At 42.7% G+C, this 288,358-nt stretch overlaps 7 protein-coding genes, 1 long non-coding RNA gene, 1 other non-coding gene and 1 pseudogene across 11 annotated transcripts; 3 read left to right on the forward strand and 7 right to left on the reverse strand.

The window, feature by feature from the left end:
• Nucleotides 1-3,851: 3,851 nt before the first annotated feature.
• Nucleotides 3,852-43,645, reverse strand: ZNF496 (zinc finger protein 496). 2 transcript variants are annotated; one of them, XM_053572743.1, is made up of 9 exons: nt 43,350-43,645; nt 41,535-41,647; nt 40,751-41,177; nt 40,245-40,428; nt 35,160-35,236; nt 19,594-19,726; nt 17,967-18,074; nt 16,205-16,318; nt 3,852-7,267 (listed from the first exon to the last, which is right to left on the reverse strand). In XM_053572743.1, exons 3-9 carry the CDS (start codon nt 41,138-41,140, stop codon nt 6,528-6,530), a joined length of 1,746 nt encoding a protein of 581 aa, XP_053428718.1. In that variant the 5' UTR covers nt 41,141-41,177; nt 41,535-41,647; nt 43,350-43,645; the 3' UTR covers nt 3,852-6,527. The 2 variants fall into 2 exon arrangements, with proteins under 2 accessions (XP_053428718.1, XP_053428719.1); XM_053572744.1 differs by lacking the exon at nt 16,205-16,318 and having other exon boundaries at nt 43,350-43,488.
• A 10,248-nt stretch (nt 43,646-53,893) lies between these two features.
• LOC128572703 (uncharacterized) lies at nt 53,894-57,204 on the reverse strand. Its single transcript, XR_008376236.1, has 3 exons — nt 57,118-57,204; nt 55,336-55,445; nt 53,894-54,077 (listed from the first exon to the last, which is right to left on the reverse strand). It is a non-coding gene; the product is annotated as an uncharacterized LOC128572703 (long non-coding RNA).
• Nucleotides 57,205-57,223: 19 nt separating this feature from the next.
• Nucleotides 57,224-142,011, forward strand: NLRP3 (NLR family pyrin domain containing 3). 2 transcript variants are annotated; one of them, XM_053572740.1, is made up of 11 exons: nt 57,224-57,329; nt 110,584-110,645; nt 110,815-111,120; nt 115,757-115,870; nt 116,365-118,126; nt 120,674-120,844; nt 124,097-124,267; nt 125,941-126,111; nt 132,995-133,165; nt 133,674-133,844; nt 137,600-142,011. In XM_053572740.1, exons 3-11 carry the CDS (start codon nt 110,838-110,840, stop codon nt 137,697-137,699), a joined length of 3,114 nt encoding a protein of 1,037 aa, XP_053428715.1. In that variant the 5' UTR covers nt 57,224-57,329; nt 110,584-110,645; nt 110,815-110,837; the 3' UTR covers nt 137,700-142,011. The 2 variants fall into 2 exon arrangements, with proteins under 2 accessions (XP_053428715.1, XP_053428716.1); XM_053572741.1 differs by having other exon boundaries at nt 124,157-124,267.
• An 11,569-nt stretch (nt 142,012-153,580) lies between these two features.
• Nucleotides 153,581-159,494, reverse strand: LOC128572454 (olfactory receptor 2H2-like). Its single transcript, XM_053572516.1, has 2 exons — nt 159,484-159,494; nt 153,581-154,532 (listed from the first exon to the last, which is right to left on the reverse strand). Exons 1-2 carry the CDS (start codon nt 159,492-159,494, stop codon nt 153,581-153,583), a joined length of 963 nt encoding a protein of 320 aa, XP_053428491.1.
• LOC128573282 (U6 spliceosomal RNA) lies at nt 155,574-155,680 on the reverse strand. The gene has a single exon (XR_008376425.1). It is a non-coding gene; the product is annotated as a U6 spliceosomal RNA (small nuclear RNA).
• Nucleotides 159,495-177,868: 18,374 nt separating the features above from the next.
• Nucleotides 177,869-178,906, reverse strand: LOC128572701 (olfactory receptor 2B11). The gene has a single exon (XM_053572745.1). The coding sequence runs from the start codon at nt 178,890-178,892 to the stop codon at nt 177,936-177,938; it is 957 nt and encodes a 318-aa protein (XP_053428720.1). The 5' UTR covers nt 178,893-178,906; the 3' UTR covers nt 177,869-177,935.
• Nucleotides 178,907-191,684: 12,778 nt separating this feature from the next.
• Nucleotides 191,685-196,826, forward strand: LOC128572698 (peroxisome proliferator-activated receptor gamma coactivator-related protein 1-like). The gene is given in 8 exon segments (XM_053572739.1): nt 191,685-191,836; nt 191,901-192,793; nt 192,796-192,939; nt 192,942-195,104; nt 195,107-195,600; nt 195,602-195,644; nt 195,647-195,759; nt 195,761-196,826. Coding segments are annotated over 8 exon segments (4,950 nt in total). The 3' UTR covers nt 196,709-196,826.
• A 6,159-nt stretch (nt 196,827-202,985) lies between these two features.
• Nucleotides 202,986-203,921, reverse strand: LOC128572455 (olfactory receptor 2G3-like). The gene has a single exon (XM_053572518.1). The coding sequence runs from the start codon at nt 203,919-203,921 to the stop codon at nt 202,986-202,988; it is 936 nt and encodes a 311-aa protein (XP_053428493.1).
• Nucleotides 203,922-217,973: 14,052 nt separating this feature from the next.
• LOC128572702 (heterogeneous nuclear ribonucleoprotein C-like) lies at nt 217,974-219,365 on the reverse strand (annotated as a pseudogene).
• Nucleotides 219,366-238,902: 19,537 nt separating this feature from the next.
• On the forward strand, nt 238,903-239,850 carry LOC128572456 (putative olfactory receptor 2W6). Its single transcript, XM_053572519.1, has one exon. It carries the CDS (start codon nt 238,906-238,908, stop codon nt 239,848-239,850), a length of 945 nt encoding a protein of 314 aa, XP_053428494.1. The 5' UTR covers nt 238,903-238,905.
• Nucleotides 239,851-288,358: the final 48,508 nt, after the last annotated feature.

Genomic DNA, 288,358 nt, shown 5'->3' on the forward strand with positions numbered 1-288,358 from the left:
TCTCCCTCCAGGAATGGTTTGCCAGTGCATGCTATTAGCTTGGCAACTTGAAAAATTGCTCGCAGTGATATTTTATCTTTTCTCACTTCTCTGACCAAACAATTATATTTATCTTTATGTTGAATTTGATAGTGTCGACGCAAATTGTATTCTTTAAATATAGACACTATATTCTGGCATATAAAACACACAGTTCTTTCCTTGTACTGCATGAAAAAGTAATCATAAGTCCATTGTTCTTTTAATATCTTACACTCTGACTGAATTTTTCTCTTTCTTGAGATCATTGTTTTCTAGGGATTCCAAATTGCTATTAGTAGGGCAGCGCCTGTAGCTCAAGGAGTAGGGCGCCGGTCCCATATGTTGGAGGTGGTGGGTTCAAACCTAGCCCCGGCCAAAAAAAAAACAAAATACAAATTGCTATTAGTAATATATATATATCACTACAAAAGCAATATACCAGCAATAACTTTGCCCACACAGAGACATATAGACTGCACTGCCCATCTATGCAGTCTGATCAGTGTCCATCAATGCAGCCTTGCCACTGATCAATGTCCATCAATGCAGCCTTGCCAGTCCACATCATTTCAGCCTCACCAGTGCCCATATGGTGGAAGTCCGCTTTTACCTCAGGCTCACACTGGTGTGGTGCAGGAACAGGCATGATTACAGAGCAGATTCCTCCACCACCTTTCCAGTTCACTCTACCCTGTGCGAGCTGCACTGTGATCTGTGAACTCACACAGGAATCTGATCGCAAGGGCGGGAAGACCCATGCAATCAGATTCCACTGCAGGAAAAAAGAAGGCACGTATGCCTTTTTTCTTCCGAATCTAATGCGAGTTCAGCCATACAAGCATATGACTGAACTTGCACTGTTCAGAGATCGCAACAGTGTGAATGGGCGCTTACACAGCACACAACATACAACATCATACACAACTAAATAGCAATCAGAATATAAATGCAGGGGAGTCAGAGAGTTCGACTCACATTCCACACATGTGCACTGTGGGCACGTGATGAGTTGGCTGCTAAGCAGGACAGGCAGCAGCGGCAAAAACACCCAGGGGGCTGGATAAATGTCCTCAGCAGGCTGCATGTGGCCTGTGGTCCGTAGTTTGAGGACCCCTGGAAAGGGAGGTGATGCAATCCTAAAAGTTCCAACTCTGTAGTACCCCATAGGTACCCTTCTCATAGGCCAGTTTGAATCAAGTGGGAGATGCTATTCCAGCCCCTGTAAAACTACAGGATTTCACGGAACTTGGAAATTTGCAAGTTCCAGGAAGTTAAGTTTACAAATTCCCAAGGGCTGAGTCACCATGGAGAGGAACCTGCAGGTGTACCCTTGTGGTCTCCTTGAGAAGACCTGTTTTCCTAGACCTCACCCTTCTCAGGTATCCTCTCTCAGTAGCAGATGCATTTTTTTTTTTTTTTTTTTTTGTAGAGACAGAATCTCACTGTACCGCCCTCGGGTAGAGTGCCGTGGCATCACGCAGCTCACAGCAACCTCCAACTCCTGGGCCTAAGCAATTCTCTTGCCTCAGCCTCCCGAGTAGCTGGGACCACAGGCGCCCGCCACAACGCCCAGCTATTTTTTGGTTGCAATTCAGCCAGGGCTGGGTTTGAACCCACCACCCTTTGTATATGGGGCCGGCGCCTTACCGACTGAGCCACAGGCGCCGCCCCCTTTTTTTTTTTTTTTTTTGTAGAGACAGAGTCTCACTTTACCGCCCTCAGTAGAGTGCCATGATGTCACAGGACTCACAGCAACCTCTAGCTATTGGGCTTCCGTGATTCTCCTGCCTCAGCCTCCCAAGCAGCTGGGATTACAGGCGCCTGCCACAACGCCCGGCTATTTTTTGGTTGCAGTTCAGCCAGGGCTGGGTTTGAACCTGCCACCCTCCGTATATGGGGCCGGCGCCCTACTCACTGAACCACAGGCACCACCCAGCAGATGCATTCTTAATGCCCCATCCCCTTCACTTTGCCCACTCACAGCCACCATAGTGACTGGCCCCATCAGAGAGGAGTTATGAAAGAAAGTCAAGGAGTCCATGGCTTTGCTTCCATGTGACAATAAATGGACATTAATTTGTAAATTCCACTGCCCAGACCAGTCCCTCTCATAGAGCTCTCTTTGCAGGACTGGTTTATTTATCGGCTTCCTCTCCTGACAAGGTGGCAACTGGATTAGCAAAACTGTCCAGCAGAAAACTCAGCACAACCCACATTCTGAGTCTGTGTCCTCAGATAAAATGTGGAACCAACCTGCCCCAGATGGTCAAACAAATTCAGACAACTCAGCAGTCTTCAGTTTTTTGTTTGTTTTGTTTTGGGTTTTTTTGCAGTTTTTGGCTAGGGCTGGGTTTGAACCCACCACCTCCAGCATATGGGGCCTGCGCCCTACCCCTTTGAGCCACAGGTGCCACCCTTTTTTTTTTTTTCTTGAGACAGAGCCTCAAGCTATCACCCTGGGTAGAGTGCCATAGCATCACAGCTCACAGCAACCTCCAACTCCTGGGCTCAAGTGAGTCTTCTGCTTCCACCTCCCAAGTAGCTTGGACTACAGGTGCCCGCCATAACGCCTGACTGTTTTTTGGTTGCAGCCATCATTGTTTGGTGGGCCCAGGCTGGATTCGAACCCTCCAGTTCAGGTGTATGTGGCTGGTGCCTTAGCCGCTTGAGCTACAGGCGCCAAGCCACCTGTTTTGTTTTTTTTTTTTTTGAGACAGAGTCTTACTATGTGGCCCTTGGTAGAGAGCAGTAGCATCCTAGCTCACAGCAACTTCAAACTCTTGGACTTAAGCGATTCTCTGGTCTCAGCCTCCCAAGTAGCTGGGACTACAGGTGCCCACCTCTCCACCTGGCTATTTTTTGTGCAGTTGTCATTGTTTGCCAGGCTGCCAGCCTGGGTGTATGTGGCCCATGCCCTAACCACTGAGCTACAGGCACCGAGCCACATGTTATCTTTTCTTTTTTCTTTTTTTTTTTTTTTTTGAGACAGAGCCTCAAGCTATCACCCTGGGTAGAGTGCTATGGCATCACGGCTCACAGCAACCTCCAACTCCTGGGCTCAAGCGATTCTCCTGCCTCTGCCTCCCAAGTAGCTGGGACTACAGGCACCTACCAAAGCGCCCAGGTATTTTTTGGTTGCAGCCGTCATTGTTGTTTGGCGGCCCCAGGCTGGATTTGAACCCACCAGCTCTGGTGTATGTGGCTGGTGCCTTAGCCACTTGAGCCATAAGTGTGGAGCTTTCTTTTCTTTTTTTTTTTTTGAGACAGTCTCACTATGTCGCCCTGGTAGAGTGCTGTCGCTTCACAGCTCACAGCAACCTCAAACTCTTGGGCTTAAGTGGTTCTCTTGTGACAGCCTCCCAAGTAGCTGGGACTATAGGCACCCGCCATAACACCTGGCTATTTTTTGTTGTAGTTGTTATTTTTCTTTGGCAGGCCCAGGCTGGGTTCCAACCCGCCAGCCCTGGTATGTGTGGCTGGCGCCCTAGGCACTGAGCTACAGGTGCCAAGCCCACATGTTACCTTTTTTCTTTGAGACAGTCTCAGGCTGTTGCCCTGTGTAGAGTGCTGTGACATCACAGCTCACAGCAACCTCAAACTCTTGGGCTTAAGTGATTCTCTTGCCTCAGCCTCCCAAGTAGCTAGGACTACAGGTGCCTGTCACAATGCCCAGCTATTTTTTTGTTGCAGTTGTCATTGTTGTTTCAGCTGACCTGGGCTAGGTTCAAACTGCCAGCCTTGAAGTATGTGGCCAGCACCCTACCCACTGAGCTACGGGCACCACCCATGTTACCTTTTCAATGAAAACACCAACAGGAATATTAATTCATCAAGTGAGTTTTTATTATGCACCTGTGGGTTTGTGAGAATGATGCCAAAGGGGCATCAGAGGAATAAAGAGGGAAGATGCTTCTCGGGCATGGGGTCTCAGCATCTATGGCAAGGTGGAGACATAGCTCCAGTTGGCCTGCCACCCCAGTGAGGAGACAGGGAGAGAGGTGAGGCACCAAGTGGGCCAGCTGTTTTTAGCTGAGGCCAAAAATATCAATGGCCAAGGGCTGACAGATTTTTCCTCAGAGGAGGCAATCCCCGTCTGCCCCCTTTGCATGGGGTGAACCTGGAATTTAAGCTACATTACCTAGGAGGGTTTCCAAACCAGAAGCAATGTGACCTCCTGATTACTGAGGTGACTTGTTGGTTTTGGATAGGTGATGGGGTTCCAGTTCCATGACATACCCTTTGTCACTTTCTCATTTATGATCTGGTTTTACACCTACAACACACTGGTAACTACAGCAATGTTCCTCTTTTAGACAGATGTCTGAAGTCAGAGAGTAAATAACCTTTCCAGGCCTTGGTGGTCCTAACAGAATCCACATAAGTGGGTGGGGATAATTGTGTACAGTGTCAGCCATCTGTTTGGAAATTTTTCTCCCTTGGCCTTTAAAATCCAATTTCTCCCTTTTCTAGGCAGATCAATACAAGAGACAAACTATTTAGAAACTAAAAACCATAACAGTTTATTTCTTTTCTTTTTTGCAGTTTTGGCTGGGGCCGGGCTTGAACCTGCCATCCCCAGTATATGGGACCGGCACCCTACTCCTTGAGACACAGGTGCCACCCACAGTTTATTTCTTTTTCAATGTATGCCCAAATGATTTTATTGCATTTACTGATCCTGGGTATGTAGATGAATCTACACAGAAACAGTAATTATAGTTAGAAAAATCTTTTAACTTCCATCCTGGGTTTTGGGCAGAGGCTTCTTGATGTAAAGATTATGTGGCTGACAAAGAGCAACAGGCACCTTGCATTCATTTGCCCAGGCTTACTGTCCATCGTGGCGTCTCATACACAGATAATAAAATACTTCCCTGGCTGTGGCTTTCACATTCAACCACTGCTGACACAGTTATGACACACCCCAGCTGACATAACTGCTGAGGTTTCACTACCAATGGACTCTCAGGGTAGACCCCCAGGCTCTGAACTTTAAAGACTTAAGATTCTTCCACATTGAGGACACCAGCCCTGAGGGTGGATGCTTGGAGCAAACCCTTCCTTCAATGAGATCAGGTGAATCAGTCATGATAGCACCTTGAAGGATTACCTGGAGTTGTGGGTTGAACTGTGTCCCCCTAAAATTCCAATGTTGAAGTCCTGACCCCTAGTACTTCAGAAAGTGACTTTATTTGGAAATAGCCATTGCAGGTGTAGATGAGTTATACTGGAGTAGGTAGCGTGGTCCCTAACCCAGTATGACAAAAGGGAAATTCAGAGACAGATACTCCACAGCAAAAGCACCATGTAACAATGAAGGCAGAGGTTGGGTAATGCTTTTAACATGCCAAAGAACACCAACAATTGCCAAACAAAGCACCAGAAGCTAGGACAGGCATGGAGTGGATTCTATCCAGGGCCCTCAGAAGGAACAAACTCCACCAACACCTGGGACTTGCAGACTTCAAAACAGTCAGACAATACAATGCCCAGGGTTTGGTGTGTGTACTTCATTACAACAGCCCTGGGAAACGAACCAACCAGCCTCCAAGTACCTGTAGAGTAGGAAGTCATAGAAGATTCTGTGCCAGGGCTTGGCCCACCCAGGCAGAACCCTTCCTTAGGGGCTGAGCTCCATATTCCCAGACAGGACAGATGGGAAGAAGGATTTAAGTGCCTTGTAAATGATGACAATTCAGTTTCCATACCACAAGCATTTACCAAGGACCTTCAGGGTATAAAGAAAAGACATTTTGGGGAGGGTGTGTAACACAGCTTCAAATGCAAGCTTTGCCTTGGATGAGCTCCTGATGCTAACAACCAGCCGCCAAGACAAATCAAAAGGTATGATGAGCTTTTCCAAGCCATGGACTCCAGGCCCCAAAGGACCACCTGATAACCTTGGGGTCTCTGTAGCACTCCATGCCTGCCGGCCTGACGGTCATGGACCCGGGGCTCAGACTTCTGGTGGCATGACATGGCTTGTTGTGGTGGCATGGTGCCCCACTGTGCCTCAAAGTCCTGCCCAGCCTTTCTGTCTTCCTCCTCCCATCACCCTTTAGCAGCTGTCAGATAGGAGGAGGAGCCACCCTCAAACTTTGGAATCTGGTGGTAGTGTTTACACAAAACAGGGTGGGAAAAAGCATATTGCGGGCTGGTTGGTAACCAAGGGTTTGCTGTGACTGGGGCAGCCAAATCCCTCTACCAGCTTTGAGAGCACTGGGTGGGGATCTTGTCAGATACAGACACCCCTGGCATGTTGAAGCTGGTAGTGACACATCTTCCCTGTTTTTTTGGCACAGCAGAAACAAACACTCAGTTGGCCACTACCTCACTATCTGGGGGGAGGGGAGGGACCACCATGGCACCACACAAAAGTCGGATGCTACCTGAGAGCAAAAGGCAGGAGTGGTCTGCTCTCTTATCTTGGGCAAGGTGCGTCCTGGGTTGGGGCGGGAGGGCCATCAGTCCCACTGTGAGGGGAGCACCTGCCCACAGGGGCGGACTCAGTAGGAGTTCAGAGCCTGCTTAGAGCGGCGTTTCATGTGCAGGCGCTCATGGCGGAGGAGGTCGTAGTTCTGCTTGAAGCTCTTGACGCAGTACCGGCACTGAAAGGGCCGGGCTTTGTCCTTTGGGTGGAAGTAGCTGCGGTGCCGCACCAGCTGGTCGTGCCTCTGGAACCCCTTCCCGCAGTCACAGCACTGGTAGCTCAACTCCGACTCGCTCTTTTCCTGCGCGTCTCCAGGCTCCTCGCCAGCGTCCTCCGAGGCTCCCCGCTCCGGTCTGTCCGGTTGCAGGTGTATGCGCCGGTGAGAGAGCAGGTGGGAGTTGAGGCGGAAGCTCTTCCCGCAGGCACCGCACCGGTAAGGCTTCTGCGCCTCGTGGGTCTCCAGGTGACCGTCCAGGTCCTCGCTGTCACTAAACATCTCCCCGCACACGGAGCACTCGTGTGGCTTTTCCCGTTCCCTGCGGCTCCGCAGGTGCCGGATGAAGTTGACTCTCCAGCGGAAGATCTTCCCACAGTTCGGGCACACGTAGGACTTTTTGGAGGTCTGCCCCTCGCCCCCCGCCTCAGCACTACTCAGGTGGGAGGCGTGGAGGCTGCGCTGTGTTTCCGCGGGACTCCCTGGCTCTTCTGCGCAGTAGGGGCCGTGCTGGGAGTCTTCGTCGCCAGAGCTGGACAGGACAATCTCGATGGTCACTTCCTCATTGAGGCTGCGCTCTAGGGATGGTGCGTCACCTCCGGCTACAGGAAGGCATCATGCAGGTTAGTGGTGCCCAGTCCCTCAGACTCTGACCCCGGAAGGTCCAGCCTGGAGTCCAGAAACCCAACATTTTTGTAATGCTCCTTGGTGACTAGGGTGCCCAGCCAGACCTGCAGGGACCACTGGGATAGCCTGTGAGAAGGAAATTCTCAGCCTGGGCCACATTCTGTCCAAAACATCCTGGCACTTCTTTATCCTCTCTCCCTCTTCTCAGCCATTTCCCCCTAACTCCCCACCCAACCCTTTTATTCTCTAGTCACTGAGACCCACTCCCCACCTTACTTAACCAGGCATAGGGAAAAATTCTACCACAACTTGAAGTACTTGGCAGAGAGGAAGACCCTATATTCTATACAAGGAGTCCTAGGGAGGCGCCAGCTAACAGATTCTGGGCACTTAAATGCTTCAGGGACTGTGCTAGACTTCAGACATGTACAGCCCTTTGATACCAGATATTATTATTATACCATGTTATACAAATAAATGAAGTGATTTGTCGCAGGGAGAAGGGTTGAAGCGGTACTGGAGCTCTGCTACTGCCTGATGTTTTTTTTTTTGGAGACACACTCTATCCTCCTGGGTAGAGTGCCATGGCATCATAGTTCACAGCAACCTCAAACTCTTGGGCTCAAGTGAATCTCTTGCTTTAGCCTCCCAAACATCTGGGACTACAGCCCTGCACCACCACGCCCAGCTAATTTTTCTGTTTTTATTTGTTTAATTAATTTATTTTTTGAAGAGACAGAGTCTCAGTATATTGCCCTTGGTAGAGTGCTGTAGTGTCACAGCTCACAGCAATCCCCAACTCCTTGGCTTAGGTGATTCTTTTGCCTGAGCCTTCCGAGTACCTGGGACTACAGGCGTCTGCCGCAAAGCCCAGCTTTTTGTTGCAGTTTGGCCACGGCCGGGTTTGAACCCGCCACCCTCGGTATTTGGGGCCAGCGCCCTACCCACTGAGCCACAGGTGTTGCCCTATTTTTTTTGAGACAGAGTTTCACTTTGTCACCCTCGGTAGAATGCCATGGTGCCACAGGTCACAGAAACCATAAACTCTTGGGCTTAAACGATTCTCCTGTCCCTCTGTAATCCCAAGTAGCTGGGATTACAGGTGCCCACCACAAGGCCCAGCTATTTTTGTTGTTGTTGTTGTAACTGTCATTATTGCTTAGCAGGCTGGGGCTGGGTTTGAACCCCCCAACCCTGGTGTATGTGGCTGGCACCCCAACCACTGCAATATAGGTGCCAAACCTAATTCTTCTATTTTTAGTAGAGGTGGGCTCTCACTCTTGCTCAGGCTGGTCTTGAACTCCTGAGCTCAAGTGATCCACCCACCTTAGCCTCCCAGACTGCTAGGATTGAGGTAGGAGCCACTGTACCTGGCTGGGTTGCCCATGGTCCCTGAGTCCCCCTAGCATCTTCCCCTCACCACATGTGTGAGGCCAATCAGTACTGTTGGGTAAAGACGCTTCATAAATTCTAATGTAGACTGAAGCTGGCTCTATAGATACTGAGTCTCTGATGGTGGAAGGTGGGACTATGGGGAAGGGGTGAACAGGTATCAGAGTCCAGCCTGAGATCCTGACCTGTGGCCCAAAGCTCATCACACAGGTGGCCTCTGTTTCCTCACTTTTGTACAATGTGGAAATCAGGTCTAGAACTTGGTGGTGGTGGGGGTGCTAGATGCTCCCAGACCTTATTGAAAACATGGTTAGTCTGTAATTAATGGCTAGAAGGAGGAAGGCCTTTGCACATTTGAGAAGCTTAAGGCAGGTGGAGCTGGATGAACAGAAGCAGAGCAGGAAGACCCAGAAGCTACAGAGAGCAGGAGAGATAAGCAGGGCGGAACCAGTGGGGGAAATCTGCTCATCAGTTAGCAGGCAGAGGTGTTGGGGTTATGGAGAATGTGAGACTCAGGAGCAGGACGGGAGCCTGCTGAGAACCCATGCAGACTCAGGAAGAAGCCAGCAGATGAGGATGGAGCTCTGTGTGATGCTCATCTCTCTTCTTGGCTTTCTAGTTGCAGGGGCATGTTCTGGCCAAATGGCTTCTCTGAGCTCAGGGCCTTCCTCTGTGAGGTGAGAATGACAGTGGCACCCCATTGTTCCAGTTTGCTGGTGGGGTAAGTTAGGTCATGTACACGATGTACTTTGCGGGCCTCATGGGGTGGACAAGTAGAGCGTCTTAACTAACTTACATCAGCAGTTGAGGAGAAGATACCTGATCGGTGGCCACGGTAGCTCACCCCTGTACTCTTAGCACTCTGAGAGGCTGAGGCAGGTAGACTGCTTGAGCTCAGGAGTTCAAGACCAGACTGAGCAAGAGTGAGACCCTGTCTCTACTAAAAATAGAAAAACTGAGGCAAGAGGATCACTTGAGCCCAAGAGCTTGAGGTTGCTGTGAGCTATGATACCATGCCACTCTACCCAAGGCAACAAAATGAGACTCTATCTCAAGAAAAAAAAAAAAGAAGATAACTGATCAGCCATTCACTTCTGTTAACTGTCCATGAATTTGGGTGGAGGAAGACAAAATGTGCTACAGTAGATTGCTAAGATCTTGTTTGTTAATTTTGTGAGGAGCAGGAATTATGACAGCAGACAGTGCATACTGTGTGCTGAACTGTTTCCCCCTGAAAATTCATATGTTCAACTCCTAACCCTTAGTACCTCAGAATGTGACTGTATTTGGAGACAGGGTTTTTTTTTTGAGACCGAGTCTTATTATGTCGCCCTCAGTAGAGTGCTGTAGAGCATCACAGCTCACAGCAACCTCAAACTCTTGGGCTTAAGTGATTCTCTTGCCTCAGCCTCCCAAGTAGCTGGGACTATAGGCGCCTGTCATAACACCCAGCTATTTTTTGTTGCAGTTGTCATTGCTGTTTTAGCTGCCCCGGGCTGGGTTTGAACCCACCAGCCTCAGTATGTGGCCGGCACCATAAACACTGTGCTATGGGGGCCAAGCCATGGAGACAGGGTCTTTCTAGAGGCAGTCCAGTTAAACTTAGCCCATATGGCTGGACATGGTGGTTCTCATTTGTAATCCTAGCACACCTAGCCAAGGCAGGTGGATTGCCTAAGCTCACAGGTTCAAGACCAGCCAGAGCCAGAGCAAGACCTTGTCTCTAAAAATAGCTGGCCACTGTGGCAGGTTCCTGTTGTCCCAGCTACTTGGGAGGCTGAGGCAAGAGAACTGCTTGAGCCCAAGAGAATGAGGTTGCTGTGAGCTCTCATGCCACAGCACTCTACCAAGGGTAACTGAGACTTTGTCTCCAAAATAAATAAATAAATAAGTAAATAAATAAATGTAAATAAAATAAAATAAGGTCTTATGTGTGAGTCCTAATCAACAGGACTAGATTATAGGAAGTCCCTTATAAGAAGAGAAAATCTGGAAGATTAGGTAAGAACTCACAAAGAAAGGAGTGTCTACAAGCCAAGGGGAAAGACCTCAGAAGAAACCAACTCTGATGACATCTGAATCTTGGACTTTAGCCTCCAGAATTACTAGCAAACAAACCTCTATTGTTTAAGCAATATAGTCTGTGGTACTTTGTTATGGTAGCACTATTAGACTAATACAGACTTTGGCACGAGGACATGGGATGCAGCTCTAACAAATACTAAAATATATAGAAGTGATTTTAGAAATAGGATACGGGTAAAGGCTGAGATTTGAAAGGTACAAGTTAAAAAAAAAAAAAAAGCTGGCTTGGTGCCCATAGCTCAGTGGTTAGGGTACTGGCCATATACACCAAGGCTGCTGGGTTTGAACCCGGCTAAGGCCTGCTAAACAATGACAACTGCAACAAAAAATAGTGAGGTGCTGTGGCAGATGCCTGTAGTCCTGGCTACTTTGGAGGCTGAGTCAAGAGAATTGTTTAAGCCCAAGAGTTCTGAGGTTGCTGTGAGCTGCGACGCCCCAGCACTCTACCGAAGATGACACAGTGAGACCATGTCAAAAAAAAAAGCCTTTCAGAGATGGTTGGTAGAAATACACACACTAAAGGTACTTCTGGGGACTAGCCACATTGGTTCACATTTGCAACCCTAGCACTCTGGGAGGCTGAGGCAAGAGGATCACTTAAGCCTTAGAGTTTGAGGTTGCTGTGAGCTATGGACATCACAGCACTCTAGCAAGGGTGACAAAGTAAGATGCTATCTTGAAGGAAGGAAGGGAGGGAGTGTGGGAGGGAACTTCTGGCAAGATATTAGACAGAAATGAGGAATAAGTTGTTGGACCCTGGAGGAAAGGAGATCTTTGTTGTAAATTGGCAATAAACTTGGTCAAACTGTGTCCTAGTGTTTCAAGAAAAAGATATTTAGGCTCGGCACCCGTAGCTCAGTGAGTAGGGCGCCAGCCACATATACCCAGGCAGGCCGATTCAAACCTGATCTAGGCCTGCTAAATAACAACAACAACAACAACAACAAAAATAGCTGGGCATTGTGGCGGGCACCTGTAGTCCCAGGTACTTTGGAGGCTGAGGCAAGAGAATCGCTTAAGCCCAAGAGTTTGAGGTTGCTGTGAGCTGTGATGCCATGGCACTCTGCCAAAGGTGACAGAGTGAAACTCAAAAAAAGAAAGAAAAGTGTATTTAGCTGAGATGCTTTCTTTTTTCTTCTTTTTGAGACACAGTCTCACTTGGTCACCCTTGCTAGAGTGCATGGCATCATAGCTCACAGCAACCTCAAACTCTTGGGTTCAAGTGATCCTCTTGCCTCAGCCTCCCAAGTAGCTAGGACTATAGGCACCTGGCACAATGCCCAGCTATTTTTTAGAGATGGGGTCTTGCTCTGGGTGAGGCTGGTCTTGAACCTATGAGCTCAGGCAATCCATGCACCTCAGCCTCCCAAGTGCTGAGATTACAGGTGAGTCACTGTGCCTGGCCAGCTGAGATGTTTTCTAAGCAAAGTACTGAAGACATTGCCTAATTTCTCCTTGCTGCTCATAGGAAAATGTGAGAGGAAAGACAGACATTGAAGAAGCAATTTTTGTATGAAAAAGAACCAGGATGTTAAGATTTGGAAAATTTTCAGCCTATCCCTATTGCAGAAAGAAGTGTACTTTTGGAAAGAGTACCAAGAGCACAGCTGGAAAACCATTTGCTGGAGAGATTGAGGGTACAACTCATACAGCCAATCAACCACCTCAGGGGAAGCCAGGAAGCCAGAAATGGTTACCCAGGGAAGATCTATGGAAACACTCCAGTCTGATGGCTTGGAACCCTGTGAACTGCATGAGAGGGCAAAGTTTTTGAGAATTTTATGCCCAACAGAAACACTGCCAACTGGGACTGAAGGGAATAGAGAGGGGATAAAGTGAAGGAATGCTGTCAGACTTTTGGGATTTCACAGAAAGGGCCAATAGAGCTATTTGGTATGAACATGTATTATCCTTTAAGAACAGGGAAGAAATGGGCTGGGTGTGGTGGCTTATGCCTATAATCCTAGCACTCTGGGAGGCTGAGGCGTGGATTGGACAAGCTCATGGGTTCAAAACTAGCCTGACTGAGAGTGAGACCCAGTTTCTAAATACAGCTGGGCCTTATGGTGGGTGCCTATAGTCCCAGCTAGTTGGGAGGCTGAGGCAAGAGAATCACTTGAGTCCAAAACTGAGGTTGCTGTGAGCTGTGACACCACAGCATACTACCAAGGGCGACAAAGTGAGACTCTCAAGAAAAAAAAAAAAGAAAAGAAAAATTAGCTAGGTGTCATGGTAGGCTATAGTCCCAGCTACTTGGGAAGCTGCGGCAGGAGGACAACTTGAACTCAGGAGTCTGAAGTTACTGTGAACTATACTGAGGCCATACCACTCTAATCTGGGCAGCAGAGTGAGACACTGTCTCAAAGAAAAACACAAAAAACGAAAAAAAAAGCTTGGCGCCTATAGCACAATAGTTACAGCACCAGCCACATACACTGAGGGTGGTGGGTTCGAACCCAGCCCGGGCCAGCTAAACAGCTGCAACAAATAATTAGCCAGGAGTTGTGGTGGGTGACTGTAGTCCCAGATTCTTGGGAGGCTGAGGCAAGAGAATCGCTTAAGCCCAAGAGTTTGAGGTTGCTGTAAGCTGTGATGCCACGGCACACTACCAAGGGTGACATAGCGAGACTCTGTCTCAAAAACAAACAAAAAAAAAAAAAGAAAGAAAGAAAAAAGGAAATAAAAAAGCAAAGAAAAAAGGAAACAGTGATCCCAAACGTGGCTTATAGGTTACAGGACTGTCACTGCCATCATGGGTCCAAAAAGCACAGGCTTGGGACATGGAGGGATCACCTCCTGAGCTCCAAATAGCAGGGCTGCCACTCTGATGTCCTGAAGAGTGGTGACCTGGAGAACAGAGAACTGACCCAAAGATGATTACTCTTCTAAGGGAATTTGCCCTGCTGTAGGTTTTAGACTTGCTTGGGACACTCACCCTTTCTTTTCTCCAGTTTCTCTCTTTTGGAATGGGGTGGGGTATCCCTGAATCAACTTGTCAGGATAATGTTAGGGAAGATAGAAAAGAGTTATTGGTCTAAATGCCAACGCATTTATTAAATCACATAATTTTTAACAACAACTTTACAAGGCAGCTACGACCATTATTTCTGTTTTACAGATGAAATATTTAAAGCAGAAAAATGAACTTGCCCAAGATTTCAGAAGAATTGAGCCCAATAGTAGTGGATGACCAGAGCCTGTGGCCCAGCTGCTGCAAGTGTTGCGTGGTGTGTAGGGGGCAGAGTGGCAAAAGTCTGCACCTAGGCCCATAGCTAGAGTGGCAAAAGTCTGCACCTAGGCCCATAGCTAGAGTGGCAAAAGTCTGCACCTAGGCCCATAGCTAACACCTTCGGAAAGGCACACTGAAGGCTGGAAATAAGTGGTTTCCTATGAGCTGGAGGGGCTGAGGGAAAAGCTAAGAGGATAGAAAGCCAGTTGTGAAAAAACAAAATGATAAAAGCATTTAAAAGAAAATAGAATATCCTTATAAAGTTAGGATGGGGAGGCATTCTTAAGTCATAAAACGAAAAAGATTATGAACAAATATATTTACATTTTAAATATGTAAAAAAAATTGTATGCTATAAGGCACAAAAAGTTTTTTAAAAAATGGAAGAAATGATGTATATAAAGACATGAGAGAAAATTGATTCAGACCCTTAATTTTCAGTTTCTATGAATCCATAGTTTAGTAGCATGAAATAAAGAGCATGAGTCTGAAGCATGACAGACACAGTTCAAATCCTTGCTTTGTCACCCACAGCCTGTTGTGTGTTGTGAGCACTGTCCCTTGGGCAAATGACTTCAGTTCTCAGGGCCTTGGGTACCCCAGGTGCAAAATGACACCTATGTCAGAAGGTGCCGTGAGGATACAATACACAAAATCACATGAATACTTTATTCTGGTGCAATACTTGGGGCATAAAGAGAGCTTAACAAATTTGAATGGAAAAATACAAAAAAGAAAAAAGGACAAATGAATATTAAATAGGCAATTCAGAGAAAACACAACAAATTAAAGATATTCTGCCTCAAGAAATATAAACTCCAAATTACCTCTGGTTCTTACAGCTAGAGGAATAAACTGGCAATTATTACAGAAAAAAAAAAGATATTCTGCCTCTGTGACAGACAAAGTAACATTTTCATCTGACTGGCACAAACTGAACAGTATGAGTGAGTCCTGTGAGCGTGGGTAGGAAGAGGCAGACCCTTTACTGGTTGGCAGTGGGTACAGGCTGGCTGGAAAAGCCTTTTATGAAGGTGGGCTGGCAAATAAAAATAGTGCTTACTCTTTGAAATCCAAATGCTTTAAGTCCCAGCCCCTTAGCTGTGCAAGCAACTTCCTGGGATTTTCCAAAACAATGTGTCTAAACCCAGACCCTTCATCTTTTCTTCAGACCAGTCTCCATCATGCAAATGGAGATTGCTGTCCTTCTCAGAAGACTGCTATCCTTCTCAGATAGCAACTCTTGGCTTCCTGCCATTTTGAGCAGATTCTGTCAGAGCATAGGAAGAGAAGGGAACTGAAAACTCCTCTGTGTGAATGAACATCCATCACCTTGTAAAGTGTGCTGATGGGACTGAGAAATGTGCTATGGGCAGAGAAGGCTGGAGAAGATTCAAATGCACTGCAAACATCAAGCCTGCATCCAGACTGAGAGGGTCCCATGGGTCTTTAGAAAACCGGGGCTGGACATCAATGCTTGTGGGGGGGTGGGGGGGGTCTCATCCTTCCAGATCCACTACTCTGTAAAATCCCCCTTGTCCACACAAGATTAGGCTGAGCACAAATGGGCACATGCCCCACATGGAGCTAGGTAAAAATAACACACATCATGCCTCCAAAAGCATGACCGGTAGAAGAAATGATGTGTAAGTCGGTTTCCACAGATGAAAACCACAATGACACAGTGAGTTCAAGTAAGAATCAGAGACTTGGGTTTGGTGTTTAGAAGAATGTCTGAACCTGAGGATTTTAGAAACAGCAACAATTTAGTCTTTGCCTCTGGAGGTGGTGACTTTTACCAGGATGACTCAGAACCTACACAATGGTTATTTCTATGAGGGCAGTAATGGAAATATACTTTTCCTAAGTCCCTTGCAGCTCTAGCATTCCAGAGACCTGCTCTTTAATACTCTGTTCCAGGATTCTGGCCACCCATACTCTCTACAGTAGTGCTATGTCAGCATCCTACCTCAACCCACCTAGGAAAGGCAAGGAGGGAAAATCTGGGATTGGGAATCAGCTGGAGAAAGACCCTAGCAAAACAGAACCAGGGCAAGCGGTCGATAATGCCACAGTGGTGGTCAGCAGGGATCTCAGAGAGTTTAATTCCTGATGGTACTAGGTCCTCCCACCACCACAGATACCTACACGCATACCACACATGCACTTGCACACACACGCCCCACACCCCTAGATCCTCCTTTACCTGGGCAAGTGCTTTGTGCTAGCACCGTCTGCTGGCAGGCCTGGAATTCTGGTACCTGCAGCTCATCCCTTCTCCTCCTTTCTTCCACCTGGAAAGACTGGGGACTTGGAAAGTCTTTTGGAGGAGAAAATGGACAAATCATTTTGTCTTGCATCTGCAGCACTATCCGGGGAAGTACCTGAATAGATGCTAGGTAGTGATCTGAGGTTGGTCCTGGGCTCCCTCCTGGGGCCTGGCACAGGGTGGCCACTTAGTAAGTATTTGCGGAATCAATGAACTTGAAGGCAAAATGAGTCAACTCCACAAACTTGGGTTCTGAAGCTACACAGAATCAATTTAGATCCTGGTTCAGCTCCATCTGTGGCCAGAGACAAGTAACTGACCTAACCCAAAGGCTATTTCCACTTTCTGTGGTGGGTGTTTAAATACAGGGTCCTGTATACCCTGCAGATCCTCCACAAACTGCCTGTGCAGAACCCAAGGGGCAGAATTGAGGCAGATACTGCCACACCACACCAAGGTTCTGGAATGTTTTTTTTTTCTTTTCTCTTTTCTGTTTTTTGAGACAAAGGCTCACTCTGTTGCCCAGGATAAGAGTGTCATGGCGTCTACCTAGCTCAAACTCCTGGGTTCAAGTGATCCTCCTGCCTCAGCCTCCCATGTAGCTGGCTAATTTTTTTTTCTGTTTTTAGTAGAAATAGTAATAGAGTCTCATTCTTGCCCTGGTTGGTCTTGAACTCCTGAGCTCAGGCAATCTACCCACCTCAGCCTCCCACAGTGCTAGGATTATAGGTGTGAGACACCGTGCCTAGCCTGCATTCTTGTTCCTGGTGGGGATGGTGAACCAGAACCTTGTCCGCTCCATGCCAGCTCTAGGCCCCAAAGGAAAAAGGAGGTGTGGGGCTTCTGCTGATTCTATACACAGCTGTTTTCCTCTGAAGAAGCTTCAAAGCACCCAGGCACAGAGATTACAAGGTCTAGTGACACAGACAAGCCTAGAGAAGGACTGGGTGTGGTGGCTCATGCCTGTAATCCTAACACTTGGGAGGCTGAGGCGGGTGGACTGCCTAAGCTCACAGGTTCAAGACAAGCCTGAGCCAGAGCGAGACCTTGTCTCTAAAAATAGACGGGTGTTGTGGCGGGCACCTATAGTCCCAACTACTTGGGAGGCTGAGGCAAGAGGATCTCTTGATACCAAGAGTTTGATGTTGCTGTGAGCTATGATGCCAGAGCACTCTACTGAGGGGTAACAAAGTAATCTGTCTCAAAAAAAGCAAAAAAAAAATAAAAAAAAAAAATAAAAGCCTGGAGAAGGGCTGAAAACTGCCACTGCTGAACCCCAGCACTGCCCTGTGCTTCGGTGTCCTCACAGCAGCCCTGTTCAAGAGCAGATGAGAGGTCTGGACAGGCGAGGCATCTGAAGGGACTGTGCTTAGTACCCAGTTGAGAGGAGACACTCCCTCTCCAACTAGGTTTATCCTGGACCATCAGCACAAAGCAGGCGTTATGTATAGGCAGAGGAGAAAGAAATATCCCTATTATTTCCTAGATCCTGGTAAAGGACACACGATCCCCACACCTGGCAAAATTAAGGTCCCCCAGATTCTTTGTGGGACAAGGCAAGACATGCAAGACCATAACAGAACCGAGGGGCTGGGGGAAGCAGCTGGGAGCTGCCGAGAAGTAAGAACAGACCTTTCTCTTTGGCCCACGGTAACCTTTCCCCTGACTCTGTCCCCCTAGTTCTGGTATCATTCCTCACCCAAGTAGGAGACCTGGGGTGCTTCTTTCCCCTGGAGGTCCTGCAACTCTGGAACCCGTGGCTCATTCTCCTCTCCCTGGGAGAGATCCGGCTGGGTAACTGGGTCATCTGTTCACACAAAAAAGGTAGAATATGTGTTTATCAGTGACTTGCTGCTGCGGCAAACAGAGCAGGTCCAGAAGAAAGAAGGTGAAGGGACTCCAGCAGGCCACAGCCCAATCAGGGGGCAGCAGGGGAGAGCAGGTGGAGGAAGCAAATCAAAAGGAGAGCTGTGGGCACAGGCAGCTCTCTGTGGCCTCTCAGGGATAAAGAAGAAATGAAAAGAGACAACAGGCTTTTTTTTTTTTGTAGAGACAGAGTCTCACTTTATCACCCTGGGTAGAGTGCCATGGCATCACACAGCTCACAGGAACCTCCAACTCCTGGGCTTAGGTGATTCCCTTGCCTCAGCCTCCCGAGTAGCTGGAACTACAGGCGCCCACCACAATGCCTGGCTACTTTTTTGTTGCAGTTTGGCCAGGGCCGGGTTTGAACCTGCCACGTTGGGTATATGGGGCTGGCGCCCTGCCCACCGAGCCACAGGTGCCGCCCTAAGACAACAGGTTTAGTTACCCATAGCACAATGGTTACGGCTCTGGCGGGTTCGAACCCGGCCCTGGCCAGCTAAACAACAATGATAACTGCAACAAAAAATAGCTGGGCATTGTGGTGGGCGCTATAGTCCCAGCTTGGGAGGCTGAGGCAAGAGAATCGCTTAAGCCCAAGGGTTTGAGGTTGCTGTGAGCTGTGACAGCACTGCACTCTATAGAGGGCAGCATAGTTATACTCTGTCTCAAAAAAAAAAAAAAAAGACAACAGATAAGAATGATAGAAAAATGGGTGCACAGTACACAGAACACATGCTGTATCTGGTTTTGTGTGGCAAATGGCCAGGTAAGCCTAATCTACATGTGGTAACATGGCAGACCATGGTCAAGTAGACAAACTGCCTGTGTGGCTGCTGCAGGCAGGTGACCTCCCATCAAAGTCAGGGAGCTGAGAGAGCCGATGTGGCCTCCAGATCCCTGATCTTTTGTTTTGACACAGAGTCTCATTCTGCAGCCCTGGGTATCGTTCCCTGGCCTCATCATAGCTCACAGCAACCTCAAATTCTTGGGCTCAAGAGATCCTCTTGCAGCCAGGCACAGTGGCTCACGCCTGTAATCTTAGCACTCTGGGAGGCTCAGGCAGGTGGATTGCTTGAGCTCGCATGTTCGAGATCAGCCTGAGCAAGAGTGAGACTCCTTCTCTCCTAAAAATAGAAAAATGGAGGCAAGAGGACTGCTTGAGCCCAAAAGTTGGAGATTGCTGTGAGTTATGATGACACTATGGTACTCTACCCAGGGTGATAGCTTGAGACTGTCTCAAAAAAAGAAAAAAAAGAGAGATCCTCTTGCCTCAGTCTCCCTAGTACCTGGAACTACAGGTGCCCGCCATAACATCTAGCTAGCTTCTTACATTTTTAGTAGAGATGAGGACTCATTCTTGATCAAGATGGAAGTTCCCCTGATCTTGGAGGAAGAGGGAACTTTGCTCCATGTGAGACCCTCTGGTTCCCTGGTCTGGGGGTCAGGGGGTTAAGTCTTACTCAGAGGCATTGAGACCCCACAGTCCTCTTCAATGATGAACTCTCCATAGAAGCCAGTCTGGGCAGGGTCTAGGAGGGACCAATCCTCTTCAGAGAAGCATAAGATCATGTCTTTGAATGGAGAAACCCGATTCTGAAACCACAGGAGAATAACAGGATGCTTCAGGATAAGGATGAGGTAGGCATCTCAGTCCATTCAGGCTTCTCTGACACAAGGCAGACTGAGTGGCTTATAAACAGCAGAATGTATTTCTCATTCTCTAGAGGCTGGATGTCCAAGATCAAGACACTCGCCGATTAGATATTTGGGTATTTGGTCAGGGCCTGCTTCTTGGTTCAAAGGCAACTGTTTTTTCTTTATGTACTCATGTGGTAAAAGGGGCCAGGGAGCTTTCTGGGGTTTTTATTTATTTATTTTATGAGACAGAGTCTCAAGCTGTCGCCCTGGGTAGAGTACTTGGGTTCACAGCTCACAGCAACCTCAAACTCCTGGGCTTAAGCAATTCTCTTTCCTCAGCCTCCTAAGCAGCTGGGACTACAAGGCCCGCCCCAACGCCCGGCTGTTTTGGGGTTGTAGTTGTCATTGTTGTTTGGCAGGCCCAGGCCGGATTCGAACCGCCAGCTCCAGTGTATGTGGCTAGTGCCCTAGCTACTGAGCCAGAAGCACCAAGCTTCTGGGGTGTCTTTATAAGGGGACTAATTCCATCATGAGGGCTCTGTCCTCAAGACTTAATCACCTCCCAAAGGTCCCACCTCCTAATACTATCACAATGGCACTTAGGATTTCTTTTTTTCACTTTGTCGCCCTTGATAGAGTACCATGGCATCACACCTCACAGCAACCTCCAGCTCTTGGGCTTGGGCGATTCTCTTGCCTCAGACTCCCGAGTAGCTGGGACTACAGGCGCCCGCCACAAGGCCTGGCTATTTTTTTTTGTTGCAGTTTGGCCAGGGCTGGGTTTGAACCTGCCACCCTTGGTATATGGGGCCAGTGCCCTACTCACTGAGCCCGGCACTTAGGATTTCAACATACAAATTTTGGGGAAACAAAACATTCAGATCATGGCATTCTGCCCTTGCCCCAGTTCATATCCTTCTTGCATGTAAAGAACATGTATTCCATCCTAAGAGCTCCAGAAGTCTTAACTCATCCTAGCATCAACTCAAAAGTCTAAAATCCAATGTCTCATCTAAATAGATACGGGTGAGCTGGCTGAGAAAAATTGCTCTCCAGCTTTGAACCTCTGAAAGCTATCAGAAAAAGGGAAACCTGAAAGAAAAATTTCCTAAAGTGGCCCAAGATGGCTGAGGTTTGGACACAGGGTAATAAAAACTAGGTCTATAGGCTGGGCACAGTGGCTTATGCCTGTAATCCTAGCACTTGGAAGGCTAGAGCGGGAGGATTGCTTGAGCTCACAGGTTTGAGACCATCCTGAGCCAGAATGAGACCTCGTCTCTTAAAAATAGCCAGGCATTGTGGTGGGTGCCTGTAGTCCCAGCTACTAGGGAGGCTGAGGCAAGAGAATCTCTTCAGCCCAAGAGTTGCTGTGAGCTATTGACACCACAGCACTCTACTGGCACTCTACTGAGCGAGGCCAATGAACTAACATTGAACTCTCACTTGCAAGGTTGGGGGGTGTCAAATACTTCACTGACTTGAACTTACTACAATTTTGTCTACCAGATGAAGCACAAAGGCTGGATAGAATCAATCATCCCTTTCCAGACCTTAAGATGCCTGCATACTAGTTAACTTTTTACTCTATACAACTTAAACACATATTTGCCTTGTCTTATGCATAAAGTCACTGAGCACCAATCAGAATTATAAAATTCTGAAAGTGAAAGCTTCACTTTTCCCCTTCTGTCATTTTCTATGATCAGAACGTAAAAATGCTGAGCCTCACTCAGTCCCATGCCAGATGTGTTCTCAGTTTGTGCTGAGTCTGCATCTCTGGGTTGCAATCTTCAAACTTGGCTCAGAGTAAAATTAACTTTGATTTCTTTAAGTCTATAATGTCTGGTCTGTTATGTGCTTCCAAAACACAATAGTAGCACAGGCAGAGGAAAAAGAGAAAAAGGAACAGGTCTCAAGCAAGCTGAAACCCACAGGGCCTGATGCTCTGCCCTCCTGGCCTGCTGTGTCAGAAGTCCCATCTTCTGGGAGGGGCAGGATTTGGACCCCAAAGGCTCTGGGTGGCCCCATACTCTAGGTGGCTCTCTATAGCAGCCCTACTTCTGTGGCAGCTCTGTGACTCTTTTAGAGTTTCAAGGCTCCCTTGGGCTAGAATTGCCCAGATGACTCTACCAGTCTGGGCCTGCTGGGGTGGCTGAAAGGAGGCTCTTTGCTGTGGCCCCATGCTTGCTAGAGCTCTTGCACTCTGGGCCCATGATGGGAGCAAAAGCCTTGATGATTTCTTAACTGCCCTGGGGTTCATGTCTTAGACAATAGCCTCTAGCCTCAGTTTAAGTCTCCTAATCAGAAGGCCCTTTGGCTACACCTTTTATGTTCTCTCCTAAATAGCCACTTTCATCTTTTTTTTTTTTTTTTTGGGCCGGGGCTGGGTTTGAACCCGCCACCTCCGGCATATGGGACCGGCGCCCTACCCTCTGAGCCACAGGCGCCGCCCATCACTTTCATCTTTTTTAACATGGATACCTTGAGAATGTTCCAAAGCCTTAAACTGTGCTTCCCTTTTGAGTAACAATTACATCTCTAAATCATTTCTCTCTTTTCACATTTTATAAACTGCAACTTTGCTTAGATATTTCTGCAGCCAATATCTAATTTCAGTGCTCATAAACTGTACCTTCCACAGCACTAGGACATAAACATACGAGTCAGCCAAATTCTTTGCCAATGTAGAACAAGAGCAGCCTTTCCTCTGGTTTCCAATAACATGTTTCTTATTATGTGAGACCTCATCAGAATAGCCTTTACGGTGGTCCATACTTTTACCATCTATCTGTTCACAACCATTTAGGTAGTCTCTAAGATGCCTGAGACTTCATCTATAGATCTCCTCCCATTTCTCTGAGCCTTTTCACCAGACTCATCCTTAACAGCCTGTCAGGCTGGGCACAGTGGCTCATGCCTGAGCTCAGCAGTTTGAGACAAGTCTGAACAAGAATGAGACCTTGTCTGTACTAAAAACAGAAAAACTAACCTGTTATAGCAACCGTTCTACGAGCTATCTCCCCCTGAGTTTATGCAAGAGTGTCTTCAGTATATATATGTAGAAAAATTATTAGACCACTGGGAATACACATCTTCACCAATATTAAATATTCCCACATCATTCTTCAAGTGTATTACCAAAAGTACACTCCCAACAGGAACTCACTGGCACTCCAGGTTTCCAAACACCTTTGCCAACACTGGGGTGTCAAATGCCTGAGACTCTGGAGACGCCCTGGGGCAACCATAGCATAATAACTCCCTTTTCTTTGATGAACATCGCTTCATGGCTTTATCGATGAATTGGTCTCAACTTGTATGAGATGCTCATTTATTTTCCTTGTCTATATTTCTATTGCATTTTCTGGTTTTCTTTTTCTTTTCTTTTTTTTTTTTTTTTTTAGACAGAGTCTTACTTTGTTACCCTTGGTAGAAGTGCCATGGCATCACAGCTCACAGCAACGTCAAACTCTTGAGTTTGAACAATCCTCTTGCTTCAGCCTCCCCAGCATGGGACTACAGGCACATATCACTACAATCACCTAGTTTTTTATATTTTTAGTAGAGACAGTGTCTCACTTTTGTTCAGGCTGGTCTTGAACTCCTGAGCTCAAGCAATCCATCCGCCTCATTCATCCAGAGTGCTATGAGTACTGACATGAGTCACAGTGCCCACAGCTGCATTTTCTGTTTTTTAAAAATTGGCTTATAGTTTTACATAGTGAATTATGTTTTACTATAGTGCCAGAAAGGATAACATTATTTTGAATTTATTTTTTTGGAGACAAGAGTCTCACTCTGTTGAACCAGAATATAGTACCCTGACATTACAGCTCACAACAACCTCAAACTCCTGGGCTCAAGTGATGCTCTTGCCTCAGCTTCCTGAGTAGTTGGGACTACAGGCACCACAGGGATCCACTACAATACTCAGCTAGTTTTTCTTTTGGTAGAGATGGCATCTCACTTTTGTTCAGGCTGGCCTCGAACTGCTGACTACCTCCCTTACATTGACCACCTCCTTAAGTTGACTTAATTTTCAAAGACTGTGCATGTACTACATATATATATCAGTACAGTTTAACTATAGGTCTAGTTCCTTACATTGACCATCTCTGTATGTTGACCAGTTTGTTACAGTCCCTTGGGTAGTCAACTTACAGAAGTTCTACTGTATATAAAAAATGATTGGGGCGGCACCTGTGGCTCAGTCAGTAGGGTTCTGGCCCCATATACCAAGGGTGGTGGGTTTGAACCCAGCCCCAGCCAGCTAAAACAGCAGTGACAACTGCAACAACAACAACAACAGCTGGGCGTTGTGGCGGGTGCCTGTAGTCCCAGCTACTAGGGAGGCTGAGGCAAGAGAATCACTTGAGCCCAAGAGTTTGAGGTTGCTGTGAGCTGTGACACCATGGCACCCTGCCAAGGGTGACACAGTGAGACTCGGTCTCAAAAAAAAAGACTGGTGGATATTCTAAAAATCATAAATATCTACAGCAATGAAACGGCATGAATGAAATTAAAAGACAAATAGCAAACTGAAAACAAATGTATATGATTTCTGAAAGGCAAAGAATATATCCAGAGAGCCTATGTAAAGCAACTGGAAAGGCCTTCTATCCCAATAGAAAAAGAAAATGGACAAAGAAAATAAGTATCTAAACACATACAAGAAAAGGATCACCATCACCAACATGAAAAATGCATACAAAATACCATTATTAATCATCACTTTAATGAAGATTTGAAAGGTCATGAAATTTCATTTATAAAAATAAAACACATTAAATACCGCGTTAGCCTAAGAAGCCTAAATTCCCACAAATCAATCATAAAAAACCCTCTAGCATCTTCAGAAAGCTATAGTAACTAATGAGAGAATTTAAGAAGGTTGATGGATACAAAGTCAATATATAGAAATCAATTTGCTCTGTTGCCCAGACTATAGTGCAACAGCACAATCATGATTCACTATAAACTACAACTCTTGGGCTCAAGTGATCCTGGTGCCTCAGCTTCCCAAGTAGCCAGGACTACAAGCACATGCCACCATGCCCAGCTAATTAAAGAGTAATTTTTTTTTATAGAGATGTTGTCTCACTATATTGCCCAGGCCGGTCTCGAAGTCCTGGCCTCAAGTGATCCTCCTGTCTCGGCCTCCTGAAAGGCTGAGATTGCAGATGTGAGCCACCATGCTTGGCCTAATTAATTTCTATATACTAGTGACAAATAGCTGGATGATAAAATATACTATATATATAGCATATATATTTTTTATATGCGTTTTTCATATGTTAGTGAAGGTAATCTTTTTCTTGTATGTGTTTGTTTATTTATTTTTTTTAGAGACAGAGTCTCACTTTATCACCCTTGGTGGAGTACCGTGGCGTCACAGCTCACAGCAACCTCCAACTCCTGGGCTTAGGTAATTTTTTTGCTCCAGCCTACCGAGTAGCTGGGACTACAGGCGCCTACCACAACACCTGTAGGCCTGGTGCCCTACCCACTGAGCCACAGACGCCGTTCTCTTGTATATGTTTAGATACTTATTTTCTTGGTCCATTTTCTTTTTTCATATGTACTATATATGAAACTCTATATATATGTATATGTACTATATATGTACTCTCTCTCTCTCTCTATATATATATAGAGAGAGAATATTTTATCATCCAGCTGTTTGTCACTAGTATATAGAATACAATTGCTCAGGCAATCCACCTGCCTTGGCCTCTCAGAGTGTTAGGATTATAAAATATATACATAGTATATTTTATCATCCAGGCCTCCCAGAGTACTAGGCCTATAGGTGTGACACACTGTGCCAGGCCTGAGATATCTACTTTAATGGCCAAAAATTAAAAAACAAAAAACACCAAACTGTTGTAGATACAGAGAAACTGGACCAATCTATTGCATACACACACACATACACATTTATGACAGCATCAAAAATATAAATTATTATTTTTTGAAACAGTCTCACTTTGTTGCCCTTGGTAGAGTGCCATGGTGTCATAGCTCATAGCAACCTCAAACTCTTGGGCTCAAGAGATCCTCTTGCCTCAGCCTCCTGAGTAGCTGGGACCACGGGTGCCTGCCAGAACACCTGGCTATTTTTAGAGACAGGGTGTCACTCTTGCTCCAGCTGGTCTCCAACGCCTGAGCTCAGGCAATCTACCTGCCTCGGCCTCCTAGAGTGCTAGGATTACAGGCGTGAACCACTGAGCCTAGCCTAAAAATATAATATTCTTTAAAAGATGTTTACAAAATATGTACCTGAGCTGAGCCCTGAAGAACTAAACAAATGGAAGAATTTAACAGGTTCCTGGACTGGAAGACCCTGTGTGTTGGTAAGACATGGACTTGCTGGCAGGAGTGACAAACCTGTACCCCAGGGGCTGCATGTGTATTATGTAAGGACTATTTTGCTTGTCTCTGGTGTTGGGATATTGTGAAAATTATGCATGAACCTTGTTTTTGATCCCCAGCTTTCTTTAGCATTTATGTATTTAATCTTGGCCCAAGACAACTTTTATTCCAATGTGTAGCAGAGAAGAAAACAGGTTGGACACTCCGTGACCCACATGAACCTATGGATTCAATGCAGTCCCATACAAAAACTCATCTAAAAATAGATGAGCAGGTTATATGGACATGTGGAATACTTAGAGTAGCCAAAAAAATTATCAAAAACAAGAATCAAGTCAGGATTCATATTACTCCATGTAAAAATTTACTATAAAGTTATAGTGGTATTGCATAAAAGATCAAAATGTAGATCAGTAACAGATATAGCCCAGATGTCCAGATGTATGTGAACAACTGATTTCCAATGTGTGTGACAAGGCAATTTTGATTGGGGAGAGAAAAATCTTTTTTTTTTTTTTTTTGAGAAAGAGTCTTACTATGTCGCCCTTGGTAGAGCACCGTGGCATCACAGCTCACAGCAACCTCAAACTCTTGGGCTCAAACGATTTTCAAACCCTCCACAACACCAGGCTATTTTTTGTTGCAGTTGTCATTGTTGGTTAGCTGGCCTGGGCTGGGCTTGAACCCTCCACCTTCAGTGTACAGCTGGTGCTGTAACCACTGTGCTACGGGCACCAAGTCAAGAAAAATCTTTTCAGTGAATAGTGCTGAAACAATATAAATCAACATTTGAAAAAAAAAAAAAAAAAGACTCTGGCTGGGCAAAGTAGGTCACACCAGCAATCCTTGCACTCTGAAAGGAGGATCAAGAACAGCCTGAGCAAGAGCAAGAGCCCCTCTCTACTAAAAATAAAAAAGTTAGCCTGGCATAGTGGTGAGCACCTAGAGTCCCAGCTACTTGGGAGGCTGAAGCAGGAGGATTGCTTGAACCCAGGAGTTTGAAGTTGCTGTGAGCTAGGCTGATGCCACAGCACTTTAGCCTAGGCAACAGAGTAAGACTCTGTCTCAAAAAAATAAACAAACAGAACCCTACATCTTACATCACACATAAAAAAACATGTAAAAGGAGTCAAAGACAGCCAGGTGTTGCGGCCAGGTGCAGTGGCTCATACCTGTAATCCTAGCACTCTGCGAGGCCCAGGTGGGTGGAAGCCTGAGCTTACAGGGTAGAGACCAGCCTGAGCCAGAGCAAGACCTTGTTTCTAAAAACAGCCAGGCATTGTGGCGGGCACCTGTAGTCCCAGCTATGTGTGAGGCTGAGGCCATAGAATTGCTTACGCCCAGGAGTTTGAGGTTGCTGTGAACTGTGATGCCACAGTATTCTACCAATGGTGACAAAAAAAAAAAAAAAGAAGTGAATATTAATATAAAAAATAAATATTTTTTGAACAATTTCACATAAACTGTGCATGTGTGTACTGTTAATTATTCCTTCAGACCCCTTATCCCAGTCATCAGAGCTGACATAACCCATGTGGGGCACCCCCTTATTGATGTCTCTCCAAGTGCCACACTGGGCTGCACACAACCTGGCGTGGTCTCCCACAGAACGTGTGACCTGAATGTCACTGTGAGCTAAACCCCACCTGAGGGAGGTCTGTATCACAACTGTGCTCTGTTCTTCAGAACCGATCAATATCACACTGCTGGCATGACAAGCATGGAAAATGTTAGAAAGCAGTGTCAGACACAAGACAACTACATGAGAAGCAAGGATGCTGGATGATTATTGTTTCATTGTTAAATTTCCACAGTGTGATTATGTAAGACCTTGTCCTTGTGTTTAGGAAGTAAGCCCCCTTGGCATGAGTAAGGGAGCATGAATGCCTGCATGCAATTACCTAAAGATTCAGTAAGAATTAAAAAGGGGAGTGGGGGGAAAGACAGAGAGAGAGAGAAAGAATGAACAGGGAAAATGAAATGAGTCTTTGGAAGTCTCTGTACTCTTCTTACAATCTTCCCCAACTTTGAAATTAGTTCTAAAGGAAAAATTTAAAATAAAAATAAATAGAATACCTCAAAAATTCTAAATTTGGATCAAGGTTTTGGAACAGGGCTTCTTGCATGTACATACGAATCATTTGGGTACTCTGGTATAATAAAAATGCAAAATCTGACTCAGTAAGTGGAGTGGAGCTTAAGAGGCTGCATTGAAACAAGCCCCTAAGTGGGTTTTCTACTAGGAAGAGGTCAGTGTGGACAGCCTGTCTTCCCACATTGTTTCAAAGAATGGAAAACAGGCTTCAGGAAGCTGCTGGATCTCCATACAGAGGCTTGTGGGAAATAATGTGATGTTGGTTTCTTGGGGGAGATGATGGTTGTTGCCATTGTTCACAAAATACGAAAGAATCCAGCACTCAGACAGCACTGCCAAGAAGGGGTATATGTGGGGGGTTCTGAAGGAAAAATTGGGAACAAGTATTAACAAGAGATTTGGCTATTTTTTCCCTTTTCCCTTTGGTTGGGTGTTTTAGAATCCACCCCGAAGTGGAATAGGAACAAAGCATAGTGTGCAAAGATGCTCATGGCACAAGGGAAATCAACCCAAGTCTGAGGGCCAGGTAGGTGGATAGACAATATCCAGTTACTAACAGAATCTGATACAGCCACTTAGCAGCATACCTGGAACGTTTACAATCTCATGGGAAAATGCTTACATATTGGGCAGAAGCATAAAAATAAGACAAAATGATCTACAACATGATCCTAATGAGGCAAATAAACAAAATGGCAGAGAAAAGTCCTGAAGAACGTTCACCAGAATATTCAGAGGTCCTGTCACATGACTAGAAATGAATGATATTCTTTCACTTTCTAAATTTTGCCAATTTTTAACATAAGAATGGATAGAGAAAATAGATAAATATGTCTATTTACAAGTAAATCTTCCAAGGAGACTTTCCTAATTCTCCCTGCTAAATACAGCTGGACATTGTATATAAAACAAATACTAGAAGACCCTGAAAGGTAAAGAAGGGTGGCAGATCAGCCGGAAACCTTGGAACCTGAGGAATAACACAAGTTAAGTTCCCTGGTTTTGCTCTTTGCCTAAATATCCCAAACTTGAAGCTTCAGGACCCAGCCACCCAGAAATGCCAATGGTCACAGAAAGAAAAAAGTGCCCCAACAAAAGCCTGCTCTCTCAGCCAAAGGACCAGGAAAGGGGCATATAGGCAAGACTGTTAGTAACAGCTCTACTCCAGTCAATGCAGAAAAATACTGAGGCCATTTCCTACCAACAGCAGCAAAGAGTGAGTAGGAAGCTTGGTGCCCTAACACCCTTCCTGGGTGGTCTCACAGAAGGACAAGTGGGGAGCTGAAACTTCCATCCATGTTGGCTGGCAACAAGTCCCTCTGCCCATCGTGGTACCAGTGGAGACAGTGGAAAAAGGGTGGGCCTAAAAATGTACTTGAAAAAAAAATATATATAAATATATATATAACTTCTATATATATATATAACATATATATATAACTCAAGACTTCCCAAATCTGGAAAAAGACATAAACCTAGAAATATAAGAAGCTGAGCAAACACCAAACAGATTATTCTAAAGAAATTCCCACCCACAATACAATTTAACTTCTGAAAATCAAAGTCAAGAAAAAAATAAATCCTAGAATCAGTTAGGGTAGAAATAAACAATACCTTTCTTAGCGGGAGAAAAAAATCTGAATGACAGTGGATTTCTCATCAGGAACCATGGACGCCAGAAGCAAGTGATATAATATTTTTCAGGCGCTAAAAGAAAACTGTCAACTGTATATCCTATATCTAGTGAAAATATCCTTCAAGAATAATGGAGAAATTAAGAACTTCTCAGATGAAGAAAAAATTAGTAAGTCTGTCCATAATAGGTCTATTTAAAAGAATAAAGGAAATTCTCAGAATATGAAGGAAACAATGGAAGAAGGAAACTTGGGACATAGGAAGAAAACAGTAAGTCAGAACACGGGTAAATAAATAGACTTCCCTTTTCCTTTTGAGTTTTCTAAACAATGTGTGATAGCTGAAGCATAAATTCTAACACTCTCTGATGTTATTCTAAATGTATGTAGAGGAAGGCTGGGCACCTGTAGCTCAGTGGTTAGGGGACCAGCCACATACCCCAGCACTGGTAGGTTTGAACTCCGCCTGGGGCTGCTAAACAAAACAAAACATAAAATAAAATAAATGTGTGTAGAGGAAATGTTTACAACAACTGTAATTATAAAAGGAGAAGAGTGAGGGGATGTAAATTTCTACACTTCACTCAAATTGATAAAATGGCGCCACCAGTAGGTGTGATAAGTTGTGTATATATAATGTAATATCCAGAATAACCACTAGAAAAGCTACACAAAGATATATATACACACTCAACAACACACTAAATAATCAAAATAAAATTTGACAAAATATTCTAGTAACCTACAGAAAAACAGGAAAAGAAAACAGAGAAACCAACAGAACCAGAAAGAAAGATTTAAGCTGTAACTTGCCAATAATTACATTAAATACAGATGGCCTAAATATGTCAATTAAAAGATGGCAATCAACACAGTGAATTAAAAATCCAAGTATAGGCTATCTACAAGAAACTCACTTTAAATATAATGATATAGGCAGGATAACTATAAAAAAGGGAAAAATACATTATGCAATCATAAATCAAAAGAAAGAAGAGAAGCTATCAGATATATCAAAATACCAGATAGGGTAGACTATGCAGCAAAAGAATCACCAGAGAAAGAGAGGGACATTACATCATAATACAAAGGCTAGCTAGCACATCAAGAAGGCACAGCAATCCCAAATACTCCCTATAATCCTACCACTCTGGGAGGCCAAGGCGGGTGGATTGCTTGAGGACAGGAGTTCGAGACCAGCCTGAGTAAGAGAGTGAGATCCCAAAATAGAAAATTTTGGTGGGTGTGTTGGTGCCTGCTTATAGTCCTACCTCCTGGGGAGGCTGAGAGAGGAGAATCACGTAAGCCCAGGAGTTTGAGGTTGCTGTAAGCTAAGCTGATACCACGGTACTCTAGCCTGGGCAACAGAGTGAGATTCTCTCAAAAAAAAAAAAAGAAAAAAAATTCTCCTTGAGTCAGGCACAGTGGCTCTCATGCCTGTAATTTTAGCACTCTGGAAGGCTGAAGCTGTGGAGGGTTGCTAGACACCAGAAGCTGGGGATCAGCCGGAGCAAAATAGCAAGACACTATCTCTATAAAAAATAATAATAACAAAAAATTAGCCTGCTGTGATGCTGTGCACCTGTAGTCCTCGCTACTTGGGAGGCTGAGCCAGGAGGATCTCTTGAGCCTAGGAGATGGAAGCTGCAGTGAGCTGTGATTATACCACTGCACTCCAGCCTGGGCAAAGAGTGGAACCCTGTCTCAAAAAAGAAAAAAAAAAATCATCCTGAATATATAAATTCAGCAAAGTCACAGAACACAAAATAAATAGACAAAACCAATTGTATTTCTATATATAAGAAATGACTATGTCTACATCAAATTTAAAAACACTATACCATTCACAATTGTTCAAAAAAATGAGCTACTTAGGGATAAACCTAACAAATCATGTACATAATTTGTATGTTGAGAACTGCACAGCACTGATGAAAAAAATCAAAGAAATAAATGGAGAGGCTTACCACATTCACAGATAGAAATTCATTTACTTTCAAGTTAGTAAAAAAATGTTAATGCTTCCCAAATCAACAAACAAGTTTAATGAAATTCCTATTAAAATCTTTTTTTGGGGGGCGGCGCCTATGGCTCAAAGGAGCAGGGTGCCGGCCCCATATGCCGGAGGTGGTGGGTTCAAACCCAGCCCTGGCCAAAAACAAACAAACAAATAATAATAATAATAAAAAAGAATAAAAAAAAAAAATCTTTTTTTTTCTTTTGAGACAGTCTCGAGCTGTCGCCCTGGGTAGAGTGCTGTGGCATCATAGCTCTGCCCAGCTATTTTTTGAGATGGAGTCTCGCTCTTGCTCAGGCTGGTCTCAAACCTGTGAGCTCAGGCAATCCACCCACTTCGGCCTCCCAGAGCACTAGGATTAGGCATAAGCCACTGCATCCGGCTCCTAGACCCCCATCTCTTAAAGAAATGCCTCTTGCATTATGTATATAGTACACACACATATATACTATAATACACACAATAGAATATTATTCAACTTAAAAAGAAAGGAAATTATGACACACACTATAACATGGATGATCCTTGAGAAGATTATGCTAAGTGAAATAAACCAGTCACAAAAAGATAAATACATCACAATTCCATTTATATGAAATATCCACAGTAGTTCAAATTCATAGAGACTAAAAGTTGAATGGAGGTTGCTAGGGGCTGGAAGAAGGGGGAAATGGGAAGTTATTGTTTAATAGGTAAGGAGTTTCAGCGGCACCTGTAGCTCAGTGGATAGGGCGCCAGCCACATACACCCAGGCTGGTGGGTTTAAACTCTACCCCAGGACGTCACTCTGTGACTCGTCTCAAAAAAAAGGTAAGACCTGGCTGGGAGCAGTAGCTCATGCCTGTAATCCTAGCACTCTGCAAGGCTGAGTTGGGTGGATCACTTGAGGTCAGGAATTCGAGACCAGCCGGAGGAAGAGCAAGACCTCGACCCTAAAACTAGCCGGGCATTGTGGCCATCACCTGTAGTCCCAGCTACTGGGGAGGCTGAGGCAAGAAGATCACTTGAGCTCAAGAGTTTGAGGTTGCTGTGAGCTGTGACACCACGGCATTTTACCAAGGGTGACAAAGTGAGACTCTGTCTCAAAATAAATAAAAAAATAAAAAATAAATAAAAACACAAGACCTTCATGACTGTGACCTTTAGTGGATGAGACAGAAATTATATCAGAAAAGTGATAAATAAGCACTGATTTATCAAAAACTTATGTACTGTGCTTACTATGGCATTTACTAAGAACTAGAGGAATCCAAAGACAAATTCTAAACCTTATCAGGTATTAAATTCACAGCATTCCCTTGTGTTTTGTACTGATTAATAAGCACAAATTTTTACAAAGAATTATGGGGTTTATCTCCTTTGCATTGACAGCGTACAGTAGATGCTAAAATGTATGTGCTAAACATTAGGGTGCATGGGTGTACCCCAGCTTTGGCTGGATGGAAGGCGGGCAACCTGGGTAATTCCTTCCTATTCCTAGCTCTCCCCATGCCAAACTTATTAAAGTCATGTCAAATGAACTATGTGCAAAGCAAACTGTTCAACTTCCTACATTCTGTTGAGACACGTTAACAGTCTGTCTACTGCTCTGCAGTCTTCTTTCTACAGAAGGGCAACTAGACAAAACAGGAGTCACTCCTCCTGTTCCCATGGAAAGAGATGATGCTGTCTTAAGTAAACATTATGCCAGCCATTGGAAAGTGTTAGAAGGAAAAACAAAGGGGATGTGGTCAAAAAGGATGGCCAAAGGCAGCAACTGGGCTAGAGGGATGAGTAAGAACACTGCTGGAGCAGCTCCAGCCCCAACTCCTTAGAGCATCTGAGTAAGCAATCCTGGTATGGAAAACACCCATGGGGAACATGCCCAAGAAATTCCTGAACGACCCACTGCATGGCTCTGTGATGGTACTGAAATTACCTGTTTCCTTCCTTCCATTTGCTAACATTTCTGAAATACAGCTGTAAATGCGATGATTTTTATTTGTGAAACAAGGTCTCACTCTGTTGCTCAGGCTGGAGTGCAGTGGCATCATCATAGTTCACTGCAGCCTCAACCTCCTGGGCTCAAGCAATCTTCTTGCCATCTTCCTGAGTAGCTTGGTCTATAGGCATGTGCTACCATGCCTGGATGAATTAAAAAAAAACAAAAAACACAACTTTTTTTTTTGAGAGAGTCTCACTTTGTGGCTCTCAGTAGATTGCCGTGGCATCATAGCTCACAGCAACCTCAAACTCTTTGGGTTCAAGCTATCCTCAGCCTCCCAAGTAGCTGGGACTACGGGGGCCAACCACAATGCCCGGCTATTTTTAGAGATGAGGTCTCACTCTAGCTCAGGCTGGTTTTGAACCTATGAGCTCAAGTTATCCACCTACCTTGGCTTCTCAGAGTGCCAGGATTATAGGCATGAGCCAACACGCCGGCCTAAAATAATTTTTTTGGAGACATGACATCTCACTATGTTGCCTACACTGGTTTACTTTTTGTTTTGTTTGGAGACAGAGTCTCATTCTGTTGCCCTAGCTAGAGTGCCCTTACATTAGCCTAGCTCGCAGCAACCTCAAACTCCTGGGTGTAAGCAATCCTCTTGCCTTAGCCTCCCAAGTAGCTGGGAGTATAGGTGCCTGCCAAAAAGCCCCGCTAATTTTTCTATTTTTAGTAGAGTTGGGTATTGCTCTTCCTAAGGCTGGTCTCAAACTCCTGAGCTCCAGCAAGTCACTTACCTTGGCCTTCCAAAATGTTAGAATTATTGTGTGAGCCACTGCACCCAGCTTCCCAGGCTGGTCTTGAAATCCTGGGCTCAAGTGATCCTCCCATGATGGCCTCCCAAAGTGCTGGGATTACAGATGTGAGCTACCACACCCGACCATGATGTGATGACTATTAAACTGAAAAATACACTGTGAAATAACTGAGCAGAGAGATTTCCCGTTTTTGTAGAAATAATGAGAGGTCAATGATAGGGAATCAAGGGCCTCTGTTTTCTGCCATCACTGTCTGCACAAAGCTTCCTTTTCTTTTCTTTTTTTTTTTTACTTTTGCACAAAGCTTCTTAATGATGGCCTGACAGTCAGCCCAGAGAGAGCTGGGACCATGAGGGCAGGAGGAGTGAGGGGGTATCTGATAAACTCATGCCTTGCCTCTCTTAGCTTTACTGTGTGTGGCTGAACATCCTGTGCAGTAGTCAGCAAGCTGGCTGGATTCTGGGAAAGCTGCCCTGTAGCTAACAGAAAGGTAAACATGGGATTTTCAGACTTGTAGAAATCACTCACCGGGGGCAGCGGGAGAGTGGCCACCTGCTGTGCATCCCTCACCGTTTCTTCCTGCAGAAGGAAAGCATCTTGCAGAACTGAAAGAGATCAGAAAAGAGTGTCCCAAAGCCAGCCAGGCCTAGGGCTGACACCTTCTGAGCTCCCTGGGACTTTTATCCACTTCACTTTTGGTGAGCAAAGAAAATCACATGATAGGTTCTAACAGGGAGCTGTTTCACGGTGCTTTTCTTAAAACCCAGGGCTTTTGTTCTTACCTGGAAAATGAGGATCACATAAAATGATGCACATGAAAAGCACTCTGCAAACCACAAAAATTTCTGTTACTCTTTTTTCAGTGACAACAATGGAGACTATAACAGAAAATGCCAAGGTTCAACTTGGCACTGCCAATAATTAGCTATTTGCCCTCTGGCAAATCCCGGGACCTCAGCTTTGTCATCCAAAATACAAAAGAAAGTTAAAACTTTTCAGAGTTGAGGTATCAGGAAGGCCTCTTGGCAATAATGATCACTGTGGAACTCCATTGTCATATAAATTTATTCATACATTTATGAGCTTATAAACTGCAGAGAGCCTTTAAAAAGACTGTTATATAGGTATTGGTGGAGATGTGGAGAAAAGGGAATCCTTGTATACTGTTGATGGGAGTATAAATTAGTAAAGCCACTATGTCATTATAGAAAACAGTACAAAGTTTCCTCAAAAAACTAAAAATAGAACTACCATCCAATTTAACAATTCTTTTTTTTTTTTTTTTAAGAGACAGAGTTTCATTATGTCGCCCTCGGTAGAGTGCCGTAGTGTCACAGCTCACATCAACCGCAAACTTTTGGGCTTAAGTGATTCTCTTTGCCTCAGCCTCACAAGTAGCTGGGACTACAGGTGCCCACCACAACACCCGGGTGTTTTTGGGTTGTAGTTGTCACTTTTGTTTGGCAGGCCCAGGCTTGGTTTGAACCCATCAGCTTCAGTGTATGTGGCTGGTACCCTAGCCACTGAGCTACAGATGCCGAGCCTAGCAATTCATTTTTTGAGAGAGTCTCATTTTGTCACCCTGGATAGAGTGCCGTAACATCATAGCTCATAGCAACCTTAAACTCTTGGGCTCAAGTGATTCTTTACCACAACCACCCAAGTAGCTGGGACTACAGGTGCCCGTCACAATGCCTAGCTATTTTTATTTTGATTGATTGATTGATTGATTGAGACAGAGTCTCACTTTGTTGCCCCTGGTTATTTATTTACTTATTTATTTATTGAGACAGACACCCTTGGTAGAGTGACATGGTGTCATAGATCACAGCAACCTCAGACTCTCAGGCTCAAGTTGATTCTCTTGCTTCAGCCTCCCAAGTTGCTGGGAATACAGGGCACCTTCCACAACATCTGGCTATTTTGAGAGACGGGGGTCTTGCTTTGGCTCAGGCTGGTCTCGAACTCGTGACCTCAGGCAATCTGCCTGCCTTGGCCTCCCAGAGTGCTAGGTTTACAGGTGTGAGTCACCATGTCCAGCCTATCTAGTAATTCTTCTGAGTATATACTTAAAGGAAATGAAATCAGTACCTTCAAGTGAACACTGCCATGTTCACTGCAGCACTATTCATAATAGTCAAGATCTGGAGTCAACCTAAATGTCCATCAAGAGATGAATGGGTACAGAAAATTTGGTATATAGATACAATGGGGTACTAATCAGCCTCAAAAAAGAAAAACTATCATTCGTGACAACATGGAGGGACCTGGAAGACATCACACTAAATGTGACAAGCCAGGCACAAAAAGACAAACACTGTATGTTGTCACTTATATGTGGAATCTAAAAAGGTCAGAATGTTGGTTACCAGAAGCTAGGGAGTAAGGAGTTCTGGAGACATTGTTCAAAAGAAACAAAATTTCAGTTGATGGGAGGAGTAAATTCACGAGTTCTTTTGTACAACTTGGTTAACTACAGCTTGTAACAATGTATTGTATACTTGAAAATTGCTAAGAGAGATTTTGAGTGTTTTCGCCACAAAAAAAGGATAAATACGTGAGGTTACACATATGCAAATTAGCTTTTTTTTTTTTTTAAAGGGACAGAGTCTTGATATGTTGCTTACATGGCCTGAAACTCCTGGGCTCAAGTGATCTTCCTGCTGAGCCTCCCAAGTACCTGGGACTACAGTTACACACCACTATGTTCAGTTAATTAGCTTGATTTAATTACTTCACAACATATACATGTATGAAAACATCATACTATACACCATGAATACAAATAAATACAATTAAAGAAATAAATGCAATTTTTATCTATCAATCTCTTAAGAAAGTTTTTAGAAAGATACTTTCAGGCATTCCTGGAAGAACATTTGGTGCAGTGCCCTAGCCACTCTTATACCAATGTACAGAGGCTTTGGGACCATCTCACCCTCCCTTATTTTGGGCCTCCAGGCCTCTGCCATGTTCTAATGTTTTCTGTCCTGACTGGCAGCTTCACCTCGCTCAGGCCTCTGAGATGAACTACAGCCCTTGCCAACTGCACAGCCACGTAAAAATGAGCTGTGTTTCTAAAGGTGCTTCTTTTACAGAATGACACTTGGAAAGCTAGACTACCTGACTTAGAGAAAAATCCCAGCGGTTAACCCTAGATCCCATGTTAAGTCAATATCAAAGCAAACCCCAGAAGCCAGTATCCCTGACCTTTCGTGCCTGGGATGCAAAGCCTTCACAAACAGCAGCTGTAGGAGTAGCTGTTTGAAAGAAAGGACTGGGACAGGAGCTGATGCAAATGGCAATGACATCCTGGGGTGTCCCAGTGGGAGGCAGCCTCTCCACTGCTGCCTGAAGAAGCTCAGGGTGGCAGGGCATGGATTTGAGGAGGAGATATTTTTTGTGTGTGCATGTTCAATTAAGGTTTATTTTTTCATCTCTTTACTTTTGTATCCTAGCTTTATTAAGGTATAATTGACAAATACATTTTTAAATGTTATTTCATATTACAACAATCATATACAATGTGATGTTAAATGTATACACTGTAAGATAATTACATCAAGTTCATTAACAATTCATCTATCTCACATATGACTTTTCAGTGATGTGAACATTTAATAACTACTCTCTCAGCAGTTTCCAAGTATAGAATGTGTAATTTTTAACTATAGTCACTGTTTTACATATCTTACCATAGGAAAGATATACCATAGACCTCTAGAATTTATTCATTCTAACTGGAACTTCCTATCCTTTGACCATACTCTCCAGAAGTATCTTAATTCCGTGCTCTCAGACCTGTCACCTTCTAGGATATGGAGTATAGCTTGACTCTACCTTTGGTCATGATAAATGAATACACGGACACTTTTCTGTATCACTTCAGAAAGCTTCAGCCCTACACAAAGATATAGCTTTTGGGGAAGGTCTTTGGGTTACAGAATATGGCAAAGCTCTGACTGGCAGCTCATTGCAATAACAGACTACCATAGTTTAAGCTTGCCTGATGGTTAACTCTCACCACACCAACTTTACAGTCTATTGGTTATTGCTTGTGGAAATGTCAGAGCTGACTCTTGTGTCCCAAAGCCTGTCTGTGGTTGCTGGCTTTTCTCAGAACTTCACCAAAAAGCACCTACATAGTTCGGCTGTGGTTCCTGAAGTCCCACCCCTCTCCTGAGTGCCTTCCAATATCTCCCATCTCCTGTATAGCCCAGGCTGCTTGCACATTCATCTGGGCAATGGGCTGTCCCCCTGGGGCCTCCTTCAGAGTCCTATGTTGAATCCTAATCCCCAGATACCTCAGATTTGACTGTGTCTGAAGACAGGGTTTTTTTTTTAGAGACAGAGTCTCATTCTATTGCCCTCGGTAGAGTACCGTGGTGTCACAGCTCACAGCAACCTCCAACTCCTGGACTTAGGAGATTCTCTTGCCTCAGCCCCCCGATTAGCTGGGAGTACAGGCACCTGCCACAATGCCCAGCTATTTTTTGTTGCAATTTGTCTGGGGCTGAGTTCAAATCCACCACCCTCAGTATATGGGGCCCTACCCACTGAGCCACAGGCGCTGCCCTGGAGACAGGGTCTTTAAAGAAGCAGTTCAGGGGCGGCGCCTGTGGCTCAGTTGGTAAGGCGCCGGCTCCATATACCAAGGGTGACGGGTTCAAACCCGGCCCTGGCCAAACTTCAACCAAAAAATAGCTGGGCGTTGTGGCGGGTGCCTGTAGTCCCAGCTACTCAGGAGGCTGAGGCAAGAGAATCGCTTAAGCCCAGGAGTTGGAGGTTGCTGTGAGCTGTGTGAGGCCACGGCACTCTACCCGAGGGCCATAAAGTGAGACTCTGTCTCTACAAAAAAAAAAAAAAAAAAAAAAAAGAAGCAGTTCAGTTAAAGTGATGTCATATGGGCAGATGCTGATGCCATGTGATTGGTGTCCTTTATTATAAGAGATTAGAACACAGAAACTCATGGAGGAAAGACATACCACAGAAACCCATGGAGGAAAGACAAGGTAAAGATACAGCGAGAAGGAGCCTATCTACAAGCCAAGAGAGGGGCCTCAGGAAAACTCAGAGCTGCTGACACCTTGATCTAAGAATTCTAGCCTCCAGGACTGTAAGAATAAATTTCTGTTATGTAAGGTGGCCAGTTTGTAGGATGCTGTCACGGCAGCCCAAGTAAAATAACATACCTGTCCTGACTTTCATTTTATTTTACTTTATTTTTGAGACAGAGTCTCACTCTGTCACCCTGAGGTTGAGTGCCATAGCATCATCATAGCTCATAGTAACCTTAAACTCTTGGGCTTGAGCAATTCTCTTGCCTCAGCTTCCAGAGTAGCTGGGAGTACAGGTGCCTGCCACAATGCCTAGCAAGTTTTTTCTGCTTTTAGTAGAGATAGGATCTCATTATTGCTCAGGCTGGTCTCTAAATCCTAAGTTCAAGCAATCTAACCACTTCGGCCTCCCAGAGTGCTAGGATTATAGGAATGAGCCACTGTGACCAGCCCTGTCCTAACTTTTAACCAAGAAGAAGTTTAAGAGTTTATTTGATTTGTATAGAAATCAGGATAGTTTGAACTTACTCTTCCCACATTCCCTAGGGCTGCATACCTGGGTCTCCATTGAGCTGGCCTGGTGGTCTGCTTGGGAGCCCCAAGCCCTGTGCCAGGGCCATGGGCTGGGCATCCTGGCTCTTTGCAAGGTCACTCTGGGATTCCTCTGGCAACTGCTCCTGTTCCTGGTCCAGAGTGCTGTCCCCATCATCAATCACCACAGGGTCTTCACAGTGCTTGAGCTGCAATCCCAGAGAGTTTTTCAGGACTAGGTGGTGAGGTGCCCTCCTTCTCCAGGCCTGCTGACCATCACCTCTACAGCTGACCACCAAAGACTCAACCTGGGCCTTGAGTGGGACTACAGGAGGATAACACAATCATGCCCAAATGAGAGCCTTTAGGGAGTTAAGCCTCCTTTGTTAGGAAACTCTAGTCTGGGACTAACGTAGGTATGTGGCTCTACAGAATTCCTCATCCTTGGACACCAGTTGTATGACTCTGCCAAAGGGTGTGAGCATGGGGCAACACAGCCCAAGTCATTCCTAGACCAGCCCCTCCACTCACCCACTGCCAGGGTCTCCCTGGCTCCCGTTCCAGGGTCTCCACAGCAGCCACAGCCTGCTCGCCACTCTCCGGCTCCTGGGCCCGCACCCAGCTCTGAATCTCCCGGGGCAGGATGGCCAGGAATTGCTCCAGCACCAGCAGCTCAAGGATCTGCTCCTTGGTGTGTCTCTCGGGCCGCAGCCAGCCCCGGCACAGGTCCCAGAGGCGGTGCAGGGCCTCCCGGGGGCCTGCTGCCTCCTGGTAGCGGAAACGGCGGAAGAGGCGTCGGGAAGACTCAGGGCTGGGAAGCTCCCCCTGGGGGCTAGGGTTCTCTCCAGGTGGGCTCCTCATTTTCCGGGGCTCCTCACTTTCTTTCGGAGCCAAGACTCGGGGGCACAGGGCTGTGGGCATGATGGGATTTGATGGGGGTCAGCAGCAGAAGACGACCCTATTTCCAAACAGAAATCACTGGCTTCAATACTTTGGTCTTCTTCGGTTGTTTGGGGATTGGGGTAATGCCAGGGAAAATGAAAAAGCCCACAGAGACCAGCCCCTTTGGAGAAGCCCTGGGAAATGTAAGAAGTCAGTGTGGTTGGTCCATATACATGAGAATGGGACAGACAGAAAGGTACCCAGCTCCCCACCAATATTATCATTACATGTGGATGCCCCTAAATGGGTGACCAAATGAACAAAGCAGAAAATCTAGGAGAAAAGTGCTAGCATTTCAACGTGACATTGGTGTTTTAAGCATCCCATGAGACCAACAGGGCATAAGAAATACAAAATTAAAACTCTCTGGTACCTTTGGTGGCCAGGTCCTCCTGGAGAGGACCTGAGATGTGTCAAGCAGGCCACTACCTTGAGGCTTTGAAGCCAAAGTCACCGTTCTTGCTCTTAAGACCTTTACAAACTGAGCTGTAAAAACAAAGCACAGATGCATGAGAAGAGCCTTCAAAGTGCATCCAGCCATGGGAAATTTATCCTGCTGGTTGCGGACTGCTGGTGCTGCATGCTGGATGGTAAGTAGAATCAGCCTCTTCCAGCAGAGCCTGCACAGGGAGGTAAAGGTAAGAAGACACCCAGACATAGATGGGGAAAGCCATAAGAGGAAGCCATATGCACTTTACCAGAGAGAAATAACAGTGTAACAGTGTTTAACATCAGTGCTTTTTTTTTTTTTTTGTTGTTGTTGTTGTTTATGTTGAGACAGAGTCCCACACTATGCTCTGAGCAGAGTACAATGATGTTATAGCTCACTGCAACCTCAGACTCAGGCCTTGGGCATCCCATTGCCTTAGCTTTCAGAAGCCACTGGGATTACAGGCGCTCGTCGAGGTGCCTGGCTGGGTTTTTCCATTTTTTTAGGAGTCAGGGTCTCACTCTCACTCAGGCAAGTCTTGAACTCCTGAGCTCAAGCAATTCTCCCTCCTCAGCCTCCCACAGTACTGGGATTACAGGCGTGAGCCATCATGCCCAGCAACATCAGTGCTTTCAATGAACATTCTGCCTAACTCACTTGAACATATGTACAGTAAACTTCATTATACACTTAAAGACACTTTGACCTTCATCCTTGTCTCCACCTTCTTCCCTACCACTGCCATCTTTAAACCACAGGCAAGGAAGGCAATGGCTCACACATCACACATCTTCCCCAGCCAGGACAGAAGAGGTGAGCACCCACAGCACAGCTCTCAGCCCTCACCAGGATCCTGACCACCACAGGCCACCATATACATCCCCACAGTAGGAATCAGAGGTTCCTACACCTGCTAGGCTGCTGTGCAGACAACCCAGACCACATGCAGAGTATGCCTGACTGATGTTCACTTATCCACACTTTAGGACACAGGGAAAGTGACAGGGCAGATGGGGACACACAAGCACCATTGGTGTTTAAGCATCCCAGGAGCCTCTTTAAGCATCCCATTAAGCTTCTATGATCTCCTGGCACAGCCACTAGCCCTCCACACCCCTATCTCCAGCCTGCCAGCATCTTAACCTCCAAAAGGTCACAGGTGGAGATGGGGCGGAAGTCAAGTGATACCAGAAAGGCTACAAAGCAATTGAGTGGTGCTGGAAAAACTAAGTCCCTCCACCTCTGCTTTTCCAAAGTAAAGACAAAATACAGACACAGAAGGAGTCTGGTGGACCCATTACGGCTCTCCTCACCACCAAATTCCCTTCCACAGTGGCTCCTGCACGTGGAACCCCGTTTGGGCCCCACCCACTCTCCTCTCCGGGCCCCCTTTGGCTACCCCTCACACACCTGCAGGGTCCTTGACTACTCAGGTCTGCCTCCATGCTGAGGCACCCAGAGCCCCACCCTCAGCATCTTAACCAGACAACCATGTTCCTCTTTGTCACTCAGGCACCTGGCACGTAGGAGGCTCCGAAGATGCCTGATGAATGAACTAACGCTAGTTAGGGGAGGGTTCACTGCAGGGGCGGAGCTTGCTTAAAGCAGTTCTTGGAAGAGGGACAGAGCAGGAGCGGCAGAAAGAGGAGGGCATTTTAGGCCAAGGAAAGGGGGACGCGCTCTCTTTCTTTCTCTCTTTTTCTCCCTCTCTCACACACCCACACATATCTCTGATTTGCCCAACTCCGGGATCCTCACCTCACAGCCTGGAACTCCTTCCCAGCGTCTAACTCAGATCCCTCCTGCTGCGGCGGAAGTCCACAGCAGCAGCTCCTCATCCTTCCAGCCGGGTCTCCCGGGTGTCCTCGCCGAGGCCGGGTCTCTGCAGGGGCCCGACGACTCCTTTTCTGGCCAGTCCACACCTCGTCTCCCAATCATCCAGAAAACCACGGCTCGGCTCGGAAGCAAATGGAGGCGCCTGAAAAACAACAATTGTGTCGCCTCGTCCATGGCCCGCACGTTCGCGACCGCTCGCCTCCGGGCCGGGAGGCGGCGCCGGCAGACGCTAGGGCGCAGGCCGGGGGACCCGGGCCCGGCGCGCGGGCTGTGGAGGGGGCGGGGCCGAGCGCCGGGAGCCGGAGCCCGGCCGCACTCACCACCGCGGCGCGTCCCGGGTGGCGGGCCGCTCAGGCCTGGCCGCCGCCGGAGCCCGCCGGACGCCGAGGAAAGGAAAGGCCGGAGCCCTCCGGCTCCCTCCCCTGGGACACTTCCTGCTCCGCTCTAGGACCGGGGAGGTCTCGGCATCTCAGTGGTTCGCTCCTCCGCCCCCCGGTCGAGGTGTGCGCGGGGGGTGACATCCGACACCCCCGGCCCGGCCCGCGCGCCCCGCCCCGCCCCGCGCGCGCCTGGGCCTGGCGGCCGGGCCGGGGGCTTTGTGGGCCCGCCACGCCGGCGGAGGACGCGCGCCCGGGCGGCCGGAAGGCAGGGGCGTCGAGGCGCGGCTGCGGACGGCGCCGCGAGCTGGCGGCGGAGCTGCTGGGGCCGAGGACGCGGTGGGCAGACGGGTTCGCGCGGACGCGTTCTGCTGCGGGCGGGAAGGTCGCTCTGGGGGTTCTTCTTTCCCTGTTCTCCGCGGTCCTACTCCCCCGGGGCACGCGGACCGCCAGAAGAGCCGATCCGGAGTCGTGGCTGGCTGAACGCAGGAATTGGGGGTGGGAAGGCCCGGGGAGGGGGTGTTGAGGAACGGAGCAAGGAGGCTCCCGCGCTTCGTCGCGCTCACACCGGAATCCCCCCGTGACCACCCCACCCCATGCCTGGGCAGGCTCAAAGCCCGGCCCGCGACGCCCCTTTATTTGTAGCCGGGCTAGAGAAATTCGGACCCTTTCCCCGCTTCGGCCCCGTGGATGCGGAAGGTCCGAGCCCGCGCTTTCTCGCAGTGGAGCTGTTTTGCGGAGTTTCACGGTTTAAGAAAGGCTGCCCACCCCGTGGCTAGTCTGAGCATCAGGACGGTCCTGAGGAGTGCGCAGAGGGGCAAGGGCGTCGCGGGTTAGGGAGCTCATTGCCAGCTTGAGTGAAGGTTACTGCTGTTCACACTGAGTCGGAGGGAAAGGATAAGGGACTGGGACCGAGGTCGTGTGGCAGTGCGGGACAAGCAGGAATTATGGCCTTCGGATCCCCACTCGGAGATAGGGCTGCTAGATCCTATCCTATGCTTAATACATCCCAAATTCTCAGGTGGCTCTTCCCAGGGTCATCCTTAATTCTTCAGACTGAAGAGCTCGGGAAACAAATCTATTCTGGTTCCTGAGCAAGCCTGATCTCCCACAGCCCTTATTCTCCGGCTGTCCTGCACTGAAGTTGGACTGTCCCATAGAAGAGAAAAATCTCAATCTACTGGAGCGTAGCTACTGCGGGTAGCTGTAATTTCTTTCAGATCCCGTTTCAAGGGTGAGTAGAAGGAAACTGCTGCCTCCAAAGAAAGTGGCTTGGCCAAGTAAGTGGGGAGAAGGTGGTTGACTAAGGTACAGGATCCTTAGCTGGGTGGCTCTTCTTATTTTATGAGCTTGGGTGCCTTCATTTCCTCCTCTACATTACTGGAATAATCACTTCTGACAAGCAGGTTTACTGGGAGCCACCATTTGTCAATTGCCCAGATTCTGTGGTGTTAGCAGATGGACTAAGCAAAAGAGAGATCTTACCTGGAGCCTTAGCCTACGAGCAGGAGTCACCTTCCTTTGACTTCGTGTGAGTCATGCATACCCTTCTTTGAGGAGCACCAGCTTGGAAGGAATTACGGCCTGGAGGAGAGACTTAGGAGGTGGGGGTGGGGGATAAACCAAAAATCAGCAAAGGCTGTGTCAGGCTTAGGTGCTTTTAGAAAACATCCCAGCCTGGGGTGTTCTGGAGCAGTCCTGATGGAGCTCCCAGGGCTGACTGGCCCAGGAACCAGCAGTTGGGTGTTTAGGAGTCAGGTGCTCATAGCTCTGCCTCCTACAATCCTAAAGCAGATAAAATGCAAGGCTCACAGGCAGACAGTATTAGGTTAATTCTCACTAGCCAGTCCAGTTCCTTCCCTGAACTGACACCTACCTGCATAGCTGTCCCTCTCACTGTTAACCCTTCAAGGCTCAGAATATACTCGTATGCTGCTTCTGGATTTAGCTCAGCACAGGAGTTAAGAGTCTAGGTTTTGGAATCAGATCACTTGGGTTAAATACCAACTTTACCAACTCCTAGCCAGGAGACCTCAGGCTCATGTAACCTTTCTGTGCCTCAGTTTCCTCATCTATAAAACAGGGATGATGGGGCGGCGCCTGTGGCTCAAAGGAGTAAGGCGCCAGCCCCATACGCCAGAGGTGGCGGGTTCAAGCCCAGCCCCAGCCAAAAACAAACAAACAGGGATGATGGTATTTACCTGATTTTATGGCTGTACAGTATCATTTGATCATTCAGCAAAAGCGTACTGATAACCTGTTGGGCCCTTGTGCTAGATAGACACCCTTACAGCTACCTGGGTTTATCTGCGAACTCAACAGGCTATCAGGGCTCAGTACCCGTAGCACAGTGGTTATGGCGCCTGCCACATGCACCAAAGCCGGCGGGTTCGAACCCAGCCTGGGCCAGCTGACAACTGCAACCAAAAAATAGCTGGTCGTTGTGATAGGTGCCTGTAGTCCCAGCTACTTGGGAGGCTGAGGCAAGAGAATCGCTTGAGCTCAAGAGTTTGAGGTTGCTGTGAGCTGTGACACCACAAGACTCTACCAAGGGGGACAAAAAAAAAAAACAGACTATCAGGAGGGGAGCAAAATCAGTGAGATGATCTGCTATGTCTGATGTGTGGATGTATGCTACAGAAAAAAGGAAGATAGAGCAGCACCAGGGAGATAGGAGTGCTGGGGAGGGGCCCATAGTGGTCACAGTATTAAAGACAAGGACAGGACAGGTCTCACTGTGAAGGTGATATTTAAGATCAAGGAGTTGATCAAGTTTATAGCTGGAAGAGAGGCATGAGGCAGGAGCTGCACTGTCCCACGTGTAGGTCACCTTGACAGCAAAGGTCCTGCGGGCAGCACCTGTGAGTAGGGCGCCAGCCCCATATACTGAGAATGGCGAGTTTGAACCTGGCCCCGACCAAATTGCAACAAAGGCCCTGGTGTAGGGGCAAGTGCAAAGCAAGGTGGCCAGTAGGCTAGTAGGGGTACTTGAGGCCCTGGGAAGGTATTTTCTTTTATACCATATGAGGTTGTATCAGATACTGTGAATGAAGCACCAGGAAGAGGATCCTGCATGTAAACCCAGCTCAGTGACTTATCAGACATCATCATGCCCAAAGCGTACATTTATTTGTTTAATATTATGTTGCTGATTGTGTATATTTTTATGAAATGTTTGCTATGTGCCAACACTTAATCCATCCTTAGGGAGATCACGGTAGAAGAAAATCCCAGTTCCAAGACAGATCCAAGAAGGAGGGAGGGGAATCAGATAATGAATAAATGACTCTATAATATAATGCCATCAATGACAGGTATCATGAAAAAAATAAAACAGCGTCAGGAGGGCCTCTGTAAGGAGGTGACATTTGAGGGGAGAGCAGGAGGGGGCTACCTGAGCAGAGGTGTGTGGAAAGAGCGTTCCAGCACAGGGAGCAGTGTGTGCAAAGGCCATGAAGTAGGAGCTTGCTTGCTTGGCTTGGCAGAAGAATAGTGAGAGGAAGGTGAGGCTAGAACCAAGTAACTGGATTTTACACTATTTAGAGCATTTCAAGTAGGCCATGGCCTAGGGAGATCTTCATTTTACCAAGATCACCATATAGAACAGATTGGAGTTAGATAGAGGAAGAATTCCTGTTAGAAACTGCTGCAGAAATCCAGGCAGGAGGTGCTCAGTTTTGGAAAACGGGAGTCAGCTGTCGGAGGTGGAGCTGGAGAGCAGTGGCTCCATGCAGGCTCCATCCGGGCTCTGTGTTGAAGGCAGAGCAGAGATTTCCCAGTGGCCTGCATGGTGTTAGAGGAGTGAAGAATGACTGTGGTTTGGGCCTGAAGTGGGTGACTGGAGGATCCTTCCAGATATGAGAAATTCAAGGAAGCAGATTCCTCGGAAAGGGTTGGGTTTGGAGTTGAGATGGTGGGCTTGAGATTTGCTGGTTTTGAGATGCCCAATAGACAAATATTGACCCTCTGGGGAAGCAAAGCCACGGCTGGCCGGAGGTGGGAATCTGGAGTTACAGCATGTAGCAGGAGAGTAGATTAAGAAGCAGCCTCAGGGGGCGGCGCCTGTGGCTCAGTGTGCAGGGCACCGGCCCCATATGTCAAGGGTGGCGGGTTCAAACCCAGCCCCGGCCAAACTGCAACAAAAAAATAGCCGGGCGTTGTGGCAGGCGCCTGAGGCAAGAGAATCGCGTAAGCCCAAGAGTTAGAGGTTGCTGTGAGCCGCGTGACGCCACGGCACTCTACTGAGGGCGGTACAGTGAGACTCTGTCTCTACAAAAAAAAAAAAAAAAAAAAAGCAGCCTCAGGGAGGGTGGGCCCTGGGAAATGCCAACTCTGGCTCTGGGAAGTCTAGTGGAAGGAAAGGAAAAGGGAGAGGAGAAGGTGAAGGGGAGCTGCTGTCACTTTGAGATAGAAGGAAAACAGTAACTGAGTGTGGCACTCTGGCATCCAAGTGAGGCATGTTTCAAGGGATAAATCCTGCCTAGAGATTAGACGAGCAAAGAACACTGACCCCTGAGTTTGGTAAGAGGCCTCTTGAGCAAAGCAGAGACAACAGAGCTATTAGGCCAGAGCACTTTTTGGAAAGAGAAGGGAGATGAGGGAGTAGAGACCGACTGGAGAAAAGTGCCTCTGGCCATTGGTCCCATCTTAAAGATAGGAGAAATTAGAGTGCATGGCCCGAAGGAGGGAGGAGCTGGGATGCAGGGCCTAAGGGGAGCAGTGAAGTGAGCAGCAGGGGAGACCACCTCTAGACCAGGAGGCCGGTCAGCAGGAATGCTATGAGAGTCTGTGCCAGGCTTCTTCCAACTTTATGAATGGTCAAGTAAAATAAGTGGGTGTGATGGTTTATTTTATGTGTCAACTTGTCTAGACCATGGTAACCCAGTTTTTGTTCAAACACCAGTCTAGATGTTTCTATGATTTTAAATACATCAGATTAACCTCTGTGATGTGAGTGGGCCTCATCCAATGGGCTGAAGGCCCTAAGATCAGAGACTGAGTTTTCCTGTGGAGGAAGGAATTCTGCCTGTAGTCTACCTTCAGACTCAGCCTGCAACATCAACTCTGCTCTTGGGTTTCCAGCCTGCCCTGCAGATTTTGGACTTGTAAGCTCCCAGTCTCCTGAACCAATTCCTTAAAAGAAAACAACCAGGGCAGCGCCTGTGGCTCAAAGGGATAGGGCGCTAGTCCCATATGCTGGAGGTGGTGGGTTCAAACCCAGCCTCGGCCAAAAACCACAAAAAAAAAGAAAACAACCAGTGTCTCCTCAATTTTTCTTTAACATCTGTCTCTCTGTCTCTTACTCTTTTACTCTCACTCTTTTTCCCCCTCTCCATATCCTATTGGTTCTGTTTCTCTGGGGAACTCTGACTGTTACACAGTGCCGTTAGCTGATAGAATGTGACAGCAGGAAGGAGGAGGCATAAGACACTCATCTTACACGGTTTAAAGGTAAATGGACTGTAGCAAAGGAAACAATAAATTATACATGACATGGAAAGTGAACTGCATGGGGAAATAGAACGTGCAGCTTTTCTAAAATCTAATAATCTATAGGAGGACAGCCATTACACCTTTACATCTCCCCCTGGGAGAAGGTTATCATTCAACAAAATGTGCTTATAGAGCAGTGACAAATACAGGTGTGCAACGATGTGAAGACTTCCACCTCATTGCCAGATCATCCACATCTGCCTTCCCTGGGAGCTGCTACAAACATAACTGTCTTGCCTCAGTCACAGCCTGCTCGGCTAACCAAGCACCAGGGACTTGTGTGCTCTTTGCATTGTGAGATGCTCTTTTGTAAAGTGGTCAGCCCAGGGTCTGGGTGTGCTAAATGCTCAATAAACTGTACCTTTACAAAACAGTCCTAGGAATGGTAGTGCTGGTTCTTACTGTGACTGTCATTCACAGACCTCTAGGAAGTGTAGACAAGTCATCAATCCAGTCTCAATACCTAGTAGAGGCTGTGGCCTATAAAAAGGGCTCAAGTGAAAACTATGGCAGTGGAAGAGCTTTGCTTGATTATGTTTTCTTACTGTACAGGCCTCCCTGTTGTCACTGAGCTATGTCCATCTTTAAAATTGTCTTTTGCTGGCCAGGTGAGGTGGCTCACGGCTTTAATCCTAGTACTCTGGGAGGCTGAGGCAGGTGGATTGCTTGAGCTCATGGCTTCAAGACTAGCCTGAGCAAAAGTGAGACCCCGTCTCTACTAAAATATAAAAACTGGCTCAGTGCCCGTAGCTCAGTGGCTAGGGTGCTGGCTACATACATTGGGGCTGGTGGGTTTGAACCCAGCCCAGGCCTGCCAAACAAAAAAATGACAACTACAATAACAACAATAAAAATAGCTGGGTGTTGTGATGGGTGCCTGTAGTCCCAGCTACTTAGGCTGAAGCAAACTCTTAAGCCCAAGAGTTTGAGGTTGCTGCATTCCACAGCACTCTATCTGGGGTGATAGCTTGAGACTCTGTCTCAAAAAAAAAAAAAATAAATAAAAATAAAAATAGCTGGGCATTATGGCAAGAGCCTTGTAGTCCCAGCTACTTCGGAGGCTAAGGCAAGACGATCGTTTAAGCCCAAGAATTTGAAGGTTCTATGAGCTATGATTCCATGGCATTCTATCCAGAGACAACAAAGTGAAAAGCTGTCTCAAAAAATAAAAAAATAAAAAAGTTTGGATTCTGTTTTCTAGGAAAGAGGGTTTGCTGCGGGCTTTGAGTTTCCTAAACTTCAGATGGGGTGATTGATTCCTGAATAAGTAAGTGCAGATCCTAAGGTGTTGTAGGATGGCATTTGGGGTCATCTAATGGAGGAGGAAAACTTCTTTACCACAATTCTGGAACTTTAGCTGTCCCTAGTTTGTACCATAAAGTAGAAATAAATATATATATATATATTTTTTTTTTTTTTTTTTTTCGTAGAGACAGAGTCTCACTTTATCGTCCTCAGTAGAGTGCCGTGGCATCACACAGCTCACAGCAACCTTCAACTCCTGGGCTTAGGCAATTCTCTTGCCTCAGCCTCCCGAGTAGCTGGGACTACAGGTGCCTGCCACAACGCCTGGCTATTTTTTTTTGTTGCAGTTTGGCCGGGGCCGGGTTTGAACCCTCCACCCACGGTATATGGGGCTGGCGTCCTACTTGCTGAGCCACAGGTGCCGCCCCAAAGTAGAAATATTTTTAAAGTAACTATCAATTTTGTTCAGCTTCCTTCTAATTTGCTCTTTCCATAGTATTCCCTGAAACTCAGGTCACCTTTGACAACTTCACATTCCTGTCTCCATATCTAGTATTTGCCAATTGACATGAAGTCTGGCAGCCTCAATGTCTCTTACACTTATTTTTTTCTGTGAAATCTGATTGAGAAACCCTAACCTGTGTCCTGATTCCATCTCAAAGAAAACATTCCTTCTTGGGTCCCTCACCCGCATGTGTGTCCTGATTCCATCTCACAGGCCTCATCCTGGATCTCACACCCTGATTCCATCTCTGAGCACAGATTTCTTCCTGGCCCCTCCATCTCTATCTAGCCTGATCACTCAGGTACAGTTTTAGTCACATGACCATGCTATCCCTACATTGGGTCTTTTCTGTCCAGCAGGCCCAGGTATAGGAATAAAATATCTGCTCCCTTGCTTTATGAGTTACTTACGTGGTGGGTTAATTTCTTCATAAATTGTTGGTATATCACCTAGCTCCTATGAATAAAATAAAATCTGGTAAATAAATACCCAGCATAGAACTAGAGATACTTAACAGATAGTTGTTCATCATAATCCTTCCTCCTCCTTTACCTGCACATAAAATTTTAAACTTTATTTTTTGTTTTTTTGAGACAGAGCCTCAAGCTGTCATCCTGGGTAGAGTGCTGTGGCATCACAGTTCACAGCAACTTCCAACTCTTAGGTTTAAGTGATTCTCTTGCCTCAGCCTCCCAAGTAGCTGGGACTACAGGTGCCTGCCACAACACCCGGCTATTTTTGTTGTTGTCGTTGTTGCAGTTGTCATTGTTTAGCAGGCCTGGGCCGGGTTCGAACCACCTGCCTTGGTGTGTATGGTCAGTGCCCTAACCACTAAGCTTCAGGCACCAAGCCTATGGTAGGCCTTAACTCAAATGACTGATGTGAGGACAGAAACAGAATAGGCCATATGACAGCACAGGCAGGGATTGGAGTGATCTGTACAAGGTCAGGAATTCTCTGGAAGCTAGGATAAGGTGAGGAAGGATCCATTCCTAAAGCCTTCAGAGAGAACTTCGTCCTGCAGATGCCTTGACTTCTGATTCTGGCCTCTGGAACTATAAGAGAATAAATCACTGCTGTTTCAGGCTACCCAGTTACATCAGTCCTACGAAACTACAAGGCTTGTATTATACTCACTAACTTGACCAACAATATTGAACTTCTGTTTTTTGTTTTTTTTTTTTTAGACAGAGTCTCACTTTATCGCCCTTGGTAGAGTGTCATGACATCATAGCTCACAGCAACCTCTAACTCTTGGTGTCAAGCGATCCTCTTGCCTCAGTCTCCTAATAGCTGAACTACAGGCACTATAGCTTTACTCCTAAAAAGCTAAACTACAGTCTCTTAGAGACAGAGTCTCCCTCTTGCTCAGGCTGGTCTCAAACTCCTGAGCTCAAGCAATCTTGCCCCCTTGGCCTCCCAGAGTGCTGGGATAACAGGTGTGAGGCCACTGCACCTGGCGAGAACTTCTTGATATCCTACTTTTCTGCTTGTTTTTTTTTTTTTTTTTTGTAGAGACAGCGTTTCACTTTATTGCCCTCGGTAGAGTGCCGTGGTGTCACACAGCTCACAGCAACCTCCAACTCCTGGGCTTAGGCGATTCTCCTGCCTCAGCCTCCCGAGTAGCTGGGACTACAGGCGCCCACCACAACGCCCGGCTATTTTTTTTTTATTGCAGTTCGGCCTGGGCTGGGTTTGAACCCGCCACCCTCGGTATATGGGGCTAGCGCCCTGCTCACTGAGCCACAGGCGCCGCCCTTTCTGCTTGTTTTATAATGGTTATTACCAGTCTCATATTCACAGTCAATGTCTTGTAGACAAATCTGGGATCTTTTATTGGGACTTGAAACTTAAGTTTTTCTCTGACTCCCCCCACCCCCCACAGAATGTCTATTGCCCCAGGCTAAAGTGTGTGGTATCAGCCTAGCTCACATCAACCTCAAACTCCTGGGCTCAAATGATCCACCTGCCTGAGGCTCCCAAGTAGCTAGGACTACGGGTGCCCACCACAATGCCTGGCCAAATTTCTATTTTTGTTAGAGACAAGGTCTCACTATTGCTTAGGCTGGTCTTGAATTCCTAAGTTGAAGAAATCCTCCCAGAGTGCTAGGATTACAGACCTGACTTACCTCACTCAGCCTTTTTTCCTTTTCTTTTTTGAGACCGAGTCTCAAGCTGTTGCCCTGGGTAGAGTGCTGTGGCATCCTAGCTCACAGCTATGAGCTGACCCCGAACTCAGGCTCAAGCAATCCTCTTGCCTCAGCCTCCCAAGTAGCTGGGACTACAGGTACCTAGCACAACACCCGGCTATTATTAGAGATGAGGTCTTGCTCTGGCTTAGGCTGGTTTCAAACCTGTGGGCTCAGGCAATCCACCCCCCTCGACCTCCCAGAGGGCTAGAATTATAGGCATGAGCCATCTTGCTTTGCCTCCTTTTTTTTTTTTTTTTTTTAAATAAGGTCTTGCTATGTTAACCAGGCCGAACTGAACTCCTGGGCTCAATCAGTCCTCCAAAGTAGCTGGGATTACAGGCACATCCCATCGTACAAAGTTCTTTTTCTGCTTTTTATTTCCTACATCTCACTGGCTAAAACTTAACCATGTGCCCCATCTCCTCTCCTTGAGGGACTGACTGCTTTGTAGTCTGGTTTCCTTTGTTGAGTTGTCTCCTGGAATATTAAGATAATGACTAAGAGACCTCACTGCCTTTATTTTTCTCCCTGAGTTAATTCAGCTTGGCATTTACTGGGGGTCAAATCAGAGCGTACCCTCACTCAAGCAAGAGCAAGTGGGGCTTTTACTGGATGACCTGAAAACTCCCTGGGTGCAATAGGAAGATGAAATAAATGAGTGACAGTAATGCAAAGAGGTGGGCTCTTACCTCCCTTTGAGAAGAACCAAACACCTCTCTAGTGAGTTCCTCCTTCCCACCAAGAAGACAGTGAATGGGCCAAGGAAAAATCCCTTTGCACTCTGAAGTTTTGCTGAAAAAAATGAACTGTGAGGCCGGGTGCAGTGGCTCCCTCACACCTGTAAACAAAAAAATAGCTGAGTGTTGTGGCAGGCACCTGTAGTCCCAGCTACTCTGGAGGCTTGAGGCAAGAGAATAGCCTAAGCCCAAGAGCTGGAGGTTGCTGTGAGCTGTGACACTATAGCACTCTACTGAGTGCGACAACGTGAGACGGTCTCTTCAAAAAAAAAAAATAGTTGCAGTTTGGCCGTGGCTGGGTTCGATTCCACCACCCTCGGTATATGGGGCCAGCGCCCTACTCACTGAACCACAGGCCCTGCCCCAAACTGCCTGTTTTTCTTCTGAGAGTCAACAAAGTATGGACAGCCATGCACAAATATGACTGGATAAAAAGGGTGTGATCTAATGCTAATCTACTGAGTGGAGAAACCCAGCAAACCCCACCCTCTGGGAGCATTCTTTACATCTGGGTGTGGCGTAGAACTCCCTCTGGAATGGGGGTCTTTTGTCAAACAAGGTAGGTCAGATAATTTCTTGAAGGCTAATTTTCACACAGAAAGGAGGGATGGGAAAAGGTAAAGTAATATTTTTGGGTTTTATGGCTGGCTTTGGGGCAAAAGGGTTCAGGTTCCCATGACTGGCCTTGAGGAAGAGGAATTTTACTTTCTATGGCAAACCTTGTTGACAATGACGGGCCATAGCTAGGAAGGCAGAAGATTGGAGAAACTTTGGCTTCTGAGTCTGCTACTGAAGCCTTCATTTGGGGTTATCTTTTTTTTTTTTTAAGAGACAGAGTCTCACTTTATCGCCCTTGGTAGAGTGCTATGGCATCACAGCTCGCAGCAACTCCAACTCCTGGGCTTAGGAGATTCTCTTGCCTCAGACTCCCAAGTAGCTGGGACTATTCACCACAATTCTCGTCTATTTTTTGTTGCAGTTTGGCCGGGACTGGGTTTGAACCCGCCACCCTCCGTATATGGGGCCGCTGCCCTACCCACTGAGCCACAGGTGCCACCCTGGGGTATCATTTTTTAGTCCCCAGCAACAGGAAGCTTCAGTCCCCTAGAGGTTCACAGCCTGGAGTGGAGACCTTTAAGGTCAGTAGGATTGCAGGCAATTGGAAGAGAACTAACAGGGACATCTGCAGGCTGGCTCGGCCCACATTAGCTTTGGGCTTCTCTGCCCCATAGGTGGGATGGCTCCGATGTGGCATTTTTCTGGTTTGTTTTTAGGCTTAGTGAGGGCTTATTAGTTTAAAGGTAAGAGGGAATGGCACCAGGAGCTTACACAAAGGTGAGGCTTCTTAAAAACACTTACTGTTTGAAGGGAACTTGTGACACACTGGGATAAGATGGGAGGCCCCCTGTATCACCAAGTGAAAGAATTTGGATTTCACTTTGCAGGCCAGAGTTTCCCTCGACTTTTTCCTGCAACCCAGACAAAAGCACACATATGACTCACTGATAATTCCTGCTGTATTCTGTTCTGCTGGAAAAAGGCAGGACTGCTATTGACAAAGATTTTTCTCCTTGACCAAACTTTACTCAGACTCCTTGAACTCTCTTCTTTACTAAGCCCTGATTTGGGGGCTTCTGTGTTCTCTGCCTAATCCTGCTAAGTCAGTTTAGCCAGAACCCCACATCCTTGATACTGATCACCTAGATATCTGATTTGGTTCTCCATCCTCCAACATCCCCCAGGCGATGTCTGATCACCAAGGCCTGCCTTCAGCAAGAATCCTGTCAAGTCAGTTTAGCCAGAATCTCTCCTTGCCCCTGATGTTTCTTTTTAGTAATTTTCTGTCTGCTAACCCTCAGTTTGGTCCTTGGCTATCAATTCCCACTTTGCTTGCTATAACCTCCAAACCCAAAACCATTGTTGGTAGTTTCTACACTGTTTTCAGTTGTCCCGCTGAATAGAGTCAGCCTTACTATTCTTTTTTTTTTTGAGACAGAGCCTCAAGCTGTCGCCCTCGGTAGAGTGTGGTGGCATTACAGCTCACAGCAACCTCCAACTACTGGGCTCAAAGCGATTCTCCTGCCTTAGCCTCCCAAGTAGCTGGGACTACAGGTGCCCACAACACCCAGCTATTTTTTTTTTTTTTTTTTTTTTGGTTGCAGCCATCGTTGTTTGGCGGGCCTGGGCTGGATTCGAACCCGCCAGCTCAGGTGTATGTGGCTGGTGCCTTAGCTGCTTGAGCCACAGGTGCCGAACCCAGCCTTACTATTCTTTAACCAGCGTCATCAATAGTTTTTTCTTAAGGCCAGGTGCAGTGGCTCATGCCTGTAATCCTAACATTCTGGGAGGCCAAGGAGGGTGGATTACCTGAGCTCACAGGTTCCAGACCAGCCTGAGCCAGAGTGTAGACCCCCATCTCTAAAAATACCCGGGCACTGTGGGCACCTGTAGTCCCAGCTACTTGGGAGGCTGAGGCAAGAGAATCACTTGAGTCCAAGAGTTTGAGGTTGCTGTGAGCTATGATGCCACAGCACTCTACCGAGGGTGACAAAGTGAGACAATGCCTTAAAAAAAAAAATCTGTGTGTGTCACCCTTATCATTTTTACTATTTGGTATAATTTCGGGGGGGGTGTTTTTTTTTTTTTTTTTGGCCAGGGCTGGGTTTGAACCCACCACCTCCGGCATATGGGACCGGCGCCCTACTCATTGAGCCACAGGCGCCGCCCACTATTTGGTATAATTTCTTTAAAAAGTGTTTTTTTTTTTTAACCCTCTATTTTGCTGCTATTAGTATCTTCTTAGGACTCTTAAGTCCTCAGAAATGATCCCGTATCGAAAGCTTTCATTAAGCTGAAACCAAGACTGGGAAAGGGTGGAGACCGAAACCGTTGCTGGACTTTCTGGGGTCAAACATTCGATCCTGATCCCGCGTCTCTTCCCGTCAGGATTGTAAGCCGATCTGTAGAATTCCAGAGCCCTCCCTATGCCTGGGGCCTATCCCCGCCTCGCCTCCAACCCACCCTACCCCGCCCCGCACGTCCCTCCCCACCTTCTCACGCCCAGTAAGTGCCGGTTGCCAAGGCTCCGGGGCCATCCTGGACCGCGCGGTTCTCCGGCGCCTGGACTAGCGCGGCACAGACCTGAACTGTAGCGGGAGCAGAGGGAGGGAGGGCCACCGGGGTCCCCTGGGAAGGGCGGCCTCTGTCGGGAGGGGGCCTCCTCCTGCTGCGTCAGGTGCCCGGGAAGAAATTTCGGGGGTAGAGGTTGCACCTCCCACCGACTTCCCTGCCACCCTCCCCAATTCCCAGCGTCAACTCGAGCAGGCGGTGGGATACTACGGGTCACCAACTTGGTAAGCCTTAAGGGCTCGTGCGGCCCGAGCGCGGTCGGAGGGATGCAAGTGGGGATCGCGTAGCTCCCCAGCCCCACCCCTTCCTGGCGTAAATGGAGGGAGAGGCCTAGAGTTGAGTGTTTATTTCCGAATGGCCCCAGCAGGCAGTTGAAGTCCGGATAAACCAGAACTCGTCTTCTCATTTCCAGGGCGGGAAATTGTTTAAGAAGTTTTCCTGGAGAACTTTTTTCTTCCTTTTCTTTTTCTTTTTTTTTAGAGACAGAGTCTCCCTGTGTCGCTCTCGGTAGAGTGTTATGGCGTCACGGCTCACAGCAACCTCCAGCTCCTGGGCTTAGGCGATTCTCTTGCTTCAGCCTCCGGAGGAGCTGGGACCACAGGCGCCCGCCACAACTCCCGGCTGTTTTTTTGTTGCTGTTTGGCGGGTGCGGGGGTCGAACCCGCCACTCTAGGTATTTGGGGCCGGCGCCCTACTCACTGAGCCACAGGCATCGCCCTGGAGAACTTCTTTCGAAGGGAATTAGCACATTTATGTCTCTCAACTTGTTCTAATGTTTCATTGGTTTCGGAAATTAAATGAATTAGCGGAGGGAAAAGCTTGAAACCGTGCTACCTTGAAAGAAAAGGCCCACTGCAGCCTCAGTGCGAGCTGCCTCCCGACTGAGCTTTCGGTCTGCTGTCCCTTGTTTCCCCCTTCCGGCTTTTCTCGTTTGACTTTTCTGGAAACGTCGCTGATTCCTGGTGCTTTTTGCACACTTCTCTACTGAGGGATTTGGAGAATTCAATTTCTCTGGATTGTTACAGGCTCAGCTCTAGGGACCTATCAATATCACGCCTTTTGAGAGTAAGAAGAGGGAATCTGGTAACCCTGAAACGAATCCTCCCTTCCCAACAAGTCTTAGACGGGTGTTTTTACCCTATGAATTGTGTATGGTTTAATCAAGGTTGTGGGCCAATGCCAGTGCTTGCTTGCTTGCGCTCGCGCTCTCTCTCTGTCTCTCTCTCTCTGTCTCTGTCTCTCTCTCTCTCTCTCGACGGAGTCTCACTATGTTAGCAACCTCAAACTCATAGGCTCAAGCGATTCTTTTTTTTTTATTTTTTTTTATTTTTTGGTTTTTGGCTGGGGCTGGGTTTGAACCCGCCACCTCCGGCATATGGGACCAGTGCCCTACTCCTTGAGCCACAGGCGCCGCCCTCAAGCGATTCTTTTGCCTCAGCCTCCCAAATAGCTGGCACTACAGGCCCCTGCCACAACACCAGGCTATTTTTTCCCTGTAATTGTCAGACCGGGGCCCAGTGTATGTAGCCGGCACCCTAATCTGAGCTACAGGCGCCGAGGCTAGTGTTCTTTCTTTCTTTTCTTTCCTTCCTTTCCTTTCTTTTTTTTTTCTTCCTTTCCTTCCTTCCTTTCCTTTCCTTTTTTTTCTTAGAGACAGAGTCTCACTATATCGCCCTTTGTAGAGTGCTGTGGTGTCACGGCTCACAGCAACCTCGAACTCTCAGCGATTCCCCTGTCTCAGCCTCCGAAGTAGCTGTGACTACCGTTGTCCATAATGCCCAGCTGTTTTTTGTTGTAGTTGTCATTGTTGTTTAGCAGGCCGGGGCTGGGTTTTATGTGGCTGATGTCATAACCACTGTCAAGGGGTGCCAAGCCACGTAGTGTTATTTCTTAATGAAAAAAAAAAATAGTGGAGATGAGAGATGAGAGTATATTACTCTTATTTGGGAAACAGTCCCTAGGCTCCAGTAATTTCTGAAAGACTCCTTTTATTTTCTCATCATCTGCAAGAAGGAGGCAGGAGGGGAGTGTCCACCAGCCAGAAACCACCACTTACTTCACCATCCTCTTATCACTGCAATTTTATGGAAGACTTCTCCAGAAATAATTTTGGTTTGAGGATCCACCAGGAGACAGGGATGTCCTTCAAAGTAAACACACCTTTAACCTACCTTTGAAAAGTTGTTAAAGTATACATTTTGAAGAGTAACCCAAAGAACCATAGATAAGATGAAGTATACATTTCAAAGTGATCTGGATGAACAGTTTAACAAATAGGAGTTAAGAGAGTACTTTACCCAATTACTATAAATAGCTTAAAAGAAAAAGTTGTTTTGTTTTTGGAGACAATGACCTCACTTTGTCACCCTTGGTGGGGTGCTGGGACGTCATAGCTCACAGTAACCTCAAACCCTTAGGCTCAAGTGATCCTCTTGCCTCAGCCTCCCGAATAGCTGCGACTACAGGCTCTTTCCACAACACCCAACTATTTCTAGAGACAGGGTCTTGCTCTTGGTCAGGCTGGTCTCAAACTCCTGAGCTCAGGCAATCCACCTACCTCACCCTCCCAGAATGCTAGGGTTACAGGCATGGGCCGGGAAGCCAGAAAAAGTTTTCTTGACTGAAAAAAAACAATCAGCAACGTTTCAAGCCAAAAAGTCATAAAAAGCAACTCAGTCTGAAGTAATTATTGTTCTGCTTGATATTAGGTTAGCAATTTTCTTTTTTTTTTTTTTAACATTTATTTATTTATTTTATTTATTTATTTTTATTTTTTTGGCCGGGGCTGGGTTTGAACCCGCCACCTCCGGCATATGGGACCGGCGCCCTACCCGCTGAGCCACAGGCACCGCCCAGGTTAGCAATTTTCTGAGCTCAGTTTTTGTTTTCTTTTTCAGGTCTGGAAAGTTTGTACAGTCTCAAAATTGTCAGAAGCCTGTATTTGGCTGGGAGCCCATTGCTCAGTGGTTAGGGCCTGGCCACTAAACCCTGGCCACTAGCACCGGGGCTAGTGAGTTCAAACCTGGCCCCCGCCTGCTAAACAAAAAATAGCCAGGCATTGTGGTAGGTGCTGGGAGCTAGGATGCCATAGCACTCTGCAGAGGGTGACAAACTGAGACTGTCTCAATTAAAAAAAAAAAACAAGAAGAAGCCTGTACTTGTCAGCGTTCCATCCTTTCCATGAATTTTCTTTTCTTTTTTTTCTTTTTTTTTGAGACAGAGCCTCAAGCTATTGCCCTGGGTAGAGTGCTGTGGCATCATAGCTCACAGCAACCTCAAACTCCTGGGCTCAAGCGAGTCTCCTATCTCCGCCTCCCAAGTAGCTGGAACTACAGGCGCCCGCCACAACGCCCTGCTATTTTTTGGTTCCAGCCATCATTGTTGTTTGGCGGGCCTGGGCTGGATTCGAACCCGCCAGCTCAGGTGTATGTGGCTGGCGCCTTAGCCGCTTGAGCCACAGGCGCCGAGCCTCCATGAATTTTCTTAAAGACGTATCACCTTGGGCTTTGCAAAGAGTTATTAGGGGGAAAAAAGCACAGGAATAAAGCCGTTAAATGTGTACAAGACTTAAAATGGTCAAGGTTACAAACACAATTAATCAAGTCTTCCTTTCTGAACAACACACACACCGTTGATGAAGAAATCTGCTTTTTTGCGGCCTACAGTAATTTAACATAACATAATTATGCATGATTACATAGTATGAGGCATGTCAGATTTTTAAGGAATCTCATACAATTTCAGAACATATTAATAATATATCGGTACAAATATACTGAATAAAGACAACATAGGGGACACAGAATTTATTTCTCTCCTTTTGTGCAGTTTCTTGAAAAGTGAAAAATATCTTTATTATCTCTTGTTAATACTACATGAACATCCTAAAAGAGAAAACAAAACTTAATCTTTGTGTATTAGTGTATTGACACAAAGTCTAATTTTATTTTTTATTTATTTTTATTTAGAGACAGAGTCTCACTTTGTCACCTGCGGTAGACTGCTGTGGTGTCACAGCTCACAGCAACCTCCAGCTCTTGGCTTAGACAATTCTCTTGCCTCAGCCTCTGGAGTAGCTGGGACTACAGGAGCCCTCCACAATTCCTGGCTATTTTTTATTGCTGTTTGTCCAGGGCCGGGTTCGAACCCACCACCCTGGGTGTATGGGGCTTAGTGCCCTACTCACTGAGCCACAGGTGCCGCCCACAAAGTCTAGTTTTAATAAATTTTTTTTTTTTTTGAGACAAAGTCTCACTATATTGCCCTTGGTAGAGTGCCATGGCATCACAGTTCATAGCAACCTCCAACTCAGGCTCAAGCAATCCTCTTGCCTCAGTTTTTCTATTTTTATTTATTTATTTATTTTTTGGACAGAGTCTCAAGCTGTTGCCCTGGGTGTTGTGCTGTGGTGTTACAGCTCACAGCAACCTCAAACTCTTGGGCTTAAGCAATTCTCTTGTCTCAGCCTCCCAAGTAGCTGGGACTACAACTACAGACACAGAGCCGGTTTTTCTATTTTTAGTAGAGATGGGGTCTCACTCTTGCTCAGGCTGGTCATGAGCTCGCGAGCTCAAACAATTCACCTACCTCGGCCTCTCAGAGTGCTAGGATTATAGACATGAGCTACTGAGTCCATCCTAGAATTGGTTCTCTTATATCTAGTAGTTTTTGTGTTTATTTTTATTTTATTTAATTAATTTATTTATCTTTTTGAGACAGAGTCTGACAGGTAGAGTGCTGTGGCACCACAGCTCACAGCAACCTCAGACTGTTGACCTTAAGTGATTCTCTTGCCTCAGCCTCCCAAGTAGCTGGGAGTACAGGTGCCTGCCACAATGCCTACCTATTTTTTTTTTGTTATAGTTTTTGTTGTTTAGCAGTCCTGGGCCGATTTCGAATGCCCCAGCCTCAGTGTATGTGGCCGGTGCCCTAAGCACTGAGATACGGGTTTGAGCCTTGTCTGTTTATTTTTGTTCATGAGAGACTAAGTCTCACTATGTTACCCAGGCTGGAGTACAGTGGTTATTCATAGACATGATCCTGGTTCAGCATGGGAGTTTTGACCTGCTCCATTTCTCATCTGGGCCAATTCACTTTCATAGGCAATTTGATGTTCTTCTGCTCTCAGGAAAGCACCATATTGATGCCAGACACCTGGTCAGCATAGTACACCTGGGCCCAGACCTCCTGGCTTAAGTAATTCTCTTGCTTCAGCTTGTAAGAAGCTGGGACTTCAGGTATGCACCACAGCAATCTAAGTTGCTTTGATTACATATAGTAACCACAGTTTTAACTCTTAGTAATGCTAATTTCCAATGAAGAACCCATGAAGTAAATAATTTTAGTTATTATGTACGAGGTGCAGAGCACAGGATAGAGAACAGATCTTTGAAGAATACGTAAGGAGGATCTGACCCCTTCTAGTGGGCAGCAGGCACAGCTAGACCTGGGAGGAAGGGGCCTTATCGGGCTTGGCTCTGTCCTGAAGCTGGTGGCCCAGGCTTTGTGGACACACATACATATATGTCCCAGGTCAAATAATTGCTTGATTTGAAAAGCCAAATCAAGCAATTATCAAAATGTCACAGAAATAACAGTCTTCTGACCTTAAAACCTCTAGCAGTGACAGTATAAATTTTTCTGACCAGTAGGGGCAGAGAAAAAAATGTCTAAAATTCTGAAGACATTTTTATTTTACCAATTTCCTTTCTTTTCATTTTTTAAAATTTTATTTATTTATTTATTTATTTATTTGAGACAAAGTGAGACTTTGTCACCCTTGGTAGAGTGTTGAGGTATCGGAGCTCACAGCAACCTCAAACTATTGGGCTCAAGTGATTCTCTTGCCTGAGCCTCCCAAGTAGCTGGACCTATAGGCACCTGCCACAGTGTCTGGCTGTTTTGAGGGACAGGGTTTTCCTTGTTCTGGTTGGTCTTGAACTCCTGAAGCTCAAGCAATCCACCCGCCTCAGCCTCCCAGAATGCTAGAATTATAGGCATGAATCACCATGCCTGACCTTTTTAAAGCAGTTTTCTTTAGCAAATATTACTAAAGTCACGTAAACTTGAAAAGCATTCAGGCTAGTTATTTAATTTTATAGGTACTCATTTATTTATAAGTTGATAATATGCAAACAGTATAGATGTATATATGTAAACACAAAGACTTTATAGCTTTGATTTTAAAATTTTAGCCATGAGACAGGTAAAACTTCCCAGTTTATTTTTACTTCAATAGGTTTAGGAGTACAAGTAGTTTCTGGTTACACAGGTGAATGCACAGTGGTGATGTCTGGGTTTTAGTGTGCCTGTCACCTGAGTAGTGCACATTGCACCCAATGGACAGTTTTTCTTTCTTCACTCTGCCTTCACTTTGAGTCACCAGTGTCCATTGTACCACACTTTGTATGCCTCTGTACAGCTGTAGCTTAGTTCCTACTTTATATGAAAATGTGCAGTATTTGGATTTTCATTCCTATGTTACTTCACTTAGGATAATAGTCTCCAATTCCATCCAAGTTGCTGTGAAAGACATTATTTCATTCTTTTTATGGCTGAGTGATGTTCTATGCAGGAGGTGTATGTGTTTATTGTACTGTACACACATACACACAATGTCTGACAATTAAGTTTGTGAACTTGTCCTAGGAAAAGTACTACATGCAAGGCCAGGCATGGTGGCTCACACCTGTAATCCTAGCCCTCTGGGAGGCCGAGGTGGGTTGACTGTCTGAGCTTACAAGTTCGAGACCAGCCTGAGGCAGAGCGAGACCTCATCTCTAAAAATAGCCAGGCATTGTGCCCGGCACCTGTAGTCACAGCTACTTGGGAGGCTGAGGCAAAGAGAATCGCTTGAATGTAAGAGTTTGAGGTTGCTGTGAGCTGTGATGCCCTGGCACTTTACTAAGGCTGACAAAGTGAGACTCAAAAAAAAAAAAAAAAAGAAAAGTGCTACATGCCTCATTTTATATAAATATATATACACACACATATATATGGTCAGTTATGTTTGAGAACTCATCCTAGAAAAAATGCTATATACCTCATTGCTGAATATCACTATGGTCACTTTTGAAGTATTCTCCTTGGGAAGCCAATGCCTAGTCCACTCTTCAAAGCAACTTTGGAACTCTTTCTAGAATGGCCATCAGAGCTGTCTACAGGATCTCAAAATTAAGTTTACAAATTCATCCTAGAAAAAGCACTATGTACCTCATTGCTGAATATCACTATGGTCACCTTAGAAGTACTGTCCTTGGTCATCTGGTGACTACAGTGATATTCAACAATGAGGCATGTGTATTTGTGTGTGTGTGTATATATATATATACATCCACACATGCAAACATACACCACTTTTCTTGATCTACTTCTTGGTTGTTGGGCACTTAGGTTGACTGCTATCTCTGCAGTTGAAAACTCACTAGTTTAGGAAGGTAGTTTGATTAAACTGTGCCTCTGTAAATGGAACAAGTTAATCTGTCCCACGTAACTGAAGCCCTCACCAACTTTTAGAGGAAACAGGGTTGCAAATTTACATTTTCAAACAGAGAATTTAAGCTTTTTAAAGAAGGAGTTTGGGTGTGGTTAGCTAGAGGGGCTTAAAAATGGATGACAGTGTAACACAAAATTATAGGAATTCACCACAGGAATTTTTTTTTTTTTGAGACAGAATTTCACTATGTCACCCTTAGTAGAGTGCTCTGAAATCACAGCTCACAGCAACCTCAAACTCTTTGGCTTAAGTGATTCTCTTGCCTAAGCCTCCCAAGTAGCTGGGACTACAGGTGCCTGCTACAATGCCCGGCTTTGGTTGTAGTTGTAGTTTTGGTTGTAGTTGTCATTGTTTGGCAGGCCCGGGCTTGATTCGAACCCGCCAGCTCCAGTGTATGTAGCTGGTGCCCTAGCCTCTGAGCTACAGGCACTGTGCCCGCCACCGGATTTTATGAGGAGACTGATTTTGGTTAGATGGGTAGTTTACTGTGCCTGCCACCGGATTTTATGAGGAGACTGATTTTGGTTAGATGGGTAGTTTTTAATTCAGTCAGCTTTCCAACTTGCCTGCGGAGCTCAGGGCAGAACATATTAACGAATAGGGCCAGCAAAGCATTTGCAGTTTCCTGTGCCTAACACACATGTAAAAAGCAGGCCCAGCTGGAAGGCAGAGCACTTGTGTCCCCAGAAATCAAGACCCCATTTTTACACTGAGTCCTGGGTTCCTCAGAGCTGAAGCAAAAGTCCAAGAGGGAAGGAGCAGGAGGTCAGGCCATGCAACACTTGCACAGTTCACCTTGCTGTAAGGACACCCCTAGATGGGTGGGCAATCTGACTCCAGTCAGCCTGCTCTGTGGTCACTCTCAAAGATTTGTGAGTCTTACCTTTCAGTGTCAAGTGTTCCCACAGCCTCCAAGTGTCCGGACTGTGCTTTTCTTATCTAAATGTTCTAAGAAATGAGTAACTCTTGTGGTAATAACCACTCTCTGCAACTGCTGTCACCCACTTCCAAAACTGCAGCCCTGGCCCTTGCACATTAAAGGTTGGTGATTTCTCACAGCACAGAGTGACTCCGGATGGCTCCCTAATCATAGCAGAGCTTACTTTTTTGTTTTTTAGACGGAGTATCAAATTGTCCGCCTGGGTAGAGTGCTGTGGCGTCACAGCTCACAGCAACCTCAAACTCTTGGGCTCAAGCAATTCTCTTGCCTCAGCCTCCTGAGTAGCTGGGACCTACAGGCACCTGCCACAACACCCAGCTATTTTTAGAGATGGGGGTCTAGCTCTAGCTCAGGCTGGTCTTAAACTACTGAGCTCAAGGGATCCTCCCACGTGGGCCTCCCAAAGTGCTAGGATTACAGGTATGAGCCACTGTGCCAGCTGAGCTTTCTTTCTTTATTTCTTTTTTGAGTCTGGCTTTGTAGCTCTCTGTAGAGTGCTGTGACATCACAGCTCACAGTAATCTCAAACTCCTGGGCCCAAGCATTTCTCCTGCCTCAGCCTCCCAAGTAGCTGGGACTACAGGCACCTGCCACACGCTCGGCTATTTTTTTCTTTTCTTTTTAGAGATAAGGTCTTGCTCTCGCTCAGGCCGGTCTCAAACCTGTGACCAATCTCCCCGCTTTGGCTTCCCAGAGTATCAGGATCACGTGCCCTATTTATTTAGTTTTTGAGATAGAGTCTCACTCTGTTGCCCTGGGTAAAGTGCTATGGCATCATAGCTCACAGCAACCTCAAACTCCTGGCTTCAAGTGATCCCCTTGCCTCAGCCTCCTGAGTAGATGGGACTCAGTTCTACCACTACACCTGGCTTTTTCTCTTTTTAGTAGAGACAGGGTTTCACTCTTGCTTAGGCTGGTCTCGAACTCCTGAACTCAAGGGATCCTCCCTTATAGGCCTACCAGAGTGCTAGGATTACAGGCGTGAGCCACTGTGCCTAGCCAGAACATAATTTTTTTTTTTTTTTTTTTTTTGGCCAGGGCTGGGTTTGAACCCACCACCTCTGACATATGGGACCGGCGCCCTACTCCTTGAGCCACAGGCGCCGCCCCAGAACATAAAATTTTTAAAAAAGGATTTCAGGTGACTAAAAAATCTTCACAGGGTAGAAACAGGATCCAACAGAGAAAAAGCAGAAGAGCCTTTAAAAAAATACACAAGTGGCAAGCTTCCTGTCTCCTGAAGCTGTCTGCCTTTCACTTGAGTGGAGAGGATTTGCGCTGTGGAGTGGATTTGGGCTATGGAGTGGCACCTCCCCCATAGCCCTTATGGAGGGCCCTTACCTCCTCCTTCTCCTGTGAGGTTCCCAGTGGAGGAAGGCTTGGAGGGAGCCCTGTCGTCTGCGCATTAGAGACCCATTGGAGGAAGTAAAACAATAGGAGAAGAGTTGTTATTACACAAAGGTATATCTAAACAAATGACTCAAAACCAGAACAAATAAGCACAAAGGAGGCCAAGCCCAAGAAACCCTGCACAGCTTTAACCACAGTCTCCAAAGAGGCAGTAAAAGTTGAAACCCTCCTAAGATCCAGCTGCCCAATTGCAGTTCAAAGGTTTCACTAGCTGCAAATCGGGTGCAACCCTTGTTTCTTTCTAGCCATATTTGCAGTTAAGTATCTGCACATAAAGTCCCAACAATCCACAATCCACAGGTGAAAGAAGAAAATACACTAAGATAGGAAATCAAAGGCTGTCCATGGAGGCAGGACTACAAAGTGAAGGAGTACTCTAAAAGTTAAGAGCCATACATTAGCAAATTACCTTTTTTTTTTTTCGAGACAGAGTCTTACTTTGTCACCCTCAGCAGAGTGCCATGGTATCACAGATCACAGCAACCTCAAACTCTTGGGCTCAAGCAGTTCTTTTGTCTCAGCCTTCCAAGTTATGCCTGCCACAACGCTCAGCTATTTTTTTTGTTGTTGTAGTTGTCGTTGTCATTGTTTAGCAGGCCCTGGCCGGGTTCAAACCCACCAGCCCTGGTGCATGTGGCTGGCGACCTAACCATTGAGCTATGGGCGCAGAGCCTAGTTTTTTATTCTTATTTTTTGAGACAGTCTCACTTTGTTGCCCTTGGTAGAGTGCGGGGGCATTCCAGCTCACAGCTTCCTCAAATTTTTGGTCTCAAGCGTCATAGCTCACGGCAACCTTAGACACTCGGGCTCAAATGATTCTCTTGCCTCAGCCTCGGGAGTAGCTGGAACTACAAGTGCCCGCTACAACACCTGATTATTTTTTAGAGATGGGGGTCTCACTTTTGCTCAGGCTGGTCTCCAACTTGTGAGCTGAGGCCGAGTCTCACTTTTCGCCCTAGGTAGAGTGCGGTGGCGTCACAGCTCACAGCAACCTCAAACTCTTGGGCTCAAGCCTCCCGAATAGCTGGGACTAGAGGCGCCAGCCACAGCGCCCGGCTATTTTTGTTGTTGTTGCAGTTTGGCCAGGGCCGGATTCAAACCCGCCACCCTCGGTATACAGGTCCGGCGCCTTGCTCACGGTTGGATTTTTAAACAAAATGCAAGGACATGTACTTTTCCTCTGGATTCCTTGCACCGCGAAATTTAGCGGGAAATATTTTTCCTCACAGCTTTTACTTTGCTTGGACAAGAAGAGGGCGAAGACAGTTTTGTCGATGCTCTTGCCTCTTAGTGCAAAACCGTCTGTGTGTCCAGCTGGGGAGTCAGTCTTACACCGCGAAGCCAGGGCTTCCTTAACGGGGTTGACTCGCGTCCCAAGTCTGTGTTACTAGGAGTTGGAGAGTGACTGCCTCTGGAGGCCGCGTCCTCCTCCCCCTTCGCTGCTCCCCAGTTCCACCGCGACCCTGTCCCTCGCTCCCGCGCTCCCTCTGCCCATCCCTGCTCGCTCTCCGCTTTCCCGCTCTCGGAGGGAGGCCGGATGTGCAGAGCGCCCAGCCTGGTCCCCGCAGGTGGGTCCGGCAGCCGCGAGCTCAGGGGCAGGCCCTGGGAGCAGGGCCGCCAAAATGCCCTTTTTCTTTTCTTTTTTCCTTTTTAAAAAATTTCAGAAGTATTTGGCTGGTTTCAGCAAGTGCAAGGTGTCCTTCCTGCGCCCTCTTGTGGAAAGTGCTTGCTTTTCTGAGCTCCCGAGTCAAGGATTCACCGTGACAGTTCTCAGGTGGGGCTTCACTTTGTAGAAGCAAAGGAATGTAAAGGACTGTTTCCCTCTTTCTTTTCTTTTTCTCCTTTCTTTTTCCTTTCCCGCTTCCCCTCCTCTTCTCTCGTCCTTCTTATTTCTTATGCCTTCCCGGTGTTGAATTTGGGATTGAAAAATTTGGAGTGGAGGCCTGAAGGCCTTGCTGACTTTGGTCAGTCTCATGGTTTTGTTTAGAGAAGGAAATAAACCATAAAAACTAAAGAACATATACGTATTTGTTGACAGATGATATACATACACACAAAGGCACCGACAAATGTGAATGACGGCTTATCACACAACTATTTCCCTCTGTAACTTGGGGTCTTGTCTTCTAGATAACACATATATCTTTATAGTATAAAGATATTTTGGGGGTGTACCTTTTATGCAAGATGGCTCTGTTCACATTATTGCGAGTTGAGTTGTGGACAAGGCAAACAGTTTATGTTGTGCTTGTGTGTATCTGTGTTACCTGCACAAAGATTAAAAAAACCTTTTTTGCTTTTACTTCAACTGGATCAGGAGATACATGCATTTTGGTGACACGTCACTGTGGATGTGCTATCACATGATTCCCCCATTCTTGGATTGTACGCTCTTGGTACACCAAATAATTCTTCCCTGAACACCCTCCTTGAACATAGATTATTGTGAACATGAGTCAGAATTTCTTTTTTTTTTTTTTTGAGACAGAGTCTCACTTTATCGCCCCTGGTAGAGTGCTGTGGCATCATAGCTCACAGCAACCTCTAACTCTTGGGTTCAAGCAATTCTCTTGTCTCAGCCCCCTGAGTAGCTACAAGCACAGCCACAATGCCCAGACATTTCTTTTAGAAGTGGGGTCTTGCTCTGGCTCAGGCTGATCGCAAACCTGTGAGCTCAAGCAATTCTCCCACCTCGGCCTCCCAAAGTGCTGGGATTACAGGTGTGAGACACCTGCCTGGCCTTTTTTATTTTTGTTGAGACAGAGTCCCACCCTATTCCCTGTGCAGACTGCAATGGTGTCAGAGCTCACTGCAACTCAAACTCGGGCTGTGGGCATCCTGCTACCTCAGCCTCTGGAAGCGGCTGGGATTACTTACTGGCACTTGCCACGGCACCCGGCTGGGTTTTTCTTTCCTTTTTTTTGAGACAGAGTCTCACTATGTCACCCTCGATAGAGTGCCATGGCGTCACCACTCACAGCAACCTCAAACTTTTGGGCTTAAGCAATTCTCTTGCCTCAGCCTCCCTAGTAGCTGGGACTACAGGCGCCCGCCACAACATCCAGCTATTTCTTTTTGTCATTGTTGATTAGCTGGCCTGGGCTGGGCTTGAACCCGCCAGTTTTGGTGCATGCAGCTGGCGCGAAGCCATGGATTTTTCATTTTTTTTATGAGTTGGGGTCTCACTATCGCTTAGGCAAGTCTCCAACTCCTGGGCTCAAGCAATTCTCCCTCCTGAGCCTCCCACAGTGCTGGGATTATAGGTGTGAGCCACTACACCCAGTGACTAAATTTATTTTCTTTCTTTTTTTTCTTCTTTTATTTCTCTGGGTAGAGTGCCATCGTGTCATCATAGCTCACAGCAACCTCAAACTCACAGGCTCAAGTGATCCTCTTGCCTTGATTTTTCTATTTTTAGTGTAGACAGGGTCTCTTGCTCAGGCTGGTACTTATTATTGCATTACACAAGGTGAACATAAAGTTCATATGCCATTTAAATTAGTTTAGATCTACCCTCTGGTGTGTGTGTATACACACACACACACACATATATATATATTTTTTTTAATTTTTGAGACAGATTCTCACTTTGTCACCCTCGGTAGGGTGCCATGGCATCATTGCTCACAGCAACCTTAAACTCTTGGGCTTAAGCAATTCTCTTGTCTCAGCCTCCCAAGTAGCTGGGACTATAGGCACCTGCCACAGTGCCTGGCTATTTTTAAAGGTTGGGTCTCCCTCTGGCTCAGGCTGATCTTGCACCTATGAGCTCAGGGCAATCCACTCACCTCAGCCTTCCAGAGTGCTAGGATTACAGGTGTGAGCCACTGTGTCTGGCCTATATTATTATTTTTAAAAATATTTTTTGCCTGCCGGGAGCCATGGTTCATACCTGTAATCCCAGGACTCTGGCAAGTCGAGGTGGGTGGATTGCCTGAGCTCAGGAATTCCAGACCACATTGAGTAAGAGGGAGACCCTGTCTCTAAAAATAGCTGGGTGTTGTGTGGGCACCTGTAGTCCCAGCTACTTGGGAGGCTGAGGCAAGAAGATCACTTGAGCCCAAGAGTTTGAGGTTGCTGTGAGCTATGATGCAATGGCACTCCACCCAGGGTGACAAAGGCTCTGTCTCAAAAAAGTGAAAAAAAGAAGAAAAATAATATTTTTAAATAAATAAAAATGTTGAATTTTTTAAGTCTATTACTGGTTTGTATGGAGATGGCCACTTGATGGTTTTGTACTTTTTGTCCTGTTAATATAGGGTCTGTTTAAACCAATTTCTTAACACTGAAACAATTTCACAGTCCTGGAGTTAGTTGGATGCCTTACCCATCCCTCTCGGCCCTTACTTTTTGGATGTGGTGCTGGGCTCAGGGTGTTTGTGTGTGTTTAGCATTCTGGCATCTGTATTCAGTGTGTCTGAATTAGGTCTGGAGAAAAGGGGGTCTTCCCTTGGTGGTAGAGCAGGGGGCATAGAGTGTATAGGTGAGCAGAGCAGAGCTGAGGAGAGCTGAGAGCTGGAGAGAGACAAAGGGAGACTGAAGATGTCTGGATTTGTGGGTCCCTCCCTGAGAGGGAAAGTGTTGTCTGTAGGTCACAAGACTCAAGTTCCCCTTTCGGTAGTGGCTTTTGCGGGCTTCCCAATGATGAGATGAAGACTTAAGAAATCCTCAACTCACTGATTGGTCCAAACTGTATGACCTATATCCCTAACCAGGACTGCTTTTCCCTCTGGAGTGTATCATGTAGAGTTAGTTGTACACGGGAGAAGCAGTTTGGTGCCAAAAGAACTCACTTCTAAAGCAATGTCATGGGCACTTGGGACTTTGACTGGAAATCACTAGTTCTTTTTCACTATCCACAACAACGTTTGAATGAATCTTTCATAATTCTAGTTTAGTTTTTCTACAGACAAAAATATTATTTTTATTTTATTTTATTTTATTTATTTATTTATTTTTTATTAAATCATAGCTGTGTACATTAGTATGATCATGGGGCACCATACACTTGGTTCATAGCCCGTTTGACACATTTTCATCACACTAGTTAACATAGTCTTCCTGGCATTTTCTTAGTTATTTTGCTAAGACCTTTACATTCCACATTTACTAAGATTCACATATACCCTTGTAAGATGCACCGCAGGTGTAATCCCATTAATCCCCCTCTCTCCACCTACCTCCCTCCTCCCTCCCTTCCCTTTCCCCCTTCTCCCTATTCTTAGGTTGTAACTGGGTTATAGCTTTCATGTGAAGGTCCTAGATTAGTTTCATAATAAGGGTGAGTACATTAGGTACTTTTTCTTCCATTCTTGAGACACTTTACTAAGAAGAATATGTTCCAGCTCCATCCATGTAAACATGAAAGAGGTAAGGTCTCCATCTTTCTTTAAGGCTGCATAGTATTCCATGGTGTACATATACCACAATTTATTGATCCATTCGTGGATCGATGGGCATTTGGGCTTATTCCATGACTTAGCAATTATGAATAGGGCTGCAATATATAAACATTCTGGTACAAATATCTTTATTATGATTTGATTTTTGGTCCTCTGGGTATATGCCCAGTAGAGGAATTATAGGATTGAATGCCAGGTCTATTTTTAGATCTCTAAGTGTTCTCCATATATCTTTCCAAAAGGAATGTATTAATTTGCAATTCCACCAGCAGTGCAAAAGTGTTTCCTTTTCTCCACATCCACGCCAACATCTCTGGTCGTGGGATTTTGTGGTATAGGCTAGTCCCACTGGAGTTAGATGATATCTCAAAGTAGTTTTGATTTGCATTTCTCTGATGATTAAAGATGATAAGCATTTTTTCATATGTCTGAAGGCCACACGCCTGTCTTCTTCAGAGAACTTTCTCTTTAAGTCCCTTGCCCAGCGTGCAATGGGATCCCTTGTTCTTTTCTTGCTAATGCATTTGAGTTCTCTGTGGATTCTGGTTATTAAACCTTTGTCGGAGACATAACCTGCAAATATCTTCTCCCATTCTGAGGGCTGTTTGCTTGCTTTACTTACTGTGTTCTTGGCTGTGCAGAAGCTTTTTAGTTTGATCAGGTCCCAATAGTGTATTTTTGAAGCAGCTTCAATTGCCTGGGAGGTCCTTCTCATAAAAAACTCGCCCAACCCAATTTCTTCAAGGGTTTTCCCTGCACTCTCTTCTAGTATTTTTATAGTTTCATGTCTTAGGTTTAAATCTTTAATCCAGTGAGAGTCTATCTTGGTTAAAGGTGAAAGGTGTGGGTCCAGTTTCAGTCTTCTGCAGGTTGCCAGCCAGTTCACCCAGCACCATTTGTTAAATAGGGAATCTTTTCCCCACTGAATGTTTTTAATTGGCTTGTCAAAGATTAAATAACGGTAAGTAGCTGGATTCATCTCTTGGTTCTCTATTCTGTTCCAGACATCTACTTCTCTGTTTTTATGCCAGTACCATGCTGTTTTGATCACTGTTGATTTGTAGTATAGTCTGAGGTCTGGTAGCGTGATCCCTCCTGCTTTGTTTCTATTTTTGAGTAATGTCTCGGCTATTCGAGGTTTTTTTATGATTCCATATAAAACAAAGTATCGTTTTTTCAAGATCTTTAAAGTACGACAGTGGAGCTTTAATGGGGATTGTGTTGAAATTATATATTGCTTTGGGTAGTATGGACATTTTAACAATGTTGATTCTTCCCAACCATGAGCATGGTATATTTTTCCATTTGTTAACATTCTCAGCTATCTCTTTTCTTAGAGTTTCATAGTTCTCTTTATAGAGATCTTTCACGTCCTTTGTTAGATAAACTCCCAAATATTTCATCTTCTTTGGCACTGTTGTGAATGGGATAGAGTCCTTAATTGTTTTTTCAACTTGACTATTGTTGTTATATATAAAGGCTACCGCTTTATGAATGTTGATTTTGTAACCTGAGATGCTGCTGTATTCCTTGATCACTTCTAAGAGTTTTGTAGTAGAGTCCCTAGTGTTTTCCAGATATACAATCATATCATCTGCGAAGAGCGAAAGTTTGATCTCTTCTGACCCTATGTGGATACCCTTGATCGTCTTTTCTTCCCTAATTTCAGTGGCTAAAACTTCCATTACAATGTTAAAAAGCAATGGAGACAATGGGCAGCCTTGTCTGGTTCCTGATCTGAGTGGAAATGATTCCAATTTAACTCCATTCAATATGATATTGGCTGTGGGTTTGCTGTAGATGACCTCTATCAGTTTAAGAAATGTCCCTTCTATACCAATTTTCTTGAGTGTTCTGATCATGAAGGGATGTTGGATGTTATCAAAAGCTTTTTCTGCATCGATTGAGAGAATCATATGGTCTTTGTTTTTTAATTTGTTTATGTGCTGAATTACATTTATAGATTTACGTATATTGAACCAGCCTTGAGACCCTGGGATAAAACCAACTTGGTCATGATGTATGATTTGTTTGATATGTTGCTGGATTCTGTTTGTTAGGATCTTGTTGAATATTTTTGCATCTATATTCATTAGCGATATTGGTCTATAATTTTCTTTTCTTGTTGGGTCTTTTCCTGGTTTGGGGATCAGGGTGATGTTTGCTTCATAGAACGTGTTGGGTAGTCTTCCTTCTTTTTCTACCTTTTGGAACAGGTTGAGTAATATAGGTACTAATTCCTCTTTAGAGGTTTGGTAAAATTCTGATGTAAATCCATCTGGTCCCCGGCTTTTCTTTTTGGGGAGATTTTGTATGGTTGATGTTATTTCCGAACTTGATATGGGCCTGTTAAACATTTCCACTTGATTCTGGCTAAGTCTTGGAAGGTGACTTGCTTCCAAGTTTTGGTCAATTTCCTTCAGATTTTCATATTTCTGAGAGTAAAGTTTCTTATAATATATATTAAGGATTTTTTTGATTTCTGAGGAGTCTGTTGTTATTTCGTCTTTGTCATTTCTGATTAATGAGATTAGAGATTTTACTCTTTTTTTTCCTGATTAGGTTGGCCAAAGGTTTATCTATTTTGTTGACCTTTTCAAAAAACCAGCTTTTTGATTTATTGATCTGTTGCATTATTCTTTTGTTTTCAATTTCATTTAGTTCTACTCTGATTTTGGATATTTCTTTTATTCTACTGGGTTTGGGGTTGGAGTGTTCTTCCATTTCCAGTTGCTTGAGATGTCCCATTAAGTTGCTTACTCCCTCTCTTTCCTTTCTCCTGAGGAAGGTTTGCAGTGCTATAAATTTCCCTCTTAGAACTGCTTTTACGGTGTCCCAGAGGTTCTGATAGTTTGTGTCTTCATTGTCGTTTTGTTCCAAAAATTTGGCAGTTTCCTTCTTGATCTCATCTCTGACCCAGCTATCATTCAGCATAAGGTTATTTAACTTCCATGTTTTTGTATGAGTATGCAGATTCCTGTTGTTACTCATCTCAAGTTTTATTCCATGATGGTCCGAGAAGATCCATGGAATAATTTCTGTTCCTTTAAGTTTACTGAGGTTAGACTTGTGACCTAAGATGTGATCGATTTTGGAGTAAGTTCCATGGGCTGATGAGAAGTATGTGTATTCAGTTTTTTGGGGATGAAATGTTCTATAGATGTCTGCTAAATCTTAATGCTGGATGGTTAGATTTAAATCTAGAATTTCTTTACTCAGCTTTTTGTTAGAGGATCGATCCATCACTGCCAAAGGAGTGTTAAAATCTCCAACTATTATGGAGTTGGAGGAAATCAAGTTGCTCATGTCTGTTTGAGTTTCTCTTATAAATTGAGGTGCATTCTGGTTGGGTGCAAAGATATTAATAATTGAGATCTCATCATATTGAGTATTACCCTTAACAAATATGAAGTGACCATTCTTGTCCTTCCTTGCTTTTGTTGGTTTAAAGCCTATTGTATCTGCAAATAAAATTGCAACACCTGCTTTTTTCTGGTTACCATTTGCCTGAAATATGGATGAGCACCCTTTCACCCTGAGTCTGTATTTGTTTTTTAAGTTAAGATGTGACTCTTGTATGCAACAAATATCTGGTCTGAGTTTTTGTATCCAGTCAGCTGACCTATGTCTCTTTAGAGGGCAGTTTAAGCCATTCACATTAATGGAGAGTATTGATAAGTTTGGTGAAATTTTGGGTATCGAGTTTTTCAAAAGTCTAGTGGACATTTTTAATCTTTTCACCACTGTGGAAGTTGGAGTTTGATCAGAAGTTTCTGAGTGAGTTTACTTTTGTAGTAGAAGATTGGGTTGGTCATTATGGAGGATAGGTCTGAGAATATCCTGAAGAGCTAGTTTGGTTATGGCAAATTTCTTCAGCATATGAATGTCATTAAAGTATTTAATTTCTCTATCATAAATGAAACTCAGTTTAGCTGGATACAAGATCCGGGGTTGAAAGTTATTTTGCTTTAGGAGATTAAATGTCGATGACCACCCTCTTCTGGCTTGAAAAGTTTCAGCAGAGCGATCTGCAGTCATTCTAATGTTCTTCCCTTTGAAGGTAATAGTTTTCTTTCACCTGGCTGCTTTGAGAATTTTCTCCTTCATATTAACTTTAGTGAAGTTAATTATGATATGTCTGGGGGATGTCTTATTGGGGTTGAGTCATGCTGGGGTTCTGAAGCTATCTGCTCTCTGAATTTCAGGTTCTCTAGGCATGTCTGGAAAATTCTCTTTCATAATTTTATGCAGAAGGGCCTCTGTGCCCAGTGAGGCCACTTCATCTGTTTCAGGAATTCCTATGAGTCAGACATTTGCCTTCTTTGAGTTATCCCAGAGCTCTCGGAGAGAATAATCCGTTTTTGCTCTCCATTTCTCTTCCTCTTTGAGAGTTTGGGAGCTTTCAAAGGCTTTATCTTCAATGTCAGAAATCCTTTCTTCTGCTTGGTCCATTCTGTTGCTAAGGGATTCTACTGTATTTTTCATATCTTTGAGGGCTGCAGATTCTTGCTTCAGTGTGTCTAAGTCTTTGGTGGTTTTGTCTTTAAATTCGTTAAATTCTTGAGACAGCTTTTGAATTTCTCCTCAAATTCCTAGTTCCATTTTGTAATCTTGTTTGCCATCCAAATTCTCAATTCGATTTCTGACATCTCAGCCTGTTGTTTGTGAATGGGATCTTCAATTACATCTGCCATATCTTTCCTTGGGGGGGTTGATCTATTCTGGTTATTCATGTTACCAGAGTTTTTCTGCTGATTCCACCCCATGATTGTTTTACTGCCTTTGATTTCTCCCCTGATGTTTTGTCAAGGACCCGTACAGTGCTGTGGCCTGAGAAACTGGGGCCCTGTTTGGTGTAGAGTGGCTAATTGGTTCTGCCTTGTTTTCAGCTGGTTTCTATTTGACCCTAGTGAAAGTTACTCTGGGTTGAAGTCTCAGCTGTGGAGAAATACCAGCAATTAAGTCACCCCACCCACCACAGGCAACAAATGGAAAAGGAAAATCAAACCGTCCTACAACCACACACCCAGGGCACCACCTGGATAGTCCCCAGGTGAGTGGCTCAGTTCAAAAGGTCCAAACCAATTGTCTCAGTCAGCAGCTGCCTTGGGTGGGAGAGTTCAAGAGGTCCCTGGGAACTGGATCACAGGGGTCTGGTGACTGCTCTAATATGGCTTGCTCCAGTGCTGCGTGGAGTCAGGAGGAGCCACCCAGTAAATAGATCAGTCTGGGAAGGTTGATGCCTCCTTCCCCACCTTGCAGCTCTGTCACACCCAGTCGCTGCTAGCCCCACAGGGCTGTGACCCAGTCAGTTGTCTGCAGTAAGCAGATACTCCAGAAATTTGCACCTGCCTAAGTCACAGGGTATTCTGTGTCTGCTTGTCTAGGCCTCTACTCTCTGTCTTTATCCAGCACGGGGTCGTGTGGCCTGTCAACCTTGGGCACCTGATGGAGGCTGGAAGTGTTCACTCAGTTCCATCCCCACCCTTAGTTTATGTTACTGGGTGAATGGAACAACCCTGTGGGAGTTTGTTTCTGACCCTGCTAGATTCCTCTGCAGAGGAGAGGCTGATTTGAGTTCCCAGAACCTGTGCCTCAGGCCCTGTCTTTAGTCCTGCCGGTTTGTATTCGCAGCACGATCAGTTGTCGGCTATAGCCTCTTGGCCTCCTTTGTCTATAGGCTGGTGATCCCCTGAGGGCCAGGTGCGTCTTAGGCTCAGTAAAGTGGTTCTCTGGATCAGCCCCACCCTGGGAGTTTCCTGGCTCTGCCGGTGTGTTTTCTAGTCCCCGTGTTCCACCCAGGACAGTGCCGCCTCAGGCAAACCCTTTACTCACGGGACCTGTGTTTCAGTCTCAGGTCTGTTCTGTGGTGGTTGCTGTCTGAGAAGATGCTCAGCCTCATCTGGTTGCCCAGGGAGACAGGAGGAGAGGCTATGGGATATCTGGGGGTGCGCCTTGTTATTGCTGAAGATGGCTGTTGCTCTGCACCTCGGGGCACCAGTGCTCCAGTGTGATTCCCTCTTAGCCAACCGTCATCTTCTCACTCCTGTGCTGCAGAATCAGCACTGGCCAGCTGCAGTCCAGGTCCTGTCTGCACCTCTCGAGAGTTCACCAAGAATCTGGACTCCTGGGGGGGCAGGTCTCCAGATCACGGAGTGAGCGTGGAGGGGAGTGCTGAGAGCTCAGAGTTCCAGGTCGTAACACCAAGCTCATTGAGACCAAATGAACAAATAAACAGATACAAAGGTTACCAGACACACGGGCCCATAGATACAGAAACAGACGGAAACACATAGACAAACAGGCAACACCCACGACAATAGCAATATAAAAACAACTGCAATAAAAATAGTGATAATCATAAAATAATTGAAAGAAAGAAAAAAAGAAAAGAGTGATGTTAGTGGAAATGTTAAAAGAGAAGAAAGAAGAAATTAAAATTAGAAAACATAGAAATAAAAAAAAATCTATATAAAAAGTAATAATAAAAAATTGTTGAAAGTTCCTCCAAGAAAATGGTGAGGAAAAAATAGAACAAAACAAAACAAAAAAACAACAAAAAAACCAAACCAATCAAAACAAAAAAAAAAAGGCACCAACTACAAAAATATTCTTGCGTGTAGAAATATACCTGTATACATCTGTATGTCTGCTGTAGGGATCAACTTTCATAGGAATATATTCATACTGCAATATACTTTCTGGACACCAGGTGGCGCTGTGAGTGGTTCCGAGGCTTATACCTGATTTACAGTTTATACTGTTACCATGGTAACCACCTTCCATGGCCGATGTCCATTTTGGAATTTCTGTAAAAGTTTGTCGCCTAAGAATTGTGTAACCTTGGCTGTTCTTTTCCAGACAGCACTTGCGACCGACCTTTCCACTCTGTGCAGGTGTCCACGCTTCTTAAGTCTTTCCACTCTGTTCCCAGGTTCTCCTGCAAACTGGTGACTGCAATCGGGTGTGGGGAGAGTGGTGCTGGGTGCACGGTCGCTGGAGGGTTTGTGGCTTTAGCGGCTGTAGCTGGTTCCCGGGGCTGAAGCCAGGTCCGCGGCTTCGTGGCTGTAGCCGGTTCCCGTGGTTGGAGTGTTCGGGGACCTTATTCTGAGTTTTAAGGTTCAGAATTTCCCTTTTGGATCGGCACCCGCCAGTTCACTGTGCAGCCTGAACCGCCAGCCCCCTCCAACACCTGGGGGAAAGGTGCCTACCCTTTTGGGTAGTTCAAAATGTCTGTTTCCCGGCCAGGATCCCTTCTGTTCATTTGTCCAACAGGTTGCCCAGCTCCCCGTGGTTTTGAGTGGCTCTCCTTTTGGATGCCTCCCTCAGTTCAGGAATAATTATTTGTCAATTGGGTTTTGTCAGCATTTACAAGCTGCTGACCTCTGTAGGGGAGTGGCCTGCTGGCTGGCACGGCTGAGCAGGGAAGAATCTCTACAACAGAGTCTGTGGGTTTTTTTGTTTTTTGTAGAGACAGTCTCACTTTACTACCCTCGGTAGAGTGCCGTGGCGTCACACGGCTCACAGCAACCTCCAGCTCTTGGGCTTATGTGATTCTCTTGCCTCAGCCTCCTGAGCAGCTGGGACTACAGGCGCCTGCCACAACGCCCGGCTATTTTTTTGTTGTTGCAGTTTGGCCGGGGCTGGGTTTGAACCCACCACCCTCAGCATATGGGGCCGGTGCCCTACCCACTGAGCCACAGGTGCCACCCAGAGTCTGTGGTTTTAAATTACCCTTCATATAGAGCAATCCGCCAGTTCGCTGAGCGTCTCCAGCTGTCTGTCCACTCCAATAATCCACACACAGGGAAGGTCCAGACCCCCTTTCCTCTCACCTGATGGCTTGGGAGAGGTGGGCTGCACATCCGTCCTGTCCGCCGTCATGCTCCGCCTCCAAAAAATATTATTTTTAGAGTGACTCATGTAACTTCTCTTTTTTGCTCTGACATCCCTAACATATTCTCCAGAATTTTCTTTCTTCTTTTTTTTTTTTTTTTTTTTTGTGTTTTTTTTGGCCGGGGCTGGGTTTGAACCCGCCACTTCCGGCATATGGGACTGGCGCCCTATTCCTTGAGCCAGAGGCGCCGCCCCATTCTCCAGAATTTTCTATAAAGCCCTAATAGAAATTTTGATTTGGGGGATTTGTCTTTGTATATTTGCTTTTTTATTGATATTATTTTTAATTGACAAATTGTAATTGTATACATTTATGGCATACCTAATATTTACAAAATGTAGGTTAAGAGAGAGCATAATGTATAATACTCTTATAGGATATAAAGGCAGCAGATGAAGATTTAGGAGATGTGGACTCCAGACCTACTCCTACCTATTCAATACTTAAAGTTCTCAGACTGTGCGGGGCAGTGCCTGTGGCTCAGTGAGTAGGGCGCCGGCCCCATATGCCGAGGGTGGCAGGTTCAAACCCAGCCCCTGCCAAACTGCAACCAAAAAATAGCCGGGCATTGTGGCGGGCGCCTGTAGTCCCAGCTACTCGGGAGGCTGAGGCAAGAGAATCGCTTAAGCCCAGGAGTTGGAGGTTGCTGTGAGCTGTGTGAGGCCACGGCACTCTACCGAGGGCCATAGGGTGAGACTCTGTCTCTACAAAAAAAAAAAAAAAAAAGTTCTCAGACTGTGGTCAGAGGACTCCCAGGGAATCCCTCCTTTCAGGGGATCCACAAGGACAAAACTTTTTTTTTTTTTTTGAGGCAAAGTCTTACTGTGTTGCCCCCAGGAGAGTGCGATGATGTCATAGCTCACAGCAACCTCAGGCTCTTGGGTTCAAGTGATTTTCTTGCCTCAGCTTCCCAAGTACCTGTGACTGGACTGCAGGCACCTGCTACAATGCCTGGCTATTTTTAGAGATGAGGTCTGGCTCTATCTCAGGCTGGTTTTGAACCAGTGAGCTTAGGCGATCCACCCACCTAGGCCTCCCAAAGTGCTAGGATTACAGGTGTGAGCCACCACGCCTGGCCCTTGCCCAAATTTTCAATAAAAGAGGGATTCATTTTTACTGCCACCTGGGCAGGATTGCTGGTCTTCAGGTGTCACTGAAGTTGACCAGCAGGATTGTGTAAGAAGGATCACACTTCTTTTCTAGAAATATTCAAGAGCAAAGGGAGTTTGCTCCAGCTGACTTGTAGAATCTAGATTTCAGGATTGACCACTCTTACAAGCAAATAAGAACATTTCTTACATAAGTTCAAAATAACAACCATATACAAGATTCACTCCCATCTCTGTCTTTGTCCACTAATTGTCTCCCCACTCTGTGTCTTGGTACTTTTGACCTGCTTTAGCAATCTTACTATGGACTGGGTGGCTTAAAAACAGCAGAAATTTATTTCACACAGTTCTGGAGGCTGGAAGTTCAAGAACAAGACACTGGCAGATTCAGTGTCTGGTGAGGGCTGATCACTGTCTATATTGGTTATCTGCGTACAACCTCACATGGTTGGTTATCTGCGTACAACCTCACATGGTGGAAGGGATTAGGAAGCCCCCTGGTATCCCATTTCCTAATACCCCTACCCTGGGGGCTAGGATGTAAATATATGGATTTGGCAGAGACACATACATTTAGTTTATAACACCCGGTAGTAATTCAAGCTTCATCTAGACCGACACCATGTTTCCCCAATATCCCATCCTTTGCCTCTGTCCTGGGCACTTCAATGAATCAAGTAGTAAACTTTTTCAGCAACTAACTTTCTCAATTCCTTGGTGTTGCTATGCTTTCTCCTCAGATCCTTGCTTTCATTTTTCATTCTCTCTTTAATGTGGGGAGGAGAGCGGAAGTTAGAGTGTCACTAACACCCATTACCTGCAGAGGGCAGTAGAGAGTAACAGGAGGCGCCAGCGGCGCCATTCTCTCCCTAGTTCAGCAGTGGGGTCAGCTCTTGGGTACTGCAGACCAGGTGAGCCAGGCCAGGCAGCAGGGCTATACTTAAGAGTCCCAGAGAGAAAAGAAAAAGGTCAAGGCTAAGTGGTGCTGGGATGCCCCAGCTCAAAATGTGCTGGGGCAGCAGCTGGAGGCAGGCTCCTAAAAGGAGAAGTGCCAGGAACGTGTTCAGGAAAGAGATTGCGACAGCAGTTCCAGGCCACTTTTTTTTTTCTTTTTTGAGAATCTTGGTGTATTTAAAAAAGAAGAAATGACAAAGCAGGATTACAACACTGGGGTGTGTTTGAAATGTTTAGTGGGTCTCAACCTTCCTAATGCCACGAACCTTTAATACAGTCCAAAGGGGTCACAACCCACAGGTTGAGAACTGCAAAACTTAGGATCCAAGGCAATGATGTTTTTTTTCTGTGCACACAAGACAGTGATGGAACTATCCGATTGGTGAAAAACTTTAAAATAAATTTTTTTTGGAGAAAATTATTTTACTCTGGGATTTTTCTTATGCCATTAGGAACTTGAGTGACAGTCACTGTTAAAGACAAAATTATTCTAATCGTTATTAAAATGTTAAGAGGACACTTAATTCAGGACTGTTGCAATAGGAGTCTGGCAATAGGTGGGAGAGAACGTGCTCCACTCTGAATACGAGGGCAAGAGGGGATTTACAGCCAAGGGGCAGGGTCGGGGTCAGTGGAAATCAAATTACTAAGAGAAGACGTCAAGGGTGACAAAGATCCTTTGCTTGACCAAACGTTAATCACACTTCTGAACTTTCTCTTAGGACTATCTGTACGCTTTCCTGTTAAACCCAGTTTTATTTGTGTGGGTGGTTTTTGTTGGTTTGGTTTTGTTTTGCTTTCTTTCAGACAGAGTCTGACTCTGTCACCCTGGGTAGAGTGCGATGGCATCATAGCTCACAGCAATATCAAACTCCTGGGTTTTAACGATCCTCTTCCTGGGCTCAAGGCCAGATCCTCTTGCCTCAGACTCCTGAGTAGCTGGGACTATAGGCACCCACCACTATGCTCTGCTAGTTTTTTTATTTTTAGTAGAGACAGGATCTCACTCTTGTTCAGGCTGGTCTCTAATTCCTGAGCTCATGCAATCCACCCCCCTCCCGGAGTTCTAGGATTACAGGTGTGAGCCACTGAGCCAGGCCAGCAATTGAGAATTAATTCATTGAGCTTTCATATAGTCTTCACATTCTTACACTTAGAAACAAAGAAGTAACCCTAAGCAACTAGTTCTTTAGTTGATTATCTATGGACCTACATGTATATAGGTAAACTTTCTTTTAAGAACGGAATTACAGCTTTGTCACATCTCATTCCTGACACCACTTGTCAGGGCCCAGGACTGGCCAGGTCTCGGGCCCACCTTAACTAGGTTCCGGACACAGACTGCTAAGTTACCTTGCTCAGGTTTCTTAAGTGCCTGAGGGCTATCTACTTTAGCTGGAGAGAGAGAGTGTGTCTTAGAGAGAGAAAAGCAGTCTTCTTAGAAAGAGAGATCTTAGTCTTTAGCAGAGCTTGGTAATCTTCAGCACAGAGAGACGTTGTGCTGGCATTCTGCAGGCAGGAGAGGAGACAGAGTCGGAGTAAGCAGGTCCGTGATAGAATGCACACCTCCTGACTGCCTTCTCCTTTAGACTAATATAAGGCTGATCTTGTGCCTCTCCACACCACAGGTGTAGACTGCCAATTCACCATTGCTCTCATCTCGCGAGCTCTCATGCTTGTTAGGAGAGCTAAATCCCTCTCCATGCCCTTTCCACCAAGGTGTTCCATTATTGAGCTATATAGGTATTTCTTATAACTCTCACTCCTCCTAGCCATAGGCTATATGGGCTGTTACACAGCTTAATTTTTTTTTTTTTTTTGAGACAGAGTCTCATTTTGTCACCCTGGGTAGAGTGCTGTGGCGTCACAGCTCGCAGCAACCTCAAACTCTTGGCCTTAAGCGATTCTCTTGCCTCAGCCTCCAAAGTAGTTGGGACTACAAGCACCCGCCACAATGCCCATCTATTGTTTTGTTGTAGTTGTCATTGTTGTTTAAGCAGGTTCAAACCACCAGCCCTGATGTATGTGGCCAGTGCCCTAACCACTGAGCTATGGGCACCAAGCCAGTATTATGTAATTTTTAATTCAGTTAGTATCTTAGAGTACAAAACTGGTTTTCTTAAAATTAGGATTGTTTGCTTGATTTTAGGCTTGTCACCAAATAGTGTTACAAAAAGTACTCTTTGCAGTTGGAAATCTTTTTTTTTTTTTTGAGACAGAGTCTTATTTGTCACCTGATATAGAGTTCTCTGGCATCACAGCTCACAGCAACCTCACACTCTTAGGTCCAAACGATTCTCTTGTCGCCAGAGCAGAGACCTCGTCTCTAAAAATAGCTGGGTGTTGTGAAGGGCACCTGTAGTCCCAGCTACTAGGGAGGATGAGGCAAGAGAATTGCTTAAGCCCAAAAGTTTGAGGTTGCTGTGAGTGGTGACGCCATAGCACTCTATCGAGGGTGACATAGTGAGACTCTGTCTCAAAAAAAAGGAAAGAAAAACCCAGCCGGGTGCTGTGGCAAGTGCCAGTAAATAATCCCAGCAGCTTCCAGAGGCTGAGGTAGCAGGATGAGCTATGACGTCACTCTACCCAGGGTGACAGAGTGAGACTCTGTCTCTAAATAAACAAAGAAATAAAATAAATTTTTGCATTTTCTTTGGTATGTCTAGAAGAGGGGATACTCTATCACATCCTCTACCAAGACATCAATTCTGTGAGAGTCTCCTTTTTTTTTCCTTTCCCAAACTCTTGGGTTCAAGCAATCCTCTTGCCTCAGCCTCCCAAGTAACTGGGACTAACAGGCACCCACCACAACGCCCAACTATTTTTTAGAGACAGGGTCTTGCTCTTGCTTAGGCTGGTGTCAAACTCCTGAGCTTAAGCAATCCACCCATCTGGCAGAGATATAATTCTTAATTTTATTAGTTTTCTATAACTGGCATAACAAATTGCCATAAATTTATTGTCTTAAAAAAATAGTGTCGGGCGGCGCCTGTGGCTCAGTGAGCCGGGCGCCGGCCCCATATACCGAGGGTGGCGGTTCAAACCCAGCCCCGGCCAAACTGCAACAAAAAAATTGCTGGGCGTTGTGGCGGGCGCCTGTAGTCTCAGCTACTTGGGAGGCTGAGGCAAGAGAATCGCCTAAGCCCAGGAGTTGGAGGTTGCTGTGAGCTGTGGCCATGGCACTCTACCGAGGGCAATAAAGTGAAACTCTGTCTCTACAAAAAAAAAAAAAAAAAAAATAGTGTCTATAGTTCTGCATGTCTGAAGTAAAACATGTCTCACTGGGCTAAGATAATGGTGTTGGCAGGGCTGTATTACTTTCTGGGGGCTCTAGATGAGACTCTAGAGCATTGGTTCTCAACCTTCCTAATGCCGAGGCCCTTTAATACAGTTCCTGTGGGTTGCGACCCACAGGTTGAGAACTGCTGCTCTGGCAGGGGTCCTCAAACTTTTTTTTTTTTTTTTTTGTGCGGGGCTAGGTTTGAACCCAACCTGCCACCTCCGGCATATGGGACCGGCACCCTACTCCTTGAGCCACAGGCGCCGCCCCCTCAAACTTTTTTAAAAGGGGGCCAGGTCACTGTCCCTCAGACCGTTGGAGGGCCGGACTGTAGTTAAAAAAAAAAAACAAAACTATGCACAAATTCCTATGCACTGCACATATCTTATTTTGAAATAAAAAAAAGAAAACGGGAACAAATATAATCACACCACCTCATGTGGCCCACAGGCCACAGTTTGAGTACCCTTTAGAGGCTAGAGGAAAAGGCTAGAGGCTAAAGGAAAAGTTTCCAGAGGCTGTGGTCATTCTTTAGTTCATAGCCCACCCATCTGAGTCCTCACATGGAATCACTCTGACCTTTCTTCTACCTCTCTCTTCCACTTACAAAGATCGTTCTATTAGAGTCCTAACATTAGGCCCACCTGGGGAGTCCAGACTAATATTCCTACCTTAAGGTCAACTGATTAACAAATTTAATTCCTTCTGCTACCATAATTCTTGTTAGACATGTGTCTTTTTTTTTTTTTCTGAGACAGAGTCTCACTTTGTCACTCTTTTTAGAGTGCTGGGGCATCACAGCTCACAGCAACCTCCAACTCGTGGGCTCAAGTGATTCTCTTGCCTTGGCCTCCCAAGTAGTTGGGACTACAAGCGCCCACCATAGCACCCGGCTATTTTTAGAGATGGGGTCTCGCTCTGGCTCAGGCTGGTCTCAAACTCATGAGCTCAGGCAGACCACTCACCTCAGCCTCCCAGAGTGCTAGGATCATAGGTGTAAGCCACCGCACCCAGCCTTAGTCATAAGTCTTAATTTACCTTTTGCTGCTATAACAGAGTACCAGAGACAGGGTTACTTATAATGAACAGAAATTTATTTGCCTCACAGTTGAAGAGCATGGTGCCAGTATCTGGCAAGAGTCTTCATTCTGCATTAGCCCACAGCAGAAGGCACAGGGCAAGAGAAGGCTACAGTGAGAAAGAGAGGTCTGGACTTACTTTTTTTTTTTTTTTCAGACAGAGTCTCACTATGTCGCCCTCAGTAGAGTGCTCTGGTGTCACAGCTCACAGCAACCTCAAACTCTTGGGCTTAAGTGATTCTCTTGCCTTAGCTTCCTAAGTAGCTGGGACTACAGGCACGCAGCACAACACCTGGCTATTTTTTGTTGCAGTTGTCATTGTTGTTTAGGTGGCCAGGGCCAGGCTCGAACCTGCCAGCTTTGGTTTATGTGGCTGGCGCCTTACTCACTGAGCTATAGGTACTGAGCCATGGACTTACTTTTTTTTTTTTTTTTGAGACAGTCTCATTTTGTGTCCCTGGGTTGAGTGCCCTGGTGTCAAACCTCACAGTAACCCCAAACCCTTGAGCTAAAGCAACTCTCTTGCCTCAGCCTCCCAAGTAGCTGGTTCTACAGGCTCCTGCCACAGTGCCCAGCTACTTTTCTATTTTTAGTAAGAACAGGGTCTGACTTTGCTCAGGCTGGTCTTGAACTCCTGAGCTCAGGTGATCCTTGGCTTCCTGGACTTACTTTTATAACAAAACCACTGTTGCAATAACCAACCCACTCCCCTGATGATAACATTAATTCATTCATGAAGGCAGAGCACTCATTACATAATCACCTCTTATTAGGCCCTACTTCCCAACACTGTTGCATTGAGGATTAAGTTTCCAACACATAAACTTCAGTGGACATACTCAAACCATAACACTGTGTATCATAACATATTCATTGTTTTCAAGGAATAGGTTGTGGACATCTTTGGGCACGTTACTGTGTCTACCACATTACTTATCACCTAATTTGTGGTATACTACCATTATTAAATGTTTCTTCGTTATCTTTTTGTTGGTTATATATGCCTTTCTCCTTTTATTTTCTGTTCCAAGATTATCTATTTGTGGTTTCCATGATCGTTCCTTTAAAAAAAAAATGGTCACTTTTGGCTCAGCACCTGTAGCTCAGTGGCTAGGGTGCCAGACACATACACCAGAGCTGGCAGGTTTGAACTCAGCCAAGGCCTGCCAAACAACAATGACAACTACAACCAAAAAATAGCCAGGTGTTGTAGCAGGCACCTGTAGTCCCAGCTACTTGGCAGGCTGAGGCAAGAGAATTGCTTAAGTCCAAGAGTTTGAGGTTGCTGTGAGCTGTGATGCCATGGCACTGTACCCAGGGTGACATAATGAGACTGTCAAAAAAAAAAAAAGTCACTTTTCTTGGAGATAATAGAATTTTTCTGGAGTAGCTCTTTATTGAAGAGTAGTTGGAAGAGTGCCAAGCAAATATCTCCAAAGAGTCTGTGAATATAGTTCAGGGAGTCTATGAACTTGAATGGGAAAAATTATAATCTTAAATTTTTTCTCATATAAGCAGGAAACACAGCCTACTATAGTAGATTCTAACATTTTTTACCAGTAGAAATTACATAGTTTTATGATACTCTACTGTTGTTACAGATATGTTGAAATATCAACTGCCTTACTACTATCAAATTATATGTATACCAGTTATGAGGCCCCCTGCTAGATCTGATTAATCAGTGCATAAATATTACAAATGTTTTTTTCTTTTTTTTTTTGAGACAGTCATCTCACTATGTTATCCTTGGTTGAGGGTCGTGGCATCACAGCTCACAGCAACCTCAAACTCTTGGGCCCAAGTGATTCTCTTGCCTCAGCCTCCCAAGTAGCTGGGACTACAGGCGCCTGCCACAACGCCTGGCTATTTTTTGTTGCAATTGTTATTGTTGTTTAGCTGGCCCAGGCTGAGTTCGAACCTGCCAGCCTCTGTGTATGTGACTGGCACCATAACCACTGTGCTATGGTGCTGAGCCAATATTACAAACTTTTAAAACTATTTCAAGATGGCATTTCATTTGTCATCTCTGTGTTTTGTTTCATGCATTTGAAGACATTATTCTGGGAAGGGACCCATCCATTTCATCGGAAAGGCAGTGAGGTCTGTGGCATAGGAGAGAGCTGGAGACAAGCTGGAAGGGAAGGAATCATGGACCAGCATTCCTGCCTTCCTCTTGTTCTGTCTGCTTCTGTCTGCTGGGCATGGTCCTCTCCAGATGAACGGGAAATCTCCCTGACTCACAGGAAAACCCTGCATGTCACAGAATTTAGGTGATTTGGCTTTCCTTTCTCCTTAGCTGACCAGTGTTAGTATGTGTTAAGCTCATATTGAGCAGCAGTGTCTCCCCAATGGGTGACCCATAAGCCTCTGCTGTTGCAGATGCACGTCCCTGTTTCATTCTAATGTCTGACACTACTGTGGTCCACAGTGTTCAAAGATGTTTCAGGGTTTGCACACACGCCTGAGTTTGAAGTTCCAAGAGGGCAGAGCTCAGGGTTGCTAGTTTGTACTACTGTGTGCCCCTTGTTCTGGTAAACCTTGGCTTCTCTCTGCCCTGAAATCTGCAGACTATCTCCCTTACTACATCCTTCTCCATCAGTCCCCCATGCCAGCCACCTGAGGGTCAGTCCTCTGCTGAGTTGTGGCTTCACAGAAAGGGAGATTATTTTTATTTTATTTTATTTTTTATTTTTTTTGTAGAGACAGAGTGTCACTTTATGCCCCTCGGGTAGAGTGCCATGGCATCACACAGCTCACAGCAACCTCCAACTCCTGGGCTTAAGCAATTCTCTTGCTTCAGCCTCCCGAGTAGCTGGGACTACAGGCGCCCGCCACAACGCCAGCTATTTTTTGGTTGCAGTTCAGCCGGGGCTAGGTTTGAACCCGCCACCCTCGGTATATGGGGCCGGCGCCTTACCGACTGAGCCACAGGCGCCGCCTGAGAAAGGGAGATTCTTTTCTGTTTCTCTTTCTTATAGTTCTTAGTTGATTTCAGAAATGACACAGGGGTTAGAGCTTTCTCCTCTGCCCACTTTAACAGGAACTCTTTTCAGCTTTTTACAAATTGCTGACATTCTTTGAAAAAAAAAAAAAAAAACAGAGGATAAAGAATTGCATAAAGCAGAAAGTTCTCCTTCTCCCTACCCAGTCACCTCTTTTTAGTAATCATTTAGGATGCAAAATGGTGTATATATTTCAGTCTTTTCTCTATGCTTATTTAAATAGTTTAAGTGTTCAGTTCATCTATAATTTATATTGGTGTATCTGATAAAGTGAAATATAATTGTTTTACTTTTAACTTTATGAGAGTGAGGAACAGCATATGTACCACAGTTCTTTCCTCTCTCTGGGCTAAATGAGAAAGAGAACATTAAGGATGGGAACATATAGAATAAGTATTTTTCTGCTTGAGACCAAGAGATTAAGACCAGCCTGGCAACATAGCAAGACCCAGTCTCTAGCCAGTTGTGATAGCTCACATCTGTAATCCTACCACTCTGGGAGGATGAGGCAGGTGAATTGCTTGAGCTCAGAGTTTGAGACCAGCCTGAGCAAGAGCAAGACAAAGACCTCGTCTGTGCTAAAAATAGATATCTAGTCTGTGGTCGCAGCTACTCAGGAGGCTGAGGCAAGAGGATCATGCTTGAACCCAAGAGTTTGTGTTTGCTGTGAGCTATGATGCCATGGCAGTCTACCCAGGGCAACAGAGTGAGACTGTGTCTCAATAAATAAATACATACATATATAGATACATACATATTCAGTCTCTATAATTAAAAAAAATTTGAAAATTAGTTGGAGTCAAAAGAATGGTAAACTAGAAGCAGTCAGCATACTCACTAGTCCCAAGAAAATTGGGGGAAGTTGCAGGCAGCTGCCTCCATTAGAACTGCTACTCACAGAAATAGCAGTGTGAAAGTATAGAGAGGCAATGCCAGGACACTCAGAGTGAAAAAAAGGAATAGGAGACTTCTATGAAAGCAGGTGACAGGGAGACATAACATAGCAACGTTCGGATCCATGCAGGGAACAACAGAGTGCTGGAGCATGGCACTCACTCCACTGGTGCCAAATGCACTGAGTTTCAGACTGCTTCTGGGTCTCATGGGACCCTGAAGTCTGCAGAACTATCACTGCAGTCAGCAGGTGCAGCAGAGATTGGATAGCAGCCTCAGGCAGTCTGAGCTCTTGGGTGAACCACACGAGGCCTCAACTAGGTTAAGGAGGGACTGGCTGGACGTGTAGCTTCCCTAGCTGTACCTGGTAACTGGAAACAAATTGTTTCCCCTATAAAGCACGAGAGGATCTGAACACAAGAGCAGATGAGGGGGGGACACTGCAGGCCCTGAGTCAAGAGGCAGAGGACTGTGACTTTGCTATAGGCAGGTCCTGTAGGCAAGCTCCATGTCCTGAGGCCTCTGAAACAGATAACAGCTGGTGGAGGATTTAGCCTCCCGGTGGTCCTGAAACCTGGTGAGTGGGCAGTAGAACAATGAGCTGCCCTTTACTTCAGGCAGGTCCAGGAAAGGGGCATAGAGAGCTCTGTGTCCCCAGGGCTGAAACTGACATTAGCCTCCCAGATTTGGCATTTGAGCTATGCTAAAACCCACTGAGTGGGTGGAACAATGAATGAGCTGCTTCCAGGCAGGTTTGGGAAGAGATATGGAACTTCTAAAACTGATGTCAGCCTACTAGATTTAGTATCCAAGCAGCCCCTGCTGAGTGGGCCAGTGGAACAGCAAGCCGCTACATTGCTTTGGTATTTGCTGGAAGGGGCATGGTGAGCTCCACATCCCAGGGCCTTTAACTGACTTTAGCCTGCAGGATATAGTATCCAGTCTGCCCTAAAACTCTCTGGACTGGGCCATCAAAACAGCAAGCTGCCACTTTGTTTCAGCTGGCCCTGGAAGAGGCATGAACACTTTACACCCTGGGCCTCTGAAACTGACAGTGCACTAAATGTGGCAGTCAAGTGGCCCTAAAACTTGCTAAATGGATAGAACAAGGAGTTGCTACTTCACTTTGGCAAGTCCTAGAAGGGGCCTGGAGAGCTGTGCTTTCCTGGGCAGTGAGTGCTGCAGCCCACCTGATTGAGTACCTGAATAGCCCTAGAGCCTGCCAAACAGCAGTGAAGCTGGCAGACCAGTGTGCCACTTCCTTAGCCTAGACTCAACCTCCAGACTTTAACTGCCTCCTGTGAGCCAATTAACCAAACCCAATTGGAATATCTCTTCAACTATGATTCAGAGACACCCTAACCTTTTACCTTAGAATTTAAAAAAATAGAAACAACACATGGGGAGGAGTCAGCAAAAGAACTCTGCCAACATGAGAAATTAGAACTGATCAATTCGCCCAAAGGATTACAATAGAACTGTAGCAGAATATTTCATCCATAAAGAAATTGTAGAAATGACAGAAATAGAATTCAGACTATGGATGGGAAATAAGATGAATGGAATTGAGGAGAAAGTGGAAAACCAGCCAAAAAAAATCCAAAAATTGTCTCAGGAAATCAACAGAATTAAAGACAAAGTCACCAAGGGTCTGGACATACTTAGGAAGGATATAATGGAGCATAAAAAGTAGAAAGAGGCATTTAGAAGGAATTTCAAAACACAGCAGAGAGTTTAAGCAGCAGATTAAATCATAGAGAAGAAAGTATCTCAAAATTCAAAGGCAAGACATTTGAGCCAACCCAATAATTTAAAAAGGCAGAGAAGAGCACAAAAGCAGAGCAATCTCTTAGATATAGGACTACAGGAGGCACACAAACATATGAATCATAGATATCCCTGAAGGAGAAGAAGAGAGTCTCTAAAACACGGAAGCTCTAGTTGAAGACATTATAGCAGAAAATTTCCCAAGCATTGCCAAAGACCCAGAAATACAGATACTAGATCTGTATTACATGGCTGTCAAACTCTAGGATGACTCAATTCAAACAACATATTGTAATTAAGTTGTCCAAAGTAAAAATGGTAGAGAAAATTCTACAAGCATCCAGGTGTAAGCCACAGCTGACTTACAAGGGCAGAACTATCAGAGTGGCAACTGATGGCTTGGCTGAAACTGTACAAGCCAGAAGAGAGTGGGCTTCCACATTGACTTTTCTTAAATAAAACAACTATAAGCCAGGCAAGGAGTCTATATCCTGAAAAACTAAGTTTCATATTCAACGGAGAAGCCGAATTTTTTTACTGACAAGCAAACATTGAAGAAATTTACCAATACAAATTGGCTTTTGCAGGAAGTTCTCATTTCTGTACTGAAGGGGTTTCAGTGTGAGGGATAAAGAGGCTTGACACAAAGTCTGTGCCAGGGGCTGAGGAACTCAGGGAGGAGCCCTCCCAAGAAAACCTCGGGTCCATATTTATTATCACAAAACAGGAAGAAGTAGACAAAAGCTGCTTATCTGACATTCGCACTGATTAGGAAGGACATGGAGAAGATCAGATAGAATGTCTCCACCTTTGTTTTTGCGAAACTGCAGACCTTGAGTACAACCTTTGCTTCTAGTGTCAAGATACCTTTGGAATCCAGAGAATCTTTATTGCCACACCTCAAATACACAGTCTCTCTTGAAGGTCAGTTTTCTGCCCTCCTGCATGTACACAACTCACATGCCATTTTCATGACTCTTTAGGCCTCTCAAGCACAAAGCGAGCCTATGCTTAAGATCAGGGAACAGTTTTCCCTATATGTATTACACACAGACCAACACAAGGGACCACCAGGAAAGTAAAGAGACACAGAAACTAAAGGACAAAGCCTAACTTACACAATGGCCTAAGTGATAAAACAAGGCAACAGACCTCCATGAGAAAGAAAAACAGAAAACTCCATCCTACTTATGAATTCTCTCAATAAACGTGAACATCTTGAATTCCCCAATGAAGAGGCACAGGATGACTAACTGGATAAAAAAAGTGCAAGCAAAATATGTGTTGTCTCCAGGAAACACATGTGAAGGACAAATCAAGACTCAGGGGGAAGGGTTGGAAAACGTATTTCAGGAAAATGGAAACCAAAACAAAGCAGGGATCATAGTCCTTTAAGGAAATATGGTTGACATTAAAACAAAAGTAAAGAAAATGTTTTGGCACAGTAACTGAGATAATGCTGGAAAGGCTATGTTAACCACTGTGATAAAAATGTGTCAAATGGTTTATGAAGTGAGTGTATGATGCCCCATAATCATATCATTGTATACAGTTATGATTTAATAAAAAAAAAAAACAAAAGTAAAGAAAGACAAAGACAGGCACTATATACTAGTTAAGGAAAAATACAATAGAAGACATTTCAATCTTAAATATATATTCACCAAACATAAATACACCCAGATTTATGAAGTGAATTCTATTTAGTCTGAACAGTACCATAACTAACAACAACATAATAGCTGGGGACTTTAACACCTTGCTGACAGAACTGGACAGATTTGTCAAGTGGAAACTAAACAAAACAAAGAAATGATGGACTTAAAAACAACTCTAGATCTGTGGGGCTTAACAGACATCTATAGAACATTTCACCCCAATACTACTGAATATACATTCTTTTCATCAGCTTACAGATCATTCTCTAAGATTGATCATATCCTAGGACAAAAATCATGCCTCAACAAATTAAAAAAAATAGAATTTATATTTTGTATCTTTACAGATGATTATGGAATAAAAGTAGAACTCAATGCCAGCAGAAACACTTATTCCTACACAAGTCATGGAAACTAAATGACCTATATTGCTGAATAATAGCTGGGTTAAAGAGTAGATAAAGAAGGAAACCATTAGATTCCTCGAAGAAAATGATAATGAAGGCACAAGCTATCAAAATCTGTGGGATATTGCAAAAGCAGTCTTAAAGGGGGTAAATTTATGGTACTAAATGCCCACATCAAAAAATCACAAAGAGGCTCGGAGCCTGTAGCTCAGTGTTTAGAGTGCCCGCCACATACACTGGGGCTGGCAGGTTCGAACCTGGCCCAGGCCTGTTAAACAACAATGACAACTACAGCAAAAAAATAGCCGGGTGTTGTGGGGTGCCTATAATCCCAACTACTTGGGAGGCTGAGGCAAGAGAATCACTTAAGCCAAAGAGTTTGAGGTTACTGTGAGCTGTGATGCCATGGCACTGTACTGAGAGAGACAAAATGAGACAACTTTGTCTCAAAAAAAAAAAAATAATAATAAATAAATAAGGCTCAGAGTCTGGGCCCACCAAACAACAATGATGGCTGCAACCAAAAAATAGCCAGGCGTTGTGTCAGGTGCCTATAGTCCCAGCTACTTGGGAGGCGGAGGCAGGAGAATCTCTTGAGCCCAGGATTTGGAGGTTGCTGTGAGCTGTGATGCCATGGCACTCTACCCAGGGTGACAGCTTGAGGCTCTGTCTCAAAAAATAAATAAATAAATAAAAATAATAATAACAAAAATAAAATAAAATAATTAGAAACAGCGCCAGTTAGCAGTCTAATGATTCATGTCAAAGAACTGGAAAAGGAAGAGCAATCCAATCCCAAAACCATCAGAAGAAAATAAGTATCTGAAGTCAGATCCAAACTAAGTGAAATCAAAAACAAAAGAACCATTCAGAAAACTAATGAAACAAAAAATTGGTTCTTTGAAAAAATAAATACAATTGATAAACCCTTGGCCAGATTAACCAGAAACAGTAAAGTAGAATTCTAATAAGTTCAATCAGAAATGGAAAAGGGTAAATGACAACAAATATCACTGAAATACAAAAGATCGTCATGAATACTACAATAATCTCTATGCCCAGAGATTTGAAAATGTGGAGGAAATGAAACAAATTCCTGGCATCACACTACCTCTCTAGACTCAACCAAGAATAAATAGAACTTTTCACAAGACCAATATTCAGTGCAGAAATCGAAACAACAATAAAAAGGCTTCCAACAACAACAAAAAAGTCCTAGGTCAGATGGTTTCACATCAGAATTGACCAAACCTTCAAAGCGGAAATTGTACCTATACCGAAGAATCTATTCCAAAACCTTGAGAAGGAAGGAGTCCTCTCCAACTCCTTCATCAAAGTAAATAACCTGATAACAAAACTAGGAAAGAATACAACAATGAAAAGGACTTCAGACCAATATTATTAATGAATATTGTCATAAAAATACTCAATAAAATCTTAGAAGATAGAATTTAGCTATGCATCAGAAAAATGATTTATCACAACCAGTTGGGCTTTATCCCAGGCATGCAAGGATGGTTCAACATATGCAAATCTATAAACATAATTCATTATATAATCAGAAGCAAAACTAAAGACCATATGATCCTCTCAATAGATGCAGAGAAAGCATTTGACAGAATTCAGCATCATATTTTGATCAGAACATGTATGAAAATTGGCATAGAGGGGACATTCCTTAAAATGATAGAGGCCATCTACAATAAAGCCACAGCCAACATCACATCAAATGGAAAAAATCTGAAATCATTCCTACTTAGAACTGGATCTAGATAAGGATGTTCACTATCACTACTACTATTCAGTATATTCCTGGAAGTCCTAGCCAATGTGTCCAGATAAGGCAAGGATATCAAGGTTATCTAAATGGGGACAAAGGAGTTCAATATCACTCTTTGCTGATGACATGATCTTATTTATTGTTTATTTTGAGACAGAGTCTCACTTTGTTGTCTTTGGTAGAGTGCCATGGTGTCATAGATCACAGCAACCTCAAACTCTTGGTCTCAAGTGATTCTCTTGCCTCAGCCTCCCAAGTAGCTTGGACTACAGATGCCAGCCACAACACCTGGCTATTTTTAGAGATGAGGTCTTGCTCTGACTCAGGCTAGTCTCGAACTCATGAACACAGGCTATCCACCTGCCTTGGCCTCCCAGAGTGCTAGGATTACAGGTGCGAGCCACTGCATCTGGCCTGTGATATGATCTTATACTTAGAAAACCTCAAGTTCTCAACTATGAGACTCCTGGAGGTGATCAAGAATTACAGTAATGTCTCAGGGTATAAAATTGATGTACACAAATTAGGAGCATTCATATATGCCAACAACAGCTAAGCTAAGAAGAAAATCACAGATACAATACTGTTCACAATAGCATCAAAGAAAATGAAATATCTTGGAATATAGTTAAACGATATGGAGGATCTCTAGAGAGAACTATGAAACACTGAGAAAAATAGCAGTGGATGTTAACAGATGTAAGAACATATTATGCTCATGGCTTGGAAGAATCAACATTGTCAAAATGTTGGTACTTCCCAATGCAATCTACAGATTCAATGCAACCCCCATTAAAATACCAATGTCATATTTTGAAGATCTTGAAAAAAATAGTTTTATGTGTTGTATGGAACCACAAGAAACCCTTACTAGCCAACACAACTCTTTAATATAAGAACAAATCTGGAGGTGTCACTTTACCAGACTTCAGACTATATTCCAAGTCTATAGTGATTGAAAACAGCATAGTATTGGCATAATAATAGAGCCATAGAATCTATGGAACAGAACAGAGACTCTAGAAATGAAACCAGCCTTATATGGGCATCTGATCTTGGATGAAGCAAACAAAAACATACACTGGGGAAAGATTCCCTATTCGATAAATTGTGCTTGGAGAACTAGTTAGTCACATGGAAAAACTGAAGCTGGACCCACACCATTCACCACTTATAAAAATTAAATCACAATGGATAAAGATTTAAATCTTAGATACAAAACTATAAAAATCCTAGAGTAAAGTGTGGGAAAAACTCTTAATCTTACCGGCCTAGGGAAAGAATTTGTGAAGAAGACCCCACTGGCAATCACAGCAATCACCCAAATAAATAAATGGGGTCTGATCAAGTTAAAAAGTTTTTGCCAAGCTAAGGACATTATCAACAAAGCAAATAGACAACCTTCAGAATTGGAGAAGATATTTGCATGCTATGAATCCAACAAAGGGCTAATAACCAGAATCTGAAAAGAACTCGAGAAAATCAAGAAGGAAAGAACAAATAACCCTGTTAAAAACTGGGCAAGAGACATGAACAGAGGGCAGACAAATGGTCAATAAACACATGAGAACAGGCTCATCATCTCTAATCATCAGAGAAATGCAAATCAAAACCTTTTTGAGAGATCACCAACCCCCAGGGAGAATGGCCCACATTACAAGTTCTCAGTGCAACAGATGGGTTTGGGGAGAAGGGAATACTCATCCACTGTTGGTGGGACTTCATTCTAGTTCAGCCTCTATGGAAAGAATCATGGAGAATTCTCAAAGAACTAGAATTAGACCTACCATTTGATCCTGCAATTCCATTACTAGGTATCTACTCAAAAGGAAAAGAGACATTTTACCATAGGACATCTGCACTTGAATGTTTATAGCAGCACAATTCACAATCACAAAGATATGGAAACAATCCAAGTGCCCTTCAATACATGAATGTATTAATAAATTGTGTTATATGGAATACTATTGGCATACTGTTCCATATGGAATACTATTCAGTTATGAAAAAAGAGATTTTTTTTTTATCTCTTGCAACAACCTGGACAGAATTGGAGAATATTATCCTAAGCAAAGTATCATAAGAATGAAAAAATAATCATTACATGTACTCAGTACCAAACTGAAACTAGTGGATTAACAACTAGATACCCTCATGAGAAAAAAACTAAATTAAATTTAGATAAGGGACTCGGCACCCGTGGCTCAAGTGGCTAAGGCGCCAGCCACATACACCTGAGCTGGTGGGTTCTAATCCAGCCCGGGCCCACCAAACAACAGTGACGGCTGCAACCAAAAAAATTGCTGGATATTGTGGCAGGTGCCTGTAGTCCCAGTTACTTGGGAGGTGGAGGCAGGAGAATTGCTTGAGCCCAGGATTTGGAGGTTGCAGTAAGCTGTGATGCCACGGCACTCTACCCAGGACAACAGCTTGAGGCTCTGTCTCAAAAAAAAAAAAAAAATTCAAATAAGGGGCAGGGGAAAGGTTCAGCAAGTTCCCAACCAATGGGTACATTGCATGGGTATGTGGCACACTTCCTGGGTGAAGGACACAACTACAGTGTGGACTTTAACCTTACAAAAGCAATTTATGTAACCCAATTGTTTGTACCCCCATATTAACCTGAAGAAAAAAAGAACTAAAGAAAGGAATAGTGAAAATAGCCTGCAGTAACCACTTAGATTTATGCAACAGCTTGTCTAAATAATTCCAAGTTGGTGTGCTTCCAACTATCCTCTCCTTATCACTTTAGTCTCACTTACATTTTAAAGACCTGCTACTGATGATGTTTAGTAATTATGTAATTGATGAAAAAGATATGTAGGTAGTCTGTAATTCAGCAAGAAGAATAAAAACCTACTTCCATTTTTTTTTTGAGAATTAGCTGTGATGTGGCACACACTTGTAGTTCCAGCTACTTGGGAGACTTTAGCCCAGAAGTTTGAGATAGCCCCTCTGTAAGCAATAATGTATATCTGACTTCCTTCTGGTTTTGAGTTTGCAGTAAAACCTCTTCAATTTGCTTGAACTTGGAATGTATCTTGCAGAAATAATGGGGAGGACTGGTGGTCATCACTTAAAGATGCCTGAGGCAAAGAAACATAGTTGTAATGCCACACTATGGGTCTCTGACTCTAATAATCTTTGTAAGATCTAGAAAATTGATTATGAACACATACACACAAAAAGGATTAAATGGAAATGAGAAGCTGATGCCAAATATAGTGCATTGGACAGTTATATGAAAAGCTTGTTTCTTATAAGGTAAAAATTGACAATGTTTTTCATTATGGCCAGTTAAATCTTTAATCCATGTCTCAGAAGGTATAGAGATCCAAGAATTGGGGACTTCTGGAATTCTTAAGTTGTAAACACATGAAGAAAACCCATCTCGGCTGGGAAAGCTGAGTGACTGAATAGGGAAAGAGACAACTCCAGCAGTCTAGGCCCCAGGGAAGCAGCCATCATTGGAAAGAGAAGGTAGTGGGAGCAACACAAAGTGGCTTTCCTTCTCAAGATCTCAAGAGACTCAGTAATGCAAAATTATGACTGTACTTGCTAAAACTGAAATTTGTCTTTATCACTTCTCCCTTCCTGTCATGTTATATTTCTGCTGATGACAGAAAATGAAATTGCCATTTTTAAGGTCAGTCGTCACTTTCAGTTTCAAACATCTCTCTCTTGTTAAACTCAGATATCTGTCTCTCTGCTGGAGGAGGGTGTTAAATTGCCCTCTGAAACCACCCTATAGAGGCTTGTGTCTTAGCCATCTGTGCTGCTATAACAAAATACCTAAGAGTGGGTAATTTGTAAAGGATAGAAATTTATTTCTTACAAATTCTAGAGGCTGGGAAATCCAAGATGAATGTGCTGGCTCTGTGTCTGTAGAGGGCTGCTCTGTGCTTCCAACGTCCTCACCGTGACCAAAGGCAAAAGGACCTTCTGCCTTTTATAAGGGTGCCGATCCCATTCATGAGGGTATAGTTCTCATGACTTAGTCACCTCCCAAAGGCCATAGCTTCTAATACTGTGACTTAGGGAATTAAGTTTCAACATGAATTTTGGAGGGACATCACTCAAACCATAGCAGCCTGAGTACTACTAGCCTTCTTCCCAGATGTGTCCGGCACTACATCTTCACTCCAGCCTCAGGCTTCTTTAGATTTCTAGTCATTCCAGAACTTTGAGTCTGGGCCATGTAGGGTTTTAGGAATAGGAGGTCTGACAATTCAATTGATGAACTTACCACCATGTACTTACATTGGCAGCATTGTACAACTCAGTGAGGTTTCATGACCTTGGGATATCAGCATCTCACATTTGTGTTTATGTGTGTGGTGGAGTCTCACTTGGTGGCATTCATTATTGTTGTGTATTTTTGTGTTCCCTTGTGAGAGCAAAGTAAATTCTTTTTTTTTTCTTTTTTGAAACAGAGTCTCAAGCTGTTGCCCTGGGTAGAGTGCTGTGGCGTCACAGCTCACAGCAACCTCAAACTCTTGGGCTTATGCAATCCTCTTGCCTCAGCCTCCCAATTAGCTGGGACTACAGGTGCCCACCACAACACCTGGCTATTTTTTGGTTATAGTTGTCATTGTTGTTTGGTGGGCCTGGGCTGGATTCAAACCTGCCACCTCTGGTGTATGTGGCTGGTGCCTTAGCCACTTGAGCTACAGGTGCTGAGCCAGAGCAAAGTAAATTCTTGTCAAACTTGGCAAGAGTGGGAGTGAAATCAGGGACAAAATATTTTAGTTCAAGTTATGGGGGTAAAGCCATGAAGAAAACTACAATGTACAAATAGATTTAACATTTTTTTGAGGCGAGGAAAAGTGTCACTGATGAAGAGAGGTCAGGGTTGCCAGTAATGTTGCAAAACTTCATTGAATTGTGCATGAAAATGGTCAGCTGACTGTGAGAAGCATACCAGACCAAACAAACATGGAGAAATTGTTAGGCAAATCTTCACTGAAAATATTGGCATGAGAAAGGTGGGGTTCTTGTATCACAACAATGCCCCAGCTCACACAGCACTGTCTGTGAGGGAGTTTTTAGTCAGTAAACAAATAATTGTATTGGAATACCTCCCTACTCAACTCACCTGATCTGGCTCCCAATGAGGTTTTTCTTTACCTCAAGATAAAGGAATTTTTTTTTTTAATTATTATTATTTATTTTTTGCAGTTTGGCTGGGGCTGGGTTTGAGCCTGCCACCCTCGATATATGGGGCTGGCACCCTACCCACTGAGCCACAGGTGCTACCCTCACGATAAAGGAAAGATTGAAAGGAAGACGTTTCGATGATATTCAGGACATGAAGGGTAATTTGATGATAACTCTGAAGGCCATTCCAGAAAAACAGTTCCAAAATGTTCAAAGGGTAGACTGGGCACCCAAGGGGAGTACTTCAGAGATGACCTTAGTGAAATTCAACAGTGAAGTATGAAGCACTTTTTCTTGCATCAGTTTGTAAATTTAGTTGTCAGAACTTGTGTCCTGGCCACCATTTTGTTGTTGTTTTAGAAGAGAAATTTCTTTGAGAGGCAAATGCTCTATGTAAGCTACACCTGGGACAGTGAGGCATGTTGACCTCTGCTAGACCCTAATGTCTCTAATGGGTACTGGTCTGACCACCTGCAGAATGTGTTCTCCTGGTAAATACTATGTTGCTTCATAGGACAGAGCACATAATTAGCCTTTTGAAATTCATGCTTTGACTTTATTAGGGAATGAAAAAAGAAAACAAAGAGGAGCATTGCTAGAGGCAGAACTGGTGTGCTGATTTTATATGGTGAAAGGCTCAACCACAACTTGGACTTTACCTAAAAATGCAAACAGTGTAACCTAATTGTGTGTACCCTTACATTAATAAGAAATAAAAAATAAATAAATAGCAAGAGGGGCAAGATGGCTGACTAGAGGCAGCTTTCATCTGAAATTCTCATCTAGAAGGAAGAAAATTGGACTGAAGCAAACTTGGAGTAGTTGAAATTGGGGGGGTAGATTGTAAGGTGAAGAAATCAAAGCACTTGGCATCCCCACTGAGACAAACTGCAAGGAAGAGGAGAAGAAAGAGGAAGGAAAAGGACAGAGCACACATATGGAGCAGATCAGACTGGAGGAGCCCAGAGAACAGAAGGGTAAGGGGGATGACTGAGGAACTCTCCAGGAGCAGTGAAACACAGGAGCTCTCACCCCATGGGAGAGTCCCACAAAGTACAAAAAGTTTGTTTTCTGGCATTTAGGAATATCTGCCTTTAGGTCTCTATCTTGCTGGGGAGACCTTTTCCCTGCCCTCTGGAGTGGCTGTGCCTGGCATCTGTGCCTAGTAGGCCCCTTCCGGTGTTCAGCCCCTGACTTTCCTTCTGCCAACTTGGAGAGAGACAGGCCTAGCTTCAGGTGACCCTGCCCTAGGAAGGTCCAGGAAGCAGACCACAGGTGGCAGATGCCCTGTCACAGCTTTCAGATGAGGGCCTCAATGTATCCAGTCCATTGTAGCCAGGACTTTGGTGAAAAACCATAGCTTTTTAAATTTGTTTGTGCAAGGGGTATTGGCATCATGGGGTGGGAACTTGGGCAATAACAGTTGGGTAGTCTGTGAATTCCCCACCTATACCCACCAGCGGTGGGAGCCATAGTGGGTAAAATCTAAAACAGCAGGGACTTTGGTGAAAAACTGTGGCTCTTTTAAACTCAATTGAGGGTGAGCTGTTACTAGGACAGAAATAGTTTGGCATGCTAACTGGGAGATGCACCCAGCATTGGAGCCTCTTGGAGGTCCACCCCTCAGCAACACTCACCAAACTTGGAGAAAGCAAGTCCTGACCTCAGAGAGTCTCAAACTGCAGCCCTGGCAGGGAGGTTGGGGAGGCTGTGTATGGATAGGGCCACAGGTATAAGCTCCAGCTCATTTGAACAGTCATTGGTGAAGTAGTGGTGCGCTCCATATCCTGGGGACTCTGGATTTGATCTCAGCCTTCCAGTTTCAGTTGCCAAATAGGTCCCTGGGTGCTGACTAAGGGTGCCCAAAGAAATTATCTCTTGGGCAGTGCCCATAGCTCAGTGGGTAGGGTGCATGCCATATACACTGAGGCTGGCGGGTTCAAACCTGGCCCAGGCCAGTTAAAACAACAATGACAACTGCAAAAAAAAAGAAAGAAAGAAAGAAAAAGTTGGGCCTTGTGGCAGGTGCCTGTAGTCCCAGCCACTTGGGAGTCTGAGACAAAGAATTGCTTAAGCCCAAGAGTTTGAGGTTTCTGTGAGCTGTGACGCTATGGCACTCTACCCAGGGCTACAGCTTGAGACTCTATCTCAAAAAGAAAATAAAGAGAGAGAGATTATCTTTTAATAACTATTTAGGGACAACCTAACATTCCAGCTTAAAAAATAGAATAAATATATAAATAAACTGAAAATACACATGGGGAGCAACACTGGCAACATGAAAAATCATAGCAAATCAACCCCTCTAGGACATTTCAAAGGTGATACAGCTGAAAATAGCATCAGTAGAGAAATTGTTGAAATTACAAAAATAGGAATCAGAATATGTATGGCAAATAAGATGAATGGAATTGAGAAGATGAAAAAAGAAGTCCAAAAACTCTGTCAAGAATTTAGTGAAATTAAAGATCAAATCACATCACCAAGGATCTGGACATAATTCGGAAGGATATAGCAGAGCTTAGGGAATGGAAAGAGGCATTCAAGGAGTTTCAAAACACAATGGAGAGTCCCAGCAATAAAGTAAAACATGAAGAAGAGAGAATCTCTGATATCAAAGACAAGACTTTTGAACTAACCCAATCATTCAAAGAGGCAGAAAAAAAGAGAATAAAAGCAGAACTTTCCCCAAGATAGTTATGAGACTACTCCAAAAGACTGAACATCCCAATTATAGGGATTGCAGAAGGAGAAGAAGAGTGTCTTAATAGCATGGAAACTCTACTTCAAGACATCATGGAGAATTTTCCAAGCATTGCGAGAGACCTAGAAATCTAGATATTAGATAGTTTTAGAACCCCAACATGACTCAATTCAAACAAAATATCTCCTAGACTCATTGTAATTAAGTTGGGCGAAGTCAAAATGAAAGAGAATTTTGTGCAAGTAGCCAGGTGTGAGCAAAGTCTCATCTACAAGAGGAAAAATATCAGGGTGACAGTCGACCTTTCACCTGAATCTTTTCAAGGCAAAAGAGGGTGGTTATTGACCTTTAAACTTCTTAAACAAAATAATTTTCAGCCCAGGATACTGTATCCTATAAAACTAAGTTTTATATTCAGTGGAGAAATCAAATATTTTATTGACATGCAAATGTTGAGGAAATTCACCACAATAAGACCAGCTCTGCAGGAAGTACCCAGACCTGTTCTTCACCCTGAGCAACAAACACAATGGACCACCAGCTAAGTAAAGACACCCAGATTAAAGGGCAAAGCCTAGCTTCCACAATGGCATAAGGGGTAAAACCAGGCAATGGACCCCCACAAAACAAGATAAACAGCACTCCACCATACTTGTCAATTCTCTCAATGAATATGCATGGCCTGAATTACCCACTGAAGAGACACAGGCTGGCTTATTGAATAGAAAACACACAGCTGGCTATATATGTCGTCAGGAAACATGTCTATCCTTTAAGGATAAAACAAGATTTAGGGTGAAGGGATGGAAAACAATATTTCAGACAAATGGAAATCAGAAGAAAGCAGGTATTACAATCTTATTTACAGGTACAATTGTATTTAAACCAACAAAAATAAAGAAAGACAAAGATGGACACTATATACTGGTCAAGGGAACAATATGACAAGAAGACATTTCAATATTAAACGTCTATGCCACCCAACTTAAATGCTTCCAGATATATAAAATGAACCCTAAGTGGCCTGAAAAACATGATATCCTAAACACCATAATATCTGAAGATTTCAACACCCCTCTGACGGAGCTGGATAGATCCTCCAAATAGAAACTAAACAAAGAAGCAGTGGACTAAAACATGACCTTGGAACAAATGGGGTTAACAGACATTAACTAGAACTTTCCATCCTGACACAATTGAGTATATATTCTTCTTGTTAGCCCATGGATCATCCCCCAAAATCAATCATATCATATTGATCAAATCAAACATCAACAAATTCAAAAGAATAGAAATTATTCCCTGTATCTTCTTGGACCATCACAGAATAAAAGTAAAACTCAACTCCAACAGAAATCTTCATCCCTACATAAAGTCCTGGGATCTAAATAACCTTATGCTCAACAGCAGCTGGGTCAAGGAGGAGATAAAGAAGGAAATTAGATTTCTTTTTTTTTTTTTTTTTGTAGCCCTCCGTAGAGTGCCGTGGCCTCACACAGCTCACAGCAAACTCCAACTCCTGGGCTTAAGTGATTCTCTTGCCTCAGCCTCCCAAGTAGCTGGGACTACAGGCGCCTGCCACAATGCCGGCTATTATTTGGTTGCAGTTCGGCCAGGGCCGAGTTTGAACCCGCCACCCTCGGTATATGGGGCTGGCGCCTTACCGATTGAGCCACAGGCACTGCCCGGAAATTAGATTTCTTGAACAAAATGACAGTGAAGCTGCAAGCTATCAAAACCTGCAAAGGCAGTCCTAAGAGGGAAATTTATGACATTAAATGCCCACATCCAGAAAACAGAAAGAGAGCAAGTCAACAACCTAATGGACCATCTCAAGGAACTGGAAAAGGAAGAGCAATCCAAACCCAAATTTAGCAGAAGGAAAGAAATAACCAAAATTTGATCAGAGTTAAATGAAATTGAGAACATAAGAATCACTCAGAAGATCAGCAAGAGAAAACCAAGTTGGTTCTTTGAAAAATTAATAAAATTGATAAACTTTTGGCAGATTAACTAGAAATAGAAAAGTAAGATCTCTAATGTCCTGAATCAGAAATGAATAAGGGATGGCTAGGCACAGTGGCTCACGCCTATAATCCTAACACTCTGGGAGGCCAAGGCAGCTGGACTGCCTGAGCTCACAGGTTCAAGACTAGCTTAAGCCGAAGCAAGACCTCATCTCTAAAAATAGCTGGGCAATTGTGGGCACCTGTAGTCCCAGCTACTTGGGAGGCTGAGGCGAGAGAGTCACTTAAGCCCAAGAGTTTGAGGTTGCTGTGAGCTGTGACACAGGCGCGACCCAAAAAGGGTTCTGTCTTATTCTTTTGCATGTAGAAAGCCAGTTCTCCCAACATTATTTACTGAAGAGCCTGTCCTTTTCCCCTTGTGTCTTCTTGGTGGCCTTCTCAAAAATTAGTTGACTGTACATGTTTGGGTTTACTTATGGGCTTTATTCTGTTCTAGTGATCTATGTGTCTGTTTTAATAAAGGTGTGAATTTTTATTGAATATAAATTACCTTAAGTCACCTGGCTAAACAAGCAAAGAAAAATTCTTGTTCAGCTAATGAACATTTTTCTTTTTGACCATGTTTGATCTGGTCTCTCGTAGCTTTATCCTTTATCCTGAAGTCCTTGCTGCTCCTGCCTCAGCCCCTAACAGTGTACAGCACTTGGCTCACTGAAACTCAGGTTTGCTATCATGCCCTTACTTCAGTAGGAGTAGAGCCCTCTCTTTCATTGCTCAGAGCCATCTGTCCATAAATCTATAACAACAGCAGCAGTAGTAGGAACCAATACCGATCTCTGTACCAGTCTCAGTTCCAAAGGCCTCACGTTTATCTATTCATCTAGTCCTTCTGACAACCCTTTATGATTGTCCCCCATCTTGCAAATAAGGAAGCCGAGGCACGGAGATACTAAATCACTTGTCAACACCCTTCCACTGAACTTGGAAGCTCTTCCTTCCTGCTTCAGGAAGTGCCTTCAGCACTCACCCAGGAGGCTGAACATGCCTCTCACTGGCCAAGCTCTGCTGAAGTCAAGCCTTCCTCAGGCTGCTGTCCTGCAGCTACCGTGTAGAACTGCAAAAGCAGGCCTGTGTGTCTGTCCCTCCTCTAACTCCTAAAGGGTAACACTATTTGTTCATGCCTGGTACATACAAGCTGCTCCATAAATGTTAGTCAAACAGGTGAGCCAATAAGTCAGGGAGTGGAATTGGTGCCTTAAAAATACTACTTGGTGGAGAGAACCAAGTGCCTGCCTGCTGCCTCCAGGTGAGGGGAAGAGTATGTAATCTGGAGGGGATGAAGGGCAGGCAGTGCTCTGGATTCTTTCTTTCTTTCTCTCTCTTTCTCTTTCTTTCTTTCCTTTTTTTTTAGACAGAGTCTCAAGCCATCGCCCTGGGTAGAAAGCCCTGTTGTCATAACTCACAGCAACCTCTAACTCTTGGGCTCAAGAAATCCTCTTGCCTCAGTTTTTCTATTTTTAGTAGAGATGGGGGTCTTGGTTTTTGCTCACGCTGGTGTCAAACCCATGAGCTCAAGTAATCCATCACCTCGGCCTCTCAGAATGTTAGGATTACAGGCGTGAGCCACTGCACCTGGCCCCGTGCTCTGAATTCTTTACTCACCAACCACAGGCATATCCTTACTTTCACTTCTCTCACTGTCACTGAGGTAGTCATAGCACTCACAGGGCTGCTGGGAGTGCCAGAGGTAATGTAGATTGAGCAGCACCAATTTCACCCCCGACTAGATATTCCTGATCTTCCTTGTTGCTTCTACATGCTGTCTCAGAGGAGATGCAAGGTGAATTCAGCTACAAAACCCAGGCTTAGTTTTGAGAATACTATTGATTCTGTCTGGAAAATCCAGCTTTGTGAGTAACCATTAGTCTCCTTGCCTTTGCCTGTGATGCAAGTTTGTTCACTCCATGCTGAGACCACATCCTTCCTGCCCCTGCTGGGGATTTGACCACTATAAATTCATTGCATTTCCTCTCTGGCTGTTCCTAAGGCTGGCGTCTGGGTGAGTTCAGCTCCGTGGAGCAGGGTGGGTGAAAGGACTAGGGTAGCAATGGGGAGGGTGTGTTGAGGGGCAGAACTTGTCTTCGTTAATGGACTAGGAATTTCTTCTGCTCTTCAGCAATATTCGTGAAATATTCTTTTATGTTTATCATTATTTGGGCCCTTTTCTTTTTTTTTTTTTGAGACAGAGTCTCACTATGTCACCCTCGGTAGAGTGCTGTGGCATCCCAGCTCACAGCAACCTCAAACATTTGGGTTTAAGCGATTTTCTTGCCTCAGCCTCCCAAGTAGCTGGGACTAAACGCCTGCCAAAACGCCTGGCTATTTTCTTTGTTCCTCATTTTTTTTTTTTTTTTTTGGTAGAGACAGAGTCTCACTTTATTGCCCTTTGTAGAGAGCCGTGGCATCACACAGCTCTCAGCAACCTCCAACTCCTGGGCTTAGGCAATTTTCTTGCCTCAGCCTCCCAAGTAGCTGGGACTAAATGCCTGCCAAAACGCCTGACTATTTCTTTCTTCCTCATTTTTTTTTTGTAGAGACAGAGTCTCACTTTATTGCTGATGCCACAGCTCTCAGCAACCTCCAACTCCTGGGCTTAGGCAAGTCTCTTACCTCAGCCTCCCGAGTAGCTGGGACTACAGGCACCTGCCACAGTGCCCAGCTAATGCCTGGTTATTTTCTGTTGGAGTTGTCATTGTTGTTCAGACGACCCGGGGCCGTGTTCCAATCTGACACCCTTGGTGTATATGGCTGGTACTGTAACCACTGTGCTACAGGTGCTGAGCCCATTATTTGGGCCTTTATATTTGCAAATGTATGCATGTATGTGGGTGGGGAGAGGCACATGCGAGGATTTGGATTAAAGGAGCACAGAAGAGGGAATGTGAGTAGAAATATTGACGTGGTGGGAGCTGGGAGGGACTGCAGAGCTGGCACATCTGTCTGGAGACCAATTCCTCTAAGATACATAAGGGACATATCTGGGGGACTTATGAGATTGGGAGTAGAAAGGAGGTGGAACAGGGAGAGGTAAGTGAATTTGAAGTTTCTCAAATTATTGACCTGCAGTCACAGAAATTCCCATTTGGAGAGTGTTGCTGTTTTCTAGATCTTTTCCTTTCTTTTAGCATTACTATGGCTTTAGGTTGATGTGTTGCTTTGCCAAATGAGAAGGGAACAATTTCAAACAAAGCTAACTGGTTTATTCATCCAAACTCCAGGAGATATGGAAGATCTAAAGTATAGCATGTGATTCCTAATTTTTTGTGGAACTCAGAGTCGAGGTAGAAAAACTAGGTTGATAAATACTATAATAAAAAAATTTGTGATAGATGCCTGCAAAGTGTATTTGTCCTTTAGCCATCTATTTTATTGTCTTTGTTTATTTGTGAGTCTGAAATACCTAGTTAAGTGGTAAAACACAGTCTTATACCCCTGGTAGAGATCCTGACTCTGTTCCTTTTGGGCTGTCAACCCCTGAACGAGTTTCTTAGTTTCCTTAAGACACAGTCGCTACATCCATAAAATAGGGCTAAGAATATACATGCCTCATATAGCTTTGTGCAGGCTAGATGAGACAAAAACATCAATCAGTGCCTAGTCCATGAGACACTCTAAATAAATTTGAGTTTGGGGCGATGTGTGTAGATCAGTGGATAGGGTGCTGGCCACATACACCAGGGCTGGCCAGTTCAAACCTGGCCCAGGCCAGCTGAAACAACAATGACAAGTACACCAACAACAAAAAAAAATAGCCAGATTTTGTGGTGGGCGCGCATAGACCAGCTACTTGGGAAGCTGAGGCAAGAGAATCACTTGATCCCAAAAGTTTGAGGTTGCTGTGAGCTATGATGACAGTTTGAGACTGTCTCAAAAAAAATAAAAATAATTAATTTGAGTTTTATTAATTATTATGATTATGAATTTTGCAAGGAGATATTAAGGATATGTATGAACAACGTACTTTTCCTAACAAATGCAAACATTGTACCCTATGTTTGTACCCTTACATTAATGTGAAATAAAAGAAAGGGAAAAAAGGATATGTATGTGTTTATTATTCTCCCTTATGGACCCCAAGTTTCATCTCATTTCCGTTTCTGTCAGTTTGTGGATTGAAAGAGGGCAGCCGCAGGCCATCCCTTCCTGCATGCTGCTGTGTTCTCTCTCCTTTTTCCCTAGCCATGTTCTTGCCATGCTGTTACCACCATAGAATCTCATCTCCTGGCCTCTTCCTTATGTCCCACATCCATCTTCCCACCAGTCAAAACACAGCCAAGGAACCAGACCTTTCAGATGAAAGAAACTCGAAAACAATCTCTTCTGCTCTTTCATTTTACAGATAAGGAAACTGAAGTTGAGGAAGAGTGAAGTTTGTCCAGGGTCATAGCCCAGTAACCAATGGAATAGAAGTTCTCTTGGTGACAGTCAAGGGTGCATCATGAAGTGGTTACTCATTGTACACTATAACATGATCACATTTTCGTGTTTATTTACATATATTTTCTTCCCATAGGGAAACTTTTCTTCCATGGCTCAGGCCACACTCCTGGATCAAGCCAACAGGAGAGCTTTCGGGTAAGCCTTTGGTTCACTTTTCAAGATTAATGATGGTAACTTGTTATAGTCATGTGATGCTTTTCCTCTTTGAGTTTTCTTTAGGTTTTGATAATTTAGTTCTCTTTAAGTGGCGACTTCTAAAAACACTTTCTTATGCATATGCTATTTTCCCTGCCTGGTATCCCAGTGTGGACCTGAAAACGGCCGCAGATGAAGATGGCAAGCATCCGCTGCAGACTGGCCAGATACCTGGAGGACTTGGAGGATGTAGACTTTAAGAAATTCAAAATGCACTTAGAAGACTATCCTCCTCAGAAGGGCTGCATCTCACTCCCACGGAGTCAGACAGAGAAGGCAGACCATGTGGATCTAGCCACCCTGATGATTGATTTCAATGGGGAAGAGAAAGCGTGGGCCATGGCCGTGTGGATTTTTGCTGCAATCAACAGGAGAGACCTCTATGAGAAAGCTAAGAGGGATGAGCCAGAGTGGGGTGAGTGGAAGAGGGATTTTTTTTAAAAAATTGTGGTAAAGTATACAAAATATAAAATTTACCATCTTAATAAGTTTTAGGTGTATAGTTCAGTAGCATAAAGTGCATTCACACTGGTGTGCAAGCAATCTCCAGAACTCTTTAGATCTTGCAAGACTGAAACTCCTCACCTATTGGTCAATACCTCCCCCACCCCATTGCTTTGTCCTCCTAGCCCAGGGGAGGGGAACCTGTTGCCTTGGGGACACAGGTGGCCTCTGGATCCTTGAGTTTGGCCTTTGGCTGAATCCAGATCCTTTAAGTAAAGGGATTTGTTCTGTGCACTTTGTGTTTGGTTGAGGAGCTGCACTTGGCTATCTATAGGGCTATACCCCCTTAAAGTGAAAGAAAATACCACTATTCTATTTTCTGTGGATTTGACCACTCTTGGAGTCTCATATACATGGACTCGTGTGCAGTATTTGGCTTTTTTTTTTTTGAGACAGAGTTTCAAGCCGTTGCCCTGGGTAGAATCAGGCGGCATCACAACTCACAGCAACAAAGGCTTAGGCTCAAGCGATTCTCTTGCCTCAGCCTCCCGAGTAGCTGGGATTACAGGAGCCTGCCACAACACCCAGCTATTTTTTGATTGTAGTTGTCTTTGTTGTTTGACAGGCCTGGGCTGGATTCGAACCCACCAGCTCCTGTGTACATGGCTGGCACCCTAGCTGCTAAGCTACAGGTGCCAAGCCAGTATTTTCCTTTTTATGCTTGATTTATTTCACTTAGCATAATATCCTTGAGGTTCATTCATGCTGTAATTGGTGTCAGAATTCTCTTTTTTTTTTTGAGACAGTCTCATTTTGTCACCCTTAGTAGAGTGCTGTGGTGTCACAGCTCACAGCTACCTCCAGCTCTTGGGTTTAGCTGATTCTCTTGCCTCAGCCTCCCGAGTAGCTGAGATTACAGGAGCCCGCCACAACATCCGGCTATTTTTTTGTTGCAGTTTGGCCGGGACCGCGTTCGAACCCACCACCCTCGGTATATGGGGCCAGCGTCCTACTCACTGAGCCACAGGTGCCACCCAGAATTCTCTTTTTAAGTACGTTCCCTTGTGTGTATCACGTTTATTTATCCCTCTGTCACTGGGTATTTGTGGCACTTCCACCTTTTCATCACTGGAAATAATGCTCATATAAGCATTATTGAAACATCTCTTTAAGACCTTGCATTGAATTACTTTGGGTTGATGTTCAGATGGGGAATTTTTGGATCTTATGGTGACTCTATTTTTTTTTTTTAGGAACTGCCATACTGTTTTCTATAGCATCTGCACCATTTTATATTCCCACAAATAGTGCACAAGGGACCCCATTTCTCCAAATTCTTTTAATCCTTGTTATTTTCTGTTTTTTTCTTTCTGATAGTAGCCATTCTAGTAAGTGTGAGGTGGCTTCTCACTGCAGTTTTGACTTTCATTTCCCTAGTGACTCAACATGTTGAGTACCTGTTCATGAGCTTCCTGGGAGAAAAATCGGTTCAAGCCCTTTCCCCATTTTTATTTTACACTGTTTTTTCCTTTCTCCCTTTTAAAATCAGGCTGTTTGTTTTTTATTGTTGACTTATAAGAGTTCATTACATATCCTAGAAAATAACCCCTTATCAGAAATATGATTTGGAAATATTTTCTCCCATTATGTGAGTTGCCTTTCACTTTGTTGATTATGCCCTTTAATACAAAGAAGTTAGTATTTTAAAAATAATTGCTTCTGGTAATGTCTTGGTTTCTTCCTCTTTTCTTTTGTACACGAAAAAACAGTTTGCTTTTACTAACTCCTTTAAAAACCCAACTCAGATTTTACCCACCTCTAGGAATCTGCCTGATTATTCCTACCTTTTGCAAATCTCTCTGGTGCCTGGACCTGCCTCCTTATACCACATGTGTTGTTCAGTGTCTGCCCATCAGGCCAGCAAGTTCCTGTAGCACAGGAGGCAGTCTTTCTCCTTAGAATGGTGTAATTTGTGGGGAAAGTCTTTCCTCTGGCCACTCCTTTGGAAATTGAAATGTAAAAGAAATTCCCTGTGTATATGTCAGAGTGACATTCTTCCTTCTGTCTTGGTGTTCTAGGCAAAGGAAAGGCACAGAGAAATCTAGAAAAATCACAGTATGATGAGGTTCAGCTAGTGGTGGTGGAAAGGCGGATTAAAAATGAATCAGTGAAACTGGGTGCAATGGCTCACACCTGTAATCCTAGCACTCTTGGAGGCTGAGCCTGGTAGATTGCTTGAGCTCAGGAGTTCAAGACCAGCCTTTGCAAGAGTGAAACCCCATCTCTACTAAAAATAGAAAAACTAGCCAGGCATTGTTTATTGCCAGGCACCTATAGTCCCAGCTACTCAGGAGGCTGAGGCAGGAGGATCATTTGAGCCCAGGAATTTGAGGTTGCTGTGAGCTATGACGCCATGGCACTCTACCCTGGGTGATACAGTGAGACTCTGTCTCAAAAAAAGGAAAAAAAAGGGTTGGCTCAGCAACCGTGGGTCAAGCGGCTAAGGCGCCAGCCACATACACCTGAGCTTGTGGGTTTAAATCCAGCCTGGGCCCGCCAAACAACAATGATGGCTGCAACAAAAAAAATAGACAGGCATTGTGGCAGGCGCCTGTAGTCCCAGCCATTTGGGAGGCAGAGGCAGGAGAATTGCTTGAGCCCAGGAGTGGGAGGTTTCTGTGAGCTGTGATGTCATGGCGAGCAACAGCTTGAGGCTCTGTCTCAAAAAAAAAAAAAAGGAGTCAAAACTTTTAGGCATTTTATATTTTGTCAGTCTTAGCCAAGGAGGGGTGTAATGAGAGAGAAAGAAAAGTGATAAGTGTGAAGGGGCAAGGGTATACAGTGGAGGACGGTCATAAACAAATCATGCTTAATAACGTAATTATAATTATGTCAGTGCTTACATGCTCATATCCACATGAAGGTATAATCATCTGTAGAAGTAGTTTGCAAAGCAGTGTTTATGGACTTTGCTGCACAATCAAGAACTCCAAGCAGTAATTAGTGGTATTGCCATATTTTCAAATGAATGAAGTGAGCCTGAAAGAGCTCTTTACTCAGAGGCAAAGCCAGGATGACAAGCCAGGTGTGTCTGACCAAAGCTGCGCTCTTAGCCACTGCGTCCCATAGGCTTCCATATCTGGATTTTGAGGCAGAAAAATTAATAACAAGGGCTAGAAATTGTGTTTTCTTTTTTCCTGGGCTAAGGTTAGGCTTTAGATAAGATTTAAGGTTTGGTTTGTTTTGAGTTATGTTTGGATTGTGTGTGTGTGTGTATGTGTGATCACTAACAACATTTGCTTTCAGAATAAGTAGACAATTACTAAGAGTCATTTATGTCACCCTTAGATCCCTGCTCACTTCAAGTTACCTGTCTCCTGTGTCTCTGCTGGTGACTTGTTCTGTTCCGTCAGGCCTCCCTTTCTCCTACAGAGCTCCTTGTGGGGTGTGTTACCTTGTGACTGTTTAGATCTGTGGTTCTCAGCTGTGGATGCATGTTGGAACCACCTGGGAGGTTTGAATATATAAGAGTGCCTGGGCCTCATTTCAGATGGATTGACAAAGAATCTTTGGGGTTGAAGTCCTGGAGTTGGCATTTTTAAACCTTCCTAGGTGAATGTAAAGTCAGCCAGGATTCTGAGTCACCCAATTAGACATGAAACACCTTGGTAATTCTTACTTTTAAAGACCCAGGAATGTAAACCTGAAAGCACAAGATGTAGATAAAATTGATCGCAGGCATTTAGAGTCAGGGAAGGGCCTTCTTAGGGACACTGGAAAGCTTGATGATGGCCTCATAATCAGAGTTCCAGGGACTGTCAAAGACAGATGAGGGCAGAAGAAACATTGCCTACCTCACATGTTTGCTGATTGATTTCTGGATCTGGGAAAGAGATTCTGAGGCTGGATACAGAGGGGACACAGAGCTTGGCAGGTGGGGTGACAGGCATCATTTTGAAATTTGGAGTGCAGGAACCTTCCCAAGTCAATTTTTTTTTTTTTTTTTTTTTTTTTAGACAGAGTCTCACTATGTCATTCTTGGTAGAGTGCCATGGCGTCACAGCTCACAGCAACCTCCAACTCTTGGGCTTCTGCAATTCTCTTGCCTCAGCCTTCCAAGTAGCTGGAACTACAGGCACCTCCCACAGTGCCTGGCTATTTTTTGTTGTAGTTACCATTGTTGTTTAGCAGGCCCGGGCTGGTCCCCTAACCACTGAGCTACAGTCAACCTTTTACTATACACCTGTCATCTGTAACTCTAAGGCCTGTTTTGATTGGGGAGATGCTTGGGGCATCTTAACCCTTGCCAAGTTTTTTTTTTTGGTTTTTGTTTTTAGATAAGAGTCTCAAGCTATTGCCTTGGAATCACAGCTCACAGATGCCCACCACAACGCCCAGCCATTTTTTGGTTGCAGTTGTCATTGTTGCTCAGGAAACCCAGGCCAGGTTCAAACCCTCCACCTTAGGTGTTTGTGGCTGGCGCCCTTGTCAACTGAGCTACAGGCGCCGCCAGACCCCTGCCAAGTTTTAGGCTGGGTGTCAATCGCATCCTCTGTGTTAAGAGTTCTGGTTTCTGACACTGTATTTTTTTTCCCATTTGTATGTAGGCAACACACAGGTTTCTAATCCCCATGTGATATACCAACAAGAGAGCATTGAAGAGGAGTGGATGGGTTTACTGGGGTGCCTTACCAAGTTGTCTATCTGTAAAAAGAAGAAAGGTAAGTAGTCACTAAGGTAAGCTTCCAGTTGGGTTTTAAGACTCAGTTTAGGAGGTGCTGCGAAGCCTAGTAGAGGGGTAGTCTGCTTTTTGGGGTTGCAAAGGCCTGCCTCAGGAAACCCATTATTAGGGGGAGAAACACATTCATGTTTGCCTGGTTCCTTGAAGGCCCAGAACCCAGGGGGAGGTGATCACGCATTTCCACTTTTAAAAGATTACTTAAGATTAAAAAAAGAAAGAAAGGAAGAAAAGGATTTTCTGGCTTGTGGCTGTGTAGACACCATTGGTCCTTATGCTCAACTGTGCGTATGGAAAAGTTGACACCAGAGTTTCTCACAGAGGTCTCACTGCTTGGGACCTCTCTCACCCAAGCACTGGGGAAGAACTACACTTCCTATTTCTCCATTCTAATTGCTGGTTACTCAAAATTGCAAGGTCCTGTTCAGGAGGGTGTGAGTGGGCTTTTCCCAAAGTCAAACTTTTTATCTGCTGCAGATTACTGTAAAAAGTACAGAAAATACGTGAGAAGCAGATTCCAGTGCATTGAAGACAGGAATGCCCGCCTGGGTGAGAGCGTGAGCCTCAGCAGACGCTACACGCGGCTGCAGCTGGTCAAGGAGCACCGCAGCCAGCAGGAGCGGGAGCACGAGCTTGTGGCCATTGGCAGGACCAAAACCTGGGACAAGCCCATGAGTCCCATTAAGATGGAATTGCTATTTGAACCTGAGTATGAATTCTCTGAGCCCGTGCACACTGTGGTATTTCAGGGAGTGGCAGGTATTGGAAAGACGATATTGGCCCGCAAGATTATGTTGGACTGGGCATCAGGGAAGCTTTACCAAGACAAGTTTGACTATTTGTTCTATATTCACTGTCGGGAGGTGAGCCTAGTGACACAGAGAAGTCTGAGGGACCTGATGGTCAGCTGCTGCCCTGATCCAAACCCACCCATATGCAAGATTGTGAGCAGGCCTTCCAGGATCCTCTTCCTCATGGACGGCTTTGACGAGCTGCAGGGTGCCTTCGACGAGCACACAGGGGCTCTGTGCACCGACTGGCAGAAGGCTGAGCGCGGAGACATTCTCCTGAGCAGCCTTATAAGAAAGAAGCTGCTTCCCGAGGCTTCTCTGCTCATCACCACAAGGCCCGTGGCCCTAGAGAAGCTGCAGCACCTGCTGTACCATCCCCGTCACATAGAAATCCTGGGTTTCTCAGAGGCCAAAAGGAAGGAGTATTTCTTCAAGTATTTCTCAGATGAGACCCAGGCCAGGGAAGCCTTCAAACTGATTCAGGAGAATGAGGTCCTCTTCACCATGTGTTTTATTCCCCTGGTCTGCTGGATTGTGTGCACTGGACTGAAACAGCAGATGGAGAGTGGCAAGAGTCTTGCCCAGACATCTAAGACCACCACAGCAGTCTATACCTTTTTCCTTTCCAGTTTGTTGCAATCCCGAGGAGGGAGCCATGAGCACTACCTTGCTTCGCACCTTCGGGGCCTCTGCTCTTTGGCTGCAGATGGAATCTGGAACCAAAAAATCCTCTTCGATGAGTCTGACCTCAGAAAACACGGCCTGCAAAAGGTGGATGTGTCCTCTTTCCTAAGGACGAACCTGTTCCAAAAGGAAGTGGACTGTGAGAAATTCTACAGCTTCATCCATATGACTTTCCAGGAGTTCTTTGCTGCCATGTACTACCTGCTGGAAGAGGAGGAAGTGGAGGAAGAGGAAAGGATGAGGAATGTGCTGGGGAGGAGTTTGAAGCTTCCCAACAGAGATGTCACAGTCCTTCTTGAGAACTATGGTAAATTTGAGAAGGGCTATTTGATTTTTGTTGTCCGTTTCCTTTTTGGCCTGGTAAACCAGGAAAGGACCTCTTACTTGGAGAAAAAATTAAGTTGCAAGATCTCTCAGCAAATCAGGCCGGAGTTGCTGAAATGGATTGAAGTGAGTGCCAAGGCCAAGAAGCTGCAGATTCAGCCCAGCCAGCTGGAATTGTTTTACTGTTTGTATGAGATGCAGGAGGAGGACTTTGTGCAAAGGGCCATGAACCACTTCCCCAAAATCGAGATCAATCTGTCCACCAGAATGGACCATGTGGTTTCTTCCTTTTGTATTGCAAACTGCCATAGTGTAGAATCACTTTCCCTGGGGTTTCTGCATAATACGCCTAAGGAGGAAGAAGAGGAAGAGGAGGAAGATCGACACCTCGACATGGTCCAGCGTGTCCTCCCAGGTCCTCACACTGCCTGTTTCCACCGGTAAGGAAATTCATTCATAGATGAGCATTTAGGTTGATTTTATATCCTGGCTATTGTGAATAGTGCTGCAATAAACATGGGGGTGCAGATACCGCTTTGATATACTAATTTCCTTTCTTTTGAATATATACCCAGTAGTGGAATTGCTGGATCATATGGTTCTATTTTTAGTTTTTTGAGGAACCTCCATACTGTTCTCCATGGTGGTTGAACTAATTTGCACTCTCACCAACCGTGTAAGAGTTTTCCCCTTTCTCCATATCCTCACCAGCATGGTTTATTGCCTGTCTTTTTTTTTTTTTTTTTTTTTTGTGGTTTTTGGCCGGGGCTGGGTTTGAACCCGCCACCTCCGGCATATGGGACCGGCGCCCTACTCACTGAGCCACAGGCGCCACCCTATTGCCTGTCTTTTAGATAAAAGGCATTTTAACTGGAATCAGATGATATCTCATTGTGGTTTTGATTTGCATTTCTCTTCTGATCAGTGATGTTGAACATTTTTTTCTTCCACCTATTGGCTACCTTTTTCTCAGCTCTCGCTTCTTCTCTTCTCAAGTATTTTGTGAATATAGTTGCCACAGCTACATAATGCTAGCTTTACCCATTTCTTCCAGAGCCCTACATTGGCAGAGATTGACTTATTGTGTGTTCATAAATGGAATGAGGAAAAAAGGAAAACAATAAAACAAGAAACAAGAGTTTGAGAAATGCCAGTTCATTACAAGTTATTAGATGGGGTATAGATTGCATACAAATGTTGGTCAATTTAAATTGGTGTAATCTTCTTGGGGCACTAACACATAATAGTCAAGGCTTAAGGGGAAAAACGCCCCCAGATGTTCTGTGTTCTGGGAACACAGGGAACAGGAAGCCCTTTGGGCTGGAGGCTGGGGAGGGAACCTTCCTAAGAAAGGTGAAGTTGAGCCTGCCTTAAAGGATTGGCAGGACATGGATGAGTCGGGGAGGAGGTAAAGGGTTGAACAAAATTATGAATGTAGTCTGAGTCTGCACAATGAAGTAGCTGAGTCATCGGGCTTCTGAAGTCCTTTTGTGGGTTATTATGTGACTCCTCCCCTCCCAAGGGCCACCCACCGTGGTTGTAGGAGGCTGGCCACTCTGTGGATGTATGGGTTAAGCTCTGTAGAAGACACTTGACATAGGGCAAAAGGAAGGAAGACAGGAGGCTTCACCCCTCCACTGGCGGCAGTAAGTTCAGCTCTGCGCCTTGACGTCATCAATACTGGGACTATCTATCTTGTTGACATCATCAATGCCAGGACTACCAGTCTTGTTAACATCATTGATACTAGGACCACCTACCTAGTCATCCTTTGGCTGTGAGGGACTGAACACCCTCTGGGGCTGCAGTGGTGGCTAAGATCCAGGTCCTGCTCATAGGACTTGAGTTCTGGTTGGGGGGGATGGTCAAGAAATAGTGTGGAAGGTCAAGGGGTTGTGGGCTATGATGTCCCTTGAAGGACATTCAGAGCACACTGCAGAGAGCAGGGGTAGGTTAAGGAAGGTATTGCCTTCAGCCAGATCCTGAAAGACCGGGACTGAGAAACCTAAGTGTGGACAAAGGAGGTACAGACAGATGGAATAGTGGGTTTAGAGGGCAGGCTTAGGGAACCAGGGTGCATTTCAACAAGGCAAATATCTCAGAATGGCTAGAAAAGAGCCAGGCACAGTGGCTCACGCCTGTAATCCTAGCACTCTGGAAGCTGAGGCATGTCAATCACTGAGTCAGGGGTGATTGAAAGGTGAATGCATGTTGGAGTCACCTGAGATTTTAACAAATATCCATGTCACCCACCTTCTTTCTAGATTTTATTCCCCTGAGTGTGGCCTGGCCTCAGGAATTTTGAGATCATCTTGGATGCTCTCTGCAGCCTGTGTGAGGACTGTTTTCTGGAATATTCAGCACAGAGTGTCCAGGGTCCTGGGCATGACAGTGGACTGATGAGGGAGGCAGGTGAAGGACAACAAGGAAGGAGCTGGAGGATGCTCATGGTCATCCAAAATCACAAGCTCACAATCTGTACACTTTAAAATGTGCAGAAATGGTCTTACCAAGGCTCACTCGGCCTTCTTTGTTTCTCTGGAAATGATTTTCAGTTTCGTGATCCATTTTTTTCTTTCCTTTTTTTGAGATACACTCTCACTCTTGTTGCCCTGAGCAGAGTGCCATGGCGTCATAGCTCACAGCAACCTTAAACTCTTAGGCTCAAGATCTTCCCGCCTCAGCCTCTTGAGTAGCTGGGACTTCAGGCACTTACTACAATACTAAGTTATTTTCTTTTTTCTATTTTCAGTAGAGATGGGGTCACCCTCTTGCTCAGGCTGGCCTCGAAGTTCTGAGCTCAACAATCCACCTTCATTGGCCTCCCAGAGTGCTAGGATTACAGATGTGAGCCATTGCGCCCGGCCTTGTGAGCCATTTCTTAACCTCTGGGAGTCCTTTCTCTTAACTAGTGCCCCTGGCCCCTACTTCCAGTTTATTATTGTGAGAGGCTCATGTTCTTTTCTTTCCCTCCTTCCCATTTCTAGATTGGTGAACTGCTATCTCACTTCCAGCTTTTGCCGAGGCCTCTTCTCAGTTCTAAGCACCAACCAGAGCCTAACTGAATTGGACCTCAGTGACAACACTCTGGGGGACCCGGGGATGAGGGTGCTGTGTGAAGCACTCCAGCATCCCGGCTGCAACATTCAGAGACTGTGGTAAGTCCCCTATGTGTGCATCAGTGAGTGTGACAGGGACAGAGGCAGGCAGACTCTGGAGAAAGAGCTCACACTGGCCACTTGAGTGGGTCTATCTATAAGAGCTCACATTGGGTCCGTGGCATATTACTTCCCCAGGGCTGACATAATGGAGTGCAACAAACTGAGCAGATTAAACAACAGAAGTTTGAAGGCTCAAAGTCCAAAGTCAAGGTGCTGGCAGGGTTGGCTCCTTTTGAGACCTTTCCCCTGGCTTGGAAGTGCCCTGTGTCTTCACATTGTCTTCCCTATCCATGTGTTTGTGTTCTAATCCAGTGATTTTCAACTGGTGTGCCACAAAAAATTTTAAAGAACATTAATTAAATTATTTCTGAAAGAAGTTCAAAGCATAGTAAGAATATTCTTTTTTTAACTCTTTTTTTTTTTTGATCAGCATAATTTAAGTGTGCCGTGGAAGTTTAACGATAGGTTCAAGTGTGCCAAGATATAAAACACTGAAAAACACTGCTCTCATCTCTTCCTTTAAGGGACACCAGTCGGGATGGATTAGGTGCTCCATGGATGACCTCATTTTAACGTAATTACATCTTTAAAGAACCGATTTTCAAGTACAGTCACATTCTGAGGTCCTGAGACTGAAGAGTTTTAACATAGAAATTTTGAGGAAGGCATAATTCAGCCTGTGACAAATGAGAAGGCAGAATGAATTAGAGCTCTGTTGTTTGGGGAGTTTTGGATGGGGAAGTATAAAACGGGAACTGAAAAGAAAGTAGTCCCTTGGAGGTGCAACAAAAAACCATGAAGTTCAGTATCTTCCATTTCTTCGTAGCCATGTTCATGGATGAGAATTGAGAGAGTTTCGTCATATACAAAAGTGGTTACGTGAGCTAGAAACCATCAAGATACTCGGTATTGGTTGAAATGTCGCGGGGAATCTCCCATGACTTTATTGAGGACATGCCTGCTCTCAGCCAGCACAGTAACTCAGAGTCACATGACCCACTTGGAGTGCAAAGACACCTGGGCCGTTTCTCCAGCTCTGTTTCCTCACGGGCTTTGTGGGTACACGCAGGCATCTGAATTTTTGATGAACTACATAGCAGCTTTAAAGCCTATCACTCTAGGATGTTTTTACAGCTCCCTCTCTTGCTCATTATACCCTTCCCATCACTGCTTTTATCAGTTGTACCTACTACGCAAGCCACTGCCCACTTTTCCTCATTGTCCTTCCACTAGTCTGTATGCAAAAGTACCCCCCCTTGCTGGACACTGCAATGACCTCTGAGGCAGCAGCTCCTCGAGGATAGGACTCATGTTTGTCTATCTTGCTATCATGTTAGCAAAGTCTAGGCAGGCATTTTTGTGAGACAGTCTCACTACATCACCCTTGGTAGAGTGCCGTGGTGTTGTAGCTCACAGCAACCTCCAACTCTTGGGCTTAAGCGATTCTATTGCCTCAGCTTCCCAAGTAGCAGGGACTACAGGCACCCACCACAACACCTGGCTATTTTTTGTTGTTGTTGCAGTTGTCATTGTTGTTGAGCAGGCCCTGGCTGAGTTCAAACTCATCAGCCTCGGTATATATGGCTGGCACCATAACCACTGTACTACGGGTGCCAAGCCTAGACAGGCATCTTAATTAATACATGTCCCCTTAATTAATACATGTAGTGCTCAAGAATAAGGCTCAGGGCGGCACCTGTGGTTCAGTTAGTAGGCCTCTGGCCCCATATTCTGAGGGTGGCTAGTTTAAGCTTGGCCCCGGCAAAACTGCTACAGAAAAATAGCCGGGTATTGTGGTGGGCGCCTGTAGTCCCAGCTACTCGGGAGGCTAAGGCAAGAGAATCACCTAAGCCCAGGAGTTGGAGGTTGCTGTGAGCTGTGTGACACCACAGCACTCTACCAAGGGTGATAAAGTGAGACTCTGTCTCTACAAAATAAATAAATAAATAAAAGAATAAGGCTCAAATGAATGTTGGCTGTCTGACCTGCCTATATTTGCTTTGGCCCCCTACTAATCTATTCTCCACACAAAAGTCAGAGGATCATTTTGAAAATCCTAATTTGATCATGTTATTCCATAGCTTAAATACTTTCTTTCTCTTTGGTCTTTTGATAAATTACAAATCCTCCTCCTCTTGCCTATAAGGCTCTGGCTGTTTTGGGCACTAAACCTTCCTTCTCAGGCTTTGTCCCATAACACTGTCCTCGTTGCTCCCTGGGGGTGTCCCCATATGATTCTAGAGAGTGAGACAAACAGGGAAGCTGGAGTGATAATAGGAGGTTTCATGGATGAGTAGAGATCTAGTTGTTCATTGGCTTGTACTTGGCATGAAGATGGAGGCAAAAAGGAAGGTGGTCCAACAGGCTCTCTAGGCCACATGAGCTATTGTCCTAGAAAGTAACTGGTGCACCCATGACAGGGACAAAATACTGTTTTTGTTGGTAGTGGTAGTGATGGTAGTGATGTGTATGTGTGTCTGTGTGTGTGTGTACACACATATGTGGTTGTAGAACCAACCAATAATCAGAGCTGCTTGCTCCTTCAGTGTACAGCAGGGGTGTCCAATCTCTTTTTTTTTTTCCCTTCTTTTCATTGGAGTAATAAGCATTGTTTTGGGTCACACATTAAATACACAAACACTAATGAAAGCTTACAAGCCAAAAAATAAAAAGGTTCATGCATACTTTTCTTGATATCTGACACCATAGATAAGCAAAAAATGTCCTCTCCAAATCCACATGCAACCCCATGAGGACTGCAGGTTGGACACCTCCGTGAAGGAAGGCTGAGATTAACTTGCCAAACGGAACAGGAGGGACAGTGTTGACAAAGACAAGAAGTAGATAAGACAGCTGTAGGGAAAGAGGCTCTGAATTGAGGGCACTTCAACTGTTAGGAGCATACAGTGAAGAGAAGAACCCACAGGTGTACCACTCTTCACTCACAAACCAGGAGCTGCCTGGTACACATCTGAGCTGGAGCACAGTGTGCCTGGCATTACTTACCACTGACTGGGCTCCACACTGTGGTCTCAGAGAGCCTGGGAGCCAACATCCCAGCATTGTCTTGCTGTATTCAGGAGTTTTTTTATCAGATGATACTTCCATGAGAACTCCATTACAATTCTTCCTTCACAACACGAGAACATACGTGCCCGACCCTGGTGCAGAGAAAAAGCATACAGCGGAAAGCGGGGCAGAGAAGCAGGCTGTGTTCTGACACTTTCTGCTTTTGTACTTGGCGTGAAGGTTGGGGCGGTGTGGACTTTCCCATCAGTGCTGCTTCGACATCTCCTTGGTCTTGAGCAGCAACCAGAAGCTGGTAGAATTGGACCTGAGTGACAACACCCTCGGAGACTTCGGAATCAGACTCCTGTGTGTGGGACTGAAGCATCTATTCTGCAATCTGAAGAAGCTCTGGTGAGTTAGAACTCATTTCTCAGGTGAAGTTCTGGCTATAAGACATGTTCTGGGAGCTCTGGCTTCAAGCACGTACAATGGGCTAGAATTTTAGTGTGAGAATGGCCTTGACCCCTCGGGGGACGTCCTGCATTTATCTCTGGGTGTTTGTCAATTCAGTCATTTAGTGTTTGTTGCAGGGAAAGCTACCTCGTAAACCCTGACAAGGAGCACAAATAATAATAATAATAGAAATGATGGCTGCCTTCAAGGTACTTATGCCTCGCTGAGAAAATAAAATAATGCAATGCATTGCTTTGGAAGAGTTTTGGAACATCATGGCAAGCCTTTGGTCCCCACACTGAATAGGAAAAATGGTGCTAAAGCAATGCAGGCATTTCATGTGGTATGCGGTCCTTTGCTGAATGCTTTTGGGAGACTTGAACTTTGAAGAAGGACAGAAGAAAGTACTTAAAAATGGTAGGGCCCAGCTTGGCGCCCGTAGCACAGTGGTTGCGTTGCCATCCACATACAGTAAAGTTGGCAGGTTCAAACCTGACCCAGCCCAGGCCAGCTAAACAACAATGACAACTGCAACAAAAATAGCTGGGCATTGTGACAGGTGCCTGTAGTCCCAGCTACTTGATAGGCTGAGGCAAGAGAATTGCTTAAGCCGAAGAGTTTGAGGTTGCTGTGAGCTGTGACGCCACAGCACTCTACTGAGGGTGACATAGTGAGACTCTGTCTCAAAAAAAAAAAAAAGGGCCAATTGACACCTATTAGGATTGTTATTATAAAACAAAAATAAACAAGGAAGATAACTGGAAAACAAGTATTGGCAAGGATGGAGAAACTGGAAGCCTTGTGCCTCACTCACTGGTGGGAATGTAAAATGGTACATCACTGGTACAATTGGTACCAGTGTACTAATGGTACAATTAGGGCAATTCCTCAAAAAACAGAATTCATTAAACATAGAACTACCATGTGAGCCAGCAATCTCACTTCTGGGTGTATCTGCAAAAGAGTTGAAAGCAGGGATGTAAACATATATTTGTAGCCCATATCATAGCAGCTTTATTAATAACAGATAAAAGGTAGAAATGACCCCAGATGTCAACTGATGGGTGAATGGATTTAAAAAGGGCTATTTATATACTTAACAGCTTAAAATGAATTCTGATGCATGCTACAACAGGGATGAACCATGAAGACATGCTAAGTGAGATGAGTCAGACGATTCTGTAGGATTCCACTTACGTAAGATACATAGAATAGTCAAATTAGTCATGGAAACACAAAGTAGGACAAATTAATAAGTACAGAGTTTCAGTTTTGCAAGATAAAAAGAAGTCTGGAGATAGATGATGGGGATGGTTGTGCAACAATGAGAATGCACTTAAGTCCATTGAATTGTGTGCTGAAAAATTATTAAAATGATAAATCTTATTTCACATATATTTTGCCACAATAAAAATAAATGTAGGGAGTTGGAAGATGGAATGTTGGGACAAACTTGGAAGGTATTTACTTGTTACCCCACCAAACAGAAAAGGAAATGAAAAGTTGATACAGAGCTTGGCCTCACTCTCTTCCCATAGCCTGGACTGGAGGTGGTGGCAGGTGCACGTGCCTCCTTCTTAGTGGAGGGCGCTGAGGAGCTTGATTCTGATATTCTGTCCTCTTTATGGAAGGTTGGTCAGCTGCTGTCTCACATCAGCATGTTGTCAGGATCTCGCGTCCGTCCTGAGCACCAATCGCTCCTTGACCAGACTCTATGTGGGGGAAAACACCTTGGGAGACTCAGGAGTTGGAATTTTATGTGAAAAAGCCAAACATCCACAATGTAACCTGCAGAAACTGGGGTAAGTCTTTGGAGATGTCTCAGCAGAAAGGCAATTTCTTCTCAGCAGTGAATTATTTGACAAACGTGGATGGGGGTTACTCTCAAAAAGGTCAATCAGATGGGGTTGAAGGTAAAGAGGTAGCAATATCAGAAGGGCTTTAAAGCACTGGATACTTGTAATACATGACATTGCTAATAAGGTGATTTATGCTAATTTATGATTATACAATTGGAGTTTTTAGAGTTGGAAGAAACCCTGGAGACTCTGTATTCCCTACTGAGTAAAACACTTGCTTCTGAGACATTTGCATGAATAGTCGCCCATTTGATGTATGAGCACCTCCAAGCCTGCAAGTTATTGATACACAATAAGGCCCCTACACTAGGAGAGAGTTCTGACACCCATGCAGCACCTTCTCTGGTTTCTGTCAGTTAGTCCTTGTCCTTCTTTCCAGGCCTTTGAGAAGCAGCTCCATCCCAATTACCCAGAAACAACACTCATACCCTAAGTCATCTTATATTATATAGATATCTCTACATCCTCAACTGTGGCATGGCTCAGCACCTTCACCTGTTAGTCATCCTCTCCCAGGTAAAGGCTGGCTTGTTAATGACCCTTTTTTTTTTTTTTTTTATTTTCTCTATACACATACATGTGTTTATTTGGTTTCCACTTTTTGACTTCACAAAATTGAAAAGGCTTACAATTTAATAACAATAACAATGTTTAAGATAAGGACTAGAAACAAAAACCTGGTAAAGAATGAACAAAGATAAATACTTTTGGAAAAGAAATCAGATGATTGCTACAATAAAATATTGAACAATAATTAATAATAATGGAAAAAAAGTAACATTCATATTGTCAGATAAAATTATGACCCTTTTTGAAATGTGGTGCCCTGACGATGCCTGGTGGAACCTTTACCTTTTATAATAGGTCAGTATGCTTCCACTGGTGGAGCCTGTGGTTTCCTTGTTTTTGACAGTCAGATAAGATTTTTGGTTCTTGTTGGAAATCTGCAGTAAATAATTATGCAGAATACCCACTAATAATCATGCACTTGCCAATATATCACCATTCTTTTATGTTCTTTACATGGGTTATCTCCTTTGGCCTCATAAAGATGATACAAAATAGGTATTAGTACCTTCAATTTAAAGAGGAGAAAATGAAGGCTTAGGGAGCCTCACACCTTTGCTCAAGGACCACCCACATAGGAGGAGATGGAATTCAATGCAGGCACACCTGTGTGACTCCACCGATCACTGCCTTAATTCCTGGTTGGTTTCTTCATTTGGCTCTCAGCCTAAGTGGTGGTGGGGGTCTCACTTTAGCTCTGCCAAATTTCATCTTATCTCTATTTTTTTTTTTGAGACAGAGTCTCAAGCTGTTGCCCTGGGTAGAGTGCCATGGGGTCACAGCTCACAGCAACCTCAAACTCCTGGGCGTAAGCGATTCTCCTGTAGCTGGGACTACAGGTGCTCACGACAACACCCAGCTATTTTCTTGTTGCAGTTATCATTGTTGTTTTAGCTGGCCCAGGACAGGTTTGAACCTGCCACCCTCGGTGCATGTGGCTGGTGCTGAATCCTCAGCCTCATCTTACCTATCTTTTAACCTGTTGTCTAGGCATGTTTGAATCTCGATTCTGTGTCAATATTATTTACAACGCATTGATTCCATATTATTGATGTAAATACCAAACAGATCATTATTCAAGACAAGATACAACAGAAGGAGTCTTCCCTGAGGAGTAATCTTTTAATCTGTAATTGGCACCCAACATATGTTCACAAAACACTGATGCTTCCTTGGATTTGTTCCATCAGCCCATTCCCAGAAATTACCATATCTTTCTGGAAAAGGGCTGCATGATTTGGCTTTTGCTACTCTTGGTTTATTCAACAGACATGATTTGGCCCCTTTATTTTGCAGGCACTTGCAGGGCTCTAACATGGGCTCTGACGGTTTCCCCGTTTTCACACACATTCATTCCCTATGGGGGGGAATGACATACAATGTATGTCTTATGCAATGTATGGTGTAGAAATTTTTGCTTCCTTGCTCAGCCTCAGTGAATGGCAGGTAACATTGGAGCAGGTCCTAAATGAGGTATGATCACGAGCCAGGAAAGAACTAGGGAAGAGCACTCTAGGCAATGCCTAGGGCATGAACCTCAGTGATCTTGGTTCCAATTCTTACAGATCCTTCCAGGTCCTTATCTTAGTTGACATCTGCTGCCTTTAATTCATCTCTCACTTCCTCTTTGAATACCTTCTTCCCTCTTGTTCTTAGGTCACCTCTCAGTCTTTCCTGCTAATGTTAGTTTCTCCTTCCCTGGAATCGGCATTAGCTTCTCTTCCTGTGGTCTGGGGATTTTATTACTGTTTCATTTTTTTTTTTTTTTGCTAAGTATTTTCACATGCCCTGGGATCTCTCATATAGCCCTCAGCTTCAACAGTGAGCGATCTACAAACAGAGGGCTCCCCAAACAGGTCTCAAATATTGCTCATGAACTTTTTGTTACAAAAGTAACATATGCTTAGTGTAAACATACCAAAATATAGACAGACAAAGTTAAAGTAAAAAGTAGAAGCTCTTTCCTAGCCCATATCTGAGAAAGTCATTTACAATAGTCTGGTGAACAACCATCTGGACGTTTGTTATAAGATGGATTGCTATACCATCCATCCATCCGTCTCTCCACCCATTCATCCATCTATCCATTTGAATACACTTTATGTGATATTTTAAATGACCTAGTTTGCTAGGTTCTTGCTCTGTTGTCCTTACCAGAGTACAATGGCATGATCACAGCTCACTGCAGTCTCCAACTCCTAGGCTCAAGCAATCCTCTTGGCTTGGCCTTCTGAGGAGGTGGGTCATAGGAGTGCACCACCACACCTGGCTAATTTTTCTTATTTTTGTGGAGATGGAATCTCAGTATATTGCCCAGGCTAGTTTCGAACTCCTGGCCTGAAGTGATCTTCCTGCTTCAGCCTCCCAAAGTACTAGGATTACAGGCATGAGCCACTGTACCTGGCTGTATTACCATAATTTATTTGGCCACTTATCAAATAATGAATTTGGAATTGAGTTTCTATTCTTTCTCTATTACAAACAGCTCTGTGAAGTATAAAACAACAATTTCTGTATATAATTTTATGTATGTGTACTTTTTTGAGATAGCTATCTGTTAAAGGAATTAATGAGTCAAAACATAGCCTGAGCAAGAGTGGGACCCTGTCCCCACCAAAAATAGAAAAAATTAGCCAGGTGTGGTGGTATGTACCTGGAGTCCCAGCTACTTGAGAGGCTATGGAAGGAAGATGACTTGAGCCCAGGAATTGGAGTTTACAATGAGCTCTGATGATGCCACTGCACTATACCCAGGGTGACAGAGCAAGACCCTGCCTCTAAAAAAAAAAAAGAAGAGTCAAAACTTTGAGCATTTTCAGGAAGAAGGAGGACAATTGGCAGGATCTCACCTAATGTGCACAAAGTGGGGGTGTACAACACACCCCCTGGGTAAAGGGCTCAACTACAACTTGAACTTTACCTTGGAAGCAAGAACAGTGTAACCTCAAAATTTGTACCCTCATATTAATTTGAAATAAAAAAATAAACAAAATTATCAAAGAACCCCAAAAAAATATTTTTTAGGCATCTTATATATTTTTAGGCCTAGCCAATTTTCTTTTCTTGAACTTCAGGCCCTTATCTCTGGCTCCATATTTTGTCCCCCCTCCCCAATATTACACAAGCATCTCACACTGAACATTTGTTAAATTGGTTTAATTGTCAAAATCTCCCCTCTTACCCCATCCCCTGACCTGCCTTTGCCCTCTTTTCTTGCCTTGTTGAATAGTGGGACTTTCCAGGAGGCTGCCCAGCCAAGGCAATCCTAAATTCTCTTCACTTTAAGTTCCCTCCTCCTCACATCTTTTTTTGTATAACACCAGCGGGAACTTCACAAAATGCGGACTTTGGAAATATTGAGCCTTTGTTCAGAATCCTTCAAAAGCTTTTCTCTGAAGTCCGAGTGAATCCGGCATAGTTAGTCTGCCACTGAGGTTATCCTTGACCCTGCCCTGTCTTCTGCCATGCTCTGCACTGTTTGGAGTCAGGGTGAATTAGGTTTTGGTTTTAAGAACCTGGCTTGCTCTTTTAATTTTTCTTGCCCTTAAATACTCTTTCCCAAGGTTCTAGGGTTCTAAGTTACAACCCCTAGCCCTCATTTCTACTGTTTATCCACGTAGCTCCTACTTACTCTTCAAGTAATCACTCTGATCCTCAGTTTTTCGATTTCAAACTAGGATAAAAATAACAAGACATGATTGCAAGAGGGACTTTACCTAACAATTGCAATCAGTGTAACCTGGCTTATTGTACCCTCAATGAATCCCCAACAATAAAAAAAATAAAAATAAAAAAAAAACACTCAGTGTTTTGGGTTTGTAATAATTCAATGCTAAGATAGTCCTTTTCCTTTTCCTCTCTTGCTCTCCTTTCTTGTCTCTGTTGTCCCAGCTAAAGTGCAGTGGCATTATGATAGCTCACTGCGACCTCAAACTCCTGGGCTGATGCCTTATGCAATCCTCCTGCCTCAGCCTCCTGAGTAGCTGAGACTACAGGTGTGGACAACCACAACTGGCTAATGTTTGTACTTTTTGTAGGGGCAGGGTCTTGCTATGTTGCTCAGTCTTGTCTCCAACTCTTGAGTTCAAGCAATCCTCCCAGCTCAGCCTACCAGAATACTAGGATTAAGAGCATGAACCACTGCATTCAGCTGATAATCCTGTGTAAAGTCATTATCCAATGGTTGAGCACATAGTAAAAACTCAAAAAAAAGTTAGTCCTTCAGTTTTCCTTATGAGATATTTTTGTGATGTAAGGTAGATACTTAACAAATTTTAAAACTCCTCTTAATTAACTTAATGCAGTACATGGCAAGATATATGTGCTCAGTAAAGGATTGGTTGAAGCCAAGATGTGTTACATTGGTTGCATTTTTCTAATCCAGTGGATTGATTGGTGGGACATGGTTGTTTGATTTTCTCAATACTTTATTATGTATTCAGTGTACTCAGTGCTCAGTCTTAATGGCTACCAACATTTTGACAATTTGTATGTGACTTTTTCTTAACAAAACTGCACTGTATGTTTGTAACTGCTGCCACTTCACTGTGCGTTGTTCCATAAACGTCTGCCGAGTAATTCATTTTATTCCTTTTCTGAAAATTGTGATAAAGTTACTACATAACCTTAAAAATTCCTTTTCTTTTTCTTTGAAGACCACCTCCAGACCTCCAGTCTACTGGAATTTTCTGGTCTTTACAAATCCCTTCTGCATGTTCATTAAGGACTCTCTGATAGAATTATTTTATTTTTTTTATTTTTAATTAATTAATTAATTAATTTCAGACAGAGTCTCACTTTGTTGCCCTTGGTAGAGTGCTGTGGCATCTCAGCTCACAGCAACCTCAAACTTTTGGGCTCAAGTGATCCTCTTACCTCAGCCCCCAAGTAGCTGGGACTACAGGCGCCCTCCACAACATCTGGCTTATTTTTCTATTTTTGGTAGAGATGGAGTCTTGCTCTTGTTCAGGCTGGTCTCAAACTCCTGAACTCAAGCAATCTACCCACCTCAGCCTCCCAGAGTGCTAGGATTTCAGGCATGAGCCACGCACTGGCCTCTGATAGAATTCTTACCTGGGAATGAGAGCTTAGCAGAAACCACTCAGAACTTGCTTTGTTTTATTCATCCCTCTTGGGCTTCATTTCCCTCTTAGCCTTACTTAATCTACCTTTTTAATTTGATTCGTCTGTGACTGGGAAGGTGGAGACAAATGGATGGTTAAATACTTCTTTTTCCTTCTGGCTATCTGTTCATGCTACACTGTTTGGATGAATTTCTTTTGCATTTTTATTCTTCTGGATACTTAGACTCCAAAGAGTTTTAAAAACTTACCGTTGTGAAGACCTCTAACAGGAAGGAATGTAATCCCCTGAGATTTTCTGAAGTTAAAGCTTTCCTGAATGTTTAATATACATGGCTTTCTGTACATGTATCACCCTATGAGCTTCTATGCAGGAGTAACAGATGTTTCTGTTTCAGAGTCCTCTTGCTTTTTTGGGTGATAGCATAAGGATAGCTTGACCCAAGAATAGTATATTAAAAATCCACATTCTATTGAGTTTAACGTTAATCTGGGGCTTTATGCTCTAAAAGGCCTTTCTCCATGCAGAAGGGAGAGAGAGCTGGGCAGAAAGTTCAACAGAGAGAGGGTTAGACTAGAAGGTGGAAAGTCTAAGTCTGGGTCCTCTCTCCACCACACACCTGCTCTTTGACCTAGAGAGAAACAGGTGATCAAATTTCTTTTTTTTTTTTTTTTTTTTTTGGTTGCAGTTTGGCCGGGGCCGGGCTTGAACCCGCCACCCTCGGCATATGGGGCCGGCGCCTTACCGACTGAGCCACAGGCGCCACCCTGGGTGATCAAATTTCTAATCTGTGAAAGGTATGGAATAGTTATAGCTGCACTGCCACCTTGCCAGGTTGATACAAGAATTATATAAAACAGGTCTCTGCAGTGATGGGCAACTCAGGGTGGCTTTCTGGAAGAAGTAGTGCTAAAGAGCTGTCAGAAGGTAGGGGAGCGTGGGTGGGAATCTGGATCAGCTGGTGGGGATCTGGATCAGTTTGCTTTTGCTCTTTCTATTGTACTGATTCCAACAAAATGTCTGCTGAGCCCAATGTCTGGCTTTTCACTGGGAACCAGAGCAAAGGCATCATGCTCTTCTCAGCATATATCCAAGGTACTGGCCCCTGACCCTTACATTGAAAGATGTAGCTACTGAAATAGGACAATGAAGACTCTTCTTCTTGTTCCTTCTGCAGGTTGGTGAATTCTGGCCTTTCATCAGTTTGTTGTGCAGCTTTGTCCTCAGTGCTCAGCAGTAATCCGAACTTCACACACCTTTACCTACGAGGCAACACTCTTGGAGACATGGGGGTCAAGATGCTCTGTGAGGGGCTCTTGCACCCCAACTGCAAGCTTCAGGTCTTGGAGTAAGTCCCCTGGTTTATTACAGTGATGGGAGCACATGGTGACAAAAGGAAATTTGGGGGAACAGCCATGAGATTATCTATATCTGAGAAGTGAGGCATCTTATTAGGGTTCAGCCTATTACAGACTCTTAACACTGGGAGAAGTTCTAAATGGTGTAGAGGTAGAAATCTGTGTCCCTTTGCCACAGTCCTCTGTACAACAAATGAGTGGGGGCAGTATGGCCTTCGCATTTATGGAAATTTAGAGGAAGGTACAGAATTTGGGAAAAATCAATCCACAAACCACCGTTAGTAATTTGATCTTGCACAATCTAGTAGCTTGAAAAGATGGTCCCATCTAAGAAAGGAGAGAAGAATTACTACTGGCATACAAGATTGCTTCCACCAAGATCATTTTAGGGTTTATCTTTTTTTTTTTTAATTGCATTTGGAATAATACAGGTAAGATCTTGGGGACCTGGAGGGATGGTTAAGGACATTGTTTTCTTAAATCACCCCCTTTTTGCAGATTAGAAAACTGCAGTCTTACCTCACACTGCTGCTGGGATCTTTCCACGCTTTTGACTTCTAACCGGAGGCTGCGAAAGCTGAGTCTGGGCAACAATGACCTGGGTGACCTGGGCGTCATGATGCTCTGTGAAGTCCTAAGGCAGCAGAGCTGCCTCCTTCAAAGCTTGCAGTGAGTGGGCCTATGTGGGTTCAAGTGGTGGAAGTGGTGGGACTCAGAGATCTGCCTCCTGCAGGGCCTGCAGTGAGTGGGCCTGTGTGAGTTCAAGTGGTGGGACTCAGAGATCTAAGGAACATTTCACCAGTTGCCAAAATTCAGGATGGCTCTGGCAGTCAGGTTGGGCCTGGGCCAGTTATTACAGATTTTTTTTTTTTTAACAGCTTATGAATTACCCATTTAATTTCATGCAGACATTTAGAATAATCGAATTCAGTTGGGTATGAAAAGACTTTGCATCTATATTCCCCCAAAGAAACACTAGACCTAATTAGATAATGGCCAAATTGAATTATATTTCTGTGCAAGAGTTTGTACTTTGTAAAACTAGTCTCTGGTTTGTCCTAATTGCCAAAGTCTTTACTAGTGAGATGTTGTTTCGTTTCTGAGGATTTCTAAATGGAAAGAGAGTGCTCCAGAAACATCAAGATTAGAAAATCCATAAAATTCAGCAGCGTGTTAGGGGACCATCAGCTCACATCCATCTTTAGTGATACCACAAAGGTAGTTATTACCTCTTTAGTAAGAGTTTCCTAGTGAGTCTCATGGCTTTTGTGAGCCCCGATGATCACATTTTTCCCTTAAGACATTTTAATTGCTTGGTTTTAAGGTCAACATTCTTTTTTTTTTTTTTTTTTTCTACTTCAGCTGTTTTCTGTTCAGTTTCTTGTTTGGTCTTTTTTCATCATCCTGACCTTTATGTATTGAATCCTCAGAGCTTAGTTATTGGGCTAATTTTTCTTCTTCACATTTCTCCCTCATTTAAGTCATCTCGTCTTCTGGCCCTACTATGTATACTACTACGTCTGAATTGTATCTTCATGAGTTCCATGTCTGAATCCTCGTCTGAGCTTTCCAGTTGGATGGAAACTTCATGTGTCCAAATCCAAATATGCTATTCCTTTCTAAATAGACATCTAAAGATGTCTAAAACATCTTTATTTCCCATCTCAGTCAAGCATAACTTACTTCTAATCACTCAGGTTAAAAGATTCCTGGTGCTATTTTTCATGTCTCTTATTTCTTCTACCCATACCCAATCTATTGGCATGTCCTGTTACCTCGGCTTCCACAGCCTGTCCACTCCATGACCCCTTCATGGCTCCCTGCTGGCTGACATCATCCCTACTTAGTGTCTGGATTGTCCTGGTGGCATTCTGACAGACCACCCTGCTCCTGTCATTCTTACTATAGTAGACAAAGGGTGTAGCTAAAACACAAGTCCGATCATATTGCTCCTGCCAATATCCTCTGGTGACTTCCTGTCACTCTGTAAGAGCTACAAACTCATGGTGGCTTCTATGCCCCACATAATCTGACTCCTCCTGCTTCTGAAGATTCATCTTCTAACCTTTGCTCATTCTGCACCGGTCACAGTGGTCTTTTTTTTTTTTGCATTTGCTGTTCCCTCTGCTTGGAACTCTTTCCCTCTCTTCATGTGGCTTGTTCCCACACATCCCTACATTGTCTGTGTAATGAATGGTCTTCTTTCTTTATAAGGCTGTCTGACTATCTTACTGAAAACAGCAGCCCAGCTGCCCTTTCCTCTTCTCTTCTCATCCTCCTCTATAGTGTAGTTCACCATTTTTTTGTGCTATGTCATTTTCTTATTTATTTATTATCTTTTTTTCCCCAAAATATAAATTCCTAGGGACTTTTGTTCACATCCATGACTTCAAGGTTGAGAACCTGCTGGAATGCAGGTTAAAATAAACAAAAGCTGGTTTATTTATTTATTTTGAGGCAGTGTCTTGCTCTGTTGCCTGGGTTACAGTGCAGGGGCATCATCATAGCTCACTGCAACCTCAAACTCCTAGGCTCAAGCAACCTCCTGCTTCAGCCTCCCAAAGTTCTAGGATTACAGCATGAGCCACTGAGCCTGGCCTGAATAAACAAAAGTTTAGATGAACAGTGCATGCACGTATAAACACCGGGAAGCGTGTCTGCTGTAGGACCAGCTGAAGTTCCCTGAACGCAGACAAATGGAGGAACAAAGGGAAGGATTATCCAGCATGAGGCAGGAGACATTGCTGTATGTGGGATCACTGACCCAGTCCTGAGGGACATTCAGGACCCAGCCTGAGAGACAAGCTCAAAAGAGACTGAGGAATGAATTCAGGGTATAAATCAACCTGTCTTAGCTCAGGTTGTCATATCAAAATACTACAGACTGGATGGCTTCAATAACAGACATCTATTCTCTCACAATTTTGGAAATCTTACATTATGTTCATTTAATCATAGGTGTTAAGTTCAAAATCAAGCTTCAGCTAATTCAGTTCCTGATGACTTGCTAATTCCATCATGAGCCTCCCCCCCACCCCCATGACTTCATATAACTCTTCTACCTTGCAAATACCATTACACTGGTTAGGGCTTGAAATACCATTACATTAGGGTTAGGACTTCAGTGTGTGAGTTTTGAAGGAAGACATTCAGTCCATAATGCAACCAAACCAAGATTGCCAGAAATGATGTAGGACAAATGACCTGATTCCTTAGTTAAGTTGCAAGGAAGACTTTAATACAGAGGAGAAGGAACTTGTATCAAAGACTTGAGAGGCATACAAGCAATGACAGTGTGCACACATCATAAAGCTCCTGATTAAATGAACATAATGTAAAAAATGTGAACATTGAACATACGATGATATTAAGAAATTATTGCTAAATATTTTGGGTGTGATAGAGATGTTATTCTGTTTTTAAAAGACTTCTTTATTCACTGTCCCAAAGTGAAATATTTATAGATGCATGAAATATTGTTTCTAAAATAATCCTTTGACATGAGAAATGGGTAGGCAATAGATGAAACAAAGTTGGCCATGAACTGTTTTAATTGTTGAGCTTCAGTAATGGACACATGGGGATTCATTATACTATTCTCTCTACTTTTATGTATGTTTAAAATTTTCCCAACTTGAAGGTTGAAATATAACAGAAGCCACACTGGACTTGAAGCTCAGCATTTTAGAGCTTAGAGATGTGTGGGGTTAAGGAAAAAGAGAAGATAAGATTTTTAAGGCCGCTGGGCACAGTGGCTCACACCTGTAATCCCAGCACTCTGGGTGGGTGAGGTGGGTGGGTTGCTTGATCTCAGGAATTGAAGACCAGCCTGAGCAAGAGTAAACCCCCCATCTCTACTAAAAATAGAAAAATAGCCCAGGCATTGTGGTGGGCACCTGTAATCCCAGCTATTCCAGAAGTTGAGGCAAGAGGATTGCTTGAGCCCAAGAATTTGAGATTGCTGTGAGCTATGATGACAGCACAGCACTCAACCCCAGGGCAACAAAGAGAAACTGTGTCTCAAAAAAAAAAAAAAATTTTTTTTTAAGGGCCTAAACTCTGAGTTTTTTTTTTTTTTTTTTTTTTTTTTGCTTTCAATTTCAGCTGGCTTTCACTCTTCCTAGTTTGAAGTTTTTTTATTTTCTTTTCTTCCTTTAGCGATTCTCTTGCCCTTTGCCTCCCAAATAGCTGGGATTACAGGTCCCCGACACAACGCCTGGCTTTTTTTTTTTTTTTTTTTTTTTTGTAGAGACCGGTTTTCACTCTGGTTCACTCCTCCTCATGCTGGTTTCAAACCTCCAAGCTCAGGAAACCACCCGCCTCAGCCTCCCACAGCACTGGGACTACAGGCATGAACCACCATGCCCAGCCAGCTCTGAGTTTTTTTAAGAGCATAACCTAAAACTTTCTATTTGCTTTTACAGGTTATGTGAAATGTATTTCAATTATGAGACAAAATGTGCATTAGAAACACTTCGAGAAGAAAAGCCTGAGTTGACCGTTATCTTTGAGCCTTCTTGGTAGGGTGGAAACAGGGCTGCCGAAAGCCGATATGGTTCGGCCCTTACCATCCAGCTGTCCACAAGTGGAGTGAGCCTTATCCATCCAGGGTCAAGACTACAGCTCTGTGATGCTTCTGATCCAGTGTCAGAGAACATGATGCCTTCTTGTACAGAACCTGAGCATCTCCTTTATCTCTGGGTGAAGATACCACAGTGATAAAATCATGCAGATAATACTGTTCTCATCACAGTTCCTCAGTTAGAGGGTGCGATGACCTCAGGGTCATGAGGTCCTCCTGGTGACCTCATGTAATTAGCTCATTCACTAAAACATTTTTACTATCTTTCTTTTTATCTTCCTACTCTCCTTACCATTTTTCTTCTTTGTTCTGTTTACTTTTGCTCAGATCATCATTCCTGGTTTCTGACCACAACGCAGAACTAGTTGACTATATATTATGCTGCAGTTTTTTTGGCAGCTACTTATTTATTTTTAATTTTTTGTAATGGTTATGTTTTCTAATAAGAATAATTCATGCTTATTATAGCCAGTTGAAAATTCAGAAATATAAAAAACTTTGTTTTATATTTGTTGAGTTTAATTCTTTCCTTTTTTTAAATTTAAAAACAGAGTGCTGGGCGGCGACTGTGGCTCAAAGGAGTAGGGCGCCAGCCCCATATACTGGAGGTGGTGGGTTCATACCTGGCCCGGGCCAAAAACTGCAAAAAAAAAAAAAAAAAAAACAGAGTGCCTAGAAATCTTTTAAGTTATTTATCTAAACTACTGAAGATAAATTAGATTCCTTTTGCATTCTTACAATCTCTTTGCCAAATGATTCAATAATTCATGGAAAAAGAAATCACCTCACCCTAACTCTGATGAGTGGAATTTCAGCTGTGTAGGACAGGAGGGCAAACATCATTTGGGACGAGGTTTTAGAGTAGTTGAACCTACACTCATAAATAAAATATTATGTAGAAAATGTGCCTTGCCTTTAGTTGTTAACAAAGGGGACGGGGGTTTAGAGTAGTTGAAACTATACTCATAAACAAAATATTATGTAGAAAATGTGCCTTGCCTTTAGTTGTATGGATAGATCCCATCTGTGGAATAGTTCATCTATCATGCTCAAATCATAAATAAATGTTGATTAATTGCTTCTCTGCCAATGGACAACTTTTGAACCATGTGGAATTGCTCAGGTTGGAAATGTTACTTCCCCTATACAATGAGCCATTCATAATTCCGCTACTCAGAGTGTGGCCTATGTATGAACTGTTGATGGAAGGAGCTTGTATACAAGAATGCAAATCAATCACATTAGTAAACATGCTTTTTAGATAAGCTGACTTTTAAAAAAAATAGAAGACTATCTTAATCAAGGAAGCAGGAGATGATTTATGTTCTGGTGCAAACTCTATGTCTAGCACTTTTGGGTAGCACTGATGAAGAGATTTGCTTTCTGTATCTTAGTGAAGTACACTTTTGCAAACTGCCTCCCTGCTGCAAACACTAAAACCAGTGTATGGTGCCCCATGATTGCATTAATGTACACAGCTATGATTTAATAAAAAAATAAATAAATAAAATAAATAAAAAATAAAAACATACAGCTGAGCTTGAAGAGAGAAAGAGAACCTTTGGACATTAGGAACATAAAATTGGCTTGATACACTTAAGAGGTTACCCCTCGTTGGCTCAGAGGAGTACCTAGATAAATAATATGACTATTCATTTGGAAAAAAATCCGTGAGGGTTTCCACACTTTTAGAACTGAAAAATGGGCCAGGCGTCTGGGAAGCCGAGGTGAGTGGATTGCTTGAGCTCTGGAGTTTGAAACAGCCTGAACGAGCGCGAGACTCTACCTCTACTAAAAATAGAAAAGTTAGTTGGGCGTTATGGTGGGCATCTGTAGTTCTAGCTACTTGGAAGAATGAGGCAAGAGGATTGCTCATGCTCAAGAGTTTGAGGTTGCTGTGAGCTATGATGATGCCTCTATCCAGGGTGACAGAGTGAGACTGTCTCAAAAAAAAAATAAATAAAAAGAGTAAAGTTTCTTGTAGAATTATCAATTATAATCATCAGCATGAATTTGAAAAAAATCATTCTTTCTTACCACAATAGGAAAGGTTGAATCAGGCATGAAGCATCAGGGGATAATAACTAAAGCTAAAAGGACATTTTAATGAGGGACAGGATAGTTGCCTGAAAGTATCTCTCTATAGATGATTAATCAGTTACACAAGACAAATAGTAACTATCTAAAGTGTAGAAACTGGACAATACGTTGACCACATAGTGAAAAATAAGATTAGTGAGAGCAGATGGACATTTGCTTTCAGGTGAGATACCTGAGAACCAATTACCACCTATGTAGGATTATGGATGAAATGAGTAACCAGAATCTAGTCATCAGGATAGATCAGAGAAACTCCAAATGGGGAAATTCTACTAAAAGGGGAGGAGGATAGTATTCTTCATAAATGTAAATGCTAATGTTACAGTGAGTAAATCTGGTGGGGGTCAGGGAAGTGTTCTTTATATTATTCTTGCAACTTTTCTGCATACATGGCATTATTTCCAAACGGAAAGTTAAAAATTAACACAGCATTCCTAAGTACCTACAATTCAAAATGTTGTAAAAATTATCAGGTATCTGGAATAAATCTTCAAAAATTGTGCAAAAATCGGGCAGCGCCTGTGGCTGAAAGAAGTAGGGCGCCGGCCACATATACGGGGGGGGTTCAAACCCGGCCCTGGCCAAAAAAAAAAAAAAAAACAACTACAAAACTTGTGAAAAAATCATACAAAAGAAAACTGAAACAAAGGGAGAGATGTGTCATACTTAAAGATGGGAAGATTCAACAGCATGGCAATGCCAGTGCTCCTGACAATAAATTGGAATCCCTGTAATTGAAATGAACATGCTGAAAAGGATTTTTATGGGATTAAGCAAGATGATTCTTTAAAGTACTTTGTTGAGGTATGATTGACATCCAAAAAGCTGTATTTGGTTAATGTTTACAATTGACTAATTTGGAAATGAATATACACCTAAGAAACCATCACCAGAAGGCCATAAACTCATCCATTATCTTCAAAAAGTTCATCCTGCCCCATTATTAATTAGTTAATTAGTTTATCAATGTGTTTTCTTTTGTAATAAGATCTACTTTCTTAGCAAATTTTTACATTACAAGTAGATCTTATTACAAGATCTTAGCAAATGTATACAATATAGTGTCATTAACTACAGCCCCTATCTTCTGTAGAGGATCTCCAGAACTTACTCATCTTGCAAAACTGAAACTAGACATTTTGAGGGACATCTCCCCATTTCTCTTTCCTGTGGGTCTCTAGTAACCATCATTCTACACTCTGGTTCTTTGAATTGGAGTATTTTAGAATCTGCAGGTTCGAGAGGATAAAGTGTTTGTCTTTCTGTGTCTGGCTTACTTCACTTAGCATAATATCCTCCAGGTCCATCAAATTGTTGCAAATAACAGGATTTCCTCCTTCTTCTTCTTTTTTGTTTTTTTTTGATGCAGTCTTATTCTGTTTCCCTGGATAGAGTGCTGCTGAGTCTTTCTAACTCACAGCAACGTCAGACTCTCAGCTCTAGTAATCCTCTTGCCTCAGCTTCCCCAGTGGGTGGGATGATGTCTGGGGCTGATTTCTCTATGAGAAATAGAAAAATTTTGCTGAGGCTGGTCTCAAGCTCTTGGCTTCAAGCAATCCTCCTGCCTTAGACTGCCAGAGGGCTACCAGGTGGGCAGCCAGGCTTCTGTCTTTTTGAAGGCTGAATAAAATTCCATTGTATCTATACAGCTCATTTTCTTTATCCATCATCGACTGATGGACATTTCAGTTCTTTCCATATCTTGGGATTGTGAATAATGCTGCAATAAATGTGGGAGTGTAAATATCTCAGAGATTCTGAATGTAAATTCATTGGATATATACTCAGAAGTGGGATTATTGGATCATATGGTAGGTAGTTCTATTTTGGGTTTTTCAAGGAAACGCCAGACTAATTTCTGTAGTAATCATGCTAATTTACATTGCTACCAATAGTGCCTAAGTGTTCTCTCACTCCACATCCTCACCAACGCTTGTCATCTTTTGCCTTTTTTTCACATAAATTGGATTTAATTTTGACCAAAGTACATTACTTCAACATTAATTTTTAATTCAACTTGTTAATATGTTGTTTAAGATATTGCATCCTCATTTATAGGTGAAATATGTTTGTAATTTCCCTTTATAATAATATATTTTTTCCAATTTTTTTATTAAGTCATTTGTACATAAGTCATAAATACATTTATGCCATTGTGGGATTCGATGTGTTAATTATTTGTACAAATTGGTGTGCTTACATCCTACTAATCAACATAGCTTTCACCTCATTTACCCAATTACAGCGTTAAGACATTTGTGTTCTACACCTGATAGATCCAACTTGTACTTGCAAGGTGCTCCATAGATGTGGTCCCCCTACTATCCCTCCCTCTACTGACCCATCCCCCTCCCCTGAAGCCCAAGCCCATTGACCCATGAGTGAATTAATAAATTGTGGTAGATATATACCATGGAATATTATGCAGCATTAAAAAATGGAGGCTTTACCTCTTTTATGTTTACATGGATGGAGCTGGAAAACATTCTTCTTAGTAAAGTATCTCAGAAATGGAAAAAAAAAATCCAGTGTACTCAGTACTACTGTGAAACCAATTTATAATCACTCACACTCGCATATGAAAAATGAAACACAACTTTTGTCTTTTTGATAGGAGCCATTGTGATATGTTGGAGATAGTATCTCATTGTGGTTTTGATTTGCATTTCCCTAAGGATTTGTGGAGGCATGTGTCTTTCTAAGTCTCCATTTTACACAGACAAAGAGTGTGACTTACAGAGTTTGCATTAATGAAGATTACGTAGCAAATAGGAGACTGAACGGGAATGTGCCCACCACTCCTGCCGAGCTGCAGCTTCTCAAAGGGGGCCTGGTAGATTTTCCCTCCTCAGAATCACTTTTAAAGCTCTTGTCTGGTTTCCTTTGGGAGGAGTAGGGGCTTGCGATTGGGAAGGGGCATACAGGGGATTCTGACATGAGGGTGGTTACAGGAGTGTTTGCTGTACAATTTTTCAGACTTTCTACATTTACATTTTTAAATCTTTGATTTGGAAATAGTTACAGATTCAAAGAGGTTGCAAAAATGATGCAGAGGGGTTCCACACACACTTCATCCAGTTTTTGCCTATGGCATCTTATGGGAGTACAGTACGATGTCAAAACGAGTGTCAATGCAGTATGTGCACACACGTTCTGTGCCATCCTGTGGTGGTGTGCACTACTATAACCACCACTCAAACAGGATACACAGCTGTTTTTTCCCTATTGTTTTTAGTTGGCATGCAATAATTGTATACATTTATGGGGTACAGAGTGATAATTTGATATACATATATAATGTGTAAGATCAAATCAGGATAATTAGTATATACAAACTCCTTGAATATCTGTCATTTCTTTGTCTTGTGAAATTCTCTCTTCTAGCCTTTTAAAGATATTCACTAAATTACTGTTCATTTTATTTATACTACAGTGCTATAGAACACTAGAATTTATTATTTTTATTTATTTATTTTATTGTTGGGGATTCATTGAGGGTACAATAAGCCAGGTTACATTGATTGCAATTGTTAGGCAAAGCCCTCTTGCAATCATGTTTTGCCCCCATAAAGTGTGACACACACCAAGGCCCCACCCCCCTCCCTCCATCCCTCTTTCTGCTTTTTCTCCCCCCCCGCATAACCTTAATTGTCATTAATTGTCCTCATATCAAAATTGAGTACATAGGATTCATGCTTCTCCATTCTTGTGATGCTTTACTAAGAGCAATGTCTTCCACTTCCATCCAGGTTAATACGAAGGATGTAAAGTCTCCATTTTTTTCATAGCTGAATAGTATTCCATGGTATACATATACCACAGCTTGTTAATCCATTCCTGGGTTGGTGGGCATTTAGGCTGTTTCCACATTTTGGCGATTGTAAATTGAGCTGCAATAAACAGTCTAGTACAAGTGTCCTTATGATAAAAGGATTTTTTTCCTTCTGGGTAGATGCCCAGTAATGGGATTGCAATGGGAGGTCTAGCTTGAGTGCTTTGAGGTTTCTCCATACTTCCTTCCAGAAAGGTTGTACTAGTTTGCAGTCCCACCAGCAGTGTAAAAGTGTTCCCTTCTCTCCACATTCATGCCAGCATCTGCAGTTTTGAGGTTTTGTGATGTGGGCCATTCTCACTGGGGTTAGATGATATCTCAGGGTTGTTTTGATTTGCATTTCTCTAATATATAGAGATATGAACATTTTTTCATGTGTTTGTTAGCCATTCGTCTGTCATCTTTAGAGAAGGTTCTATTCATGTCTCTTGCCCATTGATATATGGGATTGTTGGCTTTTTTCATGTGGATTAATTTGAGTTCTTTATAGATCCTAGTTATCAAGCTTTTGTCTGATTAAAAATATGCAAATATCCTTTCCCGTTGTGTAGGTTGTCTCTTTGCTGTGGTTATTGTCTCCTTAGCTGTACAGAAGCTTTTCAGTTTAATGAAGTCCCATTTGTTTATTTTTGTTGTTGTTGAAGAACACTAGAATTTATTTCTCCTACTAGTTATATTAATAACTGAAGATACAGAACTATCCTGTCACTGTAAAGAACTCCCTCCTGTTATCTCTATAATTACACTCAGAACTCCTTTTTAATATCCCTGAGACCTGGCACCCACGGAATCTCTTTATTTTTATTTATTTATTTATTTTTTTTTTGAGACAGTCTCACTATGTGGCCCTGGGTAGAGTGCCATGGTGTCACAGCTCACAGCAACCTCCAACTCTTGGGCTTAGGTGATTCTCTTGCTCAGCCTCCCCAGTAGCTGAGACTAGAAGTGCCCACCACAATGCCCGGCTATTTTTTTTGGCCCGGTCCAGGTTTGAACCCACCAGCCTGGGTGTATGTGGCTGGCGCCCTACCCACTGAGCTACAGGTGCCACCACCCACCAATCTCTTTATTTCTATAATTTTGTTATTTCAAGAATTTTACATAATGTTACATAAATTAAATATTACAATGTGTGACCTTTTGAAATTGCTTGTTTGATTCAACATAGTGCCCTTGAGATCTAACTGGGCATGTTTATAGATGTTATATTCCCTTTTATTGTTGAATAGTGTTCTGTGGATAAATGCCCAGGAGTGCAGTTGCTGGGTTGTATGGTAGTGGCACATATAGTTTTTTGTGTGTGTGCAGCTGTACCATTTAGCATTCTCACTGACAATATATGAGTGATCCACTTTTTGTGTATCTTCACCTTCATTTGGTCTTGGTTTTTTTTTTTTTTTTGAGTTTCTGGCTGGGGCTGGGTTTGAACCTGCCACTTCCGGCATATGAGACTGGCGTCTTACTCCTTTGAGCCACAGGTGCTGCCCTTCATTTGGTCTTAATCTGATAAATGTTTGCAGCAATATCTTATTGTAGTCTTAGTTTGCATTTTACCTACTAGCTAATGATGTTGAACACTTTTCAAGTGCTCGTTTGCTGTTCGCAATCTTTTTCGGTGAAATGTTGGTTCATATTTTTCTAATTGAATTATTATTCTTTTTACTGTTGAGTTTTGAGAGTTCTTTTTATATTCTAGATGTGAGTCCTTTGTCAGATAGATGTTTGCAGATATTTCCTCCCATTGTGTAGGACTGCCTTTTTGTCCTTTTAGCTGGGTTTTTCTCAGAGCAAAAGTTTTAAATGTTGACTTCATCAACTTTTTCTTTTACATATTGTGTTTTTTATTTCACATCTAGGAACTCTTTGTTAAGTCCTAGATTCTGAAGATGTTCTATGCTATTATCTTGTAAAAAAATTGTTTTTGATTTTACAAGATTTTACGAAAAAGACCCTGTTGGCAATTGCAGCAACACCAAAAATAAATGAATGGGACGTGATCAAACTAAAAAGCTTTTGCACAGCTAAGGTTATAACAACTAAAACATACAAACAACCTTCAAAATGGAAGAAAATTTTTGCATTCTACAAATCTGACAAAGGGCTTATAACTAGAATCTACAGAGAACTCAAACTATTCAACAAGAAAGAAGCAAACAATCCCATCTATTTGTTTGCAAGAGACATGAACAGAATCTTCACTGAAGAAGATGAATGGCCAACAAACACACAAAAAAAGTTCATCCTCCTTAACCATCAGAAAAATGCTAATCAAAACCACCCTGAGATATCGCCAAACCATGGTGAGACTAGCCCACATCACAAATCACAAATCTGCAGATGTTGATGTGGATGTGGAGAGAAGGGAACACTTTTACACTGCTGGTGGGATTGCAAATTAATAAAACCTCTATGGAAAGATGTATGGAGAATCCTCAAAGAGCTAAAAGTAAACTTTCCATTTGATTTCACAGTCCCATCTTTTTTTTTTAATAAGGTACTAACTTTATTTTTTTCCCCTTCTTTTTTTATTATTAAATCATAGCTGTGTGCATTAACCATTTGACACATTTTCATCACATTGGTTAACATAGCCTTCCTGGCATTTTCTTAGTTATTGTGTTAAGACATTTATATTCTACATTTAGTAAGTTTCACATGTACCCTTGTAAGATGCACTACAGGTGTGATCCCACCAATCATCCTCCCCCTGCCCATTTTCCCCTCTCCCTCCCCTCCCTCTAAGCATCTACCTAGTAGAAGGTACTTTTCTTCTTTTCAGAAGAAAAATAATTATTTTACCATAAGGACATTTCCACTAGAATGTTCATCCTGGCTCAATTTACAATCTCCAAGACATGGAATCAACCCAAGTGCCCATCAACTCAGGAATGGATTAATAAACTGTGGTGTATATATACACCATGGAATACTACTCAGCCATAAAATGATGAAGACTTTGCATCTTTTGTATTAACGTGGATGTAGCTGAAGAACATTCTTCTTATTTGTTGCTCATCTGGTGGACCCCAACCTGGGACATTGGCCAGTAAGGGAGACGATGCTGAGGAAAGGACTAAACCTACATCAAATTTAGTGCGTAAAACTGGAAGCCTGCAAGGGCACATGCTGTTCCACATGCCTAAGGTGGCAGCATGAGAACAAGGCAACACTTGTCTTGTTTCCTGGAGTGTTTTTATTGGGTGCATAACAGAGTATACACGCAAGGAGGCACAGCAGTCAGTGGTCAGCAGTCAAGGTTAAGAATGAGAGAGGAGATTACAGCCCCCAGGAAGGTTGGGTAAAGGCTAAATGGGGACATAGGGTAATGGAACATCTGAAGAAGCCAGAAAATGGTGCAAGGAGGAGAGGGGATTGAGCAAGTCTCATCTGCTCGGACAGACATCTCAGCTTCTCTGCTTTAAGCTACTAGCTGATGGTCTCAGCTGCCTGCACTGCTGATTTCCCCATGCAGGAACAGTCACGTAGACATTCCCCTGACTGGGCACCTTACCTGAGTTGGAAGGTCCATGAAGAATTGGTTTGCCTCTCACACTTAGTAAAGTATCACAAGAATGGAAAAGACAAGTATCCAATGTATGCAATACTAACATGAAACCAATAGATAAACAACTACACCCCATGAGAGAAAAACACAATTAAATTCAAGTGGCGGGGTGAGGGGGAAGGAGGGAGGGAGACTGGTAAACTCTCATCTAATGCACACAATATAAGAATATATAGCACACCCTCTGGGTGAAGGGCTCAACTAGAACTTGAACTTTACCTAACAAATGCAAATAATGCAACCTAATCATTTGTACCCTCATATTAATCTGAGCATTTAAAAACAGTTATATTATTTTTTACTAATATTTTCTATAGGTAGTGGACATTTCACAAACACGCACACATATGCACAAAAACAATGGTAGCAGGATAGGGAGTGGTTATAGTTTGGGGAAGAGGTTTGCAATTTTGATTTAGGGGAAAGGAAGGCCTTCCTAGGAAAGTGACATTTAGCAGGGCTTTAAAGGAGGAGGGAGGACAGGCAGGCAGCTATGGCAGGGAAGAGTGGTCTAAGAGAGAAAGCAGCAACTCCACATGTCCTCACGGACTTCTGGATTGAGGGACTACCCAAAAGCTCGTGAAGCTGGAGTGGAATGAGCTGGGCTGGTTGACGATGATGTCCCTGAGTGGGAAGGTCAGGAGGCCATGGGAAAGAGCTTTAGTTCTTACTCTATATGAGACGGGGCAGTCACTGGAAAATTTTGAACAGAAGAGCAAGGACATCTGACATATTTTGGCATCTTAGCTGTGGCTGCTGTGTTGAGAAAAGGCTGAAGGAAAAAGGTAAAGGTGAGAAGGCTGAAATCTAGATACATGGAAGCCAATTTGTGGCGAAACGTCGACCTGAGTCCCTGTGCCCCAAGCAGTGGAGGTGATGGGCATGGTCAGATCATGGCTGCATATACGATGATATAGATGTCATGTGAGAGAAATGAAGAAAAGTCGTGGCAACAAGGGCTTTTCCTGAAAAATTGGTTGGATGGAGTTGTCATTGGCTGAGATGTGGGAGATTAAAAGTTAGGTTAAAATCAAATCCAGTTCATCCATTTGCAGAGCCTCCTTTTCTAAGAAGCTATGGCTCACGGAGCAACCACAGGCCACTGCACATTGCCTGCACATAGACCCAATCTCTCTCCTTTCAGGGTAACTGATCATTGACTCAGGGAAAACCAAGCCTTCTGCTTTGCCCTGAAATCTCATCCATGCATGGCCACCTCAAAGATGCAGCTTCAATAATCATCACCGTTGTGATTCTCTGCCATCATCATTCCTTTTCCCCACTGGAACATTCTCATTGTCATAGACAAGTGGTGTAATTTCTTCTAACTAAAGATTCAAGAGATACTCTTAGTTTTCTATACCTGGTTATTCTGTGACTCTTTCTTTCTTTTCTTTTTTTCCTTTCTTTCCTCCCTCCCTCCCTTCCTTCTTTCTCTCCTTCCTTCTTTCTTTCCTTCAAAAGAGCCTCAAGCTGTTGCCCTGGGTACAGTGCTGTGGTATCACAGCTCACAGCTGCCTCTGCCTCCCAAGTAGCTGGGACTACAGGTGCTTGCCACAATGCTGGGCTATTTTTTTGTTGCAGCCATCATTGTTGTTTGGCAGGCCCAGGCTGGATTCGAACCTGCCAGCTCAGGTGTACATGGTTGGCGCCTTAGCCACTTGAGCCACAGGTGCCAAGCCATATTTCTTTCTTTTCTTGACTATTTACCTACTAAACCACTGCTTTTTTTTATGGCAAAACTTCAAAAATATTCAATTTCTTTTTCCCCTTTTTTCTTTTTACCTCCTTCAACCTGTTCAAATATCGCTCTTTCTTTTGGATGCTTCATCTGATGAATCAATTTATTTCCCTCTGTCCTTAAGCTTCTCATCTCCCATCTGTGACCTTTTCCCTTCCTACCAACATATATCTTTTTTTTTATTTTGCTTGTTGCCTCTTTTTCTCACTTACATGTAAGTTTCATAAAAGCAGGGATTTCTATTAAATATTTCTTTTACTCACTTTTGAACACCCAGTGACCAGGACAGTGTCTTAAACATGTCAGGCACTCGGTGTGCATTTGCTCATTTATTGTTACCTGCATTTATGGGTCATCTGCTTAAAGCTACACACACACACACACACACACACACACACACACACACCCCACTCTGTGAAACTTAGAGAGTAATTTGAGAAAGAATGACATTTTTATGTGTCATGCCAGCTGTGATCATTGTGTATCTGTACCATCGTTCACCTTTTCTGTCTTTCAGTAACATTCAGTAATTTTCTCAGTATGTATCTTCCACAACTTTAAAAATTAGAATTTTTTCTATATACTTAAACACTGTTGTGACCCTTATAAATGGGATTATGTGTCCATTACACTTTATAATAGCCATTGTTGGCTTTTAAATGTGCAGTATACGAATAAATACTTAGTGTTTATCTACAGTCAAACAGTTGGACTGAGCTGTCTTATTGTTCTATTGTAACAATTAGCCTGAAATTTCTCTTGTCTTTTACATATAAATATCACCTTCAAATAACACTTCTGCATCTTCCTTTCCCTTTCTGCTGCTTTCTATTTTTCCATCTTAGTTTATTACATGATGCAGCTTTTACTGTTTGAGGCAACAGTGAATATCTTTGTTATGCTCCAAGCTTTAATGAGAATGAACCTAAGATCCACAATTCCTGGTTTCTTTCAGAGTGAAATGCTATTTAGAAGCCACAATCAGGATTCTAGGTCCTGATTTCTTACTGTTTTATTTTTTATTATTTCAAAATATAAAGGGGTACCAATATTTTTGTGACATGGAGTGTTTTTTTTTTTTTTTTTTTTTTGAGACAGAGTCTCACTTTGTCAGCCTCAGTAGAGTTCCATGATGTCACAGCTCACAGCAACATCCAACTCCTGGGCTTAGGCAATTCTCTTGCCTCAGCCTCCCAAGTAGCTAGAACTACAGGTGCCCACCACAGCACCCAGCTATTTTTTTATTGCAATTTGGCTGGGGCCGGGTTTGAACCCGCCACCCTCGGTATATGGGGCCGGTGCTCTACCCACTGAGCCACAGGCGCTGCCCCATGGAGCACTTTTGTAATGGTTGAGTCAGGCCTGTAAGTGTGCCCATCACTGAGTGTTCCCTGCACCCTTTAGGTAGGGTTTTGCCCCTCCTGACTTTCCTCCTCCACCCTGCTGGGTTTCCAATGACTTTTCCTTCTCTCTGTGCACATGCATTCTCATTGGTTAGATCCACCTTAATAGAGAGTACATACGATGTTTGTTTTTCCATTCTTGAGATACTTTACTTCAGTTAGTTATATCCAAATTGCTGCAAAGGGCATTAATTCACCCTTTCTATGGCTGAGGATTATACCACATTTCGTTAACATACTTATGAATTGATGGGTATTTGGGTTGATTCCACATGTTTGCAATTATGAATTGTGCTGCAATAAACATTCAAGTGTCTTTTTGATACAATGACCTCTTTTCCTTTGGGTAGTTACCCAGTAGTGGGTTTACTGGATAGAAATGTAGGTCTACTTTTAGTTCTTTGAGGAATCTCCATACCACTCTCTATAGAGGTTGTGCTAGTTTGCAGTCCCACCAACAGTGTACAAGCATTTCCTCTTGTCCACATCCATCTCAGCATCTGTTGTGTTGGACTTTTTAGGAAAAGCCATCCTGACAGGGGGGTAAGGTGATTTATCATTGTGGTTTTAATTTTTTCCCTGATGATTAGTGACACTGATCATTTTTCATGTGTTTCTTGGCCATTTGTCTACCTTCTTTAAAAATCTTCTGTTTGTGTCTTTGCCCACTTTTTAATGGAGTTGTTTTTTCTTGCTGATTTGTTTGAATTATTTGTAGATTCTGGATATTAGCCCTTTATTGGATATATCGTTTGCTAATATTTTCTGCCATTTTTTAGGTTATTTGCCCTGTTGATTATTTCCTTAGCTGTGCAGAAGACTTTTAATGTAATCAAGTCCTATTTATTTCTGTTGTTGCTGAAATTGCCATTGAGGTCTTAGTCACAAATTCTTTGCTTTGGCCTATATCTAGAAGAGTTTTTCCTACATTTTCTTCAAGAATTCTTATGACTGGGCACAGTGGCTCACACTTATAACTGTAGCACTCTGGGAGGCTGAGGCGGGTAGATTACCTGAGCTCAAGAGTTCCAGACCAGCTTGAGCAAGAGTGAGACCCCATCTCTAAAAAAAATATCCAGACATTGTGCTGAGTGCTGGTAGTCCCAGCTACTAAGGAGGTTGAAGCAAGAGGATTGCTTGAGCCCAAGAGTTGAGGTTGCTGTGAGCTATGAGCCTTGAAACTCTACTGAGGGCAACAAAGTGAGACTCTGTGTCCAAAAAGAAATTACAGTGTTTAATTAAAATAAATCCCCTGTGTCTGGTACATTGAGAATGCCTTAATCATAAGGTTGTAAGGGTTTTGAAAAAAAATTTTTTTTGGGGGGGTAGTGCTTCACAAATGATAAATCTTATGTATCTGCTCCTTGTCATTATTCTGATCACACGTGGTTCTCTTTCTCAAGAGAGTGACACGTAGCAATTACATTGAGCGGAATCTATAAGCTGGCCATAGGTCTGTCTAACCCTTCATTTGTATTTTGATTCCTTTTGCTGTGTTAAGAATTGTGTGCCACATACAGGAGCCAGTTCTTAAGCCATTAACTTTTTTTTTCTTTTTTGAGACAGAGTCTCACTATGTCACCCTCAGTAGAGTGCTTTTGGTCATAGCTCACAGCAACCTCAAACCTTAAACCTGGGTTTAAGTGATTCTCTTGCCTCAGCCTCCCAAGTAGCTGGGACTACCAGTGCCCAACACAGCACCTGGCTATTTTTTGATGTAGTTGTCATTATTGTTTGGCAGGCCTGGGCTGGGTTCTAACACGCCAGCTGTGGTGTATGTGGCTGGCACCCTAGCTGCTGTGCTGAGCCCTTAAGCCATTGTCCTGCAGCTGTAAATCCACATTTGCATGAGCCCCTTTCTGCATGTGTGTGTCTTCTTCGCTAGCTGGTTTGGTATCAGTCTTTACATGTGTGTGTGTGGTGGGGGTCACAGCAAGATAGGCTGTCGGCTGGTGCCAGGTAGGAAGATGTGGCTCGCTTTTCCCTGCGTGCTTCCTGTTTTTGTTCTGTTCTCATAAATTTGACCCTAGCAATGCTTTTTTTTTCCCTAAGTAGCAATAGTTGGTCAACTTTAATCAAGATATTTCAAGATATTGAGAGCAGTACCAGTGTCCCTTTGATAAAAGCTCTGCCAGTAATGTCACTACTTGGAACTAGGAGATCTAAGAGTTTCTGCTACTCTGGGAATTTTTTTTTTTTTTTTTAACAATTCCCACCCTTTTCTCATGTTGCCACAGCACTAGGAATTGTGACTACTTCCTTTCTACTTTTCCTTTCTTCAACATTAGCTAACGATTTCTTATAATAAGTTTTGTCTTTTAAAATGACTGGAGTGTTTTTCATGTCCTGGCTGTAGCCTGAGAGGAGCCATGCTATATCTAAGTTTAAATTTAAAAATAACATTGCAGTGCTTGGCACCTGTAGGTCAAGCAGCTAAGGTGCCAGCCACATACACCAGAGCTGGTGGGTTCGAATCCAGCCCGGGCCTACCAAATAACAATGACAACTACAACCAAAAAATAGCTGGGCATTGGTGGCAGGAGTCTATAATCCCAGCTACTGGGAAGGTGGAGACAAGAGAATCACTTAAGCCCAGGAGTTGGAGGGTGCTGTGAGCTGTGATGCCATGGCACTCTACCCAGGGCAACAGCTTGAGGCTCTTCTCAAAATAAATAAATAAATAAATAAATAAATAAAATGACATTGTAGACTGGGTGCAGTGGCTCATGTCTGTATTCCTAGAACTCTGGGAGGCCAAGGCAGGAGGATTGCTTGAGGCCAGGAGTTCAAGACCAGCCTGAGTAAGAAGGAAACCCCATCACTACAAAAGTAGAAATTTAGCCAGGTGACTTGGCAAGCACCTGTGGTCCCAGCTACTCAAGAGAGTGAAGGAGGAGGATCACTTGAGCCCAGGAGTTTGACAATGAGCTAGGCTGATGCCATTGCTCTCCAGTTCAGGTGACAGAGTGAGACTCTGTCTCAAAATATATAAATAAGTAAATAACATTGCATAGTACATCAAATTTTACTTTTGGTCCATCTGCTGTCTAGATAAAGCCAGACTATAGACCCCTTTACATTAGTGTTGATACTTGAGACTTTCCCATATGTGAAGTGCCACACATCAGACGTTGAGTAACTGAACTGGATGAAAGCTGGCCTGTCCCTTGAGTCTGACCCCCTTACTCTTTACTGGCCATTCTGTCTTTCCCAAACAGCCTCTTGAAGGCCCCCTTTACATCCTTGTTCCTCAAAGTGTAGATGAGGGGGTTTAGAGTGGGGGTCACCACAGCATAGAAAAGAGTTAGGAATTTCCCTCTCTTCTGAGAGAAATGGCTCCGGGGCTGGATGTAGACAGCAGTGACACTGCAGTAGAAGAGGAAGACGACCACCAGGTGGGAAGAGCAGGTGCGGAAGGCCTTGCTCCTCCCCTCCCATGACTGGATGGCTAACACTGCCTGGACAATGTGGCCGTAGGAGACGAGGATGAGCAGGAGCGGCCCCATCAGGAAGACGGCACCGATCACCGAGATCTGGAGCTCATTGACCCGTGTGTCTCCGCAGGCCAGACGGATCAAGGCAGGGACCTCACAGACAAAGTCATCCACCCTGTGGTGGTAGCAGAAGGGCAGCTTCATGGTGGTGGGAGACTGCACCAAGGTGCCAAAAATGCCACTTCCCCAGACCAGGAAGGCCAACTTCTGGCACAGCTGTGGGTGCATGATGGCTGCATAGTGCAGAGGTCGGCACACGGCCACGTAGCGGTCAAAGGCCATGACTAGCAACAGCACACACTCAGCAGCTCCCAGTCCCAGGAAGATGTAGAGCTGAGTTGTACATCCCCAGTAGCTGATGGTCTTGTCTGGACCCCAGAGGTTGACCAGCATCTGGGGAATGCAGCTGGTGGTGAAGCAGAGATCCAGGAAGGAGAGTTGGGTGAGGAAGAAGTACATGGGGGTGTGGAGGTGGGGGTCTATATGGGACAAGACTATGATGGTGACGTTGCCCACCAGGGTGACTGTGTAGAAGATAGTCACGGCCACAAAGAGGATCTTTTCCAGCCTGGGGCTATCTGAGAAGCCCAAAAGGATGAAACCATTAAGGATGGTGTCATTGGCCATGTCCAGCGCCCATCTGGAATTGAGAAGCACAACAAAGTAAATAGAGAACTATCTTAGAAGGCAGAGAGAACTGGAGTTTGATTTTAGTAAAATTGCTTATTCTGTATTAATATTTCTCCAAATGTTTACTGGCCTTTCCTTCCTACTAGTTCCTTCTCAGACATTTTCACCTGCTCATTCCTTCAGACTTGGATTACCCTAGCAAGCTCCTTGAAAGCTAGAGTGAGGTAGGTGAATAGTCAGAACCAACTCTTTCCATTCTTCTGGCAATAGCATTACTTGATTCTTCTACTCTTTTCTTTAGAATCAAAGCTACCCTTTTACTTCTGCTTAAGTGACTTTAGCACTAACATTTGTGTTTCAAGTTAAAAAAAAATCCCAGGGTGGACCTGTGGCTCAGTGGGTAGGGTTCCAGCCCCATATACCGAGGGTGGAGGGTTCAAACTCAGCCCTGGCCAAATTGCAACAAAAGGGTGGTGGGCACCTGTAGTCCCAGCTACTTGGGAGACAGAGGCAAGAGAGTTGCCTAAGCCCAGAGTTGGAGGTTGCTGTGAGCAGTGTGATGCCACGGCACTCTACCGAGGGTGACATAGTAAGACTCTGTCGCAAAAAAAAAAAATTCCAAACAAAAACCAGAAAACAATTTCACTTCTGTTTTCAACCTGAGTCATGTCCACCTCTTTCCTACTGAGCAGAATTCTTCATTGAATGTTGGGTCACTCAGTGACATTTTCATCAAGAAGTAGTAACGAAGTTACCATGATTTCATGAACGGATATGGTCCTACTCCCAAGATTCCTATTGGATGTGGCAGACATTGGTTGTGAGAAGACAATTAGCTGCTCTCTGCTCAATACCTGGAAAAGCCTTGTTTAGTTGATCTTCTCAAAAAAGTTGTTTTTTATTCTTAGGGTCTTTTTTTTTTTTTTTTTAATTTTGGGTTAACATGACGGTGCATACAAGTAGCTTACATTGTTTGTGTTTCTAGGGTAAAGTCTGAGTTGTAGTTGGGTCCTAGAAAAAAAATTTTTTTTAATGAAAAATGGAGGCATTTAAAAATATGGAATGCTACACGACTTTGTGTGTCATCCTTGCGCAGGGGCCATGCTAATCTTCTCTGTATCGTTCCAATTTTAGTACATGTGCTGCCGAAGCAAGCACTGGGTCCTAGAAAATTTTAATTTATTAACTGTGCTTGTGTCATTTTGCCTTCAACTCCATGGAATAGGGTATGGTTTTCCTCATCACGTCTGTGAGTGTCAAAACCTTGTCTGTCATTAAATTTCAAATTTTCTTCAGGGACCTTCTCAAGCTGCCCATACACCCTGTTAATTTTGTTCTTCCTTTGGTGGACTGTGACCCCATGGGAGGGTGTCTGCAGGTATAAGGCACAGCTACTATTGGTGATTCGTTATTACTAACAGTCACATTTATGTGAACTAGGGACACACAACTCTGTTCATTCCAAATCTTCCTCTGTAACCGACACTGGTTTGTCCAGCAGACTGAGCTCTGGACCTAACCCTGCTAAAATCCTGGGCTGCTGGCTTTAGGACTCCTCAGGGAGGTCGGTCCCTGCACTCACCTTTCTTATTGCTTCTTTCTACCTGAACTCATCTTGGTAAATAATGGGAATCCCAGTCAGGACCCAAACTACAGGAAGTTGTAGTTGTAAGTGGTTAGAGAAAAACAGAGTCCAGGCCTGGGCCTTGCAGGCCACGCACATTCAACAAAGAGGTACATGTGGAGGGATGGCCACTGTCTGCCCTAGACTGTGTGCACCTTGCCCATTTGGGGCGCCCAAGAAGTATGTCTGTGTTGTGCTTTACAGATGTGATGACACGGGGTTATGGGGAAAGGAAGATAATGAACCTGGGATACCTCTCCTTCCTGCTCTCTACAGAACATTCACCCTAAGCTCATCTTCAATGTTTCCCCTCTGTTGCTGGTGGTGCTCGCTGGCCCCTTCCTTTCCACTACTCACCCCCTCACACTGCAGTTCCAGCTTTCCTTATTCAGGGAAGCTGTAGGAAGCCCTGATTCACACATCTCTGAGGACACGTCTGCCATCCTCCTCCCCATTTAGGATTTTCTTATGTAGGCTGTCTTCCCATAATGCAAATTTAATGTATTTAAAAAACATAAGTAGGTCTCTCTTTGTACCTGGCTCAGTGGTCTCTGGTTCCTCCCCAACCTTGGATGCTACCCACAGCCACGCCACTTGCTGATACCAGAACATGTCCTCATGCAAGTGCAAATGCTCACACCCTCCATCTAGCCCACTGGTTGGGCTCATCATCAGTACAGTTCAGCCCCCAGCCACTCTGATTGCCATGCTATTGCGGTATTCGTTGCCTGCCTACAAGGCCTCACAATAATCAGTTATTTTATTTTATTTATTTATTTATTGTAGAGATAGAGTCTCACTTTATCACCCTCAGTAGAGTGCTGTGGCTTCATTGCTCACAGCAACCTCCAACTCCTGGGCCTAGGTGATTTTCTTGCCTCAGCCTCCCGAGTGCCTGGGACTACAGGCGCCTGCCACAATGCCCAGCCAACCTTTCGTTTCACTTTGGCCGGGGCTGGGTTTGAACCCTCCACCCTCCGTATGTGGGGTCGGTGCCCTACCCACTGAACCACAGGCACTGCCCAGTTTTTTTTTTAATCACTTAAATCAAAATTTAGGAAAATGCTATCTTAGCTGCCAACCTAACTGTTAAATACATTTAAATTTCTCCCCCTATCTACATTCTAAATACTAGGACTGAAAATAATCTTTTCATTGGTTTGTGTTACCCGTGCACACCTGCTATGGTTCTTTGTATTAGTTAGTCAATAATTGAAAAGATAAGTACATCTTATTCATACTTGTCCTCCACTTTCATGCTTGATCATGTTTTCATTCTTTTTTTTTTGTAGAGACAGAGTCTCACTTTATGGCCCTCGGTAGAGTGCCGTGGCCTCACACAGCTCACAGCAACCTCCAATCCTTAGGCGATTCTCTTGCCTCAGCCTCCCAAGTAGCTGGGACTACAGGCGCCCGCCACAACACCCGGCTATTTTTTTTTTTTTTTTTTTTTTTGGTTGGAGTTTGGCCAGGGCCAGGTTTGAACCCGCCACTCTCGGTATATGGGGCCAGTGCCTTCCCGACTGAGCCACAGGCGCCGCCCCATGTTTTCATTCTTATGTGGCACTGATCTATGTTATACTCTTACAAATGGCTACACTAAGTGTTGTCACACTGTGACAAATCCTCGTGGTTGGAAGCTCCAAGTAAACGCCAATCTTCTCTGCTCATTAATGGCAGGTACTGATTTCTCAGGCTTCTGAAAATGCAGAGAATCTTAACTTTGAATTGGGGTAATACACATGCTGATCTTGACTGATACCTTTGAGTAAGAAGGCTGTAATATTTGTGCAGGGGATTTTCGATTCCTTGAGACAGGCATCTCTCTGAAGTCAGTGTCCCTCAGAGTGACTTGCACAGGTAGAGCCCTCACTAAACATTGATCCATCTGCAGCTTCAGTCAGACCATCGCCAACTCTGACTTAGACATTAGAACAGTAATGTTTCTCTTACCTTTCAGTAATAACCCGAAATAAAATCAATATAAGTGAATTCTTGTTCATTATTTGTGACTACAGCCATTGACTTTCTACTGATAAATTGACTTTCTGCTCACTCTCCACAAGCTCAAGACAGTCTTTATGAATGATGAACTTCTGTAATGAAGTTATTTTCCTACCGGAAGAGGTTTGGGCTTTGTTTTTGTTTCTCATTACTCTCTAGTATGTGAGCACTTCTGGTAGGAGTTCCCTACTTCAGAGTTACAAGATGAATCTGGAAAATGCTAGGCCAAAATGGTATCAGGGATACCTGATACAGAAATGCAGGGAGAGATGAGGTACTTTCTGGGTCATGCTCTAGTAGCAACATGGCAAAGTAAGTTAACTTTTCTTGGGTGCCTCCCTCGCTCCCTTTCTCTGATTCTTCTTGATTCCTCAGCAAAATTTCTCTTAATCTGCATTCTCTGTGTTCTTTCATGCCACCAGCGTTTTTCTTTTTGATCTAACAATGATATTGACAAGTGATCTTCATTTTTTTTTTTTTTTTTGAGACAGAGTCTCAAGCTGTCACCCTGGGTAGAGTGCTGTGACATCATAGCTCACAGCAACCTCCAACTCCTGGACTTAAGCGATTCTCTTGCCTGAGACTCTCAGGAAGCTGGGACTACAGGCACCCACCACAGAACCTGGCTATTTTTTTGTTGTAGTTGTCATTGTTGTTTTGGCTGGCCTGGGCTGGGTTCAAACCCACCAGCCCAGATGTATGTGGCTGGCACCCTAGCCACTGAGCTACAGGTGCTGAGCCAGTGCTCTCCATTTTTAATAAGAGCACCCTCTACCAGAAGGCATCATGAGATGTGAGTTCTGGTCATTATCCTCCAAGCAGGTGCTTACTCATAATGGCTTCATGAACAGGCTTTATTTTGTCTGGCCCCATTCATTTATTTGAAGGATATTCATTTGTTGTACAGTTTTCTACCTTCCTAAACAAATGGGATCCTTCCAGTCCAAAGATTATATTGTTGTCCATGTATAAACCTGGGTCATCATGCTCCGTTATTTGTGCTGTGACATCTTTTCTACGATAGAATCTCTCCAATTGTTTCTCATTGGTAGGCTTCTAACACTCCCTTATTATTTTCACAGCTGTGGTGACCCTTCTAAGCCAAGATTTACCCACTCACATTAATCCATTCAACACTGGTTAATACAAATCTACAAGTCTCCCAAGGATTGGTGTCAAATGCTGGAACTTGCTGGGGTAGACAATTATAGAAGATCAGGGAGGCAATAATAGACTCTAAGAGAAAACAGAGGCAGACTGACTTTAGCACCTCTTTGGGTCCCAGCTGCCACAGTCTAGCAATTGGGAACCTCTGACATCCTCTGAAACTTACCTTTGACTCATCTTGGATTTGAGAAATTTCCCTCCTGGAACACGTGTTCAGCATGGCCAGTAGAGGTGATCACTTTTACAGGAACTGCCAGAAAAAACAACAAAGTGAAAAACCCCAGCCAATCTTAAGACCTATTAATATTTCCAGCCACACTAGGCTCATTCTTGGCAAATTAACATCTCTACTACTTATTTAAAAAAAATAATAATCTAATGTGAAATGAATATAAAACAGCAACACAAGAATCATATGGCTGTAGCTCTACAGACTGTCTCTATTATTATGAATTTCTGGTCCTAAAACCAGCTAATGAATTAGAATACAAATGTTCAACATGATTACAAAACTATTGCTGGTTTCTAGAAATTTTCCCCACCTCACCCTCCAAATCCAGGCTATGTTGTGCACACACATGACAAAATTTACCGCCTGTAACAAAGACCATCATTCTCACTGGCTTCTGTTCGGCTGACCTATGTCAGATCCATCTCCTTCTGCCTTCAAGTGTCTTAAGCATCTGGTTTGAACTTCCTTTCTCAGAATGCATAAAACATTTCTTTTTTTTCTTCTTATTTACCACAGTGGCTTTGCTTATACTTTCCTCTCTGCCCGGAATTTGCTCACTTCTCTCAATGTGCCATACTGTAGTTATTCTCAATGGTATCATGCAGGTTACTGCTTCCTTCTCAGATGTGTTTTATAGTATTTCACAACAGGTTTGGTCACAGCCTGAGCAGGAGGGCAACTGACTCACCTCCAGGATACCAAGGTGCTAGAAGGGGAGCTGGGATTAGAGACCTGCTTTTAATAGCATCCCGGGGTATTGAATTCGAGATGAGATGACAGCAACTTGTTCTTTTAGGGGCCCCCAAAACTCCCTGTGTATTTTAGGAAGATTTAGATTGCCAAGACTGATGAGGCCATTGGGACCTCTTCCTAGATGCAAATTAACCTCCAGTCTGAATGCCTTCTGTAGTGGTCTCTTAGTCTCCTTGGGACCTAATGATGTCTGCTCTGAGCTATTGGAGCTGGGAGACCCAGGGGAGATCCATGTGAGTCTATCACAAAGGACTTTGCTCCTATCTTTCTGAGCTGCTTACTTACTCACTTTAGTAAGTATAAGGCTCAATAAACCCACCAATAGGCTCGGCACCTGTAGCTCAGCAGCTAGGGCACCAGCCATAGGCACCAAAGCTGGCAGGTTCGAATCCAGCTTGGGCTTTCCAGGGAACAATGGCAAGTACAACCAAAAAATAGCTGGGTGTTGTAGCGGCCACCTGTAGTTCCAGCTACTTGGGAGACTGTGGGAAGAGAATCACTTAAACCCTAGAGTCTGAGGTTGCTGTGAGCTGTGATGCCATAGCACTCTACTGAGGGCTACATAGTAAGACTCTGTCTCAAAATAAATAAATAAATAAACCAACCAAACCATCAATCTTTGGAGCCTTCTCCTGGTTTCCATTCTTGTGCTTTCCTCTGGTCGAGTGTTTGGATTTAAATTGCAGTGGTTTCTTCCTCAGGAAAAAATTCAGAGCTGGACCTCGTGGCTCACGCCTATAATCTTACCACTCTGGGAGGCTGAAGGGAGCGGATTGCTTCAGCTCAGGAGTTGGAGACCAGCCCAAGCAAGAACGAGACCCTGTCTCTAAAAAATAGCTGGCGGCCTGGCAGGTGCCTGTAGAACTAGCTTCTTGGGAGGCTGAGGCAGGAGAATTGCTTCAGCCCAAGAGTTGGAGGTTGCTGTGAGCTATGACAGCATAGCACTTTATCGAGGGGAAGAGGATCTGTCCAGCTGTATAAGAGGAGTGTTAAAGTCCTCTGTTATCATGGTGTTATAGGATATCATGTTGCTCAGACTGAGTATGGTCTGTTTCAAGAATCTGAGAGCATTTAAGTTGGATGCATAAATATTTAGAATTGAATCATCTTCTTATTGTAGTTTGCCCTTGACCCATATAAAGTGACCATCTTTGTCTTTTTTGACTTTAGTTGCTTTAAATCCACATGTATCTGAAAATAAGATCACAACTCCTCTTTTCTTCTGAATTCCGTTTGCCTGAAAAATTGTCTTCCAACCCTTAACTTGGAGTTTTAATTTGTCTTTTGAAGCCCGGTGTGTTTCTTGCAGACAGCAAATGGATGGCTTGTGTTTTTTAATCCAGTCAGCCAATCTATGTCTCTTCAGTGGGGAATTCAAGCCATTAACATTTATTGAGATAATTGATAAGTGTGGTAGTATTCTATTCATCTTATTTTGTGAGAGTCCATTGCTTAGTTTTATCTTTTGCATCAGTGTGGAGGTTAGGTTCTGTCCTTTAATTTCTGAGTTCTTACTTTGCTGCTGATCCATTGTGGTGGTCAGTGTGTAGAACAGGTTGAAGTATTTCCTGTAGAGCTGGTCTTATTATGGCGAATTTCCTCAATGTTTGCATATCAGTAAATGATTTGATTTCTCTGTCAATTTTAAAGCTTAGCTTAGCAGGATATAGAATTCTGGGCTGGAAATTGTTGTGTTTAAGTAGATTAAAGGTAGATGACCATTGTCTTCTAGCTTGAAAACTTTCATTAGAGAAGTCTGCAGTCACCCTGATGGATTTGCCCCTGTAAGTCAACTGGCGCTTACTCCTAGCAGCTTGAAGAATCTTTTGTCTTATCTTTGGACAGGTTCATCACAATGTGTCTTGGAGAAGCTCTGCTAGACTTGAGGCAACCTGGGGTCTGATATCCCTCTGCAAGGAGTATGTCAGAATCTTTGGTGATATTTGGGAAATTTTCATGTATAATATTCTCTAGTATGGCTTCCATTCCCCTGGGGCATTCTTCTTCCCCTTCTGGGATATCTATAACTCATATGTTTGAATGCTTCATAAAGTGACATAATTCTGTCAGTGAATGTTTTGTTTTCTCTCTCTTCTTTTCTCCCTCTTTAATTATCTGAGCTATCTCAAGAGCTTTGCCCTGTACCTCTGAAATTCTTTCTTCTGCATGGTCTAATCTGTTGTTGATACTTTCTTTCTTTCTTTTTTTTTTTTTGTAGAGACAGAGTCTCACCTTATCACCCTCGGTAGAGTGCCGTGGCGTCACACAGCTCACAGCAACCTCTAAATCCTTGGGCTTAGGCGATTTTCTTGACTCAGCCTCCCAAGTAGCTGGGACTACAGGCGCCCCCCCACAACGCCTGGCTACTTTTTGGTTGCAGTTTGGCTGGGGCCGGGTTTGAACCCGCCCCCCTCGGTATATGGGGCTGGTGCCTTACCAACTGAGCCACAGGTGCCGCCCCTGTTGTTGATACTTTCTATTGCATCTTTAAGGTCCCTAATTGACTGCTTCAATTCCTTCAGCTCTGCTATATTCTTTCTATATTCTTCATATTGTTCATCTCTTATTTGATTCTGTTTTTGGATTTCCTTGTGGTTATTTCCCACTTCAACAGCAGTTTCCTTCATTGTTTCCATCATTTCCTTCATTGTTTTCATCATCTGTATTCTAAATTCCCTTTTTGTCATTTTTAACATTTTGTTATAGGTGGAATCCTCTGCAGTAGCTTCCTCATGTTCCCTTGGCAGGGCAGGGGGTGGGGTGGGGTTTGCTCTGGACTAGTTTTACATGTTGCCAGAATTTTTCTGCTGGTTCTTCCTCATGAGTGTTTTTTGTTTGTTTGTTTGTTTGTTTTTTAATCTGTTTCCATTCACTTCCTCTTGCTCTTTAAGTTACCGTTCCTCTGAACTAGGGTTTTGATGAATCCTTTTGGTACAGGACCAGAAGGATGAGAAGATTGAAGAGCAAAAAGGGGAAAAAAGATGTAAACAACAACAACAAAAAAGATGCTGAGAAGTAGCCCTTGCTACCAAGATCCCCTTCCCTTTCCCAACTGGAGCCAGAACCCATTAAAGTTAGGTAGCCTGAGTTTCAGGGAGCTTTTTGAGACCTCAGGTCTGCTGAGACCTCTGGAGAAAGTTTGTATTAGGTATTACTTTCCCCTCTGTGTTAGGGAAAGCTGAGAAATAAGGATGGAAGAAACTGAGGCCCAGGAGTACTCTTGATTGGTGGAGGGCTAATCCCGAGAGAGGTGTGAACTTCTGCATAATGACTGTTTCCTTCTGAAATGGATCTATTGTTTGGAGACCTTGGAGTTCCAGGGAGGTAATCTGAGCCCCTTACTCCAGGTTTGACTGTTAGCTTAGCAAGGCATCTCACCAAAGTTTTGTGGCCAGGAGGTTGAAGAATGCACTATCACTGGTTTGGCGCTCATAGCACAGTGGTTACGGCACCGGCCACATACACCAAGGGTGGCAGGTTGGATTCAAGCCTGGGCCAGCTAAACACAATGACAACTGCAACAAATAATAGTTGGGCCTTGTGGTGGGCACCTATAGTCCCAGTTACTTGGGAGGCTGAGGCAAGAGAATCACTTAAGCCCAAGAGTTGAAGGTTGCTGTGAGCTGTGACATGACAGCACTCTACCAAGGGCAATGTAGTGAAACTCTGTCTCAAAAAAAAAAAAAATGAATGGACTATCACTTCCTTCTCTCTCACCTTATCTGTGTTACTCACCTGGCTGCTATAAAGTATAGTCCTGGGTACCCTGGGGGGCTCTTTACTACCCCTGAAGTTGGGTCCTCTCCCCATTCTCCATCTGGGGAGAATCTTTTCTTTAAGATGTGATAATGGTTAAGACTCTTTTGAAGTCAGTGTCTGTGGTATAATAAAAGATTATATTATATTAATATATATTATACACATAGTATTATTTTATATATTATATACATATTATATATTTGGTCTTTATCCCTGGTGTATATTATATATATATCCCTGATGTATATTATATATAACATGTATATTATATAATACTTTGGTTTTGTCCCTGGTTTGTGGTACAGAATATCAAAAGCTCTTAGAATTTCCTGAGTGATAGCAGTGTCTTTTGTTTCCTACTAAGCCACAGTGTGTCCATTCAACCTGAGTTCGTGCTAACAAGACTCATGGTGGATTCTTGAATAGTTTCAAGGGAGGGGCTGGTTGCATCAGAAAGACCACGTGTTATTGGAGGGTTGGAACTTTCGGCTTTACCTCCTAACCTCTGGGGAGCAGAAGATGGCTGAAGAGTGAGTTTAACCACATAGTCAATGATCTATGCAATTACACCTAGGTGATGAAACCCTGGGTAAAGTCTCTGGACGTAGAAGTTCTGCATGCCCCCTATACACCTGCCCACCAGACTTTCCCCTATATATTTCTTCCATTTGGCTCTTTTTAAGTTATAATAAAAGAGTAATTGTAAGTTCAGTGCTTTCACTGAATCTATGAGTGATTTTTATGAATCATCAGAGTTCAAAGGTGGTTTGTGGAAAACACCAAATTTCTGGCCAAATCAGCCAGAAGTGTGTGTGTGGGTGCCCAAGACTTATGACTAAGGTCTGAGGTAAGGCATTCTGGTGGGGCTGGGATCTGTGCTGACTTCGGGAGTCACTGTCAGAACTACATTGAATTGTTAGACACTCAGTTGGTGCTGACCTAGGAAAGAGGTGATTTGTGCTTTGACTATGAAAGGGCAAATAGGGTCTGTTTTCAAGCCTTGTGATATATTGTTTAGCTGTATTCAGAATTACCTTAATAGACATGTAACATAAATTTTAGAAACTATTACCATTAATGCTTCAAGTAACAGAATCAGTAATGTCTTTTTTATTGTTAATTCATTTTCATTAAGTATCTTTCTGAGCTTTAAACTGTGCTATCCATTCTAATTAGGGAGATTACAGGTAAAAGTCATATTCTTTGGTAATTAGAAATAGTGATATCAACATCTAAATAACACACAGGTTTATCAGGCATGGTCAAGTATATCACAGAAACCAGATGGGTGGTTTTGACAAATGGAATTTAGCACAATAAATTGCTAATTAGGGATTGGCTATCTGAAAACAGGGAAAATACAAGCCCATATGGGTTTCATGGAAGCAGTGACCTCACCAAACAGGTGAGGATTTACTATAGTTTGGGCATTTGGAAGGGAACCCATGGAATTAAATGCAGCCTTTGAGAAGAGAGAGGCTGGACCAATGTTGATGTCCCCAGGGGATATGACCAGCTGATCTGAAGGTGTAGAAAACTGGCATCACCTGCAGCGTCTGAAATGAACAGCATCTCAGCATTTCTCTCTGTTGCCAAAGTGAAGAAATGGTACTAGGGTGGCACTGAGGCATAGAGACAGAAAAGTAGATGGAGTAAGTCTTTCTTTTTTGCAGGCTGACTCTAGGGTTTCCCACAGAAGAGCTTATAAGGAGTAACTGACAAGCAGAGGACTTAGAGCTCCAGGTCTGCAGCGCAGAGAGGTGAGCTTGATATTGAGAGGTAATAGCGTCACAGCTGGCTCAGTACTATGCAGTATGAAGTGCAGATACGAACAAATGCTCATGAGAACCTAGGGTGTGCATTAAGAGATGCTTTAGTGAGGGTCAGGAATAGGGAGTGGGGGAATAAAAAACCTGGGCGAATATTCAAAACTTCTTTTTTAATTAGTCAAAGGAAGGTTTCATGTAGTAGGTGGGACTTGAGGTTAAAAGGAAGATGATAAATCTCAAGAGTAAAATTATACTTCTAATTTTCTTGCTGTTTGTTTCACACCCTATAAAGTGAACAGACATTCTTAGGGGTAAAGCTGAGGGATAAGAAAGTAAATGATTATGATGCACCAGCTGGCCATCTATTCTCAATGTCACTCCATACCATTAGTTCAAGTGTGGAGAAAATGAACTGTGTTCCTTTTTTTTTCCTTTCCTTTACCTTTTTTTATCTTTTTCTTTTCTTTTCCTTTTTTTAGACAGAGTCTTGCTATAAGGTAGCTCATGGCAAACTCAAACCCTTGGGCTCAAATAGTCCTCCTGCCTCAACCTCATGAGTAGCTGGGACTACAGATGACTACCACAATAGCTGGCTAATTTTTTCAATTTTTGGTAGAGGTAGAGTCTCACTCTTACTTAGGCTGGTCTTGAACTCCTGACCTCAAGCAATCTTCCCTCCTCAACCTCCTCAAGTGTTAGGATTCAGGCGTGAGCCAACACACCCAGCATTCCATTCTTTTTTTTTCTTTTCTGAGACAGAGTCTCACTATGTTGCCCTCGGTAGAGTGCCGTGGTATCACAGCTCGCAGCAACCTCTAATTCTTGGGCTTAAGCGATTCTCTTGCCTCAGCCTCCCAAGGAGCTGGGATTACTGGCGGCTGCCACAATGCCCAGCTATTTTTTTGTTGTAGTTGTTGTTGTTCATCTGGCCCAGACCAGGTTCGAACCTGCCAACCTCAGTGTATGTGGCTGGTGCTGTAACCACTGTGCTATTCTTAAAATATAGAATAGTGGCCCTGACATTGTCATTAACATAGCTATGTAGAGAAATATTGTGAACGTTTACTTAACCTGATCCTCCTCACACGAAATCAAGTGGAAATAATTCAAATTACAAGTTTAGATGAAGAAACTTAAGGTGTTTATGCTCAGCTGAGAGAATTTGGCTACACCTTAAGTATAATAAAAAATATGGAGTTTTTCAGTCAGGTGCTATGGCTCACACCTGTAATCCCAGCACTTTAGGAGGCCAAGGCAGTAGGATTGCTTGATCCCAAGAGTTCAAGACCAGCCTGGGCAACAGACTGGAACCTCATCTCTCCAAAATTTAAAAAATTAGTTGAAAATGGTAGCACATGCCTGTAGTTCCAGCTACTAGGGAGGCTGGGGCTTCCTGGGGCTCAGGATCCCTTGAGCCCAGAAGTTCAAGTGAGCTATGATTGTGCCACTGTACTCCAACCTGGGTGTCTAAAAAAATGTATATTTATGCATAATTTCTCATGAACTGGAAAAAAGAAGATGCATTTTAACTTTTTGTTTTCAATCAATCCTTCATTTACATGAATACAACTGCTTTTATTTTAAATTTTACTCTATGGGCATAGAGGAAAATGCCTAATCATAAGCTTTAAGAAATGTAGGGTTATTTCTTTAAAACATTTTAAGATTCCCAGAGTTAGAGGTTCTGTCTCTTCTCAGAAGTAAGTGGAAAGCAGGAAGTGTGTTGAGGAGCATTTCTAAACCAGCAATGTTTTTGACTGACTTCTCCTTAATGAGAACTTCATGCTCTGGATTTTTTTCTTTTGGTGTAAAACAATATATAATTCCAATTATCATTATACCCACTTACAAATTTAGTGCAATAAAGTTAAACAAACAATTGAAAAATCTCTTTTGATCAGTCACTGCCAAGGCACTTTGTCTACACTGTTGACCCTTGGCCTTAGTGTCAGGAGTCGAGAGGCATGTGTGTTCTATGTCTTGGGAATATCTCAAGTGGACAAAGCTAATCTACCCTTTGCATTTGAACCCCTCACTCCTCACTGTTCCTCCTTTTCCCCAAATAGTCTCTTAAGAGCCCCTATCATATGCTTGTTCCTCAAAGTGAAGATGAGGAAGTAAAGGGTAGGAGTCACCACAGTATACAGAAGTCAGGAATTTCCCTCCTTTCTGGGAAAAATGGCTGTGGGGCAAGTTACAGACCATGACACTGCAGAAGAGGAGGAAGACCACCAGGCAGGCAGAGCAGGTATTCGAGGTCTTGCTTCTCCCCTCCTGGAATGGGATTGGTCAGTACTTCAAGGACCGTGTGTCTGTGGGAGATGAGCATGAGTCAAGGAAGAACTGGGTGCCAGATAGGTGGAGGAACATCACAGGAGATGAGACACAAGTGTTATTTAGGGATTTGGAGTTTTGCCTTGAAGGTAATGGGCTCAAAAGACATTAAAATATTCAGAGCATGAGAGTGAAATAATCAAATTTGTGTGTTTAACTGATCATATTATTTCCAAGAAGCCTCTGATGATTGATAATGAAGAAAATATGAAAGATTTTGGTAATTCTCTTTTAAGAAAAAGTTGAATTCTTGATTTTGTTCATTTTATTGTCATGAACTAGGAGTGGCCTCTGCATAGACATCTGACTGTACTAAATGATTAATGCCAGAAGGAAGGGCCACAGAAAGCAATGGTGAATGCCCTTCTCTTCCCTTTACATGTCTCTCATAATAAGGCAACCTGGTTAATCAGCTACCTGAATATTTTGCAAATGCTTCATTTAGCACGTGAAGACTCCATATTGATCAAAGAAGACACTCAGTGGGCCTCACAGTGAAATTTTCAGAGTATGTATTACCACGTTTTTGTGAGGAAGGTCTTTGCTCACTTTCGTGTTGGATCGAAGAGTCTGTTTACTACGGGTAGATTCATTACCTTGAGAAGGTAGATACCAGTCCATTTTGACTACAGCCTCAAATAAGTGACTGTTACAGGTCAAATCACAGCTTTGCTCCTACTTGGCAACATACAGTGCCCAATTTAAAGAAACTGCTAAGGAGTCTGAATATATTCACAGCTCAGGCCAATATATTTCCACAGCTTGGCAAGAACAATGCATACAGAAGAGAAACCTGAAATGCACACATTTTGTCCATTTCTCTACATCAGTGTTGCTCTCAGTTACCCACAAAGTGTTCATAAAAGCAGATGAAAGTGAACTTCTGGGACCACACTTTCATACAGAGCAGATCACTCAAAGCATACAAACTATTTGAAGTCTTGAGCTCCATTATAAAAATTTGTGTATTTTAAAATGTATACAGTTCATTAAGTGTATAACAATTTAATATTAGCAATAAGCTTTAATTTACTTATCGGTTGAGGTACATGTGTTTAAATATTTTCCCTTAAAACAATGAATAATATTAGTGCTTCTGAAAAGTTCACCATGTTTCTTTTGTGGTATTAAATAATTCTGATATTAAATATTTTAAAGGGCCCCTACTTTTTAAAGTATTTTTGCTCCCTGACAAATCACACCAATACTTAGTGGCTTAGAGTAACAAACGTTTTATTGTATCTTATCTTTTTGTGGGTTAGGAATTTGTTCCGGGCTCAGCTGGGTGAGTCTTCTCTTCTGTGGAGATCACTGGGTAGTAGTCAACTAGTGGTTGGGATGGGTGGTAGGACTCATGATATTTCTACTCACACATGGCAGAGCTGACTGAAACCCTGGCTGCTATGGAACTGTGAGTGGTGTCACTCATAGGTGGCTTCTTAGAGTAGCTGGACTTCTTACTTGGTGAATCAGAAAACCCAGAGTGAGTGTTACTAACTGGAGGCTGTCAGGTTTCTTACCCACTCACCTTGAGAGATTTAAAACATCTCTTTCACAGTAGTATGAGCACAATGGATATATATTTTTTTCCATTCCTGAGATACTTTACTAAGAAGAATATTTTCCAGCTCTATCCATGTAAACATAAAAGAGGTAAATCTCCATTTTCTTTTAATCACTCACACGTGCATATGAAAAATGAAAAATGAAACACAACTATAGCCTAGGATGAAGGAGGGAAAGGGAGAGAGAGGGAAAAGGAGTGGGGTGGGTTGATGGAGGGTTAGTAGGGGGACCACACCTGTGGAGCACATTGCAAGTACAAGTTGGATTTATCAGGTGTATAACACAAATGTCTTAATGCTGTAATTGGGTAAATGAGGTGAAGGCTATGTTGATTAATAGGATGTAAGCACTTCAATTTGTATAAATAATCAACACATCGAATCCCATAATGGCATAAATGTATTTATGATCTATGTACAAATGACTTAATAATAAAATACTAAAAAAAAAAAAGAAAAAATAAAACATCTCTTTCATGCATTCTAATGGTCAAGCAAGTCCCTAAGGTCACTCCTTATTCAGTGGGAATAAAATTAGTCCCTACCTTTTGCCACAAAAGTAGAATAAAATTTGAGTCCATCTTTAAACTAGTACATCTATTTTGAGAAATATAGTTCTCAATAATTTTAAATGTATCCTAGAATTATATCATTGTCATATGTGTGAATAACCTTTCTTTTGATCCATCTTACAAGGCTTTTATAAAATTGTGGCTTGGACCTGTACCCCTAATAAAAACCTCCAATATATAATTTTACATGTTCTATAAAGTAGTTACAAAAGGCTTTCAGCTATTACCCAATGACTGCTGTATGGCAGTCCATTGGAAAAAAATTCTTTGCAGTCTTGGTACCTGAAATAGTCATTACTTTTTCTACATTTCTTAAATCAAATCCTATAACTTTGTGACTGATAGTTGCTTTTTGCCTTTGCTGTCAGAAAGCCTTCCTTAATCTTTTTGGTTCTAATTTTTACACATTTATTATTATTTTATTTTCTATGGTTGGTTATGTTAATGTTTGGCATATATAAGGCAGGAAGATAAAATAAATGGACAAATGAATTATATGTAAATGGATTTAGGACCAAAAAAACCCAAAATGCAAATACAAGGTGCTAGCTGGTATCAGGATTTTATTCTTTAATGGAAAGGAGCCAGTACAGATGTTAGTACTAATCTCAGTTCCCTCAGTTACCAAATGAATGACCTTGGTCAAGTCATCACAATCTCTCTACTAATAAAATTTTTATATGACAAGGGGAGTCATAAAAGTGATTACACCATGGGGTTATCTGAGTATTAATCATCATGGTATGTGTAAGTACACTTAGTATAATGCCTGAATCTTGAGAAACTTCTGCAAATGTTAGCAGTAATTATTGCTTGGAACATTTTATTTTAAGTTTTATTATCCTTAACTCTAGTTGTGTTTACAGCTTGTGTTCTCAACAGAGTATATTCCTTTTTAAGATAAGAGGTTATGCTGTTTTTGTACCCATGGACCTAATATAGAGTTTTACATATCCATGACAGATATGCTTATACTATTTCCCAGACAATGGTGGGAAAACTTTCTATAGAAGAAAACTTGAAGACTGGGTATAGTGGCTCATGCCTGTAATCCTAGCACTCTGGGAGATGAAGGCAGGTGGATTGCTTGAGGTCAGGAGTTCAAGACCAGCCCAAGCAAGAGCAAGACTCTCTATTAAAAATAGAAACAAAATGAGGCGAGAGGATCACTTGAGCCCAAGAACTTAACATTGCGGTGAGCTATAATGATACAGCTCTCTAGTCAGGGTGCCAGAGTGAAACTCTGTCTCAAAAAAAAAAAAAAAAAAGGAGAGGCGGAGCAAGATGGCAGCCGAGTAACAGCTTCCTTGCATCTGGGCACCGTGAGTCTGGGGAGATAGGACTCCAGGCATCTCTGGCTCGTGGGATCTGCCTATCATCACCCCTGAGAGGATACAGGGAGTCAGCGAGAGACTTCTGGACCCCAAGAGGAGGACTAAAACAGTGGAAAACCGGCAAGTGGTCGCGTCTGTTCAATCCGTCTAAACCCACCCGCCACTTCCACAGGCACAAGAAATTAAAGAGCAAGAGGAAGTGAAAGGAAAATTAGGGCAAGGAAACAGATAAAAGAAATCACTCATGAGGAAGAATCAGCAGAAAACTCCAGGCAACATGAAGAACCAGTCCAGAACAACCCCGCCAAGGGACCATGAGGTAGCTACTGCAGAGGATTCCACCTATAAAGAAATGTTAGGAATGACAGAAAGGGAATTTAGAATACACATGTTGAAAACAATGAAAGAAATGATGGAAACAATGAAGGAAACTGCTAATAAAGTGGAAAATAACCAAAAGGAAATCCAAAAACAGAATCAAATCAGAGATGAACGATATGAAGAATATAAAAAGGATATAGTAGAGCTGAAGGAACTGAAACAGTCAATCAGGGAACTTAAAGATGCAATGGAAAGTATCAGCAACAGGTTAGACCATGCAGAAGAAAGAATTTCAGAGGTAGAAGACAAAGTTTTTGAGATACCTCAGATAGTAAAAGAGGCAGAAAAGAAGAGAGAGAAAGCAGAACGTTCACTGTCAGAATTACGGGACTTTATGAAGCGTTCCAACATACGAGTTATAGGAATTCCAGAAGGGGAAGAAGACTGCCCCAGAGGAATGGAAGCCATACTAGAGAATATTATAAAAGAAAATTTCCCAAATATCACCAAAGATTCTGACACACTGCTTTCAGAGGGATATCGGACCCCAGATTGCCTCAACTCTAACCGAGCTTCTCCAAGACACATTGTGATGAACCTGTCCAAAGTCAAGACCAAAGAAAAGATTCTGCAAGCTGCCAGGGGTAAGCGCCAGTTGACCTACAGGGGCAAATCCATCAGAGTGACCGCAGACTTCTCTAATGAAACTTTCCAAGCAAGAAGACAATGGTCATCTACCTTTAATCTACTTAAACAGAACAATTTCCAGACCAGAATTCTGTACCATGCTAAGCTAAGCTTCAAAATTGATGGAGAAATCAAATCATTTATGGATATACAAACATTGAGGAAATTCGCCACAACAAGACCAGCTCTACAGGAAATACTTCAACCTGTTCTGCACACTGACCACCACAATGGATCAGCAGCAAAGTAAGAACTCAGAAATTAAAGGACAGAACCTAACCTGCACACTGATGCAAAAGATAAAACTAAGCAATGGACTCTCACAAAGTAAGACGAATAGAATCCTACCACACTTATCAATTATCTCAATAAATGTTAATGGCTTGAATTCCCCACTGAAGAGACATAGATTGGTTGACTGGATTAAAAAACACAAGCCATCCATTTGCTGTCTGCAAGAAACACACCTGGCTTCAAAAGACAAATTAAAGCTCCGAGTCAAGGGTTGGAAGACAATTTTTCAGGCAAATGGAATTCAGAAGAAAAGAGGAGTTGCAATCTTATTTTCAGATACATGTGGATTTAAAGCAACTAAAGTCAAAAAAGACAAAGATGGTCACTTTATATTGGTCAAGGGAAAACTACAACAAGAAGACATTTCAATTCTAAATATCTATGCACCCAATTTAAATGCTCCCAGATTCTTGAAACAGACCTTACTCAGTCTGAGCAATATGATATCTGATAATACCATAACAACAGGGGACCTTAACACTCCTCTTACAGAGCTGGACAGATCCTCTAAACAGAAATTAAACAAGGATATAAGAGATTTAAATGAGACCCTAGAACAACTGTGCTTGATAGACGCATATAGAACACTCCATCCCAAAGATAAAGAATATACATTCTTCTCATCACCCCATGGAACATTCTCCAAAATTGATCATATCCTGGGACACAAAACAAATATCAACAGAATCAAGAGAATTGAAATTTTACCTTGTATCTTCTCAGACCATAAGGCACTAAAGGTGGAACTCAACTCTAACAAAAATGCTTGACCCCACCCAAAGGCATGGAAATTAAACAATCTTCTGTTGAATAACAGATGGGTGCAGGAAGAAATAAAACAGGAAATCATTAACTTCCTTGAGCATAACAACAATGAAGACACAAGCTACCAAAACCTGTTGGATACTGCAAAAGCAGTTTTGAGAGGAAAATTCATCGCTTTAGATGCCTACATTCGAAAAACAGAAAGAGAGTACATCAACAATCTCACAAGAGATCTTATGGAATTGGAAAAAGAAGAGCAATCTAAGCCTAAACTCAGTAGAAGAAAAGAAATATCCAAAATCAAATCAGCGATCAATGAAATTGAAAACAAAAGAATCATTCAGAAAATTAATGAAACAAGGAGTTGGTTTTTTGAAAAAATAAATAAAATAGATAAAACATTGGCCAGACTAACGAGGAATAGAAAAGTGAAATCTCTAGTAACCTCAATCAGAAATGATAAAGGGGAAATAACAACTGATCCCACAGAGATACAAGAGATCATCTCTGAATACTAGCAGAAACTCTATGCCCAGAAATTTGACAATGTGAAAGAAATGGATCAATATTTGGAATCACACCCTCTCCCTAGACTCAGTGAGGAAGAAATAGAGCTCCTGAACAGACCAATTTCAAGCACTGAGATCAAAGAAACAATAAAAAATCTTCCAACCAAAAAATGCCCTGGTCCAGATGGCTTCACTCCAGAATTCTATCAAACCTTCAAGGAAGAGCTTATTCCTGTACTGCAGAAATTATTCCAAAAAATTGAGGAAGAAGGAATCTTCCCGAACACATTCTATGAAGCAAACATCACCCTGATACCAAAACCAGGAAAAGACCCAAACAAAAAGGAGAATTTCAGACCAATCTCACTCATGAACATAGATGCAAAAATTCTGAACAAAATCCTAGCCAATAGATTACAGCTTATCATCAAAAAAGTCATTCATCATGATCAACTAGGCTTCATCCCAGGGATGCAAGGCTGGTTTAACATACGCAAGTCTATAAACATTATCCACCATATTAACAGAGGCAAAAATAAAGATCACATGATTCTCTCAATAGATGCAGAAAAAGCATTTGATAAAATCCAGCATCCTTTTCTAATTAGAACACTGAAGAGTATAGGCATAGGTGGCACATTTCTAAAACTGATTGAAGCTATCTATGACAAACCCACAGCCAATATTTTACTGAATGGAGTAAAACTGAAAGCTTTTCCTCTTAGAACTGGAACCAAACAAGGTTGTCCTCTGTCACCTTTACTATTCAGCGTAGTGCTGGAAGTTCTAGCCAATACAATTAGGCAAGACAAGGAAATAAAGGGAATCCAAATGGGAGCAGAGGAGGTCAAACTCTCCCTCTTTGCTGATGACATGATCTTATACTTAGAGAACCCCAAAGACTCAACCACAAGACTCCTAGAAGTCATCAAAAAATACAGTAATGTTTCAGGATATAAAATCAATGTCCACAAGTCAGTAGCCTTTGTGTACACCAATAACAGTCAAGATGAGAAGCTAATTAAGGACACAACTCCCTTCACCATAGTTTCAAAGAAAATGAAATACCTAGGAATATACCTAACGAAGGAGGTGAAAGACCTCTATAAAGAAAACTATGAAATCCTCAGAAAGGAAATAGCAGAGGATATTAACAAATGGAAGAACATACCATGCTCATGGCTTGGAAGAATCAACATTGTTAAAATGTCTATACTTCCCAAAGCAATCTACCTATTCAATGCCATTCCTATCAAAATACATTGTACTTTCAAGATTTGGAAAAAATGATTCTGCGTTTTGTATGGAACCGGAAAAAACCCCGTATAGCTAAGGCAGTTCTCTGTAACAAAAATAAAGCTGGGGGCATCAGCATACCAGATTTTAGTCTGTACTACAAAGCCATAGTGCTCAAGACAGCATGGTACTGGCACAAAAACAGAGACATAGACACTTGGAATCGAATTGAAAACGAAGAAATGAAACTAACATTTTACAACCACCTAATCTTTGATAAACCAAACAAGAACATCCCTTGGGGGAAAGACTCCCTATTCAATAAATGGTGTTGGGAGAACTGGATGTCTACATGTAAAAGACTGAAACTGGACCCACACCTTTCCCCACTGATAAAAATTGATTCAAGATGGATAAAGGACTTAAATTTAAGGCATGAAACAATAAAAATCCTCCAAGAAAGCATAGGAAAAACACTGGAAGATATTGGCCTGGGGAAAGACTTCATGAAGAAGACTGCCATGGCAATTGCAACAACAACAAAAATAAACAAATGGGACTTCATTAAACTGAAAAGCTTCTGTACAGCTAAGGAGACAATAACCAAAGCAAAGAGACAACCTACACAATGGGAAAGGATATTTGCATATTTTCAAACAGACAAAAGCTTGATAACTAGGATCTATAGAGAACTCAAATTAATCCACATGAAAAAAGCCCACAATCCCATATATCAATGGGCAAGAGACATGAATAGAACTTTCTCTAAAGATGACAGACGAATGGCTAACAAACACATGAAAAAATGTTCATCATCTCTATATATTAGAGAAATGCAAATCAAAACAACCCTGAGATATCATCTAACCCCAGTGAGAATGGCTCACATCACAAAATCTCAAAACTGCAGATGCTGGCGTGGATGTGAGAGAAGGGAACACTTTTACACTGCTGGTGGGACTGCAAACTAGTACAACCTTTCTGGAAGGAAGTATGGAGAAACCTCAAAGCACTCAAGCTAGACCTCCCATTTGATCCTGCAATCCCATTACTGGGCATCTACCCAGAAGGAAAAAAATCCTTTTATCATAAGTACACTTGTACTAGACTGTTTATTGCAGCTCAATTTACAATCGCCAAAATGTGGAAACAGCCTAAATGCCCACCAACCCAGGAATGGTTTAACAAGCCGTGGTATATGTATACCATGGAATACTATTCAGCCATTAAAAAAAATGGAGACTTTACATCCTTCGTATTAACCTAGTAAAGCATCACAAGAATGGAGAAGCATGAATCCTATGTACTCAATTTTGATATGAGGACAATTAATGACAATTAAGGTTATGGGTGGGAAACAGAAAGAGGGACGGAGGGGGGGTTGGGGCATTGGTGTGTGTCACACTTTATGGGGGCAAGACATGATTGGAAGAGGGACTTTACCTAACAATTGCAATCAGTGTAACCTGGCTTATTGTACCCTCAATGAATCCCCAACAATAAAAAAAAAAAAAAAAGAAAAGAAAAGAAAACTTGAACTATAGAAAAAAAGCATGACCTAAGATCACAGGAAGAAGAAAGCAATTCCACTTCATTCTTGAAATGTTTTTAGAAAGTCATATGACATTTATGGAGATTTAAATCTATGGTGAACCAGAAGCTCTGGTGCTTTTCACTTCTTCTGTATTCCTTTCTAACTTCTAATAAAAGTCCTATCTTACCACTGGAAAAAAAAAAACACATAAATCTATGGTGAAGAATGTAAATTTATTATAATTTAATAAGATTATGTTTCAGTTTCATATTATGTACACTGAGGAGCAATGCAAAAAGACAAATGGGAGGAAAATCGAAGCATATAGAAAGAGGAAAAGGAGAAAGAGAGAATTAGAAGTTAAATAATTCTGGCTCCGTGCCTATGACTGAAGAGGCTAAGGCGCCAACCACATACACCTTAGCTGGAGGGTTCGAATCCAGCCTGGGCCTGCCAAACAACAATAATGGCTGCAACCAAAAAAATAGCCGGGTGTTATGGCAGGTGCCTGTAAGCCCAGCTACTTGGGAGGCAGAGGCAGGAGAATCGCTTGAGCCCAGGAGTTGGAGGTTGCTGTGAGCTGTGATGCCACGGCACTCTACCTAGGGTGATAGCTTAAGGCTCTGTCTCAAAAAAAAAAAAAAAAAAGAAAGAAAGAAAGAAATTACATAATTCAACAAATACTTATTGAATACCAAGTCTGTTCAAACAATTTTTGAAAATGTATGGCCTCTTACTATTATACTTGCAGAATTGATTTTATTTATAGATGGAGAATTTTAGGTATTTTGACTATATAGGAAGTGAGATTTTTAGACAGGGGATTTTTGAAGCTTTCATATCTCTCCAACTCTTACTGTTTAGTTATTAGCTCCTTAAGAGAAAGATGCTCTGAGCACACAATATGCTTGCTCAATGTTCATTAATCAGTGGAAACTGACACATCTCAGATCTTCATCTTCGGCAGAGCCTCCAAATCCGTGCCAGAAGTCTTTTCAGAGCTCCCTTCACATCTTTATTTCTCAGTGTGTAGATAAAGGGATTGAGGGTGGGAGTAATTATGGAATAGAAAAGGGAAATGAACTTGCCCTGCTCTTGGGAGTAGCTAGAAGGGGGCTGCAGGTACATGTAGATGGCAGGTAGGTAGAAAAGGGAGACCACCACCAAGTGGGAAGAACAGGTCCCAAAGGCCTTACGCCGTCCTTTGGACGACTGGATTCTGAGCACAGCACGGGAGATAAAGCCATAGGAGAGAAGGATGAGGGCGAGGGGGACCAGCACAAAGAAGGCCACCAGCACAGCCAGTGTGGCGTCATTCACAGCCGTGTCAGCACATGACAGCTTGATCATGGCTGGCACCTCGCAGAAGAAGTTGTTCAGCACCTGCCGCCCACAGAAAGGCAATTGCACTGTTAGGACCACCTGCACAAGGGAGTTGCTGAAGCCACTGAGCCAGGCCACAGCCACGAGCTGCTGACAGAGAGCACGGTGCATGATAATGGCATAATGGAGGGGCTTGCAGATGGCCACGTAGCGGTCCAGGGCCATGGCGGCCAAGACAACGCACTCAGTGCATCCCAACCAGTGGAAAATTGCATACTGCACTGTGCAGCCACCGTAGCTGATGGTCTTCTTGGAACTGCCCATGTTGACCAGCATCTGAGGGACTGTGGTGGTGGTGTAACAGAGGTCCAGGAAGGCCAGGTGGCCAAGGAAGATGTACATGGGGCTGTGGAGTTGGGGATCCAGCCGGGACACCAGCATGATGGCAATGTTCCCCAAAATGGCCAGTATGTAGGACACCAGGAGGACCACAAAGAGAGGGAGCTCCAGCCATGGCCTGTCAGAAACACCCAGCAGGATGAAGTTCTCAGGGGACTCCTCCAAGAAGCTCTGGTTGTCACTTTTCATGTTGAGGCATTTTCTGGCACCTATGCAAATAAAAAAATTGGAATGGATGGATAATACCCGAGAGGAGAGATTAATCAATTTCCTCATTCTGGGTCCAGTCTTTCTTAAGCAGGCCATCCTCTGTCTGAGCTTCCCTACCTCTGTAGAGGTGCTGGCACATAGAGGGCACAGAACAGCAGTATGTGTTTTGGTTCTCCTTCCTACTCAGTGACCTCCACTAAGGCCTTGAATCTTTCTGAGCTTCATTTTCTGTGTCTGTAAAATGGGGAGAAAATGCTGCTTCATCCGCAGAGCGCTGGGGATAGTAAAGGGAAGTGCAGTATGTGAAAACACACTGCATGGATGACGATTTATTCCAAATTGGTCGAAGCTTGCCACAGCTCTCATCCCCTTAAGAATGTGCCACTTCTGTCTATAGGCACCTTGACAGGGAATGGTCCACTTTGTTTGGTTTTATCACTTCTCGACAGCGGTGGGAGGGAGGTGAGACATGATCTAAAGCAAGCAGAAGGGTTTTGGGAGTGTTCACACTTTGTTGATGTGACCACACCCCACTGCTCACCTCCTAAGACTTACCTGGTTCTCCATCAAGGGCAGGTGCTCTCTGGCTCTCGGGCCATGCTGATCTCTCCTCTCATGACTGCCAACACACAGGCAGTGCTGTCATTCACTTTGGCAGTAGTAAATATAGCATAATTTCAGATCCCCAGGGGTAGAGAGGCCAAGTCCTATGTTAGCTTCCCTCCTGAATTGGTCATGGCACCTCATCAGAACCCACAGCACAGAATTTTGAGCACAAGGAGAAAACGGTTGATCAGTGTAAGAAACTTGGGCCCTGTAGTTGTCTCCTGAAAGATCAGGTTACCTCTAAAGCTAACTTTAATCTGGTAGTTTGAGTGACATCTGAATTTTCTGTACAACTTCTTTGCCAAGCAGCTGTCCTCTCTCAATGATGAAAAACATAGCCTATTTGATTTCCCAGCACCATTGCCATTAGGCAGCAACTGGGCTGCCCTTGCAGATTCATGGGGTCTTTTCATTGAGCCCAAGCTCTGACAGTCTTCCAAAGACCTTCCATCCATGCCATGCTAGAATGTTGAAAAGAAGTTAAATCCCATATGCAGATAATTTACGGAAAGTTAAGTTTACTTTTTGATTTGGTGCTTTATGCATAGATCGTAAAATTAAGGAACATCTATCACAGTTTAGATGTTACAAGTGCACCCCTACTTGATATTCTGAATAAGTCTGCTGTTATTTAAAGACAACTCAAATCCCAGGCTTTGAGTGAATGAATAAGTGCAACTTTTCTTTCCTCCTTCTGTAGTTTCAAAAATACGTACTGCTTTCTATAAAGTTTCTGATATTCTTGTGAAACACTCAATTATTGCACTTCTTTCCAAAATTCTATCAACAATACTTACTGGATAAACTTCATAGAATACAGTCTTACAGCTAATAAGGACACCAACTTTGACATAGTGAGCTGTGGCTGGGCAGTCAGGTTAGTACATTTTTTAAGCCCACTTTTTAAGATGTAAAGGGATCATGACATTTTCCTTTCTTAGATTTCTGATGCCAAGGTTTCTTCTCAGAACCTAAACTGGGAAAGAAGGGGAGAAGTTGTAGGATAGTAAAGAAAGAAGTAAAAGGACAGAGAAATCAGGAAAGATAGAGGGGTAAATACTTGTCTATGTCACATTTCATAATACAATTTATTATTATTATTATTTTTCCTTTTGAGACAGAGCCTTAAGCTGTTGCCTTGGGTGGAGTGCTGTGACATCATAGCTCACAGCAGCCTCCAACTCTTGGGCTTAAGCGATTCTCTTGCTTCAGCCTCCCAAGTAGCTGGGACTACAAGCGCTTGCCACAATGTCCGGGTATGATTTTGTTGTAGTTGTTATTGTTGTTTTAGCTGGTCCAGGCTGGGTTCAAACCTTCCAGCCTGGGGGCATGTAGTTGGCACCCTAGCCACTGAGCTATGGGTGCTGCCATTAAATACAAATTATTAAGCAATCACTATGAGCCAGGTCCTGTGATAATAACTTAATGTTACTTTAATATTCTAAGAAAATCTACTTTAGTATTGAGCAGAATGACTCGGGGAGATAACTGGTCTACCTTAGAGAATATACACAGACCCAAGTGTTAAGGACAAGACTGAAAGCCAAGCTCTTACTCTTAACCACTATTCTCTCTCCATCACCTTGCTTTTTATTTTATTTTTTAAAGATTAAATTAAAAAACATTTTTTTGTTGGCGACTCCATCTTGTTCTGTCTTCCAGGCTGGAGTGACTCACTATAACCTCCGATTCCTGGGCTCAAGCGATCCTCCCACCTCGGCCTCTCAAAGTGCTGAGATCATAGGAGTGGGCCACCACATTACAATCTGGCTGCAATTTGCTTTTCAAAAAAGCAGTTGATGACTTGGAAAGCAGCAGGAGCATTAGTGAAAAGGACTGAGACGATGCTGGGAGAGGAAGAAGGGAGAATGTTGTTATAGGAGAAAGAGAGATGAGGAGATGAAAGAGGAGAGATTTCTTGTAATTATAGTTCAATGTAACATGTATACACACCCGCACACACATGGGCATGTGCACACTACATACACCACACACTCACCCGCATGGTCATGTTCACACCACACACACCACACATGCACACACAGGCATGTGCACATCTCACATACACCACACACACACACACACACACACACACACACACACACACACAGGGATGTTCACATCATGCACATGTGCACACGCGTGCGCACACACACACACACAGGGCTTCTCAAATGGGAAGCTTCCTACCAACCAGTACTGACACGTCATGTCCTGGATGTGACCCCCTTCTGTCTAGGCCTTTCCACTTGGAGCTCTGCTCAGGGTCTGGCTTCTGCACCCCATTGACCTCCTTCCATTTTTCTACTACCCAACTAAAGGTGTTCCCAAGGTGCAGCCTCATTTCCCTGGATAAGACTTAGGTCTTAAGAGCCAAAATGTATTTAAGTGTTCCACTTACCAAAAAATACAAACCCATTGCCTTAAATAGGTACCTCCTGAGGGCAAGGACTGTATCTTTATCACACTGAATTCCCTTGCAGGTTCTTCTGACATTGGTCTCATCCATCTTCTTCGGCAGCCAGCAAAGGATATTTTAATGATAATTCTTAGGTCAGGCCTACTGGCAGGCCGGGCTGTAAACACACTGTGATATACATTATCCTCTGTATGATATGTAACCCTCATGTTTGATTTTTATCTCTATATCATCTACCTACCTATTTCTCAATGCCTTGTCCATAACATTGCTGCTGATATGTCCTTTTGGCCCTTGATAGAACATGTCACCTACTCAACCACACAAGAGAAAAACAATCACATTCACAGCGGCAGTATGTGGGATTTCTGGAAAGCAGCTTATGAGATGGGGAAAATCCAACAGGAACTTGGCCATGGGAGATTTTATTGCTTATTAGCCTCAGATGCTCTCTTTCTTCGATCCAAAATTCAGCCTCAAGTCTCCACAATCTGAGCAATCTGGCCAAGACCCTGCTTAGCTTCCAGGGCCATAACTAGAATTCTGCTGTAAAAGACTGAGGCTGGAGGACAAGGCTGATGGACAACGGTACTTTCCTGACTGATACTAATAGGGTATCTTTCATCACAAAGAGAAAAAACAAAAGGTGTTTTTCTCTTCGTTCGTTTGTATTTCTGCCCCTGGTTCAACTGCATGCTTCCTTTTAGAGGACTGATGAGAATAAAATCAGAAAAACAAGAAGCTAACAGACACAAAGAGGAAGAGTCTGCAAGTACAACCTCAGCTCTGCCCCTTCAGCTTTATTCTGTGAAGTCTAGTCTGGCAGCCTCTGCATCGCAGTTAACGGCCTCCCTGCGCACCACAGGCCTTGCTCGTTGTGTGCCAGGACTTTGGTAATTGCACATCCTCCTACTGGGAACACTGGCTTTCAAAATCTCAATGCCAGGTTTGGTGCCTGTAGCTCAGTGGCTAAAGAGCCAGCCACACACACTCCTCCCCTTTCCCCAAAGTTCAAAGTCCAATTAAGACAAGTCCCTTAAGGAGTTTCCTCAGGCTTCAGTCATGCATTGACCAGCCAGCTCCCAGTAAGTGGCTGAAGCAGGGCATGTTGACCTTCTTAAAAGTTACCTTTGCTGGCTTGGTGCCTGTAGCTCAGTGGATGGGATGCCAGCCATGTACACCAGAACTTGTGGGTTCAAACCCAGCCTGGGCCTGCCAAACAATGGTGACAACTGCAACCAAAAAATAGCCAGGTGTTATGGTGGGCGCCTGTAGTCCCAGCTGCTTGGGAGGCTGAGGCAAGAGAATTGCTTAAGCCCAAGAGTTGGAGGTTGCTGTGAGCTGTGACACCATGGCACTCTACCAAGGGTGACATAGTAAGAATTTGTCTCAAATAAAAACAAAAAACCTTAATGCCAGGCTGGGCGCAGTGGCTCACACCTGTAATCCCAGAACTCTGGGAGGTTGAGGCAGGTGCATTGCTTGAGCTCAGGAGTTCCAGACAAGCCTGAGCAAGAGCACCATTCTGTCTCTACTAAAAATAGAAAAAGTGGGCTGAGCATGGTGGTAATCCTAGCACTGTAATTCTAGGACTAATCTTAGCACTGCTAATCCTAGCACTCTGGGAGGCTAAAGCAGGTGGATTGCCTTAGCTCAAGTCAGAGTGAGACTGCATCTCTAAAAATAGCTGGGCATGGTGGTGGGTGGCTCTAGTCCCAGCTACTTGGGAGGCTGAGGCAAGAGAATCACTTGAGACCAAGAGTTTGAGGTTGCTGTGAACTATGACGCACAGCACTCTACCGGTAAAGGGCGACAAAGTGAGACTCTGTCTCAAAAAAACAAAAAAAGAAAAAAAAAAGAAAATCTAGCCAGGTGTTGTGGGGGCACCTGTAGTCCCAGCTACTTGAGAGGCTGAGGCAGGAGGATGGCTTGAGCCCAAGAGTTGGAGGTTGCTGTGAGCTATGATGCCACGGCATTCTACCCAGGGCACAGAGTAAGATGCTATCTCGAAAAACAAAATCAATGCACAGCATTTTACATGTATTTAGGGTACATGTGATATTTCATTTCATGCACAGAACACACAATGATCAAGTCAGGGTAGTTGAGGTGTCCATCACTTGAAGTACAGGTCAGCTCCTCTCTTCTAAAAGACTATCTCATGTCACCTTTCTTCCCTTCACATCCTATTCCTCCGATTTCACTATAACTCACTTTCTACTTCCTTTATAAACTGCCCTTATTCACTACTATTGATCATCTCCCATAAGTTCTTACAGTGCAAGGGGGTGTGAGGAGCATTAATAACCACATTTCCACAGGGGCCTGCAGTATATTTTTTCATAAAACTTTAATTAATTTTTTATTTGAGATAGAATCTTCCTCTGTTGCCCTGCTTGGAGTACACTGGTAAAATCATAGCTCACTACAGCCACAAACTTCTGAACTCAAGTAATCTTCCTGCTTCAGCATTACGAGTAGCTGAGACTACAGGCTGCACCACTGTGCTCATCTGATGTTTCTTATTTTTTCATAGAGATGATTTGTCTTATTTTTTCTAGAGACAGGGTCTTATTATATTTCCCAGGCTTGTCTCAAACTCCTGGCCTCAAGTGATCCTCTCACATTGGCCTCCCAAAATGTTGGGACTTATAGGAGTGTGCCACTGTGTCTGACTGAATTATTAGTGGATTCTGAAACCTTTTTTTTTCTTTTTTCTTTTGAGACAAGGTCTCATTCTGTCATGCAGGCTGGAGTACAGGGTTGCAATAAGAGCTCACTGCTGCCTCGAACTTCCGGTCTCAAGAAAGCCTCCTGCTGAGCCTACCGAAGTGCCAGGAACACAGACATGAGCCACGGCACTAGCATAATTTTGAAGATTAAAACAAAGATTACTAACAGTGAGAGGAGAGGGGAAGTAGATCAGCCCTGAATGAGAACCCAGTCCCTCTCAGTCTGTGTGTACTGTCTTATGGCCTAACTGAATAACTCTGGGGAAACTGAGAAGTTCATGAATGTTTCTGCATGTGACTCCAGGGGATAAGCTATTTAAACTTCCAGTCCTGGTTTACACAAAGGGGAAGCTACCTTCTCAAAAGCTTCTAGAAGCCCTAACTTCTGTCTCTTAAAAGTATCAAATGAGTGACAAATGCTCCCAAAAGTATCAAATGCTCCTTTTTACACGCACAACTTCGTGAAGTTGGAAAATATTGAAGATCCTGCTTAATGGAAAATTTAGTGATGTGCTATGTTATTTGCTAATCATTTCTACTATGTTATTTTTCATTTGTTGGTGGAGATCACAATTTCTCTTAAAAAAACACCTATCTTACATATATCATTTATAATGTGAGGAATACAATTCATTTACAAAACTGATTTTGTTAGAGAATCTAAAGGCCTCATCTCTCAAATAAGTCTTTATTCCAGAGGGCATGTAGTCCTCAGCCCCATCAGTGGGTAAAAGGGAAAAGAAAAGGAGAAGGAGCTGGGAGACCCAGGAGTGATAGGCCCACGGGACCAAGGAGAGAGGAAACGGCTGCACACCCCTCTGCGTGTGGCTGGGACAGGGTGGCCAGCCTTCCCCTGCACACACCTGCTTCCCACCCATGCTCTGTTGCCTAGTAATGTGGTTGGAATATTTCAGTTTGCTGCTAAGATTCAGCTTGAAGCTTGTTTCCTCTGGGGACTGATGCTGCTCAGCTCTCCTTGCTCTGCCCCCTCTTTCCATGGCCATGCTTACCTCCATGACATCCTGTGATCACAATCCAGCAGCATCAAAAATGCGGGAAGGGCTCAGCACACATCACTCAGTGGTTAGGGTGCCAGCCACACACACTGAGGCAGGCAGGTTTGAACCCAGCTAGGGACTGCCAAACAACAACAACAACAACAACAACAACAACAACAACAACAACATAGCCAGGTGTTGTGGTGGGCACCTGTAGTCCCAGTTACATGGGAGGCTGAGGCAAGAGAATCATTTAAGCCCAAGAGTTTGAGCTTGCTGTGAGCTGTGATGCCACCACACTCTACCAAGGGCGACATAGTGAGACTCTGTCTCAAAAAAAAAAAAGCAGGAAGACAGTGCTCTGAAATACCATCAAGGGAATTGGTTTCTAAAGTAGTTTCTACACTGTTTCTACTCATCCATATAAGAAAACTCATCTAAAAAAAACAAACATCATGAATTCACCTGTCTTCAGCTGAAACTGGTTAGGAAGCAGGACCTCTTTTAGGCAGTGAAATCTGCTATAATGGCGTGGTCACAAAAGCCTGTTGGAAATCCATCTCAATAGATAAACACATCACTTGATGATAGCAAAGAATTAGGAATGTAGTAAAGAAAAAACAATATCAGGAAGCAGCAAAAAAGAGGCTCATTGTCCCCGTATACTCAGAAACATCCACTTACTTCATTAGTATTGGATACCTTGTCCACCCACAGCCAGGGTGGCCTGTTTTGTTCCTGATGGTCTTTTCTAGCTGAAGGTACACATTTTACATGTGCTGCTTAACACACAACTATTACTCACTGACCCCTTCATTCCATGTTCCTTTTCTCTCCAGCATAGACCAGTGTTAATGCTGCCACATGGCAGCAGAATGAGCTGTCTCCAATGCAGAGTTTAATTTACATACAGTTGAGGACAAGACACTTACCTTCAGGGTTCTCTGGCATCTACAGAGGACTTGGTATAGGAATCGAGGCTGTATTGCAGCCTGTGCTGGTCTTAGCTGGGGAAGAAAACTGACGGATAGAGTCACTGGATATGCTCTTCAAATTTAAGGAAGACACAGCCCATCTCCTTTGGTGTGGCTGCTGAGACCTTGCCTTTACCTGCACCTTGTCCTCTGAGCAGGTTTAGAAAGATCATTGCCAGTCTAGAAGAAGAGTCTGCCTTCCATTGCAATAGCCTTGCTGGGGAGACTCAGGGCTTTCTAGATTTTCTTCTGGCAATGAGCAAGGTTTGTGGATCTGCTATAACGTTGGTCCCCTGGAGTACCTGTAGACAATTTGATACAGTGGAGGTTACTTCCGTGGAAAAAGCTTTTAGGCAACAAACTATCCCTGTGTTGTGCTTCCTGCTCATTTCAAATTTGTCCCTTAGGTTAAACTTGACCTCATCCTCTCCACTCCTTTCTATGAGGGCTCTACCCTTTCTCCCCAGACATTGGGAGTAAAAACTTACTCTCTTCTGGCTGGGAAGTTATCCCTGATGTCTTATTTAATTAATGTCTAAGGAGTGATAATTGAGGTGCTGTGTGAGCTTGGAGTACTTGCTATTAATGGCAAATATGGTAAATCCTAGAAGACCACAAGACCAGAGGAAATGGACCAATAATGGGGAATGAGGATTCTATTATTATTTTTTTTAACTCTTGCGGTTTGGGGGAGTGGGTTTCGCTGTAACGTCAGAGTGGAGGAATAACTTGTACCGTGTGTGGCTCAGTTAGAATGTGAGCTCTGAATTGGTTCAGCACTAAGCTCAGTCCCTCGCTGTCTGTGCGTCTTTCAGCAGGGTACCTAACGAATCTGTGCCTCATTGTGTCATCTACAAAATACAGGAGGTGCTAGCATTTGCCCCCACACCGTTAAAAGGGCAAAATTTGTTTGTCTTTGTAAAACACTCAAAAAAATGACTGGCAGGGACTAACACAATTTTAGCTGTTTTTTCTAATACATGTACTCCATGGTCTCAGAGGTCTGATCTTTTTTTCACATGGAGGAGACAAAAAAAAAGTCTTTTGGAAGACAGCCGGTATGAAGTAGTGCACATTTTAATTCGTGAGCTTTAACTCATGTGATTCAAAGCTAGTGTTAGAACCCCTGTGCACAGTGCACCTTAATACAGTTCTTTTTCCTCTGTAGATTTTGACTCGATTATCTTTGGCCTCTAGCTACATCTCTGAGCAGACATGGGGCGAGGGTGGCGCCTGTGGCTCAAGGAGTAGGGCGCTGGTCCCATATGCCGGAGGTGGCGGGTTCAAACCCAGCCCCGGCCAAAAAAAAAAAACAAACAAACAAAAAAAAAAAAACAGACATGGGGCGAATCATGGTAGTGAGTTAGGGTTCCAGTTTTACTTTCTGGGGTTTTAAGAAGCATTTTTTGTCTAGAGTTTTGTTATATGTCTCACGAAAGACAGGGAGATTTTGTTTTGGTGATGAAGTGGGAATATTCCTTGATTCTAAGCATTGCTCTGTTGTGCTATCTCCCACTGAGAACACATGAGGGATGAAGGATGAGAGATGTCTTAGGAGCTGTTCTGACATCCAGATAATTTCCAGAGACAAAGAAGTTTACATATCTGTGCAGTAGACAATGCTGGTATTGCTGGACAATGATGGTATAGGCAGTTTTGCGCTGACAATATGCTGCTTTAATTCTAATGGAAACTCTCATGCCTGAGACTGACAGAGTCCTGTTGGCAGTATGCTAATTGTCATCTTAGTCATCTTCTTTCAAATATCTTTTCTCCCATTCTTCTTGTCAGCACCCAATTTTACTCCAGATAGCCAGGTGCCCTGTGAAGTTGTTATGTTTTTCAGCCTTCCTTACAGCCTTCCTTTCATCTAATGAGATGAAATATTGGGAAATCTTAGAAAAATATTTGCTGATTCTCTTTTCTCATTTTTGTGGGTGGAATGTAGACTTGATGGCTGGAGCCCCAGCAGCCACATTTGACTTTGAAGCAACTTAAAGATGAAAGCCACACGCTAAGAATGGTGGAACATTTAGAAGGAGCCAGGGTACCTGGTGGTCACAGAGATGCCATGAGCTGTTGACCTCTAGTTTCTTTGACATGAAAGTGACAAGCTTCCACCTTATTTTCAGTAATGATTTGGGTTTTATGTCTTAGGAAGCTGAACTTCATTGTGATAAACATTTAAGGAAGATTTTTCTTGAAATTTATTTTTAAATATTATTATATCATAAGATATACTAAAGCTTTGATATCGATAATCCTAACCTTGGAGAGAATGTGATCTAAAGCAGTCTGTGTTAACATTGATGTAGCAGATTAATAGCTGAAGAATAAGCAAACAGATCAAATAAATGATAGCAAATGCTTAACACAATGACAGCCAAGAGTAACGATATTTGATACTTCCAGACATTCTAGAATGAGAAAAGAGATGTCTTGCTCTGCTTGGTGTGAACTGGAGGGTTTCCTTGTAGAGGGGGAAATGGTGTGATATGGATCACCTGTAATTCTAGAATTACATATTATTTCAGCTATGGTTAGGATTTGCATAAAGGAGAGAAAGATTTACACTGATACCCACAAGAAACACATGTAGGCCAATATTTATTTAACATGGGTCCAGTAGATGGAAGTGGTGAGAATGGACTTCTACAGTCAAAGAACTCAATTCAAATCTTAGCCCTCACTTGTTAAGCATTAGGCCTTGAATGAGTTACATAAGTCTTCTGAGGCTATTTCTTTACCTGTAAAAGAGAAAGAATCATTTCTGACCACTCACTTGTTATAAGAATAACTAAAATAATACATGCAAATATCTGTACAGTTTCTGATTCAAAATTTGGTAACGGATGGTTTGCACTTTCGTTTGGCTTTCTTTCCATCCATTCACTCATTAACAGATTTTTTTTTGACATTTGTAGAATATTTGTTCTATATCAATTATGATTAGAAAGCATGAGAAATCTTTCACATATATAGAATTTCTCTATGAATTGTTATGTACTGAAATGTGTGAATGCTGCTCATAGGATTAGACACTGTTTTCACATTTCTGGGGTTTTCTCTGTCATAAATGTTTTATATATAGCATTTTTGAGCAGAAGTTCAACACATTTATAGAGTTTTTCTTCAACACGAATTCTACTGTGTACAGAAAACTGACTACTGGCATAAAGTTTTGCCACACCTTCATATTGTGATGATTTTTCTCTGGCATGATTTCACTTATGTTTACTAAGGGCCAAGAACCAGTTACAACCTTTGCCATATTATTCTCATTTGTAAGACTTCTCTCCAATATGAATTTTCTTATGTGCACTAAGGTTTGAGCTCTGGTTAAGTGCATTGCCACATGGTTCATATTTGTAGGATTTCTCTCTAGTGTGAATTCTTATATGCTTAGTAAGTTATGAACACTAAGTAAAGATATTGCTGCATTCTTCATTTTTCTAGTGTTTCTCTGTTGTATGATTTTTATTTTTTTGTTTGAACCTGAGTTAAAGGGTTTGCCACACGAGTCATATTTGTACAGTATTTCTCCAGAATGAATTTTTTTATGTACAGAAAGGTGTGAGTACTGGTTAAAGACTTTGCCACATTGTTGACATTCATAGGGTTTCTCTCCAGAGTGAATTCTTTTGAGTACCTCTTAAAGCTTCTGCCACACTATTGACATTCATAAGGTTTCTCTCCAGAATGAATTCCTTTATGTCCAGAAAGATGTGAGTATAGGTTAAACACTTTTCCACATTGGTCACATTTGTAGGCTTTCTCTCCGGAATGAATTCTTTTATGTGTAGAAAGATCTGAGTACTCCTTAAAGTCTTTGCCACATTGTTGACATTTATAGTGTTTTTCTCCAGAATGAATTCTTTTATGTTTAGAAAGGTTTGAGTGCTGGGTAAAGGTTTTGCCACATTCTTGACATTTGTAGGGGTTCTCTCCAGAATGAATTGTTTTATGTCCAGAAAGGTGTGTGTACTGCTTAAAGGTTTTTCCACATTCTTCACATTTGAAGGGTCTCTCTCCAGAATGAATTCTTTTATGTACAGAAAGGTAAGAATACCTCTTAAAGCCTTTGCCACATTGTTGACATTCATAGTGTTTCTCTCCAGAATGACATCTTTTATGTAAAGAAAGGAGGAGTGGTTAAAGGCTTTGCCACATTTTTCACATTTGTAGGGTTTCTCCCCAGAATTAATTCTTTTATGTACAGAAAGCATTGGGCAATGGTTAAAGAATTTGCCACATACTTCACATTTGTGGGGTTTTTCTCCAGAATGAGTTCTTCTATGTTCAGAAAGGGTTGAGTAATAGTTAAAAGCTTTTCCACATTCTAGGGTTTCTCTACAGAATGAATTCTTTGATGTGCAGAAAGGTATGCATACTGGTTAAAGGCTTTCCCACATTCTTCATATTTGTAGTTTCTCTCCAGAATGAATTCTTTTATGTGCAGAATGGTGTGAGGACTGGTGAAAGGCTTTTCCACATTCTTCACATTTGTATAGTTTCTCTCCAGAATGAATTCTTTTACCTGGGTGCTTGAACACTGTCTGGTGAGTCTTCACCTTCCAGGGTTCTTTGCTTTGCCCCAGACAGGTGATGAGCTCTGGCTTAGAGACAGCAAGCCCAAGGAAGACCAGGTGTCTGTAGTTCTCTAACATGACATCCCAATACAAATTCTTCTGAGCAGGGTCCAGGCAGTCCCACTCATCCACAGATAATTCTATAGACACATCTCTGAACGTCAACAGCTTCATTTCTCTGTTTCCAAGGTGTCCCTCTGCCTTCCCTACAGATCTCCCAGGCCCTGAAGGTCACAAGGTGAGAGAAGCTGCAGCAGAGGCACCTGGGTCCTCCTGGAGATGCCACAGTCTCACTAACAGATATTTAAGAAATTCTTAATATATGTCATGCCTATGAAAAATAGTGGGGAGTAATGTAAAAAGAATTATTTGTACCTTCAAGGAAACTTTGGAGTGATGGAAGTGTTCTACAAATTGATTGGGACGAGCAGCGCTGGGCGTTCATGGGGCAAGATGGCGGCGCGCCTGGGATGGAGAGATGGAGTCGCGCCGGCTCCGGGTAGGGGCCCCGGCCCAGAGCCTGGTGGTGGGGTCCGCAGCAGCCGGTGGAGGAATCGAAGCCAAGCGCCTTATGGGACCTTGGGCGCTGTGAGCGGCGGGGAGCAGTTTGATAATCTCCTGTTGGTCCAACTGTTCTGGATGAAGTCCAAACTTTTTTCTGCCTATAAGATCCTTGAAAACTACTGCTACCATACTGCTGCACGAAGAGGGGAGTGATTCTGGCTTTGTTAGTCTGCCTTGGCTAGGCCCATCTCCGAGGGACAAGGACCTAGAAATGGAGGAGCTGATGCTACAGAATGAGACACTGCTGGGGACCATGCAGAGCTACATGGACGCCTCCATCATCTCCCTCATTGAGGATTTTGGGAGCCTTGGAGAAACCAGGTTATCTCTGGAGGAACAGAATGAAGTGTCACTGCTCACGGCTCTGATGGAGATCTTGGACAATGCAGATTTTGAGAACCTGTCTCCATTTGACAGCATTCCTGACTCAGAGATGCTTGTGTCACCTCGGGAGGGCTCCTCTCTGCACAAGCTACTCACGCTTTCTCGGACACCTCCAGAACGTGATCTCATCACTCCATTTGACTCACTGGGGCCCAACACAGGGAGCAGTAGAGTGAGTGGGGTGGAAATGTCTCTCACAGATCCCCCTTGGGACTTTTCCTCACCCTCTTTTCTGAAGACCTCTTCCCCCAAGCTTCCTAGTTGGAGACCCTCAAGATCAAGACCACGTTGGGGACAATCCCTTCCTCCCCAGCAGCGTAGTGATGGAGAAGAAGAGGAGGATGTGGCCAGCTTCAGTGGCCAGATTCTTGTTGGGGAGATTGACAACTCTGTGAGCAGCATCTCAGACTTCCCCATGCATCTGGCCTGCCCTGAGGAAGAAGATAAACCAATAACAGCAGAGATGGTAGTGCCAGCAACTAGCGATGAGAGCATCTCCTCCCTGAGTGAGTTGATGTGTGCCATGCACACATATTGCCTGCCCAACCTTACCCACCTGACATCACTTGAGGATGAGCTTCAGGAGCAGCCAGATGATTTGACACTGCCTGAGGGTTTGTGGTGCTAGAAATAGTGGGGCAGGCAGCCACAGCTGGTGATGATCTGGAGATTCCAGTTGTGGTGCAGCAGATGCCTCCCGGACCCCAGTCTGTGCTTCTGGATGACTCACTAGAGACTAGTACTGCCTTGCAGATTCTCATGCAATGCTGGAGTCAGAGACAGACCTTGCCTTGCCCAAGGTAACCCTCTGCCCTGAAAAAGAGGGATCATTACTGGACTCAGAGGAAAAGCTGAACTCGGCCTGTTTGTTGGAGTCCAGAGAGGTCATGGAGCCAGTGGTACCCAAGGGGCTTCAGAACCCACCTGCCAATGGAGGGCTGGGTTGCCAGAGAGCTAGAAAGGGCAGGAGGAAGAAGAAGAAGGAGCAGCCAGCAGCCTGTGTGGAAAGCTATACCAGGAGGTTGAGGTCATCCTCTCGTGGACAGTCTACTGTGGCTACAGAAGGAATTTCTCAGGCAGGCAACTTGCAGAAACAGCCTCAGGAGCAACTTCAGAGAGAAATTGGGCCTTTGCAGGGTAGGGGGAAGGCCTGGGCTTGGGCTCGGGCCTGGGCAGCTGCCCTGGAGAAGTCTAGCTCTGAAAACTTGGAGAGAAGTGGTGGAAAAGGTAGTCCTTCTAAAGAAAGTCCTCTAGATCTGTACCCCAAGCTGGTTGACACTGTCCAAGCCAATCATGTCCCAGCCCGTCTCTCATTGGTTGACTCTGCTCAAGTGGGCTCTATGCCAGTTGACTCTATTGAAGCTGATCCCACTGCAGTTGACTCTGTTTTATCTGACCCTGACCCTGACCCTGTGTTGGTTGAGCTTGCTTCAGTCAGCTCAGAGCTGGTTGACCCTCTCTCAGCTGACCCAGTGCTGATTGACCCAGTCCTGGCTGACTCAGCAACAGTTGATCCTGCAGTGGAAGTTTCCATTTCAGATAACTTGCCACCAGTTGATGCTGCCCCATCTGATCCAGCACCAGTTGACCCTGTTCCCAGTGACGTGGCTCCAGTTGACCTTGTGTTAATTAAATCCAGACCAACTGATCCCAGACGTGGTGCAGTGTCATCAGCCCAAGGCAGTCCAGCCCCACAGCTCCTTCTGGATGCAGAGTCCTTGGACTCTCCAAAGGTCATCATCCCTGAAGTCAAGGAGATTGTGGGTCCTCTGAAGGTAGAAAGTAGTGCTATTGTCACAGCCCAGGAAGCCAGACCTCGGCCTCTTAGGCTATCTGAGTACTGGCGACGAAGGCAGCAATGTCAAGCAGAGGCAGAAGAGAGGAGTCCCCAGCCTCCAGCTGGGAGGTGGCCTAGCCTTCCAGAGACCCCCACAGGTCTGGCAGACATCCCTGGTCTTGTCCTCCTACCAGCCCCAGCCAAGAAGACAGCTCTGCAGAGAAGCCCTGAAGCTCCCCCTGAGGCATCCTTTGGACCCATGGGTCCCAACCTTGCTTCTCCTAGTCCTGAGCCACCTGCAGACAAACCTATATCTTCAAATCCCACTGAGCAGGTGCCATCCCAAGAGATGCTACAGCTAACGAGACTTTCCCTTCCTATACAGTCCATGTCCCCTGTTGCAGCCATGCCTACTCCTCTGCCTTTTCCTCCAGGTGGGTTGGGCATGCCCCCTAGTCTGCCTCCACCTCCCTTAGAGCCTCCTACTCTCCCGGTGTCTATGGGGCGAGCACTCTCTGATCCCTATACTCACTATGTCCCTGTGCCACCTTGGCCTTGTTATCCCCCTGTGTCACCTTCTGGCTATCCTTGTCTGCCCCCCCCCCCACCAGTGCCCATAATGTCTGGTACTCCTGGCACCTATGCTGTGCCCCCCACTTGCAGTGTGCCTTGGGTACCTCCTCCTGCTCCAGTCTTACCTTATAGTTCCAGCTGTACCTATGGGCCCTTGGGATGGGGCCCAGAGCCGCAACATCCTCCGTTCTGGTCTGCTGTTCCTCCACCTCCTTTGCCTCCAACCTCTGTTGGGAGAGCTGTTCCTCCATCTAAGAAGGAGACCAGTGGCATTCTAGCTGGCCCTCCTGTGCCAATGGCTCCACTTCTCAGTCTTGGGCCAGCTGGCCATGGAGCTTCACAAGTAGAGCCTACCAAGGTGGAGGTCAAGCCAATGCCTGCATCTCCCCATGTGAAACATAAGGTATCCTCCCCGGTACAAAGCCCCCAGATGAAGAATCTGTGCTGTGTGTCTGCTGAAAGTGTGGCTATTGAGGAACATACATCAGAGAGGCCAAAGCCTGAGACCCAGGAGACCAGGCCCAGGGAGAAGTCTCCCTCTCCTGCTACCAAGGCTGTTCCCACACGAAGGCAGAGCATGTCCCCAAGCTCCCAGCTGTCCACCCAGCCCGTCTAAGGAAACTGTCCTTCCTGCCTACCCCATGTTCCCATGGTCCTAAAGATGTGGTACAGGCTTTCATCAGTGAGACTGGAATTGAGGCATCAGACCTGTCCAGTCTGCTGGAGCAGTTTGACAAATCAGAAGCTAAAAAGGAGTGTTCTCCCCTGGCTCCTGCTGACAATTTGGCTGTAGGAAACTCAGGCATTGACACTCCCCAGGAGAAGAGGCCCCTAGACCACTTACAAGCCCCAGAACTGGCCAACGTAGCAGGGCTCACCCCTCCTGCTACCCCTCTCCACCAGTTATGGAAGCCCCTGGCTGCTGTCTCACTGCTGGCCAAAGCCAAATATCCTAAGTCCACCGCCCAGGAGGGAACCCTGAAGCCTGAAGGAGTTACAGAGGCCAAACATCCAGCTGTAGTCCGCCTCCAAGAAGGGGTCCATGGCCCTAGTCCAGTCCATGTGGGCTCTTGGGGACCATGACTATTGTGTGCAAAGCAGGATTCCCCCCAAAAGACACCTGCCCTAGTCATTCCAGAGGTGGGCTCCTGATGGAACACTAAACGCCATCAGGACATCACCATCAAACCAGTCTTGTCCCTGGGCTCAGCTGTCCCCCTGCCCCCTTGCCATACCTGCCTCCCAGGAACCACTTGATCACAGGACTAGCAATGAACAGGCAGATCCCTCAGCACCTTGCCTTGCCCCATCTGCTTTGCTGTCCCCTGAGGCCTCACCCTGCTGGAATGACATGAACACTAGGACTCCTTCAGTCAAGCAGCGGTCAGTGCGCTGTTACCAAAAAGCCTGCAGGTCAGCTAGCCCCCCAAGCTGGGGCTGGCAGGGCCTCCGCGGCCACAGCAGCCATTCTGTCAGCTCTGGGTCCAACCGGACCAGCAAAGCATCTTCCTCTTCATCCTCATAATCATCTTCCTCATCCTGATCCCGGTCCATGTCCCTCTCCCCCCCACACAAGAGGTGGCAAAGGTCCAGCTGCAGTTCCTCCGGACGTCCTCGAAGATGCTCTTCCTCTTCTTCATCCTTATCATCTTCATCTTCCTCATCCTCACCATCCAGTTCCCGAAGCCATTCTCGCTCCCCTTCCCCTCGCAGGAGAAGTGACAGGAGGCTGAGGTACAGTTCTTACCATTCACACGACCATTACCAAAGGCAGAGGGTACTACAGAAGGAGCGTGCAATAGAAGAGAGAAGGGTAGTCTTCATTGGGAAGATACCTGGGCGTATGACTCATTCAGAGCTGAAACAGAGGTTCTCAGTTTTTGGAGAAATTGAGGAATGCACCATCCACTTCCGTGTCCAGGGTGACAACTATGGCTTCGTCACTTACCGATATGCTGAGGAGGCATTTGCAACCATTGAGAGTGGCCACAAGCTGCGGCAACCAGATGAGCAGCCCTTTGATCTTTGCTTTGGGGGCTGCAGGCAGTTCTGCAAGAGAAGCTATTCTGATCTTGATTCCAACCGGGAAGACTTCGACCCTGCACCTATAAAGAGCAAATTTGATTCTCTTGATTTTGACACATTGTTGAAACAGGCCCAGAAGAACCTCTGGAGGTAACTTTGGGCCCTCTCCCAACCCCTTTTTTCTTTGGAGGTGCTCAACTTCCTCCACCCCCTTCCCCACTCTAGGGGAGAGAGCTGCTAGTGAGGAAATGACTGTTTTATAAAGAAATGGAAAAAAGAATCAATTTACCCCCAGGGGGAGACAAGATGGCAGACTGAAGCCAGCTTTCCACAGAGACTCCCGTCCAGAAGGAGAATTAAGGGATGAAAATTTAGCAAGAAACCTGGGTGGATTTGAGCTGCACTAAGAGAGAAAGTTGAAGAACGCACATCAACCCCGCTGAAGTGAGCTGCGACCACAAGGATGCAAACAAAAGGTACAAAATCCATCACCAAGCAGACAGGAGTCCCCCCTCCCCCACGAGACCAGCTCAAGAGCCCCACAAACAAACAAACAAACAAACGGGCAGAAATCAAAGGCCCTCCCACTACACTCCACAGGAGAGACCTTCTAAAAACTGGACCTACCTCCCCTACTAGGGTGCCATGGCATCCTCCTGCCAGGCATAAAACTGTATAAAACTGTAAATATCTGTTACCTGCAACCCTGAACTCCCAGCACCCCCCTCCACTCACACTGAGGTCTGGAGGCCTGTCCCCCAGGAGTTCGGATTCTTGGGTGATTTCTAGAGGGGTGTGGACAGTGCCCGAGCTGCAGCTGGTCAGCGCTGACTCTAGGGCACGGAAGCAAGGAGAGGGCAGTTGGCTGAGGGGGACCCACGCCAGGGCAGCACTTCCCTGAGGCGTGTTGCAACAGCCCTCCTTGGGCAGCAATACGGCCAGGCATAAAACTGAGTGAAACTGTGTATCTTCCCCACTCTGAGCTCCCAGCGCTCCCCTCCACTCTCGCTCTGGGGTCTGGCGGCCTGTCCCCCAGGAGTCTGGATTCTTGGGTGATTTCTCGGGGGGTGTGGACAGTGCCTGAGCTGTGCTGACTCTGGGGCACTGGAGCAAGAAGAGGACGGTCGGCTGGAAGGGAACTGCTCCAGACCGGCGGTTCCCTGGGATGCGGAGTGGCAGCTGTCTTCTGGCAGTGGTGTGGCCAGGCATAAAACTGTGTGGAACTGTGTATGCTCGCTACCTGCAGCTCTGGGCTCCCAGCACTCTCCTTCACCCTCACCCTCCTTCGCCCTCACTCTGAGATCTGGAGGCCTGTCCCCCAGGAGTCCGGATTTTTGGGTGATTTCTCGAGGGGTGTGGACAGAGCATAAACTGCAGCTGGTCAATGCTGACTCTGGGGCATGGGAGCATGGAAAGAAGGGTCAGCTAGGTGTGAGCCACACCAGAGCTGTGGTTCCCAGAGGCAGATCAAGAGCTGTTCTTTTTTAATAGCAAAATGCCTCACTCCTGGATATTCTGAAGCCACACCCCCTGTCTCCCTGGGCAACCAGAGGAGGCCACCCGTGAGTAAAGGATTTGCCTGAGGCTACTCACAAACCCAGGAAGCTTCCAGGGCGGGGCCAACTCAGAGAGGTAACTGAATACAAACCTCCAGCAGCAAAGAGGTTGGAACTGAGAACAGCTTATCTTCTGCAGGCGATTTTAGCAGGAACAGAGACAGAATCCCACATAGTTGTTCTGTTCTGTTCTGCTCTGTTCTGTCAGTAACATCAATCAGGGGCAGGGCTGAGCCTGAGTGAACGCCTCCTGACCTTCATCAAGTGCCCGAGGATGTCAGGCCTCACCTCCTCCTGCTAGATAGTGGCAGGGTGCAGAGGCCTGGCAGATTTCCTTGCGATTCAGGAAGGTGAAAACCCCTGGAGTATCTGTTCACTACAGGCAACTGGGTCAGCCATCTGCAGTGATATCAGTGACTGGGTCTGACAAAGGGGCAAGGTGGAGAAGGAGGCATCAACCTTCCCAGACTGATCTATTTGCTAGGTGGCTCCTCCTGACTCCATGCAGCACTGGAGTAAGCCATATCAGAGCCATATCAGATCCTTGTGACCCAGCTCCCAGAGACCTCTTGAACTCTCCCACCTGAGACATGTGCCGACTGAAATAATTGATTTGGACCTTTTGAACTGAACCAATAGACTGAGGACTTTTCAGGCAATGCCCTGGGTGTGCGGTTGTAGGAAGGTTTGATTTTCCTTTTCCAATTGGTGCCAGAGATGGGCAGGGTGACTTAATTGCTGCTTTTTCTCCACAGTTGAGACTTCAACCCAGAGTAAATGTTTCACTAGGGTCGAACAGAAATAAGCTGAAAAGAAGACAGAACCACCTAGCCCCACCACACTAGACAGGGCCCCAGTTTCTCAGGCCACAACACTGTACGGGCCCTTGACAAAACCCCAGGGGAAAAACCAAAGGGAGTAAAACAACCATGGGGTGGAATCAGCGGAAAAACTCTGGTAACATGAATAACCAGAATAGATCAATCCCCCCAAGGAAAGATATGGCAGATGTAATTGAAGATCCCATTCATAAACAACTGGCTGAGATGTCAGAAATCGAATTCAGAATTTGGATGGCAGACAAGATTAATAAAGTGGAATCAGGAATTTGAGGAGAAATTCAAAAGTTGTCTCAAGAATTTAATGAATTTAAAGACAAAACCACCAAAGACTTAGACACAGTGAAGCAAGAATTTGCAGACCTCAAAGATATGAAAAGTACAGTAGAATCCCTCAGCAACAGAATGGAGCAAGCAGAAGAAAGGATTTCTGACATCGAAGATAAAGCCTTTGAACGCTCTCAAACTCTCAAAGAGGAAGAGAAATGGAGAGCAAAAATGGATCATTCTCTCAGAGAGCTCTGGGATAATTCGAAGAAGGGCAATATATGAATAATTGGAATTCCTGAAACCTATGAAGTGACCTCGATGGGCACAGAGGCCTTTCTGCATGAAATTATGAAAGAGAATTTTCCAGACATGCCTAGGGATTCTGAAATTCAGATAGCAGACAGCTTCAGAACCCCAGCATGACTCAATCCCAATATAAGACATCCCCCAGGCATATCATAATTAACTTCACTAAAGTTAATATGAAGGAGAAAATCCTCAAAGCTGCCAGGTGAAAGAAAGCCATTATGTACAAAGGGAAGAATATTAGAATGACTGCAGACCTCTCTGATGAAATTTTTCAAGCTAGAAGAGGGTGGTCATCGACTTTTAATCTCCTAAAGCAAAATAACTGTCAACCCAGGATCTTGTATCCAGCTAAACTGAGTTTCATTTATGATGGAGAAATTAAATACTTTAATGACATTCATATGTTGAAGAAATTTGCCATAACCAAACCAGCACTTCAGGATATTCTCAGACCTATCCTCCATCCTATACCACAATCCTATACCACAAAAGTAAACTCACTCAGAAACTTCAGATCAAACTCCAGTTTCCACACTGGCAAAAGGATTAAAAATGTCCACTGAACCTTTGAAAAACTTGATACCCAAAATTTCACCAGACTTATCACTATTCTCCATCAATGTGAACGGCCTAAACTGTCCTCTAAAGAGGCATAGGTTGGCTAACTGGATACAAAAACTCAGGCCAGATATTTGTTGCATACAAGAGTCACATCTTAACTTAAAAGACAAATACAGACTCAGGGTGAAAGGATGGTCATCAATATTTCAGGCAAATGGTAATCAGAAAAAAGCAGGTGTTGCAATTTTATTTGCAGATACAGTAGGCTTTAAACCAAGAAAAGTAAGGAAGGACAAGAATGGTCAGTTCATATTTATTAAGGGTAATACTCAATATGATGAGATTTCAATTATTAATATCTATGCACCCAACCAGAATGCACCTCAATTTATAAGAGAAACTCTAACTGACATGAGCAACTTGATTTCCTCCAGCTCCATAATAGTTGGAGATTTCAACACTCCTTTGGCAGTGTTGGATCAATTCTCCAATAAGAAGCCGAGCAAAGAAATTTTAGATTTAAATCTAACCATCCAATATCTGGATTTAGCAGACATCTACAGAACATTTTATGCCAACAACTGAATACACATACTTCTCATCAGCTCACGGAACCTACTCCAAAATTGATCACATCTTAGGTCACAAGTCTAACCTCAGTAAATTTAAAGGAATAGAAATTATTCCTTGCATCTTCTCAGACCACCATGGAATAAAACTTGAGCTGAGTAACAACAGGAATCTGCATACTCATACAAAAACATGGAAGTTAAATAACCTTATGCTGAATGATAGCTGGGTCAGAGATGAGATTCAGAAAGAAATCACCAATTTTTTGGAACAAAATGACAATGAAGACACAAACTATCAGAAACTCTGGGACACCACAAAGGCAGTTCTAAGAGGGAAATTTATAGCACTGCAAGCCTTCCTCAAGAGAACGGAAAGAGAGGAAGTTAACAACTTAATGGGACATCTCAAGCAACTGGAAAAGGAACAACATTCCAACCCTAAACCCAGTAGAAGAAAAGAAATAATCAAAATTAGAGCAGAATTAAATGAAATTGAAAACAAAAGAATAATACAACAGATCAATAAATCAAAAAGCTGTTTTTTGAAAAGGTCAATAAAATAGATAAACCTTTGGCCAATCTAATCAGAAAAAAAGAGTAAAATCTCTAATCTCGTCAATCAGAAATGACAAAGATTAAATAATAACAGACTCCTCAGAAATCAAAAAAATCCTTAATGAATATTATAAGAAACTTTATTATCAGAAATATGAAAATCTGAAGGAAATTGACTGATACTTGGAAGCACGTCACCTTCCAAGACTTAGCCAGAATCAAGTGGAAATGCTGAATAGGCCCATATCAAGTTCGGAAATAGCATCAACCATACAAAACCTCCCTAAAAAGAAAAGCCTGGGACCAGATGGTTTCACATCTGAATTCTACCAAACCTTTAAAGAGGAATTAGTACCTATATTACTCAACTTGTTCCAAAATGTAGGAAAAGAAGGAAGACTACCCAACACGTTCTATGAAGCAAACATCACCCTGATCCCTAAACCAGGAAAAGACCCAACAAGAAAAGAAAATTATAGACCAATATCACTAATGAATGTAGATGCAAAAATATTCAATAAGATCCTACTTTCAAATAATATTATGGGTAGAGAATAAAGTGATAGCACAAAACTTTTTGCTTCAAGTTTCTTAGTGAAGTAAAATCTTCCCCTCTATCTTCGTTATGAGAAATGTATCTAAAACAAACTCAATGGAGACATTATGTGATTCTTGATCCCTGATAAATGGGGGTACCCTATGTACTCAACCTTAAATTCAAATCTCTATTCAATCACTGCTCCCTGTCTAATGTCCTTGACATTTATAGCCTAATATTTATTGATTAGTACACAAAAAGAGATCTGTCTCTAACCTTTAAAAGCATACCATGAAATACAGAAATTAGACAAATGCAGATAATAGCTCATAAATATATAGAAATATAAAAAATATACATATTTTTCATGAATTAATTGATGGGAGAGAAGTAAATCTGTTATGGTAAGATTGAAATTATTATCTGTAATAAATGATCAAAATCAGATTGTTAGGGCATTGATGAAGTAAAGATATGATAAATTGTGGGGTGGCGAGGTGTTTGAGGAAGGAGAGAGAACATGAGATGTTCAGGGACAAGAGAGGTTATAGTGGCTTGAGTAGAAGACATGATAAAGTCAGTGAAAGTCCTATTTAAAAATCTCCCTGGGATCTGTTTGAACGTTTCCCAGCAAATTTTTCTAGAGGGCATCCCCTAAAGGTGAGAAGTTATAGGAAGGAATTTGAAAAGAGGTGTCGTTCATCCTTCCATAGGGATGTGGACCATGCTGCTCACCCTGTCACTGAGAGCAAGACATCTGAGAAGGGCCAAGACAAGCACAATAGTTAAAGATAGCACTGTCCAGTTCAAGTTGAAAGACTTTCTCTAGAAATCAGGGTGATTGATGTTGAGAGATGGGAATTCTTTCCTTGGAGCTTGTGGACACTCACTTGGAAAACCAGACGTGTGTGTGTGTGTGTGTGTGTGTGTGTGTGTGTAAAGAAAGAGAGAAAGAGAGAGACAGGATCTCACTCTGTCACCTTGGCTAGGGCACTAGAGTGCAGCAGTGTCATCATAGCTCACAGCAATCCCAAACTCATGGGCTCAAGCGATCCTCCTGTCTCAGCCTCCCGAGCAACTGGGACTACAGATGTGCACCACCACACCAGTTAGTTTTTCTATTTCATTGTAGAGACAGGCTCTCACATGTGCTCAGGCTGGCAGACATGCTGGTATCAACTGATATGTGCATGCAGTGGTTCCAGGAGACAGGCAGAGATGATCTGGCCTTTTAAGACTTCCCCCTACCCTGGGATTGTAGGATCCTCCTCCATGCTCTCTTCACATCCTTATTTCTCAGGGTGTAGATGAGTGGATTAAGCAGCGGAGTCATAACACAGTAGAATAAAGATGTGAACTTGGCCTGGGTACTACTGGCAGGGGGCTGGAGGTACATGTAGATTGCTGGCCCAAAGTACATGATGACGACTGCCAGATGGGAACTGCAGGTGATGAGAGCCTTCCACCTTCCTTCAGCTGAAGGTAACCTCAGCACTGCCCTAGCAATGAGAGCGTAGGAGATGAGCACAAGTAGGGGAGCCACTAGTGCGAAGGGGACAGCTCCCACAGCCAGGGACAGGTCATTAGCAGTGATGTCACTACAGGCCAGCTTGATCAGAACAGGCACCTCACAGAAGAAGTGATCCAGGGTGTGGCGACCACAGCGGTGAAGCTGGAAGGTGAGTGTGGCTTGGAGTAGGGAATTGGCCAGTCCACTGGCCCAGGCTGCAGCTGCCATCTGCATACACAGCCGGGGACTCATGATGAGAGTGTACTGGAGGGGTTTGCAGATAGCCACATAGCGGTCGAAAGCCATCACTGCCAGCAGGGCACACTCCGTGCAGCCCGTCCAGTGGAAGAGGTAGGCCTGCACGATGCAACCCCAGGAAGAGATTGTCTTCTCTGGTCCCCAGAGGTTGGCCAGCAGCTGTGGCACAATGGTGCAGGTGACACAGAGGTCCAGCACAGAGAGATTGTCCAGGAAGAAGTACATGGGGGTGTGGAGTCTGGGATCCACCAGGGAGAGAAGAATGATGGAGCTGTTGCCAATCAGGGTGAGCATGTAGGAGACCAAGACCGCTCCAAAGAGGGGAGTCTCCAGCCATGGATGCTCGGAAAAGCCTAACAAGACTAATGTGCTAGGAGAACTTGTGTTTTCTCCATCCATGGCATCCATATATAAGGTGTATTTGGCTGGGAGGAAAGAGACAGGGTTTTGAGGACAAACATTACTTTTGCAGTATTTCTAAACCTTCAACTATGTTGGTAGGGTAATCCTCATAATTGTTCTGAGAAATTTTCAAAATACAGGGAAGATTCTGCTTAATACTGACCTAGTAATTGACATTGAAGTAGGAACAAAGGTGGAATATCCTAGACATGATGAGAAATTCTACATGTGGGTTCTAACAATTAAGTTCATGAACTTATCCTAGAAAAAGTGCTACATACCTCATTGCTGAATATCACTATGGTCACCTTCAAAGTACACCCCTTCGGAAGCTATGCACCCATGCCAGCCCTAGTCCATCCTTCGAGGCAATTTTGAAGCTTTTTTTCTGACGTGGCCATTAAAGCTATTGTCACATTGCCCTTGATGTATTGACTGTCATCAAAAAGTCTTCCTTTTAATATTTACTTTATCTTGTAGAGCCTGGTCAACTCAACGAGGTATCTGTTTTTCTGAAGCTCTGTCTCTCTCTTTCTCTCTCCTTCGCCCATATCTCACCTTTCTCCTATTTCTCTTTCTCTCCCCTACCTCTCTTTCTCCTAGTTTATTCATGAACCTTACTGCTGTCATGTCATAAAGAAAGGGCATGCAGGCTAGGTGCTGTGGCTCACACCTGTGATCCTGGAACTCTGGGAGGCAGAGGTGGGAGGATTGCTTGAGGTCAGGAGTTTAAGACCAGCTGAAGGAAGTGTGAAACCAGTACTCTACAAAAAGTAGAAAAATTAGCCAGGCATGGTGGTACGTGCCTATAGTCCTAGCTACTCAGGGGCAGGAGCATCAGGTGAGCCTAGGAATTTCAGGTTGCAGTAAGCTATGAAAATAAAAAAAGGCATTCAGTCTTTCCTATCAGGTATGTCTCTATCAGGAACGCTTTCAAGAGACACTGCTTAATGTTTTACTTCAGTACAGTTAGGTGAAGTATGCTTGGGTGCTTGGCTAGACAGGTTAGAGATTCTATTTTTTTTTTCTTTTAGTAGAAATGGGGTCTCATTCATGCTCAGAGCTGGTCTCAAACTCCTGAGTCCAAGCGATTCTACGGCCTTACCCTCTCAGATATAGGTGTAGGCACTGTGCCCAGCCCATTTATTAGTTTTATAATTTGTTGTTCTTGTTGGTGTTGAATCTATAGGGTTTTCTGCATGTATGATCTCAGCATCTACAAACAGGTCATTTCATTTTTCTTCTTTCTAGTTTGTATGCCCCCCCCGCCCCACTCTCTGGTCTAATTATAGGACTTTTTAGTACTATGTTGGACATACGTGGTGAATTTGGGCACCCTTACCTTATTCCTGATCTTAGAGAGAGGACAGGGACAGGTCATTAGCAGTGATGTCACTACAGGCCAGCTTGATCAGAACAGGCACCTCACAGAAGAAGTGATCCAGGGTATGGCGACCCTGGATTTGTGAATTTGGGCACCCTTACCTTATTCCTGATCTTAGAGAGAGAGGTGAGAGAGAGATCCTGAGAGAGGTGGGTAGATTTCCTTTTTAGACATCAAAAATCAGAGTGATTATTATTAATTACAACCTGAACTAACCTTTTAATTGCAATTCCAGGCTCAGTATTTCAATAGGAGCTACATACCTAAGCTTGAGATTTCAGTATTCTGAAGATCACTAAAAGTAACGGAAGCCACTACATGTTTCTCAGAGCAGCATCTTCATTCTCCCAGCCTTAGGGTTTATTTTGGATAGGGCTTATTAGCTTTGTAATTCTCTGCTCTTGAAATGTTAGGTCACACATTTATGTGGGGATGCCAGCACTGTCACTGTTATATTTTTTCCTTTTAAACACCTATATTTAAATTATATGTATTTTCTTTTTCTTTCTAGACAGAGTCTACTTTGTTGCCCACAGTAGATGCCATGATGTCACAGCTCACAGCAACCTCCAGCTAGCTCTTGGGCTTAGGCAATTCCCTTGCCTCAGCCTCCCGAGTAGCTGGGACTACAGGCGCCCACCACAATGCCTGGCTATTTTTGTTGCAGTTGCCACTGCTGTTTTAGCTGGCCGGGGCCGGGTTCAACCCCACCACCCTCAGTATATGAGGCTGGTGCCCTGCCCACTGAGCCACAGGTGCCGCCCTATATGTATTTTCTTTAAAAAAAACTAACTGGATTATTGACTCATTAAATATAACCTTGTTTGGGGGAGTTTCTTTACTTGTTTCACTTCTGTAGAGAATAAATATTTTGTGGACCTTAATTAAAACAGTTTCCTAAAGAAGTAAGTTTTTTTCTTTTTTTTTGTTTCTTTTTGAGACAGATTCTCACTTTGTCACCCTTGGTAGAGTGCCATGGCATCATGGCTCACAGCAACCTTAAACTCTTGGACTTAAGTGATCTCTTGCGTCAGCCTCCCAAGTAGCTGGGACTACAGGCACCACCACAGTGCCAGCTGTTTTTAGAGATAGGGTCTCACTCTGGCTCAGGCTGGTCTCCAATTCATGAGTTCAGGCAATCCACCCACTTTGGCCTCCCAGAGTGTGAGGATTACAGGCATGAGCCACCACGCCCAGCCTAAGAAGTAAGTTTTACCTTCCATAATTAGAAGCAGACAGCGTGTGAATCAACAACATCAGTGGCTAGACAACACTTTATAATTTTCAGTGTCACTACCTGCCAGTAGCACTGCTATTGCCATAACTGTATGATATCCCCCTGGTACCTCATGAAAACCAGCTTGACACAACTAATCAATTGACTTTATGTAAATACTACATTATCATCTACTATAGACTGAATTGTGTTCCCCAAAAGTCAGATGTTGAAACCCTAATCCCCAGTGTGACTTGTGTCTGGAGGCCTACGTTATCTTTAGGCGATTATTTAATGTTAAGTGAGATCATGAAGATGGCACCTGAATCAGACCTGTGGCCTTTAAAGAGGAAGTTTACGTGCGCTCTCTCTGTCTCCCCACTTTTCTCTCTCTCTCCACCATGTGAGGACACAGAATAAAGGTGGTCATTTGCAAGCCAGGAAAAGAGCCCTCACCAGAAACCAAACCCTGACAGAAACTTGATCTTGGGCTTTTCAGCCTCCAGAATGGTGAGAAAATAAAAATTTCTGGTTTTTGCACCATGATGGTAATTTCTTATGGAAGCCCAAGAAGCCTAATTCATCATCTTCATTATATTGTAGCTTTCTCTCCCTTATTCGTCATTCTCTTTTTTGTTTCATTAAAAAAAAATTATTTTTACTATGCAACATAAAGTGTGGATACCTAGAAAATATTTTCATTGCGTTCCACATTTTGGAGAATATTTTACCTCACAAATGGGAAGAGTATGCATGAAAAGCACAAATGGGAAGAGTACGCATTAGTTTCTAAAAACAAATACTATGAATTAAGAAAATAATTTCACGAAGGCTGAAAAGTGTGAGTTAGGATTTGGAAAATGCTATAAATAATATAATTTTTCTTTATGCTTAAAGGAATAGCATCATTGCTAACTATAATCTCATGTAGAAAACTCAGTCTGAGAAGAGCTTTTTTTCAGCGCCATATGTGTCTGTCAAGCAAGTAGGAATGAGAACCTCACATTTTGACACATGTTTAATTCTTTAGACTCACAGATATAATACAACATTCTGAATCAACTTGAAAATGTTTTCAGGCATGCAAAATTCTTGAGGACTGGCGAAATGTCACTAGGTAACAGGAATAAATATAATGCAAAATTTCAAAAGAGACAAAGCAGAATCCTAGGATGAAATCTTCACTAAATTTGGAAGTAAACCCTGAAAAGATTACTAAATAATAATTTGTAGGTATTTTGAGACAGTGTGATCATTCTAACCTGACATGAAAAACAGCATGATTTGGAGAATGGAGTGGGATCTTGGTTGGGGTGGACAGTGTGTACATGAGTGGGACATCTGGCATAGGATGATGAGCACATGTTATATCCAGAGTAAGCATCTCTGAGTCCACGTTCTGCCAGCCACAGACACAGTGACCTTGAGGACCTTGAGCTTCAGCCTTTTTGTACATGAATGCAAAAAATAACATCCACCTTTCAGAGTTTGAAGAAGATTAAAGCATGTATAGGAATAGAAGGCATGCTGAAACTGATGATTTCTTCATACTAAAAATGGTTTTCCTTGTAAACAATAGACAAACAAATAACGCAGGCAAAACTACAGCAGCACACGAAAGTCAGAGTGGAAAGAAGGGCAGAAGTTCTGTCAGTCTGCTGCAAATACCATTTCCCATATTTTAACACCTCCATGCAATTTGGTTAGCTTCCAACTGAGCCTCCATTTCTTCACCTCTAGACCAAAGATTATCTCAATTCACACATTACTGGCATTTGAGAAACTGGTGCTAAATGAATGGGGAACATATGTAGTAAATGTAAATCAAAGTGAAACACAGAGAGATTAGAAAAACTGCAAGAGAAAGTGAGTTATACTATGACAAAGGCCGAGTTTGCACTCAGGCCCAGATGCCATGAGACCCTTTCACTCCACTGCCTGTAAAAGAAAGGCTGACCTAAGATGATGCAAAGCTGGCAGGGATAGCTAATTCACATTCTCTCAGTCATCAAGAAGCCAATTTGAATCAAAGAGATAATGCTTACATAGAATTTTGCTTTAGGAGGTCTGACAATTAAGTTTGTGAACTCATCCCAGAAACAGGGCTATCTACCTCATTGCTGAACATCACAACAGTCACCAGATAGCCAAGGTAGTACTTTGAAGGTGACCATAGTGATATTCAGCAGTGAGGTTTGTATCACTTTTTCTGGGAGTTTTGCAAACTTGTCAGACCTTATAAAACTCAGTTACTCCATTTTAGCACAGGGGAAGCTTGGTTTGGAGTTTGCACACATGATAAAATTCTTGATCACACACTTAAAACAAATAGGGCAATGCAGAAATAATGAGAACATCTAGTGAATGGGCTGCATTAATAGGAATACAATCCAGATTATGCGAATCTAAATAAACTGTTCATTCTATGCTGCCCAACCATGTCTGGCTTTTGTTTGTTTAGATAACATTTTGACATTGTATTTTTTCTTATTTATTATTGTCCTCAAGCATCTCTATTGGTTTCATTCTGCATCCTCTTTGGGAAGATGACCTACAACTTTCCTTTTCCCTCCTCTCCCCCCACCTTCCTTCCCCTCCCCTTCCCTTTTTTTTTTTTTTTTTTTTAAAAAAAAGCATGTTTGCATAATTTGTAAAACTTGGGGAGGCTGAGGAGAAAGGATTTCTTGAGCTCAAGAGTTCAAGACTACCCTGAACAAATTAGCCAGAGATGGGGCTGTGCACCTGTAATCCCAGCTACTCGGTAGAGTGAGGCTAGAGGATTCCTAGTTTTTCCCTTCCCTTCCCTCACCTTCCCTTCCCTCCCCTCCCCTCCCCTCCCCTTCCCTCCTCTCCCCTTCCCTTCCCTCCCCTTAAGGAAACATACCCTTAAATTTTTTCAGTAGGAAAACTACATCAAAAAACTATTGAGGGAATCAATCTTTCCTTTCTCGTCCCTTGCCTTCTCTTTTTTCTTTTCTGTTCTTTCTTTCTTATTTTGAAATAAATTCAAGGGGTACAAGTGCAGTTTTGTTATGTGGATATATTGCATAGTTGTTAAATCTGAGCTTTTAGTGCAGCCATCACTCAAATAATGTACATTTTATCCATTGAGTAATTTCTCATCTCTCACCCTTCCAAGACACCAGCGTGTATTATTCTCCACTCTATATCCACATGTGTGCATTATTTAGCTTCCACTTACAAGTGAGAATATGAGGTATTTGACTTTGTTTCTGAGTTATAAAATTGGATTTTAAATTGATAAACTGCAGTGTTTAAGAGGGAGATTGAGTTGGGGTCTAGAGACATCCTATAGAAAACTCTCTTTGACGGATTTGCTGTTACTGGCAGGCTATTGGTACACAAAAATAATATTATTCTTTAAATGGGTTCACATTTGAAAGAGAGGGAAAAATACCCTTAAATTTTTTTCAGTAGGAAAACTACATCAAAAACCTATTGAGGGGGTCAATTTTGGATAAGTAAAATGTATTCTTTCCCAAGAATTTACTGTCTGCAATAACACCATTGGAATTAATTTGGTTTTGGTTGGGTCACAAACTGTGGGGGATAGCACAAAAAGAAGAATTCTTCATAAAACTTAAGAATGAGTTAAATGGCCCAGCAATGAATTCCCTTGTTGCTATGATGTCAGACTTGTTAAGTATTGACACCATCCTGATTTTGCAGGAGCTCAACTTAGTCCATGCTTCATGCTAACCTGGTGGAGTTATCTTCAGAAACTGCAATTCTCATTTTACCATCGCATTATTGTAAACCCCACAGGGACCCTCCAAACATCAACACGTGGCACCCAGACCCATCCCTGACTTGGCCCTATGTTATCCCATGCTTCCTCCCTCACCAACCTCATCACTTGCTCCAAGCATATTTGAAAAGCACATACTAGTCTCAGACAGGAGGAGGAGTGGATTTTGAGATCTGTTGCACAGCAGGGTGATTACAGTCAATAACAATCTATTATATGTTTCAAAGTAACTGAGAGGGTAAATTTCAAATGTCTCACTATAAAGAAAAAATAAGAAAGTGAGGTGATGTATATCTCAATTAGTGTGATTTAATCATGCCACATTGTGTAATATAGCAAAGCATCACGTAATTGAATCCCATAAATATTTATAATGATTACTTAATAAAAATAATAGCAATAGTAAATAAATGAAAGAATGATTAAGAAAAGAAAGAAAAAGCACACATTCTAACCCAGTTCTTTTCACGTGCTGTTGCTATTTTCTTTCTCATCCTCTTACAGTAACTTCCTAGAGTTTTACTCATCCCATAAAGCCTTAAGTATCATTTCCTTTGTGAAACTTTCCACAATTTCTCCTTGTTTGTTCCCAGAATCTGCACTCTATTTTTCCATCATTATCGTCACTTTCTTGTCTTCCTTTCTATCTTGTACACATTTTAGTAGTTTGATTACTTTTAAGTTCTCCTTGCCTTACCAGTACTGAGTCTGGCCTGTAGATGCTAGTTAATAAATGCATAAATGAATAGCATAAATTCCAAGATTACTGATCAAAATATCTAACTTGCTTCCGTAATGTCAACCTAATTGACAATTCCACCTTCAGCTATTGTCCTGTGTACATGGTCCTATTAGGCTGGTTTTGTCACTTCGTTAAAGCTCACAGTTATTGCTGCCTCAATTCACTTGCAAATGATATTTCTCTCATCTGTCATAACAAACTTCTTCATATTTCTTTTCTTCAGTTCCACCCAGTGAGATATACTTATTTCAAATTTGATTTTTCTTAAGCCATTTGTCTTTATTGTCATATAAGGTGACAGAAATTTTATATTCTGTTGTCTTTTTAAAAAATTTCAGATTGATATGAGGGTATAAACGATTAGGTTACAGTGTCTTGATGTTTTTATACAATACCTAGTACAATGCTTGCTGCCTACTGGAGGTTCAATATGTACGGGGATGGCTGTTGTTTTCTCTCCCTTTTGGCTGCTGTCTTCTGTTTGTTGGTTTTTCTCTGCCATTTCTAAAAATATTGTTTCAGTCCTAGTATATTCTTGGACCTGAAAACTTCTGTGGCAAAGTTGGGAAGGAGGTCATAATTATTTATGATTATTTATCACAATGCATGTATTTGGGGCTCCATGTAGCCCACCCTTTCTGGGTAAATGGGAGACTCTCCTTCACGATCCTGGGAATTCATGAGATGAGAAATAAGTGTTAGCACGTGGGCTCCAACCTACTCTGACCCTTCCACTCATTTTACCTTGAGGTTGCAGAAGGAAGAGGTGTAGAAAAGTGAGGAGCCAGCAATGGGAATGTTGACATGTAGCTTGCAGAGCTGCAGATTCTCTTCAGATAGTCTGGGGGCCTGGGATTTAATGCAGAAAGGGGCAGGATAACCCGAATTTGGCCAAGAGGGGGAGAACTTACTGACACAAGAGGGGGCCTCCTGAGGTGTCTTCTTTTGCATCCTCTGAGATCTGAGCTACTTCATGTAGATAATTAGTTCCAGGGATGAGTTTGTAGGAAAGAACATTCTAGAGGGATTTCTGCTCTTTCTAATTTATTATCTTCAGAATGATATTTTCCCTGGGGAATTTGAGGGATGTCCAGCCAGGTAATATGAAAAACAGTTTTAACTATTTTTTTTTAACTATTTCCAGACAATCCTCATATGTCTGAGTGAGCTGAAGGCAAGACCTCGAAATAATAAAATTGTTGTACAACAAGATTGAAACAGAGCCTCTGACTACATCAGATTTTCATGGGCTTCCTATCAAAGAATGTGCAGAAGCACAGAATGAAGTCCATCACAAGGGGATTTTTATTTACAATTTTTATGGCTAAAACAACCGCATTAAAAAGTGGGCAAAATACATGAACAGAAACTTTTCAAATGAAGGTATACTAATGGTATCAAACTCAGGGAAAAAATACTTGACATCTCTAATCATTAGGGAAATGGAAATCAAAACCATAATGAGATATCACCTAACTCCGGTGAGAATGGCTTGTATTAAAAAGTCCCAAAATAACAGATGCTGGTGTAGATGTGGGGAGAAAGAAACCCTTATATACTGTTGATGGGAATGCAAACCAGTACAACTCTATGGAAAATTGTATGGAGATTCATCAAAGAACTGAAAGCAGACCTACCATTTGATCCAGAAATCCCAATACTGGGCACATACCCAAAGGAAAAAAATGTCATTTTATAAAAAGGACTCTTGAACTCAAATGTTTATAGCAGCACAATTCACAGTTACAAAGACATGGAAACAACTCAAGTGCCCACCAGTACCCGAATGGATTAGTAAACTGTGGTATATGCATACTATGGAGTAGTACTCAGCCATCAAAAGGCAACCTAGTATGTTTTTGGACAACCTAGAGGGAAGTGGAAACTTTCCTTATAAGTGCATGTACTCAATCCCAAATTGGAACTAATTGATCATAACTTAAGTGCACACATGCAAGTGAATTTCAATGAAAATCAAGCTGGGGAAAGCAAGGAGAAGGGGATGGGTAAATTCACAGCAATTGAGTACAGAGTGCACTATCTGGGTGAAAGGTACACTTATGCATATAACTGACTCAATCTGTGCAAAAACGAAGTATGTAAACCAAAAAAATTATGGTTAATTACACATGAAGTAACATCCTTTAAACATAAACATCACTTCAATTAAAAATGGGGATGCTCTCTAGATGGCTAGGTACTTATTTTCATGCCACAGGGTCAAATTTATGGCATCTTTATTAAATACTGTATTTAACAATAATATTTTCCTTGAACTGGGCTTTTTTCATAGTAAAACATTTATTTTATTCCAATCTTCCAATATTGCTATTATCATCACCCTTCAGAAAACTTCAGAAAATGTAAGTTTCTTCCTTGTTTTTGGCTTTATTTTTGAACAACTTATTAACTGCAACTATGGAGGGGGATTGGGCTCAACAGCTAGTCAGGGAAAGCTGTGCTAAGGAGGTGATTAACTAGGTGGAAGTCTAAAAATTTAGAAGCAATCAGAAGGATCAACATATGTAAAACCTTGAGGCAAAGCAAGCTTAAGGCATGTTTTATTTTTAACTTTTTATTTTGAAATATTTTGAAAATTTTAGAAAAGTTGTAAGAGAAATAATCTAACTCTAATATAACCTTCATATATTTTTAGCAGCTTACATTAAAAAAAATATCATTCCCTCTCTCTCTCTTCTTGATCTTGAAATGTAGGAGTGGTTTGATTTCTGCACATCCTTGCCAGCATTTGTAATTGACAGTATTTGTATTTTAATCATTCCAACAGGTTTGAGCTGATATTGCATTGTGATTTTAAACTTGCATTTCCTTAATGACTAATGACTTAAATACTTTTTTATGTACATATTTATCATTCATGTATCTTCTTTGGTGAAATGTTTTTCCAGCACTTTTCCTATTTTCTAATTGGATTATTTGAGTTTTTTTACTTTTGATTTTTGAGAGTTCTTTATATATTCTATATACTAGTCCTTTGTTGGATATGTAGTTTGCAAATATTTTCTCCCAGTCTGTAGCTTGTCTTTTCATTCTCTTAGTGAGGTCTTCCATTAAGCAAAACTTTTATTTTAGAATAAGTTTGATTTATTAATTTCTCCTTTTGTGGACTGTACTAAAAGGACTACTGCCCTTTGTCTATTTTTACATTCTAAAGATTTTTCTCATATGATTCTGTTTAGACCGACTTTTATATTTTACACTTAAGTCCATTATGCATTTAAGTTTGTGACATATGATCCAATTCATTTGCATGTAAATGCATGATCCATAATTTTTGCACAAGGTGTGAGATTTAAGTTGAGGTTTACTTGTTTTTCCAGTGGATGTCCAGTCATTCTGGCACCATTTGTTGAAAGGCTCTCTTTTCTCCACTGAACTGATTTTGCATCTCAGTCAAAAATTTGTTGTGTGAAAGATGGTGGCCGAGTAACAGCTTCCCTGCAACTGGGCACGGTGAGTCTGGGGAGATAAGACTCCACACATCTTTGGCTGGTGGGATCTGCCTATAGTCATCCCTTTGAGGATACAGGGAGTCAGCAAGGGACTTCTGGACCCCAAGAGGAGGACAAAACAGTGGGAAACTGGCAAGTGGTTGCATGTGTTCAATCAACCTAATCACGCCAGCAACCGTAAGTACAAGCAGCAGTGAGACTGCAAGCTAGAAAAGCCTTACCTGTGAACTGTTTTGGTGCTTTTGGACTTGGCACTCAGTTGAACTGCCTTGGGGAGAGCTTGAGCAGGAGTGTGGAGAACTTTGGGCATTGTCTGGGGTTCCAGACAGAGCTGCTGAGCTGGGCGGCAGGGAGCCATTGTGTGAGAGAACTGCCCTGGCAAGCTCCGCCCTCAGGGACCCAGAGCAAGGATTGGGCGGGACCTAGTAACCTAGTGACTGAGCAGCCTAAAGGTGGGGACTGAGCTGCCTTACAGCCTTAAATATTAGGGGCAGAGTGAGATGGTTTTGGCACACTGGAGGCTTGGGCTGTTGCCCTGGGTAGAGTGCTGTGGTGTCACAGCTCATAGCAACCTCAAATTCCTGGGCTTGATGCTGCCCGGACCTCCATAAGATCTGTGCCACGACCCCGCACCAACTGGGCCTCCACATGCCCTTACCAGGAACTGTGGGAGCTGTGCAACCCTGCGTCCTCCCTCCTGTGTTCTCCCAGCCTCCACACTGGCCCACTCATCTGGCCAGGGATACTGGTAGCCGTGTGCCCTCTGGATCCCTCCCTGCCTCTGCGCAGAGCCCTTCTCCTGGCCAGAGACTGCTGGAGACTTAGGCTCTCTGTGCCAAAGTCACTGGGTGCCAGGCACTCCCAGAACCATGCACACCACCTCCCGCCCTGTTGCTGGATCCGGGTGTGTCACACGTCAGAGCTGCTTCCACAACCAGAACTCCCTAGCTGGAGCAGCCCCAGAGGAACTACACAGGGTCACTCCCTACAAAGATCCCGCTGGGGTCTGATCTTGGAGAGAAACCTCCCCAACTCTGAGGACAGCCAGAGGCAACAGTGAAAAACAACCATGAGGCAAAATCAACAGAAAAACTCTGGCAATATTAATAATCAGAGTAGATCAACTCCTCCAAGGATCAATGGGGCAGACACAGCACAAGATCTCATGCACAAACAAATAGCTGAGATGTCAGAAATCGAATTCAGAATCTGGATAGCAAATAAGATTGAATTAGAACTCCAAGTAGTAACCCAAAAGATATCTCAAGAATTCAACAAATTCAAAGACCAAATGACTGAAGATTTTGACACATTGAGACAAGAAGTTGCATCCCTCAAAGATCTGAGAAACACAGTAGAATCCCTCAGTAACAGAATGGAGCAAGCAGAAGAAAGGATTTCTGACATTGAAGACAAAGTTTTCAAATGCTCCCAAACTCTCAAAGAGGATGAGAAATGGAGGGCAAAAACAGATCACTCTCTTAGAGAGCTCTCGGATAATTCGAAGAAAACCAATATTCATCTTATAGGGATCCCCAAAAGTGACGAAGTGGCTTCACAAGGCACAGAGTCTCTTCTCCATGAGATTATGAAGGAGAACTTTCCAGACATGCCAAGAGATTCTGAAATCCAAATAGCAGACAGTTTCAGAACTCCAGCATGACTCAACCCGAATAAGACATCCCCCAGACACATCATAATCAATTTCACTAAGGTTAATATGAAGGAGAAAATTCTAAAAGCTACCAGAAGAAAGAAAACCATTACCTACAAAGGGAAGAATATTAGAATAACTGCAGATCTCTCTGCTGAAACCTTTCAAGCTAGAAGAGGATGGTCATCGACTTTTAATCTCCTAAAACAAAGTAACTTTCAACCCAGGATCCTATACCCAGCTAAACTGAGTTTCATTTATGATGGAGAAATTAAATACTTCAATGACATTCACATGTTGAAGAAATTTGCCACAACTAAACCAGCTCTCCAGGATATTCTCAGACCTATCCTCCATAAAGACCAGTGTAATCCTCCACCACAAAAGTAAACCCACCCAGAAAATTTTGATCAAATTCCAACTTCCACAGTCGCAAAAGGATTAAAAATGTCCACCAGACTCTCAAAAGGCTTATCAATATTCTCAATTAATGTGAATGGTTTAAACTGTCCTCTAAAGAGGCACAGGTTGGCTGACTGGATACAAAAGCTCAAGCCAGATATCTGCTGCATACAAGAATCACATCTTACATTAAAAGAAAAATATAGACTCAAGGTGAAGGGATGGTCATCTATATTCCAGGAAAATGGAAAGCAGAAAAAAGCAGGCATTGCAATCCTGTTCACAGATGCAATAGTCTTTAAACCAACCAAAATAATTAAGGATAAGGATGGACACTTAATATTTGTTAAAGGTAATACTCAATATGATGAGATCTCTATTATTAATATTATGCACCCGACCACAACGCACCTCAATTTATAAGAGAAACTCTAACAGACACGAGCAACTCAATTTCCTCCACTTATAGTAGTCAGAGATTTTAACACCCCTTTAGCAGTGCTGGATAGACCCTCCAAAAAGAAGCTAAGTAAAGAAATCTTAGATTTAAACTCAACCATTCAACATCTGGACTTAACAGACATCTACAGAACACTTCATCCCAACAGAACTGAATACACATTCTTCTTATCAGCCCGCGGAACATACTCCAAAATTGACCACATCCTAGGCCACAAATCTAACCTTGGCAAATTTAAAAAAATAGAAATTATTCCTTGCATCTTCTCAGACAATCATGGAATAAAATTTGAACTCAATAACAATAGGAACCTGCATACCCATACAAAAACATGGAAGCTAAACAACCTTATGCTGAAGGATAGATGGGTTATAGACGAGATTAAGAAGGAAATCACCAAATTTTTGGAACAAAACAACAATCAAGACACAAATTACTAGAACCTCTGGGATACTGCAAAGGTAGTCCTAAGAGGGAAATTTATACCACTGCAAGCCTTCCTCAAGAAAACGGAAAGAGAGGAAGTTAATAACTTTTTTTTTCTCCAAATTCCTGGTTTAATAAGGACTTATTTTGAGGAAAAAAGGTCCCAAATATTAGGCTGTTCACAAAAATAACCCACAGTATCAACTTTAGAAAACAAATCTTAAGACTATTACACTAATTATTTTTCTAGAGGATGCATTTGACATGCCAACTCTCATTCACAAAAATACATTGTTACATTTATGTTGAATTGCCCCACATTAGCACTCTTACATGGGGTATAACACATACTTCTAACTCAAAGCTGCTCTTAGGTGCTACTTGAACTAAATGAGATTGCCTTTCAGTTAGGGAAGCAACTATTGAACTCATATATGAATGGAAAGAACTGTACTCCCTGCATGACAAGAGATTATTTTGGAGACAGCTGGTAAAAACCATACATGCTTTTTATTGTTTAAGTCATAAAGTGGTATCAAAATTAAAAGCAAAACATTACAGGTTAAGACTTAACAAAACTACTAGGAGCATCAAAGGAAGTGAAAATGGGACTAGGCACAGGGCAATATGAATTAACGAACATGGGAAGGACAAGGATAGGGACAACAGTGAGCATGTGGTGAAGATACTAGGGGGAGAGGATCTGGTGAGAATTTTGATCTACACAAGCGCCTAGGTAAAGAAATAATGGGATAAGATTTCTAAACCCCACTAGCTGCTTAAGAGTCATCCTCGCCATTGGCGCTGTCTCTGTCATCCTCTCCTTCCTCAGGCACTTTTTCATCATCCTTGATCAGCTCCAGTTTTCCCATAGTTTTCACCTGGTCTTCTCCCCGATCTTCATTATCATCATCATCTAGGAGGTCACCCTCCTCAGCAGAGTCATCAGCACCCCTCTCAGACTCCGTCTTCACATTAGTCTCGTCTTTCTTCAGGGAGCTGCTGCTCTGCTCCTCTTCTGATTTATCATTCTTCAGCTCTACTGCTGCTTGTTTGCTCCAGTCCTTTTCAATTTTTTCCAGGTTTTCCAGTAAAGAATCCACTTTTTGTTTTATCTGGGTCAACTCCTTCTTAATGGCCTGAAGTTCATCTCCTTTCAACTTTCCAGACTTGGAAGAAGAACCTCGCTGTCCACTCTTAGAATTGAAGCCACTTTTCCCCCTTCATGAGGTGTTTCCTGATACACACTGGTGTTTTGAGGGCACCACAGCCCAAGCAATAGGAGGAGGAGGAGGAACACGGGCTGGGTAACTGTACATCCTGTCATAATAATCCCGTTGAAAGTCATAGTCCAAGTCAAAAGAGGAGCCGTACATCTCTGCGGCAGATCATTTCACACCTGCTTTTTCTCAATTCACTTTTGGCTCTGCAGCCAGATTAATATCTAAAACATGGCCAGCAACCATTCTGCCATCCTCTCCTGCTACAGCAGCCCGGGAATTTCTCTCATTAACATACTGAACAAAGGCAAAGCCTTGTGAACAGAGCAGCCCACAATTTTGCCATACTTTGAGAAAATTGCTTCCACATCAGACTTATTCACCACAAGAGTGTTGAGATTCCCAATGAATACACGGGTGTTCAAGGAGCGAGGGTCTGTCTTGTTGGTAACATTGCTAGCCATTGCGTTTGATGATACGGTTCTTCACAAAGTGAAATAAGGTAGCTGAAGATCAAAAAAATCTCACTCAAGGAAAGTTCCATTAAATTATATATTTCAGTGTTTTGTAACCAGGAGAAGGGAGGGAGAAGAGATTCAATTCTGAGTCTCCTACTCCTAGATTCTACGTGAAGAAGCCGAGTACTGCTCGAGGTCAACAACATGGCTGCAACCGCTCTGTCTTTGTCTCTTCAAAAAATGCGGAAATTAATAACTTAATGGGACATCTCAAGCAACTGGAGAAGGAAGAACACTCCAACCCCAAACCCAGCAGAAGAAAAAAAATAACCAAAATCAGAGCAGAATTAAATTAAATTGAAAACAAAAGAATTATACAACAGATCAATAAATCCAAAAGATGTTTTTTTGAAAAGATCAATAAAATAGATAAACCTTTGGCCAATCTAACCAGGAAAAGAAAAGTAAAATCTCTAATTTCATCAATCAGAAATGGTAAAGATGAAACAACAACAGACCCTTCAGAAATTCAAAAAAATCCTTAATGAATACTACAAGAAACTCTACTCTCAGAAATATGAAAATCTGAAAGAAATCGACCAATACCTGGAAGTACGCCACCTACCAAGACTTAGCCAGAACAAAGTGGAAATGTTGAACAGGCCTATAACAAGTTCTGAAATGGCATCAACTATACAAAATCTCCCTAAAAAGAAAAGCCCAGGACCAGATAGCTTTATGTCAGAGTTACACCAAACCTTTAAAGATGAACTAGTACCTATACTACTAAACCTCGTCCAATATAGAAAAAGAAGGAATATTACCCAACACATTCTATGAAGCAAACATCACCTTGATCCGAAAACCAGGGAAAGACCCAACAAGAAAAGAAAATTATAGACCAATATCACTAATGAATATTGATGCTAAAATACTCAATAAGACCCTAACAAACAGAATCCAACAACACATCAAAAAATTATACATCATGACCAAGTGGGATTTATCCCAGACTCTCAAGGCTGGTTCAATATACGTAAATCTATAAATGTAATTCAACACATAAACAAACTAAAAAATAAGGACCATATGATTTTTTCAATTGATGCAGAAAAAGCTTTTGATAATATCCAGCATCTCTTCATGATCAGAACACTTAAGAAAATTGGTATATGGGCGGCGCCTCTGGCTCAGTGAGCAGGGTGCCAGCCCCATATGCCGAGGGTGGCGGGTTCAAACCCAGCCCCGGCCAAACTGCAACCAAAAAATAGCCGGGCGTTGTGGCGGGTGCCTGTAGTCCCAGCTGCTCGGGAGGCTGAGGCAAGAGAATCGCGTAAGTCCAAGAGTTAAGAGGTTGCTGTGAGCCGTGTGACGCCACGGCACTCTACCCGAGGGCGGTACAGTGAGACTCTGTCTCTACAAAAAAAAAAAAAAAAAGAAAATTGGTATAGGAGGGACATTTCTTAAACTAATAGAGGCCATCTACAGCAAACCCACAGCCAATATTGTATTGAATGGAGTTAGATTGAAATCATTTCCACTTAGATCAGGAACCAGGCAAGGTTGCCCATTGTTTCCATTGCTCTTTAACATTGTCCTGGAAGTTTTAGCCATTGCAATTAGGGAAGAAAAGGTGATCAAGGGTATCCACATAGGGTCAGAAGAGATCAAACTTTCACTCTTCACAGATGATATGATTGTATATCTGGAAAACACTGGGAATTCTACTGCAAAACTTTTAGAAGTGATCAAGGAATACAGCAATGTCTCAGGCTACAAAATCAACACCCATAAATCTGTAGCCTTTGTATATAACAACAATAACCAAGCTGAAAAAACAGTCAAGGACTCTATTCCTTTCACAGTAGTGCCAAAGAAGATGAAATATTTGGGGATATACCTAACAAAGGATGTGAAAGATCTCTACAAAGAGAGCTATGAAACTTTAAGAAAAGAAATAGCTAAAGATGTTAACAGATGGAAAAACATACCATGCTCATGTCTGGGAAGAATCAACATTGTTAAAATGTCCATACTACCCAAAGCAATATGTAATTTTAATGCAATTCCTATTAAAGCTCCATTGTCATATTTTAAAGATCTTGAAAAAATAATACTTCATTTTATATGGAATCAAAAAAACCTCGAATAGCCAAAACATTACTCAGCAATAAAAACAAAGCAGGAGGAATCATGCTACCAGAACTGAGACTGTACTATAAATCGATAGTGATCAAAACAGCATGGTACTGGCACAAAAGCAGAGAAGTAGATGTCTGGAACAGAATAGAGAACCAAGAGATGAATGAAGCTACTTACCGTTATTTGATCTTTGACAAGCCAATTAAAAACATTCAGTGGGGAAAAGATTCCCTATTTAACAAATGGTGCTGGGTAAAGTGGCTGGCAACCTGTAGAAGATTGAAACTGGACCCACACCTTTCACCATCAACTAAGATAAACTCTCACTGGATAAAAGTTTTAAACTTAAGACACGAAACTTTAAAAATACTTGAAGAAAGTGCAGGGAAAACTCTTGAAGGAATTGGCCTGAGTGAACATTTTATGAGGAGTACTTCCCAGGCAATTGAAGCAGTATCAAAAATACACTACTGGGACCTGATCAAACTAAAAGTCTTCTGCACAGCCACGAACATTGTAAGTAAAACAAGCAGACAGCCCTCAGAATGGGAGAAAATATTTGCAGGTTATACCTCCGATAAAGGTCTAATAACCAGAATCCACAGAGAACTCAAACTCATTAGCAAGAAAAGAACATGTGACCCCATCTCAGAGTGGGCAAGAGATTTGAAGAGAAACTTCTCTAAAGAAGACAGACGCATGATCTACAAACACATGAAGAAAAGCTCTTCATCCTTAATCATCAGAGAAATGCAAATCAAAACTACTTTGAGATATCACCTAACCTGAGTAAGAGTAGTCCACATAACAAAATCCCAAAACCAGAGATGTTGGCATGGATGTGGAGAAAAAGGCACACTTCTACAATGCTGGTGGGAATGCACATTAATATGTTCCTTCTGGAAGGATGTTTGGAGATACTTAGAGACCTAAATATAGACCTGCCATTTGATCCTATAATTCCTTTACTAGGTTTATACCCAGAAGACCAAAAGTCACAATATAACAAAGACATCTGTACCAGAATGTTTATTGCAGCCCAATTCATAATTGCTAAGCTATGGAAGAAGCCCAAATGTCCATTGACCCACGAATGGACTAGCAAATTGTGGTACATGTATACCATGGAATATTATGCAGCCTTAAAGAAAGATGGAGACTTTACCTCTTTCATGTTTACATGGATGGAGCTGGAACATATTCTTCTTAGCAAAGTATCTCAGGAATGGAAGAAAAAGTATCCAATGTACTCAGCTCTACTATGAAACTAAATTATAGCTTTCACATGAAGGCTATAACCCAACTATAGCACAAGACTATGGGAAAGGCCAAGGAAGGGGAAGGGATGGGGGAGGTGTTGGTGGAGGGAGGGTAATGAGTGGGGCCACATCTACAGGGCTTCTTAGAATGGGTACCGGTGAAACTTACTAAATGCAGAATACGATTGCCTGCATACAGCAACTAAGAAAATGCCATGAAGGCTACGTTGAACTGTTTGATGAGAATATTTCAGGTTGTATATGAAACCCACACATTGTGCCCCTTGATTGCACTAACGTACACAGCTATGATTTAACAATAAAAATAAAGAAATAAAAAATCTGTTGTGTATGTTTGTGTGGATCTATTTCTGGGTTCTCTGTAGTGTCCCTTTCATCTCTGTGTCCATCCCTCCTCTAATACCACCTAATATTGATTACTGCATAACTCTTGAAGACTGATTCTTTCCTCTTTGTTGTTTCCTCAAAATTGTTTAATTTTTTCCTTTCTAGTTTATTTAAATTTTCATAAAAATTTTAGAATTATCTATATCTACAGCTTTTTTCCTGGGATTTTGGTAGGGATTTTGTATCAATCTGTGTATCAATTTGTAGAGAACTGGCATTTTAAATCCATCAACACAGTTTGCATCTCCATTTATTTAAATCATCTTTGTTTTATTTCATCAATGTTTTGTAGTTTTTAGCACACAAATTTTATACACAGATTGTTAGATTTGCTAGAGTTATATTTTCAAATTTCTTGGGGCAGCACCTGTGGCTCAAAGAGTAGGGTGCCAGCTCCATATACTGGAGGTAGTGGGTTCAAACCTGGCCCCAGCCAAAAAACTGCAAATTTCTTTCTGATTGATTATATATTTTTTAAAATGTCAGAATATTATAGGAATAGAAACATTTTGGTAACAGGGTTTGTTTTGTACATTTCAGATCAAAGTTGTAAGTGTGCCCTTAACCTAGAATGTGCACATTATACCTGCTGGGTGTGAATTAACCCAATGCCTCTTCCCACCTCTAACCTACTTGATTCTTGTTGAGCTCTACTTCCACATGCATATAAGGGTTGACCAACTGGTTCCAATTTATTATTGAGTACACGTGGTGTTTGTTTTTACATTCTTGTGTTACTTCACTTAGAAAAATGGTCTTCAGACCCATGCAGGCTGTTACAAAAGAGATAATATTTTTTTTTTTTTATTGGCTGAGTAGTTATGGTATACAAATACCACATTTTATTAACCCACTCATGTATTGATTGGCATTTTCATTGTTTCCATAACCTTGCAATTGTGAATTGTGCTGCTATAAACATTTGCGTGTGAGCGTCTTTATAATAAAACGTTCTTTTTTCTTTTGAGTAAATACCTAGTAGTGTAATTGCTGGATTAAATGGTAGGTCTACTTTTAGATCTCTGAGGTATCTCCATACTACTTTCCACAGAGGTTGTACTTGTTTGCAGTCCTACCAACAGAGTATAAGTGTTTCCTTCTCTCCACATCCAGGCCAGAACTTTTTGCTTTGGGACTTTTTGATAACAGCCATTCCCACTGGAATTAGGTGATGTCTCATTGTGGTTTTGATGATTAGAGATACTGAGCATTTTTTCATATGTTTGGTGGCCATTAGACTACCTTCCTTTGAAAAGGAAGTTCATGTCTTTTCTCCACTTTTTAACGGGATTGTTTGATTTTCTTTTGCTGATTTGTTTGAGTTCTTGGTAGATTCTGGTTATCATCCCCTTATTGGTTGTATAGCATGTAAATATTTTCTCCAATTTTGTGGGTTGTCTGTTTACTCTATTGATTGTGTCCTTGGCTATGCAGAAACTTTTAAATTTGATGAGGTCGCACTTATTTGTTTGTGTTGTTGCTTTGTTTTTGAAGTCATCTTCATAAATTCTTTCCCAAGACTGATATCTAGAAATTTTCCAAAATGTTCTTCTGGAATTCTTATAGTTTTATGCCTTAAATTTGAGTCTTTTATCTAGCATGAATTAATTTTTGTGAGTGGGGAGAGATGCAAATCCTGTTTCAGTATTTTGCCTGTGGCTATCCAGTCTTCCCAGCACCATTTATTGAATAGGGATTCTTTTCCCCAGTGTATGTTTTTGTCTACTTTGTCAAAAATAAGGTGGGAATATGAAGATGGTTTATTTTTGGGTTCTCTGCTCAGATCCATAGGTCTATGTCTCTGTTTTTGTGTCAGTACCATGCTGTTTTGGTTACTATAGCTCTGTAGTGTAGCTTGAAGTCTGATAAGGTGATGCTTCTAGCTTTGTTCTTATTATGTAACATTGCATTGGCTATTTGGGGGTCTTTTCTGGTTCTGTAAGAAACATAGACCTATTATTTCTAGATATGTGAAAAATTATGCTGGTATTTTAAGGGGGATTGCATTGAGTCTGTAAATCACTTTGGGTAGGATAGCCATTTTAACAATGCTGATTCTGCCTATCCATGAGCATGATATGTTTTTCCATCTGTTTATGTCTCTGCAATTCTTTCCTCATTGTTTCATAGTTCTCCCTGTAGAAGTCTTTCACTTTCTTAGTTAAATATATTCCTAGGTATTTTATTTTCTTTTTGCTCCTGGGAAAGGTATTACATCTTTTATTTGATTCTCAGCTTAACTGTTGTTGTTGTATAGGAATGCCACTGATTTGTGTACATTAATTTTTTTTTATTTTATTATTTTTTTTATTGAATCAACTGTATACATTGATATGATCATGGGGCATCATACACTCGCTTCATAGACCATTTGACACATTTTTATCACAATGGTTAACATAGCCTTTCCGGTGTTATCTCAGTTACTGTGTCAAAACATTTATATTCTACATTTACCAAGTTTCGCAAATACTCCTGTAAGATGCACCACAGGTATGATCCCAACGATCCCCCTCCCTCTACCAACCACCCCCCTCCCCTCCCTTTCGCACTTCCCCCTATTGTTAGGTTGTAACTGGGTTATAGCTTTCATGTGAGAGCCCCAAATTAGTTTCATAGTAGGGCTGAGTACATTGGGTACTTTTTCTTCCATTCTTGAGATACTTTACTAAGAAGAATATGTTCCAGCTCCATCCATGTAAACATGAAAGAGGTAAAGTCTCCATCTTTTTTTAAGGCTGCAAAGTATTCCATTGTGTACATATACCACAATTTATTAATCCATTCGTGGATCGATGGGCACTTGGGCTTTTTCCATGACTTAGCAATTATGAATAGGGCTGCAATAAACATTCTGGTACAAATATCTTTGTTATGTTGTGATTTTTGGTCTTCTGGGTATATGCCCAGCAGAGGAATTACAGGATGGAATGGCAGATCTATTTTTAGATCTCTGAGTGTTCTCCATATATCTTTCCAAAAGGAATGTATTAATTTGCATTCCCACCAGCAGTGCAGAAGTGTTCCCTTTTCTCCACATCCACGCCAACATCTCTGGTCTTGAGATTTTGTGATATAGGCTAGTCTCACTGGAGTTAGATGATATCTCAAAGTACTTTTGATTTGCATTTCTCTGATGATTAAAGATGATGAGCATTTTTTCATATGTCTGAAGGCCGTGCACCTGTCTTCTTCAGAGAAGTTTCTCTTCAAATCCCTTGCCCAGTGTGCGATGGGATCCCTTGTTTTTTTCTTGCTGATGCATTTGAGTTCTCTGTGGATTCTGGTTATTAAACCTTTGTCAGAGATATACCCTGCAAATATCTTCTCCCATTCTGAGGGCTGTTTGCTTGCTTTACTTACTGTGTCTTCATTGTCATTTTGTTCCAAAAAATTGGCGATTTCTTTCTTAATCTCATCTCTGACCCAGCTATCATTCAGCATAAGGTTATTTAACTTCCATGTTTTTGTATGAGTATGCAGATTCCTGTTGTTACTCAATTCAAGTTTTATTCCATGATGGTCCGAGAAGATGCAAGGAATAATTTCTATTCCTTTAAATTTACTGAGGTTAGACTTGTGACCTAAAATGTGGTTCAATTTTGGAGTAAGTTCCGTGGGCTGATGAGAAGTATGTGTATTCAGTTTTGTTGGGATGAAATGTGCTGTAGATGTCTGCTAAATCTAAATATTGGATGGTTAGGTTTAAATCTAAGATTTCTTTGCTCAGCTTCTTGCTGGAGGATCGATCCAACACTGCTAAAGGAGTGTTGAAATCTCCGACAATTATGGAGCTGGAGGAAATCAAGTTACTCATGTCTGTTAGAGTTTCTCTTGCAAATTGAGGTGCATTCTGGTTGGGTGCATAGATATTAATAATTGAGATCTCATCATATTGAGTATTACCCTTAACAAATATGAAGTGACCATTCTTGTCTTTCCTTACTTTTGATGGTTTAAAGCCTACTGTATCTGCAAACAAAATTGCAACACCTGCTTTTTTCTGATTACCATTTGCCTGAAATATGGATGACCATCCTTTCACCCTGAGTCTGTATTTGTCTTTTAAGTTAAGATGTGACTCTTGTATGCAAGAAATATCTGGCTTGAGTTTTTGTATCCAGTCAGCTAACCTATGCCTCTTTAGAGGACAGTTGAAGCCATTCACATTGATGGAGAGTATTGATAAGTCTGGTGGAATTTTGGGTATCGAGGTTTTCAAAGGTCCAGCGGACATTTTTAATCCTTTCGCCAGTGTGGAAGTTGGAGTTTGATCTGAAGTTTCTGAGTGAGTTTACTTTTGTGGTATAGGATTGGGTTGGTCATTGTGCAGGATAGGTCTGAGAATATCCTGAAGAGCTGGTTTACTTATGGCAAATTTTTTCAACATATGAATGTCATTGAAGTATTTAATTTCTCCATCATAGATGAAACTCAGTTTAGCTGGATACAAGATCCTGGGTTGAAAGTTATTTTGCTTTAGGAGATTAAAAGTTGATGACCACCCTCTTCTGGCTTGAAAAGTTTCAGCAGAGAGTTCTGCAGTTATTCTAACATTCTTTCCTTTGTACGTAATAGTTTTCTTTCGCCGGCTGCTTTGAGAATCTTCTCTTTCATGTTAACTTTAGTGAAGCTAATTATGATATGTCTGGGGGATGACTTATTGGGGTTGAATCGTGCTGGGGTTCTGAAGCTGTCTGCTATCTGAATTTCAGATTCTCTAGGCATGTCTGGAAATTTTTCTTTCATAATTTCATGCAGAAGGGCCTCTGTGCCCTTCGAGGCCACTTCATCATTCTCAGAAATCCCAATAATTCGTATATTGCTTTTTTTTTCGAATTATCTGAGAGTTCTCTGAGTGAGTGATCCGTTTTTGCTCTCCATTTCTCTTCCTCTTTGAGAGATTGGGAGCGTTCGAAGACTTTATCTTCAATGTCAGAAATCCTTTCTTTTGCTTGCTCCATTCTGTTGCTGAGGGATTCTACTGTATTTTTCATATCTTTGAGGGCTGTAAATTCTTGCTTCAGTGTGTCTAAGTCTTTGGTGGTTTTGTCTTTAAATTCGTTAAATTCTTGAGACAACTTTTGAATTTCTCCTCGAATTCCTAATTCCATTTTATTAATCTTGTCAGCAATCCAAATTCTGAATTCGATTTCTGACATCTCAGCCAGTTGTTTATGAATAGGATCTTCAATCACATGTGCCGTATCTTTTCTTGGGGGCGTTGATCTATTCTGGTTATTCATGTTACCAGAGTTTTTCCGCTGATTCCGCCCCATGGTTATTTTACTCCCTTTGATTTTTTCCCCTGGGGCTTTATCAAGGGCCCGTACAGTGTTGTGGCCTGAGGAACTGGGTGATTTGTGTACATTAATTTTGTAGACGGAAACTTTACTGAATTTGTCAATTCCAGGAGTCTGTTGGATGAATCTCAGGTTTTCTACATATAATTTCATATCATCAGCAAAGACCAATAATTTGACCTCTTTTTTTCCCATTTGGATACCACTGATTGTTTTCTCTTGCCTGATTTCTCTGGCTAGGACTTCTAGAAGTATGTTGAACAGAAGTGGTGATAGTGGGCAATCTTTTCTGTTGGGAATGTTTTCAATTTTTCCTCATTCGATATAATGTTGGTTGTGGGTTTTCATATATAGCCTCTATAATTTTGAGGTAATTCCTACCTATGCCGATTTTGTTAAATGTTCTTATCACAAAATGGTGCTGAATTTTATTGAATGCTTTTTCTTGCATCTATTGAGAGGATCATGTGATCCTTGTTTTTGCATCTATGTGGTGGAGTACATTTATAGATGTCATGTTGAACCATATTTACATCATTGTGATGACGCCTACTTGGTTGCAATGAATTATTATTATCATTTTGATGTGCAGGTGAATTCAGTTTACTAAGATATTAATGAGACATTTTGCATCTATTTTAATAAGAGAAATTGGTCTGTTATTTTCTGTTTTAGTTGTGTTCTTTCCTGGATTTGGTATCAAGTGATATTGATTTTATAAAATGACTGGGGAGGATTCCTTCCATCTCAATGTTAAGGAATAATTTCTGTACTATAGGCAGAAACTCTTCTTTGTAGTTTTGGTAAAATTCAGGTGTGAATCTGTCTGGTCCAGGACTTTTTCTGTTGGAAGATCTTTTTATTGCTGCTTCAATTTCAGTGCTTGATATTATTCTGTTTAGGAGTTCTGTATCTTCCTGATTAAGCTGGGAGGTGGTATGTTTCCAAAAATGTGTCCATTTCCTCCACATTTTCAAGTCTGGGAGCATAGAGATTTTTATATTATTCTGAGATGATATTTTATACTTTTGTGATATTAGTTATTTCCTCTTTTTAATTTTTAATCGAACTTAACATAGTCCTTTCACTTCTGTGTCTGATTAATAGAGGATTGTAAATTTTGCTAATCTTTCAAAGAACCAACTTTTTGCTTCATTAATCTGCTTTATACTTCTTTTGTTCTTGATTTCATTTAGCTGTGCTCTGATCTTGGTTATTTCTTTTATTCTGATGGGTTATGGATTGGTTTGCACTTTCTATTTCAGTTCCTTGAGATGATTCATTAGTTTATTGATTTGTGATCTTTCTGTCTTTTGGAGGTGGGTATTTAGGACTATGAGTTTTCCTCTCAGGACTTCTTTTACTATACTTGACAGGTTTTTTTTTTTTATATTTGACAGATTTTGATAACTTATCTTCCAATGATCACTTAGTTGAAAGACTCTGTGGATGTCCTTCTTTGTCTCCATTGACCCAACTATCATTCAGAATTAGGTTATTTAGTTTCCATACCTTTGTGGTTGAGGGTTTTTCTGTAAATTGGTTTATACTGTGAAAAGATACATGGTATAATTTCTATTTTTTAAATTTGTTCAGATAGGTCTGATAGCCTAGAATGTGATCAATATTAGAGACTGTTCCATGTGCTTATGAGACAAATGTATCTTAAGTAGTTTGGGGGTAGAATGTTCTGTTAGGTCCATTTGTTTTAGAGTTGTGGTTAAGTCCATTGTTTCCTTGGTTATTTTCTATTGGAGAATCTGTCCTGTTCTGTCAGTTGGGTGTTGAATTCCCCAGTGATTATGCTGCTGCCATTTATCATTTTGCTTAAATCTAGTAGAATTTGGTTTATGAATCTAGATGCTCCTTTGTTAGGTGCATGTATTTAGGATGGTTACATCTTCTTGTTGAATTGTTCCTTTCACCGTTACATATTGACAATCTTTGTCTCTCTTTACTCTTGTTGATTTGAAATCAATGTCCTCTAATATAAAAATGGCTACATTAGCTTTCTTTTGGTTCCCATTTGTATGAAATATTGTTTTCCATATTTTTTCAACCTTGAGTCTAAATGAGTTCTTGTAGGTTACATGTGTTTCCTGGAGACAGCAGATACTTGGCTTGTGTTTCTTTTTCTTTTTTCTTTCTTTTTCTTTTTTTTTTTTGGTTCATTCAGCCGGGCTATGTTTTTTCAGTGGGGAGTTTAAACTTTTACATTCATTGAAAGTATTGATATGTGTGGTAGATTTCTGTTCATTATGTTGGATAGATCCTTATAACTTTGTTTCACCTCTTGAACTATTGTGGCATCTGGGCTCTAAACTTCAGCTCTTGGATGGGTGTCTATTGTGCCGATCATTGTATGATGCAGGTCTGAGTATTTCTTGCAGGTCAGGTCTGGTCTTTGCAAATTCCCTCATCAATCCTTATCTGTCCAAAATCTTTATTTCTTCCTCATAGAAGAAAATTAATTTGTAAGATATAAGAGTCTGGTCTGGCCATTATTCTGTTTTAGAAGGCTGAGGATGGGTCCTCATTCTTTACTGGCTTACAGGGTTTCAGTTGAGAAGCTTGCAGTGATTTTGAATGGCTTTCCTTTGTAAGTTACTTCCTGTTTTCACCCTACTGTTCACAGGAGTGCTTCTTTTGTGATTGTTTTTGGCCAGTCTGATGTTTATATGTCATGGTGACTGCCTCTTTATGATGAATCTCCCAAAAGGTCTGTCTGTATTCTTCTTATACCTAGACATTTAGATTTCTAGCAAGTCCTGGGAAATTTTCTTTAATTCTCTCAGATAAATTATCCAATCCTTGTGAATTTTTTTCTTCACTCTCAGGGATGACTATGATTCTTATGGTTAGCCTCTTTACATAGTTGCACATTTCTTGTAGGCTTTGGTTGTTTCCCTTGTATCTCTGTTCTTTCTCTTCCACTGACTTGTTTAGCACAAAGGTATATCTTCAAGTTCTGAGAAGCTTTTTTCTGCTTGGTTGAGCCTATTCTTAAGGGTTTACACTGTGCTTTGTAATTGAATAAAATTTTAATTTCCAGAAGTTGTGTTTGGTTTTCTTTAATAATTTAATACAGTGTAGTCATTTCCTTCATCATGTTTGTGCCTTCTTTGTGATAGGTTTCGATTTTCTCTTGTATTTCCATGAGCTTACTTATAACCTATGTTTGAAATTCTTCATCAGTCATTTTAATCTTTTCATTTATGCTGGTATCCATTGGTTAAAGATTATTGTTTCTTTTAGGGGATGACCTTTCACTTTGATTTTTCATATTTCCTGAATTTTTCTCCTGGTTCTTTCTCTCTCTCTCTCTTTTTTTTCCCCACTGATTCCTTCTCATTTGGCCTCTCTATTAAGAACCAGAGATGTTGGGGCTGGCTTATGGGCTTGTCTCTGAAACCCAAAAGATTAGTCCTTAACCTTGTCAGGAAGAAGAGTACCAGTTCTGAGTTGCCTATGGGTTACTCTAGCAGATTTAATGACCCTCTTGGATTGCCTCTGACCTACTGTCTTCACCTCTTCCCCAAAGTGAATTATGTCCTTCAGCTCACTTTCAGTAATGGCAGGTGGCACTCGTGAGTGTCAGTCACCCAAGTCTTGTTTGCTTGAGTTGAAAGATACTTTGAAGGGCTATATCATTGTTCTCCCTATCATTGGTTGATGTTTGTGTGAGTGATCCAGCTGCTGAGATGTTCTTTTGTGCCCATGGTAGACTCTGCTTCCCCATTTGGAGTACTTGAGCTTTAGCAGGGATCCTATAGCTCCCAGGAGTTTTCTTGCTCTCCATCATCACCACAAGGAAGTTTGTCACTAGGTTGTGTGACCCTGAAAGGATTTACAAAGCTTCAGAAGGGCTCAGCTGTTGCTTTTCTGGCCATTTATGGGGAGCTTCTGGTAAGAGGATCAGGACAAGCTCTGAATACCAGTGGAACTGTTCTCCAGGGAGGGTCCTAAATGCTTATATGCTAAAGCACTGGCTGGGTTCTTTCTGCCCTTATCCAGCAGCACAGTTTTTCTATGTGGGAGGGATAGGCATTCCTCCAAAGGGCCCCTCCATGGGCCCCCACTCACAGGGTAAGATTCAGAGAGTAGGTGTTGTAAAGGGTTAGCAGATGGCACTTGCAGGTAGGAATAAGCTGCAATGATGGTTCTGGGTCCTGGACCAGCTCTAGTCCCTTAGGTAAAGCACTCCAATGCCCCAGCTATTGGGTGGGGCCCTGGAGCTTCCAGGTGGGTGGGGAGTGCAGCTGGTTTGGGTGAGGTTGCCCTTGCGTTCCACAGAAGCTAACCAGTTAGCTGTTGTGGTGGGAATTAAAGGTCTGCTCCCAGTTTCTGGGTGGTGCCCTACTAGGGAGAAGCTGAGATGGATTCATCCAGCCAGAAAACCTGTTTATGAGGGAATATGCAAGTCAATTACTTCCCAAAACCAATGTTAATGTACTAAACAGTCACAAAAGGAAATGATGTTCCAGTCCTGTTTCCAGGTACCATCACTAATGACATCTTTCAGCTCCAGGTTTGAGCTCAAATTCTTTCCTCTGATCACAGCACAAGAGAATGTATAGCTTACCACTTATCTACCCCCCTTTTTTCATTCTCAAGATTTTCCTAGACTTCACCACACTATAATTTAGCAGTAATTTATAGTTAATATCAATGGAATTCTCACTGACAGAAATATTTTCTGTGCAATTGTTTTTCATTTTATGATCACTATAATTCTTTGAATTAAATTCTACTGTGTTTCCATTTTACTGCTGAAAAAAATGGAAGCTTAAGGAGCTAATTTGTAAAAATTATAAAATTTTAAGATGCAGAGTTCAGACTGAAACCCAAGTTTGTCTATTTACAAATTCAAGTGTTTTTTTTTTTTTTGAGATAGAGTCTCAGTTTGTTGCCCCAGGCTAGAGTGCTGTGATGTCATACCTCATAGCAACCTCAAACTCCTGGCCTCAAGGGATCCTCTTGCCTCAGCCTCTCAAGTTCCTGTGAGTATATGCACCTGTCACGATGCCCGGATAGTTTTTCTACTTTTAGTAGAGACAGGGTCTCGCTTTTGTTCAGGCTGGTCTTGAACTCCTGAGCTCAGGTAATTCATCTACCTCAGAGTGATGATTATAAGCATGAGCCATCACACCCGGCTCAAGTTTGTTTTTGGAACTTTTATTTTCCCAAGTATTTTTGATGCACAGTTGTTTGAATCCATAGATGTGGATAAGGAGGGCCAATTGTATGTCAAAACCGTTGATATTAAAATTTAAACTATTTTATGTGAATCTTCATTTATAAGCAGATACAAAGAAATGCACATAAAAAGAATTGTAGATATTTCCAGAAAAAATGATAGCTATGCTTAAAATATACACACACATACATACAAATTTACAAATCAAGTGCAAATTTTAGAAAGATGAAGTTTAGCAACATTTGTTATCTAAGCAAATAATATAGGCTTATGGCCATTCTCAGAGTGCTTACTTGTATTTTAAAAGCTTTCCATAAGTTCTGAAATTGTAAAAGATAATTTAGGCATAAGATAATTAGGCATATGAACATTAAATCACATCTATTCTGCTGCAGACTTGGTGTGAATCTAACAGAATTCACTTGTCCAGTAAAGGGAAATGCTGAAGAAACTTCAAATGCCAATAGAAGTTTCTTGTAGAAACTTTATTATATAGAGAAAAGTGTCATGTTAGAGTCCAAATGCAAAATCTCTCTTCAGTTTTAGATAGACGTCTTTTCAGAGTTCTAGTAAAGATAAGAAGTGGTAAAAAGCAGGTTTTATTCTTTGAAAAAAAATTTAAAATTATAATTTGCAGCCTCAAAAGTTATAGTTTTTTTTTGAGCTAGAGCCTCAAGCTGTTGCCCTGGGTAGAGTGCTCTGGCATCACAGCTCACAGCAACTTCCAATTCCTAGGCTCAAGCGATTCTCCTGCCTCTGCCTCCCAAGTAGCTGGGACTACAGGTGCCTGCCACAACACCCGGCTATTTTTTGGTTGCAGCCGTCATTGTCCTCTGGGGGGCCCATGCTGGTTTCCCGCCAGCTCAGGTGTATGTGACTGGCGCCTTAGCCACTTGAGCCACAGGTGCCAAGCCTGAAAAGTTATAGTTTGAAATTATTTACTAATTATCTTCCATCTAAATAAATATCAGTTCCATTTTATTTAATTTAATGGGAAAAGTATGTGATAGCATGATCCAAGAGAGCAGGTTCTAGTTTGGGCAGCCACTAGCTATTAGCTGTTTGAAATTGAGTAAGCCACAGTGTAGTTGAAATTAATTTCTTCATATGTAAAATTAGAAGTTAAAAGTTACCTTTCTTAAAGTACATGCAAGATTGTTTGATTTTTTTAAATCAATCAAGTTGAAATTAATTTCTTCATATGTAAAATTAGAAGTTATCTGAGATCCAAGAAAATCAGATATATTCTATTTTCTGCTACTTCTCAAGAGATTCCTGTTTTTACCTAGTGCAAAGCATACTGCCAATGCCAGCTTAAAAAGCTAAAGAAAATCTTGCATTCAAATTATTTTTGGCAGCTGTGTGGAAGGCTGACAGTCTCACCTTGTGTTTCTGTTTGGGAGGGGCCTCTGTAAGAGGTGAGACTAGACAGCCTTGGCCCCTAGAAAGACACGTGCACAGTGAATGTGGGGGAGGGAGGAGGCATAGATACTAGCCAATCACTTGTATGGGGATGTAGTGGCTGAACACCAGCCTCCTGATGTGCCACTGTCCAAGTAGGAGGTAAAGACATGCTGGGTGGAGGGGAAGGAAGAAGTGAAGTTTCTCTTGGCCTGTCAACATGACAGTGACAGATCCTAGAGTTCCCTGTATCTGTGTCACCCTTATTCTACTCTTTCCTATGTTGGGGGTGCACATTCAACTCTTTGGGGTTATGCAAAATGATGTAGCATTTGCATATAAGTGTTGCACACCCTCCACATACTTGCATGATTTTAATTTTGTGAGTACAGAATAAATATGATTTTTTTTTTGAGGCAGAATCTCAAGCTGTCACCCTGACTAGAGTGCTATGTTATCACAGCTCACAGTAACCTCAAATTCTTGGGCTTAAGCGATTCTCTTGCCTCAGCCACCCTATTTTTATTTTTTTTGTTGTTGTTGCCATTGTTGTTTTTTTAGCTGGCCTGGGCTGAGTTCGAACCTGTCAGTCTCAGTGTATGTGGCTGGTGCCCTACCCACTGAGCTATGAGCGCTGCCCACAAATATATTTTTCTATAGATACAACCCAGAAATTAATTGTGTCTTCAAGAAAGCCTGAGCCTCAGGCTTGGGAATTTTCTGTATTGCCTCCCTGGTGAGTTCTGTCTTTGTTGTGGAGACCTGGAGAAATCTCTAGATGAGAACACCAGTCCCTGAAGTCTTAGCTCTGTAAACAAACTAATGCTAGTTTTCCCAGGACCCCAGGCTATTCCAAATTCCCAAGGTGACAGAGTCTTAAAGTTGTTCTCCCATCTACTTAGTATGAAGCAATAAAATGACATTGTCTATCATCTCAAAACTCTTAGAACCAAGTGTGAGTCCCTTTATCCCTGGGGGGTGGTCTGCCATCTCCTTAACCCTAGGGTGCCTGTAGATGTGTGTGTAGCAGAAAACATGTGATCTGAAATGTGGGACTATGCCACATTGCCATAACTGCAGAGAAGATGCCACGTCTGGTCATTTCTGCCCACAGTTAATCATTTACTTTCCAAACTCTTGCTAATTTAAAAGTTCATTACCATTTCCATGGGGCAGATGTTATTCTTGTGCTCCATCTCCTACCAGAATTTTCATTGGAGTTTCCTTTGGAAGACCCAGAAACTAACAGAGATCAGAATTGGCTGTCTTATCCCTGAAGAAACTACTGGCTGATCTCTGGAATAAAGTAAAGAGAGCCGGCAGACTCTTAGGTCTTCTACTATCTGGGAAGAACAGGGGTAAGTGAGGGTTAACATGAGTTTTATTGTAGCAATGAGCCTTATATCTGTGTCTGTATCTTGTATCTGGACATATAATTATCTCTGATAGTTTTGTTAGAGTTTATGATGACTAGGTCACCAGAGTAATGGGTTTCTCAATGCCAATTTGCAATTTGGAACTCTATTTTGGAACAGAGCTACTGTATCCAATTCAGAAATTATCAAATGCACCAAATTCTAACGAAGTGAATCCAAGGTAGATCAGAAGTGATTATGTTCTGTTTCCTCATTCCCACCTGTACCAAAACAAAGGCATCTTCTGAGCCTGGATGCACACACAATAGACCAATCTCTTTAATGTCTTAAAGAAAATGATAGTTAATTTGAATAGAAAAACCTCTGTGTTATTCTGTTTCAGCTTAGGGGCAAATCAAGTTTTACGGCCTTCTCTGTTGATTCTGAGAATGATGACAAGCTTCTTTCTGCAAACTGCTCATAAAGATGGGTTTTATTGTTAGGCTGGTATGTGAAGCTCCCGGGCTACAGTAGTAAATAATCAGCTTTGTAAGTAGGTGAGAAATAGTCAAGAACAGGAGAGGAAGGCAGAATGAGTGAAATGTTGAGCTAACAGCTAGGACTGAGTGAAACCGTAATGCAAACACTGGCTATTCTTTTGACTCCTCTGCTATTGAGAGATTGTTCATTGCTGACATGGAGATTGTAATGCTTAGCCTGCTCACTGTAGGGCTGTTTGAGGATGGCCTGAAACTGTAAATATAAAAGCTCTGAAACAAGGTCAATGTATTGTGAATATTGAAAGGGTGATGGTGACTGTAGGATGTGCTGGACAGCTGAGCCAGACAAGAGTAGTTCCATTGCTGGGGGTTGTTAAATTCTGCTCAACAAGTGCAGAGAGGCATTTGACAGTTTCTCCTCTGTGGGCTGGTACCGTTTTGTGTATAACCTTTGGTTAGAGTCAATCCAAATTTCAGACTTTAAGGACAAAGTTTTCATAATTACCACCTAAACTACAAAAAGTATTTGGGCATCTTCACAAGCCCTATCCCTTGAAATTTTGTGGTTCTAAAGATCTGAGCAAAAACACATGCAAAAACAGGTGTTAGGTGAGATAAGAGTCCTTGGATATTTGTCACAAGGCTGAGCACTGGGACTTTGTAGATTGAAAGAAGAAAGCATTGTGGGAAAAGATTAGTTTTCAATAGAGGACTGCAAAATAAATTTACCATTTTGGCTAAGGAATAAGGCCCTACGTGATAAATATTGATGAACAATCATGGTAGCTTGTGATAGATACTCTTGTGGTCTCTTGAACTTGGGCAAAAACTTGAGTTGGGTCTGCAAATATAGAAGTTCAAGTTGTGGTGAGAGCCTGTAGTCCCAGCGACTTGCGAGGCTGAGGCAAGAGAATTGCTTGAACCCAAGAGTTTGAGATTGCTGTGAGCTTTGATTCCGTGGCACTCTACCAAGGGTGACAAAGTGAGACTCTGTCTCAAAAAAAAAAGAAGTTCAAGTTGTTCTTCCTAACCAACCTCTGCAAAATGTATGTGTGGGTCTCCTTTGTAAGTACACAAGCAGCCTCCAAAAGTCTCAGTCTTTGGTATTGGCCGACTACTTCTGAAAGTTCCTTGTTTTCTTTCACCCTTTACTGAGGGTCCTGTGCTTGGACCAGTGAAAAGAAACTTACAGAACACCCCACTGCAGCTCTAGCTGGATAGAGTTATAATATCTCCACTGTCAGGACTGACCGGGGGTGACACATGTCCTTAAAAATATTTCTGTTCTCTCATTCTCACTGCTTCCTTCTCTCTTCTTGTGTGTTGCCCAGATGTCATTTGCTATTGTCACACTGGACACAAGCCTAGGTGGACATTAGCACTACAAGACAAAGTCTCCATTAAAGCCCAGGCATAGACTCTGGAAACTGGGAAGAGGTGAAAGTGCTCATGGCACATATCCAATGTCACCAGTCACATAGTCATGTGAGGTGTGTGTGGGCTTTCAAACAGGATCCAGCCTCTTTTCCATATTGCATAAGGAAAAGCCAAGATATAGGGAAGTAAACTGGATTTCAGGCAAGGCGTTTGCAGACCTGCCTCTTGTACAGGCAGAATTAAGTTTACCACATCAACCCTTTCTTGTAGGATCAAAATTTACCGTGAATTATCATAATCAAATCGTATGCCACTAAGGAGTTGGCTGATACTTACATGCATGGTTTCTCTGAACATTAGCCATGAATTTTATCCTTTGTGGCTTTGCATATACCCCTTCCTCTTCTTGAAACATATTTTGCTCAACCTGCCACATGTCAAATTTTTATTTATTATTTGAAACACCAGAACAATTCTTAGGTCTATCAGTCTCCCTTAATACAAACTCTTCTACAAGAGTAATTTGAGTAACACTCAGCCTTTCAACACATCTCTTAAAGAACTTTCTTTTTCCTTTCTTTATCATTATTTCCATACATTATTCATCATGGAAGGCAACTCCAGAGTTGATTTAACCTCTATCTTCCAGGAGCATCAGGCACATGGCGTCACATATAATAGGCATCAACAAGGGCATACTAGAAGAGGGAAGAAAGGACAAGTGCCTCTCTAACTTCACAGACCTATAAATGGAAATTGAGGAGCCTCTAGATAATCTTTATGTGCCCTCTTATCCCGTTCTTTTGTTGTTTTTCCATAATAGCTGGTGAAAATTATGGGATGGGACAATGACAGCTACCTACAGGCATTCATCCTCGTGGGATTTTCTGATCGACCTCAGTTGGAGATGATTCTCTTTGCATTTATTTTGGTCTTTTACATCCTGACCTTGGTGGGAAACACTGCCATCATTCTCTTGTCAATCGTGGATGCCAGACTCCACACGCCCATGTACTTTTTTCTCGGGAACCTGTCTTTCTTGGACCTCTGCTTTACAACAAGCATTGTCCCTCAGCTACTGTGGAACCTTTGGGGTCCAGAGAAGACGATCACCTATCATGGCTGTGTGGCTCAACTCTACATTTACATGGTGTTGGGCTCAACTGAGTGTGTCCTCCTAGCTGTCATGTCCTATGACCGCTATGTGGCCATCTGCCGGCCCCTGCACTACACAGTGGTCATGCACCCACGTCTCTGCCTGCAGCTGGTGACTGTGGCCTGGTGCTGTGGCTTCCTAAACTCCTTTGTCATGTGTCCTCAAACGATGCAACTCTCCAGGTGTGGACGTCATAGGGTGGACCACTTCCTGTGTGAGATGCCTGCTCTTATTGCCATGTCCTGTGAAGACACCATGCTAGTGGAAGTGTTCGCCTTTGTCCTGGGTGTTGCCCTCCTCCTGGTGCCCCTCTCCCTCATCCTCATCTCCTATGGTATGATTGCTGTCACTGTGCTGAGGATCAAGTCAGCAGCAGGGCGCAAGAAGGCCTTCAACACCTGCTCTTCCCACTTGACAGTGGTCTCCCTCTTTTATGGAACCATCATCTACATGTATCTGCAGCCAGCTAACAGCTACTCCCAAGATCAGGGGAAACTCCTCACTCTCTTCTACACCATTGTCACTCCCAGTATCAACCCCCTCATTTATACTCTGAGGAACAAGGATGTGAAGGGAGCCATGAGGAAAATTCTGGGGTGGGAGAAAGGGTTTGGGGAAGCCTAAGTGAGGAGAACATTTCAGTAGTATAGAAGATTTGCTGGTGTTGCTCTCTTAGGTATGTCTGCAACCTTGTGGAGAACTAATACTCAAAGAGTAGAATGAATGAAGAAAATTGTGCAAAAGTAGGTGCAATGATTTTGAGTTTGACCCCATCCTCTGCCCTTTGAATGTGAAGTGGTTGCATTCTGACTGAAGGTGTCTGCTTTAGGAAACCTCTGGTGCATGTTGCATTTTCCTCATCCTTGTGATTTATCTACAACTGCAGGGGATCTAGACAACTAATTCAACCACACAAAGTCACTGGGCAGTCTGCAGACCATGTCAAATAAAAATGGAAACAATACGAGTGGCCTTTCCTCAAAGCTCCTTTTTTAATGACTTCAGTAGCTTTTCAGAGAGGGAAGAGTCAAAACCAGTAAAACTATAGTGCTCTGTCCTGGGTATAGGCTGATTTTCCATGTGAGGTGGTGTCCTTTGAGTTTCTTTTGAAAGGAGTCTGCTCAGCATTATTTGCACCTTCTTCTTAACTTTTTCTCATAGCCAAAGTCTTTTATTTTGTTTTTTTTTTCTTCTTTCTTCTTCTTCTTTTTTTTTATTTTTTATTTTTTTTATTAAATCATAACTGTATACAATGATATGATTATGGGGCATCATACACTCACTTCATAAACCATTTGACACATTTTTATCACAGTGGTTAACATAGCCTTTCCGGCGTTATCTCAGTTACTGTGCCAAAACATTTACATTCTACATTTACCAAGTTTCGCAAATACCCCTGTAATATGCACCACAGGTGTGATCCCACCGATTCCCCTCCCTCTACCCACCCCCCCTTCCCACTTCCCCCTATTGTTAAGTTGTAGCTGGGTTATAGCTTTCATGTGAGAGTCCCAAATTAGTTTCATAGTAGGGTTAAGTCATGGAAAAAGCCCAAGTGCCCATCGATCCACGAATGGATTAATAAATTGTGGTATATGTATACCATGGAATACTATGCAGCCTTAAAGAAAGATGGAGACTTTACCTCTTTCATGTTTACATGGATGGAGCTGGAACATATTCTTCTTAGTAAAGTATCCCAAGAATGGAAGAAAAAATACCCAATGTACACAACCCTACTATGAAACTAATTTGGGACTCTCACATGAAAGCTATAACCCAGCCAAAGTCTTTTATTAGAGAGCAGACTAGAGTTAGGCACTCAAGTCTTTGGAAAGAACAGAGCAAATGACACATATCTGGAAAAAGTTAATGACTTTGTTCTCCTTAGTGGGTTTTCTTTTTTAGTTGTTTGGGATTCATGGAGGGTACAAAGAATTAGGTTACACAGATGGCATTTGTTAGGTAAAGTCCTTGTTATAAACGTGTCCTACCCCCAAGATGTGTGCCATACACCATGACCCCCATCTCTTTCCCTCCTCCCCTCTCCTTACTCCCTCCTTCCCATACCCCCCCACTTTGTATTAGATCATCTACTGCCTGCATATTAGAATTGAGTACATTGGATTCATGCTTCTCCATTCTTGTGATGCCTTACTAAGAATAATGTGTTCCACCTCCATCCAGGTTAGTACAAAATATGTAAAATCTCCATCTTTTTAATGGCTGAATAGTATTCCATAGTATATGTAAACCACAGCTTTTTAATCCATTCCTGGGTTGGTGGGCATTTAGGCTGTTTCCACATTTTGGCAATTGGAAATTGAGCTCTCACCAGGTTTCTTTTTTATTTTATTGAGATTGAGTCTGACTTTGTCACCCTCAGTAGAGTGCTATGTCATCATAGCTCACAGCAACCTCCAAATCTCGGGCTCAAGGATTCTCTTGCCTCAGCTTCCCGAATAGCTGAGACTACAGGTGCCCACCACAACGCCCTGCTATTTTTATTTTTTTAGAGATGAGGTCTCGCTCTTGGTCAGGCTGGTCTCAACCCTTTGAGCTCAGTGCAATCCACCCTCCTTGGACTTCCAGAGTGCTAAGATTACAAGAGTGATCCACCCCACTTGGCCTCACCAGGTTTCTTAAGCAGCTGTAAACATTCCTCTTCTAAGAGAGCTGTCATATATTCAGATTAATTACCACTCCTCCCAAAGTAATTTTAATGGCCAATCTTACAAAATCAATGTGTCTTGTAACTAAAAGCAGTATGTCCAAAATATGTTTGTGCATCACAACCCTTTAAAAGACAAATTTCAAAAACTCCCTAAACTTCCTGAATCAAAAACATGCCAAGTGTGGGTGTAGGCATTCTGTTTTTAAAAAGCTCTCTAGCTGGGTGTGGTGGCTCACACCTGTCATTGCCACTTTATGGGAGACTGAGAAGGATCAGGGAAGCCAGGAGTTCCTGACCAGCCTGGGCAACATATCAAAACCTTGTCTTTTCAAAAAATAATGCTGCAAACAAATAAATAAATAAATACATACATAAATAAATAAATAAAGGCTATCTACTACACCTGTGATTGGTAGAAATCATTGTTTTAAAAATAATCAAAACCCAACTCCTCATGTTTCCCAGGAATCTTCTTACAGTGTTCTGAGTGTATGGCTACCTTCACTAGGTATGAAGGATGCTATGAGCCAAGCATGGGAGAGACACTATTACTTATAACTGGGTTTTAAAATGATTTATCTTCTCACCAGTTATTTCTCAAAGCCTGCCATTTTTAACTTGTACTATGGCAGTAATCCTCATCTTACAGGACTGTAGCAGAGAATAAATGAAGTAGGTATATGAAGTTTGAGGCAGGTGATTTCTCAATTATAGACCATTTTTGCTCTGGATCATGGGCATTGGGCAATCTATTCCTCTTGAGGCCTTACATTCTTGTTTTTTAGATCTTGTTTCTAGTAATAATATGCTTCTGTTCAAATTTTTCTGTTCATTATCTGTAAGGTGAAAAGTGTTCTCTCCCAGGTGTAAGAAACAGCTTTTATTTTCCCCTTTTATATTAGGTGAATAGGGTATCTCATAGGTTCTCAGAGGACTTTGAAGCATACTTTAGCACTCCAGTATAAATTTGGGGTTGGAGGTGAGGTGGTGATTCAGGGTGATTGCTGATTATATATTCTTTGTAGATAATACCATTTCAAACTCTTTGGATTGTGGGGATGAATGAGTCTATAGACTATGACAACGGCTACATCTATGAGATAACAAAATATCCAGATGAAAATGGAAAAAATTCAGAGGGTGACAAAAAAGACGTACACAATTTAGGAAATGAAAAGATCTGTATTAAAATTGTAATACTTGGGATATACCAATAACATTTGTTATCGTGTATATTGTATCCTGTATCTCTCAAAATTGCAAAAGTCAAACATGACTTGCATATTTCAATTTTAATATAGATTTTTTTCCTTTCTTAAATTGTGTGTACCTTTTTTGGCACCCTCTGTATGTCAACATTATTCAACCAGATGTTTGGAGGAATAAGCATAAAGTATTTCAAAACCATTGCTTCTACCATCTTTCTATATTACGAAGATAATCATAGGACGTATAAAAGGTAGATAGTTTTTACCCTCTTTTTTTCTTTTTTTGAGACAGAATCTCAAGCTGTCCCCCTTGGTAGAATGCCGTGGTCTCACAGCTCACAGCAACCTCCAACTCCTGGGCTTCAGTGATTCCCTTGCCTCAGTCTCCCAAGTAGCTGGGACTACAGGTGCCCACCACAATGCCTGGCCAGTTTTTGGTTGTAGTTGTCATTGTTGTTTGGCAGGCCTGGGCTGGATTTGAACCTGCTAGCTTCTGTGTATGTGGCCAGTGCCCTAGCTACTTGAGCTGCAGGCGCCAAGCCAGTTTTTACTCTCTTTGTAAATGATGTGACAAAAATACAGAGAAGCTGAAGGAGTTGCTCAAATTACAAGCAAGTGAGGACCTGAGAAGGCAGTCTCTATCACAGACTCCCATTGAGTTATCTATTTCATTTGCTAAGTTTGATTCTTGCAAATTCAAGACCTATGTGGTTAAAATTTGACCTATTTAGTAGCCAAAGACTACTTTCTACTTGATAAAAGGAGAAAATTTATGTTTTCCTTTTAAGCTTAAGAAGTCATCCACAGGGAAGCATCCTGGATATAAAAGATGGAAGAAATTTTGTCTGTTGCCCCAAATATCTTTTTCTTTATTCTAGGTCTCTTGGTTGAGTTTCTGTGGCATTATAACCCCCGGAAAATCATCCTCATATATGATGAGTGCATTTCTAGCTGATTTGGAATAGGACACTGGCTACAGCTATGGACATCATTTCCAAATGTATTTTTTTTTTTTTTTGAGACAGAGTCTCACTATGTTGCCCCCAGTAGAGTGGTGTGGTGTCACAGCTCACAGCAACCTCAAACTCTTGGGCTTAAGTGATTCTCTTGCCTCAGCCTCCCAAATAGCTGGGACACAGGTGCCGGCCACAGTACCCGGCTATTTTTTGGTTGTAGTTGTCACTGTTGTTTGGCAGGCCCAGGCTGGATGCGAACCCGCCAGCTCTGGGTATGGGGCTGATGCCCTAGCCACTGAGGCCCAAGTGTCTTTTATTCTTTTATCAAAAACCTCTTACATTCATGCTATTTCTGTGATAATTTTCAGTAGATCAAGTCAACAAGTATTTATTAAATACAAACTATGCACTGGAAATTTTAAGGAACTCAAAGAAATTGACATGGTTGTAGGGTACCTGCCCACTCATAGTTCTTAGCGTACATGATCCTGATCTCTGCCATAGTATTATCACTGCAAAAGTGGACACGTTTTGCCATAGTATATTAACACTGTGATAGTGGACACATTTTGTCCTAGTATTATGACTGTAATAGTGATACATTTTGCTTCAACAGAACCTTTGTCATGGATATAGTTCGTGATGAATGGGAGTTTCAGGGTATGGAGTGGAGAATCAATTAACCCATCCACAAACTGGCCAGTTACTTCCATGCTTTAGTTTGATGAACTTGGTTAATTTGATTTTTCTTTATGAACTTAAGAAACCAACTTGAAGTTATCTGCCCTATTCAAATTGTCATCAATTGGAAAGCAATTAGAATAAAATTGGAAAAACTAATAATGCAAAAAAGTAAAATCAAGTAGAGATGGAATAGTGAGAAAAGATTAGACCAGAGAATTGAACTAGAACATAAAACTATGTACCTCTGGTGCTCTGTTGAAAGTATTTAAGGGCTTGGTGCCTGTAGTTCAGTGGGTAGGGTGCCGGCCACATACACTGAGGCTGGTGGGTTCAAGCCCAGCCCAGACCTGCTAAACAATGACAACTGCAACCAAAAAATAGTCGGGCATTGTGGTGGGCACCTATAGTCCTGGCTACTCTGGAGGCTGAGGCAAGAGAATCACTTAAGCCCAAGGGTTTGAGGTTGCTGTGAGCTGTGAAACTAGGGCACTCTACCCAGGGTGACATAGTGAGACTGTCTCAAATAAAAAAAAAAAAAAGAAAGCATTCAAGATGAGCAGAAAGGCAATAATAGTATGTGGTATTAAGAAGCAAGTATTTCTCCCTGATAGAAAATTTGTTTATGAGAGCAAGGTTGATGGTAAATGGTGTTAAATCCTGGGTATAGAGGTTACAACATACTAAAAAAAAGACATAACACTAGTAAGATAAAATTTTACTAAAGGAATATTTATCTTGGACCAGTAGATGCATCACACACTAGAATTTACACTGGGATGTGTTTCCTGCCTGGTGAGATCACCCTTTGGACTGAAGATCCAAAGGATGATGGAGGGTGCTCTACAGTGGAGCTGGCTCAGAGATACTGCTACACTTTAACCAGCTTTATAAGAATATTTTATATGAGAATGGCAATCCATCATTTTTGGTGAGAAAAAACAATCTTTCAACTATAGCATTTCTTCTTGCTTCTGATCAGTATAGATTGCATTTCTTTTAGGAAGCCATGCAGGGAAGCAAAATGATCAGAAGGTGGCATAGTCAACATGGGAAACTAATAATGGGAATTTAACATTTTATAGAACCCGTTTTTGCTAATAAACAATACTTAAACTTGTGTAGTGTTAACTATGTGCAAGATGTTCTTGTAAACATTCTGCCTTAGTCGCTTGGATCCTAAAAACCACCCTTAGAGGAGATGAAGATGCAGAGACATGATGTGACTCGGCACAGGTCACACAGCACGTAAGTGCTAGAGCCACGCTTTCACCCCAGTGCATCTGGTTTTAGAGTCTATGCCCTTGAACTTGAGATACATCTATGCTCCACTCATAGCTGACTGAACCAAGGATGGATATGGCCTAGATTTCGTCTGATGAACTCCTAGTTAGCAACCTCTGCCAGATGTAAGGGGGCTTGAAAGTGAGCTGAGTCAGACCAATGAAAGTGCACTGGGACTTTAAACAGTGGGTTCTTGGATGGTCAAAGAAGTGAAAGACACACCCCTAATGAACACAGAGACACAAAAACAGATGAGGATGGGCTAGTAATGCTCCTACTGAAAAAGGAATTTCACTCTTCAGTAGGTCTTTGGTCTCTGGACGAATGAACCTGAAAGGACCAAGCTAACTCCATTTTGTTAAAACTCCATTTTGTCTCACAGCCTTCACTGACCCCACTTTGCCCCGCAGCCTTCAATTTGCAGCTGCATACCAAAGGTGATAGGCAACCTACTTCCTCCCCCACCCCTGGCTCCAGTGTGTCTGCCCTGAGCGATAACGGCACCCACCCTTGGCCCCAGTAGTAGTAAATCTTTCCCCTAAGCAATCAGCCCAACTCAAAAATTGTTTAGGTCCCTATGCCCCTATCCCACCTCCCTTTTCCTGTCTGTATCCTTAAAACTGCTCTTCCCTCTGCGGTTGGGGCTTCTCTGCTCTCCTGCTGTGACAGGAACAGAGGAGCCCACGCTCGGGGCTTGTGAATAAACCACCTCTTGCTTTTGCATCTGACTTGGTTTTTGGGTGATTTATGAGAGGTACCCCATGACTTGGGCACAACATTTGGGGGCTAGTCCGGGATTTGCCCCCCAAAATCACTGAGAACCTACTCCGGAGGTGAATGCGTGTGTGCTGGCATTGTCTATTTGTCTTGTCCTATTCTGTGTTGGTTTTGTTTGTTAGGTCTACAGTGGGGACGTGGAACCCCCGACAGAGTAGGAGAGGAAGCGCCCCGTGGATGGGAGACTGGGAGGTGAAAACCTCAGTCCCTTGTCAAAAAGACCCGATGGTTCCTCTGGTTGAGAGACCAAGTGGGTCACGACCACCAGGTGAAGTTACACCATTGACTCATTTTCAGTTTTGCCTGGAAACCCGCAAGGGCAGGCTCTTGCTTTTTGGAAGTATCTTGTGTGCTATTTGTTTTGCGTGGGTTTTGTTATATTTAGAGGGTGACATGGGACAGATGCAGATGACACCCCTTTCCCTAACTTTGGCTCATTTCCAGGATTTCAAAGACAAAGCCCGAGAGTATGGTTTCAATGTGTCTAGAAATAAACTTGTGACTCTTTGCAGAAATGAATGGCCTGCGTTATAGGCCAGATGGCCACCCGATGGCACTTTTCATCTCCCCATTATCTTTCAGGTCAAAGATATAGTCTACTGATCTGGGATCGGGCACCCGGATCAAATCCTGTATATAACTGCTTGGCAGGACCTTGTGGAGTACCCACCATCCTGGTTAAAACCTTTTCTTTCCCCACCAGACAAAGAAGTGGCCAAGCTTCTAGCCTTGAAGGAGAAAAAGGAGAAGTCTCCTGAACCCACTGCCCCTTCCCCTGTCCTCCAAGGAGGAACTGATCCAGAAGTGCTTTCTCCCCTTCCTTATCAACCCTCACCTTGGGGGGGCACCTGTCCCTCCAAGTCCACCAGGCAACGTGTCCACTCCAGCCCCAGGTCCAGGGAGTAATCTCCAGAGCCCACACTCACAGTAGAGCCCTGCATGATCCAGCTGCTGACTCCACTATGCTGCCCCTTCGTGCAGTGGGCCCCCCTGATAGAGCAAACCCCCAAACCAAGAATATCACTATTGGCCCTTTGCCACATGTGATCTTTATAACTGGAAGATGCAGAATCCCAAATTCTCTGAAAAATCTACTGCTTCAATTGACCTCTTAGACTCAATTCTTTTTACTCATCAGCCCACTTGGGATGATTGTCAGCAGTTCTTACAGGTCCTTTTCACCATCGAGGAGTGGAACCACATCGTGGCTGAGGCCAGGAAGGCCACTAAGGGTCTGGATGGGAACCCTGCCACCGATCAGGCTCTCATAGATGCAACCTTCCCCCTCACAGGTCCCGAGTGGAATTTTAATACGGGAACAGGTCAGGTGAGACTCCAAGCCTACCGCCAGACTCTAATGAAGTGTTTCTGTAAAGCGGCTAGAAAGCCGACTAATTTGGCCAAGGTAGGTAATGTGCAGCAGGAAAAGACAGAACCCCCCCGCAGCTCTTAGAAAGAACCATGAAGGCATTCCGCATGCACACTCCCCTAGGTCCTGAAGCTGTAGAGAATAGAGCAGCAGTTGTCATGTTCTTTGTTAACCAGTCAGCTCCAGACATTAAACATAAGTTGCAGAGAATAGATAGACTAGGCGAGAAATCCTTACAGGATCTCTTAGAAGTAGCTGAAAAAGTCTATAACAACCTGGAAACCCCCAAGGAAAAGCAAACGAAGGTGGCTAGAAGACAGACCCAGGAATTGACCAGGATCCTCCTAGCCTCCACGGCCGCAACTCCAGATGAAAAAGAAAGACGACTGCGCTGATTGGTGGTAGGAGGTAAGGAAGGCTCCTCAGGCGGGGAAAGACTCCACCTCCAGAAAGACCAGTGCACCTATTGTAAGGAACGTGCACACTGGGCCCATGAGTGCCCCAAGAAACAGACCCCCAGACCTTCATGCCCCCATCCCCCAGCACCAGTCTTGGAGCTAAGTGGGCTCAAAGGATAGGGAGGTCAGGGCTCATCACCCCTCCCTGAGCCCCGGGTAACTCTCAGAGTGGAGGGGACCCCAATAAATTTCCTGGTGGATACCGGGGCCCAGCACTCAGTCCTGATCCAGGACCATGGCCCTATGGATACCCGGAAATCATGGGTCCAGGGGGCCACAGGCATCAAACAATATTCATGGACTACCTGAAGGACTGTGGACTTGGGTGTGTGCCGGGTATCCCACACATTCATGATTATTCCAGACTGCCCCTACCCCCAACTTGAGTAAGACCTCCTAATTAAAGTAGGGGCTCATATCATCTTCAAAGATGAAGGATCCCTTGTCACAGATCAGTATGGGAGTCCCATACAAATACTCACCTTACAACTTGAAGATGAGTACAGACTGCACCAGCAGTAGCCTAAGAACAATCAGCCGACAGATATCACTGTATGGATGAAAACCTACCTGCTTGCCTGGGCTGAGACTGGAGGAGTGGGGCTAGCTGCCCACTGACCACTGGTCATCGTAGAGCTCAAGCCAATGGCTGAGCCCATATGAGTATGGCAGTATCCCAAGTCTCAAGAAGCCTGGTGGAGCATCACGCCTCACATCCGGAGACTTTTTAAGAGCGGGATACTAGTGCCCTGTCAATCTGCATGGAACACTCCCCTGTTGCTTGTAAAAAAGCCACTAACTAATGACTATAGACCAGTCCAGGACCTAAGAGAGGTCAACAAGCGGGTACTAGACATTCACCTCACTGTCCCAAACCCTTATACACTATTAAGTGCTCTAACCCCTGATCAAGTATGGTACACTGTTCTTGACTTAAAAGATGCCTTCTTCAGCCTCCCATTGGCCCCCCAGAGCCAGGCAATGTTCACCTTTGAGTGGAATGATGAAGAGCAAGGGATCCATGGTCAACTTACCTGGACCAGGCTGTCGCAAGGGTTCAAGAACTCCCCCACCATCTTTGATGAAACTTTACATGAAGACCTGACTGAGTACCGGCAGCAGCACCCTCACCTGACTCTTTTACAGTATGTAGATGACATTCTAATCACAGCCGAGACAGAAGCAGAATGCCACCAAGGCACCCAGGACTTGCTGACTGCATTAGGAGCTCTGGGGTACTGGGCCTCTGACAAGAAGGCTCAGATTTGTCAACAAACTGTGAGTTATCTGGGGTACGTCCTTAAATATGGGCAGCAGTGGCTGTCCCAGGCAAGAAAATAAACAGTTCTGAAAATCCCCCCTCCCACCACACAGCGAGGAGTGCGGGAGTTCCTTGGGTCAGCTGGGTTCTGCTGTCTGTGGATTCCGGGATTCGCGGAGATAGCAAAGCCCCTCTATGAGGCCACCTGGGACAGCCTGCCTTTCCAGTGGAGCGCAGAACAAGAAAGAGCCTTCCAGGCCCTGAAACGAGCCTTGCTCTCAGCCCCGGCCCTAGGACTCCCAGATATTACCAAGCCCTTTCATCCATATGTAGATGAGCACAAAGGCATAGCAAAAGGAGTGCTTTCTTAATCGCTTGGTACCTGGACCCGGCCGGTTGCCTACCTGTCAAAGAAACTAGACCCTGTAGCAGTAGACTGGCCCCCATGCCTACACATCATTGCAGCCACTGCGTTGCTGGTTAAGGATGCAGATAATTTGACTTTAGGGCAGGAGCTATTGATCACGACCCCTCATGCCATTGAGGGAGTCCTCAAACAGCCACTGGATCGATGGCTTAGCAATGCCCGGCTTACCCACTACCAGGGCCTTTTACTAAATCCTCCACAAATCTGATTCCTGCCAAAGACCTCTCTCAATGTCATCTCTAGATGCCCCCCTGCATGACTGTGTTGACATCCTAGCCCAGGTCCACAGCATACGCCAGCACCTCATGGACCAGCCTCTCCCTGATGCAGAAGCCACTTGGCACACAGATGGGAGCAGCTTCATACAGGATGGATGCAGGTACGCAGGGGCGGCAGTAGTGTCTGAGATGAGACTGTTTGGGCAGAGCCCCTCCCGGCTGGAACGTCAGCTCAAAAGGCTGAACTTATAGTGTTAACAAAAACTTTGACCTTGGGAAAAGGCCTGAAACTTAATCTTTATACTGATAGCCAATATGCTTTTGCCACTGCCCACATACATGGGGCAATCTGTCAGGAGAGAGGGCTCCTCATGGCAGAAGGAAAGACTATTAAAAATAAAGAAGAAATACTTAACCTCTTAAAAGCCTTATGGCTTCCCCAGAAGCTAGCTATCATCCACTTCCCTGGCCATCAGCGGGGCGATTCCCCTGTGGCCAGAGGCAACCGGCGAGCTGACCAGGTTGCCAAAACTATAGCCACTTCAATTACCCAAGAGCTTCCTACTACCATGTTGCCAGACCCTGGGCCCCCAACACTCCCACTATCTCCAGAGTATACCCCAGAGGACTTACGATGGATAAAGCAGATCCCACAGGCCCACTCCCCTGAAAAGTACAACAGATGGTACATCACCTGTGATGACAAAGTGCTTGTGACAGCAAAACTGGGACAGGAAATCCTCAATAAAATCCACTCCTCCACCCACCTGGGGTCGCGCAAAATGAAAGACTTGCTACGCCACGCCAAAATCAAGATGCAAAACCAAAATGCCAAAATTGATGAAATTATAGCTTCATGCAAAGTATGTATTATGACTAACAGTGTATTTAGCCCCCACAATCCAGGGTCCAGGGAGCGTGGAACAGAGCCAGGTGCATACTGGGAAGTGGACTTTACTGAACCTAAGCCAGGTAAATATGAATATAAATATCTCCTTGTTTTCGTAGACACTTTCTCAGGATGGGCAGAAGCATTTCCTACCAAAAATGAAACTGCACAGGTAGTAGTAAAGAAGATATTAGAAGATATAATGCCTAGGTTTGGAATCCCTAATCAGATAGGGTCAGATAATGGCCCAGCCTTTGCTTCTCAGATAGTGCAGAGTTTGGCAGAAGCCTTGGGGACTAATTGGAAATTGCATTGTGCTTATTGGCCCCAAAGTTCAGAGCAGGTAGAGCGGATGAACTGCACTCTAAAAGAGACCCTGACCAAATTAATCATGGAGACTGGCGGTGACTGGGGTGTCTCTCCTCCCCTTTGCCCTGTACCAGGTGTGAAACTCACCCTACTTAATAGGGAAAACCCCCTATGAAATTCTTTTTGGGAGGCAACCCCCTATAATCCCTAAGGTATACTGCAAGACCCTTACCTCAAAGGATCCTGACCTTAAAACTTGGAAAGATTATGCAGTAACTTTGCATTTTTACCAAAAGGCACAACGAGCTGATTGGGAGAGACTCATAGCCCTCTACCGCTCAGGACCTGTCCCTGAACAGCACGCTTTCTGACCTGGAGATTGGGTGTATGTGAAACATCACTGTCAAGAGGCGCTGGAGCCCCAGTGGAAGGGACTGTACACCGTGGTCCTCATCACCCCCACTGCACTCAAGGTTGATGGCATCACCTCCTGGATACATTACACGCATGCTCGCCTAGCCGACCCATTCGCCACCAAAGAGGACTCCACCCCCCAGTGGAAACTCTGCCGGGACACTGATAATCCACTGAAACTCAAGCTGCAGAAATGCCAGGACCCCTGAGGTTACCGTATATGTATTACTTACTGACTTGCTCTGTCTTATTGTCTGTTTCTTTCACTACTAACCCCCATCGTCCCATTCAAGTAACATGGCTAGTTACTCATGCTGGCACAGGAACCGTGCTCAACCAAACCTCTGGAATTCACCTTAAAGGTACTTGGTTCCCGGAGCTCATAGTAGACCTCCATGATTTAATAGGCATCACCAAACTTTGGTGTCATCCTAGAATGACAAAGTGGATTTATATCTGCCCCGGGCACCTTCCCGATAAATGTGGAGGAGCATATTACTATTTCTGTAAGTCATGGGACTGTGTCTCCACTGGGCAAATATGGTGGGACCCCCCCCCTAGAAAAGGAGACTTAATTGAAGTAAAGTGAAAACATAAATGTCCTCCCATGAAGCCAGGGACCTGTAACCCAGAAGAAAACCCCAGATGTGATAAGCTTAGCATCAACTTCACTGAAAAAGGAAAACAGTCAGTGGAATGGGAACATGGCAAATTGTGGGGTATACAATTGTATGACTCTGCTCACACAGATCCAGGTACTGTTTTCCAACTCAGAGTCATATACACCCCAGTTAATGACAGGCCCACTGCACTGGGCCCTAACATTGTGCTTAAACCTCCCCCCGTAGCCACACCTAAGTCCCCAAACTCCCCTAGCTCCCCAGGCCAAGCACTCAGCACTCAAGGTTTAATTCTAAACCACACATTTGCATCTACCTCGGATACATTTGCATCTACCTCGGATGCATTTGCATCTACCTCAGATCCTGATCCACTTTGGAAATTAGTTGCTGCTACGTACCAGGTTTTTTTTTTTTTTTTTATTAAATCATAGCTGTGTACATTGATATGATCATGGGGCATCATTCACTAGCTTCACAGACCATTTACCAAGTTTCACATATACCCTTGTAAGATGCACTGCTGGTGTAATCCCACCAATCCCCTTCCCTCTACCTACCTCCCCCTTCCCTCCCCTCCCTTTCCCGCTTCCTCCTATTCTTAGGTTGTAACTGGGTTATAGCTTTCATGTGAAAACCCTAAATTAGTCTCATAGTAGGGCTGAGTACATTGGGTACTTTCTCTTCCATTCTTGAGATACTTTACTAAGAAGAATATGTTCCACCTCCATCCATGTAAACATGAAAGAGGTAAAGTCTCCATCTTTCTTTAAGGCTGCATAATATTCCATGGTGTACATATACCACAATTTATTAATCCATTCGTGGATCGATGGGCACCTGGGCTTCTTCCATGACTTAGCAATTATGAATAGGGCTGCAATAAACATTCTGGTACAAATATCTTTATTTGGGAATTTATCTAACAAAGGATGTGAAAGATCTCTATAAAGAGAACTATGAAACTCTAAGAAAAGAAATAGCTGAAAATATTAACAAATGGAAAAATATACCATGCTCATGGCTGGGAAGAATCAACATAGTTAAAATGTCCATACTACCCAAAGCAATATATAATTTCAATGCAATCCCTATTAAAGCTCCACTGTCATACTTTAAAGATCTTAAAAAACAATACTTCGTTTTATATGGAATCAGAAAAAAACCTTGAATAGCCAAGACATTACTCAGAAATAAAAACAAAGCAGGAGGAATTATGCTACCAGACCTCAGACTATACTACAAATCAATAGTGATCAAAACAGCATGGTATTGGCACAAAAACAGAGAGGTAGATGTCTGGAATAGAATAGAGAATCAAGAGATGAATCCAGCTACTTAATGTACCAGGTTTTAAACACTTCCAGACTAGACCTTACTAAGTCTTGTTGGTTGTGTGTAGAAGCTAAACCCCCTTATTATGAGGGAATTGCCCTAATAAGTAAACCTAAAGTCAGCTCCCCAGCTAGTGACTGCCGTTGGCAGCAGGGCCGCGAGTTACCTTACAGTCCATTCTAGGACAAGGAACCTGTATAGGCCAAACCCCCGCCCCCCCAATACCAGCATTTATGTTCCGGCATGGAACAGGGTATGTGATTCTGGCCAACAATTCCTTGTGGGCTTGCTTTGCAGGAGTCACCCCATGCTTACATGGGGCAGTTCTTAACCTAACTTGAGATTTTTGTGTATTAGTACAGCTCATCCCCAAGCTGCTCTATCACTCGGAAGAAGATCTGTACCAAGCATATGAGCTGGTTATGAGTACAATTAATAGAATTAAAAGAGAACTGGTCACTGCAATAACCCTAGCCATGCTCATGGGACTTAGCATAGCAGGGGCAGGTACAGGAATCTCATCCTTAGTTCTCCAAGATAAAAACTATGGTGCCTTGCATGCTGCAATAGACTTAGACATAGAAAGAATTGAAAATTCCATCTCCCACCTTCAAGAATTTCTAACTTTCCTCTCTGAAGTAGTGCTCCAAAACAGGCGGGGGCTGGATTTGCTGTTCCTTCAGCAAGATGGATTGTGCGCAGCCTTAAAAGAAGAATGCTGTTTTTACGCTGATCACACTACTTCTGTATTTAGACTTGATAACCAAAAAGCTGGAAAATGCTGTTTCATAAAGATATGTTGTTGGAAATGGAAGAAGGTGCAACACAGTCTCAGACAGAACAGAATACAACTGCAAACACTTGATCCAGAATGTTGTAACTGGCATTGTAAAGAAATCAGTTCTCCTTGCATCACTGTTAATAAGTTCAATGAACCCCTCTTTTTTTTTTTGAGACAGAGCCTCAAGCTATTGCCCTGGGTTGAGTGCTGTGGCATCATAGCTCACAGCAACCTCAAACTCCTGGGCTCAAGCGAGTCTCCTGTCTCCGCCTCCCAGGTAGCTGGGACTACAGGCACCCGCCACAACGCCCGGCTATTTTTTGGTTCCAGCCGTCATTGCTGTTTGGCGGGCCAGGGCTGGATTTGAACCCGCCAGCTCAGGTGTATGTGGCTGGCACCTTAGCCGCTTGAGCCACAGGTGCCGAGCCCAATGAACCCCTCTTGTGCTGTCTCAGGAACATCTTCAACTTTGACTGGGAATGGGCTTCTGGCAAGTGCAAATGAGGTGTCAGGTAGGTTTGGAAAGTACGATGCAATTTCGTCTACAAGCATGTGCAAGTGTTCTTTTACATAAATTATCCTCATAATCCTTTTGTCTGGTTCAATATTATGTTCCTCAAAGAAAGCAGATAAATCAGATAAATCCATTTTTTTTTTTTTTGCCTGCTATCAAAATGGTGTTTTAATTTGTTTGGCTTCATAGATTCAGCTGATAGAACTTCACAACAAATAATACATTGTGATTTCTCAATTCCTGCTGTAATTATTGAAGCAAAATCATACTGTAAAAAATCCTATGTTTTTTTTTTTTTGAGACAGAGCCTCAGGCTGTGGCCCTGGGTAGAGTGGCAATGGCATCACAGCTCACAGCAACCTCCAACTTCTGGGCTCAAGGGACTCTCCTGCTTCCACCTCCCAAGTAGCTGGGACTACAGGCACCCACCACAACGCTTGGCTATTTTTTAGTTGCAGCTGTCATTGTTGTTTGGTGGGCCCAGGCTGGATTTGAACCCACCAGCTCAGGTGTATGTGGCTAGCGCCTTAGCTGCTTGAGCCATAGGCCACAAGCCTATATTTTCTTTTCTTAACATTCTTCTCTACATGATCCATTGTCATGGAATGGTTTGCTAATGAAAATAATATATAAAAATAGCTTTAATAATACAAAAGATGATAGATGGCATAGTTCAGCCAATACAGTTCATTAAAGTTTCCTATGATTTACCATTCTCTGTGCTGTTTTCTTCTTTTCTTTTCTTTCTTTCTTTTTTTTGCAGTTTTTGGCTGGGGCTGGGTTTGAACCCACCACCTCTGGCATATGGGGCTGGCGCCCTACCCCTTAGAGCCACAGGTGCAGCCCTCTGTGTTTTTTTTTTACATACCTGTTACTGTCACAAGGGGGAAGTCTTCACATTAACCACAGCTGAATATAAAAAGACAGATTAGCATACAGATTAATATCCAGATGACATTGTGCCCATGATACAGATTTTTTTTTTTGCAGTAGTTGATAATTTTACAGTACATGATTTTACATTTACCCAATAATTATAATTCATGGAGTGTTGTTTTACTTCCAATACTGCTGCTTTTAACACTGTAGCTGCCTTTTACAGAGTAACTGCTTTCAACACAGCAGCTGCTCTCTACACATGTGTGACTGGTCCACATAAATATATTATAGCGCCAACTCTGTCACATACACTTTTATTTGTACGGGGTGTATGTGATGGGGTTGGCGCAATGTCATCACACCTGGTACTTGTATGTGGGTGTATCTGCGTGTGGGCGGACCTATCTGGAGACAGATAGAGGAGTGGTTTCTCAGGTCCTAAGACCAACGGAAATATGTGTTTTCTGATGGTCTTAGGTGAGCCCTGTGAAAGGGTCATTTGACTGCCAAAGGGGTTGTGACGAACAGGTTGAGAACCACTGCTTTAGATATTCGAATAAAATTAAGTTGAGAAAAGATTTTAGCTGTTCCTCTCGGGTATCATTTTACTCTTATTCTTATGCATTCTTTTTTTTTCTTTTAATTTTTTAAAATATTTTATTTTATTTATTTTTATTAAATCATAGCTGTGTACATCAATATGATCATGGGGCATCATTCACTAGCTTTACAGACCATTTACCAAGTTTCACGTACACCCTTGTAAGATGCACCCCTGGTGTAATCCCACCAATCCCCTTCCCTCTATCCACCTCTTCCCTCCCTCCCCTCCCTTTCCCCCTTCCCCCTATTCTTAGGTTGTAACTGGGTTATAGCTTTCATGGGAAAACCCTAAATTAGTTTCATAGTAGGGCTGAGTACATTGGGTACTTTTTCTTCCATTCTTGAGATACTTTACTAAGAAGAATATGTTCCAGCTCCATCCATGTAAACATGAAAGAGGTAAAGTCTCCATCTTTCTTTAAGGCTGCATAATATTCCATGCTGTACATGTACCACAATTTATTAATCCATTCGTGGATCGATGGGCACTTGGGCTTCTTCCATGACTTAGCAATTATGAATTGAGCTGCAATAAACATTCTGGTACAAATATCTTTGTTATGATGTGTTTATTTGTCTTCTGGGTATATGTCCAGTAGAGGGATTACAGGATTGAATGGCAGATCTATTTTTAGATCTCTAAGTGTTCTCCATATCTCTTTCCAAAAGGAATGTATTAATTTGCATTCCCACCAGCAGTGCAAAAGTGTTCCCTTTTCTCCACATCCATGCCAACATCTCTGGTCTTGGGATTTTGTGATATAGGCTGGTCTCACTGGAGTTAGATGATATCTCAAAGCAGTTTTGATTTGCATTTCTCTGATGATTAAAGATGATGAGAATTTTTTCATATGTCTGAAGGCCACGTGCCTGTCTTCTTCAGAGAAATTTCTCTTCAAATCCCTTGCCCAGCCTGCTATGGGATCCCTTGTTCTATTCTTGCTAATGCGTTTGAGTTCTCTGTGGATTCTGGTTATTAAACCTTTGTCAGAGACATAACCTGCAAATATCTTCTCCCATTCTGAGGGCTGTTTGCTTGCTTTACTTACTGTGTTCTTGGCTGTGCAGAAGTTTTTAATTTGATCAAGTCCCAGTAGTGTATTTTTGAAGCTGCTTCAATTGCCCGGGGGGTCCTCCTCATAAAATACTCGCCCAGCCCGATTTCTTCAAGGGTTTTCCCTGCACTCTCCTCTAGTATTTTTATAGTTTCATGTCTTAAGTTTAAATCTTTTATCCAGTGAGAGTCTATCTTAGTTAATGGTGAAAGGCGTGGGTCCACTTTCAGTCTTCTACAGGTTGCCAGCCAGTTCACCCAGCACCATTTGTTAAATAGGGAATCTTTTCCCCACTGAATGTTTTTAATTGGCTTATCAAAGATTAAACAATGGTAAGTAGCTGGATTCATCTCTTGGTTCTCTATTCTGTTCCAGACATCTACCTCTCTGTTTTTGTACCAATACCATGCTGTTTTGATCACTATTGATTTGTAGTATAGTCTGAGGTCTGGTAGCGTAATTCTTCCTGCTTTGTTTTTATTTCTGAGTAATGTCTTGGCTATTTGAGTTTTTTTCTGATTCCATATAAAACGAAGTATTGTTTTTTCCAGATCTTTAAAATATGACAGTGGAGTTTTAATAGGGAGTGCGTTGAAATTATATATTGCTTTGGGTAGTATGGACATTTTGATAATGTTGATTCTTCCCAGCCATGAGCATGGTATGCTTTTCCATTTGTTAACATTTTCAGCTATTTCTTTTCTTAGAGTTTCATAGTTCTCTTTATAGAGATCTTTCACGTCTTTTGTTAGGTAAATTCCCAAATATTTCATCTTCTTTGGCACTACTGTGAATGGGATAGAGTCCTTAACTGCTTTTTCAATTTGACTGTTGTTGGTGTATATAAAGGCTACCGATTTATGAATGTTGATTTTGTAACCTGAGACGCTGCTGTATTCCTTGATCACTTCTAGGAGTTTTGTAGTAGAGTCCCTAGTGTTTTCCAGATACACAATCATATCATCTGCGAAGAGCGAAAGTTTGATCTCTTCTGACCCTATATGGATACCCTTGATCGCCTTTTCTTCCCTAATTGCGGTGGCTAAAACTTCCATTACAATGTTGAAAAGCAATGGAGACAATGGGCAGCCTTGTCTGTTTCCTGATCTGAGTGGAAATGATTCCAATTTAACTCCATTCAATATGATATTGTCTGTGTGTTTGCTGTAGATAGCCTCTATCAGTTTAAGAAAAGTCCCTTCTAGACCAATTTCCTTGAGTGTTCTGATCATGAAGGGATGCTGGATATTATCAAAAGCTTTTTCTGCATCAATTGAGAGAATCATATGGTCTTTGTTTTTTAATTTTTTTATGTGCTGAATTACATTTATAGATTTACGTATATTGAACCAGCCTTGAGACCCTGGGATAAAACCGACTTGGTCATGATGTATAATTTGTTTGATGTGTTGCTGGATTCTGTTTGTTAGGATCTTGTTGAATATTTTTGCATCTATATTCATTAGTGATATTGGTCTATAATTTTCTTTTCTTGTTGGGTCTTTTCCTGGTTTGGGGATCAGGGTGATGTTTGCTTCATAGAACGTGATGGGTAGTCTTCCTTCTTTTTCTACCTTTTGGAACAGGTTGAGTAATATAGGTACTAATTCCTCTTTAAAGGTTTGGTAGAATTCTGACGTGAAACCATCTGGTCCCGGGCTTTTCTTTTTAGGGAGGTTTTGTATAGTTGATGCTATTTCTGAACTTGATATGGGTCTGTTCAACATTTCCGCTTGATTCTGGTTAAGTCTTGGAAGGTGGCGTTCTTCCAAGTATCGGTCTATTTCCTTCAGATTTTCATATTTCTGAGAATAAAATTTCTTGTAATATTCATTAAGGATTTTTTGGATTTCTGATGAGTCTGTGGTTATTTCGTCTTTGTTGTTTCTGATTGATGATATTAGAGATTTTACTCTTTTTTTCCTGATTAGGTTGGCCAGAGGTTTATCTATTTTATTGACCTTTTCAAAAAACCAGCTTTTTGATTTATTGATCTGTTGTATTATTCTTTTGTTTCAATTTCATTTAATTCTGCTCTAATTTTGGTTATTTCTATTCTTCTACTGGGTTTGGGGTTGGAATGTTCTTCCTTTTCCAGTTGCGTGAGATGTCCCATTAAGTTGTTAACTTCCTCTCTTTCCGTTCTCTTGAGGAAGGCTTGCAGTGCTATAAATTTCCCTCTTAGAACTGCCTTTGTGGTGTCCCAGAGGTTCTGATAGTTTGTGTCTTCATTGTCGTTTTGTTCCAAAAAATTGGCAATTTCTTTCTTTTTTTTTTTTTTTTTGTAGAGACAGAGTCTCACTGTACCGCCCTCGGTTAGAGTGCCGTGGCGTCACACGGCTCACAGCAACCTCCAACTCTTGGGCTTACGCGATTCTGTTGCCTCAGCCTCCCGAGCAGCTGGGACTACAGGCACCCGCCACAACGCCCGGCTATTTTTTGTTGCAGTTTGGCTGGGGCTGGGTTTGAACCCGCCACCCTCGGCACATGGTGCCAGCGCCCTACTCACTGAGCCACAGGCGCTGCCCAGGCAATTTCTTTCTTAATCTCATCTCTGAGCCAGCTATCATTCAGCATAAGGTTATTTAACTTCCATGTTTTTGTATGGGTATGCAGATTCCTGTTGTTACTCAATTCAAGTTGTATTCCATGATGGTCTGAGAAGATGCATGGAATAATTTCTATTCCTTTAAATTTACTGAGGTTAAACTTGTGACCTAAAATGTGGTCAATTTTGGAGTAAGTTCTGTGGGCTGATGAGAAGTATGTGTATTCAGTTTTGTTGGGATGAAATGTTCTGTAGATGTCTGCTAAATCTAAATATTGGATGGTTAGGTTTAAATCTAAGATTTCTTTGCTCAGCTTCTTTCTGGAGGATCGATCCAACACTGCCAAGGGAGTGTTGAAATCTCCGATGATTATGGAGCTGGAGGAAATCAAGTTACTCATGTCTGTTAGAGTTTCTCTTATAAATTGGGGTGCATTCTGGTTGGGTGCATAGATATTAATAATTGAGATCTCATCATATTGAGTATTACCCTTAACAAATATGAAGTGACCATTCTTGTCCTTCCTTACTTTTGATGGTTTAAAGCCTACTGTATCTGCAAATAAAATTGCAACACCTGCTTTTTTCTGATTACCATTTGCCTGAAATGTGGATCACCATCCTTTCACCCTGAGTCTGTATTTGTCTTTTAAGTTGAGATGTGACTCTTGTATGCAACAAATATCTGGCTTGAGTTTTTGTATCCAGTCAGCTAACCTATGCCTCTTTAGAGGACAGTTTAAGCCATTCACATTGATGGAGAGTATTGATAAGTCTGGTGGAATTTTGAGTATTGAGTTTTTCAAAGGTCCAGTGGGCATTTTTAATCCTTTCGCAAGTGTGGAAGTTGGAGTTTGATCCAAAGTTTCTGAGTGAGTTTACTTTTGTGGTATGGGATTGGGTTGGTCATTGTGGAGGATAGGTCTGAGAATATCCTGAAGAGCTGGTTTACTTATGGCAAATTTTTTCAACATATGAATGTCATTGAAGTATTTAATTTCTCCATCATAGATGAAACTCAGTTTAGCTGGATACAAGATCCTGGGTTGAAAGATTTTTTGCTTTAGGAGATTAAAAGTCGATGACCACCCTCTTCTAGCTTGAAAAGTTTCAGCGGAGAGATCTGCAGTTATTCTAATATTCTTACCTTTGTACATAATAGTTTTCTTTTGCCGGACTGCTTTGAGAATCTTCTCTTTCATGTTAACTTTAGTGAAGCTAATTATGATATGTCTGGGGGATGACTTATTGGGGTTGAATCCTGCTGGGGTTCTGAAGCTGTCGGCTATCTGAATTTCAGATTCTCTAGGCATGTCTGGAAAATTTTCTTTCATAATTTCATGCAGAAGGGCCTCTGTGCCCTTGGAAGCCAATTCATCGTTCTCAGAAATCCCTATAATTCTTATATTGCTTTTTTTCGAATTACCTGAGAGCTCTCTGAGTGAGTGATCCGTTTTTGCTCTCCATTTCTCTTCCTCTTTGAGAGATTGGGAGCGTTCGAAGACTTTATCTTCAATGTCAGAAATCCTTTCTTCTGCTTGCTCCATTCTGTTGCTGAGGGATTCTACTGTATTTTTCATATCTTTGAGGGCTGTAAATTCTTGCTTCAGTGTGTCTAAGTCTTTGGTGGTTTTGTCTTTAAATTCGTTAAATTCTTGAGATAACTTTTGAATTTCTCTTTGAATTCCTAATTCCATTTTATTAATCTTGTCTGCAACCCAAATTCTGAATTCGATTTCTGAGATCTCAGCCAGTTGTTTAGGAATGGGATCTTCAATCACATGTGCCGTATCTTTTCTTGGGGGGTTGATCTATTCTGGTTATTCATGTTACCAGAGTTTTCCCGCTGATTCCACCCCATGGTTATTTTACTCCTTTTGGTTTTTCCCCTGGGGTTTTATCGAGGGCCTGTACAGTGTTGTGGCCTGAGAAACTGGGGCCCTGTCTGGTGTGGTGGAGCAAAGTGGTTCTGTCTTGTTTTCAGCTGGTTTCTGTTCAATCCTATTGCAACTTCTACTCTGGCTTGAAGTCTCAGCTGTGTGGAACAATCAGCAATTATGTCACCCCGCCTGCCCACCTCTGGCCCCAGTTGGAAAAGGAGAATCAAACCTTCCTACAACCGTACACCCAGGGCACCGCCTGAAAAGTCCTCAGTCTATTAGCCCAGTTCAAAAGGTCCAAATCAACTGTCTCAATCGGCACTTGTCTCGGGTGAGAGAGTTCAAGAGGTCTCTGGGAACTGGATCACAGGGGCCTGGTGACTCCTCTGACACAGCTCACCCCAGTGCAGCGTGGAGTCAGGAGGAGCCACCCAGCAAACAGAGCAGTCTAGGAAGGTTGACATCTCCTTCCCCACTTTGCCCCTCTGTCTGACGCAGTCACTGCTATCTCTGCAGATGGCTAACCCAGTTGCCTGCAGTGAACAGACACTCCAGGGGTTTGCACCTGCCTGAATCGCAAGGAAGTCTGCCAGGCTCCCGCAGACTGCCACTATCTAGCAGGAGGAGATGGGGCCTGACATCTTTGAGTGTTTGATGCAGGTGATGGGAGGGAGGTGTTCACTCAGTTTTAGCCCCGTCCCTGATGGATGTTGCTAACAGAACAGAACAGAACAGACAACTTTGCGGGGTTCTGTCTCTGTTCCTGTCGAAATCGCCTACAGAAGACAAGCTGTTTTGAGTTCAAACGTCTTTGCTGTTGGAGGTTTGAGTCCGATCACCTCTCTGGGTCGGCCCCGCCCTGGAAGCTTCCCGGGTTTGTGAGCAGTGTCAGGAAATCCCCCGCTCACCGGTGGCCTCCTCTGGTTGCCCAGGGAGACAGGGGGTGTGGCCTCAGAATATATAGAAGTGAGCGTTCTGCCATTAAAGAAAAAACGTCTGTTAATCTACCTCCAGGGAACTGCTGCTCTGGTGTGGGCACTCAGGCGACCCTTTTCTCTTCTGTCTCGCGCCCCAGAGTCAGCACTGAGCGGCTGCAGTTTGTGCTGGGTCCACACCCCTCAAGAGATCCCCCAAGCATCAGAACTCTTTGGGGATAGGCCCCTAGACCCCGACTGGGAGTGGGGGGGCGGAAGCTAGAGTTTCATTCAGTTTTACGCAACACTATGGCCCAGGGATGGCTCCTGCACTGCACCGCAGGGAAGTGCTGCCAAGGCTTGATTTCCCCTCAGCAGAGTGCCCTCTCCTCGCTCACGTGTCCCAGAGTCAGCGCTGACCTGACGCAGCTCAGGCACTGTGCACTCCCCTCGAGAAATCACCCAGGAATCCGAACTCCTGGGGGATAGGCCCTCAGATCCCGAGTGAGAGTAGGGGCTCTCAGCTCTCAGCAGGGAAGCTAGAGTCTTATTCAGTCTTGTGCCCCATAATGTTGCCCGGGGAGGGTTGGTGCACTGCACCGCAGGGAAGTGCCGTGAGGCGTGACTCCCCCTCAGCCAGGTGCCCTCTCCTCACTCGCGCGCCTCAGAGTCAATGCTGACCAGTCGCAACTCAGGGACTGTCCACTCCCCTTGAGAAATCATCCAAGGATCCGAACTCCTGGGGCACAGGCCTCCAGACCTCAGTGGGTGGGAGGGGAGCGCCGGGAGGGTCGCCGGCAAAGGATTCCCAAAGTTTCATTCAGTTTTATGCCTGGCAGGAGAACGCCACGGCACCTGAGTAGGGGAGGTAGGTCCAGTTTTTAGAAGGTCTCTCCCGTGGAGTGTAGTGGGAGGGCCTTTAATTTTTGCCCGCTTGTTTAATTGTGGGGCTCTTGAGCCAGTCTCATGGGGGAGGGGGACTCCCATCCGCTTGGTGGTGGATTTTGTACCTTTTGTTTGCGTCCTTGTGATCACAGCTTGCCTCAGCGGTGTTGATGTGCGTTCTTCAACCTTCTCTCTTGGTGAGGCTCAAGTCCACCAGGATACTTACTAAATTCCTGTCCCTTAACTCTCCTTCTGGACGGGAGCCTCTGTTGAAAGCTGGCTTCAGTCTGCCATCTTGTCTCCCTCCCTCTGCTCTAATTTTGGTTATTTCTTTTCTTCTACTGGGTTTGGGGTTGGAATGTTGTTCCTTTTCCAGTTGCTTGAGATGTCCCATTAAGTTGTTAACTTCCTCTCTTTCCATTCTCTTGAGGAAGTCTTGCAGTGCTATAAATTTCCCTCTTACAACTGCCTTTGCGGTGTCCCACAGGTTCTGATAGTTCGTGTCTTCATTCTTGTTTTGTTCCAAAAAATTGGCGATTTCTTTCTTAATCTCATCTCTGACCCAGCTATCCTTCAGCATAAGGTTATTTAACTTCCATGTTTTTGTATGAGTATGCAGATTCCTGTTGTTACTCAGTTCAAGTTTTATTCCATGGTGGTCCAAGAAGATGCATGGAATAATTTCTATTCCTTTAAATTTACTGAGGTTAGACTTGTGACCTAAGATGTGATCGATTTTGGAGTAAGTTCCATGGGCTGATGAGAAGTATGTGTATTCAGTTTTGTTGGTATGAAATGTTCTGTAGATGTCTGCTAAATGCAAATGTTGGATGGTTAGGTTTAAATCTAAGATTTCTTTGCTCAGCTTCTTGTTGGAGGATCGATGCAACACTGCGAAAGGAGTGTTGAAATCTCCGATGATTATGGAGCTGGAGGAAATCAAGTTGCTCATGTCTGTTAGAGTTTCTCTTATAAATTGAGGTGCATTCTGGTTGGGTGCATAGATATTAATAATTGAAATCTCATCATATTGAATATTACCCTTAAGAAATATGAACTGACCATTCTTGTCCTTCCTTACTTTTGTCGGTTTAAAGCTTATGGTATCTGCAAATAAAATTGCAACACCTGCTTTTCTCTGATTACCATTTGCCTGAAATATGGACGACCATCCTTTCACCCTGACTCTGTATTTGTCTTTTAAGTTAAGATGTGACTCTTGTATTCAACAAATATCTGGCCTGAGTTTTTGTATCCAATCAGCTAAACTATGCCTCTTTAGAGGACAGTTTAATCTGTTCACATTAATGGAGAATATTGATAAGTCTGGTGAAGTTTTGGATATCGAGTTTTTCAAAAGTCCAGTGGGCATTTTTAATCCTTTTGCCATTGTGGAAATTGGAGTTTGATCTGAAGTTTCTGAGTGAGTTTACTTTTGTGGTATAGAATTGGGTTGGTCATTATGGAGGATAGGTCTGAGAATATCCTGAAGAGCTGGTTTATTTATGGCAAATTTCTTCAACATATGAATGTCATTAAAGCATTTAATTTCTCCATCATAAATGAAACTCAGTTTAGCTGGATACAAGATCCAGGGTTGAAAGTTATTTTGCTTTAGGAGATTAAAAGTCGGTGACCACCCTCTTCTTGCTTGAAAAGTTTCAGCAGAGAGATCTGCAGTCATTCTAATAATAAGGCCTTTGAAGGTAATGGTTTTCTTTCTACTGGCAGCTTTGAGGATTTTCTCCTTCATATTAACTTTAGTGAAGTTAACTATGATATGCCTGGGGGATGTCTTATTGGTGTTGAGTTGTGCTGGGGTTCTGAAGCTGTCTGCTATCTGAATTTCAGAATCTCTAGGCATGTCTGGAAAATTCTCTTTCATAATTTCATGGAGAAGGGCCTCTGTGCCCAGTGAAGCCACTTCATCTGTTTCTGGAACCCCTATGATTCGGATATTCGCCTTCTTTGAATTATCCCAGAGCTCTCGGAGAGAATGATGCGTTTTTGCTCTCCATTTCTCTTCCTCTTTGAGAGTTTGGGAGTATTCAAAGGCTTTATCTTCTATGTCGGAAATCCTTTCTTCTGCTTGCTCCATTCTGTTGCAGAGGGATTCTACTGTATTTTTCATATCTTTGAGGGCTGAAAATTCTTGCTTCAGTGTGTCTAAGTCTTTGGTGGTTTTGTCTTTAAATTCGTTAAATTCTTGAGACAACTTTTGAATTTCTCCTCAAATTCCTAATTCCACTCTGTTAATCTTGTCTGCAATCCAAATTCTCAATTCGATTTCTGACATCTCAGCCAGTTGTTTATGAATGGGATAGTCAATTGCATCTGCCATATCTTTCCTTGGGGTGTTTATCTATTCTGGTTATTCATGTTACCAGAGTTTTTCCGCTGATTCTGCCCCATGGTTGTTTTACTCCCTCTGATTTTTTCTCCTGGGGCTTTGTCGAGTGCCTGTACAGTGTTGTGGCCTGAGAAACTGGAGCCCTGTCTGGTGTGGTGGTGCTAAGTGGTTCTGTCTTGTTTTCAGCTGGTTTCTGTTCCACCCTAGTGAAACAGATACTTTGGATTGAAATATCAGCAATTAAGTCACCCCGCCCCCCACCGGCAAACAATTGGAAAAGAAAAATCAAACCTTCCTCCCTCCGTGCACCCAGGGCACCACCTGATTTGTCCTCAGGCGATTGGTTCAGTTCAAAAAGGCCCAAATCAATTGTCTCAGTCTGCACCTGTCTTGGGTGAGAGAGTTTAAGAGGCCTCTGGGAACTGGATCACAGGAGTCTGGTGACTACTCTGTTGTGGCTTACTCCAATGCTTTGGAGTCAGGAGAAGCCACCCAGCCAAGAAATCAGTCTGGGAAGGTTGCTGCCTCCTTCCCCACCTTGTACCACGTCACATCCAGTCACTGATAGCCCTGCAGTTGGCTGACCCAGTTGCCTGTAGTGAATTAGTACTCCACGAGTTTGTACCTGCCTGAATCGCAAAGAAGTCTGCCAGGCCGCTGCGCTCTGCCTCTCTCCAGTAGGAGGAGGTGAGGCCTTACAACCTCGGGCACTTGATGAAGGTTGGGGGGTTTTCACTCAGGTCCAGTCTCACCCCTGATTAATGTTACTGACAGAACAAAACAGAACAACTCTGCAGTTCCCCTGCAGAAGGGAAGCTGAATTGAGCTCCAAATCAGCTTGTCTTTGCCTTTGTATTGTCTATAGGCTGACAATCCCCTGAGGGCCAGGTGCGTCTTAGGTTTAGTAAAGCGGACCTCTGGGTCAGCCCCACCCTGGGAGTTTCCCTGGTTTGCAAGTTGGAGTTGCCTCAGGCAAACTCAGATTCTCTGGCTGCCCAGGGAGACAGGGGGTGTGGCTTCAGAATATTCTTTAGTGAGCCGTATTGCTAGCAAAAGAGGGCTGCTGCTCCACGGCTCACGCAATGGCTTCTCCGGTGTAGCTCCCCTCCTCCGCTCCCGTACCCCAGAGTCTGCACCAATAGGCTGCAGCCCAGCACTGTCTACAACCCTCAAGCATTGGCCCAAGAGTCTGGACCCCTGGGGGACAGGCCTCCAGACCTTGGAGCGACAGCAGAGGGGAGTGCAGGGAGCACCGGGAGCCTGAGGCTGCAGGCTCAGAACACACAGTTCTCCACACAGTTTTATGCCTGGCTGCACTGTCACCAAAAGACGGCTGTCACACTGTGCCTCAGGGAACCATCACTCCGGTGCAGTCCCACCTCCCCTGACCGACGGGACTGGCCTCCAGACCCCAGTGTGAGCGAAGGGGAGTGCTGGGAACTCAGAATTCCAGGCAGAGTCTACATACAGTTTATTCAGTTTTATGCCTGGCAGGAGGACGCCGTGGCACCCTAGTAGGGGATGTAGGTCCATTTTTTAGAGGGTCTCTCCCATGGAGTGTAGTGGGAGGACCTTTGAACTCTGACCGATTGTTTGTGGGGCACTCTGAGCCATTCTCATGGGGGAGGGGACTCCCGTCTGCTTGGTGATGGATTTTGTACCTTTTGTTTGTATCCTTGTGGTCACAGCTCGCCTCAGTGGGGTTGACGTGCGTTCTACAACCTTCTCTCTTAGTGCAGCTCAAATCCACCAGGTTACTTGCTGAATTTTTGTCCTTTAACTCTCCTTCTGGACGGGAGCCTCTGTGGAAAGCTGGCTTCAGTCAGTCATCTTGTCTCCTCCCCGCATTCTTTTTTTAATGTTCAGGTGGTATTCTTGCTTCTTTGTGTTCTATGGTAGTGGGAGGCACTAGCTATCCTCCCTTGGGTACCCGCTGTCCTACAATAAAGTCTAATGTTTGGCTTAAGTACATAGCACCAACAGGGAGGTTAGCCTAGGTGAGAGTACCCGTTACTGGGATTGTGGAATGGCTTGAGGGTTGGAATTGTCTGTTTGGTTAAACACCCATAGGGAGACTGTTGCTCTATTGAAGCCACAATTAGGTCTAAGGCATATGGAAAGGTCCCACACAGTATGATTAACAGAGCTGATTCCAACTCAGGTATGAAGCAGTGGGGTCTGGATATTTACTAAAACAAGGGGGAGGGGAATTGACACTGGGGTGTCCTTCATCAATTTCCAGCAACAATGCCATTCACACAAATCTTCAGACAGCTTCATTTCAAATTTATATAGTAGCTTATGAAGATGGAAACATCCTGCTATAGTTGTTTTTGAAGTGATTAATGTTACTGGCATGTTTATGATGATGATAATGCACTGTCCACATTTCTGAATATTTAAGAAAAATTTCAGCCAATAATGTCATCCCAACAGGTAGACATTATTGAACATTTACAACAAGATTATGCTAAGTCCTTCACATATTTTATCCTTTTACTAAATCTTTACAAGGACTCTGAGAAGTGGGTGCTATTAATATTCTCTAGGTAAGAAAAGTGAGCCTGGCTCAGTGCCCTTAACACAGTGGTTATGGCTCCAGCCACATGCACTGAGGCTGATGGGTTTGAACCCAGCCTGGACCAGCTAAACAACAATGACAAGTGCAACAACAACAACAACAAAAATAGCTGGGCATTGTGGTGGGTGCCTGTAGTCCCAACTACCTGGGAGGATGAGGCAAAAGAATTGCTTAAGCCCAAGAGTTGGAGGTTGCTGTGAGCTGTGACTGCACAGCACTCTACCAAGGCAAAATAGTGAGACTCTGTCTCAACAACAGCAACAACAAAAAAAAAAAAGAGAGAGAGAGGTACAAAAAAGAAAAGTGAGCCTCAGAGGGTCTGTGACAAAGGCTGAATTTTGGGCTGGTTTTTCTATTTTCTGCATTGATATTGACTTTGTCAAATGGTTCTGGATCAGATCTCAGTGATTAATGTCCAAGAGCAGGAGTTGTGGAAGGATAGAAGTAAGTTAGTGAGGCAAAATCATGCCATTGACATGACTTCCCCTTTCTTAGTTTCTCAGGCAGTGAGACTAAATGACATTATCATAGTTCTTCATTCCTACTAAAATTTTAGTTTCTAATTGAGAAATAAAATTGTAGGCAATTATGATTATATCATGATGTTTTGAAGTAAATTATACATTGTGGAATGGCTCAGTGGAGCTAATTAACACGAGCATTATTTCACATACTTACTTTTTTGAGGTGAGAACACTTAAAATCTACTCTTCTAGTGATTTTCAAGTATACAATACATTTTTATTAACTATAGTTACCATGTTGTATAATAGATCTCTTGAATATATTCCTCCTATCTAACTGAAAATTTCTATCCTTTGATCAACACCTCCCCCCATCCTTGCCTTAGCCCCTAGTAAAATCACAGTAACAATTAACTTTGTAAACTCATTCTAGAAAAAGTGCTACATACCTCATTACTAAATATCACTACAGTCACCTACAGCACTCTTAAGAAGCTATGCACTGATGCTAGCAAGCATTCCACCCTTAAAAGCAATTTTGGAAGGGTCATCAGTGCTGTCATTGTATTACCTTTCCTGTTCTGAGTGTCATCAAAATATCTTCCTTTCAATATTTCCTTTATCTTTGGGTAAAGAAAAAAGTCATTGGGAACCAGATGAAAAGGGAGAGTATTCCAATACTGTTATTTGTTTACTGGCTTAAGATTCCCTCACAGACAGTGCTGTGTTAGCTGGTGCATTGTCATGATGCAAGAGCCATGAGATATCAGCCAAGATTTTCAATGAAGATTTTCCTGAATGTTTCTCCATGTATGTTTACTTGGTTTGCTATGTTTCTTATAGTCAGATGATGATTTTGATTCACAATTTGATAAATTTTTGTAATATTTTCTTCAGTTCTGCTTGTTACTCTCTATCCTGACCTCTCTTCATCAGTTATGCTTTCTCTCTCCTCAGAAAAATGTTTAATCCATTTGCACACTGCTGTTTTCTTCATGGCATTATCCCCATAAACTTGCACTAATATGTCTTTGCTTTCACTTCTGCTTTTGCAAAGTTTAACAAGAAAATTAATTCTTGTTGATTTTGTTCCTGGTTCTAATTCAAGCTCCAACATTTTTATGATGGCACACAAAAACACGTAAAAAAAATAATGAACACCACTCAGCAAGACATCACTATAAGTTGACATGAAAACAACTGTGAGAAACTGATACACCAAGATTATGAAATCTTACTGAGTTGTTTGTAAAGTGCTGCCAACATAAGCACATGGTGGCAAGTTCTCAAACTTAATTGTTGGAGTATATTATACTCTTTGCTTCTATGAGTTCAACTTTTTCAGATTTCACATATAAAGGAGATAATGCAATACTTGGCTCTCTGTGCCTGGTTTATTTCACTTAACATTACGTGCTCTAGGTTCATCCATGTTGTTAAAAATGACAAGATTTCCTTCTTTTTAAAAAAGCTGTATAGTATTCCATTGTGTCTATTCCATTGTGTCTACATTTTCTTTATTTGTATACCTGTCGATGGACACTTAAGTTGATTTCTTATCTTGGCTGTTGTGAGCAATGATGAAATATACATGATCATGCAGATATGTCTTTGATAAACTGATTTAGTTTCTTTTGAATATATACCGAGTTGTGGGGGCCTATAGTAACTCTATTTTAAATTTTTTGAGGAACTTTCACATAGTTTTCCATAATGGCTGTATTAATTAACATTCCTAACAGTAGTATACAAAGGTTCCCTTTTCTCCACATTCTTACTAACACTTAGTATTTTTCATCTTTTTGATAGTGGGTGAGGTGATACCACATTGTGGTTTTAATTTGCATTTCTCTGATTATTGGTGATTTTGAGGATTTTTTATATACCTGTTTATATATACCATATATATACCTTGTTTGAGAAATATCTCTGTATTCTTTTCATTGTTATCTTTGTTGTACAGAAGTTTTGAGTTTGGGGCAGTGCCTGTGGCTCAAGGAGTAGGGCGCTGGTCCCATATGCCGAAAGTGGTGGGTTCAAACCCAGCCCCGGCCAAAAACCACAAAAAAAAGAAGTTTTGAGTTTGATATAATCTCATTTGTCATTTTTGCTTCTGTTGCCTATGCTTTGGGATCATATTTAAAAAAAAAACACGGCTGGACACAGTGGCTCATGCCTATAACCCTAACACTTTGGGAGGCTGAGGCAGGAGGATCACTTGAGACCAGAAGTTCAAGACCAGCCTGAGAAAAAGTGAGATTCTGTCTCTAGAAAACATAGAAAAAGTATCTGGGTGTGGTGGCGCATGACTGCAATCCCAACTACTTGGGAGGCTAAGGCAGAAAAATTATTTGAGCACAGGAGTATGAGGTTGCAGTGAGCTATGATGACACTATTGCACTATAACTGAGGCAATAGTGCGAAACCTTGTCTCAAAAAAAAAAAAAAGAAAAGAAAAGAAAAAAAATTACCCAGACCAATATCATAGGCTTTTTTCTTCTAGTTTTACAATTTCAGGTCTTATGTTTAAGTCTTAATTCCATTTCTTAAGTCATTCAATGAATAAAACCTTTAATAAACTCCTTTGCATAAGAAAACCAAATGCAGGCCCAGTGATGTCCTATTTCTCCTGGTTGAGGCAGGACTGTTCTCTCCAGGGGCATGCAGGCCAGATGTAGAGTATGAGAGGGGACAAGGTAATTCTTGTGGATCAGGACCAGTGGCTGGTGGTACTGCCCTAAATCCTAGCCTAACATGGGTTAGTCGCTTCCAGAACTCTTTCCCTGCAGATGCAAACCCATATTTATCTTGCTCTCCAGACTTTTGCTTTAGAATCTCTGGGAACTGGTCTCTAAAATTTAATTTTAATAATAAAATCTTAGTTGATGTGTCTAGTACAGGCATGCACCATCAACTTGGGATTCTAGTTTGAATATGTATTGCAGTAGGCCCTGTGATACTTTCACAAATTTGAAAATTCCCTGAAAGCTTATAAGAAAATTTTCAACACTGACATCTGCCTTTTCTTCTTATATCAAATACATATGATCAATATATGCTAGTTTGATCATATTTTTATTGAACCCACCAGTCTCCCTGAAATTGTGAGATCATTTCACAAGAAAGCGCATCTTTTTTTGTCTCTAAGCAGAGCCCTCTGCCCTCATGACATGAATTTGGTTTTGGGAAAAGTGGAGAAAACAGAATCACAAATATACTCTGCAATTAATGAGCACAGGGATGATGGATCTGACCTCACCACTATTAGTAAGAGAAAGGAATCAGATTTCAGTAGATTTGCATTTAGAGCAATCTTTTCTCATATGTAGGTGTGCACAGATGAACTTGAACATATTTAAATAGTGGTTTAAACAAATAATAAGCTCCTTGCAGATAGGGACTGCTATCCATTTTTTATTATTTCTTCTGCTAAAATGCTTGGCACGGTGACGGATGTGTAATGGATCTTTATAAAATATATTGGTTTTATGACAAGAGAAAGTAATGGAAAATAAAATTCAACTTTATTCTAACCCATTATTTTATAATACTAAATTGTTACTTATTAGACATATTTATAAGTGATACTATATCTAATGTCCCCAAACTCAAGAAATTGAGAAATATAGATATCAGTAATGTTTAATACTCATTCATTCACATGGTAGTCGCTTCTCATTTCATTTGGCTTTTTTCTTCTTTTTTCAGTAAGTATTCTTTTTTCCCCTGACATGGTATTTTATTATTTTTTTTTTTTTGAGATAGAGTCTCAAGCTGTCATGTTGGGTAAAGTGCCATGGCATCACAGCTCACAGTATCCTCAAACTCCTGGGCCTAAGCAATTCTCTTGCCTCAGCCTCCCAAGTAGTTGGGACTACAGGGGCCCACCACAATGCCCAGCTAGTTTTTGGTTGTAGTTGTCATTGTTGTTTTAGCTGGCTTGGGCTGGGTTTGAACCCGCCTGCCTTGGTGTATGTGGCTGGTGCCCCACTCACTGAGCTACAGGTGCCTCCCTTCAGTAGGTATTCTATACTAACTGGGACAGTGAAGATACAAATGACTTAAAGAAAAATTCAGTGCAATCTGATGCCAACAGTGTGTGGTGGAGTGAAAGCGGTGGCCACTTAACTTGATCATTGAAGTTTGGGTTTCCTGTAGGAGGTGAGGTCTGTTTTGAAGACTAAATAAGTTAGAAAGTAAAAGAATGGAAAGAAGACATTACAATAAAGAACAAAAAGGAGGTGCTAGGCAAGGTGACAAGAATAATTTCAAGTTCAGTAGTTTGATGTGTTTGGCTATAGAGTTCTTACTGGAAATTGTCTTGGATATGACATGAAGGCAGGGGAAAGAGCAAGATTATGGATGAACACCCTTCCATAATGTTAAGCTGAGGAACTCAGATTTTATTTTGCCCAACATGAATGACAATGAATTATTTACAAAAGAGAATTATATCAATGGGTTGAATTTTTAAGCACATCATTGGCAGCAGTTTAAAATATGTCTCAGAACTTAGTAAAGCATCACAAGAATGGAGAAGCATGAATCCTATGTACTCAATTTTGATATGAGGACAATTAATGACAATTATGGTTATGGGGGGGGAGACAGAAAGAGGGAAGGAGGGAGGTGGGTGGGGCCTTGGTGTGTGTCACACTTTATGGGGGCAAGACATGATTGCAAGAGGGACTTTACCTAACAATTGCAATCAGTGTAACCTGGCTTATTGTACCCTCAATGAATCCCCAACAATAAAAAAAAAATATGTCTCAGAAAAGGGAAGAAGGAAAAATATTTCAATAATTCAAAAGAGAGGTTATAAGAATTTAACTAAGAAAACTAGAGTACGTGTGAGAAATAGGAACTGGATTTTGGAGGTAGTTGAGAAATAGAGTTATCAGGATTTGAGCACAGGAGTATGGATTTGGTGGGAAGTGAGGAACAAATGGGAGAGAACAGCCTAGACTTAATCCGTGGTGTCTGGTTTGCTTGTCTGGATGTGGAAGAGCATGTTGGAGGACTGGCTGGAAAGTTCAACTTTACAGGAATTGGTAATTAGCACAGTTTTCTCTCAAATTAAAAGGAATGATCTCAAGAATTGTTATTTTAATATTAATGGTACAAATCTCATGAAAATAATGATCTCTTATTCATTATGTCCTCTGAGACAAGAGCCCCCTGGCACAAAAGGACTCATTAAGCTCTTGCTAAGAGACTCCAAGCTATAGAATCAGGCCATTAAAAAGTTTGATGTGTCTGGGTTGGGCCTCCCAGCTGAGGGGGGTTCTTTTTCTGGGATGAGCTCTGAGTCCTGGGTGAAAGACAACAACCCAGTGAGAGATCTGTATAACAAATCAGAGTGTCTGAAATCTCATTGCTCTGTGCACAGAGAAAGTTTGATCCCTTGGGTCTTTCCTCATTTGTCTGACTTAATTCCTCTGAGTAGTAAATTCATAGTGAATCAAACCGTATAATTGCTTAAAGGTCCAAGCTGGTGAATGAAGTTACTAAACTCTGCATCTTTATCATCAGGTTATTTTGATGGAACTGGTCACACCACTCCTTTACTTTTCTCATTGAAAATATAGTTATATTAACAATCAAAGCACAGTTTCCTTCCATCCCACCCTGTAAAACAAAAAGGGGCAATAAAACAGTAGGTTAACTATTTCTCTGAAGTAGCCCATCTTTAATCTTGTAGATTATTCCTGCTTTCTACACCTCATGGTCTTAAAAATATCATATTATAGAAAAATAAATTAATTTCAAATTTGATTATTTCTTCTAGACAGTTTTAAAAATATATGTATATATGTATCAATTTTTCAGACTGTTTTACATTTCACTTTTTAGTTCATCATAAAGTAAAACTGTAAATTTTCAGGATAAACAGTTCTATGAATTTATGTATAATAGATCCATATAATTAACACCAAGATTGGGATATACAAGAGTTCCACCATTCCAAAAAACTCCCTTGTGCTATTTATTTATTGGCCTACTGTCCCTCAACTCTAAACTGTAAAAACCACTGATCTGTCTCCATCACTACACTTTTATCTTTTGGAGGATGATATATAAATGTAATCATAAAGTAATGTGGTTGATTTTAAAATTGGCTTCCTTTAATCACTGGAATGTGTTTGAGGTTCATTTAAATTGTTACATCAGTAGTTCTTCTTTTATTTTTGCTGAGCAGATGCCCATTGTATGGGTGATCTCAGTTTGCCTATTTTTTCACTAGTTGAGGAATATTTGGGTTATTTGGGATTTGGGGCAATGGTAAATAGAACTGCTATGAACATTTGAATATAAGTTTTCATGGGAATAAAGGGTTTCATTTCTCTAGAATATATACTCAGAAGTGGGATAACTGTGTCATAGCGTAAGTGTGTGTTTATAAGATGATGTCAAACCATTTTCCAGAGTGGTGGGCCTTTTGCATTCCCACAGCAATGAGTGAGAGTTCCAGTAGTTCTGCAACTCCATGAGTGCTTGGTCATGTTAGTATTAATTTTAGCTAATAGGAGTGTAGTGGCATTTCTTCATGGTTTTTATTTTTCTAATGTTTGCGGACATTGAATATCTTCTCTTGTGTTTGTCTCCAATATACCCTTTTATTTAAAGTCTTTGTTCAAGTTTTTATCCATTTTAAAAATTGGGTTTTTTTTTCCTGACTAGTTTTGACCATTTTTAACAAGTGTGGAAAGAAGCAATTTGATGAGTACAATTTGCAAATGTTCTATCCAAGCCTCTAATACAGCTTTTAATTCTCTTAACAATGTCTTTCAGCAAAAGTTTTTAATTTGGATTAAGTTAAATTTGTCAATTTTTCTCTTACATGTTGAGCTTTTAATGTTCTAAGAATTCTTTGCCTAACCATAGGCCAAAAAGATTTTTTTCTTTTGTGTTTAACTAAAAGTTTTATGATTTTACATTTTACATTAGTTCTATAATCTATTTTGAGTACTTTTTATAGATATTTATGAATATTTTTTAATTACATATGGATGTTCATTTGTTCTAACAATTTGTTGAAAATGCTTGTTGAATTACTTTTGCACCTTTGTCAAAAGTCAGTTGGCCATAACTCTGTAGGTCCATTTCCAGACTCCTATTCTTTCATTGATTATGTGTCTATTCTTTAGCTAATACTGTACTGTCTTGATTATTTTTGCTTGGTAGTAAGTTTTAAAATCAGGCCTAGGCCAGGAGTGGTGGCTCACACCTGTAATCCTAGCACTTTGAGTGGCTGAGGTGGGAGTATCACCTGAGCTCAGGAGATGAAGATCAACCTGAGCAAGAGTGAGACCCCATCTCTAAAAACAGCTAGGCATTGTGGCGGGTGCTTATAGTCTCAGCTACTTGGGAGGCTGAGGCAAGAGGGTCGCTTGGGCCCAAGAGTTTGAGGTTGCTGTGAACTCTGAGGCCACAGCACTCTACTCAGGGCAACAAAGTGAGACTCTGTCTCCAAAAATAGATAAATAAATAAAAAAGATAAAATCAGGCAGTATAATTCTTTCTTATTTAAAAAATTTGTTTTAAAGTTTTCTTCACCATATAAATAAAAATTTATATGTCTGTATTTCCAAACATATTGGAGGAATTTTGATTGAAATTGCATTAAGTCAGTGAATCAATTTGGACTGAATCAATACCTTTACCATGTTGAATATTTTAATTCATGAACATGGTATGTCATCATATTAATTTGACATCACTTGTTTCTTTGGTAAGCTTTTGCAGATTTCGGCATACAGGTGCTTTCTATGTTTTATTCAATTTTTATCCCCATATTTTACTTTCTAGCTATTATAAGAGCTATTTAAAAAATATTTGGGGTGCCATCTGCAGCTTGGTGGGTAGGTCGCCGGCCACATACACCGAGGCTGGCAGGTTTGAACCAGCTAAAACAACAATGACAGCTGAAAAAAAACAATAGCCAGGCATTGTGGTGGGCACCTGTAGTCCCAGCTACTTGGGAGGCTGAGGCAGGAGAATCGCCTAAGCCCAGGAGTTTGAGATTGCTGTGAGCTGTGATGCCACTGCACTCTATCCAGGGCAATAGCTTGAGACTCTGTCTCAGTTCAAAATAAAATAAAATAAAATAAAATAAAATAAATAAAAAATATTTGGTCACTAACATGTAGAACTAGGATTGAACTCTGTGTATTGATTTTGTATACTTTTACCTTGATTTGTTTTGTAGATTCTCTGGTATTATCTATGTAAGTAATGACATTGCCATGAATAGATTTCGTTTTATTTTTTTTCTTTCTAATTCATATGAGATTTATTTCTTTTTCTTGCTTTATCTCCTGGGCTATGACTTCCCATCAGATGTTGAATAGAACTGATGAGAGTGGAATTTATTCCTTATCTTTAAGGAAAAATCATTCAGTATTAAATATGATGTTAGATGTAGTCTTTCCAAAGATGTTGTATTTATCAGGATGAGAAAGTTACTTTCCATTACTTATTTATTGAATGTTTGTATCATAAAAAGGTATTTAGACAATCCTGTCATTTTTGTCCTTTATTCATATAACATGGTGTATTCATTGACTGGGTTTTAAGATGTTAAACTAACCCAGCTTTCCTGGGATAAATCTCACTTGGTAATTCTTTTGTATTTTTCTGAGTTCTGTATGATGTTGCTTTGTTAAGGATTTTCAATCTGTATTGAAAATAGGTATACATATTTTTTAATATTAAAATCTTATTTATTCTTTTCTGTTTATGGTATTATTTCCAGATATTTTTATAGAACTAACTAGAATAAACAGTATGAAACCACATATGATGAGAGGAAGGCCATTAAAAAAAGATGGAGACTTTACCTCTTTCATGTTTACATGGATGGAGCTGGAACATATCCTTCTTAGTAAAGTGTCTCAAGAATGGAAGAAAAAGTACCCAATGTACTCACCCTTATTATGAAACTAATGTAGGACCTTCACATGAAAGCTACAACCCAGTTACAACCTAAGAATAGAGAGAAGGGGGAAAGGGAAGGGAGGGAGGGGGGAGATAGGTGGAGGGAGGGGGGAGATAGGTGGAGGGAGGGGGATTAATGGGATTACACCTGCAGTGCATCTTACAAGGGTATATGTGAATCCTAGTAAATGTGGAATGTAAAGGTCTTAGCAAAATAACTAAGAAAATGCCAGGAAAGCTATGCTAACTAGTGTGATGAAAATGTGTCAAACGGTCTATGAACCAAGTGTATGGTGCCCCATGATCATACTAATGTACACAGCTATGATTTAATAAAAAAAAAAAAAAAATAAAGAGGAAGGCCAGGTAAGTAAGTGTTTTTTAAGAGAAAAAAATCCATAAACTTTAAGCAGAAATAATAGGTCTGGAAACAGAAGTACATGCAAATGCCCCATTTCTAAATATTTAGAACAACCTAGACTAATCAGCATATATGTTGATGAACATGTTTGATAGTTAATGCAGAAGATCCATTCTCTTATCATTTTGCTTTTCTGTAGTAAGTAGTTATGAATGGAGACACTGCTAAAACCTGTATTTCAGGTCTTAACAACATGATAGGTATCATTTGGCTGATAAATACTGTCTTGTTTAGAATAATTAAAGTACTAAATAGTCATCTATGTTCTTATAGATACAAATTCAAATTTTTATTAGTACAGTTAATTCCCTAGTTATAAATATATAAAATATGAGATTGACCATTGCATAGTATCTCTAAAGAGAAAACAATTATGTAATCAGAAAAAAACCCCAAAAAACTTAGAACGAAAACACTTTATTCAACCAAATGTAAAGTTCTTCTAAAATTTAAATGTTTAAAAATTTTTTCATTAACACAATAATTGTACATATTTTGGGGATACAATGTGATATCTTGCTGTCTTTATATAGTGTGTAATGACCAAATCAGGGTAATTATTATATCCATCACCTCAAATATATATCATTTCTTTGGGTTGGAAACATTCAAAATCCTCTCTTCCAGCTATTTGAAAACATAGAACAGATTACTGTTAACTTTAGCCACCCTGCAATGTTATAAAACACTAAAGATTATTTCTCCTATGTAGATGTAATTTTGTGTTAATCAAAATAGTTGATTGAAAGAATAAAAAGATTATTATAAATATTTCAGCCTCTCCCTATCTTACCTCCCTACCCTTCCCTGCCTCTAGTTACCACTAGTCTTCTCAGTACTTCTGTGAGATCAATTTATTCAGCTTCCACATATGTGTGAGAACATGTGTTATTTGTCTTCTGTACCTGCTTGTATTATTTAACATACTGTCCTCCAGATTCACCCACGTTGCACAAAAGACAGAATTTCTCCAGTTTATATTAATGGAGGGTTTTGTAGTTTTCTTTTTTGTTTTGTTTGTGTTTGGTTTTTATATTTAGGTAATGCTTGCCCCATAAAATGAACTAGAATGTGCTTGTTCTTATATTATTTTCTACAAAAGTTTTTTACAGAACTGGCATTATTTCTTATTTAAGTAGTTGGTAGAATTTGCAAGTGAAATCTTCTGGGCTTGGAGATATTTTTTGAAAGGGTTTAATGAAGAATTAATTTCATTTATTTATAAGACTTCTTAGGTACGTATGTCATCTTGGTAGAGTTTTGGTAGTTTGTGGGTTTTGAGAAATTGTTCCGTTCATCTAAGTTTTAGAATTTACATGTGTAGTACTGTTATTTACAATAATCTCTTTTTGTTCTTTCAGTATCTCTGTGGTCTCAACTGATATCCCTAGTATTATTCCTAATATTGGTAATCTTGGTCTTTTTATTTTTGTCAATATTGCTAAATGTTTATCGATTTTATTGATGACTAGATTTTCTTAATAAGTTTTTAGAGATTTTCTCATTTTTCTGTAGTCAAATTTATTGATTTCTGCTTTTTAATTTTCCTTCTACTTGCTTAAAGTTTACCTTTTCATATTTTTCTAGTTTTCTTATGTGTAGTTATTTGTTACATGCTATGAGCTCCTTTTGTTACTTCGTCTAAATTACATGCATTTAAACAGTAGTTATTACATGTAACTTGGAGGTGAAAATGATGGTTATTAACAGTATGACTGTATCCTATGAGACTGTGATCTATTTTAGCACCAATAGGTGGTTATTTCTCTTCAACATGATAACTAGATTTGCCCTGCAGACTTATTCCCAGGGAAACCATTCTCTAGAGTGGCTTTCTTTCAAAAGTGTTAGAACTTGAAAGACTTGAAAATTATGGAATCCAATTCTTCATTTTACAAATGAGTTATAGAAAGCTTTAGAAATTTGTCTAAGTTCACACAGCTCATTACTTTTAAAGAATAAAAGCAAAACCTGTAGATACCTGGTATTGCTGCCTTTTCCAACACTGAAGACATTGTTGCCTTGAGCTATCTCATGATGCTATTGGTTCAAGCAGTCAGAGGAATGGGTCAGACTTAGGAGCAAAGAGTGAATGGCTCATGTGATTCCTGCCATTGAGAGAGTCTGGACCTTCTGTGAACGTTTTCTTAGATTTTTTTTTTTTCCTCAAGGATTTATGTAGGCTTTGCCTCAATGTTTTATTCTCTTTGATGAGAATAGAGACTTCACTAGCTGAGCTTTTCTTTGAATTTCAAAGTCACTGACTTTTTTTTTTTTTTTTTTTTTTTAGTGGAGAAAGAAGCACAATTTATTTAAAGTGAAGCATGGACTTTCCCAGAGATTAGGAAAGGGTCCCCCTTGCAAGTAAGAGGAGACACCACACAAAGGCAGCATACAAATTTAAGTATCTTATCTTAACCTCTCCTATAATTATCTACAAAGCTTTTGATTGGTCCCCTTTAGGTATTCTTGTTCACTTCTTATTGGTCACAGATTACCTCAGTTGCCACATGCGCCTCAGTTGCCAGGCCACAGTTTTCCTTCTGGGTAGATGCCCAGTAATGGGATTGCAGGATCAAATGGGAGGTCTAGCTTGAGTGCTTTGAGGTTTATTTATTTATTTATTTATTTTTATTAAATCATAGCTGTGTACATTAGTATGATCATGGGGCACCATACACTTGGTTCATAGACTGTTTGACACATTTTCATCACACTAGTTAACATAGCTTTCGTGGCATTTTCTTAGTTATTTTGCTAAGACCTTTACATTCCACATTTACTAGGATTCACATATACCCTTGTAAGATGCACCGCAGGTGTAATCCCATAAATCCCTCTCCCTCCACCTACCTCCTCCCTCCCTCCCCTCCCTTTCCCCCTTCTCTCTATTCTTAGGTTGTAACTGGGTTATAGCTTTCATGTGAAGGTTCTACATTAGTTTCATAATAAGGGCGAATACATTGGTACTTTTTCTTCTATTCTTGAAACACTTTACTAAGAAGAATATGTTCCAGTTCCATCCATGTAAACATGAAAGAGGTAAAATCTCCATCTTTCTTTAAGGCTTCATACTATTCCATGGTGTACATATGCCACAATTTATTAATCCATTCGTGGATTGATGGGCACTTGGGCTTTTTCCATGACTTAGCAATTATGAATAGGGCTGCAATAAATATTGTGATACAAATATCTTTGTTATGATGTGATTTTTGGTCTTCTGGGTATATGAACAGTACAGGGATTACAGGATCGAATGGCAGATCTATTTTTAGATCTCTAAGTGTTCTCCATATCTCTTTCCAAAATGAATGTATTAATTTGCATTCCCACCAGCAGTGCAAAAGTGTTCCCTTTTCTTCACATCCACGCCAACATCCCTGGTCTTGGGATTTTGTGATATAGGCTAGTCTCACCGGAGTTAGATGATATCTCAAAGTAGTATTGATTTGCATTTCTCTGATGATTAAAGATGATGAGCATTTTTTCATATGTCTGAAGGCCGTGCACCTGTCTTCTTCAGAGAAGTTTCTCTTCAAATCCCTTGCCCAGCCTGTGATGGGATCCCTTGTTCTTTTCTTGCTAATGCGTTTGAGTTCTTTGTGGATTCTGGTTATTAAACCTTTTTCCAAGACATAACCTGCCAATATCTTTTTTTTTTTTTACTATATATGAATGTCATTTATTTTAATGTTTTACTTGTAAATAGAAGCAAGACAGAATTCAAAGCTTATAAATACTGTGGAAGCAACACTTAATACAGAAATAGTCTTCCTTTAGATTTATTGAACTATACAGTGGTTTTCATCTTACTGTTAATTGTAATAGTTCATTAACAAGTTAGAAATTCAAAAGTTAGGAAAGATTGCAGAATAAAAATGAAACAACTCTGGGTTCCCCTTTTGGGGACAGTAATGTCACCCATAATAGGGCTGTGTGCACAGGACCCTCAGACAGGCACATAAAAACAATCTACGCTCCTACCCCCCCTTTTTTTTATTGTTGGGGATTCATTGAGGGTACAATAAGCCAGGTTACACTGACTGCAATTGTTAGGTAAAGTCCCTCTTGCAATCATGTCTTGCCCCCATAAAGTGTGACACACACCAAGGCCCCACCCACCTCCCTCCGTCCCTCTTTCTGCTTCCCCCCCATAACCTTAATTGTCATTAATTGTCCTTATATCAAAATTGAGTACATAGGATTCATGCTTGTGATGCTTTACTAAGAATAATGTCTTCCACTTCCATCCAGGTTAATACGAAGGATGTAAAGTCTCCATTTTTTTTCATGGCTGAATAGTATCCCATGGTATACATATACCACAGCTTGTTAATCCATTCCTGGGTTGGTGGGCATTTAGGCTGTTTCCACATTTTGGCGATTGTAAATTGAGCTGCATAAGCAGTCTAGTACAAGTGTCCTTATGATAAAAGGATTTTTTTCCTTCTGGGTAGATGCCCAGTAATGGGATTGCAGAATCAAATGGGAGGTCTAGCTTGAGTGCTTTGAGGTTTCTCCATACTTCCTTCCAGAAAGGTTGTACTAGTTTGCAGTCCCGCCAGCAGTGTAAAAGTGTTCCCTTCTCTCCACATCCACACCAGCATCTATGTTCATCATCTCTATATATTAGAGAAATGCAAATCAAAACAACCCTGAGATATCATCTAACCCCAGTGAGAATGGCCCACATCTGCAAATATCTTGCAAATATCTTTTCCCATTCTGAAGGCTGTTTGCTTGCTTTACTTTCTGTGTTCTTGGCTGTGCAGAAGCTTTTTAGTTTGATCAGATCCCAATAGTGTATTTTTGAAGCAGCTTCAATTGCCCGGCAGGTCTTTCTCATAAAAAACTCACCCAACCCAATTTCTTCAAGGGTTTTCCCTGCATTCTCTTCTAGTATTTTTATAGTTTCATGTCTTAGGTTTAAATTTTTAATCCAGTGAGAGTCTATCTTGGTTAATGGTGAGAGGTGTGGGTCCAGTTTCAGTCTTCTACAGGTTGCCAGCCAGTTCACCCAGCACCATTTGTTAAATAGGGAATCTTTTCCCCATTGAATGTTTTTAATTGGCTTGTCAAAGATTAAATAATGGTAATTAGCTGGATTCATCTCTTGGTTCTCTATTCTGTTCCAGACATCTACTTCTCTGTTTTTGTGCCAGTACCATGCTGTTTTGATCACTATCGATTTGTAGTATTGACTGAGGTCTGGTAGCGTGATTACTCCTGCTTTGTTTTTATTTTTGAGTGATGTCTTGGCTATTTGAGGTTTATTCTGATTCCATATAAAATGAAGTATTGTTTTTTCAAGATTCTTAAAGTACGACAGTGGAGCTTTAATGGGGATTGAATTGAAATTATATATTGCTTTGGGTAGTATGGATATTTCAACAATGTTGATTCCTCCCAACCATGAGCATGGTATATTTTTCCATTTGCTAACATTCTCAGCTATCTCTTTTCTTAGAGTTTCATAGTTCTCCTTATATAGATCTTTCACGTCCTTTGTTAGATAAACTCCCAAGTATTTCATCTTCTTTGGCACTACTGTGAATGGGATAGAGTCCTTAATTGTTTTTTCAACTTGACTATTGTTGGTGTATATAAAGGCTGCTGATTTATGAATGTTGATTTTATAACCTGAGATGCTGCTGTATTCCTTGATCACTTGTAAGAGTTTTGTAGTTTTGTAATAGAGTCCCTAGTGTTTTCCAGATATACAATCATATCATCTGCGAAGAGCGAAAGTTTGATCTCTTCTGACCCTATGTGGATACCCTTGATCACCTTTTCTTCCCTAATTGTGGTGGCTAAAACTTCCATTACAATGTTAAAAAGCAATGGAGACAATTGGCAGCCTGTCTGGTTCCTGATCTGAGTGGAAATGATTCCAATTTAACTCCATTCAATATGATATTGGCTGTGGGTTTGCTGTAGATGGCCTCTATTAGTTTAAGAAATGTCCCTTCTATACCAATGTTCTTAAGTGTTCTGATCATGAAGGGATGTTGGATGTTATCGAAAGCTTTTTCTGCATCAATTGAGAGAATCACATGGTCTTTGTTTTTTAATGTGTTTATGTGTTGAATTACATTTATAGATTTACGTATATTGAACCAGCCTTGAGACCCTGGGATAAAACCGACTTGGTCATGATATATGATTTGTTTGATATGTTGCTGGATTCTGTTTGTTAGAATCTTGTTGAATATTTTTGCATCTATATTCATTAGTAATATTGGTCTATAATTTTCTTTTCTTGTTGGGTCTTTTCCTGGTTTGGGGATCAGGGTGATATTTGCTTCATAGAATGTGTTGGGTAGTCTTCCTTCTTTTTCTACCTTTTGGAACAGGTTGAGTAATATAGGTACTAATTCCTCTTTAAAGGTTTGGTAGAATTCTGACGTAAATCCATCTGGTCCCGGGCTTTTATTTTTGGGGAGATTTTGTATGGTTGATGTTATTTCCAAACTTGATATGGGCCTGTTCAACATTTCCACTTGATTTTGGTTAAGTCTTGGAAGGTTACGTGCTTCCAAGTAACGGTCAATTTCCTTCAGATTTTCATATTTCTGAGAGTAAAGTTTCTTGTAATATTCATTAAGGATTTTTTGGATTTCTGAGCAGTCTGTTGTTATTTTGTCTTTGTTATTTCTCATTGATGAGATTAGAGATTTTACTCTTTTTTTCCTGATTAGGTTGGCCAAAGGTTTATCTATTTTGTTGACCTTTCCAAAAAACCAGCTTTTTGATTTATTGATCTGTTGTATTATTCTTTTGTTTTCAATTTCATTTAGTTCTGCTCTGATTTTGTTTATTTCTTTTCTTCTATTGGATTTGGGGTTGGAGTGTTCTTCCATTTCCAGTCTCTTGAGATGTCCCATTAAGTTGCTTACTTCCTCTCTTTCCGTTCTCCTGAGGAAGGCTTGCAGTGCTATAAATTTCCCTCTTAGAATTGCCTTTGTGGTGTCCCAGAGGTTCTGATAATTCGTATCTTCATTGTCGTTTTGTTCCAAAAATTTGGCAATTTCCTTCTTGATCTCATCTCTGAGCCAGCTATCATTCAGCATAAGGTTATTTAACTTCCATGTTTTTGAATGAATATGCAGATTCCTGTTGTTACTCATCTCAAGTTTTAGTCCATGATGGTCTGAGAAGATGCATGGAATTATTTCTATTCCTTTAAATTTACTGAGGTTTGACTTGTGAACCTAAAATACGATCAATTTTGGAGTAAGTTCCGTGGGCTGATGAGAAGTATGTGTATTCAGTTTTTTGGGGATGAAATGTTCTGTAGATGTCTGCTAAATCTAAATGCTGGATGGTTAGATTTAAATCTAGAATTTAAAATTTACTCAGCTTTTTGTTGGAGGATCGATCCATCACTGCCAAAGGAGTGTTGAAATCTCCCACTATTATGGAGTTGGAGGAAATCAAATTTCTCATGTCAGAGTTTCTCTTATAAAATGAGGTGCATTCTGTTTGGGTGCATAGATATTAATATTTGAAATCTCATCATATTGAGATTTACCCTTAACAAATATGAAGTGCCCATTTTCGTCCTTCCCTACTTTTGTTGGTTTAAAGCCTATTGTATCTGCAAATAAAATTTCAATACCTGCTTTTATCTGGTTACCATTTGCCTGAAATATGGGTGACCATCCTTTCACCCTGAGTCTGTATTTGTCTTTTAAGTTAAGATCTGACTCTTGTATGCAACAAATATCTGGCCTGAGTTTTTGTATCCAGTCAGATACCCTATGTCACTTTAGAAGGCAGTTTAAGCCATTCACATTAATGGAGAGTATTGATAAGTTTGGCGAAATTTTGGGTATTGAGTTTTTCGAAAGTCCAGTGGGCATTTTTAATCCTTTTGCCATTGTGGAAGTTGTAGTTTGATCAGAAGTTTCTGAGTGAGTTTACTTTTGTAGTAGAGGATTGGGTTGGTTATTATGGAGGATAGGTCTGAGAATATCCTGAAGAGCTGGTTTGGTTATGGCAAATTTCTTTAGCATATGAATGTCATTAAAGTATTTAATTTCTCCATCATAAATGAAACTCAGTTTAGCTGGGTACAAGATCCGGGGTTGAAAGTTATTTTGCTTGAGGAGATTAAACGTTGAGGACCACCCTCTTCTGGCTTGAAAAGTTTTAGCAGAGAGATCTGCAGTCATTCTAATGTTCTTCCCTTTGAAGGTAATAGTTATCTTTCATCTGGCCGCTTTGAGAATTTTCTCCTTCATATTAACTTTAGTGAAGTTAATTATGATATGCCTGGGGGATGTCTTATTGGGGTTGAGTCGTGCTGGGGTTCTGAAGGTATCTGCTATCTGAATTTCGGGTTCTCTAGCCATGTCTGGAAAATTCTCTTTCATTATTTCATGCAGAAGGGCCTCTGAGCCTAGTGAGGCCACTTCATCTGTTTCAGGAATTCCTATGAATTGGATATTTGCCTTCTTCCAGTTATCCCAGAGTTCTCTGAGAGAATGATTCATTTTTGTTCTCCTTTTCTCTTCCTCTTTGAGAGTTTGGGAGCGTTCAAAGGTTTTATCTTCAATGTCAGAGATCCTTTCTTTTGCTTGGTCCATTCTATTGCTAAGGGATTCTACTGTATTTTTCATATCTTTGAGGGCTGCAAATTCTTGCTTCAGTGTGTCTAAGTCTTTGGTGGCTTTGTCTTTAAATTCATTTAATTCTTGAGATAGCTTTTGAACTTCTCCATGAATTCCTAGTTCCATTTTGTTAATCTTGTTTGCCATCCAAATTCTGAATTTGATTTCTGACATCTCAGCCTGTTGTTTGTGAATGGGATCTTCAATTACATCTGCCGTATTTTTCCTTGGGGAGGTTGATCTATTCTGGTTATTCATGTTACCAGAGTTTTTCCGCTGATTACACCCCATAATTGTTTTACTCCCTTTGATTTCTCCCCTGGTGTTTTGTTGAGGACCCATACAGTGCTGTGGCCTGAGAAACTGGGGCCCTGTTTGGTGTAGAGGGGCTAAGTGGTTCTGTCTTGTTTTCAGCTGGTTTCTATTTGACCCTAGTGAAACAGTTACTCTGGGTTGAAGTCTCAGCTGTGGAGAAATACCAGCAATTAAGTCACCCCACCCACCACAGGCAACAAATGGAAAAGGAAAATCAAACCTTCCTACAACCACACACCCAGGGCACCACCTGGATAGTCCCCAGGTGAGTGGCTCAGTTCAAAAGGTCCAATTCAGTTGTCTCAGTCAGCAGCTGCCTCGGGTGGGAGAGTTCAAGAGGTCCCTGGGAACTGGATCACAGGGGTCTGGTGACTGCTCTAATATGGCTTGCTCCAGTGCTGCATGGAGTCAGGAAGAGCCATCCAGTAAATAAATCAGTCTGGGAAGATTGATGCCTCCTTCCCCACCTTGCAGCTCTGTCACACCCAGTCACTGCTAGCCCCACAG

This window comes from Nycticebus coucang, chromosome 20, assembly GCF_027406575.1.
Source record: "Nycticebus coucang isolate mNycCou1 chromosome 20, mNycCou1.pri, whole genome shotgun sequence".
NCBI lineage: Eukaryota > Metazoa > Chordata > Mammalia > Primates > Lorisidae > Nycticebus > Nycticebus coucang.

Coding starts and splice junctions, on each gene's coding strand:
- LOC128572701 (XM_053572745.1), bottom strand. CDS start 178,892: ATGAAAAGTGACAACCAGAGCTTCTTGGAGGAGTCCCCTGAGAACTTC.
- NLRP3 (XM_053572740.1), top strand. CDS start 110,838: ATGAAGATGGCAAGCATCCGCTGCAGACTGGCCAGATACCTGGAGGAC. Junction 115,871..116,364: donor TATCTGTAAAAAGAAGAAAG/GTAAGTAGTCAC, acceptor TATCTGCTGCAG/ATTACTGTAAAAAGTACAGA. Junction 126,112..132,994: donor TGTAACCTGCAGAAACTGGG/GTAAGTCTTTGG, acceptor TTCCTTCTGCAG/GTTGGTGAATTCTGGCCTTT.
- LOC128572456 (XM_053572519.1), top strand. CDS start 238,906: ATGGGATGGGACAATGACAGCTACCTACAGGCATTCATCCTCGTGGGA.
- LOC128572455 (XM_053572518.1), bottom strand. CDS start 203,921: ATGGATGGAGAAAACACAAGTTCTCCTAGCACATTAGTCTTGTTAGGC.
- ZNF496 (XM_053572743.1), bottom strand. CDS start 41,140: ATGCCCACAGCCCTGTGCCCCCGAGTCTTGGCTCCGAAAGAAAGTGAG. Junction 40,429..40,750: donor CAGGGAGACCCTGGCAGTGG/GTGAGTGGAGGG, acceptor CTGGGATTGCAG/CTCAAGCACTGTGAAGACCC. Junction 16,319..17,966: donor ACCCCAGGTCTCCTACTTGG/GTGAGGAATGAT, acceptor CTCCTCCAAAAG/ACTTTCCAAGTCCCCAGTCT.